Source organism: Cervus canadensis, chromosome 5, assembly GCF_019320065.1.
Source record: "Cervus canadensis isolate Bull #8, Minnesota chromosome 5, ASM1932006v1, whole genome shotgun sequence".
NCBI classification, from domain to species: Eukaryota; Metazoa; Chordata; class Mammalia; order Artiodactyla; family Cervidae; genus Cervus; species Cervus canadensis.
The window spans coordinates 74,445,395-74,733,752 of NC_057390.1; the positions used below are offsets into that span (position 1 = coordinate 74,445,395).

The 288,358-nt window shown below is 44.5% G+C and overlaps 2 protein-coding genes, 1 long non-coding RNA gene and 1 other non-coding gene across 15 annotated transcripts; 2 read left to right on the forward strand and 2 right to left on the reverse strand.

The window, feature by feature from the left end:
* Positions 1-12,215: 12,215 nt before the first annotated feature.
* Positions 12,216-109,971, forward strand: PUM2 (pumilio RNA binding family member 2). 11 transcript variants are annotated; one of them, XM_043469294.1, is made up of 23 exons: positions 12,395-12,627; positions 38,679-38,747; positions 39,666-39,790; positions 40,698-40,768; positions 45,966-46,074; positions 48,938-49,125; positions 49,691-49,860; positions 52,825-53,095; positions 53,339-53,432; positions 62,208-62,333; positions 65,258-65,400; positions 66,885-67,014; positions 78,532-78,675; positions 78,792-79,082; positions 83,136-83,372; positions 97,743-98,010; positions 98,845-98,974; positions 100,132-100,266; positions 103,680-103,817; positions 104,449-104,574; positions 104,816-104,937; positions 105,645-105,837; positions 107,025-109,971. In XM_043469294.1, the coding sequence occupies exons 6-23, from the start codon at positions 48,946-48,948 to the stop codon at positions 107,154-107,156; spliced, it is 3,030 nt and encodes a 1,009-aa protein (XP_043325229.1). In that variant the 5' UTR covers positions 12,395-12,627; positions 38,679-38,747; positions 39,666-39,790; positions 40,698-40,768; positions 45,966-46,074; positions 48,938-48,945; the 3' UTR covers positions 107,157-109,971. The 11 variants fall into 11 exon arrangements, with proteins under 11 accessions (XP_043325227.1, XP_043325231.1, XP_043325226.1 ...); XM_043469292.1 differs by lacking the exons at positions 12,395-12,627; positions 39,666-39,790; positions 40,698-40,768 and adding an exon at positions 12,216-12,294 and having other exon boundaries at positions 100,132-100,260; XM_043469291.1 differs by lacking the exons at positions 12,395-12,627; positions 39,666-39,790; positions 40,698-40,768 and adding an exon at positions 12,276-12,294.
* Positions 109,972-129,881: 19,910 nt separating this feature from the next.
* Positions 129,882-154,415, forward strand: SDC1 (syndecan 1). Its single transcript, XM_043469303.1, has 5 exons — positions 129,882-130,249; positions 149,872-149,953; positions 150,904-151,379; positions 151,963-152,107; positions 152,244-154,415. The coding sequence occupies exons 1-5, from the start codon at positions 130,184-130,186 to the stop codon at positions 152,411-152,413; spliced, it is 939 nt and encodes a 312-aa protein (XP_043325238.1). The 5' UTR covers positions 129,882-130,183; the 3' UTR covers positions 152,414-154,415.
* Positions 154,416-217,753: 63,338 nt separating this feature from the next.
* On the reverse strand, positions 217,754-245,320 carry LOC122442652. Of its 2 annotated transcripts, none has more exons than XR_006269688.1 (3): positions 245,187-245,320; positions 228,743-228,875; positions 217,754-218,078 (listed from the first exon to the last, which is right to left on the reverse strand). It is a non-coding gene; the product is annotated as an uncharacterized LOC122442652 (long non-coding RNA). The 2 variants fall into 2 exon arrangements; XR_006269689.1 differs by lacking the exon at positions 245,187-245,320 and adding an exon at positions 231,032-231,197.
* A 40,739-nt stretch (positions 245,321-286,059) lies between these two features.
* On the reverse strand, positions 286,060-286,132 carry TRNAC-GCA. The gene has a single exon. It is a non-coding gene; the product is annotated as a tRNA-Cys (tRNA).
* Between the last annotated feature and the right edge of the window lie 2,226 nt (positions 286,133-288,358).

Consider the following 288,358-nt stretch of genomic DNA (forward strand, 5'->3'; position numbering starts at 1 on the left):
GGGTACAACGCACAGGGCAGCAGGTGATGGAGCCGACCCTCCGGCATTCTGGGGGTGAGGAGCAGTTAGGGGGAGGGGCCGAAGGGTCCTCCTGGTGAGGAGCACTGGTAAGAACCTCCAGAGGCTGCCTGGTGCCTCCTTGGGTCAGCAGCACCTTGGTGACCCAGTCAGCGCCGATCCCTGCTGGAGGAGGGGAGGCAGCCATGATACCTCAGCTGCTTCCCTCACAGAGAAAAGGGAGACTGAGGGGGTCTGAAACATGAAGTGGGTCTGGGCACTCTCCTGAGCCAACTTGGGTCCCTCCCTACGGTCCACATCCCAGAATCTTCAGCTCCTAGAACAATCCTCCAAGGGAACGGTTCTCCACCTTGTTGGCACCAGGGACCGGTTTTGTGGAAGACAATTTTTCCATGGATGGGGTGGGGTAGGGTTGGCTTGGGGATGATTCAAGTGCATGCACTACAGCCCTCCAGGCTCCTCTGTCCATGGAATTCTCCAAGTAAAATACTGGAGTGGGTAGCCATCCCGTCTCAGAGGATCTTCCCGACCTAGGGATCGAACCCTGATCTCCTGCATTGCAAGCAGGTTTTTTGTTTTTGTTTTTTTACTGTCTGAGCCACCGGGGAAGCCCCTATTATTACATCAGCTCCACCTCAGATCATCAGGCATTAGATCCTGGAGGCTGGGGGCGCCTGCTCTAAGGCCTAAAATCATGCTTGGCACATAGCATGTACTCAGGAAATATTTGCCCAATGAATGGGTGACTCTGAAAGTTAGACTCTACTCACCTGCTGCTGCTGATTTCCTGGCAAAACTAGGTTGCAGCTTCTATCTTTGTGTGTTGGGACAAGGTCTTGTACCCTCATTGCCTCAGTCCCTGGTCCCTGGGCCTTTGTAAGAACTCTGGGACCATCACAGTGCCCTTTCCGCAAGTCTCACTCGGCATGGGCAGAATCAGGATTTGGGAAGCCTCCAAGATTCTCTAGTATGGGCAGAATTTTGACAAGTCTGGGCAGAATCCTGGCGTCACTCCTGTCAGACAGGTTTAGATGGCTCCATTTCACAGAGCCTGCACTCCTAAACAGTGGCATAAACATCTCACAGCCCTCCCTCATCTCAAATGCCCTTTCATGGGACAGCTGCCAGCTGCAGTGAGGACAAAAGTGGAGCCAGACAGCACCCTCCTTGACGGCTTCCCTTCAGAGGGTTGGGAGGAAATCCCCATAAAAGCTTTCTCCCCTGAGATGCTTAGGTGAGCATGAGCAGACACTGCCTATGATGAATTCATCCATTCACTCCACATGCTGTGCTCATGAGCCTTCATGTCAGGCACTATCCCAGGAGCTGGGGTCCAGCACTGAAGACCACAAAGTCCCCACCCTCATGGAGCTTACATTGTTGTGCAGGAAGACTGATGATAAATAATTCTTGGGACGGTGCTGTGCTACATGCCAAGAAGAAAAATCAATCACAGTAAGGAGATACAGAATGACTGCGTGGGAAGTGTGTGTGTGTGTGTGTGTGTGTGTGTGTGTGATCTAAGGAAGTGTCTTCAGAGATCTTTCAGAGAAAAGTGAATTTGAACAGAGACCTGGAGAAAGTGAGGAAGTGAGCTATGAGTGTATCTGGGGAGAAATGGTCCAGGCAGAGGAGTTAAAAACACAAAGATCCTGAAGCAATAGTGTCTGGTGTGTTTTAGGACCGGCCCAGCATCCAGAGTGGCTCAAGTGAGGGTGAAAGGAGTAGATCTGAGACGTAGTTGGGAACCAGATTACGAATGCCATGGTAAAAATTTTGGATTTATTTCAAGTGACACAGGCAGCTATCGAAGGGTTCTGAGCAGAGGAGAGACATGATCCAACTTGAGTTATGAAAGGGACGCACTTGCTGCTGGGTGCCGAATAGACTAGGGCAGGGCAAGGGTGAAGGTAGGGAGACGGGGTTTTGCAATAATCCAGCTGAGGGATGATGGTAGCCCAGACCATGGTGGTTAGTGGTCATCAAGGAAAGAGTAAGAAATGGGTTGAATCTGCGTATATTTCAAAGGCGAACAGACAGGATTTTTCCGACAGATTGCATGTGTGGTATTAGAGAAAGATAAAAGTCAAAGATGACTCCAGGGATGACTCAGACTGTTGATCCGAACAAAGAGGAAGAAAGAAGCTGCCGCGAGGAATTGCCTTGCACCCTGGGATCTTGTATTTCTCTGAGAAGGAAATGAAAATCAGGACATGCCGAGGATCTTGACTTAGCGATTTTAGCCCACTGAAGATGGTGACCCTGCAAAGGTGTTGATGGGCATATAAGTGCAATAGCGGCACAGTGAAGACAGGACACTGCTGGTGGGCATATGGGTGCAGACGCAGGTTAGCACACGTACACGGGTGTGTATCATGAGATGCATGTACCACCGTAAGGTACACTGAGAATTTCATTAAAGCAGGAGCCTGAAAGAGCATTTATTCATCTTAATTTTAACTAATGTATGCACTAGCCTTTGACTTGAACAGTTCAATAAGATTCACTCAGCTCTGTATTATCTATAGCAAAATCTTGAGATTATGTGGAACTGTGTATAGACACTAAAAGGATTAGTTGAAAACGAGGAGCACAAACTGAGGAATGAGGACCACAATCTATTCACTCTAGATTCCCATGGACATTGAATTATAAACACTGGCCAGAAGGTTCTGATCTTTGCCCTCAGTTTCTCTTCACTTAGAAGCTGGTAAAAATGTGCAGCTAATGTGGCCAAGAGATTAATGTCTTCCCCTCAGGATTCCTCCATGTCCAACTTTGGGGCCCACACTGAGATTGTCCCACCTGATGTAGTTTGCTCCAGGGTGTTTTATCTGTTTTTTTTTTTTTTGGCCACACTGCAGGGCATGCGGGATCTTAGTTCCCAGACGAGGCAGTGTCTGGTGTCTGGCCCCTGGTGTCTGGACCAGGGATCCAACCCATTCCACGCCCCCACCCCTCCCCCGTGCAATGGAAGGGCGGAGTCTTTAACCACTGGATTGTCCGGAAAGTCCCTGGGACATTAACTTCTTGCTTCAAGCCATTTGTTACTATTCATGGCCAAGGATTCTTAGTTTTTGCTTATGTCTGTATTTCAAAGGAGAATTTGTTTCTGTCTAATATGTTCTACGAAATGCTGAATGTTGGCTCTATTTATTGACCAGGCGAGACAATACAACAGGGTAGTTCAGTGTTGGATAAGTTCTCTAGGATCAGCCCTCTCTGTGAGCATCAGAGATGTGGGTAGATGCAGGGGGAACTTAAAGCCCCTTTGACACAGGCAGCACACCGGGGACCATGAACACTGAGGGTGAGTGAATAGGAAAAACTCTTTGTTTTCTCTGCATGTGTGCTAAGTCGCTTCAGTTACATCCGACTCTTTATGATGCTGTGGACCGTAGCCTGCCAGGCTCCTGTCCATGGGATTCTCCAGGCAAGAATACTGAAGTGCGTTGCCATGCGCTCTGCCAGGGGATCTTCCCAAACCAGGGATTGAACCTGCATCTCTTATGTCTCCTGCATTGACAGGCGGGTTCTTTACCACGAGAGCCATCTGGGAAGCCTTTGTTTCCTCTATGTACCAACTAAAGAAAAAAAACTCTTTTCTCCCTCTGTTACTCTTAATATTTCACTTCTTGTCACCAAATATGTGTGTGTGGGGCGAGGGGTGTAGTTCTCACACCAAGCAATTCTCCAGTTCTCTCTGGATGTTAACTGGTGTCCTATTAACATAATTCATTCAATTCTGACACTCTCTACCCAGTGTTAGGGCAGACTCTGCAGGTTAAGGGCCAGTCCCAGAAGACTTGCTCCACCTCCCCCACTTCAGGTGTCAATCACAGGTCCAGGTTGTCACCTGTGCTTCTGGCCTACTGGCTACAAATCAGAGGTTCCCAGGTTTCCACAATGAGCTCCTTGGCTTCGATAATTTGCTGGAGAGGCTCACAAGAGTCAGAAAAAGTTTACTAGTTTTACTAGTTATTACTGGTAAATAGATTATCAGTTTATTTATAAAGGAATACTTCTCAGAACAGCCAGGTGGTAGGGATGCCTAGGATGGGGCACAGAGAAAGGGGTGCAGAGTTTCCACACCCTCTCCACATGTGCCATCCTCTGGCACCCTAACATCTTTACCAACCCGGAATTTCCCCAAACCCCAGTTGTTTAGGGCTTTTGGAGGCTTCATTTGTAGACAAGATTGCTTAAATTATTGAAGTTGGTGATTGAATTCAATCCTCAGTCCCTCCTAGTTCTGCTGGAGATCAAGGGGTGGGGTTGAAAGTTTCAATCTTTTATCTTGATTACCCAGTCAGTTGCCCTGGCAACCAGCCAACCTCCATCCTTAGAAGTTTTTCAAAAGTCACTTTCATAAATGTAAACTCAACGTGTGGTTGAAAGAGACTTGTTATGAATAGCTAAAGAAACCTTTATTTCTCTTTTCATGTAGAAAATTCCAAGGGTTTTAGGAGCTCTATGCCAGGAATGCGGCCTACAAGCAAATATATATTTCTTATTATAAATCACAATTTCACAGTGAGCCTGGTGTAGTACTAGAACATTCTCAATAATATTCTGTATATGTTTTTTTCTCATGGAAAAAACATGCATTGCTCATTTAATGACAAAATGAGAAAATACAATCTACTTTCAAAATCTCCATCCCTGGCAATCTATAAAGCAGAAGACTCTAGTAGATTTTCATAGACACTATGGACAGATGGTTATTTATTTTTGAATTTATGAGCATAGTTTGACTCCCTGACTCACCTCACTGCCTCAGAAATCACCCCAATGGAATGCAAGTCAGACTCTGGGAATTATGGAAGTCTGAGAGAGTACAAGGTCTCTTGTTCCAGTTCTGCCCTTGCCTTGGTCAGAGACATTGGATAAAGTCAGATCTCACAGTCTCTAGGATCTACCCTTCTTATTTCAAGCGAAGAAGACTGTTACTCTCCATGATGCCCAAATGGCCAGGATTTCCCTCTGAAAAACCATGAAAAGCTGGGAGAACCCCACCCTATCCAGGCATGTTTATATTCAGGGATATGCCTCTGGCTCTCCTTCTAATATTCAGTTGGCCTCTCCTTCAAGGGCAACAGAATGCATGAGATCACAACTGCCTTGGCTTTAGGCACAAACATTTAGAGAACACAAGCGAATAAACCCATAGCCACCACAGCTTATACAAGCTAGAACAAGTGTTCCCAGAACCCAAAACATACCACAATCCAGATCTCCATTGTTTAATTGCCTGTCATGGAAGAGCAATTGGCAGTCAAGGTTTAGCTGACAGCAGCGGTGGGAGGGTGGGGTGCGGATGAGAGGTTGAGGGAGGGGGCAGCATGGAGTGTCTTTATTTATTTTGTATCAGCTTTAGGGCAAGGAGTGGAATTCAAGCCATGTGTTCTTTAGAATACCATTGTGGAAAGGACTTTGAGATTGGAAATAAAAGCTTTGGAGAAATGCTATGCTTGAGGCTGGAGGCTTCACTTTGAGAGCAAGGGATTAATCCATGCTATGGAAATTCAGCAGATAAAGAACATCTAAGAAAAATTTCTCCTCGTAATTTTGAAAATAAGAAATGTTATAAACCACGCCTCTTGCTGCGTGCTCATGCTTAGTCACTCGGTTGTGTCCAACTCTTTGTGACTCCACTGCCTGCCGGCCTCTTCTGTCCATGGGATTTTTCAGGCACGGATACTGGAGTGGGTTGCCATTTCCTTCTCTCGGGGATTTTCCTGACCCAGGGATTCAACTGATGTCTCCTACATTGGCAGGCAGATTCTTTACCACTGAGCCACTAGGGAAGCCCAAACCCACACCTCTACAACTATACAATTCCTTAAGAAATTTGGCTCTGTCCTGGGAGGTGAAGGTGGCTTATTTCAGCTGTATATGGGCTGGTCAGGGTCTTGCTCCACTTTAATGGTGAGACAGGACTCTAATAGATGAGGCTGCAATGATGGGGCAAGCCAGGAAGCAAAGTGCTTGTCACCATAGGCCACCATCTTCAGGACACTCTTAATTAACAGAACAAGCTGAAGCCCAGGTGAGTGGAATAGACCTTTCACCCAGTGTAGACTCTCTACTGAGTAACCAGAATCTAGATCATGCAGCAAAAAAAAAAAAAAAAAGGAGACGCTGGTTGCGGGGCGTGGCGGGGGCATAAAAAAAAAAAAAAAAAAAATCAACTTAGTGCTGACTGAGCTCTTTCCCTCTCCCACCATGGTTTCCTGGGGCTACAGAAAAGTGGCTTCAAACTATACCCAGTACTCAAACTACAGTTTTGAAGGGAAGAGATCTTAGTCCCAGATGAGTGAGAACAGTATCAGAGATTTTACTGGCAGTCACTCAAAGCAAAAGAGAGCCTGCCAGGTCTACCCAGGGTGAGCGAGAATAGCAAGAAAATAAAAGTGGTCTTTCCATTAGGCAAATGTACCACAGGGGGCAAGGCAGGGAGGAATACATCACACAAAAGACAGCAAATCTCTCTGAGTAACCATAATCAAAGAACAGAAGCACTACTTAATAAAAACTTGTACATGAATGTTCACAGCAGTGTACCGATACCGGATCAACCCAGATGTCTATCAATTGAATGGATAAATAAAATGTGGTATATCTTTGCAATGAAATTATTTGGCCATAAAAAGGAATGAAGTATTGACACAGGCTATAGCATAGATGAACCTTGAAACATTATGCTAAGTGAAAGAATCCAGTCACACACAAAAAAACCCCACATCCATTTATAGAAAATGTCCAGAATAGGCAAACTATATACACAGATAAAAAGTGAGTTAGTGGTTGCTTAGGGCTAGGAGATATGAGGGTGCGTAGAGTGGTAGCCTAAGGGTATGTTTTATTTTTAAAGTGAAGTAAATATCCTAAAATTGACTGGGCTAATGACTGCAAATATCTGTGGGTAAACTAAGACCTATTCAATTGTACATGTTAAACAGGCAAACTGTATGACCTGTGAGTTGTAGCTTAATAAAACTGCTTTAAAAATAAGAGCCAGCAAAGTTTCTAAGAAGAGACCCATTAAACCAAAAAACAAGATTCAGAAAAAACTGACAATGAAGGCATGAGAAAAGAGTGTTAGAAAGAAAAGAAACAGCCACACTTTCTGTAAATGTTTATGTTATACTTTAATACCATGACTTCAAGAATATAAGTTCCAGATGATGTATCAACTCAGGCCCAGTCAGGAAAATAGAGACCACATTAATTACTTTAACAGAGAGTTTAACACAGGGAATTGGTTAAACTGGCATTCAAGAGCTGAAAGGGTGAGTGAGGTAGCACAGAGTTATAAATACCAGGGGACTTGGACCTCCTTGGAGTGTGCACCCCAGTTACTCCTACTCAGGAGTTTAGAAAAGAGGCCCCAGGAACTGGGCCTTAGACCTCTGTCTGAGGTGGGGCCCTGACCAGCGGCTGTGTACAACTTTGAAGGGTGAACTGTCCAGTTCTGGGAGTGTGCAAAGGAGTTAGAAATGAGAACCAACTTCTACAGTTGAGCTGAAGTGCTCTTTTGAGATCATTCTGACAGGAATAACATGAGAACTAGAAGGGGCAAGAAGCCTCTCCTTTCTCTGACCTTTTAATCTCTCTCCAAGTGCCCACAATTGGTAATGTCTACCTTGGGGAGCCAGCTGGTAAAGAAGTGCTGTTTGCAGGATCCCAGCCTAAGCATCACAAAGTTTGGAGCTGAAAGACAATAGATTAACACTCAATACAGATGAGGATAACAATCTAAAATGAGATGAAAAGGAAGACTGGAGGATTGAGGAAACCCTGAAACCACAACAACACTGCAACACTGCGCCATTGTACCATGTGACTGAAAGCTGAATTAATAACTTGATGAAAAGGCTTGATTTAAATATAATGAATTCTCAAGAAAAAGACAAAGATATTAAAGAAATTAGTAAGGAGATGACGCATGTGGAGGACAAGTTTTTGTTTGTTTTTCAAAAATTCTTTTTAGGGAATTCCCTGGCAGTTCAGTGGTTAAGATTCAGAGCTTTCACTGCTGGGGGCCCATGTTCAATTCTGGTTGGGGAACTAAGATCCTGTAACCACATAAATTCTTTTCAATAGTATCTTTACATTAGTTTTACAATAGTAGTGGTACAAAATGTTTCAAATAAGAATAATCATTGTCCCTGAAGTAGAGAATCCATCAAAGATCACAGAAATAATATTCAGAGCTATTACACACAATAATTTCCCTGAAATGATTAAAAAAACCTCAACTTCCAAATATCAAGGTTATGTGTTTTTTTTTTTTTCAAGGTTATGTTTTAATATCAGGAAAATATGTTAGAGACTGATTGACTGTGAGATACATTGTTGTTAAGACACTGAAGTTCAAAAGTACAGAAAAAATTCTTAAGTAGGTTAAAATCAAATCTGCCTCAGGTTTTCCACAAGACTTTTCACTAAAAGCAATGTTTGCAAAGTCCTGAGGGGAAAAACAGCAAGACCCAAGAATAGTTGTTGCTTGAGTTTAAATAAAACAGGAAGACATTTTCAAGCATGAAATAACTTAGGGAATAGGAAACTATCATGAAAGACTGCAAATGGACACAAATTCTCTGAAGCTTCTCTCATCAAAAGGTAAAGTCTATTTCTTTATCTTTTAAATCCATGCTGGCTTATAACTTGCTTTGACCAATGACTTGGAGGGACACTATATAAGGTCCAAGCCTAAGCCTCAGGGGACAGTGCCACTTCCAAACTCCCTCTCAGAGGGATGAACAAGCCTGAGCAAGCTTGCGGGAGGGGCTACAAAGGGCCTCGGCTGACCACCAGATCAGAGCCCAGGCTCCCTGGTCAGCCACTAGCCAAATGCAATCACATAGGTGAGTCCAGGAGACATCAGCTGAAACTCCCAGTTGAATGCAGCCCATCTGACTAACACACAGAAGTGGGATATAGGAAAAGATCATTGAGGGTGGTTTATAACCCAAGTAGAGGCTGATACGGGCTTCCAAGTTGGCTCAGTAGTAAAGAACCCGCCTGCAATGCAGGAGATATGGGTTTGATCCCTGGGTTTGAAAGATCCCCTGGAGAAGGAAACGGCAACCCACTCCAGTATTCTTGCCTGGGAAATTCCTTGGACAGAGGAGCCTGGCAGGCTACAGTCCATGGGGTCGCGAGAGTCAGACATGATTTAGAGTCTAAACAACAAGAGGCTGATCCATGACAAAATCCATACTACTAAATCAAAATGAAATCAGAAATGAAGAAGCAATAAACAATAATAAATACTTTTAACTGAAAAGGGTGTAGAAACAAGGGAGCCCTCTTAGACTGTTGGCAGGAATGTAAATTGGTGTAGCCACTAAGGAGAACAGTATGGAGACTCATCAAAAAACTAAAAATAGAGCTAGCATATGATCCAGCAATCCTGCTCCTGGGCATATATATCCAGAGAAAACACTAATTTAAAAACATACATGCACCCCAATGTTCATAGTAGCACTATTTACAATAGCCAAGATATTGAAGCAACCTAAGTGTCCATTGACAAATGAATGGGTAAAGAAGATGTGGTATATACGTATAATGGAATATAACTCAGCCATGAAAAAGAGCAAAATAATGCCATTTGCAGCAACATGGATGAACCTAGAGATCATCATACTAAGTGAAGTAAGTCTGACAGAGAAAGACAAATATCATGTAATATCACTCATGTAGAATCTAAAAAAAAAAAAGATACAAATGAACTTATTTACAAAGTAGAAATAGACTCACAGACATAGAAACAAACTTAAAGTTACCAAAAGGGGAAATGGGGGGCAGGGGGCAAATTATGAGTTTGGGATTAGCGGATACATATTACTATATAAACTAGATAACAACAGGATCCTACTATATAGCACAGGGAACTATATCCAGGATCTTGTAATATACTATGAGGGAAAGGAATCTGAAAAAAACAACAACATATATATATATAACTGAGTCACTTTCTATACACCAGAAACTAACACAATATTGTAAATCAACTAAACTTTAATTAAAAAATTAAAGAAAAATACATTTAAATGCTGAAATTAAGACAAATCAGTATTGAAATGATGGATTAAAATAGCATGTCAATGTTATAAACCCTGAGAAAGTGAAAAATCATATAAGCAAAAAATTAGGAAGTGCAGGACAGAGGTAGAAGGAACTGAAAGTGTGCAGATCTATCTTTCATAGCAGGGAACTCAGTAGTGACCAATATTGAAGCATGTAGTTTGAAAAAGTTACTCTGCCCTATTAATGATTTTTATAATTGTGTTTAACCTTTGAGAAACTTCTCACAAGTCAGTTTCTTTTGCAGTGAAGAAACACACATCTGAGTAGATCCTTCAGTTAAATTTAAGACTAAATTCAACACTGTACTTTAAAAACAACACGTGCAGATTGAGCTTACCCCTGTTACAGTCACTCTACATATGTAGCTCTCTATCCACCTTTCTATCTGTATTTATCTATGTAATAATGGTGTTCACCAACCGTGGTTATTTGTAGTATTTCTGAGATATTAAAATTGGGGTGATTTGAGCTTTTCTTTAGGATTCCCTGATAGCTCAGTTGGTAAAGAATCTGCCTGCAATGCAGGAGACTCTGGTTCAATTTCTGGGTTGTGAAGATCCACTAGAGAAGGGATAGACTACTCACTCCAGTTTTCCTGGAGCTTTTCTTTATTTCTTGAAGCTTCTATAAAAGGCTTAAATGATTTTTATTAAAACCACAAAGTTATAAAAGGAGTTTACAAGAAGTTTCTTGAGCGAGCAGTCCCAGTGGAAAGCAGGTATTTACATAGGGAATATTGAAATACCATTATGCTGTAAAATGTGATCTAAGCTGGTGGTTCTCAATCGCTACACAGCATAACCACTGAAGAGCTTTTTTAAAACATCAGTGTCTCCGCTCAGACCCATTAAATAAAAATCTCTGGGATGGGGCCTGGAAATCCAGATCTTTAAAATGTTGACCAGGTGATTCTGACATGCAACTATAGTTGAGAAGCACTTGTCTCAACAGGCCACATAGACATAACCCTTAGATGCAATGCATGTGGCTGGAATGCAAAGAACAATTGTTCATCCTATGCCTCCTCTGTCCCACCAGATCTGTTAGTTATTCTAGAAGAGGAGAATGAACACTCTGAGTAGGCTACTTGACCCCAGTCTAGGTTCCCTTGTGGTCATAAGATGCCTGACAGCAGGAACTGAGGCAACATGCTTTCTTGCTGTCTCATACATTCAGAAGGAGAGACTGGCTCCTTACAGAGGCCCCCCACCCCTCCACCCCAAAGTTCTGAGTTGGCACCTTTGTGTCTCATTGGCTTTAAATGGATGACACACCCATTGCAGAAATAGTTCCTATTGAGATGGAATTACTATGATTGGATCACCAATGCTTCTTCAAATTCATTGTGTAGAGGAATTGCCTGGGAATCTTGTTAAAACGAAGATTTTGATTCACCAAGTTCTGGAGTGGGGCCAAGATTCTGCATTTCTAATGAGCTTCCAGATGATTAAAATGACCACCTTAAATATCAAGCACACCTGATATTTACAGCAGCTGAGGTTGAACACAGGAAGGCTAATAAAAGAGCCTGCTACAGATATCCAGACGTGGGAAGCAGCCGCGAGAGAGAATCCCTGGCCTAGCAGAACACCCGAGTTTCCTTTGTGTTTACCGGGCCAAGCACAGAGGTTGGGGGGGGGGGCAGCCCCCGCATAAGTCCACTTAAGGGGTTCACTTTTCCACACTCGTGTCCCCGCCCGCCCCTCCCACCGTCTTCCTTCGGGGTGAGGATAAGGGTGAAACCTAAGGGCCTGGATTACTGGTCCGGGTCTTGTGGGCGCCGGCACTCCGAAAGTGAGAGGACTGCACCGCGGTGGGGAGGGCGCTGACACCCTCACAAGGCAGTCGGGGTGTGTGGGGGAGAACAATGAACTACTGGACAGGAAGCGCAAGGCCAGCGAGTTCGGAAGACTAGGCCCCACGCGGGAAGACGGACACGACAGCCGCGTTCGAAAACACCACGCCTGCGCTGCCCGAGCCCGGCGCGCGCTCCCGCTCGCCGCCTCAGCCAAGCTCAGGTCCAGCCGCGAGCTCGCAAGGTGAGGGCGGGGACGCAGACGCCGGAGGGACGGCCGAAACGCGCGAGCGCAGAGAGCGTGCGCACGCGCAGAGCTGCCGTCGGCGGGCGCCTGGAGCGCGGGAGAAGCGTCGGAAGCCACTGAGAGGAGCGGCACCTTGGTGAGCACTCCCGCCCCCCACGCCCCGCCACCGCCTCCCTCCCTTCCCTTTTCTCCCGGAGTGCTTTGCGCGCGCCCGGTGGGCGGGGGGGAGGGGAGGCGGCGGTGGCAGCCATGTTGTTGTGAGTCTCTGTGTCTCACCCTCGGTACTTCGGTGGTTCGGAGGAGGAGGGGGAGGAGAAGGAGGAGGTGGGGTGGGGGGGAGGGAGGTAGGTGGAGAAAGAAGATCTTGCCGCCACCGAAGGCGGAGGAGGGGGAGGACGGCCAAGAGCGACGCCGCCGTGTGCCCAACGGTCGGTGTCCCCGGCTGAGGCAGCGCGGCCGCAGCAGCCCCGTAAGTCAGTCGCGCTTGCACCCCTCTCCCCTTGCTCTGGCGCCGCGGGGCGGCTCCCCGGGCTTTGTGTGGCGGTCTCGGCTGGGGGCAACCCGCCGGCGGGAGGGCGGACGGGGCCAGCAGGCAACTCAGGACGGCCGCGGCCTGGAGCCCGCTCGCACAATGCAGGGGGAGGAGGGGTGCCGGAAGGGGGTGTGCGCCCGGCGTGTGTGTGTGTGGGGGGGGGGGAGTGCTCACGCCTTTCCCGCTTCCTTTCCTCCCAGCGTTTGAGCCTCGCGGAGTTTGCGGGGGGGCCCTCGCGGCTCTTTCTTGGTCCCTTTCTTGGTCCCAGGGTTAGAGATCGAGCTGTCCGCCTGCCCAGCCCTTAAAGGCTCGGAACGTGCGGGGGGAGAGCGGCCGGGTGGATCCCGAGAAGCATGCGAGTTGGAAGTGGGCGAAGAGGAAGGAGCGGGTTTATGAAAACAAGTGTGGGGATGAATGCTTGAGGTCCCGAGCGTGTCCTGGAAGAGCTTCCGGCAGACAGGTGTAGGGACGAAAGACACGGTGTAGGGCTTATGGGTTCGTTGTGTTAGGTGCCATTGGTGAGGAGTGTTGTGTTTTTGTTAACTGGAACCGATATCGAGACTCAGGGAAATGTGCAAAAATTAAAACAAAAGAAGAGATTAAAACTTCACTCATTTTAGCCATTGTTTTGTATCTGAACTGGGCCAAGTTTGGGGAACATGTTAAATTTTTTTTTGCCCAAATACACGTGTTAAAGTTAGTGTTAACTTCCGAGACCACAGGTAGGGAAAACCAACTTTTCTTAGCTTTTCATTCTGACACATTTAAACGTTTGAATGGGATGGGAATTGCGGGGTTAATCATGTATAATAAGACAACCGTGTTAAAATCTGGACTTAGTACTTTGTGAGATTTTAGCTTAAAAATTGGTGACAGACTTAGGGGCAAAGGGTTTTTTTGGGGGGGGGAAGCTGTACTAGAAAAAAGCTTTTAAATGTTTGAGAGAAATGTAGTACTTGGAAAGGTATTGTATATCAAGAACATTTTAATAAAGGGTGTTACCTAAGAATTTCAGTAGACTTGTTTACTGCTTAGATTCGTGTTTGATAGGTGACTCTTCACCATGTGACCTGGAGCACTGGAGGATGATTTAAGGATTTCTGGCTAGCAATCCGGTTAAAAACACAAACATAAAAGAGTTTTAATTGGCTAAGTTTCTGTTCTTAGTTTTTTAATACTCTGCTTTAAAAAAAAAATGATTTGCTTTATCTGTACAGTCGTCCTAAATAGTTGCTGGCGTTTCCCTTATTTCAAGCATGTCTTTTAAAAGCCCAATTTCTGGTGACATTGAGTTGTTTAGAATTGTCTTTTGGTGTTCCAGAGGGCGGGTTTTGTATGAGATAAGCCATATTTAAAAAAAAAAAATTATATTTCAGAATCCTGGTTCTTCAGTTTTTAAAGTTCGTTTTTGTTATTTGCACAATAACTCTTCAGGTTACATTTGCAATTAACAAATATCTTCAAACAATTTAAACTTTAATTTTAATACAGAATTTTCTTATTTTGAGTCTAAAGTTCTCCTAGATGTTTGATACTAATAAAATTTCAGCTTTTTAAAGCCTAAATACTACCACATTTAAATTGATCATACAAGGTTGTCACTTTAATAGGTCAGTTTTTTTAGGCATTACAAGTATGTAATAAGCCAAATAAGCAGTCTTAACACAGATACTAATATTAGGATTTTGTTTCTCTTAAACCTTCCATACTTGTTTATAAATCTTTGCGGTGTTGAAAGATAATTTATCTTCCTATGTAGTTTACTTCCTGTGTAGGTACTATCCAAGTTAACAGAAGTGATTACTTTCAGATATTAAGGCCAGGTGTGACATCCAAAGCCAATCTTCTCTGTGACCAGACTGCCTCCTTTTTATTGATACTGATAGGATCTTCATAGTTTTAAGTGGAGGTTGGTTCTGTCTCCTAGACTCAAGTTCTTTGTACTTTGTAATTCAGCGACCTTTGAATTTGTTGGGTTTCTAAGACAGGAAAACACTGTATTTTTTCATGTTTTTATAACTTGTGGATACCTACTTGAAATATCTGAACGGCTTTGTTCAGCTTGCATTCACAGTTTGAGGCCATTTTACTGACAGGTATGACTAAGATAATAATTGTACCTGTAACATTGTAAATTGACTTGTTACATACTAGATTTTTTGCTGTTTTTTAGAAAGCATAAAAATAGTCTGACTTGCTCCTATTGTCCCACCTACTCACTTTTCCTTTTGATGAGTTTATAAGAAGGAACTGATCAAGTATATGGCTCAGCCCCTTTCCCCATACTCTTTGGGAGCCTGCCCCCTTGCAGAAAGCACTCTGCTTCTTCCTGAGGTCACTAGTGATAGACTCTGTCCCTTTCTGGAGGAGGACTGTGGTTGACCAGTGCTGCCTGTGACTGGGTTAGGATAATTATGAAGTGTGGTTGTTAGGATGCTGTCTTGGTCTAGGTTTAGATTTTGCTTTTCAGAAATAAAGGAGCTATATGGATTACCATCAGTCTTAATTCCTGTGTCTCTCACTCCTGAATTCTGATGTGTCGGGAAAAAGGTTTCTTCAAACCCTATGATGTGGTGGGAAAAACGTTTCTTCAAACCCTATTATTTAGAAACTAATACTTAAATAGTGATTTTTATATTTAGCAATGTAGATAGAAGACATTTTTATTTAGTTGTTGCTTTTGTAGTAGAAAAAGTGAATTTACAGAGAAATAATATTCTCACACTTTTCCAGTGAAATGCTGTATAGAATTATTACATAGGTAGGTGCATGATACATGCTGCTGCTTCTCAGATTTTCACATAGCAATATGCTTAGAGACATATCACAGATTTTCACTTCTTATTCTCTTACCACTATCTTGTGAGGAGATAAAAGACTTTACAGTACTGGAAAACATCCAGATTGTGTCCACCTTACATACATATTCCAGAATTTTACCATACCTGTCAGATACAAAAGCGCCTAAGAAGTGTGAAGGGAAAAGGGATAGTCAGGGTGTCAGAACACTTTAACTGGAAGTGGGACAGAAAAGGCAGTCATTTTCACCTACTTAGGATGATATGTGTATTTGGATCGCAAAATTCTGCTTCCTGGAAGAGTTCTGGTGAAATTGACTATAAACTGACAGTACAAAACCATCTACTCAGTGCCTGCCTAGGAGAATAAAATCTGTAGCTGACTTCCAGAGTACGTAAAAAATAGTGTGAGAAGGGGTTGGTTTTTTTAAGTCCCCCCAAAAAAGTATGTGAGACTTAATTTTAGAGATGTCTTTGTGGTTTCTGTTTGTGGAACATTTTATGTCAAGTTCTAGATCTCTTAAGTGGTGATCTCTGATTTTAGACACTGTTTCTGAAAGGCTTACTAGGGAATCAGTGGGAGATAGTCTTTAACTGCATAAAGTGGTTTTCTTCATTCTGACATTAAAAGAAAGTAAATGAATAGCTTCCCGGGTGGCTCAGTGGTTAAAAAAAAAAAAAATCTGCCTGCCAAAGCAGAAGACATGGGTTCAATCCCTGAGTGGGGAAGATCCCTTGGAGAAGGAAATGGCAACCCACTCCAGTATTCTTGCCTAGAGAATTGTAGGGACAGAGACGAGCCTGGTGGGCTACAGTCCATGAGGTTGCAAAGAGTTGGACATGACTGAGTGACTAAGACACACACACATAGTATTTTATTAGCACTTTTAGCGTGATTAAATGCAAAAACATTACACTTGCCGTGGCAAAACCTGAGTCATTTAAAACTGATTCAGCATAACCAGAATTAAGATTTGAAATGTAGAGAATTTAGAAATTCAGGGTTTCCTATGATGTTTTCTTGGACCACCTTGCAGTAAGAATATAATTGATTGCTTTTCATCCAATTTGTGTTTGTACATCCTCAGTCTTCATTTAAACTCTAAATTATGTGGCACCTATACAAGCAAAAATAGGAGTACTCAAAGATAAATCGTTTGCTAATTTTTATCCCAAGTCTGGTTAAGAAGAGACTCATGGAGTATTAATTCCCATTCAGTCCATTTGTTACTCTGGATAGTCTAAGTTGTATCATTTCATCAAGCTAGAGTATCAGAAACTTGCCTTCATTTTTTGAAGTTTGCAGGCAGGCCTGTCATGTGCTACAGTGTTTAGATGTTGGTGGGGCAGTGGTCTCTGGTCTTACTGTTTTACTGCAACTATAAGGTTATGTTTACAGTGGAGAGGAAGTTGATAAAACTCATGTTTACACAGTGCAGTACACTAAGTGCCACCCTAGGTGGTGTTGCAGAAGTGCTGTGGACTCAGGTAGGTAGACACTGCGGGGGGTCAGGAGAAGCTTTCCAGGAGAGGTCGACTGGACTGTAAGAAGACCTAGAAATGTTAATTTAGTCAAGAGATGGGTGAAATGGCATTTAGCCAGAGGGATTAGTGTGTGTAGTGACCCAGATAGGGAGAATGGCAGAGCTAGAAGGGGAGGCAGGGAAAAGATTTGACTGCAGATATAGGTAGAGACCCACTGGATTTAAGGGCCATTTTAAATTTGAACAATTCTGTGAAGACTTTGGAGATGATATCTTGGAAAGATTTAGAGCATTATTATCCAGGAACCCATAACATAATTACTGTGAGTCGCTTTCCCTGGATTGTGTTAGAGGAGTTAGACACATGACTTTCCCTGAAGGATTGGCTAAAAAATGAGATTATGAAACCTTGCATCTGCTAAGCAAGTCGTTGAGTATATTTTCTGTTACAACTCTTGAGTTCTCTATAATACTGTATATAAGAATTTTCTTTTAAAGCTTAGTGTTAGAAATAAGATTATCTCATTAAAAAAAAAAAAGGTTGCCTCCAAGGAACTGGATACTGAGAGTTTCATTGTATAATGTACTGTGTCCCCCCATCTTTATGACTTTAGAAGTTAAACTTGAGTTTACTATTTTTATTTAATATTTGCTTAGGTATTTTCCTAAGATTAGTTTTTGTTGTGTACATTTCCTATGAATCACTTGGTATGTCTTCCAAAATTTTTTATTTTGTGTAGAGTGAATTTCATTTAGATTATACTCAACTATTTCTACCACAGGCACTTTTTTCTGGTATGTACCTTGAAACTGGTAGTCCTTGAAACTAACATACATTTGGTTTCTCTTTTCAGAAACTGCAGTGTAGGTGCTTTTGAGTTTTTGTTGTTTTCTAAGTGAGAGCTTAGGGTTTTGTTTTACTTCTGTATCTTTAGGAAATTGGTATGATCATCTCAATTTAAAGTGATTGGGAAGCAGATCATGAGTTCAAGGCTTGCTCTTGAATATTTGAGGAACCTGTTTAAAAAATCACAATTCATACTCATCACCTAAAAGATTTCCTTATATTTAATTCAAAAATTTGCACTGTTCATATTTTTCTTACACTGTTCATGATAGTCACAGTAAACTAAACAGTTAAAACACTTTAACTGTCACAGGTTATGACTTTTCCTAGAGAAAAGTTAAGAAAATTGAAATAGATAACTCATTCATTTTTCTTTTTTTTGGACTAGACTAGAATGACTGCTTCTCAAAATATCATCTTTTGTGTTAACATGTTTATAGAAAGTTATAGTCATACTAGGTTAAAGTGAAGTAGATTTATTTATTTATGCATGTGTACATGCCACACTTCAGGGCTTGTGGAATCTTAGTTCCCCAACCAGCATGAAACGTAGGCCCTCAGCAGATGAAGTGCGGAGTTCTAACCATTGGACTGCTAGGGGTTTCCCAGTTAAGGAGTTTTAATTGTGGGACATCTCAGAGCCTTTACTATGCTAATATCACAAAGAATGGATTCCAGAATGACCTTGTGCTAAGCTTGCAAAAGAACAAATGGGTGCTGGGGAGCAGTGTGTTCTAAGTGTTTTGGACAAGGAACCTCTTATTTTAAAGAATGCTGTGCGTTGGTGATGAAGAAACACACTTTGGAAAATTTTTGTCTGAAGAAGAAAATCTTCTAAAAGTTGCACTTAAATCTGCTGCTTAAAATGGTTTTTTGCTTTTTCCAGTTGTCTCATACCACGAATTCAAATGATTTCCTTTAATTCTCTGTTACAACCTAATTAAGCTTTTTTAGTTATTTCCCCTTGGTGCTATGTTGCCTCTAATTGATAATGTGTAACAATTGAAAATTTCTAGATCACCATTGGAGACAGATCTTCATTTGTTGGGCATTCAACCTAGTACTAAAATAAATTGAAAGTAGCACAAGATTGCTTGTACTCTGTTTTGTGATAAAGTTTCTAAACTGTAATAGATTTAAACTGTATTAATATAGAACCTTTTTTTAAAAAACAATTTATTTTGCTTACAAGCCTTAGAACACAGAAATACAAAAGCATGAAGCCAGCAGTATCCAGTCTCTTACCAAACTTGGGTGTTTATTTTTTCATACTCCACACATATACATTGCCCCTCTTTTATTAAACAAAACATGGATCAGATTACACACCTCAGGCAACCTGGTGTTTTTATTTAATATCATGGATATTTTACTGTATTAGTACATGTAAGTTTAATTTTAATAACTTGTAATACTGCATGACTTTATTTTTGCTAACCCATTTTTGTTTGTTTAGGTTCTTTTTTTTAAGTACTGCAAGCAAATGTTGCAGTAAATACCATTATTCAGTTCATCCTTTTATGTTGTTTGTGTAAGTTGTCAGAAGAGAAATAACTGTGTCAAAGGATTATATATTGATTCTCAAACAAAAAAAAATATGTTCACTCATTATGATTTGTTAATACACTAGAGAGGACTTATATTGCAATTTTACATGTTATCTAGTTTCCACAATAACCTTATGAGGGAAACATTGTTACTGTCATTTGCAAAGGGGAAAACAGAAGCAGAGAGTTCAAGTGCTTTGAGTTCATTTAGGTACTTAGAGGCAAACATGGTACTTAGAGGCAAACATGGTACCATATTATAGATCTTCTAGTTCTGGTTTCTGTTTCTGTTATGCCATGATGAATGATGCAAAACTTTTAGTTGGAAAATCACTAGGGTCCTTGTGAATTAAACCCTTGTACAAAAAAGATCTTCATGACCCAGATAATCAGGATGGTGTGATCACTCATCTAAAACCAGACATCCTGGAATGTGAAGTCAAGTGGGTCTTAGGAAGCATCACTACGAACAAAGCTAGTGGAGGTGATGGAATTCCAGTTGAGCTATTTTAAATCCTGGAAGATGATGCTGTGAAAGTGCTGCACTCAGTATGCCAGCAAATTTGGAAAACTCAACAATGGCCACAGGACTGGAAAAGGTCAGTTTTCATTCCAATCCCAAAGAAAGGCAATCCCAAAGAATGCTCAAACTACCGCACAACTGCACTCATCTCACGTGCTAGTAAAGTAATGATCAAAATTCTCCAAGCCAGGCTTCAGCAATATGTGAACCGTGAACTTCCAGATGTTCAAGCTGGTTTTAGAAAAGGCAGAGGAACAAGAGATCAAATTGCCAACATCCACTGGATCATTGATAAAGCAAGAGAGTTCCAGAAAACATCTATTTCTGCTTTATTGACTATGCCCAAGCCTTTGACTGTGTGGATTACAATAAACTGTGGAAAATTCTGAAAGAGATGGGAGTACCACACCACCTGACCTGCCTGTATGTAGGTCAGGAAGCAACAGTTAGAACTGGACATGGAACAACAGACTGGTTCCAAATAGGAAAAGGAATGCATCAAGGCTGTATATTGTCACCCTGCTTATTTAACTTATATGCAGACTGCATCATGAGAAACGCTGAGCTGGAGGAAGCGCAAACTGGAATCAAGATTGCTGGGAGAAATATCAATAACCTCAGATATGCAGATGACACCATCCTTATGGCAGAAAGTGAAGAAGAACTAAAGAGCCTCTTGATGAAAGTGAAAGAAGAGAGTGAAGAAGTTGGCTTAAAGCTCAACTTTCAGAAAACTAAGATCATGGAATCCGGTCTCATCACTTCACGGCAAATAGGTGGGGAAACAGTGGCTGACTTTATTTTTCTGGGCTCCAAAATCACTGCAGATGATGATTGCAGCCATGAAATTAAAAGACGCTTACTCCTTAGAAGGAAAGCTATGACCAACCTAGACAGCATATTAAAAAGCAGAGACATGACTTTGGCAGCAAAGGTCTGTCTAGTCAAGGCTATGGTTTCTCCAGTGGTCATGTATGGATGTGAGAGTTGGACTATAAAGAAAGCTGAGTGCCACAGAATTGATGCTTTTGAACTGTGGTGTTGGAGAAGACTCTTGAGAGGCCCTTGGACTGCAAGGAGATCCAACCAGTCCATCCTAAAGGAGATCAGTTTTGGGTGTTCATTGGAAGGACTGATGTTGAAGCTGAAACTAATACTTTGGCCACCTGATGCGAAGAGCTGACTCATTTGAAAAGACCCTGATGCTGGGAGGGATTGAGGGCAGGAGGAGAAGGGGACAACAGAGGATGAGATGGTTGGATGGCATCACTGACTCAATGGACATGGGTTTGGGTGGACTCTGGGAGTTGGTGGTGGACAGGGAGGTCTGGTGTGCTGTGGTTCGTGGGGTCACAGAGTTCGGACACGACTGAGCAACTGAACTGAACTGATACAGGTGGTATGGTATGTATAAAGGTCTCAACCCTATCTGCAAAGGGAAGCATTACTTGGAGAGCGGAAGGAAAGAAAGAAAAAAAATGAAGTTGTTCAGTCGTGTCCGACTGTTTGCAACCCCGTGGACTGTAGTCTACCAGGCTCTTCCACCTATAGGATTCTCCAGGCAAGAATGCTGGAGTGGTTTGCCATTTCCTTCTCCAGGGGATCTTCCCAACCCAGGGATCAAACCCAGGTCTCCCATATTGCAGGCAGACGCTTTACCCTCCGAGCCACCAGGCAAGCCTCCCCAAATTTGTGCCTGTCTCCCTTCTAGGACTAATTCAGATAAGTCTTAAGATAGGTGGGATGTGTTTGTAGTTTTCAAACCTATCTAGATTCTCATGCACTATGAGGATATGATAACCAGTGACCTTAACACTGAGATGCTCATATCCCTGAGGGGTACATGAAGAATTTTCAGAATGTTAGCACGTTTAGTTTTCTGAGGGTCAATTAATAGGTCCTCGCTATATGTACGGAAAAAAGCACATCTTCGATCCATCACCGATCTTATTTTAGTGTATTCTACCCCAGGTGGTCTTCCCTAGTGGCTCAGATGGTAAAGAATCTCCCTGCAGTGCAGGAGACCTGGGTTCGATCCATGGGTTGGGAAGATCCCCTGAAGAAGGGAATGGCAGCCCACTGCAGTATTCTTGCCTGAAGAATCCCATGGACAGAGGAGCCTGGTGGGCTGCAGTCCATGGGATTGCAAAGAGTAGGACACAAGTGAATGATTAACACCCCAGGTATTAAGCCTTTGAGAGTCCAAACTTAGAGGTAGCTTCCTGTAGTGATTAAACTTACTGATTCACATTGATGATAGAATGAGATAATAGTCTAGAACTGGAGTGTTCTGGCTTTCTTTGGGAATTTCTGAATTAGATCAATGATGGTCTTGAGTGGTAGGAGTAATTGTGAATTTTTTTAAGCCAGTTCCCCTCTTCTTCCCTAACCTTTTGTCAAAGAATACTTACAAAGCAAAGAACAATACTGTAAAATGTTTTGAAAACTAGAAATATGTAAATCAGACTGTAAAATATGTTGAATTTTAATGTATGGATTCTTTTGCTCCATTTTTTTGAACACTTTGGAAGAGTATATTGAAGAATTAGGGTAAAAAAATAAGTGCTAACCAGAAGTGCAATTCCTTTAAATCAGGTGATAGAATATTTAGATCTACAAATTGGGTTTCCTTTTTTTTAAACCTAAAATATCAGGAAGGTGTGTCTAGAGGTAATTGCTATAGTAGGTGTGCTTATACATGTTAATTGTTTCATAACATCTTTAAAACCCTTAGAAGTTTACAGATAAGGGGCAGGATTGAACTTGGGCCCCAGAGGAGTGAAAGCAGCAAGTCGTAACCATTGGTTCTTCAGGGAATTCTGGAGAATATTTTCTTTTAAGTGATACTTAATTTACTGAAAAGATGTTTTTCTGTTACGTTTCTTTATAACTCATGATACCTTTTTCATGTATAGATGTATGTATATTTGAGTTCTACCATATAAAACATTGTTTTCCAAGCCAACTTACCTAGTGATTTTTAACATGTATATATTTTAAACGTTTTTAAAATATAAGTATTCAAAGAGTATAGAACTATAAAAAAAATCATGAATATCTCTTTCCTGACATGACCACTATTAGTGGTTGTATCACTCTATTTTCCATGTATACATACGTATGCATGTGTCCTGATTTTACAGAAGTGGAAAGATAGAATCACTGGTTTTTACCTTGACTTTTCACGTAATAGTCTAAAATTTTTTCCATGTATGCATAAATATACCCATCTCATGCTTTTAATGGGTGTATAATTTTATCATTTTCTTTCCCTCCTTATTACAGTATTTAGTATCCTTTTGGTCTCCTCCCTCATGACTGTTAACATTTCACAGAACACTGGCACAACCAGAACAGTATGCAAAATTGTGGTACATAATTCTGATGAGGTTTTAAATTCTCATGGGTAAGATGATATTAATACATTGAAAAATACACATTAAATGTCAGGAGAATTGAGAAAAAGATTATTTGGAGAAGGTTTTAATGGAGAAAGTGGCATTTGAGCCAAACAAATCAAAAGAATTGTGGGATTTGCACATGAAGAGATAAAATGACAGAGCTGTCCAGGGGACTGGCATAGTTCAACAAAAGGAAAGTCGGGGAAGAGAGTGATGGTTTATGCTTGGTTGGTGTGGAAAATAGCATGGAGCTTTTGGAGTGTTCATATTCTTGAATCCTCTGCCATTTTAATAGCTTTGTCTACTAGGGTAGAGAAGTTGAGCACAGTTTTCTTGTTTGTAATTAGGAATACAATACCTACTTTGCTGAATTGTTGTGGGAATTAAATATAACATGCCTACTGTGATCACTGGGATAAAATCAAGTGCTCAGTAAATTCTGTTTTCTCTTTAAGGGATGGTGTCTGATAGAAATTAGTCTAGAGAGGTTTATGGTCATTTGGAAATAGTTCTTTGTTGTTGTTGTTTTTAATTTCATATACTCCTTGTCAAAACTGCGGTTGAGGAAATAGCTGATGTTAGGTTTAAACAACAGCTTGGATCATAAGTCAGTTAATCTTGTAGAGAGTAACCCCCTTTACAAGCTGCAGTTGATAAATGTTTTGTCTCAAGGTGTGTGGGAGGGTGTCCAAAACTTACCTATCCCTCAGAGCCCAGCTTAAATACTTAACAAGGCTTTAAATGCTTCCCAAGGCTGCTGGTCATATTGTTATCTTGTTAAAATTACTATGGAAGTTTTCAAACTCAAGTAGAATAGTATAGTATACCTTGGAGTACTAGATCATCCATGTGCAACGTTGTGTGAAATCTTTATACCTATATTTTACTTTTTTAAAGTATTTCAAAGCAAATCCCAGACAATAGCTAGTTTAAGCATAAATTCTCATGCTTATGAGAACTTAGTAAAAAATACAATCTTACTATTATTACTGCTAATAAAATTCCTTAATATCATCTAATACCCATTCTATATTTAGATTTCTCTGATTTTCTCAGAAGTCTTTTTTATAGTTGGTTTGTTAGAATCAGGATTCAAGCAAAGTTTATACAATATATTTGACTTTTAAGCCTGTAGTTTATATAATAGTCTTTCCTCTCCCCTCCTCATAACAAAATTTCATAGATAGTGAAATGAGGTGAATTTTTTTCTTTTTTCCATATTCTGGATTGGGCAGTTGCATCCTTGTGTTATCTATTGATTTTGCATGTTCTCTTTCTCGTATTTCTAATAAATCAGTATTTAGATCTAGCAGCTTTCTTAGATTGATGTTTACTGATTTACTTTTTTTTAAAACAGTTTTCTTCATTGGTGCTGTTTCTTATTACATATATCATGAGGCGTATAAATGCTAGTTCCACTTTCAGAATGATGGCATTTTATATATAAAAACGTTAACTTAGAAATACTGCTTTTTGAGGTGACTCATTTAATAATTTACATTGGACATTTCACATGTATCTTGGTCTGATTAGAACCATTTTGAATTATCTAATAGTTATCTTCATTTTCCATCTAAGTTATTTGACCTACTGCTCTCAGGTGATACGTAAAAGCATCAAAAACTAGCATTGAGGTTGTTTTAGTGTGTAGATTTTCTTTGAGCAGTATTCTGTTTTTCAAAAAGAAATTTCAGTAATCAGTGTTTTATTTCTTAACCAATTGAGAGAATGCCTTGTAGTATAAGAGACTTTGTAAGGACTAAATATAGTGATTCTCCTTTGGGAGAATTCTAAGGAAAAAATACCTCACCTTACAGCTGCAAGTATGTAAGTATGTATTTATCCCCATTATGTCTCCTTGAGAATATATCTGAGATTGTGCCTCAAAGAGCTACAAGTTTTCTTGCACATAAATATTTGGTCAATTTTTTTTTTTTTCATTGATATGAATCAGCCATAGATTGTAAATTTTTATTTAATGTCTTAATGCTTGTGTTGGAACAATCTTAATTTCTAATCTTAGAAGATTTAAGCTAGGGTCTTTGAAGAGTTCCAATTTCTGGGAGTCAGTATATTGATAACACATTTTTTTGGCCAGGTTTTATTCAGAACGTAAAATTTGACTTTTCCTTAATATACAGTACTGTTCTTAATGGTGGTAAAACAAGTATGTCATTCTCCCATGAAGTACATGGACAAATGAGTAGCATATATCAAAAAAAATTTGTGGCTTCTGGCTCAACCACCACCTCAGTGACTTGTTCAACACCTCTGAAAAAGTGTGTGGTTCAGTTTGTTCCCCCAGATAAATAACAAATGACTAGATGTTGATGGTGATTCCTAGAGACTTCAAATGTTAAGTTGGTGAAAGCTAATAGTCTACCAGAAATAAACACAAACCTGGATTTAGTTTACCTTTGTCATATGGATAAGAAGAGGCATTGCTAAACAAATTAATTTTGTTGGAAAATCTGTAAAAGTGATTTCCTGTGCTGAAGAGATTAAGGTATTCTTTTTTTTTTTTTTGGTGCTGACAACTTTATTAATACTAATGTGACAGAATAATGAACCTAGTGATTGTTTAAAAACAGTAAATAACATAATGTAACATATAATAAGCCATATTGATGATATAAATTACATATTATATACAAATATATCTTCCATATATTTTACCTTTTCAACAATTTTCCATATTACTATTAACCATATATTCAATATTTTAAAACATATTATGTGCACCTTGCACATAGATATGTATATTTAAAATGACTTTGCAAAATCAGCATGAATACAATTAACATATCATTCTATACGTTAAGTTATATATTGTATGTTTTTAATACTTTATATCTAAATGTAACAAATATGATTAACTGATATTTGATACAATATTACACATAAACATATTATATGTATTATATTGGATTTCCCAGGTAGCTCAATGGTAAAGAATTCCCCTGCCAATGCAGGAAACACAGGAAATTCATGTTCAGTCCCTGGGTTGGCAAGATCTTCTAGATGAGGAAATGGCATCCCACTCCAGTATTCTTTCCTAGAGAATCCCAAGAACAGAGAAACCTGGCAGCTTACTGTCCATGGTGTCATAGAGTCAGACATGTCTAGTGACTGAGCATACATGCATGTTACATTAGTACAAATGTATTTTTTTACTGTATTACATATAGTATTATACTCCATTTAAAATATTTAATTAATTAAAATCCTATCTATGCCTTTTTACCTTTACCTTAAAAAATATGTAGTTATCAATATAAATGCGACTAATATAGACAACTGTACTAATATCAGTTCAGTTCAGTCGCTCATTTCGTGTCCGACTCTTTCCAACCCATGGGCTGCAGCACGCCAGGTTTCCCTGTCCATCCCCAGCTCCCGGAGCCACTCAAATTCACATGCATGGTAATGCCATCCAACCATCTCATCTTCTGTCATCCCGTTCTCCTCCTGCCCTCAATCTTTCCCAGAATCAGGGTCCTTTCCAGTGAGTCAATTCTTTGCATCAAGTGGCCAAAATATTGGAGTTTCAGCTTCAGCATTAGTCCTTTCAATGAACATTCAGAACTGGTTTCCTTTATGATGGACTGGTTGGATCTCCTTGCAGTCCAAGAGACTCCCTAGAGTCTTCTCCAACACCACAATTCAGAAGCATCATTTCTTCAGCACTCAGCCTTCTTTCCAGTCCACTCTCACATCCATACAAGACACTGGAAAAACCATAGCTTTGACTAGATGGACTATTGTAGGTAAAGTAATGTTTCTGCTTTTTAATATGCTGTCTGGGTTGGTCATAGCTTTTCTTCCAAGGAGCAAGTTTCCTTCAATTTCCTGGCTGCAGTCACCATAGTAAGTAAAGTAAAGTCACTCAGTCGTGTCCGACTCTTTGAGACCCCATGGATTGTAACCTACCAGGTTCCTCTGTCCATGGGATTTTCCAGGCAAGAGTACAGGAGTGGGCTGCCATTTCCTTCTCCAGGAGATTAAGGTATTCTTAAGGACTTTAGTGCCTGTTTTCAATGCTCAGAAGCTCGGTTGTGTCCGACTCTCTGCGACCCCATGAACTGTATGGCCCACCAGGCTCCTCTGTCCATGGGATTCTCCAGGCAAGAATACTGGAGTGGGCTACCATTTCTTTCTCCCCTGTTTTCAGTGGATACTACTAATTTATGCTCAATGATTATGTTTGTTAAAATCAGTCCAAGGAGTTTGATTACTGTAGGAATATTTTATAAGCAGCTTAAAGTTACTCTTTGTGTATATTGACTTACGTCAGTCAATTAAGTTTCCATGTACTTTGTTCTTGTAGTTGATTCTTGGGGTAGCAACAGCCTCTATATATTAGAGGACGAATTAGGAGAAGTAGTGCCAATGGGAAGTTGCACTCATTTTATGTTGGTAAATGTTTTCAGTTGTACATAAAGTCTGAGGAAGAACCTTGTTTATGTCTGTTAAAATGAACATTGTGTATAAATGAAGGCACGTATAAACAGTCACTATCCAGATACTAGATGATTTCATGATCTGAATTTTGGGCTTCCCAGGTGGCACTTTATTTTTTGGGCTCCAAAATCCTTGCAGATGGTGACTGCAGCCATGAAATTAAAAGACGCTTACTCCTTGGAAGAAAAGTTATGACCAACCTAGACAGCATATTAAAAAGCAGAGACATTACTTTGCCAACAAAGGTCTGTCTAGTCGAGGCTATGGTTTTTCCAGTGCTCCCGTATGGATGTGAGAATTGGACTGTAAAGAAAGCTGAGCAGAGAGGAATTGATGCTTTTGAACTGGGGTGTTGGAGAAGACTCTTGAGAGTCCCTTGGACAGCAAGGAGATCCAGCCAGTCTATCTTAAAGGAAATCAGTCCTGAATATTTATTGGAAGGACTGATGTTGAAGCTGAAACTTCAACACTTTGGCCACCTGATGTGAAGAAGTGACTCACTGGAAAATACCCTGATGCTGGGAAAGATTGAAGGCAGGGGGAGAAGGGGACAACAGAGGATGAGATGGTTGGATGGCATCACCGACTCAATGGACATGAGTTTGAGTAAACTCGGGAGTTGGTGATGGACAGAGAGGCCTGGTGTGCTGCAGTCCATGGGGTGGCAAAGAGTCAGACATGACTGAGCAACCGAACTGAACTGAGGTGGTGCTAGTGGTAGAGAACCCGCTTGCCAGTGCAGGAGACAGAAGAGATGTGGGTTAGATACCTGAGTCAGGAAAATCCCCTGGAGAAGGGCATGGCAACCCACTCCAGTATTGTTGCCTGGAGAATCACATGGATAGAGGAGTCTGGCGAGCTGTAGTCGTTAACGGTTACACAGAGTCAAACACGGACTGAAGCGATTTAGCATGCATGCGTGATCTGAATTTACATTTCCTAAAATGATTTTTTAATTAAATATATATTGAGCATTTTGGTGGCTAAGACAGTTCGTCACCCCTTTAACTCCGGAGTTTAATAGCTACTATGGCTTTAAAATAGAACTAATTATAATGCTGTGAAAATGTGATTAGTATTATATGCTGGTGCTTTTAATACCTTTTATTGTAGCTCTAAATGGTTTTTGCCCCCCAACCTATTTTTTCAGTCGCTCAGTTGTATCTGACTCTTTGTGACCCTTTGTACTGTAGCGCACCAGGTTCTCTTATTCATGGGATCTTCCAGGCCAGGGATACTGAAGTGGGTTGCCATTTCCTGTTCCAGTTTTTTTATGGTAGGCATATGGTAAGGAATTGGATCAGATGTTCCCTGAGAAAATAATGTATATTCTTGGTTCATTATACAGACTATTTGTAAACTTCGGATTATGCATTAGTACATATGAAAACTCAAAAAATTTAACCAAGTTGTTGTTTGTGGTACTTTATCTGTTTTTCTTACATAATTAGTAATAATGCTGTCCACAAGAAAATTAGCCAAAACTGTTCACTTTTAGAACCTAATAAAGACACTCTTTTGTGACAATTGTGTTAAAGACTCATAACCTCAAACACTATAATTTTTTAGTTCAAATTTACCTCAAGATTATACCGGGTCTTGGCCATAGATAAGTTTCTATTATGTATTTTCTGTATTAGCAAATTGTAGTTGTTTAAGGAAATAAGCTTCATGGCTTAATAATGCAAGCCAAAAAAAATTGAAAACAGACTTTACACCCCCAAGCAGTATAGTGTGTGCCATAATTTTTGGATACATTTTCCTGAAGGGAACAAAGTTCAGTGTTATTTAACCGAGAGCCTGCTACTCCATTGCTTGTTGGAAGAAAGGGGTTGTTTGCTTTCTCCTTTACATCTAACCATGCAGGGGAGAGTTGTTACATTATATCCAGATTGTTTTCCCTTGCCCTCAGTTGATTCCAGCAGACATAGTGTTCAACATAACAGTTTGGTGTTTTGTGAAAATTTTAGTCCTTCTTAGTGGCATATGTGTGACCCGCTGCTCCTGCAGCTTCATTTTAATATGAACTTCATTGCAGAAGAATTGAAACAGTGTTTATTTTCTTTCTATCCCATTATTTTGCCCACTTTCTCATCCATTCTCTTTCTCATGATTGAAATAAATAACACCTTAAACTGAAAAGCTGAGCTTGAGTCTTGTTTTGTGGGTTTTGTTTTAAACTCTTTTCCCTGTAACCTACCCACGTTATTTGAAAGGAAATGATAACACCACCTACGTTTAAATGTAATCTGAAATCCTTGTTCATTATTAAAATAAAAAATGTGCATGCGGATAGTATAAATGGAAAGGTTAAAAACGAAGCTCTGATGCTTAACTTTGGGTTTGCTCGAATTTGAGAGGGGATTATCTGCATTTGATGTTTTGTGGAGCAGTCGAGTAAATGCAGTAGAGCCCAGGTCAGCAAAGTTTGGCCTACAGGTCAGATCTGGCCCACCACCTGTTTTTGTTTGAACTGCTCTCTAGGATTGACTTTTAGAATTTTTAATTGTTGGGGGGAAAAAAGCAAAAGAAGTAAGATTTTGTGACACATCAAAAAACACAGTATTCAGACTTCACTGTTCATAAATAAAGTTTTATTAGGACACATCTGTGTTCATTCATTTTCTTATTGTCCATGGCTGCTTTTGTGCTACAAATGCATACTTGAGAAGCTTAGGGACTGTATGACCTGTAAAGCCTAAAATGTATATATACTGTCCATCAGTTTCTTTACAGAAAAAATTAGTTGACCTCTGCACTAGGGCATGATGCGCCACAAAAGTATGTGGATCCATAAAACTAAGAGACATCTCTCAGTCTGGAGTCTCTTTAACTTATGAGCGCATCTATTTGCACCACAGATGAAAACTTAGAAGTAAGTGAAAAGGGGACTTCGGTAAAGCTCTGATGCTTTTACTTTTGAGAAGATGTAAGTCTCTTCCTATTTTTCCTTCTTAATAAAAGTCTTCTCTCATTTGTATATTGTACAGGCTTATTGTAATAAAATAAAAATGGATGGAACAAATTGGTGTGCTCTGATCACTTAAGGACTGTACAGATACTGGTATATTTCCTTTTTCTCTTAACATTGCTATTATTAATACAAGCATTTCCTTACAAACTCAAATATTGTTAATAGCTACACAATATTTATACTTGTGTTGTATCACTTACTGTGAGACAGTTATGCAGTTTATACTCTCAGGGATCTGTAAGCAACACTACTACAAACATTTTTCTACATAAAACATTTTTATATTCAGGTTTTATTCTTTGGATTGATTTTCAAAGTAAGGGAGACTGGTTCAGAAGATAAGAGCCTATATATATGATACCAAATTGCTTTCCTAAGAAGGTATTGAAACTTCAGAATGTGTGTTTGTATTTGTTAGAGGTACTTTTCCTTCTTAGAGCTAAAATTCTGCCATAGTTATCTGAGGCTACAGTTTACTGCAGATTAAAGGCAACCTAATTAGAAAGGTCTGAAGTAATATGTTCCAAGTCAAGTAGTATTGAACCTGAAAACAAGGCAGGAGGCTGAAATACTAACAGAAGCCTTCCTACCAGAGACACAAACATTGAGCAACCTGAGTTTCAGAAAGTGTCAGTTCTTTCTAGAATAGTATGTAATGCTTTTAATAATAACAACTAGTTACTTGTTGAGCACTTTTTATTGATGACTCACAAAACACTTGATACATGTGATCTTCACAACAGATAAGATTTAGAGGTTAGGCAGAATTTAAGACTCAAAACTCTGTATTCTGAATCTAAATCACGTATTGTTTGTACTTTCACATCATCTTAGGAGCTTCCCTGGTGGCTCGGCGGTAAAGAATCTGCCTGCAGTGCAGGAGCCTCAGGAGACACGGGTTTGACCCCTGGGTCAGGAAGATCCCCTAGAGAAGGAAATGGCAACCCACTCCAGTATTCTTGCCTGGAGAATCCCACGGACAGAGGAGCCTGGCGGGCTACAGTCCATGGGGTTGCAAAGAGTCGGACACGACTGAAGCCACTTAGCATGCACACACATTATCTTACATGTAAAATTTATTCATAATGCTTTCTTCAGGATTGCAGAATAATGAATCCATTTTTATAACTATTTCCATCCTAAGTAACAAGAATCTTACATTTTTTGGCCCTAGTGGAATAATTAATCTTAATAAGGACAATCTGTTCTCAGAGAATACAGATAAGTAAGATGTCACACACAAGTTTTTTTTTTTTTAGTACCTGTAATTGGTATGATATTTGTGTATTGAGCCTTGACTTCAGGGCTTAATATCATTTAATGTATATTCATAAATTGAATTATGAAGTCAGAGTTATATGGCTGCATTGTCAAATTGGTAGGATTTAAATGGAAGCATTTCTAAGAAACTAGAACACCTCTTTAGGTGGTTGAAAATACTTGATTCCTGATACTATGTTAGCAGTATCCCGAAGCTTTCAGATGATTGGCCATTAGGTTTGGGAAATAGTTAATGTTTGGAAGAAGTTGAGGCTGTCATGGGATGGGAGATCTGAAAATACAAGGTCTGTAAGATACATGGTATAGGAGAAAGTAAAATCACAAATGTAAAAAAAGATCATAAAGGACACTGAGTTTAGGGCTGTATGGAGATCTTAAGAAGCACTTGCAAAAAAATAAAATGGACCCTTCCCCAATTTAGGAAATTTTAAAGAAAAAATGGAAGTCAAAGATGGTTTGAGCAGACCATACTAGACATTAGAGTGAATTGTTCACGCTAAGATGTAGAACTTTGATTGCATGACTGAGAAGTGTAGGACACATTTGGTCCAAGATTCCCTTTACTTATCAGATAATTGGGGTCCCTCCAGAATAGATTTATGAATGTACAGTTGTTCATCAGTATCTGCAGGGCATTGTACCAGGGGCCTCCCCAGCCCAATACCAACACCTGAAGATGCTCAAGTTCCCTATGTAAAGTGGTGTGCATATAATCTGTATGCACACTGGGGTGTACTTTAAATCATCTCTAGATTACTTATAGTATCTATTACAATGTCAGTGTTATGTAAATAGGTGCCAGCCCTCAGGGGATTTGATTTTGGGAACTCTTTGGAATTTTTTTCATACTTTTGATCCCTGGTTGGTGAAACATGCAGATGTGGATGGGTATTGAGGGCCATCTGTAGATGTTGGGTGGTAAAAGAGTGCTTTGATCTTGAACTTCTGTTTTAAATCCATGTCATGATGGTATGGCTAGAGATGTTTATTATAGTTAGGTATTGGATGTGTGTGTAAATAGTTCATCTAACTATTACGTTACCAAACCCATAATGAAATTTTTGCTCTAAGTGGGGATATATACTTTGAAGAAATAAAAGAGGGGAAAAAAATAGTCCTTTGTACTTATGTACATACTTAGCATTTCTGGTGCTCTTCCTTCCTGATGATCTGAATTTCCATCTGATATCCTTTCCCTTTAGCTTAAGAATTTTTAAAGGACTTTCTGAGGTAGAAATCTGTTTATCAGTTTTTTTTCGTCTATAAATGTCTTTTAGCCTTTATTCTTAAAAGATATTTTAGCCTTTATTCTTAAAAGATATTTTCACCAGATAAAAATTGTAGGTTAGCATTTTTTCCTTCTTTCATTCCTCTAAAGTCTGATCCTTTTTATTCTGGTTCCCATTGCTTCTAGTGTGAAGTCAGTGGTCATTCATCATTTTTCCCCTTTTTGTAATTTTTTTCTGTCTGCTTTCAGGATTTTCTCTTTGTTCATCACTTTTCAGTGCATAGGGGTGAGGTTTTGTTTTTGTTTTTCCTATTTATTTTACGTGGAGTTCATTGAGCATCATGAATCTGTAAGTTTTGCTTTCATCAAATATAAAGGGATTTCTGGCCATTATTTTCTTTAAATAATTTTTCCACTTCATTAATTGTTTCTCTTTCCTTTTTTCCTCCCCTTCTTGTTAGATTGGAAATCACTGTTGATCTATGTTCAAATTCACTTTTTATTTTCAACTTACTGTTAGGTGATCAGCTATCAGTCCTAAAGGAAATCAACCCTGAATGTTTATTGGAAGGACTGATGCTGAAGCTCCAGTTCTTTAGCCACCTGATACGAAGAGCTGACTCACTAGAAAAAACCCTGATGCTGGGAACTGTTGAGGGCAGCAGGAGAAGAGGGTGACAGAAGATGAGATGGATAGCATGGTTGAATAGCATCACCAACTTAATGGACCTGAGTTTAAGCAAACTGGGAGATACTGAAGGACAGGGAAGCCTGGCGTGCTGCAGTCCATGGGGTCGCAAAGAATCAGACACATCTTATCGACTGAACAATAGCAACTGTTAAGTGCATCCAGTGAAATTTTTAAAAGATATTTTTCAGTTTTAGAAGGTCCATTTGATTGTTCATAGTTTTGCTTTTTTCTTTGCTGAAATTTGTTTTTTCATTTATTAGTGTGTTTTTCCTTTCATCTTTGAGCACAGTTATAATAGTTATTTTAAGATCTTTGCTAATTCTAACTTCTAGGTCATCTTGGGGTTGGTCTTTCATTAGTTGACTTTTTCCTTAGTCAAGGTCACACGTTCCTGTTTTTCTGTGTGTCTAGTAATTTTGGATTGTGATTTAGTCTTTATGATTGTTTTTGTTCTCGTGGAACTCAAACCCCAAATTTCCATAACTTCTGTGGACATCAGCAGCAGACATTTCTGCTTAGTCCTTTTATCCATAATTGGGCTGCTTTCAGTCAGCCTCACACAAATGCAGTTGAGGGATTGTTTAGACATCTGAGTTGAATTTATGCACAAAGTTCAGTTCTAGACTATCCTCCAGTTTGTTATTTCCATTGCCTTCAATTTGTTTTTATATTTTTTCAGTTGTTGTTTAGTTACTAAGTCGTGTCCAACTCTTGTGATCCCATGGACTATAGCCTGCCAGGCTCCTCTGTCTCTGGGATTTCCCAGGCAAGAATACTAGAGTGGATTACCCTTTCCTTTTCCAGGAGATTTCTGACCCAGAGATTGAACCCACGTATCCTGCATTGGCAGGTGGCTTCTTTACTACTGCCACCAGGAAGGCCCATTTTGTCCAGAGTTAAATGCAGGAGGGTTTGGCCTGATAGGATCTACTCTTCCAATTACCAGAAAATGTGACTGATTTAAATTGTTTGAGGACAGTGACCATATTTTAATTCATTCTTTTCTCTGTAAAATCTTGCACACTGAAGATGCCCAATAGAAGCTTATTAATGGAAGGATGAATAAAGTTATCACTTTCTAAGAACTGTTAATGAATCCAGCTCTTCTAGCAAGTTAAGAGAAAAGGATGGCTTATTTGCTATCCATACATCTTCCATGTGTCTTCTTTGATATAATACCTGTTTAAATCTTTTGCCCTTTTTTTAATTGGGTTGGTTGGTCTCTTATTTTTCTTAAAGAATTTTAAGTGTATCTTGGACACAAATCCTGTATCTGACATGATTTGCAGATATTTTCCTCCTATCTGTAGTTTGTTTTTTCTAAGTATCTTTTGTAGAACATTTTTATTGCTGACGTCAAATTTTTAGACATAAGTTTTTCTTTTGTGGACTCTGCTTTTGATGTTGATCTAAAAACTCACTACCAAATTCAGGGTCACACAGCTTTGCTGTTTTCCTAGAAGTTTGATAATGTTAAGTGTTGCATTAGGTGTATGATTCATTTTGAGTTAATTTTTATATCATGGTGTGTGTTGAAGTTCATATTTTTGCATATGGACTTCCAGTTGTTCAAGTACCATTTGATGAAACAATTGAAGAACTTTTCTAATAGCTAACTTTTGAATGCTTATGTACCCAGACTTTTGTTACCTAATTCACTTTTCACAGCATGCCATGTAGAAGCTGCTGCTGCTGCTGTTTTTCCACGTGGAAATTGAGAAAAAATAATTTAGATTAGTTGTTTAGAGTTACAGAACTACTAGCTGTCAGAACTGTAATTTGAATCCAGTTCTCTCCCTTTCTAAGCCACATTAAGGAGAAGTCAAGGATTAAAATATGAGTTCATATGGTCAGAGTACAATTTAGAAAAATGGCAGCTTACTACATTTTAGAGGTTAGATTGTAGGGTGGGAAGATAGAAGATTGCAAGAGATGGTGGTGGTCTGACCAACCAGACAACTGAAAATTAAATTTAAATAAGGTAGGAGGTTGACTTTAATGATTGGATATTGGTATAAGAAAGGAAAGAATTAATTTGTAAGTGTAGAATACAGAAGAGTAAGATTGGAATTTCCTATGCTGCCTCCAGGGAATGGGAGAAAGGAAATACTTGGAAATACTGAAGAGGAGAGAGATTTGGTTTATAAATACAAACTGGGAGTGAGGTCCTGTGGATATAGCATTTAAGTATCAAAGCACTTAGAGTGGATTAGATTGCTTGGGCTAAAGGATAGAATTCTGAGGAACACTGACATTTATGAGTTGAGTAGACAAATAGGAGTTTGTGAAGAAGCCTGAGAAGAAGTAACTAGACACATAAGAAAGTAAAAAGAATTGTAAGAGAATGCCTAACAACAGAACAGCATTATAAGAAGAGAGGAAGTGCTTTGTAATATCAAATACTATGGAATTGTAAAGCGAGAGAACTGACTGGGAAAAATACTAAATAGGATTACATTGTAAGGCTCCAAAGTTTGAAGGCTGTGAGTTTGTAGTAGCTTCAGTTTTGAATGGTTTTCTCCAGCAGTACTTAACATTAGGAGGCAAAGAGACTATGACTTAAGAACACATTGTCACATGAAAGGTAAAAAGCAGTTTAAACTGTTAGAAATGGAAAAAGAAAAATATGCTGTAGTTTAGTTTGAGGAGAAGGGAAAAGAATTATTCTTTTAAGTTGTGGTTGATTTACATTATTAGTTTCAGGTGTACAGCATAGTGATTGATTATTTTTATAAATTATGCTCTGTTGAGAGTTCTTACAGGTAATGACTACCTGCTTGTGCTGTACAGTGCGTCCTTGTTGCTTCCCATTTCATGCACAGTAGTTTGCACCTCTTACTCTCACACCCCTGATCTGCACCCCCCTTCCTTTGGTGACCAGTAGCTTGTTTTTTGTATCTGTGAGATTGTTTCTGCCTTGCATGTATATTCATTTGTATTATTTTTTAGATTTCACATATAAGTGATATCATACAATACTTTCTGTGACTTATTTCACTAAGCATAATACTCTCTGAGTTCATCCACATTGTTGCAAATGGCAGAATTTTGTTCTTTTTATGATTGAGTAATGTTCCATTGTCTGTAAACACCACATGTTTTTAATTCATTTATCTGTTAAGAGGCATTTGGGTTGCTTCCATGTTTTGGCTCTTGTAAGTAGTGCTTCTGTGAACATTGGGATACATGTATCTTTTCGAATTGATGTTTTCTAGTTAGATACCCAGGAGTGAAATTGCTGGATCATATGGTGGTTCTATTTTTAGTGTTTTGAGGAACCAACATACTGTTTCCATAGTGGCGGCTGTACCAGTCTGCGTTTCCACCAACAGTGTACAAGGCTTCCCTTTTCTCCACATCCTCTCCAACATTTGTTATTTGTAGATCTTTTGATGACAGCCATTCTGATAATTGTGAGGTGATATCTCATTTTGATTTGCATTTTTCTAGTAATTGGTGGTATTGAGAATCTTTTTCATGTGCCTGTTGACCATCTGTATTTCTTCTTTGGAAAAATGTCTATTCAGATCCTCTGCCCATTATCTGATTTGAGGTGTGGGTTTGTTTGTTTGTTTGTTTGTTTGTTTTTGCAGGTGGTGGGTTTTGGTGTATTTTTATGTGTGGTGTATGAGCTGTTTGTTTTGGATATTAACCCCTTGTCAGTCATATTATTTGCAAATATTTTTCTCCCATTCTATTGGTTGTCTTTTCAGTTTGTCGGTTTTCCTGTACAAAAAGCTTTTAATTAGATCCCATTTGTTTATTTCTGCATTTATTTTGTCTTAGGAGACAGATCCAAAAAATACTGCTGTGATTTATGTCAGAGTGTTCTGCCAATGTTCTCTTCCAAGAGTTTTGTGGTTTCTTACATTTAGGTCTTTAATCCATTTTTAGCTCATTTCTTATGTGATGTGAGATAATAGTCTAACCTCATTGTTTTATGTGTAACTGTCCAGTTTTCCCAGCTTGTTAAAGAGACTGTCTTTCCATTGTATATTCTTGCCTCCTTTGTTGTAGATTAATTGGCTATAAGTGCATGGGTTTATTTCTGGGCTCTTTATTCTGGTCCATTGATCTCTGTGTTTATTTTTGTGCCGTTTCCATGCTTTCTTGATAGTTGTAGGGAAAGGAATTGTTTTTAAGGGAACCTTTGAATATTAAAAAATATCAAAGTTGATTAATTTTTTTTATCATTGGTATAAGATCTACAAATAATTCTGAGAAATTTTGAGAACTGAAAAAAGGAGTACAAAGTAATAATTTTATAGTAGGAACTACAACATTTTTTTAAAAAGAAGATAACTGTTGGGACTTCCTGATGGTGCAGGGAAGATTCTGGGCTGGTTAAGATTCTCTGCTTCCACTGCAGGGGGTCTGGGTTCAATCCCTGATCTGGAAGCTAAGATCCCACATGCCTCATGGCACGGCCACACACAAAAAAGATAACTGTATTGTAGTACTTGAGCTCACTTTTTCTGTTCGTTACTTCCCATGTATTCCTTTGCTCAAGAAACTAGTAGCAATTTCTTTTGGCACACAGAATAATCCAAGAACCCTTGAACCTCCTGGTTTTCCCACAAATTTTAGTGTTGATTGCTATGGTACTTTATTTTGGAAAACCTGTCTTTATAGAGAAACGGATTCTTGTCCATCTCAGCTCATACTGTAACATCAGTAATAGCAGAATGTAATATAAAAATAGTTGATGCAGTCTAAGATTTTTTTGTCTAATTTTGTTTTTGTTATTCAACAGGTTTGATCTGTGGATGAAATGAATCATGATTTTCAAGCTCTTGCATTAGAATCTCGGGGAATGGGAGAGGTAAATATTTATGAATACTAAGGATGTGTATCTCACTTTGTCTTTGAGCCACTGAAACTTGTTTATTAACTGTAAATCTTTTGAAAATAGTGGTGATATCTTCCAAATGATGTGGGCTTTTAAAATCTGTAGTTGTGGAAATCTCAGCCTTTTTTTTTTTTTTAAACTTTTAGCAGTAATGTTAGTGGGATTATTGTGTCTAGTTGATTTGATTGACCTGGTTAGATAATGTCATATTTTGGTAATGGACCATAATAACTTTGATCGAAAAGACCTCTCCTTGATCTTTGTCCTGCTGTTCTATATATGTATGCTATGTTTGCTTTAGCCACACTTAATTGTTCACTATTCTCTCACAAAAATTTCTCCTTGTTCATTGTTTGCTTAATAAACTTCTAATCCTCTGCAGGACTCTGCTGAAAAAAGGCTCTTTATCTGTTTGCTATTTGCAGTAAAGTTAATTACTTCATCTGACTTCTCGTGGATCTTCATACATACTTTTATTATAATACTGGTTACAGTTTTATTCATTTTATATTAGTCTCCTCTGTAGATTGTTAGCTTTGAATGATTAGCACACAGTGAGCACTCCTAATACTTTGAATTTTATCAGTCCTGTTTTATGATTTTCATTGGGGCATCCCATTTAACCTCATCACTACATAATTTAAGGCATCAAAAGTACTTAGTTTTCTATATACCTAAATGAATATTTAGAAAACTTTAATTGATTATGAAAGCCCTTGTGGTCACATTTTTGATTTATCATGTTCTGTAATACTAACATAGTGTGGAATTTGATAATAGAAAATAACCATGAACAGACCTAAGATGTGTAATTAACTGCTTGCTCCTGGAGATTATTTTACTTTGGTAGACCTTCATGAGACTCACTCCATCCAATGCTGTGCTCTTCAGATGCAGAAAAAGAGTCCAGTCACTCCTCTGGGCCACAAGAGGGCACCCTGCAGCTAGCTAACCCTCCCCTTCTTCAGAACAGCGTTTTCCAAAGAGTTTGTCATTTTCAGAGGACTGATTTAAGGGTGAGTTAAGGTGCTTAAGCATAAGTGTTGCCAAAGTAAACTTGTTAGTCCAGTGCTTAAGGTAAAACTCTGGGCCCTAAGAAAATTTGAGAGAGGGAATAATTTTTTAGTTAAAAGAAGACCTTGCAGCCTCCCTGCAGTGCAGTGGCTGCTTAGGCATTGTTTACACTCTGGGTGAACAAAAAGAGACAGTTCAAAGGGCTTTTGTTTTTTTCCTTGTTTCTTGTTTTCTTTGGTCTTTAGAAAGTAGGATAACATATCTTAAAAGCAAGTTTGAACAGTGTTTCAGCTTAGTCTGTAACAGACTTGAACTTACTTTTTTTTAATACCAAATATAGTCACACCCTTACCTTAGTTCTGTTTAGACCCCACAACACTTTACTTTCCAGATCTACATTGAGTGTGTATTTACAAATTGACTTTTTTCCTCCCTTTCTAAGTAGTAGTTGATAAACCCAAAGACATCTTTGTAGTTTTAAAAAGGGTGTCATGATCAGAAGTAGTACAGAGAGTTCAGTTATTTGGGGGGTAAGAGGAGGGGTATTTGAGGTTCTGGGAAAAAGAGACTGGGGTTTTTTTTTGTTTTTTTTTTTTTTTTGAGACTGGGTTTTTAAATGATCTAAAGCTTAAATCTAGGCTTTTCTTAGTGGAAATGTCAGATATACAGAGTAAAAGTGGTTAGGGTTCGGCTGTCTGGTTTTTTGGCAGGTAGTTAGAAGGTCATGCTTCTGTGACCATCTGGTAAAAATTTATTTTTTTTAATAAGCTGTTATTCACTAATTAAGTTTTTTTTCTTAACAGTTTACCAGCTAATTCTGTTACTCTAAGAGATAGTGAGAAACCTTCTGAGGTTTTTGTCTCTGGGTTCCCTCTCCCACAAGCCTTTCTATCTTTCCTCATCTCACAGGCAGCAGGGAACCTTCTGGGATTTCCTTCTTTGCCTGTCTCTGTCTCACCAGTCTTCTCCTTTCCTGACAGGTGAGGCTTGTTGTTTTATCCCAGAATTCATTCATTTTAATAAACTAAAAGCAGGCTTGAGTTTTCTAGAATTGCTTATTTATTTTTTCAATGCAAAATCCTTTTCTAATATATTGCCCTATCTTGACCTTTTTTTTTTTAAATAAAGCTTTACTTATTTATTATGTCTTAAGTTGTAAATCTAATGTACAAAGCACTGCGTTGTATATAGGGTTATTTTCAGATGTACTGGGTTATGTAGATCATGATAGCTTTTACTGACTCATCATCAGAAGGACAGTTTCTTCTGGTTGTTCATCCAAAATAGGAATAGATTTGTAATCATCCATTCATAAACTCATTCTTTCCAATTTATTCCATAGCACATTTTTGCCAGAAGGCCTACCCGTTTGTATTATGTCACGTGGCTTAAAAAGAGCAAAGCTAACCCACAGGAGGTTGAACTCATTTTCGTTAGCATGTTGTTTTAAAACTATACTACAGAGACACATACCTACCTATTTTTATATATAAAAATTAACAGGAATTCTGTGTGTGGGTGCATATATATACATACACTTTTAAATAAGAAAAAGACGCTCCTGCCTGAAGTTCTTTAGGGAACCCAAAATTTAAATTTAACTTTAAATCATTGAGTTAATGTTTTGGGGGAGTATTTCATACCTTAGTGTGGTAAAGCGCTCTCCTTTCTTTTCTGACACAGTAATATTTAAAGAAAACATTAAGGAAAATTTGTGTAGTAAGATCCCAGGTAGTATGGAGAAGTGGAAAACATATTGGAGAGAAGATTAAGGAGACTTCTGTTTTCTCTCAGGTCTATCACTAGTGCTATATGACCTTGAGAAAGATTGACTCTTTGAAGGTAGCAATAAGAATAGCATTTGTATGAGTCACACACATCTCTCAGATGCTCTGATCTGAGATGCTGGGGATAACTGGAGTGGAAACCAGCTGATTAGAGTTATGTCTGTTAATTCCTGTCTTAGCCATTCTGTCTGAAACTTTATCCACTCTAATGAATACCCACATTACATGGTCTGAATATCAAGATAGTATCTTAAGCTTCTATTTTTTTCATTATGGTTATTTGTGGCCTAATAACTGGATATTTTTAGAAATACTGATAAATTAGACTACTGTTGGAAAGAAACATCTGTGGTAGTTAAGTGTAAAGAATATGGGCTTTGTAATTAAGCAGTTATGTGTTCAACTCCTAATGCTGCCTAACTAGCTATACATGTATGTAATATTATATGTAATCTTGGACAGTTTACTTAACCTCTAATTCTGTGTCCTTATGCAAAATATAACTATTAGGCAACTGTTTTTTATAAGTGTAGTTTCATGGTCCCCCTAGGATACTCTAAGATTCATATTTTTGGTTGTGAAGATATTTATTGCTTATTTTGGCATATGCTCGATGCTATTCTAAATAGTTTATTTATGTTCTTGTATTCTAACCTCATATAAACTCTAAAACAGTAGCTTTATTATTATCCTTACTTTTCAGATGAAGAAACTGAGGCTGAGTTAATTATCTGGCCCAGTACAATAGTGCTTGAACAACAGATTGAACTCTTGAGTGCCTTGACTGTTTACAGTACTGCTTCCCATTGGAAGTGATGACATCTAATAATATTTGCTGTGATATTAAGGGGTATTGAGAATGTAAAAGATTTGAGAGTAGTGTGATTCGAAAACATTAAGTATTGATATCTTTTATTAACAGGACTAAAGTCTGGAAAAGCACCATTCTGCAGTTATAGAGAACTCCCTTGTGGCTTTTGTTTTCGACTTGCCTAATTGTTAGCATCTGTACCTTTTATTAACTTCATTGTAAATAGAGTCACCTTATATCCCGATTTGTTCAGACAGTCCAGATACATGTTATCATGGCATAATTGTTATTAGTACTCTCTTTCTCAAAACTGTCCCAGTTTGGATGTTATATGAACACTATAATGTAGACGTAGAGTCTTCAAGTTCTCTTAATTCTTAGAATTATGTTAATTTTTTGGTTTGGTGATTTTACTTGATAATTTGTATTAGAAAAATCTAAAGTGTAAGTGTAATTCATAGTATAAATTGTAGCAAGAATTTTATTTATTATTTATTTTGAAGTAGTATAGTAGTATACTGGAGTGTTGACTGATTTCTTTGGAGATGAAAAGGGCAAGGCATAAGTGCTTCTTTAAAGAAAGAACTAATGAAATGGTGGATAGTGGGGATTTGAATCTGTATGTCCACCTAATCATTTCTGAGTTGGAAGGACAGGGGAGTATGTTCTTGACAAGAAGTGCCAAGTTGTTTGACCTTGGTTTAGAGCTTTTGAGAATTAGGGAAGTAATATGAAGCAGTATTGGACAATGTATTTTACAGATCTTCAAGATCTCTTAGCGTTTCTTTTCTGTAATGTGCTTTTCCATTTCTGCTACAGTAAAAGAGTCTCCAGGGGCAAAACACTATTTTTATTGCTATTCTAACCACTGTACCTGTTAATCTTTTTTTTTAAGCTGTTCTATTTATTGCTTTCCCCTATATTTAGTCCATTTTAACTTAATTCTTGGCTAGTAGTTTCTCTAAAAATATTTGAAATCAGTGTCTGCATTGTCACAGCTGTCTCTGGAATGGTGATAAAGGCCTTTGTTAAGAGAACTGTTAATTTTGTTAACTACTGAATTGTTTGTCCAGGTAATTTACAAGTGCTTGCAAAATGGAGAGAGAGCCATAGCACAGTGCGTGGCAGAAAGTAGGCACGCTAAGTAAGTCCTTGGCATAGACTCCCCTCCAGGTTTTAAGTTTGGGTGTCAAAGCAGTGACCTGTGAACTATTGGAGCACTACGTGGAATCTTACCCCAAAAGACTGGAATAGTGTCCTCAGAAAGATTCTTATTTCTACTACCTCACAAGATGAGATTAGTTTGTTTTAGCCACTTCTGTGTCTAATAAATGCTTCTGTTAATTTATGATGACTTCATTTTTGATTACTTATTTGTTATCCTTATTTTGATATTAAAACACTTATCTTTATGAAGTATAGGATAAAAGTCTTACTCTTTCAAGAACCATTTTCTTCTGCCTGAAATGGCTTATTTATACAGTACTTTAAAGGGATTAACTTGGGTTTCACTGTGAATAGTTGTTCAATAATTTAAGTATATCAAGAGCAGTGTTTTAGTATTATCATCTTTATATTTTGTTTGAATATTTGCATGAAACTTTATAGTGAGATTTTTTTTAAAAAATCGGAACAACCAAGGTTGTATTGTACTGGAATCTTTGTTAGTATAGATTATTGTTTAAAATGCCTGTACTTTAGGGAATTCCCTGGTGGTCCAGTGTGTAGGGCTCTTACCTGACCTCGGTAGGGTTCAATCCCTGGTCAGGGAACTAGTATTCCACAAGCCATGTAGTTGTGGCCAAAATAAATCAACAAAATCTCTTTTAAAATAATAATAAAAATAAATAAAATGTCTGTACTTTAAATACAAATCATTTGCAGCTCAGGAAGATCCTAACATGCAAAAAAAAATTTTTTTTTAATAGAGAACTTAGTTTCCTTTAAAATTAACAGTATTTAGTTTAGCAAAAGATCCATAGATTAGGCATATGCCCAAATTGAATCCACCCCACTCCCCTCAAAAGCTGCTTATCCTGTTTTTGTGTTTGTTTTGGTTGGTAGTACTATCATTTACCTTGTTACCCAGATTGTAAAGTTTTATTCTTTTTAATCAGCCTCTTATTTTTGTTTGTATCCTATTGACTCTCCTGAATGTCTCTGAAATCCATTTTATTTTCTCAGTTCTTTCTGTCAGTGCCCTGTTTCAGTTCTTGTCATCTTGACTCTGTTGTAATTCTCCTGAATGATTTCCTTGCCTCTGGTCTAGAATATCCATTATTCTTAGAACTTTGAGGTTCCTCATAATCTGCCTAGATAGCTTTCACAGCATCAGCTCCCACATCTGTTCCTCCATCTCACACCCTGTTGTATAAACTATGCGTTTTCTCAAGTTGTGCCTTTGTCCATCACTTCTTGTGTCCTCCCCACCTTCCATTCACACTTTTAAACCCCTGACACACACATAGTCTTATCTCTCAAGACCCCATATAAGTTTCACTAAGTTCATTTTATTATAGGTGTTATATATTTGTGAGCTCTCTGAAGATAAGGTCACCATGCCCTTAAGGAGGCAAATACAGGTAATTTAGTATTACAAGTGTAGCAATAGAAGTATATACAAGCTTAATTATGAGGACCTAGTTATGGGCATGGGTTTGAGTAAACTCTGGGAGTTGGTGATGGACAGGGAGGCCTGGCGTGCTGTGATTCACGGGGTCACAAAGAGTCAGACACGACTGAGCGACTGAACTGACTGAACTGAATTATGGGCCGAGAGGGATGAGTGTCTTACACATGCTTACGTAAATGTCACATACATTGTTTAGAAAACCAGTCTGTTCTTTTCAAACAAACATACCCTCAGTCTGGTTCTCCTGAGTGTCAGGAAAGATAGACAGGAGAGACCTGGATGAACACTGAAGTCTCATTAGGAACTGACCAAAGGTACATTTTTATTAATCATCAAATGGCTATACCAACACAATTTTTATATTCCTGTGTGTGTTACAACATAGGATTGGACACAGGGCTTTGAGATTATCTCAAAAAGTATTTAAGGGTTTTCTTAATGTATCTCTTCCACCATCCTGCTTCCTGCTTTAGAATTAGATCGCTACTGTTGAGAACATAGGAAGAATTGCGAAGTTCACTTCCATTGAATTGTTAAATAAGAAGAATTGTCTGTCATTGAAGCTGTAGGATAGGAGATATTCCAAGATCAGTACTTGGAAGTAAAGAGAAAACTTTAATCATTTGTATAAATATTTTTATTATCTGTTTTAAATTTAGTAGGTCTTTTGAAAGACTTCATTAAAAATACCACATGACAGTAAAACCATTTGAAAAATGCAGAAGTATGAAGTTGACTTTTCAGGTCTAGAGTTATTAGAACCAGTATCCAAGCATAAATGGGGAGTTATTATTAACTAGACAAATTAGGAAACAGGGCACTCTTGAATTTTTGTTAGAGTTGAAAGCTAACGTATACCTATTGATGGTAAGTTTGCTTTCTGCTGTGTTTTTGCTCTTCGTAATTAGGATGAAATTTAAATGTAATAATTTTTTTCCTTCCAATAGCTTTTGCCTACCAAAAAATTTTGGGAACCTGATGATTCAACAAAAGATGGACAAAAAGGCATATTTCTTGGGGATGATGAATGGAGAGAGACTGCATGGGGAACTTCTCGTAAGTTGTTGGTGTATGTGTGAGAGTTCTGAATTTGTTTAATACTTGAATTTTTTTAAAACCCTACTGCCCCCAAACGATACCTTCAGAAACTTTGTGGTATCTTTGAGGATTTCATGTGTCCTCATAATACACATTTTCTTATGTAAAGTCAGCCATACCTAATGGTTCACTTATTGATTAGAAATGCTTGTCACAGTAAGATTTTATTAAGTTTTATTTGAGGTTAAACTCTGATTATAAAATTCTGAATTTCCATTAAAATACAGGACACAATTTAACCATAAGAATTTTTAAGCTTGAATTGTATCAGTGGATAGTGATCTATTAACTGCAGTTCAGACTAGCTTTATTAAACATTAGCCACACCCATAAAGGAAATAAACCCCCATAGTAAGATAGAATTCCCAGAAAGGGAGCAGACTTTGAATGTTTTTGATATCCATAGGTAACAAAGACTGAGGTCCAAGAAACTCTTAAGGGAAAAGGAATTGGAATGTAAGGAGTATAACTCATGGGGTGACAGTATTTATTGGTAAATTACAGAGCATACTTAAGCTATTCTTAAAATACTACTGATTATATTTTTAAATGTTTCTCATTAGTAAAATTTGAGATGTACATGTGAAACTTTCAACATGTATTTAACAAATAAGTTTCCGCTTTATAACTGAAAGCAGCTAATTAAAACTATTCAAGATGATCAAAGTAATATAAAATCAAGTTTCTGGAATTAATTTTATATTTTGAGTGTAAATTGCCAGGTACTTTATTTCTTTCCAAATCAGTAAGAAGGTTTTAAGTCCTTTACGGTTTTAAATTTTGTTCTTAAAAGTAATTGTTAAAAAGTTAGGAAAAGCTGAAAATTTTTAGTACTATTTATAATCAAAATGGAAAGAGATTGAAAACTTTGCTAGATACTAAATTAGATTAAAATACTGGGAATTTTATTTGCGTTCAACCAATACGTAATATAATGTGCCAGATTTGGAGAATACAAAGATAAATGAGATATGTGATCCCTGCCCTCAAGGAATTTTTTTTCTGGATTTGTATTAACCTATATAGATTGAACTTATATAATTTAAGTTATTCAGTTATTTGGGCCAGGATACATTTTCTCCATAAAAGGCACTTTCTTTGCTAAAACAACATGCTTGAAAATTGGATTGATACGCATGTTTTGATTTTTGTTTTGAAAGTTAAATGGTTAATTGCTTTATTTATCAGAACCAAATATTTTTAAAAGCATTCCAAAGCAAAACATTTTGAGCACAACATGGTAATGAGAGATATTTTCAAGATGAATGTTAGGGAGATATTTTTGGTATGTTGTATTTGGAAGACAACTGGTACCAACAGTAAAACATTTAAGCAACTGTGTATATATTCCTGATATATCTTTTTAGTGTCAAGTTTATAATTTTAGTTAATTCCTTGTATCACTCCCTCTCCCAACTTTTTTTGTTGTACGGATAAAATTTTGAAGATGAATATAAGTTTTTATCAGGAGACATGAGAAAATTAGAAATGGATTATTTTGTTTACTGAGTAAACATTTATTGAATGCCAAACATGTACAAATATGAAAATGACATTCCTTGTCCTAAAAGAGTTGTCATTCCATAGTTCTTTCCATGACCACAGGAGATTTTTACCATACACATATTTCCTTCTCAGCTGAGCTGAATTATTTGTGATTATTAATTTCATTGTGTTCTCCTGGCACTTTTAGGCCTTTGAGCGTACTGGTTTCTCTAACCAGAGTGCTTTCCACCCCCATTTTCACCTATTTTTTGCTCTCTATCCTTCATATCACTTCCTTTGGGATTCACTCTAAGACTGGGAAAAAGTGATGAATATGCTTTCTCTTCCCCATAGTATCCTGGATTATTTTTATTGAAGTGCTTTTACTCTTACTATGATCGCTTCCTGTTAAACCTATAATCTCTTAGAGTTCAGGGACTGTTGTGTTCTTAGATCCCACATACATACCACAATGCTTAGCATATTGGTTCAAAATTTTTTTCTGCAAATCTAGGTGAGTCTTGCCTCAAATGTTTTTATGTTCATATTTGCTTTCAGATCTTAAGTATTGCCTTTTTTATCACAAAATATGTAGAAAAGGTATTTGTACCAGATGGATAATTTTTTTTAAAATAAATGAAAAACTTTTAGACTAGAAGGATTTTTTTTAATTAAAGAAATTTTTCTTTAATCTTTAAAAAAGGGATCTTTTTTAAAAAAACTAAGTGATACTTAGTCTTAAAGACTGTGATATTACTGGCTTTTTTGAATGAACTTAGTCATCTATGTTTATAGCACTACAGCCATGTATTCTGAATCTGTCCAGTACATGACTGTGATCCTGAGAAGTGCCTCCGTCAATTTAGGAAGAGTTATTTTTATTTCAGGTTTTATCTCTAAAGTTTTTTGGTCTGAATCTGTCCAATACATGACTGTGATCCTGAGAAGTGCCTCCGTCAATTTAGGAGGAGTTATTTTTATTTCAGGTTTTATCTCTAAAGTTTTTTGGTTTGAGTTGTTCTGAATTGACAGTAGAACTTTTTAATAAGAGGCTTAAAAGCAGTGGAGAATTCAAATTGTTTCTATTGCCAGTGACTTTTGAATTTGATTATTCTTCAGATAGCCTTTTACCTGCTTTTACCAAATGACTTTCTTAATCTGTATTCTCAAGAAATGTCTAAAGGGCAGTGAGTCTAAACAGATTGAAGATGTTTTTTTAAGTTTACAGTAACATTCAAAATAAAACTATGCTGATTTTTCTTTAGTATATTGATGTGAATACATTTTGGTTAGCTTAAAAGTACAAATTTGTAATTGTTTTCTTTTTTCCAAACAGACCATTCAATGTCCCAGCCCATTATGGTACAGAGAAGATCTGGACAGGGTTTTCATGGAAACAGTGAAGTAAATGCAATATTGTCTCCGCGATCAGAAAGTGGAGGCCTTGGTGTGAGCATGGTAGAATATGTATTAAGTTCTTCTCCTGCTGATAAATTGGATTCTCGATTTAGGAAGGGAACTTTTGTGAGTATTTTGAATTAAGAAATGTTTTTAAGTTGCTGGATGGTTATTTGATTGTCTTTAAGTCAGTTTCTTATTCTGGCCCTTCCTAGAATTAAAGATAATTTTATAGCTATTGGTGCTCTTGTTTTCTTCTCCTAGCCACTTCTTGAAATACACGAAATTGTAGAACCACTGGGAACATTTATAATCTTAATCATGTTACCAAAACAATCATATTAATTAAAAAACAAAGTTTGTAAGATTAAAATTGCTTATTTGTGGTAGTACTTGATACGACGGTTAAAAAAACAAAATCATCTTTCATTAAGTAGAATTTTAATTTCACTTGTGGTGTTACTGCTCTTCTAGCACCGCTATAGTTAAGGTTGCCTTAGCCCTTCTGTTATAAATCACTGGTTTGTACTAAATTTTTTTGGCCTTTGATAAATTCGTTGACTACAAAATTAAAATAAGATTCAATGTTTTTATTGTTTACATGCACTATAGTGTAGTTTTAGGTCACCTTGTGGTGCCTTTTTTTGTGTTCTATTAAATATTCAGAATCAAACAGATTCTTTTTCCTCAGGGCACTAGAGATGCTGAAACAGATGGACCTGAGAAAGGAGATCAAAAAGGCAAGGCTTCTCCATTTGAGGAGGACCAAAACAGAGATCTTAAGCAAGGAGATGATGATGATTCTAAAATAAATGGCAGAGGTTTGCCAAATGGAATGGATGCCGATTGCAAAGATTTTAAGTAAGATTTTCACTTTCTCAAGAAGAAAATCATATCTCTTTAGGGATTATTGCTACTAGCTGATATGACTGATTTAGGTATTTTTCCAACTTTGGGTTTTTTTATTTCCCTTTGTACCTTGTATTAATCTGGAGGAAGACTTAAAATTTTTTATAAGGAGTATTAGTTAATGATTATGTGCCATTTTTTAAAAAGATAAGTCTTCAAGTTTCTCTAAAACAATGCATTCCATTAAGTAATGTTAGAAGTTGCTATTACCTTTCTACTAATGTGGTAGTCTAAATTTTAACTGTTTTCTCCCTGCTAAAGTTTAGTGAATTTAAGGTTTAATCTGTGATTTTTCTTGGCAAACTCTTCTTGAGTTTGCTCTTAGCACCTTTCTGTAGAGTTTTCTCTTCCTTCTATCTCTGTATTGTATCCTATCCCCCTTTTCTGAGTTTATGCTGATACTTAATCATATTCCTGAAATTAGGACAGGAGGAACATATCAGACTTCTAAAAATTAGTGTTAAGTTCAGAATTTAAGTTCAGTTGTAGATTTTTTGTTGTCTCTTTATGGCAAGTATTTCTTTTGTTCTAGCCTTTGGACTTAGATTAGGCAGTGCACATTCATCTAAATATTAGGGAGTTGTTTCTTCATATCCTGAACTTTATACTTCAGTAATCAGATGCTTTGGGGCCTATACCTGAAAATAGTTGTTTCTTTGCGATCTTCTGAACCATGAAATATCAGTTAGTTGTTAGGTACATGTTTATGTTTATTACCTTTAATTATCAAAAAATAGAGTAACAATACTTCTTAAAAACAGTGCCATTTAAATCTGTTCTAAATGCAAAAAAGCATCCAAAACCAGTAAACCTCTTTTGACAAGAAATAAATTTAATGCTACTCAGTTTGTTTTAGAACCTTATTCTGATTTGCTCTTCTGCTATTACCTAATCTGTGTTCAAGGGCATGCATTTAAAACTGAGTTGATTATAAACCCTGCAGAGTATACATTTATAATTGAAGTGTTAATACACCATTAACTATAGCAAGAAAATAGCACCACTCATAGCATAATGACTTCTTCTTTTGAATCCTCTACTTTTTTTTTTTTTTTGCTGTATTAGAGTTGTTTTGTGTGAAAGACTATATTTCTCCATATTAATATGAACTTTACATTCAATAGCATTCTAATTCCATTAAGTTTGTAGTATGTTTTTTAAAGTGCTTATAAAGTATTTCTGATGCAATATTGTCTTCAACAGTATAAAAACATTTCAGAGTAATAGCTGTGGTCATATGGTCACTATGGTAGCACATCATTATTACATACATTAACTGATATATCATCTGTTGGAATAGAACTGAAAGGAGTGAAAGAAATATATCAGGCTTTCGTTGTTCTTTGTTGTTGTTGGAATATGATTGCTTTACAATGTTGTGTTAGTTTCTGCTATTCAATGAAGTGGATCAGCTATATATACACACACAGACGTACTGTCTCTCTTGGACCTTCCTCCCACCTCTTTCTTTTTTCCAATGGACTGATTTTAAAGAAGATCCTTTCAGTTTTATTTTTCTTCCCATATATTCTGAATGAAAAGCCTTTGGATTATTCACATGAACATTTTAATTGTGGATAAAGGGGAAAGGAGTTTGAAATTTCTTCTCATGTTGCAAGGACAGTGGTTAATTTTGAAATAAAATGTAAGTCCACAAACCTAAAGTATCTGGAAAACAGTTCTTGTAATTAATTGCTTTGTGAAATGTTCTGTACGTGTTAGCAGATTTATTCCATTGTAAAGTACCTAGAAGTGGGGCAGTTACATATGGATAACCGTTGACATTGAAAGACAGGTTAAAATAGTTACTACCATTTATTTAATGTACTTATATTTGAATATACTATGAAATGATAGTTCCTCAGAATGAATTTACTTCTTGTGAAGGATAAGATCTTATATAAATTATTTCCACAGAAGGAAGGGGACTGTTAATAAGGATCACTTATGTCCAGAAATTAAGTGAAAATAGTTTAGACTGTAAAGGATGTTGATAAAAAGAGAAGAGTCGGTGCTTAAAATTTAGTGTTTAATAAATTTCTTCAGAAAATTAAGACTAATCAGTAGAGAAAGTTGCTCTTTGTATATAAAATTATACTTTTCATTGATGTGCATGCTTAATTTTTGATAAATATTCATTTTTATTTATTTCTGATGATTTAAACTGAAACAATTTGGTATGATAAAGATAGTTTTGGGAGAGCTCATAGAGGGTTTTTACAAATAGTCTTTTTGTTTTTGTTATTATAGAAGTACAGTGTCACCTCTGTCTCAAGGAAACTGGGACCTGGGTGTTGAAATGATTTACTCAGAATATTGTTTTTTAGAGTCAAGAGTCAGCTTTCTGTCTTGGTTCACTGCCCTTTTCTTTTGTATTCTGTATTATACAGTCTTCAGTTGTGAAGGCCATATGATTCTTTCTGGCCGTTTTTTTTTCCCCCCCGCCCTGAAGTATTAGGCAAGATGTTAGGACAGCTATGCTGGTAGACAGGATGGGAGTATGGTGGGTAGGTTTTGGTTTCAAGTCTTCTCTTATTTGTTGCATGGCAGTCTGCTCTTCATACCTACTGCTCATTTTGTCTGTGATTTGAGACAAAAATTTTGAGTACCCTAAGCCTAAATCGTGATATTGGACAATTTCCTTATCTGTAAAATTGAGTTATATCTTTATGCTATTAAAATTGGGGGCAGTTGTCACTAATAATATTTAAAAAATGAAACCATGTCAGCTTTTAAGTGTAAGCTGGATTAAACAGAAAAAAGAAGAAAAGTGATAAAGAGGAATGCTTAGTGACCTAGGGTCCCTAATTTGCCTTTTGTGTTTTACCACCATCTGTTTTCCATGATTTTCCTACTTTATGATTTCACCTTTTGACATACTTGTTACTTTTACTCATTTCTGTTTTCTTTACACAGTCGTACTCCTGGAAGTCGTCAAGCCTCTCCAACTGAAGTAGTTGAGCGCCTAGGCCCCAATACTAATCCTCCAGAAGGATTGGGGCCTCTTCCTAATCCTACAACTAACAAACCACTTGTTGAAGAATTTTCAAATCCTGAAACTCAGAATCTGGATGCCATGGAACAAGTTGGTCTGGATTCCTTACAGTTTGACTATCCTGGTAATCAGGTACCAATGGACTCCTCAGGAGCTACTGTAGGCCTTTTTGACTACAATTCCCAGCAGCAGGTAAAGAATACTCCTCCTTTAGCGATGTTCCTCTTAGCTAGTAGTAGTATAGCCTGAAGTGCTGTGAGATGTTCACATAAATAATAGGGGTATTTTTAAACCCTTTAATGTTTTATTGAATAAAATGTCCTTATAGTTGAGAAAGTGATTAAAATATGTATTTGTAATATTCCATTCTTAGCTTTCTGAACAAAAATGAAATGCTGTGAGACTAATCTCTGTACTCAATACTTTCCTTAATAGCTCTTTCAGAGGACTAATGCACTAACAGTTCAGCAGTTAACTGCAGCTCAGCAGCAGCAGTATGCATTAGCCACAGCTCAGCAGCCACACATAGGTGAGTCTTTGTAAGTTACTGTTCTCATTACAGTGTTAGAAAGTCTTGTGTTAAAGTGTTTAGATCTTATTTAATGGTGTTATTTCATTACTTTCTGAAACATCTCATTGAGATAAAACAGTAGTAGATTACATGGCAAGAGTATAGATTAGGAAAGAACAGTTTGGCGTTTATTTTACTTGTATTCTTGGTGAAATAAAAATCTATAACTTGATGAAAGCTGTCAGCACATAAGTTTTGTTCTTAGTGTGAAGTGGAGAGCATTAAACACTTGGAAATTCAAGCATTGTTTTGGGTGTTCATATCAAGTCAGAGTGTTTGTTTTTGAAATGGGTTGGAAGTAAGAATCACAAGACAATTTCTTTAAATTTTTTCTTCCTTCCTTCATTAAGCTATTTAGCCTTTGAGCTTTATAGTAAAGACTATAATTATGTGAAATACTATGATTACATATGTCTTATTGGTAGAGTTCAGGCATTAGTACCTGTTTTTCTGTTGAGGTGTTTGTTTGTTTTTTTTTTTAACTTATTTTGAAATAATTACTGATTCACATGAGGTTGCAAGGAGAGTACACAGATTCCCCACCTAGTTTTCCCTAAATGACTACATGTTAACATAATTATAGTATAGTACCACAGCCGTTGGTAAATGTGTGTGTATAGATGTGTGTCATTTTATCATGTGTATAGATTCATGGGAACCATTCTTACACCTGATTTTGGCCGACCTTGATTTCTTTCCACTCTCAACATCAGGATGTTTGGGGACCGGGGATGAGATAAACTAAGTTAGTTCTATTCCCTTAACTTTGTTTTGTTTTGGGTCAATCCAAGAAGTCTTTCCAGGTCCAAAATTTTATTTTTGGTTTTAATCAAAGGTGACCACATGTTTCTAGATGACTTCTAATAGCAGCATGCACTCTGGACCTGTTTTTTTACACTTTCCCCTAGCCTTCTTTATCCCTGTATATAATGCGGCTTCACTCATTGTTGGAAACATTGATTCCTGTCTACTTGTGGGCCATTACAACACTTGTTATTTCTTGACACTTCATTGTATGATTTGTATGTGGTAGGCTGGGATACCTATTATTGCTCTTCCTTTTGGTAGTTTCAAATTTTCAGCTCTTGCCTTTTCTTTCGTATGAGCTTTAAAATCCTCTTATTTACTTCCATATGCATGTGTGCTCAGTGTCCGACTCTCTGTGATCCCATGGACTGTAGCCCACCAGGCTCCTCTGTCCATGGAATTCTCCAGGCAAGAATACTGGAGTGGGTTGCCATTTCCTCCTCCAGGGTATCATCCCGACCCAAGGATCAAATCCATGTCTCCTACATTGGCAGGTGGATTTTTTACCACCGAGCCATCTGGGAAGCCCCTGTTTACTTTCAGATCAGGTTAAAATCTTAAATTAACTTATGAAAAGTAACATTTTTATGACTAAGTATTCTTCCAGAACCTAGTGTGTCTTTAATTTTGTTAAAGTTTGCTTTTGTGGTGTTTGAGTGCTTTAAAGTTTTTCTCATATAAGTTTGCATATTTTTCAATAGGTTTGTTCTTTGGTATTTTATCTTTTGCTATCATTGTAAATGACTTCCTGGCTTTCATTATATCTTTAAACTGGTATCTGTGAAGAAAGCTCTTGATTAGTGTTTATTAAATTTTATTAATGCTATTTTCTAATAATTGACTCAGTCCTGTGCTCTTAGAATTTAAAAGAATTGCATATAATATTGAGCTCTTTTAATTTGCTAATTTTTTAAGGATTTTTTATCAATATATAAATGAATTTAGCCTGTGTGTGTATGCATTTTTTTGTTAGATTTTGATATCAATATACTTGCTTCCTAAAAATAGTTTAAAAGTGTTTCTTTTTTTTAATGCCTTGGAGTATTTTCAATTACATTTGACCTTGTAAAAGATTTGGCATAAGTTAGAACTTCTTTGTGAAACTAGGGAAACTATGCAAATAAATCTGAAAACTTGAATAGAATGGAAATTTCTAAGAAAGTATAACTTAACAAAATGGATCCCATCTTTGTTCCATTGTTAAATAGAGAAGAGTTGATCATTAGTCCTTTTATCCAGGTTTGCTGAGTCATCTCTTAGCTGGCTGATAGTTCATTTAGATTCAGTTCAGTTCAGTCGCTCAGTCGTGTCCGACTCTTTGTGACCCCATGGACTGTAGCATGTCAGTGCTCCCTGTCCATCACCAACTCCTGGAATTTACTCAGACTCATATGCATTGAGTCGGTGATGCCATCCAACCATCTCATCCGCTCTCATCCCTTTCTCCTCCTGCTTTCAGTCTTTCCCAGCATCAGTGTCTTTTCCAGTGAGTCAGTTCTTTGCATCAAGTGGCCAAAATATTGGAGCTTCAGCTTCAGCATCAGTCCTTCCAATGAGTATTCAGGACTGATTTCCTTTAAGATTGACTGGTTTGATCTCCCTGCAGTCCAAGGGACTCTCTTGAGTCCAAGAGTCCTCCAGCTCCACAGTTCAAAAGCATCGATTCTTCTGCACTCAGCTTTCTTTATAGTCCATTCTGTCGTTTTTGAGATTGCCTCCAAGTACTGCATTTCGGACTCTTTTTTTGCTGACTATGATGACTACTCCATTTCTTCCAAGAGATTGTTGCCCACAGTAGTAGATATAATGGTCATCTGAGTTAAATTTACCCATTCCAGTCCATTTTAGTTCACTGATTCCTAAATTGTCTATGTTTACTCTTGCCATCTCCTGTTTGACCACTTCCAATTTACCTTGATTCATGGACCTAACATTGCAGGTTCCTATGCAGTATTGCTCTTTACAGCATTGGACTTTACTTTCATCACCAGTCACATCCACAACTAGGTATTGTTTTTGCTTTGGCTCCGTCTCTTCATTCTTTCTGGAGTTATTTCTCCACTGGATCTCCAATAGCATATTGGGCACCTACTGACCTGGGGAGTTCATCTTTCAGTGTCCTCTTTTTGCCTTTTCATAATGTTCATGGGGTTCTCAAGGCAAGAATACTGAAGTGGTTTGCTATTCCCTTCTCCAGTGTACCACATTTTGTGAGAACTCTCTACCATGACATTGTACCAATAGAAATATGTGCTCCATAGAATTTAAAATTCTCTAGTAGCCACATTTTAAAAAGTAAAAAGAAATACGTGAAATTAGTTTGAATAATATTTTATTTATCCCATTATACTTAAAATATCTCAAATGTAATCAATATAAAACTTAGTAATAAATTCTCTTTTTTATATAGTCTTTGAAATTAAGTGTGCTATATATGGCAGTAACTACCATAGCAGACAGTGCATGTTCTAGAATGGAGTTTGACAAACTTTTTCTATAAAGTCCCAGATAACAAATATTTTAAATTTTGCCTGCCATATTTTTTCCATCACAACTACTCAACCTTCCTCTTATAGAGCAAAGCAGCCGTAGACAGTACCTAAACGAGTACAACTGTGTTCTCTTCAACTTTACTGTGGGCACTGTTACTTGAATTTTGTATAATTTTCATTTGTTACAAATTACTATTTTCAACCATTTAAAAATGTTTAAATCATTCTTAGCTAATTTATACAAAAATAGGTAGTAGGCTAAAACTTGGCCCATGGACTGGACCAGAAAGAGGTGATAGATATAGTATATTTTATGTTTTAAAATGTACATCTACACTCAAAAGAGGGAGAGAAAGAGAAGAGAAAAAGATGGGGTTGTTTTGATGGCTGAAGAGTTTCTGCAGGGTAGGAAATTGAGATGTGATCCATAGGAATAAACTGGAAATAAACTATGAGGCCTGCAGAGGGCTGCAAGAGGGATAAATAAAATGGCCTGCTCATCCCAGGACTGGGGTTGAGAGGGTTAGATCCCCAAACCACTAATAAAGACTTGATTTGGAGACTTCACCCTACAGTGTGTATTTGTCAATTGGGATGGATAAATGTAAGAGAATCTCTCATATAAGATAGTATCTAAAACAGAAATTACAATGCAAACAACAATAGTTTATACCCATGATACAGAAATAAGAGAACTTTAAAGTTCTGAAAAGAATTTTTAAGTGTTTATTTAGAATATTAAGAGATAAAGGACATAAGTCATCAAAGATCAGAGGTCTTAAAACATCAAAATGATGTGAAAACAAACCATTTCCGAACCTTGTAAATAAAAACACATGGGGTGGACTGCATAATTAACTAGCTATCACCTAGGAGGAAATAGACCATAAGATAAAACTTAGGAAATCTCTCAGAACACTGAAAAGTTACACATAGTAATCAGGATGTGGGATGGAGTAGGGAGTAACTAAACTAGTGCAAGGCTTTTTCTGAAGGCTTGAATAAATGGGGACACATGCCCTTTGGGGGAAACTCAGTACCTTAAAGATGTCAATTCTCCTTAAATTGTGAATTTAATATATTGATTAGAATCCCAACAGGACCTTTTTTTTTTTTTTTAAACTTAAAACTTTGCTTTTGATGTTTATCTCAGAAAAGTGAAACCAGGAAGTTAATAGAACACTAAAGTAAGAGATGGACTTAGCCATATTTCAAAGTAATTATTATCTTCAGTGGTTAAAACATTGTGGCACTGGCTTAGAAATATATAACTAGACCAGTAAACAAGAATACTCTGAAGTGAGGGTGTGTGTGTGTTTGGGGGGTGGTGGTAGTGTGATTTTTAACCTTAACATTGCAAATTAATTAGAGTATCTTTGGAGAATGACTTGGAGATAATTGGGTCATATTCCGATGGATAAGAATTTTAATGAAAAAATAGAAGTATAAAAGATTTGATAAAGTTTGTCTCTTTGATAGCCAAAGAACCATAGATTAAAACCAACTAATTTTAATACTTTATTTTACTTCTAACATTGTCAACTTTAAAAAAATTCAATAATACCCTATTTCACCTGAGTGTAGGTGGCATTCTCGTATACTCATGGCAGTAGTGTAAATTGGTAAAACTTTACTGGAGGGTAATCTGGACAGGCGGATGGAGATTAAATATATATGTTTCTCCATTTAAGTGAATTTTCATAAGGATATGATGATAATGTATACTTAAAGAATAATAGCATTATTAATAGCAAAAAGTGAATCATCTGTGTATCTGTAGTAGACTAGTTAAATCACATGCCTTTTATGTAGTGGGATCCAGAACTCTGCAGCTATAAATATTACTAGGAGATTCCCCGGCAGTCTAGTGGTTAGGATGCACACTTTCACTGCCGAGGCCCAGAGTTTAATCCCTGGTTGTGGGAAATAAAGATCCTGCAAGCCAGGTGGCATGCAGCAGCCCCCTACACACACCACCAAAAAAATTAAAATGAATAGGTGTCCCTTGACATGGAAAGGGATCTGTGTTTAACTGGCAAGTGAGAAAAGCATATTAAAGTACCATTTTACCCTATAATATAAAACTTATCAGTGTGTTTATATATATATATTTATTTAAAAATTTAGAAGGACATGTATTTATACATATGCACATATAAACATAGATTCAAACACATGTATGTGTATACATGCAAACATGCAGTTATGTGTACACACACATAATAGGCTTCCCTTGTGGCTCAGCAATAAAGAATCTGCCTGCAGTGCAGGAGATGCAGGTTCAATCCCTAGGTAGGTGAAGATCCCCCGGAGAAGGAAATGGCAACCCACTGCAGTATTCTTGCCGGGGCAATCCATGGACAGAGGAGCTTAGCGGACTACAGTCGTGGGATCACAGAAGAGTCAAACATGACTTAGTGACTAAACAACAACAGGAACACACACAAGCATATGGCTTGAGATCTCATATGTTGTAAATATTTCTAAGTGAATCATGTGAGCTTAAAATAAGTTTTCCCTTTTTTGGCAGAAGTTTCAGTATATATACATTGTGCTAAGTTGCTTTCAGTCACTCTTTGTGACCTGATGAACCATAGGTCACCAGGCTCCTCTGTCTGTGGGATTTTCAGGCAAGAATGCTGGAGTGGGTCGCCATTCCCTCTTCCAGGGGATCTTCCCAACCCAGGGATCAAACCCACATCTCCTACAGTTCCTGCATTGGCAGGCGGGTTCTATACCACTGGCACCACCTGGGAAGCCCTAATATATCCATTAGGTCAAACTAATTCCTTCTTTTTCAAATATTTGAAACCTTCCTGCTTTTTGTCGGCTTTGTAGTATAAATATGGAGAGAGCTATATTAAAATCATTTCTGAAGTCAAAAAAGAAAATTGAGAAGACTATAAACTAATGGTCAGTAAAGGTTACATGAGGACTTTGGCTTTCCACTTTTTATACTTAAATATTTTGAGTTCTTAAAAGCAGTCTTTTTTAGTAATAAAAATATAGAATATAAAGTTAGGTCCTGACTTTTCAATTTGTAGTTAATAGGAGTAGAACATGTATATCAAAACATCTTTATTCTTGTCGTGATCATCAAAAAAGCAAGAGAGTTCCAGAAAACATCTATTTCTGCTTTATTGACTATGCCAAAGCCTTTGAATGTGTTGATCACAATAAACTGTGATAAATAAAATTCTGAAAGAGATGGGAATACCAGACCACCTGACCTGCCTCTTGAGAAACCTATATGCAGGTCAGGAAGCAACAGTTAGAACTGGACATGGAACAACAGACTGGTTCCAAATAAGAAAAGGAGTACGTCAAGACTGTATATTGTCATCCTGCTTATTTAACTTAAATGCAGAGTACATCATGAGAAACGCTGGGCTGGAGGAAGCACAAACTGGAATCAAGATTGCCGGGAAAAATATTAGTAATCTCAGATATGCAAATGACATCACCTTATGGCAGAAAGTGAAGAAGAACTAAAGGGCCTCTTGATGAAAGTGAAAGAGGAGAGTGAAAAAGCTGGCTTAAAACTCAACATTCAGAAAACTATGATCATGGCATCTGATCCCATCACTGCATGGCAAATAGATGGTGAAACAGTGTCGGATGGGGAAGCAGTGGAAACAGTGGCTGACTTTATTTTTCTGGGCTCCAAAATCACTGCAGATGGTGATTGCAGCCATGAAATTAAAAGACGCTTACTCCTTAGAAGGAAAGTTATGACCAACCTAGACAGCATATTAAAAAGCAGAGACATCACTTTGTCAACAAAGGTCCATCTAGTCAAGGCTATATGGTTTTTCCAGTGGTCATGTATGGATGTGAGAGTTGGACTATAAAGAAAGCTGAGCTCAGAAGAATTGATGCTTTTGAACTGTGGTGTTGGAGAAGACTCTTGAGAGTCCCTTGGACTGCAAGGAGATCCAACCAGTCCATCCTGAAGGAGATCAGCCTTGGGTGTTCATTGGAAGGACTGATGTTGAAGCTGAAACTCCAATACTTTGGCCACCTGATGCGAAGAGCTGACTCATTTGAAAAGACCCTGATGCTGGGAGGGATTGAGGGCAGGAGGAGAAGGGGACGACAGAGGATGAGATGGTTGGATGGCATTGCCCACTCAGTGCACATGGGTTTGGGTGGACTCTGGGAGTTGGTGATGGACAGGGAGGCCTGGCATGCTGCAGTTCACGGGGTCACAAAGAGTCGTACATGACTGAGTGACTAAACTGAACTGAGCTGAATCACAGTAGAGACACTAGAGGGAAATCTCGAAAGCCTTTGATGTAGGGCATAACTAAGAATGCAACTTTGAGCAAATGATTTTTTAAATAGTGCAGGGATTTAATTGAACCCTCTGTTTTATTCAAATGGCCATGTGTTGCCTGGCCATGAAATCAGTATTGTAGGTTGTGGCCATTATTTCTTAAAATTGGCAATTTACTTTAGAGTGCATTGAAATTTCATAAGGGTAAACTTTTTTTGAGATTTTTGTTTGTGGCATTTGCGTGTGTGGATGGTAGGTCCATGTGAAATAATATTTTACGTTGTGCGTCACAGTCCAGAAACATGAAAACCACTGTAATATAGTAATCATAAAAGTTATTTTATGTCCACTTGCTTTTTATGCCTATATCCATCCCCCACCATCTTTTCAACTTGAGCCTTTTTGAGCTCCTTTAACTTTAAACATGTTCTCTTTAGCTATTTCCTACCTTGTACTTTTCACATTTACTTTCCAGAAGAGGAAATTCTAGCATAAATCTTCCTTAGCCTCCTTTACCAAATCTATATTGGCATACATTAGACTCAGAAGTGGATTTAATTCTCCTGCTTAAAACTCACTGTTTTTCTTTTACTTTCAGAGTAAAGTCCCAACTGCTTAACATGACCCAGGAAACTCTTCATGAGTCTTCATTCTGATTATGGCTCCAGTTTTATCTTACTACAACTCCATACCATCCTACCAAAAGCTCCTTTGATATCCTGTCTCTCTGTGCTCATAGCACTTACACTGTATTCTACTTGTTTTTCTGACTAGATTGTGATTTGTGAGGGCAGATCATATCTGTCCTCCTCAGTGTTGAATGCCTAGCTCATAGTTGACCTAATAAAGATTGCATGAAAAACCACTATTGAACAATAGTAATTCTAGCTCTAAACATTTATTGTGTGCCTGTTATGTGCTAGTACTATACAATCATTTATATTTAATTTGAACAGAATTTACCGGTTATATACCTGTTGCATACATGAAGAACCCCAGAACCAGTTTGTGTTACATGCTCAAGGTCACTTAGGTAATAAGAGTTAGAATCATTATATACTCTCTCCTCCCCAACCCCAATTTCAGAGTGGAATTTTTTTTTCCTAATGAAGAAAATCACGCATATGTTTTTATTATTTCTCTCTCTTTCAAATATAGCTGGTGTATTTTCGGCAGGCCTTGCTCCAGCTGCGTTTGTGCCAAATCCATATATTATCAGTGCTGCTCCTCCAGGGACTGATCCATACACTGCGGCAGGGTTGGCTGCAGCAGCTACATTAGCAGGTAACTCACTGTTCATACTTGTTGCTTGTTCTGGATTTAGTTTTAATTTGGGGGTAAGCTTTACTTTTGTCTATTGGGGCAATTTAAAGTTCTAGGGAAAACTGAAACATATCCAGAGTGAAATGAAGTTTCCAAAGTTAGTTTATTTTTCAACTGTAACGCTACAGGAGAAAACCTAAGTCTGATAACTCTTTTCCTCCTGGGCATAGTTGGTTTACGTTTTAGTTTCATAGTTTTCAAAACGCTTACATTAGCAAATCTTTATTCTTGTAACTGATCCCATTTACCCACAGAGACAATGCAGATAAAGTTACTTCTCAGAAAATAAGCTGGACACTCACAGGCGTCTCTATCGCAGCTACCCCCAGGTCAGGAATAGTAAATACCCAGGTCAGGAATAGGACAAGGTAAAGAGGTTCAGTCTTGAGTGAATGAGTATCTAAAAAGTAAAGTTTAATTAGCAATATTAGAATAAACAGGCAAGCTGAGGGATGAAAAGGTGGGATTGAGTTGGAAAGAATATATTAGTAAATGTCAAAGCCTGATAACTGCCACTCAAAATCTGGACTAAAAAGCAAAAGTACACAGTGTCATGTGTCAATTGTATTCCACTAAAGCTGAAAAAAAAATTTTTTTAAACCAAATTGTATTTCCTATTTAAGTAAGGAAGACTTGTGTACTGGTTTGGCACAATATTATTGAGCAAAGTGATTTGTTGTCTAGGGTTTAGAGGGAGAATTTGTTTTACATTGAGTCAGTTATAGAGACAGGAATGAATTAGCCTTAAGCATGATTTATGTTGGTTACCAAGACAGGAGCAGGGAGATATAAACCATGGAAGTGTGTTTCCTTGGTTGAGGCTGCTGATTGACAAGCTTTTCATAACTTGAAGCTATCAGTGATAAATTCACTGAATTAACACTGATCAATTAATGTTATATCTGCTTTTGGTAGTTATTTATTATGCCTGCAGAACAGGTATTTTTTTCTTAGGCATTTATGGGTTTCTTAGGTATCTGTGGACCTTTTTTTAATACACAAGAATTTTAAGACGTGGGGAAAAAATGTTAATTTCAAATTCCTGCTGGATCCCTTAGTTAGCCAACTGAAACTAACCTGTCACAATGAGTACTTTTGGTGTAGATCTGCCTGTGATTCCATAAGGATGTGAGCTTTCCTGGTACCATTTAACTGAATGTTAATATGTAAAGTGCTGGTGTATCTTAAGTACAGAGAATCATTAATCTGTGAATCTGTGGAACCTGAAAGAAGCAATTTAAGTGATCATTAGTTTCAAGATAAGGATTCTTGGCATTCTGGACTTACTTAGACTTTCTGAGATCAGCACTGTCCAGTAGAAATAGAACGTGAGCCAGATAATGTAACTTAGTTTTTTTTTTCCCTAGTAACCATATTATAAAAATAAAAAACATGAACTTAATTTCAGTGATCTGTTTGGTTTAACTATTGATTATTGATAGTTTTTATAGATAAGTACTTTTTTATTGATAGTTTTTATTGGTAGGTACTTTTTTTTTTAATGCTAAGTCTTCAAAATCCCCGTAGTAAGTATGTATTACATACTTAGAACACATCTCAGCTCAGGCTATTCAACTTTCAACTGTGTAGCCACAGGTGACTTCTGACTACTTTTGGACAGAGAAGTTCTAGCTGGATGTCTGATTCTTTTGTTTTGTTGTGACAGTGTATCCTTTCTTCATAAATCCTTTTCTTACGTTTTAAGAGTCTTTATTGTACATTTTGCTTAAACTGTCTTTGAATTTTTTTTTTTAAGCTTTTCATGTTAGCAGTTCAGTTACACCAGGCTTTATTTTCTTCTAAAACAAAGTGAAACCAAGAGTTTGACTTTGTAAAATACACGTTAGATACACTAATAGGTAATGCTTCCCTCGTAGCTGAGTTGGTAAAGAATCTGCCTCCAATGCAGGAGACCCAGATTCAGTTCCAGTCCATGGGGTCGCAAGAGTTGGACACGACTTAGCGACTAAACCACCACCACCACCACCAGATACACTAAAACCATATCAGTGGAATTTAGGACATGTTTGTTTTATCAGCCAGGAAACATGACATGTTAATTATTAATTTAATGGCAAGTCTTATTTTGTGTGATACTACGTACTGACCAGAAATTAAGTTTTATCTTGAATAAACTAGATAGAGCAAGAATTTACTGTTTTTCCTGGGTTGCTTTCTCATGTCTTTGTCCCTTTATGATTATATAATATAGTTCATTCTTGTCTTAACTTACTGGTTCCAGTTTCCTAATCACATAAGCACTGACGTTTCATTTGTTTTTATGTGATTTTCAATTGCTTTCTGAGAGTTGAAACTGATTTTGTTTCAGATATGAAAAATATTTTAAAATTCTGTTTGCAAATAAAATATACTGTTAGCAAGCTTAGTACCAAAATGTTCCCTAATTTTATGTTATATTTTACAAATTAAAAGCCAAAAATGTTTTCAGTTAAAAAAATTCCTTTTTCAAAAGAGTGATGAATTGAATATAGGAAATCTTTATGTTGTCTAATGTTCCTATTTGCCAGTGTCAAGTGCATAAACTAGCATTCAATAGCTGTTGAAAAGGTGATTAAGTGTTCTGTCAGTTCATTTGTCCCTCTTGAGTTTAGTTTCATATCTTTTCATTAATACCACCTCTTTTCATTAATGTCACCTCTGAATACTTTCTTTTTTTAATAATCCATGCCTCAGTAGGCTTTGTCTCTAGTAGAATTGGGAAAGGGGAAAGCAATTCCATGTGGATATAGGATTGTAAGGACATCTACTCTAAGTCTAATGCGCTGTTCCTTTCTTTATGATCTAATGGTAACTGACCAACCTTATTCTATAAAATGTAGTGACTTTTTTTAAATTTTTTTGGGGGGGTGGGATGTGGGGTTTAGGTCCGGCAGTGGTTCCACCTCAGTATTATGGTGTTCCGTGGGGGGTGTATCCAGCCAATTTATTTCAGCAGCAAGCTGCAGCTGCCGCAAACAACACAGCAAATCAACAAGCAGCATCACAAGCTCAGCCTGGACAGCAACAGGTATAGGCTTGCCTTCATTAAATAATATCTAAAGAATCTTTGAAGTTGTATGAGCCCCTTGCATTCAAGATCTGTGTTTTTTCTGTTTATTTTTCCCAGTGTGTTTAGCATAGTACCTATCATAAAGTTGATACACAAGTATTATGGGGTTTTTTTCCCCCTCTAGTTATAATTATATGAGTTTTAATATTTAGTTTATTCCACTTCTGCATTTCCATTTTTGAAACTGTCTTGAAATCTCTTAACAGTTTTTAATTTTTTCTTCACTTTTTTTTTCCACTTCTTGAAGTGTACTCACAGTGTTTCTATTAAAGTGATTGTCAGTTCATTTTCTTCTGGGTATTTAAATTACTATTTTAAATATTAACTTAATATATTTCTGACCAGAAAAAGGAGGTTACTAGGTTCTTTGTTTTTAAGCAAGGAAAGATGAAATATTTTCAGTAAAGGTTAGATTTAATTTCTTAAAAACAGAAAATGTTTATCTTGAAGATTTTGTTCCCAGTTTCCGCTTTCCTGAAGCTATTTTTGTAAATAAATGTCAAAGTAAAATTCTGATAAAAGTGCCAGAATGCTGGTTGTCAAATTTATCATACTTATACCAAAGAAGCAGCTTAATGACAAGTACAGTGTTTGTTACTTGGCAGTTGAATTTTCTTTTTAAACTATGTTGATGTTCTGTTAAAGCTGTCCTTTGACTCAGTCCTTATAGATTATACCACAGCACCATTTAATACTTTTAAAATCTGTCTTCTTCGGCTAAACAAATAAATCACATTTCCTAAACATTACCCATACTTGTGGCATGATGCTTGCTTCCGTGGTTGGACTTGAGATTAATCCCCCTTGTCCTGAACTGTTGAAGTATTTACCTTTGTGAAATTAATGTGTATCATGGTTGTGTTTTATCACTGTAAGAAGAGCTGTGTATTATGAAGTAGTAAAGTTTGACCGTTCTTAAGAGTTTTCACATTTTTTGATGAAATCTTTGTTCCTTTTTTCACCCTAAGATTTTACAGTAATGAGCAGCTTTTTGCTCACTTTATTAAAGCTTCTAAATTCTAAAAACTGGTTAAATTTGAAGTTTTCACTCTGCATCACAATCTTGTAAGAGACTAATTGAATCGTCATTTAACTTATAGTTTTCAGTCTTAGAAAATTACAAAATTTAAACTTTTTTCTTCATCTAAACTTTTGCCCTTTCTCCCCAAATATCTCTCTCATTTTAATGCTACTTTGGTAAGTTAAAGAGCACAAATACTAGAAATAATTTTTTGTGAAGACCTTATAAAATCTCCATGTTGCTTAATAGATTATGTTCTTGAATTACATAATTTGTACTTTTTAATGGTAAACTGACATTTCTTTGAATGTAAATATGTTCAAAGAATACCCAAAGGCTTTCTGCAATATAAAGTTGTCCAAGATAAATTAATTTGTTATTTTCTAATATCGTTTCTAAGGAAATCATTTGTCCTTTGTAGGTTCTCCGTGCTGGGGCAGGTCAGCGCCCTCTTACTCCCAATCAGGGCCAGCAAGGGCAGCAAGCTGAATCACTTGCAGCAGCAAATCCAACTTTGGCTTTTGGTCAGGGTCTTGCTACCGGCATGCCAGGTATATAGTTGGTTGATTGTGGAAATTTGGATAGATTTAAAAGGTTTAAAGTAGATTGTCACACCGAGGAGTGAGAAAAATTAACACACCTTAAAATCCTACACTGCAATAAATTATTTAGAATTCAGGTGCCAATAGGTGAAATCAGTATCTTTTGTGAGACTTAATGACAGGGATGACAAATGTACATTAGAATTCTCAAAAACATTTTTTATTAGTCTGTTTATAGTGTGAATCATAGCATCTTTCTAATGGAGCATAGCTCAGAATTCTTAATGCAGTGCTTTAAGAAATGAAACCATTTGTTAGCATGTAAGACAAAACCTATTTGCCATTCCTGCCTTACAAGGTTAGTCATTTAATTAGTTAATGTTGAGAAATGTACAAACATTTTCCACTTAGGACTTAGTTCAGCTTTATTTAGTACATTTATAGTATTTTAATCTATTGATATTTAAAACCTAATGGCATCAGTATTTAGTAAATTTTCTGCCCATTGCTGCAGTACAACTTTTAGAAAAGACCAGCAAAATACATTTTTTGTGAAGTTAATTTGTGTGGAAATTACTACTTTAATAGTGAAAGATGGAAGGTATTTTTCTTAAGCTAATAAAGTGGCACTTGTTATGTTTTTAAAGTGAAATTTAAAGGTTACATTTGAATGTCTGTAGATAATGCATCACCTCCTGTTCTATTCCTTCATATCTCTGCACTCCTAAAGACCCACTTTTAAGCATGCTGTTTTTTTACATTTAGTTTAAGAGTACTCCTTTAACTGTGTAGAGTACAGCTGACCCTTGAACAGCCACCGGTTTGAACTGTGTGGGTCCACTTGTACTTGAATCTTTCTCAGTAAAGATGTACTATAGCACTACAATCTGTGGTTGATTCAGTCCTGCAGGTGCAGAAGAGTGGGTGTGGAGGGCTGACTGTAAAGTTAAATGCAGATTTTTAGTTGCACAGAGGGTCAGTGCCCCTAATACCTGTGCTGTTCAAGAGTCAACTGTACTTATTAATGAAATACATGTTCCAGTTTCATTTAATTGTGCTATAGATGAATTTTCTCTTCAGATCATGTAGGAGATGTATTTAATGCATTGGAGAAGGTCCTGACTTACATGATTCGACGGTTTTTTAATATGCTGCTAAGTATTTCTTTATATTGTTTTGAGGAATTCTGTATCAATTACATTCATTCTGTTCTCTCTGAAATTCTAAGGTCAGAATTTACCGTCTTGTTTAGCCTACTGAATGAAAAAGGATGTTAATACTGTCTCTGAAGTACAAATGATAGTAGAACAGGGCTATTCTCATTATTTTCCTTTTTTACCCCAGCTACATCTTGCTTCATGGAAGCTACTGTCCCAGAGCTGCTGTAGATTAGAGACCTGGCAAAAGCAGCTCTTTGTGAAATGGACTGTGAAGCTGAAATTACAGGCACGTGTAGGGATGGAACAAAGCTAAAAAGAACTGAACTGGGAGTTTATGAAAGCCCCTGCTAAGACTGTTCTGGGTCCCTCTTGTTTCTTAGCTGTAAATAGGAAAGGGAGAAGAGTCACAGAGTACCATAGTCCTGCCTTACCAGATTCTAAGTAGGACTGTGATTTAACAGAATGCTTCTGGCCTGTGTATATTTGCTACTCCCTTTTGCTGTTGCTAATTTTTTTTAGACTTTTGATGCTGGTCCTATTATTTACTTCCTATAAATGCCTTTGCTCCTGTTCCTCATGTTCAGCTCATGTTCTTGTTGACTTAAAAAAAATCAAGGTATTTTGCTATTAATTTTATCAACTTTACCAATTTTATTAACTTTATCAACAAATAATATCAACTTTGCTATTAATTTTATCAAGTTAATTTTATCAACTTTTATATTAATTTTATCAAAGTTGATAAATTTATCTTCTCAAAATTTATCTTTATGTTCACTTCCGTTCTATAAGAAAGCACTTTTTTGTTTTGTTTTGTTCACCAGTGAACTCTTATGTTGGTAATCCTAACAGAAAACCACATTTTTACAGTATATTTGTCTATAAAAAATTGACTATCTTTGGAGTGATGAGAAATTTAAAAGCAGGTAAAACTTTTAGGAAGAAATCAGGTTATTTTACCTAATCTTCTGAGCCACAACATTTAGTTCCTTTATGACTATAAATGTAAACATCACTCTCATAAAAAGGGCTTTTCTAGAATTAATATTGTTGTTCCTAAGTGATGTGTTGATTGTTTATATCATTCTCTCACTATGAAACTTTTCTGTCTTCTGTACTTCATTCTGCCCAGAACCATGATGAAATAATTCTCCTTTATTCAAATAGTTACATAGTTATAAAATTTTATGTGCTAATAGAGGAGCTTGCTTAAGAAAATTGGTGTTTGTTTCTTCAAATCTCATAGAATTCTTAGCTTTTCCACATTCTGTGTTTCACTTCTCATCCATTAAATCCCTATTCCTTGTACTATGTTGGTTATAGACTTTCAGTCCTTCTGCATGACTGTATATGCTATCCATTGTTTCTTAGTCTTACATTTTCAGTCTTTCTCCCTCTGCCACCTCCTTTTCTGTAACCACTGTGATACTAGTCTGCCTCTTCATCGTAAAAAACTTTATCTCTTGTGCTCCCCTCTTACTCTGTTGATCCCTTTCAGAACTTACATATCTGACACTGCTTTTTTAAGCCCCGCCTCCACGATTCTTTTTCAGTAGTTCTAACGTAACTCAGTGCCAGAGTATGACTTCCTCTCTCCATCCTAGTTTTTCTTCATTCTTCAATTCTTGATTGTATGTCTAACTTTGTGAAACTCCTCTCCCCTACGTTTGTGTGATATTTTACTCTCCTGGCTTTCCCATCTTTCTCATTGCTTTTTGTCAGTCTCCCTTTCCTCTGTATATCAATTAAACGTAAATGACAGTCTAGTCTAGTGACTATAGATGCTTTTGGAGTCAGATCTGCCATGTTACTCTGCCACTTGATTGTGTGACCTTGACCAGTTCGCTTTCCTCTTTGAACCTCAGTTTCTGTATTGGAAAAATAGAGATGCTTTATATACTTCCTGTGGGAGAATCTTAACTGGTTTCACTTTTCACCTGTCATTCCTGTGCCAGTACACCAAGTGAGTTTACATCTGCATCTTGTATTCTTTTCTGAACACGTAACACATTACTACCTTTGTACAAAATATTACCATGTGTATGTTCCTGCTGTTCCTTAAACTGAAAATTTCCCAAAATGAACTCACTTCTCCCAAATTTGCTTATCTTACTATTTACCCTATTTCACTATTAACTTCCTTCTCTTCTTGAGCTAGAAATTTTTTACTTCATCCTCAGAGTCATCTTTAAGTCTTAATTTCTTCTATGCCCACATTCAATGACTTGCCAATTCTTGGTTATTCTATCTCATGTTCACTTCTTTTCATCTCAGCTATTCTTGTTCGGCCTCTCCTATGTCCTCCCACTAACTCTGTAAGCCTCTAGTCTCTTCAGTTTATTTCATCTTTTTATTCTTTTGGTTACCTTTCAAAATTACTAACCAAAATTCCAGGTTAGTTTATACCATTCTGGTTGCTAACATTTCCATTAATTGAGCTCCAAACTACCTTTTAAACTCATCAACAGTATCCTGGTTCTATACTTCAACATATTAGACCACAGACTGTTCCACAAACATTCTTTTATGCTTTTAGCTCTAGCCAACAATTTTCCTTTAGCATACCTTTTTATAAATTTTAAGCAAAATTAGGATATATAGTTTTACATTTTCCTTTTTAAAGCCTTGCTTTATACTTGTGATTAACTTTCTTTTTCATCTTTTAATATGATCCTTTTCATGAAGCCTTTCTGAATCTTTCCCAGTGCTTGTTCATGAATAATTATTCCTTCTGGGACTTCCCTAGTGGTCCAGTGATTTCAGGCTCAAGTGTTTCCAATGCAGGGGGCATGGATTTGACCCCTGGTTGGGGAACTAAAATCCTGCCTGCCATGCGGCATGGCCAAAAAAAGAAACAAAATAATAGTCATTTCTGCTTTTGTCATTCTTGTGGCACATAACTTGCTCCTTTCTTTAGTACTTCTGTCTGCCTTGTGTTTCATTTAGCTGTTTGTGATTTGTTAATTATTTTAGCATGTTTGGAGGTGGGAAGTGTCTTAAAATTAAAGTGAAAGAGTTACATATTTCTTCCTAAGGGAAGTTATTTGATCAATGTCAGGTCTGCAAAGTGGCACTTTAGGATTAAGAATACAGTATGTTACCTTCTCTATGAATTGTGTAATTCTTCAGTGTGAGGAGTGTCTTTTTTAGTGTCTTGTGTTTTATCAAGCTCTTTAAGTAACAAAGATAATATAATAGAAATTAGAAACTTTTGAACTGATTGATTATGAAAATGCTGCATATTTAAACTTGCTTACTACACCTAAAAACAAAACATAAAAGAGGAGTATATTATGCCTTTTCTTTTTAATTGAAATATAGTGGATTTACAGTGTTGTTAGTTTCAGATGTACAGCAGAGTGATTCAGTTATATGTGTATATTCCTTTTCAGATTCTTAAAGGCTATCACAAAATAATATAGTTTTCTGTGCAACACAGTTGGTCCTTGTTAGTTATCTTTTTTGTATGCGGTGTATATGTTAATCTGAAACTCCTCTGTTCCCTCCTTTCCCTTTTGTAACTGTAAGTTTGTTCTCTGTGTCTGTGGATCTGTTTTTGTTTTGTACATAAATTCACTTGTATCTTTTTTTTTTTTTTAAGATTCCTTGTCTTTCTCTATCTGGCTTACTTCACTTAGTATGATAATCTCTAGGTCCATCCATGTTTTTGCAAATGGCTGGAGTATAGAGGCTTGAATACATACATTAGAAAATAAGTTTCTATCTGGGAACCGTAAAATGAAGAAAATAAATTCTAAGAATTAAAGAAGGAAATGAAATAATAAAGATTGAAACTGATGTAGATGAAATAGATGACAAATATACAATTTAAAAGGTCAAGTTATCCCAAAAGTTGCTTTTTTAAAAAGACTAATGAAATTGATAAACCTCTTAGAGATTCATCAAAAAAAAAAAAATGATAGAGAAGACATAAATAACCAATATCAGAAAAAGTGACTAATCATAACAGGATATTAGGTATCAATCTCATGTTAGGAAATTGGAAATTGTAGACAAAATAGACAAATAATGAGAAAAATATTATCAAACAGATTCAGTGATACATAGAAAATGTAAAGTTCGTTACTGTTAAGTCAATTGAGTAATCAAGAAGTCTTACAAGAAAATTCCAGGCTAACACAACTTTTTTGGTGAGTGATACCAGGCATTCAAGAAAGAAGTAGTTTCTAAATTTTAAAGCTCCAGAGACCAGAAGAACACTGGCCTCCCCTTGCCATTTTATGGCACTGGCTTAGTCTTGGTAGTGAAACCTACAGATGTGCAGAAAAGGAACTATCAGCTAATCAGACTTACGAACATGGGTTTAGAAGTCCTGAAATACTCGCAAACCAGATCTAGCAATATAAAGCAGGCTGATACATCATGAACAAGTTGGATTTTATCCCAAGAATGCAAGATGAGCATTAATAACTCACACAGTATAATTTTCCACATTAAATGATTAAGAGATACAAATCATAAGAATTTCTCAAAAGATGCAGAACATTATAATAAATTTACATATTGACTTACAGATATGAATCAGAAGATTTAATATGCTGGGAAGTCAAAGAGAATTAAACAACCCACCCCACCTCCAAAGGATGACAGACTTCCTGTTTATACTCAGTATTTGAAAGTTTTCCATCTAGGATTGGGAAAAAGACAAGGAGTTCTGCTAACGATACTTCTCTTAAATGTTGTATTAGAGATCCTAGCCAGTGCTATATAACATGAGAGAAATTTGAATAAAATGAAAAAGCTCTGTAAAGAGAGAAATAATTGTCATTTGCAGAAAATATGATTATAGTAACTGAATCTGCAGATAAAATATTAGAATTAATGTTTTTGCTACGGTTTTCAGATGTAAAAATCAAGCATAAAATCTTTATTGTCAGCCAACAGCTTTTTTTTTTTTTTTTTGGTCAAGTTAGTTCCCCACCAGGGATTGAACCAGGCCCACAGCATTGAAAACACAAGTCCTAAACAGTGGACAGCCAGGGAACTCCCAACACTATAATGTTTTAAAATGTAAAATTTGAAGATTATTTACAGTAGTAAGTACCTAGGAATAAGTCTTAAAAAGTGTACAGTTTCTTTGGGAAAACAGCTTTGTTTAGACATTAAGTTCAGTTGAGTTCAGTCGCCCAGTCGTGTCTGACTCTTTGCGACCCCATGGACTGCAGCACGCCGGGCTTCCCTGTCCATCACCAACTCCTGGAGCTTCCGTTGAGTTGGTGATGCCATCCAGCCATCTATCTCATCCTCTGTCGTCAGTTCTTTGCATCAGGTAGCCAAAGTATTGGAGTTGCAGCTTCAGCATCAGTCCTTCCAATGAATATTCAGTACTGATTTCCTTTAGGATGGACTGGCTGGATCTCCTTGCTGTCCAAGGGATTCTTAAGAGTCTTCTCCAATACCACAGTTCAACAGCATCAATTCTTTGGCACTTAGCTTTCTTTATAGTCCAACTCTCCTATCTGTACATGACTCTTGGATAAACCATGGCTTTGACTAAGATGGACCTTTGTTGGCAAAGTAATGTCTCTGCCTTTTAATATGCTGTCTAGGTTGGTCATAACTTGCCTTACAAGAAGCAAGTGTCTTTTAGTTGCATGGCTGCAGTCACCATCTGCAGTGATTTTGGAGTCCAAAAAAATAAAGTCTGTCACTATTTCCATTGTTTCCCCATCTATTTGCCGTGAAGTAATGGGACCAGATGCCATGATCTTAGTTTTCTGAATGATGAGTTTTAAGCCAGCTTTTTCACTCTCCTCTTTCACTTTCATCAAGAGGCTCTTTAGTAGTTCTTCACTTTCTGCCGTAAGGGTGGTGTCATCTGTGTATCTGAGGTTATTGATATTTCTCCCGGCAGTCTTGGTTCCAACTTGAGCCTCATCCAGCCTGGCATTTTGCATGATGTACTCTGTTTCTAAGTTAAATAAGCAGGGTGACAGTATACAGCCTTGACGTACTCTTTGCCAGTTTGGAACCAGTCCATTATTCCATATCCAGTTCTAACTGTTGTTTCTTGACCTCCATACAGATTTCTCAGGAGAAGTTTCTCTTGAAGAATTTTCCACAGTTTATTGTGATCCACACAGGTTTTGGCGTAGTCAGTAAAGCAGAAGTAGATGTTTTTCTGGAACTCTCTTGCTTTTTAGATGATCCAGCAGATGTTGGCAATTTGATCTCTGACCCTTTTGCGTTTTCTAAATCCAGCTTGAATATCTGGAAGTTCATGGTTCACATACTGTTGAAGGATGGCTTGGAGAATTTTGAGCATTACTTTGCTAGTGTGTACAATGAGCACAATTGTGCAGTAGTTTGAACATTGTTCAGCATTGCCCTTCTTTGGGACTGGAATGAAAACACATTTTCCAGTCCTCTGGCCACTTCTGAGATTTCCAAATTTGCTGGCATATCAAGTGCAGCACTTTCACAGCATCATCTTTTTAGGATTTGAAATAGCTCAATTGGAATTCCGTCACCTCCACTAGCTTTGTTCAAGGAGACCTAAATGCCATTGGGCAACTCAATGTTTTAAACATACCAACTCGTCCCATATTAACCTGTAGTTTCAATGCATTTCCAATCAGAACCCAGTGGGTTCTTACTGTGGGCTTCTTTGACAGCTGATACTAAAATTTAATGAAAATGCAGAGTCAAGGTTAGCCACAATACTCTTATTAAAGGACAAAAATGAGTAGAAGGACTTGGTCTATTCTGACTTATACTCTAGGGTAAAATTTTACTCTTAAAGCTGCAGTTGAATTACTGCATGGAGAGACATAGAGACCCCAAAAATGAGATCCCAAAAGGAAGGGACACCTACCTACCTAATTAATTCCCCCCAAAAAACAGCAAAAAGCAATAGGGAGGAAGAACTTGTTTTATAAATAAGGTGAAATAAAGAAAATTGATTCTTTGAACAACAAATTGTTCAAATTGGGATCCGTGACTTACCCTGTGTTCATTAATCATATACATTTTGGGTTTTAGACCTGTGTGGGAAAGTGGAATTTTAAAGATTATTAGAAGGTAATATAGGGAAATTTTGTTATGAAAATAAAGGAAATAATAAATTTGAACCCATTACTTCAAAAGTCACCATAAAGAGAATGACAGGTCAGGCTAGGAATGGAAGAAGAAACTGTGGAACACTTGAATACAGCATACATAAAGAATTATAAATCAATAAGAGAGCTTCCCTGGTGTCTCAGTAGTGAAGAATCTGCCTGCCAGTGTGAGAGACACAGGTTCAGTCCCTGATCCCGGAAGATCCCGTATGCCATGGAGCGCCTCAACTCTGTGCACCACAGCTGTTGAGCCTGTGTTGTAGAAACAGGGAGGCACAGCTATTGAGCCCTTGAACCGTAACTACTGAAGACCTCATGCCATAGAGCCCATGCTCCTCAACAGAAGCCACTGCAAAGAAAAACCCTCACACCACTAGAGAAAAGCCCTTGAAACAACAAAGACCCAACACAGCCAAAAATAAAATTATTTTATAGAATAAATAAATAAAAAATAAATCAATAACAAAAGACAGCCAGTAGGAAAATGGGTGAGAGAAACTTTGAACAGTTGTTTTCCCAAGAGGAAATGCTGAGGCACAATTAGCATATAAAAGACACCCAACTTCCTTCTGAGGAAAGAAAGTCAAAACCACAACCTAATGTTTCTTCCTGTCTTTCAGATTGGCCAGTTTTTAAAAGTCTGATAGTTTATCAAGTATTTTTAAAGTCATTGTATGGCAAAAACCACTACAATATTATATTGTAAAGTAATTAGCCTCCAACTAATAAAAATAAATGGGGGGAAAAAAAAGTCATGGAGCAGTGGGAACTCTTAATACCAAGGTGGTTAAGTGTGTAAATTTGCACAACCACTTTGAAGGCAGTTTGGCATTATTACCAAAGTTTGAAAATACGCATACCCTTTAACTCAGGGTGTCAGCTGCTGTACATCTTAGGTTAGAGAAATATGTACTCATAACACACCAGCATACACATATGAAAATGTTTATGGCACTACTGTTGGCAATGACCCCAAACTGGGAACAGTGTAAATGTAAATGTAGAATGTAAAAAAACAGTGTAAATTTATCCTGGCGTTTGTTTAGTGAGGTGCTCTACAGTAGTGAAAAGGGAAACAAAGTATAACAACATGGATGACTTGCATGTAAAATTTTTTAAATAAGTCAAATGATTGTTTAGAGAGAGAAGTAAGGTGGGAAGTAAGATGTTGTGTAACTCTGAAGATCCCCTGGAGAAGTGGAGAAGGAACTAGCAATCCATTCCAGTATTCTTGCCTGGGAAATCCCTTGGACAGAGGAGCCTGGCAGGCTACAAGTCCATGGGGTCACAAAGAGTCAGACATGACTTAGGGATTAAACAACAGGGAAAGAGAAGATTGTGGTAGAGCAGGGACTTACGAGAGGTGGGTACCAGGCAGTTTTCTATTTCTATTATTGACTTGCATGGAGGTTATACTTTTTTGTGTTGTAATCATTATAATGTACTTTCGGTTTTTGCACTTTTTCTGTTTTATTTCACAATAATAAATGTTTTAAACACTTAAGAAGTATCATGCTCTGCTAAACAAGAACATTTTCTGGTTAAGAAAAATTTTATTCTCAGCCACTTTTCTGTAGCTCTGCTCTGGTCCTTTTTACAGCAAAATTCAAAAGCATTTCTATACTTGTTATGGTTCTTCCATTCTTTACTAAACTCACCACACTGACTATCATCCTTACCAGAATGACTTCCATATTGTTAAATTCATTAGTCTGGTTCCCAACTCTTAATGCCTTTTAGCAGCATTTTGCATTGTTAATCGCTCAGTCTTCATTCAAATTCTTTTTTCTTTGGCCTCCAGGAGACCACTGTGTTCTGATTTGGTTTTTTTTCCTTCCTGGCTGTTTCCTCTCAGTCTCTTCTTTGGTTCCTCCTCTCTCCAGCCTCTTAATGTGAAGTACCCTCCAGGCCATAGGCCCTACCCTTTTATTTTCTTGGTGGTTGGATCATTTTTAGCTAATACCATGCTTATGTTGACCACTCCCTTATTTGTAAATCCAACCTGAACCTCTCTATTAAACTCCAGACTTGCATATTCTATATGACAGTTACAGTTGGATATCTGATAATTTTTCAAATTATCATCTTCATTCTATGAGGAAAGGTCTTTGAAAATTATTACCAATTAGTTCTGAGAGGAGAGGTCATTCCCTCCTAGATTTTGCCCTGTGCAGCCCTTCATTTGGCTGGTCCTCCTCTAATTCATATCCATTGTAATAAAGCTGCAATTGTGAATCAGAGTTACTGCATTTTATTAAAACAGCCTTTACATGTGAAAGTTTTGGTCCTAGTTTGGAAGGTGGTGTTTAAATTTAAACATATCCAATATTGCTAGTACCTTTTTGCAAGTGGTCCTTACACTTTTGAGCCTGAGTCTTTGTTACTGTATAAGACAGCGTTTCTTAACCTGACTCCTGGGAGAAAATAAACCTGTTGCCTTAAAATAGCCACTGTATGAATGTATGTATATGTATATATATATAGAGAGAGATAGTTACCTCTTCTCCCATGCATCTTGAGTGGTATTTGTTATTTTGGATCATCTTTGAGAAAACTGGCAAAAAAGTCACTTTTCTGTTCGAAATAATCATTTTCTGTTCTGTGGTTCAGATGAGGAACTGAGAAAGTCTGTGAAGAGAGAAACTACTCTTCCTATAGTTCTGAACAGTGCAAATTGTCACCTGCCGTGTGGTCAAGGCTGTAATACAACTAATGCCTATGTGGTTTTTAATCAGACTCTAGCTTGAGACCCTTTACAAATGGACTGTTAAACTTTATGATTTTAAGTTACCTGTTTATATCATGATTTTATCTTTAAAGGATTGCTTGCAAATGAAAATCTAAGGAAATGCTGTCAGTGAGGCACTTGGTTTAGAAATTTACTAAAATTGCCTAATGAATCTTACACTGCTTTCTCTCAATTCCCTTAGTCTTTATCCATTCTCCTCTCAGGAGAACTAATTGGTGGTAATAATTTTCAAGCATCAGCCCTTGATTACTTACAGTTTCAAAAGCAAAGACTGTATCTCATCATTCTGTGGTCCATAAGCAAGAGGCATCGCTGTCAAAATTTAGGGAAAAATTTTATTTAGGCTTTGTTAGATTTTCTTTTATTTAGTAATACCTTCTCAGATGTGTTTACTTTTTATATAGTAACTAATGGTTTTATATTCACAGTAAAAATAGCTGTGTTTGCTGGTTGATAAAAACAACTGTGGGAGAAAGTAAATAACATGCTTTCTATATTAATGTTTTCATTGGTAAACATTTATTTTGCTATTATCTAGGCTATCAAGTACTAGCTCCAACTGCCTATTATGATCAGACTGGTGCCTTAGTGGTTGGCCCTGGAGCAAGAACTGGCCTTGGAGCTCCAGTTCGGTTAATGGCTCCAACACCTGTTTTAATTAGTTCAGCAGCAGCACAAGCTGGTAAGTGTAACTGACATTTTCAGGGATAATAATTTTCTGGTGGTGTTTGAGATATTTTAAAAATAGAAAATGGTTTTCTGGGTAGTTACAAGAAGTGTCTGAAATTTATTTTATAGCAGCGGCAGCAGCAGCTGGAGGAACTGCAAATAGTCTCACAGGCAGCACAAATGGTCTGTTCCGGCCAATTGGCACTCAGCCACCACCGCAGCAGCAGCAGCAGCCGCCGCCAAGCACTAATCTGCAGTCTAATTCATTTTATGGGAGCACTTCTCTGACTAATAGCTCCCAGAGCAGTTCTTTATTTTCTCACGGACCTGGCCAACCTGGAAGTACATCTCTTGGCTTTGGAAGCAGTAGCTCTTTGGGTGCTGCTATAGGCTCAGCCCTCAGTGGATTTGGTTCATCAGGTAAGTTTCTTTTTAAGATGAGTGTACTCTGCTAAGTGGACATGAGGTACATGTATTTGTTTTTAATATTAATATGAACAACGGCTAGTAGTATAGAAAGGACAAGAATAGGATACTGGTTTATTGGCTTAGTTTTGTAGACCGAAACCTCTTGCAGTGTTTATGAATGTTTAACCCGTTTCAAGCAGCCCATTCTTTACTCAAATATGATATATTTTCCCCTGGCCTTAAGAATTACACTACTGTAATTTTTGTTTTAGTAAGATTTGTTTGGGCTAATATACATTATGCTCATTACTAGCTCTTCCCTTTTCCCTATAATATTAATGTTTGAGGCAGTAAAAACTTTGCTATCTTAAGTTTCTGATATTTTAAAATAATAATTATCTGTGTGCTCATCAGATGATTTATTCTTATTAAATGTTAATTAATATTTATGGTCCCTATTTGGTATAATATATAAAAATAAAATATAATGAAATGTTCTAAACAGAAGCCCCTACAATAAGGGTGCCTGTCTTTATTTTAGGTTAAACAACTTAGCCTTTATCACTAAAAATACGTTTAAAAAGACTCCTCCCCGCCTCGTATCCTAGTTTTATACATAATACTTAAGAAGTCCAAATTTTAAATAGCTTCACAAAATAAATAATGTACCCACAGAAACTGATTTTATAACTGAGAAAGAGCTGAAATCAGAAGAAGCCCACATTGACACCCTGTTGACACATGTATTATCAGTCTCTGGTATTTCCAGAGTGTTCAGGAAACATTAGGGAAAAAACAGCTTACTCTCATTCTCTTGGTATAATTGACAGCCTTTTCTTTATGAGGGACATTTATTCACACCTCAAGAAATGTTTTATTTCTCTAGTGTCCTTGAGTCTTTAGAATCTGCTTCTAGTCTGTTTTCCCACCACATGAAATTATATTCTTTTCTGGTGTGAAAAAATGGCCAAACTAACACATGCCAGTCATTACTATTTTTGCCAGATTTCTAAGAAAGTATCTTCTTAACTCTTTGAACGTTTTCAATAGAGATGGTCCAGAACACCTATTAACTTTTAGGTGCATAATTCTTTTCTGATATAATGAGATACAAAAAGGAAATATCGTATTTGCCTAATAAAAAAATTGCCTAAAGAATGGGCATGGGAACTTCTCAGGAAAAATCTAGTGAACATAGAGACTATTCAGTCTTTTAATTTTCCTATTTGATTTGTTTCATTACGTTTGGAGCTTAGTGTTTTAATATGTAGCCCAGGCACTCTCATAGACTCACTTTTTTGTTTCTAACAGTTGGCAAGCAGTTGCCCCAGATAATCCTAGATTGCTGAAGAAAATCAAAAGAACAGATAACTTAAAAAAAAACTTTTGTGGAAATAACTGGTTTCTGTAGATTTGTAGGCCCTGAATAATACAGGAAAAATAGAGAAAAGATAAATATCCTGTTCCCTTTGTAATAATAAAATGTCACTGATAGTCTGGTATACTCCCAAGTTTCCTTGTCTCTTTATTTGTTAATACCCTTCCCCCTGTATTCAGGAACTGATAAGTCATCAACATTTTGTTCTCTATAGTTGTCCCCTGCAGATGCCTCTGCCAAAAAATTCTCTTCATTCTCCCTTATTTATGAGCATTGCTTTATTCCATTCTGATTTCCAGCTTGGGGTACCTCTGTTTTACCTTGCTTCAGAGGACATGAACGATTGCTATCCCTAAATACCAGTAAAAAACCTATCATCTCCCTCCTCTTGGACATCTTGTGAGCGTTCATTCAAGTGCTGCACTTATGTACCCTTTGAAATCTACCCATTACCATTTCACATTGTGGCAATTCCATATCTATATGAGATCTGAAATATGCTTATATGCAATTGTACATACACAGTACCATGTACACAGCCATCCTCTTACCCGTATGATGAAATCATTAATGCTTAAGAGTGTTAAATACCCCGGTTTATAACTCAGATAGCCAGGAAGCTTAGCCATTGTAATATAGAGATTAAATCACCATTTCTATAACCTGCTATTTAGAATGTTCTTTTACAGTTGAAAGCTCGTGATTTAACATTTTATCCACAATTGATATATGATTAGTGACTCCACTGTCATTATCTAGCCTCTTAAATATTTTAGGTATATTTTGTTTTATATTTTATAGTCATACTGTTGCAGATAATTTAGGCAGATAGTAAAATTTAAGAAGCCAACGTGTTTATGTTTAAAGTAAAGCTATTTCTTTTAAATGTTTTGCTTGGCTTTTCCTTTTTAGAGGAAAATGATATTGCATGTGTCAAAACTGTGGTTTCTTTGATTATTTGCCAGGGGAATGATAGTACTGCTGCTCTCATTTAGAGGGCTTTTGTCTTTTTCCTTGTCAGTTAAATGTTTTCTGAAATAAATAGAAATTACAAATGTAGCCATGTTTTAGAAAAATCACTTTGACAGTGTCCTTTTAAATTAGCATAGTTATTATAGCATACATTGACAATTTTGCCACAGCCATTCTTACAGTAGTATTTATTTGTTGTATTAACAATGCATATAGTTACTTAGTATTTCCCTATAATATATCTTAAAAAGTGAGAATTTCGTTAAAACCTGATCAGTCCTTAAGAAACCGCATTCACTGGTTTAAAAGGTTGAATACTGTTAATATAATATTTTGCTTAATACAGTAGAATGAGCCTGGTATTTTTCCTTTATAGGATTTTTGTTTTGGTAAAACCAGTGTAATTAAGTTTTCCTTCTGTATTAATAAGCTTACCTTGGTCTACCATCATGTGCTCTGCTTATTTTTTTCTCTTTAATCTATACCCTTATGACCTATTTATAATTGACCTATTAAAATTTTCTTTAAAAGAATTAACCATATTGGTCCGAATATAGAGCTTGTCTTTTAAAAACTTTACAGGTTAAAAAATGTAATATGATATTATCAAAAAAAAAAATGTAATATGATATTATCTTGAATACAAAAAGATTTGGTTTAAAAGGCTTAGAGACAGTTTAAAAAAAAAAAGTGTGCTTGAAAATACAGGCTCTAAGTGAGACTTGTGAATTGGGAGTTTTGGACAACCCTTTTAAAAACACTTTGTAAAGAATTTGATTATCCAAGTATATGTTGATTAATAGCCAGATCTCAGGTTGCATAGCTACATGGTAATGTGAATCTACCATTCTTTTATGATTTTATAAAATGAAAAAAGGACTAGAAAGTTAATAGTTGAATTGGGGATTAAGTGAAAAACAAAAAATTGGTGTGTAGTACAGTAAGGGATGTAATACCTTTACCTAAGTAAGCAGTTCATGAGGCCAGACTATCATCTTAAGAATGGAAGATCTCGAGGGGTAAGTGAATGCATGTCTTTGGTTGAAAACAGAAAGCTAGCAGTTAAAGTTTGGTTTTTCCAATATGTATTTTGTAATTTAGCTGTTGAAGAGTCAGGAGAATGTGTAGTGCAAAAAGTACTGAGGAGTAAGCTGCCACTGTATTTCACAGCTGACTAATATTCGGGCCAATATGGACTTAAAGGAGTGGTTTGAACACAAGCTGGAACCCAAATCAAATGTGAATAGCAAGGGAAATGTGTTAATATTCTGTTTATCAGTATAATCTTTTCTTGGCATTGGGTTGAAGTCTAAGAACTTGGTTCCAAAGGTTAGGATACTACCAAAATATAACCTTATTGAAATTTAATCTCTAGCATAGCAGACAACTTAAAGTTTCAGGGTTTATAAATCATACCAGGGTATTAAAGCACAGTAATCATATGTGTCAGTGGTAAATATGTGTGAAATAATGATCATATGACTGCTGGTAAATATTTGGTCATTTTCCTGGGGTGCATTTATACCCTTTTATGATTAATAAGTTAGTATATATACTTATCACAGTATATATAGTTATCACAGTAATTATCTTCTCTGTTATGTTTCTAAAAATAATTATTGTGATCACTTCTGTTATTTCCCAGCAAGAGTTGGGGATAGGTTTTATTCAGTTAACACTGTATGTAATTAGGGTTTTTTTTATTTCTTCTTCAGTTGGCAGTTCTGCAAGTAGTAGTGCCACAAGGAGAGAGTCTCTATCTACTAGCTCTGACTTGTACAAAAGATCTAGTAGCAGCCTAGCACCCATAGGGCAACCATTTTACAATAGTCTGGGATTTTCCTCCTCTCCAAGTCCAATAGGCATGCCTCTGCCAAGCCAAACTCCAGGACATTCACTTACGCCACCGCCATCACTTTCATCACATGGATCCTCATCCAGTTTGCATTTAGGTAAAAAAAAAAACCAAAACCCTTTTTATTCGTATGTATACATGTAAGTGTGTTTGTGTGTATGTTTTATAATATGTGTAAAATATTTAATGTTGGATAAAACATGCCAAATTGCTTTTGCTTTTAGATATTATCCTTTTGAAAAAGTTCTACTTTTGTGAAAATTCAAAGTGAGGGTCTGATGTACAGTAAGGTAAAGACCCCTATTGTATTTTTTATTCCTTTTATGAAATACAGTGGTGTGTTTTTTCTCGTCTGTGCTTTTGATTTGTGTGTGTTTTAGTTCATCTGAAAAGTCAGTTATTTATATGTGATAGTGAAATAAATTTCACCATCAAAAGTGTGTGCACACCAAAAGCAAAATGTTAGTCACATAGTTATTGAACTTTAAATAGTTTAGTATGATGGTCTTTGCTTTGGTCTTTTACCAAAGGGTTATATCAGGGCATATGAATTGAGTATGTTTGTGAGTTAGAGAATCTTACTATGTATGGGTTTGGTCCATGTACTTCTGTTACTTTTGAATATGTTGTTTAAGAAAAAATGTTCTAGGTTTTTTGTACCCTTGTAGTTGGGACATTTAGAACTTTGGTTTATATCTGTATATTAAAATTGCCCCCAGCCCAGGATTATTTGAATTGATGGTTCCCTTTTTCCTGCTCCAAGATGTATTTAACCATGTAGTTAACAGGATATTTTGAGGGGTTTTTGGATATCAGAGGCTATGTATGAATCCCTGTCTCTTCCAAGTATTTTATTAAAATTAGGTTTTGGATTTTTCTGATTCTAGTCAATTCTACTTAAAAATGAGGTGTTCTGTTGCTGATTTTTATATATGCTTGGAAAGATATTAATTAGCTTGTGATTTAAAGAATAATGCTTGCTTTTGTAAACAAAAGTTAGTGATTGTGTTTGAGCCCCTCCCCCAGTCATAAGGCTATAGCTGTTTTTTCCAAAAGCTCAGTAATGTAGTTAAGTGTCCATGTAACAAAGGAATCTTTAACAGTGATCATCATTTAGGTTTATGTTATTACAAAGTGGGCTAGATTCTTTTTTAAAAAGACTGGTCCTCCACCCCAGTTCCGAGCCTTTGCTCTTTTGGGGATGTTAACTATATGCAACCAATTAATTTATGTGAGTGGGGTCCTCAGACCTGGTTTGTAGCACTGTTTGTGTAAACTTAACCAGTTTTTAGTCTACCACCGTCCTTCATTTATCTTTTCTCAGTCACAGGAGCTATTCAGTTCTTGATTTTTATTATTTCTATTCAGACCCACTCCTACTACTCCCATTTAAAACATTAAAACATGGCTTTGAGACTTTGACACCAAAATTTGGAACAAAACATACCTAAGATAGACATTTCATAATAGTTTTGTGTTTCATTCGTTAAGATTATATTTGTTATGTCCTGTCATTTTTTTCATAGGTAAGTTTCAGATCAGGTTTCTGTCAACTGTTAACTGCTTATGTAGTGCTTTAGTGCCTGTGTAAATGGCATTATTATTCTATATAACTTGCTTAGAAATTGGATTATAATGACCTTTTAGATGTCTCTAATTAAACCACAATCTAGATTTTTTTGACTATAAAGAATCCAGGCATATAAATGCTTATGGAATGAATTCTAGTCAGTTATGAGGAGTAATCATGTGGGCCAGGAGTTCTACATTGTACTCTGATACTTTTGTGCCCACAGGTTAAGCTTAACTCCTTAGGTTAGCTTCACCTTGAAATCTGGTATTTTAATACACCTCTGATTGAAATTGTCTGTAGATTATTTTCTTTTGAGATTCCCTAGTTTCTTTTAGCTTTAGTCATACTATAACTAGCAGCCTTTTTTGGTAACAAGGAATAGACCCTGCCAAATTGAAATAATTCAGTAGATTTCATAAATTTGCTCTTCACATAGTATTTATGAAAATAATCTGTCCTTCACTTTCATATCATTGACTCATGATGCAAGACTTAACATGCTCTCTGGTCTAAAAAATATATTTTAAATTGTGTATTCCTGAAGTGGATTATGCCATAAGTTAGGCTATCAAGGCTGCTGATTTATAAAATACCTAAGGAATTTGCATAGCCATTTAAAAAATAATCTTACTGTGGTCATACACTAAGAATATAATACTATAAAATAGAGATAAATTTTCCATTTCATTAAAATTGACTGGAATTAATTAGTTCCAGTTGATTTTCTTATGAGAAGACATGTAACCGTTATAGTTATTGGTAGGTCTAGCTATCTACAGTCTTAGAATACTGGATGAAGCATCTTTGTTTTTTTTTTTAAGCCACCTATCCTATGCCTTTGCTACTGCTAGCTACTTGATTCACAGAAAAAGCTAATAACAACATTGTGTGCTTCTGGTTTTCCAGGAGATGTTTCATTTTTAAAAAATAGTTGTAATTTCATGAGCATAAATATTTTTAGTAGGATGACTAGTAGTCACTTTGTGATTGAAGAATCAGTATTTCAACTGATAGATTTTGGTTGTTCCATTTTTTTATAACCTAAACATTTTTGTTAAGATTTGCAGCCTTTTTAAATATACTGAAATCAGAAGCATGAAAAAGTAATCTTATATTCCATATTATAATGTGAAATTTCTAGGAGATTCCTTTTTAAAAAACATTTTAGCCACAATATCAAAATCATACCTTTTAACATTTATAATTCTCATTACTCTAATTTCCCTAATTTACCTAAATGTCTTTTTACAGTTGTGTTTACATCAGGGTCCAGATAAGATCCATTATTTGTTTGATATGTCTTTTGATATGGAAGCATTTTTCCATCCTCTTTTTTTCTTCTTCTTCTTCTCTACATGTATTTGTGAAAGAAACTTTGTCCTATTGAATATCCCACATTCTTGACTGATGAATTCTTCCTCATGATGGTATTTAATGTGTTCCTCTGTTCTCTGAATTTTCTGTAAAATGTAATTAAATTTAGTGGTTTCATCTTGTTGTTTGTTTGCTTTGTTATTTGGTTATATAGTTCTGCTGCACCATATCAGTAGACACATATCTGGTTGTTTCCAGGTGAGGTTGTTTCCATCAGCCAGATCCACTTAACAGCTTAGCAACCTTTCATCATCACCTGAATATTTCTTCAGAGATTGCAAAATGGTGATTCTCTAACTCTGTCATTCCTTTTGCATTGGTTAGCTGGAATTTTTCTGTGGAAAAGAACTTTGATTGGTTGTGAGGTTACCCTGAAATACATAGTTCATATAAGAATCATGATAATGCTTAATTTTTTTCCCTATATTTTGTAACTTTATTAAGTTGATGGCTTAGAAACTTCTGAAGGTGACTTGTAGGGGTTTTTTGTTTTTGTGTTTAAATCATCATACACTACAGGTAATTGTAGTGTAAATTGATAGCTTTTAGGATTGTTGATATATTTCAGTCCATTGTAGTCTGGAAGATAACATTTTTTATACCTTTTTTTGATCCTATATTACTATCTTTAACCATTTGGAGTCACTTCAGATTGGTACCTGCTTGACCATAACTTGTTAAAAGCACTTAAAACACTGGTTAGAGAAGCCAGTGGAAAAGAACAAGCAAAAAGAGAACAACTTTAAGATTAGTGGTTTTTATTTTGAAATGCAAAGAGCTCTGTCACATTCTGGGCTTTACATTCAGCATTGAATATTAAATGAATTATTTTCTCATGTTACATTGATTTATAAAGTTGAGGGAAAAATCTTCTACCAGTAGTTGTGTTTTAAATTATTCTCTATGATAGAAGTCAGCCTCTTATTTTGAGATAGTTCACTCCCAGTAAAAGAAGATGAAATATTTCCAGTCTTATTTTGTTCGTCTACCTGGAGCTGGCTAACTAGCTGTTTCCTTTCTTGTTTCCTTTCTTTTTCTTCTTTGAGTAAATGTTTACAATATGTTAATGATTTCTTATTTAATCTTTATTCTCATGATATTTAGATTGATATGGAACTTCTTGGGTATAAAGTAGTATTCTGTATTTTTATTAGGGTTTGACGAACAAGTGGCTTTCTTCTCTGTACCTCTTTTTGAACTGGCTTATTTTTTTCCTTAAGGATGCCAAAAAGTCTAATGACAGCTATGAGCTCAGGGAAATTAGTTAATTCAAAGGTAACTATTAAAGTTTTGTTAATGTCATGTATTCAGTAATCAAATAGTGCAATAGATTTAAAAACTTTGTAACCTGTCTTCTATCCTAATCACAGAAAATTTTATATGAAATGTAGACAGGGTAATATTAACTTCTAAGGTCATTTTTCCTATTTAGTGGTAGTTTATCTGTTGAAATTGCTGACCTTTAGCAAATTTGGTCATCTACTTTTCTCAGAATGAGATGTTTAAGAGTTAAAACAAGAATGGCCAAATCAGTTGTTAAGGCTATGTACAATTTTGCTGAGTTTCATATTTGGTCCTTGAAGCAGAAAACAATATGAATTATTTTGTTGTTTTCATTGAAAGTACTCTTTAAGTAGCAAGTTCCCTGTAACTGAATAGCTGCTGCTACTGCTGCTAAGTCGCTTCAGTCATGTCTGACTCTGTGCCACCCCATAGACGGCAGCCCACAAGACTCCACCATCCCTGGGATTCTCCGGGAAAGAACACTGGAGTGGGTTGCCACTGCCTTCTCTGAACTGAATAGCATTTGGTAGTTTTCTAAAGTACCTTCATATTCATGATTTCATTTCATTCTAATTGTTAAAATAGAATGGCTGAATCATATGCCCATTAAAGAGATAGTTATAGGTCATATGAGCCCAAAAAGCTTGACCAAACCCATAAATGACAGAACTGAAGCTAGAACATTGTTCTAACTCCTGTTACCTTTTTTTCTGTTCTGCTGTTGTGTAATCAACTGAACAGTTTTGCAAAGTATGCCAATAAGGGGATTCTAATCAGCCTCTCAAATTATATTTAACATGGGCATGTGTTTTTTAAATGTTTATAAAGGATTACTAGGCTTCTAGACCCCTTTCATTTTTTCAGTCATTCTTGAGATTTATAGAAAAGCTCTTACCTAGCATTTTTAAAGTCCAAGTATTATCTACTCTTTGAAATAAGAATTTGTGTTACTTACCAGGCAGGTGACTCAGGAACTGAATATGTTGTACAATATAGGACTGAGTAGATAAGACAGCATATTCAGCTTGAAGCGGAATGTTATTTACAGGTTCTCATGGTGGTTTTAATGAACGCACTGCTTCAACCCATTGGTGTGTCTAAAAGTCACTTATTTGTTGATGAGTACGAAATATGTTGTGAAGAAATTCTATTAATTATTACTTGTGTAGAAGAATTTATTATTTTATGTTTCATTTCTGTATACAAATTCATTAGTCTGAGTTCTGGTTTGGGGTCTCAGTGATTAAGTTTTGCCCTTATGTTTTGTTCATTATCCTTTAATTATGTTATCTGTGACTTTGTACTTCTAATGATTGAAAAATGTTTTCACCAGTTAATTCAGTTAAGATAATCTCAGATTTGAGACTAGAAAATACTTGATGATCCTATTCAGTGGTTTACCATATCAGAATCACTTGGGCCTGTTTAAAATACTTCGAATGAGGAGGTGATTGATTTGGAATTGTATGACAGCAGTTTTTGCTTGTCATGATGATTATGGGGATTCTGTTGACATTAAATACCTAACAGCAAGATGCTAAACTCTTCATTTTAAAATGATTATCCCACTGAAATTTCCAGTAGTACTCACCTGGAGAGAGAGACCACTTTGGAACAATTCATAGTTTACATTAGGGGTTACTCCAATTCATACATCTTTTTGACTTATAATTCCTGGATATGAGCCTTTGATGTTGTCTCCCGTCATCTCACTGATGGATTTTTTTTTCTTCCTGCCTTCTTTCCCTTCCATTTACCTGAAATTTGCTTACCATTGCATGTTTTAAATTTTTTAAGTTTTAACTTTGACTTCTCTTTCATACTACACACACAAATAAAACTTCATTCTCAAAGTGCTCAAATAACTTGCTTCTAGTTGTCAAGTTAGTAAGGAACAGAAATTTTGAGCCCAGGTCTATCTGATTTATTCCAAGATATGACACTGCTCCTTGAAGAATGCTTTTATTTCTGTCTGCAACTTCTCTGACTAAATAAAAGATCTTTTCCCATTCCCTGAGTTTAGAATTTTTGTGAACTTCTTATAAAATTGTGGTAAAATATAACTTAGCCTATTATGAGTTGGTGGTGAAAGTGACTTTGAATGTCAGTATCTTGGCAGTTTTTACTTGCTTGCAATTGACTTTTAATCCTCAATTAAAATACTTTTTCCTTCAAGGATCTCTTAATATATTTTATTACTAATTTTTAAATTTAAACTGATCAGATGCTATTCTAATTAATAGAATAGTAATAAGTTTAATTATTATACTGAAACTAATACTATTTTATGTTTCTGTTTTATGTGTAGTTTTGTTGTGTTTTGCTTCTGGCCTCCATTTAAGAATTTTGAGGTCTGATCAAAATTTTTACCTAATTTATTTTACTTAATTCACTTAATAAATTTATTCAACCAGTGTCAAATACCTACATGGCATACTGTACTTGACTTTAGAGACACTGGTGAAGAAAACATTCTGCCCACCATCATCAAATTTGACTTTTTTTGTGTTGAATACAGACAAGTAAACCAGTGATTGCAATATAATGATTGTAGTGCTGTTGACTTAGTTACTTTATTTAACATAGTGATTCTCTCCCTTAGAATCATTATCTTTCCTTTATGGGTTTTTTTTGTATCAAGTTAACCACAGCCTAGATTATATTAAGGTGGTTTTGGATTTTTTTTTCTCTCCACTAAATTAAAAATAAGAAAGCTGAGACCATGCTCCACAGCTTTTAAGAGTACAGTTGACCCTTGAACAACACAGATTTCAGCTGCCCGGGTCCACTTATACATGGATTGTTTCTGTTCAAATCCTAAAAGATGATGTTGTAAAAGTGCTGCACTCAATATGCCAGCAAATTTGGAAAACTCAGCAGTGGCCACAGGAGTGGAAAAGGTCAGTTTCCATTCCAGCCCCCAAAAAAGGCAATGTCAAAGAATACTGAAACTACTGCACAATTGCACTCATCTCACACATTAGCAAAGTAATGCTCAGAATTCTCCAAGCCAGGCTTCAACGGTACATGAACGGTGAACTTCCAGATGTTCAAGCTGGATTTAGAAAAGGCAGAGGAACCAGAGATCAAATTGTCAACATCCATTGTATCATCGAAAAAGTGAGAGGGTTCCAGAAAAAGTATACTTCTCCTTTATTGACTACACCAAAGCCTTTGACTATGTGGATCACAATAAACTGGAAAATTCTTCAAGAGATGGAAAAAGCAGACCACCTTACCTGCCTCCAGAGAAATCTGTATGCAGTTCAAGAAGCAACAGTTAGAACCAGACATGGAACAACGGACTGGTTCCAAATTGGGAAAGGAATATGTCAAGGCTGTCTATTGTCACCCTGTTTATTTAACTTATATGCAGGGTACATCATGCGAGATGCTGGGCTGGGTGAAGCACAAGCTGGAATCAAGACTGCTGGGAGAAATACCAATATCCTCAGATATGCAGATGACACCACCCTTATGGCAGAAAATGAAGAGGAACTAAAGAGCTTCTTGATGAAAGTGAAAGAGGAGAGTGAAAAAGCTGGCTTAAAACTCAACATTCAGAAAACTAAGATCATGGCATCTGGCTCCATCACTTCATGCATATAGATGGGGAAAAAGTTGAAGCAGTAACAGATTTTATTTTTTTGGGCTCCAAAATCACTGCAGATGGTGACTGCAGCCATGAAATTAAAGGAGTCTTGCTCCTTGGAAGAAAAACTATGACAAACCTAGACAGTGTATTAAAAAGCAGAGGTATCACTTGGCTGACAAAGGTTTGTTGTCAAAGCTATAGTTTTTCCAGTAATCATGTACAGATGCAAGACTTGGACTATAAATAAGGTTGAGCACTAAAGAATTGATGCCTTTGAGGTGTGGTGCTGTGCAAAAGACTCTGAGAGTCCCTTGGACAGCAAGGAAGTCAAACCGGTCAATCCTAAAGGAAATCAGCCTGGAATATTCATTGGAAGGACTGAAGCTGAAGCTGCAATACTTTGGCCACCTGATGCAGAGAGCCAGCTCGTTGGAAAAGATGCTGATACTGGGAAAGATTGAGGGCAAGAGGAGAAACGGGCGACAGAGGATGAGATTGTTGGATGGCATCACTGACTCAGTGGACATGACTCAGGGAGATAGTGAAGGACAGTAGTCTAGTATGCTACAGTCCATGGAGTCCCAAAGAGTCAGACACAACTTAGCAACCAAACAACAAAAAATATACTTGTGTACATGTGTCTGTCAGCTCTTTATGTTACTGATAAAGCTTCTGGTCAACAGCAGTCTGACTGTTAGTAATTAGGTTGGAGGAAAATCAGAATTTATACATATATTTTTGGTGGGGTCAATGCTTCCAGCCTCTGTGTTGGTCAAGGGTCAGCTGTATCCCGATCTCAACAAAATGAGTAATTTGAGTGGCTTTGTTTCTTTCTGTTTTATAGATAAATTTATTTTTGAATACTAGCTACTTTTTTGTTTAAAAAAAAATTATTTTAACATCCTACATTTCTACATTAAAGCATTATTTGACTGTACTGTATTGTCTGAGGAGTGTTTTAAGATCATACTCTGTAGAATACTGCACTTTGAAAAGTTTTATGACGGTTGTGAGTTCTTATTTTTGCATGTGTATTTTGTTGGGGTAGGGGTAGGTTTTAAGAGTGTCCTCATGTTCACTAATCACAGAGATAATTTAGTTTTCACTAAAGATGTAAGATTCAGGCAGTCTTGAAATCATACAGGGCTTTTTGATGGAATAATGGATATTGGCAAGTTGAGTAGAGATAGGAATGAGATATAATACTAGTATGAACTGCATAGTTAAAAACAAGCTGTTTAAATGCTCTTTGATGAATGAAGATGGTTTCCTTCTTACCTTTATATTTTTAAAAAGTTTCAAGCATTAGATACTAAAAGGTAGATTAATTACTTAGTTGCTTTCAGAAAAAAATTACAAGTAGAAACGGAAGCAGCAGATATTTATTTTGATTTATAGTTTGTTCCTTATATTGTTTGCATACTTATTGTCATAAAATGTATAAATTTAAGGTAGCACACTTGACAGTTACACTTTTTGCCTTTTATGTTAGTCTGTTATGATGATGTGGAAGATTATACTTTCAACTAGAATTATGTTGGCTTTAAATTCATTGAAGCCTGATTTTTTTCCCCAGTAAAAATTGTCTTTATATGGCAAATATATAGTTAAAATTTTATAGTTAAAAAATTTACATGGTTTATTTCCTCATGTAACCTCAAACATATCCTAGATTTATGAACGGTATATGGCATTAAACATTCTTCATGAGGCAGAATATTACTGAAAGCTTTAAGTGAATTATTCAGATATAATAGTTTATTTATAGTTTATAGCAGAATATAATATTTATAAGTATAAATATTATAATAGTTTCTAGCAGAATATAACTGAAAGCTTTAAGTGAATTATTCAAATGTAGTTTTAAAAAACTCAGTGTAACTATTAACTGTGCATCCTTGAATGAGGATTTAGCTTCTCTAAGCCTATTATTTCACAAGTAAAATGGAGGTAATATGTTTGTCTTGGAGGGTTGTTAGGATAGCGTATATTTTTGTTCTGAGGCTGCAAATTACTGCAACTAAGTGGCTTAAAACAAAAGAGTACACACTGGCAAATACAGTTCAATACGATATAACATTTTATGTAGAGTCTGTACTTTGTCAGTGTCCAGTTAAGAATGCTCAACAAGAGTTCATTATCTCTAAAAGAGTCACTGTGTACAGGACAATAATAAGTCTATATTAATGTGCAGATCCAGGTTGAATGGGGCTCACAGATAGCTGCCTTTTTGTTTCTCAACAGAATAATACTACATGCCGTGGACCCTTAGGATCTAGTGTGTAATGTCAACTCTGAATATGAAATCATTAAACGGGCTTTCTAAAATAGTTGAAAAAGCTGATTGTATTCAACATAGAAAACCTGTTTAAGACAGTATACCAGAACACAGGATAAAGGTCTAACTGATGTGTATTATTAGAAATGTGTAGCCAATATCCTGAAGTGATTTATGTTTGTATTGAGAAGCTCTGCTCTAAAGTCTTTTTCCTGCTGAAGTCTAGGAAAGTACTAAGTGGATCAGCTATGGGTTAGAAGTAATTAAAAGTAATACCTTAAAGTGAAATAGACATCCTCATTTTAGACTTTTTCAAGCTATGCATTCTTTATTATTTACCTATTCCAACTAACTAGTCATCTTTCATTATCATCTTATCCTTCTTGAGCTTTCCAGAGCCTTAATTTCTGAAAAAGACCCTGCCTAGTAAGCCTGTATGTAGTTGTACCCTTTTCAGGGCCCCAGATCTTCTAGTTGGATTAGCTTTTTATTTATTTATTTATTTTCAAAATTAATAGTTGACAGCCTGAATCCAAAATGAAACCTTAATTTATCTTGATTCTAATCCATTAGTCTCCAAACTTCTATCAGAATAATCTTCAAGTAGACATTTTTTCTTTTTTGAAATAAAAGCTATCTACTGGGAAAGATTCGAGAATCTATGTTTTTTAAAAAACAGAAAAAAATAATAGGTTCAGGAGCTGCCTTTTCAGAGGTGGAAAATGAGGTTTATTTTGTGGTGGTTTCAGTTGTATATTTTTCTCCCCTGTCTTTTTGTCAGTATCTTAAGATCTTTTTGATATCTGATATTTAATAGGGAAGGATTTTAAAAACAGTGGCCTTCTCAAGGAAATTAATGAAAACTTATAAAATCATACTGCTTTTGCTAGTATAGTTATTAGGTGTTTACCTTCATTCAGTTGTCATGAATGAGCTTGATAGATACCTGTGTAAATAGCATATAAGGGGCAGCATACAACTGTGTGATAACCTCTGGCCTAAGAGTCCTGGCTGACTAGCTACATGTCACATCACTTTTGGACCATAGTGACTTTATCTGTGAAATTAATAGCACAGCTCTCCCTGTGCCGTATGTCTTTATTAAGCTAGTGATTAAGGAGTCATAAATGTTAGGGGTGAGGTCAGTGATAAATTGAAGGGAGTGTTATCCCTTTAACACATTTGGTGGAGAACACATCTGCTTTTAGATGACCAGTAGCAATAGTATGGTGGGCTTTCCCAAATGGCTCAGTGGTAAAGAATCCACCTACCCAGCAGGAGACTTGAGTTCAGTTCCTGCGTCGGGGAGATCCCCTGGAGAAGGAAATGGCAACCCATTCCAGTTTGCTTGCCTGGGAAATCCCATGGACAGAGGAGCCTGGCAGGCTACAGTCTGTCAGGTTGCAAAAGATTTGGACATGACTTAGCAACCAAACAGGAGCAGCAGCAATGGTATGAATATAAATGACCAATTTGTTTGCTTTTAATAATTTTGAAATGATTTCAGACTTAAAGTCATTAACAGTTTTTTAAAAATCTAGTTTATCCCAGATTTTCCAAATAATAAGTGAATTTGCTTTATTGTTCTTTCCCTCTGCTCTATCCTCCTCTGCATTATGTGTCCCTTCACACCCATTTTTTTCCTGATATTTTGGAAAGGAAGTTGCAGACACAATGTCCCTTACTCATAGACATATCCGCGTATGTGTGTGTGTCCTAAAAATTTAATCTTGCACTATTTCTCAATCTTTTATGACCTCCACATTTTTTAAAGGTATAGGCCAGTTTTGTAAAATGTCCCTAAATTTCATACTATGTTTTCGATGATATGCTTTCAGTGTTTAATTCGCCCCCGCCCCATCTTTTTTTTCACTTTTTTTTTTTTTGGTTGCATGGCTTGTGGGATCTTAGTTTCCCGATCAGGGATTGAACCCTGGCCCTTGGCAGTGAAAGCGTGGAATCCTAACCACTGGATCAGCAGGGAATTCCCTAAAAGCAACCACATTTTAAATGTTTAACATATATTTTAAATATTTAACATATATTTTAAATTGAGTTTAAATGCTTATATTTAATTACTTTGTAAAGAAACAAAGGCATCTTGACCCTTTGTGAAATTAATTTTTCAACTTTATATATGAAAATGCTAATTATAATTAGTTTAGAACTGAAATTCCAAGATTTTTAAAGCTCAAAGCAGTTTGGCATTATTAGACATTTTATGTTGTCAAAGAGTACATCAGGAGTTTGATGTATTAGGAGCTGATAGAATATAATCAAGAAATATCTAGACACGGGAGGAATTCGTGTTGGATATTGATAGGACTATTTGGAAGGTACTAAATAAAATTATCATTTTCTGGGATAAGTATGTATTTTGAATTTGCTATTGAAAGCTTTAGTTCATTAAAAATAAAGAGGTAGGATTAGGCCTTATGTTTCAGGTACTGATAAGCAGTGGTACGGACATAGTAATGAGTAAGAAGGAGAGAATTGAACATTAGGGTAATGTTAGGAAATTTATGTGAAAAATAGGTTTGGAATACAGGTTTGAAAAGTAAGCTGAAGAATGTAGAGCAGGTACTCTAGCAGGATGCTGTAGGATTTTAGTATAAAATGACATCATCACGGTAGCCTTTGAATGGGAAGACATAATCATTGTTTACGAAAACAAATTGGAATGATAAGCAGACTACCCCTTCCCTATGAAAAGGTTAAAGAATTGTTAGAGACTCAAATGGGCTAATGATCAGTTATTGCTGTGAACAACTAATAGTACTATAAACAGATTAAAATAGGAAGCTGGAAGGATTAATAGTAGTGAAAAGGTTGTGACAGTGTTAACACTGAATTCTTTTCCTTTTTAGAGTTTTTATATATGAGCACAAATTTATGGTAGAACTGGAATGAACTTGAGAATTTGATGTTAATGACTTTGGTGTATAAAATTACACACTTTTAAGGTATTACAGAACTAGACCATAGGCAGTTGATGCTACATTAAATATTTACAAATATGTGTGTACTCACCATGCATCAGATGCTGTTTTAGGCATGAGGTATCTAGCATATAGGTGAATATAGCCCTGTGGCACTTGACATTGGAAATGGGGCCGAGGATTCAAATAAATAATGAATGTGTATAATATCCTGGATGATGGGAAATTTAATGAAGAAAATTAAAGCTAGAATAGTGGAAACTGAAAGTTAAAGAGGAGTTTTCTAACCACTTCACTCTCCAGGATTGTAACTCTTAACTGCTCCTTGTCCCTGTAAGTCTTTTTGGCCTTCATTGCCTTTCTGTAACTTTGCACTGACAGTGTGTCCTTGGCACCATTGTACTCTGGCCTGGATTGTACATACAACACTAAACAGAAGTAATGTGCAGTAGTACAAAGCTGACAGTGGATTTTGTTTATCTGAACTGCTAACTATGCGTTTTCCAATTTTCTGTACATTTTTCTTTTTTAAAAGGACACTGTCAAGTACTTTTAAGTGGTTATTTGTCGTAGGAACAGTTACCTGCTTCTATGTATTTTTGTTTTTATCAACTGCCCTTTAGTATTCTTTGGAATAGGATATAAGTTAACTTAAGAGGTTTTTTATTCATTTGTTTTAAATGACTGACATAAAAACTCTAGAAATAATAAATGTTTACTGCTCCTATTTTTCATCTGTAAAACAGTAGTGTTTTATGGAGAGTGTTTAAATAAAAATTTTAATAATTAGTTGTATTAGCTTTATTATGTTGTGGGTTCTTTAAGTTTGAAGTTTAATTAGGTTAACTGAGAAATCATTTTTCTTTACATACAAGTGTATATGACTTTATAAATTTTTATGTATTCCAGAAAAGTAGATTTAGTTGTTGGTATTCCATTAACATTGTGGATAAATTTCAATCAGCCTTTATTTTAGTGACTTGAAATCTGAGTTGGCTATAGCTATCTGTAACTTGTTTGTTAATGTAACTGAAAATTTTGTTAGTGGTTTCAATATTCTGGTATTGACACTACTATGTATGACATTAGTTGTTGTAATTATGTTTTAAATTAAGCTTCCAAAAAAAATAACAGGTTTTGTGTATGATGTTAGATGTTTTTAAACTAAACTGCCAAGAACAACTACAGGATTGGTTTTTTTTTTTTTCCCCCCCATGTTTTCTAGTCTCTTTTTTCCCCATATATTATAGCCACACATATTAAGTAAATGTGTGAGAGTTCCCCTTCAACTTTAATTTTCTGTTATACCATATAGGAATTAGTAGGATGAATATTTCTTTATTGACTGCCTTTTTAGTTTAAGTGACTTACTTAAGGAATGACTTTGTTGAAAATATTTGCTGACCACAGTTGCTTTGTTGTAGGAGGACTGACAAATGGTAGTGGTCGATATATCTCTGCAGCACCTGGAGCAGAAGCAAAATACCGAAGTGCTTCAGGCACTTCCAGTCTATTTAGCTCCAGCAGCCAGCTCTTTCCTCCTTCTCGGCTTCGGTATAATAGGTCTGATATTATGCCTTCTGGCCGAAGTAGATTATTAGAAGATTTCAGAAACAACCGCTTCCCAAACCTTCAACTTAGAGACTTGATTGGACACATAGTTGAGTTTTCTCAAGACCAGCATGGTTCTAGGTAGGTGATTATGATTTATGATACTTTCCACTGCATTTTTGCTTTGAAAGAGCCAAGATTTTTCTTGACCAGGATTATTTAACCTATATAAAAATTGGAATTGTTTAAAAAATAAATATCCAGTATAGATTTTTCTTTCATATGAGGATAAACTATAAAAATACAAATACGTATTTTTTTATGGTTCTTCAGTTTTCTATAATCAAAGATAGTAATGTTCTTTTGTTGGATTTTTATTATATTGACTGAATAAATTTAATTTCTTTAAACTACCTTTTGAAAATAGTGCTCTGAATTACATTTATGGACTTATGTCCCTGATGTGTATACTTGTCTAAAAAAATGTTTTAAACAAAGTTAAATGCTTTGTGTTCCTTTACATTAAACAGGATATGTGTGTACTGTAATACTTGAAGTACATGCAAATTAGTGTTCTCAAGATAATACACAGAAAATAGTATTCAAATTCTAACACATTTGCTAAATTTGAGATACCTCAGCAATAATATAATTATTAAAATAAATGAATGACCAGTAATATCTTTGTAGTATTTTTTATTGATTACAATACAACCAGAACTAACTTACGCATTAAACATCCATATGTCCAGATTTTTGCCAGTCTGACTAGAAGTTTTAAATTAAGGTGTCAACAAAGATATGCTTCATAACTTTTGTTCTTTTTATTTTAAATGTATAGGATGTATTAATACTGTTTCTGGAAATGACTTTATATGGATATATGTTGGGGTGTGTTATATTCAAATCAGACATGGATTTTGCAGGAGCTTATTATTAATACACTGTCATGGCATTAAAATGTTTCCCACATAGATTCATACAGCAAAAGCTAGAGAGAGCTACTCCAGCTGAGCGACAGATGGTTTTTAATGAAATTCTACAAGCCGCCTATCAATTAATGACAGATGTTTTTGGCAACTATGTCATACAGAAATTTTTTGAGGTAAGCATGCATTCATGTTTGTTCATGCTGAATGCTTAGAAAAGCTCTGAAAGTTTATTCTTCATATAAAGTTTATTTTCATATAAGAATATATACTTGGGAGAAAATATGTACAGATTCTATATCTAGAATGTATGAAATTCAACAACAAAAAGACAGCTTGGTTTAAAAAGGGGGCAAAGGACTTGAACAGACATTTCTCCAAGGAAGATACTCAAATGTGCACATGAAAAAAAGCTCAACACCCTTAGTCATTAGGGAGACGCAAATCGAAACCATAGCTAGTTCCTTTTTATGTCTTCTAGGATGGTGGTATTTTAAAATATAGAGAACAATAAATGTTGGTGAAGGTGTGGAGAAATTAGAACTCTTATACAGTTGTTGATGGGAATGTAAAATGGTGCAGCCGCTGTGGAAGACAGTTTGGCAGTTCCTTAAAAAACTAAACATAAAATTAAGATACAGCCCAGCAATTCCATTCTAGGTATATACTGAAAAGTATTGAAAACAAGCACTTAAATGAGCTAGTGTTCATTTCAGCATTATTCACAGTAGTCTAAACGTGGAAACAGTCAAAAATGCCTGACAGATGAATGTATAAACAAAATGTGGTGTATACATACAGTAGAATATTGTTCAGCCAGAAGAAGGAATGAAGCTTTTCATACATGCTTACTCATGGATGAAACTGAGTGAAATAAGCCAGGTACAGAGGACAAATATTATAAGGTTCCATTTATGTGAAATACCTAAAATAGACAAATTCACAGAGACATAAAGTCGACTAGGGCCTACTATTCTACTAGTAGACCGGTAGGGAAAAGAGTGGGGTTATTGTTTAATCAGTATAGTGTTTGTGTTTGAGGCAATGGAAAAGATTTGGAATCAAATTGTGATGACTGTTGCACATGGTAAGAATATAGTCAATGCCACTGAAGTCAAAATGTTGTATTTTATGGTTAAAATGTTATATTTTATGGTATATATTTATTTTTTAAGTGTATGGTCTTTACACTAAATGAGAAGTTTAATACCTAAATGCTTTCTCAATACCTCCTTGCCAAATGTAATATTTAAAAATAGATTCAATAGACTGAAAAGAGTGAGTTATTCAAGTTAACAAAGTAATAATAAAATCTTTTTTCTTTTCCTATCAGTTTGGGAGTTTGGATCAAAAATTAGCCCTAGCTACTCGTATTCGTGGTCATGTTCTACCCTTAGCATTGCAGATGTATGGCTGCCGTGTTATTCAGAAAGCATTAGAGTCTATTTCGTCTGACCAGCAGGTAATTGTAAGTTAAGACAAAATTTTTGTATTATTTTATCCAGTTTTTAAGTTTTATCTTACAGTAATCTTGGAGTGAAATGTTAAATATTTCCACAGACTAAAGTATTTTTAAAAATCTATCTTAAATAATACATTATTAATTAAAAATTATACAACAGATCTTTGACCTGTCTTCTATTTAGTTCTTCAGCATCTTTTCTAAGTGAAAATATTTGAGTACCTACTATCTGTCAACTACTAGGTGGTAGATGTTTCTGCTACCATTTATTCATTTGATTTTCTATAGTATAAGGGGTACATTTTACTATTTCCAGTGTTTATTTGGATTATATTTATATTTCTGTTAATAAGAATGAATATTTTAACAACCAGTTGCATATCTGTATGCCAGTTAAAAATGTATTTACAGGAAATTGCCTGGCGGTACAGTGGTTAGAACTCCATGCTTTCCCTGCCAAGTGTGCAGATTCAGTCCCTGGTTGAGGAACCAAGGTCCCATAAGCCATGCAGCATGGCCAAAGTGGGGAGAAAAAAGTATATACAGAGTTTTAAATGTTTCACTCAACAGGAAAAGTAGCCTAAGCATCCTTTTAAGAAGATTTACAGTTCTTTAAAAGAAGGAGAGCACGTATAAATTAATTAAATAGGAAATATACCGTATTCTAGGATGGAAAGATCTAAGTGTTTTAAGTTTAAAGAGTTAAGTAGTTTAAGTTAAAAAAGGATTAGTGCAATTCCAATTATGTACTCATACGAATTTTTTTGTAAATGATCAAAATAAATTTTTTTGATGTGGAGTATTTTTAAAGTCTTTCTTGAATTTGTTGCAGTGTTGTTTCTATTATATTTTGGGTTTTTTTGGCCACGAGTCATGTGTGATCTTAGCTCCCCAACTAGGAATCGAACTCACTCCCTGCATTGGAAGGCAGTCTTAAGCCACTGGACCACCAGGGAAGTCCCCAAAATAAATGTTTTAATTATTTTAAATAGACAAGGATATTAAGGAGAGTAGGGGATGAGGAGAATTGCTAATCCACTAGATTTTTTACATTGTGAAGCATCACTAATTAATTAATATGGTTTATGCATTAAAAGACTTTTAAAGTAAAATTCATAACCTCCCATAGATACTGTTTTGTATATAACTGGTTTATATATTACAGTGAAATACAGTGAGTGAAGAAAACAATTAGTTCTTAAAAGGTATTGGTAATTAGTAAGTTTAGAAAGTTTGACTCTCAAGCTACACACATACAATAAATTCCAGAATTAAAAACAATAATATGTATGTATATATGTATGTAATCACAGCAATGAACATCTGTGAGAAAATAACATTATTCCTCTTGAGGAAATCCCTAGCTTTAGTGTCACTGAAGTTGTGTCATAATGGAGAAAGATGAGTAGTTTGTATAGATACTTAAGAGCTTCTCTGCTCTTAACTCTCAGACTGGTAAAGATATTTTGGAAACAGTTTCAGAGCTTTCTGAGATGCTCTTCCCAGGTTATAATCCTCAAGTTTGCCTTGAATAAAATTTTCGAATTCTTTCTTTAAAAAATGATATTTTATGTCTCTTTAATATTTGAAAATATAAAGCATTGGGAGTAAGCTTTAGATGAACCAGTTCATGAATAATGGTGTTACATTCTCTGTTTGGATGTTTTTTTTTTTGTTTGGTCCGCTCTGCCTGGTTTTGCAGGATCGTAGGTCCCCAGCAAGGGATCAAACCCAAGCCCCCGGCAGTGAGAGTGCAGAGTCCTAACCTCTGGACCGCCAGAGAATTCCCTCCTGTTTGGATTATTTAGTATATTTGCTTTTGTAATTTAGTCCTCTTTTAACTAAACATTTGTGTAATATCTTGAATTCAAGGATTCCTCTGTCAGAATACAACTGAGATTTTTTGGGTGAGAGAAATTTTAAATATGAACACTGGAAATTCCCTGGTGGTTCAGTGTTTAGGACTCTGCTTCCACTGCAGGGGACAGGAGTTCAGTGCCTGGTCAGGTAGCTAAAAACTCACTTGCCATGCAGCATGTCAAATGAAAAGAAAAAATGAATACCTTTAACTAGGTGTACTCCATTTCTTCACAATCCTATTTCCTATTACACTGATTAGGTACACAGATTATTGTGTGGTTACTTACATTTTTTCCCTAAGGATTAAGATGTGTGTTAATGAAGTCTTAAAATTTTGTGGGGAAAATAGTTAAAAGAAAATGCATTGTAAGTAAGTTTAATCTTATTATTGAAAAGTGCAAGTAAAGTCGCTCAGTCGTGTCCAACTTTTTGCAGCCCCATGGACTGTAGCCCACCAGGCTTCTCCATCCATAGAATTTTCCAGGCAAGAATACTGGAGTGGGTTGCTATTTCCTTCTCCAGGGGATCTTCCTGACCCAGGGATCAAACCCTGGTCTCCCGCATTGCAGGCAAATGCTTTATTGTCTGAGCTTATAAATCAAATATAAATAGAAAAATGTCATCTTTGCCCATTAAATGAGTAAAGATCTAAAATCTCCTGAGAACTGTCCCTGAAGAAGGTATAAAATGTTAAAGGAAAATATTGAATCAAGTTGTGGCTGGTCCTGTGCCCACCCATCTGCGTACATGAGCTGCCACCACTCCCTGCCCCCGTCCCCAACCCCAGCCCCGGCCCCCGGAATTGTGTAGCTTGAAGGGTCTTAGTTCCCCACTAGGGAGAGCCTAGGTCCCCAGCAACAGAAGTGAAGAGTCCTAAAAACTGGACCACCAGGGAATTCCCTGAATCAAGTTCTTTATTATAAGATTATTAAAAAGAAGAATAAAAATGCTCAATAATAATGTTTTGCAGTTGATATATTACATGAAAATTACACTGCTCTTCAGGGCTCACTCAGCTCCTTACCCTTTTCCGTGTGCTTGATAATCTCAAATACCCATCAATAATAACTACTTGTGGAAATTCCCTGGCAGTTCAGTGGTTAGGATGCCACGCCGCCACTGCAGGGGGCACAGGTTTGCCCCTGGTTGAGGAACTAAGATACTGCATGCTGCATAGCACGGGCAAAAAAATGATGATGATGATAATTTGGGGGAAGGGGTGTGCTTAGTAGAGAAAAGCATAGAATTCTGACATTATTATATTAGTTGTCAGCTGAGAAAGATGAGTGGAAGATATATACAGTGAAGACAGTTTAAATATAGCAGATTGAGTATCACTAGGTTATATTTTAGCAAATACCATTTACATTATAATTCAGAATATTTTAGTAATTCTCACCTTCAGTGGCTTCTGCTTATTAAAACACTTTTGAGAATTTTAAACTTTGTTATATAAAAAATTGCAAACAAATTTTTGAATATACTTTTGTTCCCATCTCAGTGCTTTTACTCCTTTTATGTTGTTTGGTAAGGTAATTTAAATGTCTTCTCTTTTGCAGAGTGAAATGGTAAAGGAGCTCGATGGTCATGTACTCAAATGTGTGAAAGATCAAAATGGAAACCACGTTGTACAAAAGTGTATTGAATGTGTTCAGCCACAGTCACTGCAGTTCATCATTGATGCTTTCAAAGGACAAGTGAGTTTGACTTTTGTCTTCTAGTTAGAATTTAACACATTTTTTTTTATAAATCACAGGATAATACCTAGTATTTTCATACAAGGAGATAAATACTGAATGTGTGTTAATTTCTGCCTCTTTCATGGAGTGTGAGTGAGTCAATAGATAGCTTCATTTTTGCAGCTGAAAAACGTAGGTGAGTTTAATTATATTACTCTAAGAAATAAAGATAACTGCTGTTAGCGTTGTTAGCCCGACGGTGTTTTCCAAATTTCCTGGGAGAGGGGGAAGGAGAGAAGAAGACTTAAGATTGCATAATAAAAGACAGAAAAATAAATATAAATTAGTAACTAATACATAATAATAGTGTCTGATTACAGTGTGCACTACCGATACCCCACCATCCATTCTTTGTCATTATTACATGCCTCCCTTCTTCTGATTAGGTTCCTTTTGATCAAAATATCTGTTAGCTCCTAAACTGAGTACCCTGTTTCCCAGTCTTTGCCAACGTGGCAGTTGACATATTAAATGTAAATTCCCTGTTCTTGTATGTTAAATTAACTCAACATGTTATCAAAAACCTGTATATACCAGTCTTTCCAAAAATGTCACCGATTGGAAGTTTATTTCTTCTAATTGTTTTAAGGTATTTGTACTTTCAACTCATCCTTATGGCTGCAGAGTAATCCAGCGCATCCTGGAGCATTGCACTGCAGAGCAGACCTTACCTATCTTAGAAGAACTCCACCAACATACGGAGCAGTTGGTACAGGTATAAAACCCCTAAAATTTGAAATATTTATATACTTTTGCAAATGGTTCTGATTTTTTAAAGGAAATATAATTTATTGTTAACACACTATAGAGTTAACACACAGTGAAACAAAAGCCTTTTGTATTCTCTTGATTGTACTGTTGGGTTTTTAGAAAAATGATAAATATCTTTTTAAAAAATTACTGTTATTCCTAACGAATGACTTTAAGGAAATCAATTTTTAAATGTCTGCACTCAGGATCAGTATGGCAATTATGTTATTCAGCATGTACTGGAACATGGTCGACCTGAAGACAAGAGCAAAATTGTTTCTGAAATCCGAGGAAAGGTCTTAGCCTTGAGTCAACACAAATTTGCCAGGTATTGCATTATTTTCTCATTCCAAGGGAAAGGTCTTTTAACACTCTGACTTTTTAAGCACAGAAATGCATATAGACTATAACATTGGAATACAATCTCTCTCTCATTTTTTTTAGTAGAGACAAAAGGTACATCTAGAGTGTTGCTTTTGTTCTTAAAGAATCTACATGACAAATTGGTTTGCCCACATATATTCCATTTTTGAAATCTGTGTTTGGAAAATTATTGCTTCCCAAGATGTGTGGATAATTGCACATTTAATTTATCATGCTCATGAAAGCCTCAGACCTTATTAATGACCTAGTTTCCCCCCCTCCACCCCCCTTGAATTATGGGTCTTTGATTTGTTTTTGTTTGGCCATACCACTTGGCCTGTGGGTTCTTAGTTCCCCAACTAGGGATCAAGCTCATGCCCCCCTGCATTGGAAACTCGGGGTCTTAACCACTGGACTGCCAGGGAAGTCCCGATAGTTTAATTATTATTTAGTTATAATTTTAAGAGGCCTGTCATTAAACTTGGGGATGTCCCATATGGATTCTTCCATGATTCTAATTTCTATTTTAGAAGTAACTGGAGAATTACAAGAGAATCCTATTTTGACTCTTCTGCCTTCCAATGCACTGAACAAGTTCTTTCAGAAGCCGGGGAAAGTTTTCTGTAAAAAAATGGCAAAATAATTTTCTGTTTATGTACTTTAATTTTTTAGCAATGTAGTAGAAAAGTGTGTTACTCATGCCTCCCGTGCTGAGAGAGCTTTACTGATTGACGAAGTTTGCTGCCAGAATGATGGTCCTCACAGTGCCTTATACACCATGATGAAGGACCAGTATGCCAATTATGTCGTTCAGAAGATGATTGATATGGCTGAACCTGCTCAGAGAAAGATAATCGTGCACAAGGTAATACTGTTTGTAGCACTTAAAATAGATGATTCAGTTTGTTCAGGCTACTCCTTTAACTTCCTCAAAATGTCTGAACTACAGAAAAAGTTTAAAATCAGTGGAAAACCTTTGGCAGATGTAGGTATGCTGTACCCTTTTGTTAAGTTCTTAAGGTAATCAGCTCAATAAAATCACATTCATTTCTCACATTTACCTGCCAATAGCATTGTCTTTCCCTTTACCTAATCAATCAAGCTGTTTTCTCTCTACCCTTTTTCTACAGTCTAATGATTCTCAAAGAAATCATTACTTTCCACAGGAAAACTTACTGTTAAAATGAACACTGGTGGTATTTTTGCCCTCTTGATTTTGTTTTTAAAATTTAATATTTCTGTTTAAGAATATATACCTGTAACACTTTTTTCAGTCTTATTTTTTAACTGCATTATTTATTTACCAATTTCATATTTAGGGCATTTCAATTACTTATTTTTTAGTAACTGTTCTTAGCAGTGTTTTATGTCAACATCTTTGCATAATTAAATGTTTTTGTAAGGTAAATTCCTAGATGGGGAAATTGGTGGCACAAAGTATGTGAACATGTTACATTTTAATAGATTCTGCCAAGTTGCTTTCCAAAAATTTTGTGCAAGTTTGCGTATCTGTCTGATATTTGCCTGTTTATCGTTATCTCATCAATACCAGTTATTGCTTATAAAATCTTTTCCAGTCTAGATGGAAAGATAATGATATGATTCTTCTCATAGGCGTTTTTAAAACCATTAGGGAGATATTGAATATCTTAAATGTATTAGCTCTCACACATCTTGCTTGTTCATGTCTTTTGCTCCATTTTGTATTGAATTTTTGTAATTGCTTAGAGTTATAGAATTCTGCCCTCATAAACTTTGTAAGAATATACCAGCTCATTAGTGATACTTCTCTGCTATGTTTGGAGTTTCTCTGTTTTTTGCATCTGTAATAGTTTATGGGACTAGTGGCTTGTTTTATTAACTAGACAGTTTCCAAAGTAGAAGTTTGGAGAGACTGAGTGGAACAGAACTGCTTTTGCAAACGACTTTCTTTGGATTTTAATTTTGAAATTTCAGTTGTTTCTTCCAAATCACCCAGATTTGGGGGCAGTTTTTTTAGGAATCAGAAACTAAAATAACTTAGATTTCCTAAGCAGATTATTTATTTTTCAGATTCGACCTCATATTACTACTTTGCGCAAGTATACATATGGAAAGCATATACTGGCCAAGTTGGAAAAATATTATTTGAAAAATAGCCCAGATCTAGGGCCTATTGGAGGACCACCAAATGGAATGCTGTAAAGGAAAAAAAGAAGATAATGTAACCATGTGAGAAGAACGTTACTTTTGTGAATTATCAAAACACAACTCAACTATGAATCTTCAAATTTTTTTTAAAACAAAACTATTTATTGACTTTATTCATCCATTTGTAAATTTTTTAAGGTTCTTGTGTATATTTGGGGGTGGGGGTGGTGAATTATAAATTATATTCAGCCCTGAGTGGAGACCTATCAGATTGGATTGCTGGCAAAGCACAGAATGCCTGTATATGATGTAACTGTATCAAAAAATGCTGTCACATATTTTGTAAATTTTTACCTTGTAAAGTCACAAAAATAGTTTTTAAAGGAAAAAGTACAGTATTCTTTTAATAAACTGGCTTACAGTCTGGTAGGTCTACGGACCCCATAGCACAACAGGTTTATAGAGATGTATATAGAAATATAGTCCTTATTTTTTTTTTGTCCTTTGTGTGAAGCCTTTTATAACAGATTAACAATCAACTGCATAAATATTATTAATATTTTAAAAAGGAAGTTAAGTTGTATTTTGGTAATTCACAAACTATCATGCAAATAAAAACTCAGTAAGAAAAGAATTTAGTGATTTGAAAGGAAAAGAACTTATAGTATTTACAATGGATGTGGTTTTAATACAAATACTGCCCTAAAATGTCTCTGGCAATGTACAGAAGTATTGTATATACTTACATATGTAATTGTTATAAGAGGTAGAAAAAACAGAATCATGGTGACACTTCCATCCAGTTAAGTATGCTAAACGAAAAGTTAAGTTCCATTTTAACTTTTCAGTTTGGTTTGCAATGAGAAAGAGTGGAGATTTGTATATTGTTTTGCTTATAGAATTACAAGGACATGTTGAGAAAGCGTTGAGCTTTATTTTGCTTTTTCATAGTAGAATCAAAAAGTAGGAACCTGATAGAGGTGAAAAGGGGCCACTGAAAAGTGAATTTGATAGCTCAACATTTAAGCATGATTACATATTCAGATAGCTTTTTTTGCTTCCTATAAATATATGCATTGTGTGTGTAGTAATAGATGTAAGTTTACACTTGGAAAGCAAATCTTGTTTCAATGTTTATTATAAAAGCCTTGCTAATTTGGTAGTGATGCTTTCTTTGGTTGTACAGGTGTATATTTGTAAACCTCAATGCTGTAAATGGAATTTGTTTTATCTCTTTGGAAAACATTTGCATTTTGGTGTACATTTATGTCCCTGCCCTCTGACCTGGCATATAGTGTTGTATAATGTAAATTGATTTCTCCAAATTGAGAGTGATTTTTTAAAATTTTTTATCTTTATATGGTTTCAGAAGTATGAACCAGCTTTCTTTTTTTTATTGTGAAAAACATTTTGTTTTATAACATAATTGTTGACTCTGTTAATATGGACATGCTAGGATTTGGATCACTTTCAAGAAGTCAGGGTATTGTGCATAATAGAAAGTATTGGACTGAGATATTTGATTACCATGGAGGCCAATGCTTTTTCCATCTTATTAAATGTGATGTGACTTTTTTTCTTTGTACAGAAGAGTACTGTATTTTTGAATAGCCTACTCCCAAGTAATAGCAAATCTGTATGATAACATTTTTTCTCTGGACATAAGACATAACAGTAACATGATGTACATTTACAAGCGGCCTTATGTACATTTCCCAACAATCTTTTTAAGGCAAAATTGTGACCATATGTGTATAATTAAAATCGTTTTTAATCCTTTGCCTATGAAAATATTTTGGAAAAAACTTGCTTTGTATATTCAGTTTCTGAAAGATAAAGAAAGTGCTTTGTATTTTGTTGAAGTCAGTATTTTGTATAAAACTTTTATGTTGACCCACTTATGTTTAGTGCTAAAAACTAATGAACCATGCTATCTCTTTCAATTGAATATGTAAGGGATTTTTTTATTGGAAGTCTGCAGAAGAATACCAGTCTTCTGAGCACAATAGTGAACATAAAGGTTTTTCACATAGCTGTTCATATCATGAACCTAAGAATAACAGCATGAAGTTTGGGGTGCCAGGCATAGTTTTTCATGTTTTATGTTGAGTTATTCTAGTTTTCTAACCCAACATTCCTTGTTGAGGCCATTAAATTTGTTGCTGTCCCTTCTCACAGTCACACTTGTTCATCAGCATGTCCCAGCCATAGTACAGAGCTTTTTTCCCTCCATACAGGGCTGCTCCCTGCCGCCCTTCCTGCTTTGTTTTGCCAGCCTCAGAATGTCTTGGCCCTGTGTTGGACTTTTGTTTCCAGTATCAGCTCATGGTTTCAGGATCAAAGTTGTCCTTGTTGGAGATTGGTGATGACTTTCCTGGATTTGCACAGTTAGATTCCTGGTTTTCCTTTAGCTTCTGTTCACACAGACAAATTATTTCTGCAGATTTAGAAAGTCCTAGAGAACAGCACATTGGGAAACTGGACCATTGTCTTGGATTCCTGATGTTCTGTGTGTCCCATTATTAACAACCCAGTCTTCCCAGTATTTTAGGGCTTATCGTAGAAAAATATCTGTTACTCTAGAAATTTTGATCTGCCATTTTTGATGCCCACTTCTCTGATTCCACCTTTTAATAAATTGGCATGAGGTTTTGGTATAATCCGAAAATGACATTTTAGAATAAACTTAATTGGGCAGAACCACTTAGGCTTTACTCTTGGTTGTCTTTTGATATGAATTGTCTCTGGACCAGTTTGTCTAAGTCCTGGCTCTTATTGGTTCATATGAAATAATGTTATCTTCACTTCTTTGTATATTATGTATAAATTAGAAAATGAAAAATGTGTGAATAACATTGTATGAAATAAATCTGGTCTTGTGTTTTTCTCTACATAAAATACCCCACTGTACCTCAATTACGATTCCCATTGACCATTCAAGTTTACCCTGATTTAAAGAAAACGAAAATATCTTTATCACATGGATGCTAGTCTGGGGCCAGTGATTGCACTGATGGTATGACTCCTATCTTATAATATTTATAATCTCTGTCTAACTACATAGAGTCATTACGCGCTTCATATGATGAAACTTTAACCCTGTTTCTTTATTGATAAAATGACACTTCAAAGTTGTTTTTGAGGATTAAATTAAATCACATATCTTTACCCACAGGTGTTTGTTTCCTTTGCACATACGTGTACTTTAGGAGACTATGTTGTCTAAAAGTACAGTCTGGGTTCAGGCCTGTATTTAAAGTTAACCTCACTTTTCACAAACCTTGTGAATTTGATTGTGTTATCTCAGCCTTAGTACCTTCATTTTTAGTATGAAGTGAAAGTCGTTCAGTCATATCCGACTCTGCGACCCCATCGATAGTCCATGGAGTTCTCCAGGCCAGAATACTGGAGTGGGTAGCCTTTCCCTTTTCCAGGGGATCTTCCCAACCCAGTGATCGAACCCAGGTCTCCAACATTGCAGGTGGATTCTTTACCAGCTGAGCCACAAGGGAAGCCCTCATCTTTAGTATGGGATGGAGCTACTTTTAAATCCTCAGTCATTTTAAGAATTGGAGATATATATAGAGAGAGACCTAGAACCTAATTCTCAACCAGTGTTACTACTGTTTCCATTTTCCTGTGCCTTCTATAGCTGATTTTTTAAATCTGTATAGATAATTTGGTAGAATTCAAAATGGATATCTTCATAAAACTAAGTGGGAAAAGGAATTTTTCTCATACACATTGTTTATCCTCCATTTTTGTTTTATCCTGGTTTAGTTCTATTCCAAACTGCTAGCCCTTCTGGAGTGTTTCACCTACCCCATTATAGTGATGAAATTAAAGTTCCTAAAAGGGAAATAAATGTCACATCCTCCCACCCTAGTCTATCAACATCACAAAAGTGTTTTCCTAAAGTGACCTGGGTAGTAGTCTATTTGCCCTCGTAACAATGGTTTCTCCAAAGCGGGTGGGTGAGTAGAGGAAGGCGGAGAAAGCCCAGTGAGAAGGAATAGAGCTCTCGGTAGAGGCTCCAGTGTGCCTCTGGAAGGCACTGCTGAGGGAAAGGAAGGGGTCAGGCCTAGGTTGGGCCCTGAGGTGTGTGATTTGTGTGGTTACCCTTTAGGCCTGTTACCTGAAGTTATCTGCCTGTAAGTAGAAATAACATCCTGACTTCCTGTAGAACCTCAGATCTGAGAGTACTTGATGCTAAGAACCTTATAAGTATAAAGTAGATCCTGTGGGAAGCTCAAAATTCAGTGGAATATTTGTTGAACTTTTATTATCTGTCTACACATGCTGTTGATAATTTGTTTCTTTTTGTGCCAGTCATACAACTTTTTTTCCCCTGAAGTTTGGTCTTTTAAGAGAGAAATTGGGTACATTTAGATTCAAATTTTCCTGGGCATAAGAGTGTAAATAGTTCAGTGTTTGAACTCTAGAACTGGACTGCTCAGGTTCCCTTAGTTTTACATTTTTAGACAGGCATTTTCATCTTTTAAGCCTTAGTTTCCTCGTGAGTAGGCAAGGGATAAAACACCCACCTCCTAAAATTGTGAGGATTAAAGGCGAATATATGTGATGTGCAGAGGCAGTGAGTATTTAGTGCCCTCTGTTGCAGTTGGGTTTTGTTTTTAATTTGCCTATGTACCACCTCAAAATATTTGACTTAGAGCTCTTGTTCAGCAAATGAGCTCTTGATTCAAGTTGGCAGATAAATCACTAGGAAGTGGGAAGAATACTAGAAGAAGACATGAGTAGGAAACTATAGCATTTTCATTTTTTTCTTGGTACATTTAGTCTTTCTTTTTTTCTTCCCTTGGTACTAATGGAGGTATTAGTAGCTTTGGCCTTTTGGTGAATGGATACCAGGATGGAAGCAACACAAAGAAATGAAAGGGAATGTGGTAGAGAACTCTGTTTCACACACACGCCTAGAAAAGCATAGTAAGACTCAGAAGGCACCGAGGTTTTTGGTCTCTACCATTCCTCATGCCCATCCCTTGCACCATTTTCACTGAGTGAGTGATTCAGGAACCCTTTATGCTGGGGTTATACTTCAGTCAGAGGAGTGCTCTGCCAATATATTAATGTTTTGCTGAGTGGTTAAGGAGTTGCTCTGGATCATTTCTGGGTATCTACTTGCTTTGAGAGCTGAGCTGTAGTGATAGCCCAGTGTGGAAAAGCTTTGTGTGACTGATGTGACCTAAAGGAAGCCACAGTATCACTCCTCAGTAATTTCTGCCAAATTGGCTTATTCTAGCAAGGAGAGCATTTAATGGAGAAAAATGCCCCTGTCGGCCTTCTAAAACAATCCCTCCAGCATCTGCCTGCGCAACAAAGTTAAGCAGAAATCTCTCAAAGCAGTAGGTATGTAGAAATCAGACCAGAGGGTCTCACCCAGGTCTTGATACCAGTCACAGAATTTAGCCTTCAGGGTCTACGTGATAACTCCTAGTGGACAGAGCCATCTAACTTCCTAGGCTAGTTAATGGCTGCCTGAGAAGATTGTGATTCTCACACCTCGACAGACTAATTTTAGGAGCAGTGCTGGGGCCCATGCAGTTGAGTAGGAGGTTCTTATTAAAAGTTCAGGACCAGGCCGTTACTGTGAACCCAGAACCTAAGTCATGGTCAGGGTTTATGGAAAGATTGGTAAACAGTGGAGAAAAAATATACCACAAACCATTCCATGATCAAATGATGCTGAGAAAGCATTGTGTCCTATTTATTGTTTGGAAAGAGTAAGGCTGAGAAAAAATTAGTTTGTACCTCAACAGCTTTAAATTTAGACAGAAATCAAGAATTCAAATATAAACACAGGTGAGAAGCACAGCACAGGATGCAGGGCCTTGGGCTAGGAAAGAAAAGGAGAAGTGGATAGACTTACACTAGGATGAGGAGGTGGGCCTGGGAAGTTGGGGTTGAGGCCAAGGCATCAGCTACCATGTTTTCTTACAGTTGTGTTTAATGAACACCTCAAAGAATGAGGTCCTTGAAGCAATGCTGTGGTTAACAACAGGAAATCATCATAAATTCTTGAACAAGGAGTGGCAAGTGCGGTGCTGGAAAGGACTCACCTACATGATGGGCAGAGCTTTGGAAGTAGGGAGAAACTGAAGGCGGAGGGTGAAGTTACCACTATGAGTTACAGAGTTAAAGAATTCCCATTACAACTGCCAACTCCTCAGTCTCACTCAGGCCTTTCATGAGAAGCCTTGAAAAGCCAGAAGGTCTCAACATCTGGTGGACCCTTTTTACAGCAAAGGTTGGGAGGAAAGCATGTGGATCACCCAGAGGAGGGGAGTGATATTTGGGAGCCCTCCCTGCCCCAACTTCTTTGAAACTCAGTTCTGAAATCATACAGGGCACATTCATTGAATGGACTGCAGTAGGATTCACTGAATAGAATTAGAAAAGGAGACCAAAAATATTCCTTAGAAGTTTATCTATTACTAGAAATATATCTTAGGAGTCTTTAAAATACCGTTCATTCTTAATAGCTCCTAGGTAAAAAAAATCTACTCTGGAATAAGCTATTTGTGCTAACTTAAATCATGGTGAGAGTATTGTACAAAGCCTGGGGGATTCGAGCCAAAGGCTATTCAGAGAAAAATGTTTAGCCAAGAAAATCTAATTTACTAAACAATTTGTTTAGTAAAACAAAATAATTACCAAAAAAAAAGCAGAAGGAATTAGTAAACTCCACAAAAAAGAATAGATTCAATCAATAACAATAATGAATTTGACATGTTTTTGTCAAATTTGAATTTTGAAAAAGGACAATACAAACAGTATCAGATATAAAATTATTTTTCTAATTATAGGAGACCATTTATATTAAAAGTCTACCTGTAAATTAAAAATTGAAATGGGTAATTCTCTAGAGCAATATAAAGTTCAAGAACTGATTCAAGAGAAAGACAAATACAGTATCCCTTATATGTAGAATATAAAAAATAATGAAAATGAACTGCAATACAAAGCAAAAACAGACTCACAGACACAGGAAACAAACTTACAGTTACCAAATGGGAAAGGGAGCAGGTGAATAAATTAGGAGTATGGCAGTAACCTCAGATATGCAGATGACACCACCCTTACGGCAGAAAGTGAAGAACTAAAGAGGCTCGTGATGAAACAGGAGAGTGAAAAATTTGGCTTAAAACTCATCATTCAGAAAACTAAGATCATAGCATCTGGTCCCATCACTTCATGTTAAATAGATGGGGAAACAGTGGAAACAGTGACAGACTTTATTTTGGGGGCCTCCAAAATCACTGCAGATGGTGGCTGCAGTCATGAAATTAAAAGACGCTTGGTCCTTGGAAGAAAAGTTATGACCAACCTAGACAGTATACTAAAAAGCAGACATTACTTTGCCAGCAAAGGTCTGTCTAGTCAAAGCTATGGTTTTTCCAGTAGTCATGTATGGATGTGAGAGTTGGACTGTAAAGAAAGCTGAGCACTGAAGAATTGACGCTTTTGAACAATGGTGTTGGAGAAGACTCTTGAGAGTCCCTTGGGCTGCAAGGAGATCCAACCAGTCCATCCTAAAGGAGATCAGTCCTCGGTGTTCATTGGAAGGACTGATGCTGAAGCTGAAACTCCAATACTTTGGCCATCTGATGCGAAGAACTGACTCATTTGAAAAGACCCTGATGCTGGACAAGATCGAAGGCAGGAGGAGAAGGGGACGACAGAGGATGAGATGGTTGGATGGCACCACCGACCTGATGGACATGAGTTTAAGCAAGCTTCGGGAGTTGGTGATGGACAGGGAAGCCTGGCATGCTGCGATCCATTGGGTTGCAGAGTCGGACACGACTGAGCAACTTAACTAAGCAAGGATACATGCAAATTCATGAAGCGGTCTATATTTTTAATTTTTATAAATATTTTGTGTGGAGGGGAGACAAGTGGATTCTGCAGTTATTGAGTAAACTATTAGGTCAATTTTTATAATTTGTTCTTCAAATAAATTTATATCTTTTATCTAGTGAGAGTAGTGTGTGTGTGTGCTAAAGTCACTTCATGCTCGTCCGACTCTTTGCGACCCCATGGACCGTAGTCCACCAGGCTCATCTGTCCACGGGATTTCCCAGCCACGAATACTGGAACAGGTTGCCCTTTCCTACTCCCGGGGATCTTCCTGACCCACAGATCAAATCATGTCTCTTCTTAAGTTTCCTACATTGGCAGGTGAGTTTTTACCACTAGCACCATCTGGGAAGTCCATTGAGAGGAGAGTGTTGAAAATATCCCATCATAATTAATTTTTTACTGTTTTTGCCCTATATATTTTAAGGACATGCTATTAAGTACATGTAAATATATGGTTGTACTTTCCCGATAATCTATCTGATAAAAGAATGATATTTTATTTAAGAAGGAAGGAAAGTAAAAAGAAGTTATCAAAGATATACTCTTAAAATAAAGGCACAAGCCCAGACTGTTTTGGGGGCAAGTTGACTGTAAACCTTCAAAGAGCATATAATTCCTAGTTTATATAAAATTTTACAGAGCATGGAAAACAATGAAAAGTTCCCAAGTTATTCTACAAAACTGTAATAAACTTGAAAATAAAACAAAATGATAGTACACACACAAACAATAACCATGGGCTATTTTCATTTACATGTATAGATAAAAAACTCCGAAGTAATATGTGAATCTACTAAACCCAGTGGAATCATACTTGACCCAGCATAATTTTATTGCAGGAATCCAGGATAGTTGAACATCAAAAATTTTATTAATGTAATTTTAGTGCATTAATACATAAGCAGGGAAAATAATAATAAAGGCAATTGATAAATTTCAATACTCATTTCTTTTTTTAAAAATTTTTATTGAAATATAGTTGATTTATAATGTAGTATTAGTTTCGGACATACAACTGGGTATTCATTTCTGATAAAAACTCATTACAAGCTAACAATGTTGAGAAGTTTCCTTCAGCTAAAAAGTAATATCTATCAAACATTTAAAGCAAACAGCAAATTTAATATTGAAACATTTGAAGTAATCCCATTAAAGACAGAAATAAATAAGAATATCCACAGTCGTCACCACTATTTAACATAAAGCCCGGGTCCTTAGACGGTGCATTAAGAAAAGCATAAGAGATTTAAGTATTAAAAAGGAAAAAATGGTAGAATGATTTACCTAAAAAATCCAAGAGGATCCACTGAAAAAAGTTTTAAAACTGTTAAGAGTTCAAGAAATTTGCTAGACAGAAGATTCATATACAAAAACTAATCAACTGATTGTAGTTACAGTTGTCTAGACACCAAAAAACTAATTTTAAAAAAAATCATCATAGTAAAAAAAAAGCTTGAAAATAACCATGGAAAAAACCAAATAAGAAATTCACGATGTGAAAAGAATAATTTTCATTGAAAGATGGTAAAGAAAAATGGATTAAGTAGTGGCAGCATATTCCAAGACAGGAAAAGTCAATGCTACAAACTATTTCTCCCCAATTTAATCTGTAAATTCAATTCACCCAAAGAGTTCAGACTGAGGTCTTCAAGTTCCATTTCTCATTGGCTAATTGCAGATCTAGGGTAGGAGGTATCCAGGAGGAGCCTGGAACATTGTGTCATCTTCTAATGTGTCTTACCCATCTTTTGCTGTGAAATAAACCACTCCCAATTCCAGTTGCAGAAGCTTCGTCTTCCTCTTCCCCTTCCTTTTTTTCAAACTCACACGTTAGTAGTGTGGGCCAGGATCAGAAGGCAGCATGTCTACACTCGGGGTCAGCTGGGGCGGCCTGAAGGCTGGGAGCTGGAATCACAAGACAGAGTTCCCTCACGTGTCTGGCACTTGACACCCGCTGTCAGACAGCTGACACCCCCAGAACACCCACATGCAGAGGCCTCTCCCCCTAGCCTGGGTTTTCTCACTTTGTGATTACTGGGTTCTAAAGGGAGCATTGAGGGGAAGGAGGCTGGGAGGGGAAGGGGATAAACCTCACCACCACCATCACTGGTCACCCTCACACCTACAGTCAGGCCAGTATTCTTGACTCTCTTCCAAGGGCCCATAGGGCTTGTGTGTGTTCCATGGCTTCCTGCTGTGAACTCCAGAACAAGTCACTTACATCCTAGCGACACACTTTCCTCATTTGTAAAACAAGGTATGCCCAGGATTAGGGTGCACCATTCGTGTTCTATGTAGTGTGTGCATGTTACTCGCTCGGTCGTGTCTGACTCTTGGCGACTCCATGGGGTGTAACCCACCAGGCTCCTCTGTCCATGTGATTTTCCAGGCAAGAATACTGGAGTGGGTTGTCATTTCCTTCTCCATTCTATGTAGTATTGTTCGATTTCTTATGATGTGACTTTATTCATGTATTATGAAATTGAGGCTTACTATATGGTCCAGTAATTGTGCCCCTAGATATTTACCCAAATGAGTTGAAAATTTATGTCCATGCAAAAAACAGCACACAGATATTGACAGCAGCTTTATTCATAATTGCCAGAATTTGGAAGCCACCGTTCAGGCGGTGAGTGGATACACAAATTAATGCATCCAGACAATGGAATATTATTCAGAGATAAAGAGAAATGAGCCATCCAGTCATGAAAAGACAGGGAAGAACCTGAAATGAATGTTACTCTGTGAAGTCAGTATGAAAAGGCCATGTGCTATGTGATTCCAACTGTATGACATTCTGAAAAAGGCCAACCTATGGAGACAGTAATAGGATCAGCGGTTACCAGAGGTTAGGTGGTGGGAAGGGATGAACAGGCAGAGCAGAAGGGATTTTTATGGCAGTGGAACTACCTTCTGGGATATTATAATGGCGTGTACATGACCATATACATTCATCAGAACTCACAGAATATACAAGGCCAAGAGTGAATCCTAATGCAAACTGCAGACTTCGGTAATAATCATGTATCAATATTGGTTCATTGGTTGTAACAGACACACACCCCCCTAATGCAAGGTGTTAATAATGGGGAAACTGGGGGTGGATGACTAGGATATGGGAACTCTGTACTTTCTCCTCAATTTCCCTGTAAACCTAAACCTGCTCTTAAAAAAATCTATTAATTAGAAAAAAGGAAAGGAAGGAGGGCAGGAAAGAAGGAAGAAAGGCAAAGGAAGAAGGCCCTTCACACAGGGACTGCTTCATGGTGGGCTCTTAGCTGATGGGAGTTGATGCCTCTTCCCCTCCCCACCCTCCTGGATCAGCCTTGACCATGTGCTTGTGGGTGAGAGAGAGGTCAAGCATGTCTGCTTAACCCTCGGTGTGACCATCCTCGGGCGACAGTCAGTCTCCTAGCTTGGCATCACCTCCTGCCACTCACATCCCCCACAGCCCTGATCACCAAGGGGACGGCAGTACTCACCAGGGCATGGCTGGCTTTGGCCCTCCTCCACTTGCTGCTCTGCCCAGCAAAACTGTGCTCCTGGAAGCCCTCCTTGCTCCCCTCTGTCCCCAGTCCTGGGCCCCCATGGCTCACTCCGTCATAGGACCCTAAGACTGTATCCCTGGCTCCCTCTCCTACCAGCCAAGAGCTGTGCCAGGACCTGGCTCAGAATAGGCGCTTGGGGCCATTGAGAGCCCTGGGCAGGAATGTGGAAGCCCAGCCTCGAGGGGCACAGTTCAGCAGGGTTCTCAGAATCTCTTGGGCTACCCCTCCACTTCCATCCCAGGTAAGTTTTATTCCCTCCATGAAGAAGCCCAGGTGAGGATACTCGGTGGCATTTTTTTGATAGCAAAGTTTTAACAAAAACACCCATCAGAAGGGAGATGGTTAAAAATCAATGTAGAGCCAAACCAGGGAATCTCCACACAAGACTGAGTCTGGTTATAGATACTGACATTTCTAAGACGTATTAAGTCAAAACGGTGAATTGCAGATGTCAGTATAAGTACTACTTATGTGCGTAAATGCAAAGGAAAAGGTCTGAATAAACCCCTCCCTTCTTGTATTGCTAGAATTCATTTGAATTTTTAAGTCTATTGAATTTGTTACAATATTATTCTACTTTTTTTTTTTTTTTAATTTTGGGGGGTTTTTTTTTTGGCTGACAGACATGCGGGATCCTAGCTCCCTAGACCAGGGATGGAACCTGCATCTGCTGCATTGGAAAGCAAAGTCTTAACCACTGGACCTCCAGGGTTAAATTATGCAGTTAAGGTCACGCAGCTAAAGTAGTGCTAAAAATCTGTCGGAGGAAATTGCAAAGAGTTTTTAGCTGGGAAGAAGTGGCAGTGGGGGTGGGTTGTGGTGGTGGGCGGGGAGAATGGGCTTGGCCTGCCTCTCCCTGGCTCCCCAGCCCTCCACTACTCCACTGATGGGCAGCATCATTGCCCCTTCCCCACCTGAGGCTGAGTCAGAGACAGCCAGACACGCAGGCAGGGAGGCGAGGGACTGGTGAGGGCCGGGGGCAGGTGGCCCCACCCTAGGAGGTGGCTCGGGATGAATCCGCACCGGATGGCACCTGGGCGGGCATGGCTGGCATCGGCACAGCTGTCTGCTGGAGAACTTCCTATCCAAGCCTCCCAGGCTGCTCCCTCCCCGGTGGCCCAGAGCTGAGTCAAGAGCCACAGCCAGGTTCAGCGCCTGACCTCAGCGGCGGCGCCCACTTCACACACTGACTTGGGCTATTTGCAGAAGCCAAGTGGAAAGATGCCCACCACTGCTTTTCAGGATCGCCCACTTCCCTCCCCCATCCGTCACACCACAGTCTATCTACTTCCTCCTAGTTTTCCATCCTGCCCCTTCCCTCTCTTCAATGCCACCCTCTCCAGGCAGGCTGGTCCTCTCTCTCTGCTATCTTTTCGTGTCCCAAGCATCAGTCTCCTTCCCTTCAGCCCGTCCTTCCACGCAGGGGTCAGAGGATCTTTCTAACACGCGACCCCACTGAGTCCCTCCTCTGCTTGGTGGCTCCTCTGGCCTAAGCATGACTGGGGAAGCTTTACCAGCTCTGACCTCTGACCACCCCCTCCAGGCGGCCTGTGATCTGGCCAGTCCAGACTCCTTCCAGGTCCAGAACACTCTGAACCTCTTTCTTGCTTCCCTGCCTGTTCTTTGCTGGGTTCCCCTACTTGGAACCAGGTTGGGAATGTTCTCTATCAAAATTGCTGGAACTTGTGAATGTTACTTTACTTGGCCAAGAAAAAAAAAAAAAAAAATCAGAGAGAGACATCTTTTGCAGATTTGGAGATGTGATTCAGTTAAGCTTTTTGAGATGGGGAGCTTATCCTGGATCAGCCACGTAGGCCCTAAAGGTGATCAGACACTTGTATTCTTGTTGTTAAGTCACTAAGTCGTGTCCAACTCTTTGCTACCCCATGAAGAGCAGCACACCAGGCTTCCCTGTCATTCACTAGCTCCCAAAGTTTGTGCGCACACATGTCCATTGAGTCGGGGATGCCATTCAACCACTTCATCGTCTGCTACCTCTTCTTTTGCCTTCAGTCTTTCCCAGCATCGGGATCTTTTCCAGTGAGTCAGCCAGAGTATTGGGAGTTTCAGCTTCAGCATCAGCCCTTCCGATGAATGTTCAGGGTTGATTTCCTTTAGGATGTAAGAAGGAAGCGGAAGGCAATTTTAATTTACTGAGATGAGAAGGCGATGTTAAGACAGAGTGGAGAGAGCCTTGAAGGCTGGAGTGAGGCAGACACAAGCCAAGCGATGTTGGCAACCACCCCTTTCTTGGAAGAGGAAAGGAACATGTTCCCTTAGAGCCTCTGGAGGGAGCTCGGACCTGCTCCGAGCTGGGAGCAGCAGTTGGGAGATTCAGCCCAATGAAACTGAATCGGGGTTTTTGGCTTCCAGCATTGTAAGAGAATAAATACGTGCTATTTTAAGCAGCCAAATTTGTAGTAATTATTACACCAGCCACAGGAAGCTAATAAACTGCAAAACCCTCTTTTCATCTAAAGACAGGTTCTAATGGCTTCCCCAACCCCCAGCCCTCATCTATGAAACTTTTGAGAACCTCTTCTCTGCGTTCCAAATTGATGTTTCCCTCAAGCTATCAATAAACAGGCTGACAGGATAGTTCTTCTTTGCTTTATAATGATTGTTTATATCTGTTTCTTCCCCCCAAACTAGGACCCCCCTGGAACTTGAGAACCTCATTTGGGGGCTGGTTCCAGCGGGCACCCCTGCAGATGTTGCAGCGCCGTGCCGCCCAATTCCAGGGGGCACCATTCGGGCCAGGTGCTAGGGACATGAATCCCCAGGGACCTTGTTTACCTGGGAGGCACTGGGGACGGTATTTCCTGGGAGCTGGGCAACATTGCTACTTTGAACACATGTATCAAGTGCATGAACTATTACACTCCACCCTCCTCCAAAAAAGAGCTATTCTCTTAGACAAAGAGTCTTCAGGCCTCCCTGGGGTGATGGGACGGGTAGCAAGGTAGCAACAGCATCAGGTGATAAGCAGGGTCTCCGGAGGGGACCGCTTTGGGGAAGTAATACTCTGATTTGGATGGGTAAATTCCAATGATATTTACATAGGATGTATTTAGTCTCTCCCTTCCCTGCTGACATTCTATCAAATATTACAGGCAACTCAGAAGGCAAGGGATTCCCCATCAAGGGATATATATAACAATATCTTTGAGCTGTTTTGCAGATATGAAAACCCCCTACAAGTGGGAGAAGTTACTTGTATGCTGCCCATAAGCAGGTAGACCCCACACTGGTTGGAACCTGAAAGTTGATGATGCTGACTCCCACTTACCTCACCACAGAAGGTAAGCAGAAGAATGTTCAACCAATCAGAAGAACGTCCACCAGCCGATCACGTCTTCTTTGAATTATTACTATAGAATCCCTCACTATTCCCTCCAGGTCAGGACACATAGTTTTGAGGGCATTAGTTTTGTGGGCCCCTTTGCCTGGCAAAACAATAAAGCTATTCTTTCCTACTTCACCCTCCCCACCCCCCAAAAAAGAATGCAAGGGAGACTATAAATTAGAGATAGACGGGTAGTGAGGTAGGCGTGAGGATGGTACCAGAGAAGCAGGGTGTCAAGTCCAATATACTTGTAATAACCCAGTCACCTGTTGTTTCTGTTTCAGTAAAAACAGAACACGCGCAGTCACACGGTCCTCACCATCTATGGGAACAAGCACCCCAGTTACTCAGAAGAAACAAAAATGTCCCACGGTTTTTATTCTCCATGTCTCCCAAAGGACGCAAGCCCAGCCCCACAGCAGGTGTGGGCGAGGAGCTACATGCTGAGCCTCCGTGGAGGTCGGGGTCGTGCCTGCCACCTCCTGAGCCCACCCTCCAGGAGCAGTTCTTTTGAGAGGCAGAGGGCGCCACACAGACTTCAGACTCTGAAAGCACCGTCTCACTCCAAAATGGTATCTCTCATCTAGACTTCTTCTGGGGAAGGATGTTAGGTGACTCAAGTCCAGAGTTTAACTCACAGTCCAGGCCTGGGAAACTGGCCGGGTTGCCTTCTATAGGGATGTATTGGTGCTTCCTCAGAACCACTCCTTCTTCCGTCCTCCCCAGACACACACGTGTCCTCCCTTGGGTGGTGTGCATAAGACTGATCAGTGTATTGTTAGGATTGGATTTCTGGTAAGAGATAGAAAATATAGGGTAGCAGTGTCTGAAGCAAAGCAGAAGTCTCCTTCTCCATCATGAGTATGTCTGGGTGGGCAGTCCAGGGCTGGTGCAGTGATTCATGGGTCATGGGTCCACCCAGGCTCGTTCCTTCTAATCTGTTCCTCTGCCACTCATGCTTTGGTTTCCAAGTTCACTTCATTGTCCAAGATAACTGCTCCAGCTGCAGCCATCATATCTGCATTCCAGCTGAAAGGAAAGAAGAAGGGAAGGAGGAGGGCACGCCTCCTCCCTTTGACACTTCCCTGAAGGTGCACAGCCTCCGTTTAGTCTAATCAGCGAAACACTAATCATGTGGCTACACATAGTTGTAAGAGATGATGGGAAGGGTGGTCTTTATTACAGGAGGCCATAAGCCCAACTGAAATTTAGGTGTTTTTTTTTAATGGAAAAGTGGAGTAAGACAGCTGTGGGGAGCAAACAGTCAGCAGCAAAAGGGCTCAGCAAAATGTTTCATAACAAGAGAGCCATTCAAAATCAAAATGACAATGAGATATCATTTTACCTGCATCAGATTGGCACAATACCAAGGGTCCAACGAATGTCAAGTCGCAGAATGTAGAAAAAAATGGGAACTCTCATAATTGCAGCTGGAAGTGTAAACTGCTGTAAGGCCTGAGGAGAGCTTTGGAGATTTGTTTAGAAAAATTGCTTAGAGCAATTCCTAAGAAAGTCAAAGATATTTATATCTACTGCCCAGGAGCTCTATCTATATTGATCCTTCTAGAGAAAACCTCACATGCACTTACAGAGAAAAATACAAGAATTGACTGCTATACTGTTAGTAATATTGAAAAACTGAAAACAACCACATATCCATGGATAAATAAATTGTGGCATATGCATGAGTTATAATACAGCAATTAAGATAAATGACACAGAGCCACATGGATCAACACAGATAAATCTGAAAATATAAATTGAGAAGATCCAGTTAAATCTACAATGTTTTGTTTCATTAAAAAGAGGGAAAAAGATATCATGTGAAGATTTGATAAACTAAGTGTTCATTATATTATTCTTTTTTCAAAATTAAATTGAAGGATTTTTTTGCATTTTTTTTTTTTTACTGTAAAATATACATAACAAAATTTACCATTTTAACCCTTTTTCTTTGCCGAGAAGGGTGCAGGATTTTTAGTTCCCTGAAAAGGGATGGGACCTGTGCCCCCCTGCAGTGGAAGCAGGGAGTCTTAACCACTGGACTGCCAGAGAAGTCCCCCATTTTAAACTTCTCAAGGGTACAGTTCAGTGGCATTAAGTACATTCACATTGTTGTGCAACCATCAACAACTATAGAACTTCTTTCATCTTCCCAGAGTGAAACTCTGTATCCATTAAACAATAATGCCTTGAATTTCCCTGGTGGTCCAGTAGTTAAGACTCAGGACTTCCACTGCAGGGATGTGCCACATGGTGCCACCAAAAACAACAATAATGTCTCATTCTCCCCTCTCTCCAACCCCTACGAACCACCACTCTACTTTCTGTCTCTAAGAAGTTGACTACTCTTGGAACTCCATACATGTGGAATCATACAGTATTTGTCCTTTGGTGACTGTCTTATTTAACTGAGCAGAAAATCTTCCAGGTTCATCAACGTTGCTGTCTGTACCACAAATTCCTTCCTTTTAGGGCTGAATAGTACTCCAGTGTATATATATATACACAAACTTCCTTTTATTTATCCATTCATCTGTCAGTGGACACTTGTGTTGCTTCCACCTTTTGGTTATTGGGAATAATGCCGCCATGAACGTGGGTGTACAAATATCTGTTCTAGTCCCTGCTTTTACTCCTTACGGGCATATATCTAGAAGCTGAAATGCTAGATCATATGGTAATTCTATTTTTAATTTTTGAGGAACATTATTTTTTATTATTTGTTTCAAATGCTTCACAATAAAATGATTAATGGTCTTTTTAAATGCTTCATGATAGGAAGAAGTTACTATGAAAAATGTTGCATCATCTTGAAAAATGCCCTTACACACATCTGAGATGCTTTAAGGAGTCAAAATATTTCGTGGATATGGCATCAATTTCCCCAAATCCAAGCCCTTGGAAGGTTAATCTATACCCGCGCTGGTATGGAAGCTCGCCTTGCAGTGCTGGCTTCAACGAAGGCATGGGGCTCACTTCAGGCCAGTGAGATGGGAAAAGAAGCTATGTGTCCCAGGGGTGGGGGGATGGGGTTAATTCAGAAAACTTATTTCCTTATTCCTAAGAAAAACATCAGGAGAAGGTGGTCTTGTTTCTGGGCAAGGCTGTGTTAGCTCTGATGGCAAGAAACAATGCTGCCATCTTGCCTCCATACAGAGGGGGGAGCCACAAAGGAGATGGCAGAGCCAAAGGGTAGGAGAGGCTTAAACTTCCATATTGTGGAGCTTTTAGTTGTTGAGTGGATAATACAGGTATAGGTATATGCAATAAATGCACTAATATTCAGGTTACTTGAGGAGAGCTATTAGTTGAGGTTGAAAGCATCTCTACTGATTCAGTAAATAAATTCTAATTTAAGAAATTCAGTTCAGTGCAGTCGCTCAGTCATGTCCGACTCTTTACAACCCCATGGACTGGAGTACACCAAGCCTCCCTGTCTATCGCCAACTCCTGGAGTTTACTCAAACTCATGTCCTTGATGAGTCAGTGAAGAGAACTTGAGTTGGTGATGCCATCCAACCATCTCATCCTCTGTTGTCCCCTTCTCCTCCTGCCTTCAATCTTTCCCACCATCAGGGTCTTTTCAAATCAGTCAGTTCTTTGCATCAGGTGGCCAAAGTATTGGAGTTTCAGCTTCAGCATCAGTCCTTCTAAAGGATATTCAGGACTGATCTCCTTTAGGATGAACTGGTTGGATCTCCTCGCTGTCCAAGGGACTCTCAAGCGTCTTCTCCAACACCACTGTTCAAAATTCTTCAGCACTCAGCTTTCTTACAGTCCAGCTCTCACATCCATACATGACTACTGGAAAAACCATGGCTTTGACTAGACGGACCTTTGTTGGCAAAGTAATGTCTCTGCTTTTTAATATGCTGTCTAGGTTGGTCATAACTTTCCTTCCAAGGAGCAAGTGTCTTAATTTCATGGCTGCAGTCCCCATCTGCAGTGAGTTTGGAGCCCCCCAAAATAAAGTCTGTCACTGTTTCCACTGTTTCCCCATCTATTTGCTGTGAAGTGATGGGACCAGACGCCATGATCATAGTTTTCCAAATGTTGAATTTTAAGCCAGCTTTTTCACTCTCCTCTTTTACTTTCATCAAGAGGCTCTTTAGTTCTTCTTCGCTTTCTGCCATAAGTGTCATCTGCATATCTGAGGTTATTGATGTTTCTCCCTACAATCTTGATTCCAGTTTGTGCTTCATCCAGCCCAGTGTTTCTCATGATGTACTTTGCATATAAGTTAAATAAGCAGGTTGACAATATACAGCCTTGATGTACTCCTTTCCCTGTTGTTCCATGTCCACTTCTAACTGTTGCTTCCTGATCTGCATACAGATTTCTCAAGAGTCAATTCAAGAAATTAGACAAGTAATATATATATATAATATAATTATAAACACTTTAAGAATACAGAGCAAATGTAAAAGTTCCCCTTCACTTTCCCCATCAAAATTTCCTCCCCTAGACCTTTTTTATTTTATATATATATATATATATACACATACACACACATATATGTCATCTATTCTTAAACACGTTTTTTTTTATTTTCTAAGAAAATTTTGGCCACACTACATGTAGATCACTCTTCATATCACTCTTTTTATCTACAAGTAGGTTTGAAAAATATTCCAGGCCAGGAGTTTTCCATCTTTTTAATTTTAAAAAATGTTGTGTAGTATTTCATGGTGTAGGAATACCCACATTTATTCTACTTTTCCTTTATCAATGAACATTTATACACACCTCTTTGGGCACTGAAATACTTATGAAGAGTGAATTCACTGAAGGAGAATTCCTGAGTTAATGGATAGGTGTATTTTAAGTTTCTAGTTGTGGTGAGTGGGGACTACTCTTTGTTGCGGTGCTCGGACCTCACTGAGGTGGCTTCTCTTGTTGTGGAGCACAGACTCTAGGCGCATGGGCTTCAGTAGTTGCAACATGCAGGTTCAGTAGTTGTGGCACGTGGGTTTAGTTGCCACGTGACATGTGCAATCTTCCTGGACCAGCAATCAAACCCATGTTCCCTGTGTTGGCAGGCAGATTCTGATCCACTGTATCATCAGGGAAATCTGCATTTTAAGTTTTGATAGATATCGACTTGCCCAGAGAATACTTGTGCCAGTGGAGGTGCCTAATGGGCAACCCTGTGCCCAGGGTCTCCGCCCCCTCCCCTCTGCCCACCCCAGTCAGCTGCTGGCCTGTTCCTACCATTTCCCCTCCAGCTGCCACCTCCCCCTCAGTGGCAACAGCATGAATTTCTCCAGAACGAAGCCCAGAGTGTTCCTGAGAAGAATGAGAGAAACAAGGGGAGAAATGAGAAATGAAAGAAATGAGAGAGAAACGAGGGGAGGAGACACTGGCCCTGCCTTCCAGGAACCTTCTTTCTCTTATGGGAAAAGGAAGCAACATTCAAGGTGGTTAAGATTCAACAGGGATGCTATTAAAAATATTTAACAACCTGTATTAGGAACAGAGGGACAGAGGCCTTGCCTTAGTGCCTCCAGCGGCACAGGCTAGAGGCCCTCTGCTCAGCCAGATGTCTAACCCTTTAGTTGTCAGATCCATGAAGGTCTGGGAGGATCCTAAGGAAGGGGCTGATGAGAGTTCAGACAGCATGGCCACAGCAGTGCAAATGGGCTGACACCCGTGTTGCATTCCTAGAGGCCGTAGGGTATCTTGGGAGGCACAGGTCCTGGGTAATACGGGACTCCAAGAGAACTTGTGGGAGGAAGAGATTTTCTTGCAGAATTTGGGTTGGGAGGAGAAGCAAGCAGTCCAGGAGTCAGCAAGGTCAAGGCAAGCCCTGATGCTCTAGTCCCCTTCTCTGTTTAAGTGTTCTCCTTGAGGCCTCTCCTCTTCCTAATCTGCCCAAAGATATACACATTGATCTGGGGGCAAATTTACTCAGTTTGAAAGTAACAGTGGACTGGTCATTTTTATAATATAAAGACCCCATCAAATGTTCCCAGACCCCAATTTTTTTTATGTTGTGCAGCAGACAAAGGCAAGATTCCAAACTGACCTACTTTTCCTCCATATTGGGTTGAAAAGGCTAGAGAGCTGACCTCAGACCGTGAGCCAGCTCCTGGTGAACACACTCACAGGTCTTTCACTAAAAGGGCCTTCTACCCCACCAGGACCCCCATGAGGTTCTTAGAAGAGCCATGTCTTGTGCCCCGCTGTTGGATGATCCCTGAAACAGGGCTCTAGAGACCCTGCATCTGGCACCAAGGACCTGGATGAGGATCTGCCATCCCCCACAGACAGACCTGGGGACACTGAGACCCCCCAAAAGGGAGAGCTGCCTGAGGTCAAACAGGTATACAGAAGCAGAGGCAAAACCATGGCTGAGTGCTGTTTTGGGGGGCATTACTTAAATGGCAACCCATTCCAGTGCTCTAGCCTGGAAAATTCCATGGATGGAGGAGTCTGGTGGGCTACATGTAGTTCATGGGGTCGCAAAGAGTCCGACACGACTGAGCGACTTCACTTCACTACTTTTCAGTGTCTGATGGAGGAGAGGCTAAGACGGAGATACAGGAGGCTGCTTAGTTCAGGGCACACCCGCAGGATGGAGAAGAATCCACGGGCCAGCAGCCAGTTGTCCCTGCCTGCAAAACTCAGGACTCAGGAATGTTTAATCCGTTTTAAGAGAAACACAGGAGACTGCCCAAGAGGCCAAGAAGCAGTCAGGGAGAGTTTTTTGGTTCCCAGTTTCTGCCAGGGCGGGTCGTGTCCTCTGCCTGGGGACGACGCCATCTTTGGTGTCCAGGTCCAAGGTCCTTTGGCACCGTCTCTCCTGCCTACCAGATTGCCCTCAGGGCTGGGCCAGTGCTTCACCTTTTCTTTCAAGGTTGTTTGCACCACACCCGCAGGCCTTCCCTAGTCTTTTTGCACCGAGGTTCCAGATTGGTGATGCAAACACAGGTCCAGGGTTTCTCGGGGAATCATGAAGATCAAGAACCTCAGTGATGCTTCTCAGATCTGCAGGTGGGAGGTCACCTCGGCACAGAGCCGTTTATTTCTATTTTTACCCCAGAGGATGAAGAGAGGGCATTTTTTGTTTTTAAATCAGGTCTTTTTTAATTTTTAATTTTATGTGTTTATTTTAATTGGGGGCTAATTACTTTACAATATTGTAGTGGTTTTTGCCATACATTCACATGAATGTATGGGTGTACATGCGTTCCCCATCCTGAACCCCCCTCCCACCTCCCTCCCCATCCCATCCCTCAGGGTCATCTCAGTGCACCAGCCCTGAGCACCCTGTCCCATGCATCGAACCTGGACTGGCGATCTATTTCACATATTTTTTTTCTATAGAAAGACAATGAAAAGTCCTTTTAAAAAATTTTCCCCCCATCGGCAGGCGGAGGTGGCTGGTTGTTCTTCAATTAAAAAAAATTTTTTTTTAACTGCCCCTCCCCTTGTGTAAAATAAGGTTCCGAGTTTCCAGCACTGGCAGACTGGGTGAAGGGCGTACAGCGCTTCCATCCACAGCCAGGGAAGGGTCCCTCGGTTTCAGGCCCCATCACCCCGGGGACCCCCCCCCCCCCCGCCCAACAGTTTCCGAAAGTGTTCCTGCCTGGGAGTCCTACGCACCTGGAGGGCGCTCGGCGTCCGCTCCCAGAGGGCGCTGCAGACTGGAGCCCAGAGTCGACGACCAACTACCGCCCCTCCCGCCACTCTCCCGGGCAGAGCCTCCAAACCCTGGGCCAGGGAGGCAAGGACTGCGCCCAGCCCCCACCACAGGGGAACCTGGGGGCCGCGGAGCTGAAAGGCGGGGGAGCCACGGCCCGCGGGGGACCAGGGCTCCGCAGGTAGGCGAGGTCCAGCCCCGCGTCACGGGCCGGGGGCGGGGCTGGGGGGGGTGCAGTGGTTGGGGCGTTCCTTGGGGTGGGGGGGGCCGGGCCTCGTGGCTCAGGGGGCGGGGCCCTGGGGGCGGGGTCCTAGGGGGTGGGGACGAGGGCTGGCCCCGAGACCTGGAGAGCTGGGGGTGGGGGGCTAGTTTTTGCAACGGCTAAGGGCCTGCGGGTTTATTATAAGGCGGAGCTCGGCGGGAGAGGTGCAGGCGGGAGCAGAGCTGATCCGAGAGGAATCCAGCCGTAAGGGCAGCGGAGAGCAGCGGGCGGATCCGTAGACCTCACCTAGGACGGCCGCGCGCTGGGCATCGCTCGAGGGAGCTGCGCGCAGCGCAACCAACGGCACCTACCCGGAGCCCCGCGCAGTCCGCGCAGCGCGGCGCAGCCCTGACCCGCGCAGCTCGCCGCTCTCCTCCAGCCGCCGGTCCGGGCAGCATGAGGCGCGCGGCGCTCTGGCTGTGGCTCTGCGCGCTGGCGCTGCGCCTACAGCCGGCCCTCCCGGTGAGTGCGGCCCGGGGCCGGGCTGCGAGGCGGCGGGAAGCCGGGGCTGGCAGACCCGCCGATGCCGGCTGTTGCACACGTGGAGGGGGAGGGGAAGCAGGGACTTCCCTTCTTCCCGCGCTAGCCCGGCGGGCTCCGGGCCCCGGAGTCCCGAAATCAGGACTCCCTCTCCAATGTCTCTTGCCATGGGGGTGTGGGGGGCGGGGGCGCCGTGAGGGTTTCGCCTCTCTGGGCGAGAGCCTGGGGAGCCCTGCGGAGCGGAACCTGCGTGGGAGCTCCGCACTTATATAGGAACGGCTCCACGGGCGAAGGCGCCTGGGGTCGCCGGCTCCCAACCGGTCGTCCAGGGCACCGCTGCGGCCGGGCCCCCCGCCGGTGACCCGGGAGGATGTTGTGATCGCGGCAGCTGCGCCCCGCCCGCGGACCCTAATTCAAACCAGACCCGCCGAGCCCCGGCTCCTGGCCCCTCGGCGGAGGCAAGTTTGGGCGCCGCGTTGTCGGTGCGGGAGCAGGCGGGCGTGTTCGCTCGGGAGCCCCAGCCAGGGTTGCGCGGCGAACGAGGGCGGGCGGGCGGAGGTGGGGTCCTCGGCTATCCGTTGGCCGCCGCAGAGAAGCCAGGCCGAGTTGGTAGCGGGAGATTCCGGGAAGTTGGCCCCGGCACGCTAGAGATCTGCAAGAACCCAACTTCTGGGCTGCTGAAGTTGTGCTGCCCGCGGAGGGGCGCGAGCCGGCGCTGGGCACCTCCGGGGCGCGCGAGCGGCTTCCACTCTAGTGGACCCTGGAATGGCTCTTCCCCTCCCCCGGCCTGGCTTTGTGCTGGAGCCGCGCGGAGGGAAGGCGGGTCCCTTGGCCCGCCCAGCGGAGCTGGAGGAAAAGGGGGACAAATGTGGAGCCGGGAGCTGGAGGGGAGGCCTTTGGGAAGGACTACAGCATCCACCTTTGGCGAGGGGTGGGTCCCCTCTCTGAGAAGGACCTAGCCGACAAAGAGCATCCTGAGGGTCCCCAGAAAGTGGTCTCCCGCCCCAGCCGCCGTCCACTGGCCCGCCTTCCCCAAAGGGGGCGCTTTGTTCTCGGCCCCTGTAACCCTTTCCTGGGAACCGCCCCGCAGCGCCGGCCCGAAAGTGGCCTGGGACCTGGGCTGCCGCCAGGTGTCAGCGCTGGCCGCGGGGTGCTCGCGTCCATCGCCCAGCCCCCACACCCGTTGCTGGAGTCCTGGGGTCCTCCCCGCGGGCCGTGTGGCCATCCCCGGGGGGGATGGAGAGGGGAGGTGCGGAACGAGGGGCTCTTGCCGTTCCGGAAGTGGCGGTCTCTGGCCACCACATCTGGACGGCTCGACTTCCCTAGCTCTGGCAAAAGGAGGCACGTGGGAGGGGAAGGAGCGGCTCCCGGGGCGCGGGTACCCCGGCCCTCTCCTTATAATTTATTATCTGGACAAGTCTCTGGGCAACGCCAAAATTCTCCGTAAGCGTGTCCCTCCATAATAATGGTAGCTCCCAGCTCTTGAGAGCCTTGGGGTATTTTTCTCAGGGTCTGGTTCAGGTGAGGTGTTTTTTCAGGTGGATCTGTGAAGTGCCTTCTTGCTTTGCTTGGAAACACTTTGGAGTCGAGGAACTGGTCCGTAATGCCTCTTGGATCAATGATGAGTTGGAGTGTGTGCCCGTGGGTTGCCCTCTCTCGGGGAGCCATGGGGACAGAGAAGATTTCTGAGCGGAGTGTCCAGAGCACTCCTGGCTCCTAGACCCAAGAAGTTGGCATCTGGCTTCTTCTCCTTCACTCCTGAAGTGCGGTGGCTTCTTAGGGATTCAGACTGCATCTTGAACCCACAGCTAATACTCTGGAGAAGAGGGTGGAGGTATTTGGCTCACCTCCCTGGCCCACCTGGCCTTGCCTGGCTGCTCCACACTCTCTCCAGGCTCAAGACGGGGCCTCAGCAGTACTTCACCCCTTTCCAGCCAGAGTCAGGAGTGGTAGCGGCGGTTTCTTTGCTGGCCTAGGGGAAGCTGCCATTCATACTTCTGAGCGGGGATCCCAGAGCGGGCTTTAACACTGGGAGGCAGATGGGATTAGAGATCCTCTGAGGACCACTTTCCCAGAGTTTTCCTGTGTGCTGGGAAGGAGCAGACAGCTGGTTTTTTTTTCTCTTTTTCTCAGCTAGAAACTGAAACATTGTGGAAAGGCAGAGCAGAGCCAGAGGCAGTTAAGTTTGGAGGGGGGGGGGAAAGCTGGGTGGGAGGAGGGAGACTCATTAGAGCTGTGGTGGTGGGAGGGCTTCCTGGAGGGAGTGGTTGAGCTGAGCCTGAAAGCACTAATCTTTGGGGTCAGACTCTGGCTCAGAGTTTAGGGTTTGGTTTTTTCCCCCCTATTTACAAAGTTTAGTCTGGTTTCTCTTTCCCAGCCGTGTTCTCTCCCTTTAATAGTGGCTGTCTGTATTTGGTTCAGAGTGGGGGCAAAAGTAGAGCCCTCTTCTGCCCTCTTCCTGAAATAAATATGGCAGTGGGATTTGCCAGGATAGGAGAAGGTGTCTACCAGTTGCAGAGGTCTGGCCTCTCTCAGGGTTCACTTTGGTTCCAATGGGAAGCAGGTCAGAATCCCCTGGGGACCAGGGAGGTGGGGTGTGACCCTGGGCGCCTGACTTTGGACAAGGGAAGGCTGCTGGAGCAGGAGGTTGCTCAAAACCACTCCCAAGAGACGAGAACAGGTTTGTCTAAAAGGTTTCTGTGTGTGGTTTTGCCTGTGTGAGATCCCCGTGGTCTTTTGTTTCTGCCATGCAAGAAAAATTGCTTGTTCTGGAAAGTTATTTGCTGTTTCCCTCTCTTTCTCTCTTCCCTTTCTTGAAAGGCATAAAATCCCTTTTTGCCTTAATTATGGGGGCTAGTAGAGACATTTCCCTTCGGCCTGGTGGAGTGGGCGGGGGCGGGGGCAGGCGGGGGGGTGGGGGTGGCGCTGACTGCCTCTGCCTGGGCTCCAAGCCTCCTCGAGGTGATGTCACTCCTGGCTTCAGCTCCACAGGGAGGGTGGGGCTGGTCTGAGTCTCTACCTGTGGCTCATGGTGGGTTCCAGTAAGATCTCATTAACCCAGATTGGTGGGGAGAGGGATGAGAAGGGAGAGGAGCCTGGAAAAAATTAATGAAAAGCTTGAATTTTGGAGGCGTATTTATGGAGGAATCTTTTTTTTTTATTGCAGCAGAATCTTGAATTCCAAAATCCCTTGAGAATGAGGTATCCTTGGTATCCAGGTTTTCTCAGTAAGCTGAGAAGCCGTATTACCCTAAAAAATATTCTTACTTTGGGCAGGACTTTCTGAAACACTTACTTCTCTTCCTTTATTAACAAAACAGTCCTAAGCATAGTTTGATCTCTGGATGCCAGGGGCCCCATAGCTGTCACCATGTTAGGTTACGGCATTCATTTCCTGGGTTTATTGAGCTCTGAAGAGCACTTTGCCCCTGGGCCTGGTGCCCTCATGTTGGTACACTTGGAATTCTGGTTTGCTCTTTATCCTCTCCCATCCCTGTCTGATAGCAGCCAAAAGTGACATTTGTGGACCTAAAGTGTAGCCGGCAGCTTTTCAGTTCAGTTCTAATTGGCACTTTTCTCCAGCGGTACTAAGGAACTTGCTGGATTTGTTAGAATTATTTCTAAGACAAGAGTTCTCAGTGCTGAGTGAGGGTCTCACCTGTAACAGTCATGATATGTAATACATGGATTTTGTGCCTTCAGAGGCCCAGCTGGGGCCTCTGTGTTGTCCCGATACTACCTAGAATAACCAAGAGGCTGTCAAGGGAGGTCCTTGCGGGACTCAGATGTCAGTGACCTCTGAAACAAGCACCTGACGATGACCCCATGTTCTCGGTTCTTCCATTTGGCTGAAGTTGTAAGTGACTTGCCAGTCACAGGTAGCCTGGACCCGGTGAGACTAGCTCACTCTAAATCCTGGTTGGCAAGGGCCCTCATTCTTAGCTTGGGTCCTGTCTCCCTTTTCTCACCGTGTTTTATTTGGGTGACAGTTCATGCATACTGTTTGACAGGCCAGAAACAGCTTTGGGTAAGGTAGAGCTTTGGGACTGGGTTTCTGCTTTGCCACTAATTTACCATGTAATCTCAGATGAGTCACTTCACTGCTGAGTCTTGATGTCCCGTGCAAAGCTTATTCTGTCATTTGCGTATTCATTTCATAATGAAGGTGTGAAAGTGTTTGGTAATGAAAATGCGAGAGGAAAGTTGGCTGTTGAAAGAATTAGGGTCATCTTTTTTTTCTTTTTTTTTTGCCTGAGGCCATGTAGGATCTTAGTTCCCCAACCAGGGTAACCTGTGCTCTTCGCAGAAGCAGAGTCCCAACCACTGACCACCAGAGAAGTCCCTAGGGTCATCTTCGAGTGTCTACTATTGAGTGCTATATGCTTTGCCTGCATCCTAATTTCATATTTACCCCAAACCTTTATCATGTATGTCACTGTCCCCATTTTGTGGATGAGGCCTGCAGAGGTGAGCCCCTACAAGGGGCCAATGTGGAAGAACCAGGATCTGTACATACGCCTGTGCACATGTGTATGGCGTGAAGAAATGGAAGGACTGGCAAGTCTCCCCCGTGAACCCAGCATAGGAGGCTGGCTGAAACCTACCAGGCTTGCCCTTGTGCTTGTCCCCAGGGTAGCAGCCAGCCTGCGCTGACTTTCATCGTGGGCACTGGGGAGACGTCTGTGGGATTAGTAGATCCTTTATAAGTCTGGAAAGTGGGCACTGTGGCTCCTGTGGGGCGACCAGAACCCAGGACTCCTGGTTCCTGTGCTGGGCTCACCTCCCGGCCTTTTCAATGCTGCTGTGAAAACAGCCGCATGAAGAGTTGGTCATTAAATGATTTCTAGTCCCAGAACCCTGGGAATTTTATAGAACAAATGATTTCCTGATTTCCTCCTCCTTTTCAACAACGAATTTTGGAGGCTTGGGTTGAAAGCCACTCCTTGAGGGCCTGCGTAAATGTGTCTGGAGAGAAGGAATGGGATTAACGGAGTCTGTGGAAAGAGGGCTTTTGGCGCCAGGATCCTGTACCCTGGAACAGTTTCAGCGTGGTGTCATTTCCCTCTCAGCTGTTCCAGCAGAGGTTGGGCTTTCGATGGGAGGGTACGTTCTGGAACCTCTCTCTGAGCTGCCATGACTGCCCTGGCAGCGCCAAGGGGCGGCAAGCATGTGGGCGTCCCCCTGCACAAGGACATGACCCTGTGCTAGGGGTCACTTTAGCAACTCTGCAACTTCCGGCTCCAGGTAGACACGGGAGCCCCCTCCACTGCCCCCCAGAGGGGCTTTGTGAGAGCTTACCACCTCTTCCTGTCCTCAGGATGCTGACCTTGGGTGGGATGTCAGCACTGGAAAGTCCCCTCCATGCCCAGGTCCAAGACAGGGACACCTGGTCAGCTCCCCAGGACTTGGTACCCAGAGGGGGCACCCGGGGCAGGGTGGTCTAAGCTTTCTCTGAAAGAGTCCTTTTGTCTGTCATACCGTGCTGTTTTGGGGAGCCAAGATGGGTCTAGCGGGGTCATCGGGTCAGGAGAGAGAAGCCTTGAGGGTCTCTCTCCTGTGTCTATGGCTCTGTGGTTCTGCCTAATTATATGGAGAGGCTGCTCCTTCCTTGGCCTTCAGCCCTGGGAAAAACTCCTCTTCCCAGTGACTCACCTGAGGCTTGCAGCCCCACGAGAGACAGTTTGTGTGTGTGTGCGTGTATGTGTGTGTGCATGTGCATGCTCACGCAGGTGTGGAGTGGTGGGCCCACTGCATGGGTTGCAGCTATGGCTGGGCCCTGCCTGACCCGTCCTAACTTGATTTCCCCATTGAGCTTGCCTGTAGGTTAGGCTGCAGTCTGAGATTTGGGGAAACCTGCTCACCACCCGTCTGCAACTTCCTCCACAAAACGCAGGAAACCATTTTCTCCCTCCCTTTCAACAGTCTTTTCCCTTTTAACTGCAGCTTTAGAAGTCCGTGGAAGTTATTCCTACAGACAAGGGCGGCCAGGACACCAGGTCCCTCCTGGTCTCAGTTTAACCCTCTCCTGTGTGGTCGGGCAGGTCACTGCCCCTCTGTACCTCAGTTCCCCCAGGCACTCAAGGGCCCTTCGCTTCCCTGCTTTCAGCAGACATACCTTGTCCTGGGAAGGGTGAAGGTGGCACTGGGGGCTACCTAGCAGGGGCTCAAGCCCACTTTATTCCTCCAGGGACTTGAGGGAGCATGAGCTGACTGAGGGGTCATCTGTGGGGCAGAAATCAGGGCAGGCTGCTTGGAGGAGGTGGACTTAGGGCTCAGTGTGGGAACTGGAGGTGGACGGAGGCCCCTGGGCAAGGACGGGCTGGGTGGTGTTCCCTGCACACACCCAGGCCCCTGGCCACCTCCACCTCCCCCACCCCCCCCAACCCCGTCCGCTCATCGGCAGGAGCGGAAGCAGTGCTGGGCAGGTTGGGGCAGTGGGGAGGGCGGGCGTGCTTATCACTCCGCTCATCAGCTGAGTCACCCAGCCCATGAGTCCTCCCTGGAGACTCATCCAACCAGCCTTGTCTTCGAGCCCACTGTGCGCGAGGCTGGCTAGGGCTCGGGGGCCTGGCTTCCTGCCCTGACCCTTTGTCCTGCTGAGTGATCCTGCTCGGGGCTTTCTTGGCCTCGGTGAGCCCACGTGTGAAATGGGAGGGTGCTGGGAGCGCGGGTGGGCAGAGGCTCAGCCACGCATCGGGGTGTTGGTGACATCGACATCTGGTGACTGTGTCGCGGGACTGGTGGGCGTCTGGGCCTGCTGCCTCAGGAGAATTCTGCCTCGAGCAGGGGGGTTGTGAAGTCTCCCTGGCTTGACCAGACCTGAAGCCCCGAGCCTGGGTGCCTGCTGTGTGCACAGCCTTGAGCAGTTGGAGAAAGGTCCACGCCTGGTCCAGGGGCGCGTGTTGAGAGAGGGGCGCCATTACTGAGACCAGGCAGGAGGGTCGATCAGTCTGTGCAGACAGACCAGAGGGACAGTGACAGCCAGAGGCCATTTACCCTGAGAAAGGGGTTCATCCCAGAGCCCCTCCAATCAGGAGCACAGGCTGTGAGGCGGGACGCTTTCCGAATTAGGGCAGGGGCTCCCCAGTGAAGGCAGCAGGACTCGGGGAGGCTGCCGGTCCTGCTCTGGGATGACTCTTGGGCGCCACTCATCTCCAGAGGTGTTCAGAGACTTGTCGCACCGCGGGACGTTGGAGTCACAGTCTTGCCCATGTGGCTACCTGGTGCGTCCCGGGGCCATGCTGGCCCTCGTGGGGTGCCGTCTGCCCCACCTTCTCACAGCAGGCTTAGGAGATGGGGTTCTGGGGCCTGGTGCAGGGTGGGTGGGACATGGGGAGGTGGGAGGGAACTTCTGAAGGGCTCAGGTGACTTGGCCACCCCAGCTGCTAGTGTGTGCTGGGCCCCAGGAGGCCTCAGGAGGACCCGAGGCCTTCCCCTGCAGTTTCCACACCACATGTGATGCCCTGGCCGCGTCTGACCTGGTTGGGGACTTGACTGTGGCAGTCCCTCCCGTGGCAGGGGCACAGAGTTTGCATTGGCTCTAATTTCCAGCAGCTTCTCAGCACCCCTGCTGCCTATGGCACGAGCCGGGGCCTCGGAGTCCCGTCTCTGGGGAGTGTCTGGAGGGACAGTGGCCAGGTTTGGGCTCGCAGGGTGTGTCGGGAGCCTCTGAGACTGTGGTGGAGGCTGACGTTGCTCCAGCTTCTCCCAGAGAAAAGCGCTGGGGGACGCTGCTGTCTGTGGTGGGCGCCCTCCTCCAGGAGAGGGTGGGTAGGGCCTGGGGGACCTGACCTCCTGGCTGACTAGAGCCCGAGAATGGGGCCAGAGAGGCTGAGCAGAGACCCCCAGATTTTGCCCCTGCCTTCTCTCCCGCCCACCCACTCCCCAGGCCCTGGGAAGCAGGGTACAGGGGTCTGAGGGGTAAGGGTAGGTGCAGAGTGTCCCTGGAGCGGCAGGCCTGGTTGTTGTGAATTTCTGAGAAGGCTCAGGCCAGGAAGCCGACTCCGAGGTCTTCATGGTGAGCCTGAAGCAGTAGCTGAGGCCCCCCTGGGTTCTGGGAATTCTGTGAGAAGTGGGGAACCCCCAACTTCACCCCTCTCCCTTGGACCCCCCCACCCCGGGAACAGGATCATCCTTCCAGAGCCTTGTCTAGGGGCTGGGTATCCGGTGGATGTTCAGTTCAGTGGCAGCAGCTGAGCCTGAATATCTGAGTCTGCCTGCCTTTGAGGTAGGTCTGGGGCCCCATTTGGGGTCCTGAAGCCTTCGAGCTGGGCAGGCAAGGTGGGACCCAGAACTGGCTGGCAGGTCTGCCTCAGTTAGTCTCTCCCAGGTGTCGGAGCAGAGAGAGGTGTTGTACGGAGGCCAGAAGAGCACAGGCCGCGGAGTGTGGCCAGCCCTGACCGTCACCAGGCTCACCGCCTCCTCCCTGTAGCATCTTGTTCATGATTCTTCACCTGCCGCGAAGCCTCAGTTTCCTGCTGCGTAAAACTGCGATTTTTCAAGTCCTGCTTCGGAGGGCTTTAGGAAAGATCCTGTGAAATACCGTGTATGGTGGGATGGGAGCGGCTTCCTCATCTGGCCTCTGAGGAGCAAGTCTGGGAGAGCTTTGGGACTGACACTGCTTAGGGAGTCCCCTGGAGAGAGCCCCCATGGCCCTGACCTGGGGGAGGGGTTCAGTCTGACCTGGCCCGGGTGTGGGATCGGCACTCAGCGTGAATGGCCGGCTGGTCTTACCCCAGTGCTGACGAAGCAAGGCCTGCAAACATGGCTTTTGCCCCTTCTCAGAAATATGAGCCTTGATTGGCAGGCCAGACTTTGCTCATTTCTGCCTGAGCCTCTGCCAGGGGCTGGCTCCTGCCCCGGGAAGGTGTGGGCTGGGTTGGCAGGCAGTGGCAGGAGGTCTGGTAAACCTGGACCCCAGGGTACCAGGGTGGGTTCTCCGGCCAGCTGAGCGGGGCTCTGTGGCTGTGGGGGACCGTAGCCTGTGGGCAGAACTGTGGACTCAGGGGTGCCTTGGACTGGGAGCAGGGCTGGGCTGCAGGGTGGACGGGGAAGGCCCCACGCCAGGGTCTTCTTTCCTTCTGCACTTTCTCCTGTGCTGCCTCCAGTGGAAATGATGGCTGTTTTCTTCCTGAGGGCCAGAGAGCCCTCGAGCTTGCCTGGGACAGGGTGGTTAACTGCATGTCTGCTGGAGCAAGACTGTGTGTGTCTGTCGCTCAGTTGTGTCCTAACTCTTTGCCCACCCGGCTCCTCTGTCCATGGGGATTTCCCAGGCGAGAATACTGGAGTGGGTTGCCATTTCCTTCTCCAGGGGAATCTTCCTGACCCAGGGATTGAACCTGGGTCTCCTGCCTTGCAGGCAGATTCTTTTACCCTCTGAGCTACCAGAGAAGCCCTAAGCAAAACTGCCTGGCCCCAGACCCTCTTTCTAACCACTTCAGTGGCTGTATGCCTTGGGACAGATGATTTGACCCCTTTGCCTTAGTTTCCTCATCTGTGAGATGGGTATGGACTAGAATCTAAGGTCATCCTGAGGTGTAAGTATATTCATTCAGGTAAGGTGCTTAGACTAGTACCTGGCACATAGTACTCAAGACATATTAGCTGTGGTCACTGTCCCCACCACTGCCCAACTCCCTGCCTCTGCCCCAAGGCCTAAGTCAGATCTATTTTTCAAGTGACCCCCAAAGCCCAGGTCAGATCCTTGGTTCTTCCTTCTGCCTCATAGCTGTTTTGAGCCCTGAGCAGGTGTTATGACTTTGTCCCATTTCTGGGGTTTCTCCGAGCTCCTCAGACTGGGGCTACAGTCCACTGTCCTCCTTTAAAACTTTTAATTTATTAAAAAAAATTTTTTTTTAAATTTTTTGGCTGTGCTTTTCAGCATGTGGGATCTTAATTCCCCCAACCAGGGATCAAACCTGTGCCCTCTGCATCAGAACCATGGAGTCTTAACTACTGGACCACGAGGGAAGTCCCACAGTCCTCCTTTTAACCAACTTAGCACTTACCTTGTGCAGAGGCTGCCAGGGCCTGGGAATTCAGCGCTGGGCATTTGAAGTTGTGCGCACCTTCCAGCCATCAAGAGCCTCTGGAGGAGGGCAGGCTGACGGTGAAGGGGCTCAGGCTGCTTTGCTGTCGGTTAGGGGAGGGTCCTACCAGTAGTCTGAGGAAAGGGCCCAACCTATTGGCACCTGGCTTTCACTGAAAATTCTTATTTCCATCATTCAGGCCAGAAAGTACTGGCTCCATTCTGCCGTAGAACACCCTTCAAGGACACGCTGACCTTCCTGTGTCTCTGGGCTTCGAGCAGCCTTAGTGCCTACTTGGTTTGTCTCCTACTTGATCCCGGAGGCAGGTTCCCAGACTGGCCCATTCTCCTTCTGGACGTGGGAAGAGGAGCCATCTACACCTGTGACTTAAGCAGGAGCAAAGGGAATTTCATTGTCCTTTCTTGGGTGTGGGGTTGGCTGGCAACAGTGTTCTGACACAGGTTAAAAAATGTGCTCTTGGCATCTTTCAGCCTCCTTTTTGCAATCCCTTCACATCTTCCAAAGCACCTATCCATCCCCAGTGCCCTGGTGCCAGACTGCCCTTCCCCTTAGAGCTGATTTCTGCTCTCCTGTGAGTGACTAGCACCCTTCAGCCCTCCTAGAGGCATTTGCATCTTAAATGGGATGGTCTGCAACTGCACAGTGGGGAGATCTGGGGATGAAGTGCTCCCCGCCTCGTCCCCCCACCCCACCCCATCCCCACAGCTGGAGCCCTGTCTGGCTGCAGGTGTGTCAAAAGCTGCAAGTTTCTGCCTCCTTGAAACCTGAGGACACTTTATTTAGCCGGAGCAGGGGGAGGATGGCTCTCGAAGTCCATATGCCAGAGGTATCAGGTCCCCAGGCCAGGCTGAATTTGGAGATTAATCAGCCAGAGAGCAGTTCGAGGGGCCTTCATGGAGGGGAGGGGGGCGGCGGGCACGACTTGGGGATCCTGCCATGAGCTTTCTGCCCTTAGCTGTCTCATTGAGATGGCCTGGGCCGAGGAGGGAAGAGGCTGTGGGAGTCTGGACTGCTGTCTCTGTCCCTGTGGGTTGACAGTTGCCATCCCCAGAGTCACTTCGGTTTGGGACATCTCCAGCCTCCTGTCTAGGCCGTCACCCTCTGGGGCAGTGGAGAGGGGTGACCCTGAATCACTGTGATCAAGTGCCCCTTACTGCTGAGTCCCTCTTGAGGGTTGGCTGCCCCTCCAGGGTGGGCCTTGACTCCCTAGTCACAGACCTGGGTCTCGGAGCCCTCTTGCTGCCTTCGGCCAAGCCCCTACTCTGCAGAGAGGCTGCCTGAGGCAAGGTGTCTCTTCAAGGTCACCCAGTGAGTTGGGAGAAGAGCCCAGCTTCTCCAGCTCCGGGTCTGGTCCCTTTCCCCTGCCCACCCCCTTGTCTGGATCCTGGAGCAGCAGCAGACATGGATGCAGGCTGGGCCAAGCTAGCCTTGCTCAACGCCCGAGTGGAATCCTACCCTGCCTGGCCCAGGTTCTGGCAGGCGGAGGAAAGCCGAGGAACTGGTCTCCCAGCTCCACGGCCCCACACCCAGCCGTCACTGGGCCTGTTCTAAGACGAGTCTCGGCACGCAGCAGCAAGGCAGGCGCCAGCCCTCTGGAAGGGTGGCTACGGGGGTTGCTGGTGGCAGCTCTGACCTGACTTGGGCATCGAGGCTGGCTCTGGCTGCCAGGAACCCCCCCTCCCTCAACACAGCGCTGACCCCAGGTACTCCAAGGGAGGAGGGCTCTCTGACCTGACCTTGGGTCCCCCTTCTGAAAGCCCTGACACGCAGTGCCCTGCAGGACGTGCTACTGCAGAGGGGGTCTTTAAGCCAAGTATGAGTGGCACCCTGCAACCCGGCCCTGCCCTGAAATCCCCCAAAGGATTGAGGTCTGTCTCCTAGTGGCAGGGTGGAAATGGCTAAGGTGGGGTTGTCGGGGGCGGGGGGTGGTGGTGGGGGGTACGTGCCCAGGAGGTCCCCCTGTAAAGCACTCCTCCTCGGGGCCCTGTTGGTGCCCTGACAGAAGCACGATCTAAGGGCGAGAGCAGCAGAAGCCCCCCCTTCCCCGCCTGTCTGTTCCGGGGGCCCCTCCTGTCTTGGGCCATACCCATCACCCCTCGGCAGGTCCCAGCTTGACTTGGTTCCTGGTAAGTTGATAAATCGCCGTGCCTGTCAGGCTGGAAATGCTGATGCTGTCCCGAGGCACCAATGGGGCCCCTCCCTCCTGGAAGTGAAGAGGGTTGGGGGAAGGTTTCAGGGTCTTGAGGCCAAAGCCGGGAGATCTGAATCCCTTCAATGCCTAAGCACACATCCCCTGCAGCACAGCTCCCAAGTTAGGGAAGAAGCCTTCAGAGAGGAAGTGATTTATCTACCACCGTGACGTCCCAGGCAGGGGGAGCCCTAGGCTGCAGGCCTACCCCTCTAACCCACTCCCGCATGGCTGGCTGTGGCCAAGTTATCACCCCCCGCCCCCACTCTGGCCTCACTCTTGATGAATTGGGATTGCAGATCCCAGCCTAGCCTGTCAGAACCCTAAGAAGGTTTAGAGTTCTTCAAGCTCTGAACCCCTTCTATTAGGCAGATGGGAATGAGGTCCAGAGAGACGGCAGAGGCCCAGGTCACCCAGCAAAGGAATCTTAGCCTGGGGTGGCTCCCTAGTCAGGGCTGTTTCTCTTCTGACATCCTTCCCTGTGGTCGTTTCTCTGAGAGCCTTGATTCAAGATGCTCTGGGTTTGGCCTGCGTGGTCTGTGCATAGGCTGTGTGAGCCAGGGCTAACAGAAGGGGTGCAAATGATCCCTCTAATGAGGGAAAGCAGAGTCACAAGCCACACTGCCCAGGGCTCCATCCAGGGCATTTGGTGGGCGGCAGGAGGGCACTGGCGGTGTGTAACATTCACCTTCCCTGCCACCGCGGGGTGTGCAGATACCCTGGGAAGACAGCACCATGGCTCTGCAGCGCCTGGTCCCCTCTCTGCTCCTTGACCTCATTGGTGGGGTCCCCAAAGAGGGCAGGAACGGCTTTGCACTCGCTCCCTGCTGGTTTCAGCCTGCATCTGGCCAGCTGACCAGATGAGAGCTGCCTGGAGAGCCAAGGGGGCCTTGCTCAGCCCAGGCAGGCAGGATGGAGCCCCAGCCCAGCTTCAGGACAGAAGAGTCTGGCTTGTCTTTGTTTCCTGCTTCTTGCACTCCTGGGATTGGAGGGGTCCCCTCAACTCTGCGGTGAAGCTCTTCTGCAGCCCAAGCAGGCGCCATGGTGTACTGACTACAGAGAATGGGTGTATCAGAGGTGTAGGGAGAATGTTCTAGAGCTTTCTCAGATCACTTTGCCTCTAGGGCATGTTTTGGGGGCTACTTGGTACCTCTTCTTTAAACCCGGGCCCTGAGTTGGGGGTCTTATCTCCTCCAGCCCACTCCCAGTGAGACCTGTTCCTGTCCAGACTATTGCTCTCCACGTGCAGTCTGCAGACTGCTTACAGCAGCTGGAGCTTGCAACATGCAGAGTCCTAGGCCTTTGCCCCCAACCCACTGAATCTGCCTTAGGGATGGAGCTCAGAAGACTTCCTCTCCAGCAGTCTCCTGGTAGTTCTTAGGGACCTTAAAGAAGAGAGCCCTCAGCCTGAATGCAGATGATGGTGTGAATGTCCCCTCTGGCCACTTTGGCATCCTGCTACACAGGTCAGGGGTGACAGCTGGGATTCTGTAGCTTAGACACTTCGGCCCCCGAGAATTGTGTGGGTTTGGAAAAATCAGCTTTTTTTCCCCCTCCTTAGATCCATAGATCTGACCAAGAAACTGGTAAAAAAGATTAAAAAAAAAACCATGAATCTCATTTAAGCCTCTCGAGAATGCCTGCTATTGTGTGGGATTTTGATGGGATGGGACGAGGATGTTTATCCCGGCGTGATTGTAGGGCCGCCTCATGAGAAAAGTACATTTTCTCATGAAATGTTCGTTCATTCTCATGAAATGTAAGAAAACTATGTTTCTTACCCTCTCTTCTCCCCTCAACCTGGGCTTTTGGAACCAGTTGGGCCCCCCACCTCCTGTCCTCAGCCCCGGCGCTGACACCGAGGCTGGCTGCTTGGGGAAGTCGGTGACCTGGGCCCTGTGACAAGGGGCAGTACTTGGTCCTTGTGGACTTAGGAGCTGGGCTTCCACCACAGTGGCCAAAGCTCTGTCACCACACAGAGCATTCCAACCAACAGACACCTAGACCCCGCTTTTCCGCTTGGCTGCACAGTCTGCCATACCAGTGAGGCTGCAGTGTTGCTGAGGTTGTGACTCAGAGCTGAGTGCTGACCTCTCTGGGTTCTGGCTGGGGGCTTCACCATCCTCCCCTAGCGCCTCCAGGACGATGACCCTCTGTGCCCCAGTCTAAGTGATTCCCCCTTCCAGAAGCCTCCTGGAGTGGGGGCTGTACCCTGAGAGCTCACCAGGGTCAAGATCATACCGTTTCTTATCCTCTCTTCTCCCGCAAACCCCTGGATTGTGGTCCCCTGAATTTTGAAGTTGAAGACCCTCTTTACTGTCAGAATCTGTGACCTTGCATGATATTGTACTTTTCCTATGTGACCTCAGCTTTTACAGGATTTGTGTTTATCCATCACTCACATCAAGTAGTGAGTGATATGTTAGTGATTGAGGGTGTGGGTTGGAAACCATAATCTTTGGACCTGGTGGCTATGGGTTGATGGTGTGGCAAGGGTCAGGGGCCAGAATGGGCAACCTCTCTGGTCAGCCTGGAAGTAGAAGCCCCTCACCTGAACATCTGAGATGCCCACTTGGTATCACGATGTATGATTGTCCCAAGGAACTTTCATGCACATGCCCAAGGTGTCTTGGAGGAATGCTATCACACAGCCCCAGGCCCTCCTATGGCCAGTTGCGGGTGAGAGATGGCAGGAGTGGACTTGAGGGAACCAGTGCCTGCTATAGTGGAAGCATGGAGTCCCAACCACTGGACCAGAAGAGAATTCCCCTTGAGGCTGCCTTCTCAAAGCTTCTCTGCCAGCCCTCTGCCCACAGAGTCCTGACATGCTCTTGGGAATGGCAGGCAGCCTGGTTATGAAGACCCTCAACCCCTGATGAGCCTGACCCTTGCTTGGCCATGCTGTCCATCCCCTCTCCACCTCTGAAGCTGGACCAGCACCAGGGTCTCCCCTGCTGGGCAGGGGTTGGGAACCCTTACTCGGTGAGGAATACGTGCACATCCCAGGACTCCTGGGGCCTGCAGAACATTGTAGAGACTTGGGCAAGTGAAGTGAAAGTCACTTAGTCATGTCCAACTCTTGGTGACCCCATGGACTGTAGCTGGCCAGGCCCCTCTGTCCATGGAATGCTCCAGGCAAGAATACTAGAGTGGGTTGCCATTCCCTTCTCCAAGGGATCTTCCCAATCCAGGGATCGAACCCAGAGGTCTCCCGCATTGCATGCAGATTCTTTACCATCTGAGCCACCAGGGATGAGGCTTAAGCAAATTTCCCTTAGAACAGCTGAGCTATCAGGGAATGTGGTCCTTTGGGGCAGGGCAGAGGGAAAGATGGCAGACGGGGGTGTGAGCACTGCCCGTGAGTGTGCAGACACTTCACTGCCCGGTGGCCGTGGGCAAGACCCCACCCTATCTTCCCTGGTGGCTCAGAGGTTAAAGCGTCTGCCTGCAATGCAGGAGACCCGGGTTCGATCCCTGAGTCAGGAAGATCCCCTGGAGAAGGAAATGGCAACCCACTCCAGTATTCTTGCCTGGAGAATCCCATGGAGGGAGGAGCCTGGTAGGCTACAGTCCATGGGGTCACAAAGAGTCAACAAGACTCAGCAACTTCACCTTATCTCAGGAGAGGCTAAATCTCAGCTCTGCCTGCCTCAAATCAAAGGCTAACAGGAGGAAAGGGATGGAAAATACTTCCAGTATCAAGAGACCAGGTTCTCCTTTCACACTCTCTGTCTTGCTTTCCCAGACCCCTAACCCCAAGTCCTCTCTCGGGTTGGGGGGGAGTCCTCTCACAGCTTCGGTGTGGCCCGGAGATCAGTGTGGCCTAGACGAGGTGGGCTGTCTGTTCCTCTCGGGCTTCCTGTGCCCTAGCCTCTGTGTATCTATCTGCCCCAGATGCCCAGCCACACCTGGCTTTGTCCTTTCAGGCCCTGGGCTTCCAGTGTCTGTGCTGGGGGTGGGAAGGACCAGATTCAGCAGACTAAGTTTGCCTTTGAGCAGACTAAGTATGTGACTGTCTAGACCTACTCATAGGGCTTTTGATTTCTTGTATGTAAAACTGGTTTTCTGGGCCTTACAGAGGCTAAAGGCTTTCTTAGAGGTCCAGCTGGCTCCCTTTTGTCTTCCCAAACTGCTTGAGGTGGGTTCCAAACTGGGCCGACCCGCCCCTGGTATCCCTGCGTTTTGGCCAAGTGGTCTCAGGGCAGCGTCAAAGAGGCCGTGCCCAGGAGAGCCCTATTTTGGGCCCTGGAGGCAGCTGACCACAGGCCCTTAGCATGGCCGGGCCGCTGAGTGAAACCGGAAGTCTCCCAGCCTCCAGCGTCAGCGGGGCACCTGGTGAGGCAAGTTCAACCTCAGCAGTTTCTGCTAATTTCCTCCCCTGGGAGCTGCAGCTGTCTCAGGGGAGGCTCAGGCTGGAGATTTGGGAGGTCACTGCGGCCCATCCCCTCAGTGGATACCCAGCCCAAAAAGGGGAGAGGCTGCCCTGAGGCCTGGGAGCTGGTTTCAGGGGAGAAAGTGTTTGCTTAAGAGCTTGTTGTGTAAACAAGATCGCAGCGGGATAAGCCCAGCCAAGATGAGGGAACAAATTGTTTTTAGGGACTGGGCCAATCCAAAGTCTTATCTCGTCCTGAGAGGAAACCCTTCTCTTGGGAAACTGCTAACCTGTCGGGGCCTCTGTGTAGGTGAGAGGCTGGGCCTCTTTGGCGTTGCCTGTGTCTCAGGCGGCGCCTCCAGGATAGAAGGGGTCTCAGCGCACTGTGTTCTCCGCAGGCTTCAGAGGCCCTGTCCGTGAATCAGGGCCTGGCCCCGGGGACGCTACCTTCTGCTTCACGGCGTGTGGTCCAGGCTGGTGTGGCTGCAGCCCTGGCCCCCAGCTCCAGCTCCAGCTTTCTCTCCAAGGGCGGGAAATGGAGCATCACCACCTAGGGTCTCCTCCAGACCTTTGAGGGTGTTGGGTGAAGTGAAGGCAGGGGGTCTCAGTGAGTGAGTGTGGGTGGGTGGGGGCCCCTGAATGCTTGTCCCCCTCAAGCTGTCCTGTCAGGCGCATCTGCTGGGGGCCTGGGGCAGCAGTATGTCAGGGTGGGGGTACCCACTCTGCGCCTGCCTGAGGGGCAGGGTTCTTTGTTACTGAAGCGGGGTCGCCTTCCAGGAGCCTAGGGCAGCCTTAAAGCTCCGTGGCGGCAGGGCAGGTGTTTGAAGCACCCCAGGGGACAGCACAGACAGGATGTGGCCCAGGGTGCAGGTGAATCTATGCATTCGAATGGGCCATGGCAGCTCAGACAAAGCGACCAAAATCTTTTTCTTGGGGGGCTGTGGAGATGGGAGGAAGTACAGTGTGGGTTTTGTACTTTCAAAGGAAGCTCAGTGGTATTTCTAGCCTCATAGTTTCTACACGTGTCTGAAGCTTCCCTCAGACCTGGGTCCCTGGATGGAGCCTCCACCTGGTCTAGCTCTGCCTCAGGAGGCCAAAAATCTTGTCTGTCCCTTCCTGCTCTGCCCCACTCAAGAGGGTGGCCCATGGCCAGGACCTGGCGAGGCCTCTTGGGCTGAGGAGGCCAGTTCCCTGGAGCCCAGCCTTGGGCGGGGCCTGCCCTCTGACAAGTCTGCACAGAGCTGCCTATGTACTGGCTCCCTTCTGCCCCCTCCTCTCCTAAAACCCTACCCACCTCAAGCCCTCCTCTTCCTGGACAGGCCCCAGAATCCTCTTTCCCATGCCGAGTGGCTCTTGCTCCCCAAGTTAGAGCGGGGAGCAAGTTAGAGACACTGTTGGTGGGATGCTTGGGTGGTGGGTTCACCACTGTGAACCAGGCTCTGATAGGTTCTTTTTTTGTGCATAACCTTATTGAACTTTTGCAACAATCCTGGCATGTAGATAGGCTTCTCCAGGGGCTCAGTGGTAAAGAATCCACATGCAATGCAGGAACTGCAGGAGATGTGTGTTTGATTCCTGGGTTGAGAAGATCCCCTGGAGAAGGGAATGGCAACCCACTCCAGTATTCTTGCCTGGAGAATCCTATTCACAGAAGAACCTGGTGGGCTACAGTCCATAAGGTCACAAAGAGTTGGACACAAGTGAAGCGACTTAGCATGCACGTGTGGGTTTTGATATTACTACTGTTCTCATTTTACAAATGGGAAGACTGAGGCTGTAAGAGGTTTACTATGTCCTCAGGGCCATTCAGCTAGTAAGGGGCAGAGGTCAGGGGGTTTGCAAAAGCCTGTGTGCTCTGAACTACGCTGTCCTGCTTCTTCATTTTTTCTTTGTTCTGGCCGCTCATATATTGGGACTGCCGCGCACGGGGTCATTTGGGTCAAAGTCTTGTTGCTACAGAGGATACTTAAGGCTACTCTTCCTGTCACCCGGCTTCTGGGTCCTCCCTTCCTCACCTGTTCTCCTGGAGCCAGTGTTAGGGGTGGGTGTGGTCCCCCCAGGACTGGGTTTCTGCCCTGGCCGGTTCAATGTCCTCACCTGCCCCTACTCCCTTGGTCTTGCTGGAGCGGCCCCTTGCCTCAGGGCCTGGGTCTGAGTGTTCACTTTGGCGCCTGCAGCCTGTTGGGCTCCGCCCCAGGCAGGCAGCTTCCCTGGGGCGGCTGTTTGCACACAGGGCCCACCCCAAGCCCACGGCCCATTTGCCTCCTTAGCCTAGGGCCCCTTCTAGACCAGCCTCATCTGTCCCCAGCTTGATGGATGCTCTGTCCTTCCTTCCCCAAGAGGGAGGGACCCAGTTTCTCCTGTGCATGAGAAAATGGGCTGAGTGTGTGACCAAGCATCATGGCCAGGCCTGGGGGCTGTCCTGCATGGGCAGGCCTGTCTTAGCACAGACAACTCATTCCATGCCCATCCTTGCTGCCCCCACCCCCTGCCCCCATGGGGCCCTCGGGGTCTGCACCTTGATGCTCAGCATGCCTGGGGACCGCCTCCCTGGAGCCAGGTGGTTGTGATGTTTCCAGGGGGCCCTTGAAAGCCCCACTCTTGAACCCTGAAGCCCCCTCCCAGTGGCCCCCAGGACCTGATTCTCAGGGTAGGGTGGGCTGTGGTCCCATGGAGGCCTGGGTTTCCAGGAATGGTGTGGTCTGCTTGCTCCTCTGAGTTCTGGGGCTCCCTCGGTAGAGCAGGCTTCTTGGGGCAAGGGCCTTACCCCCAGTTTGTGGGTTTCTGCACCCCCAGTACCTAGCCCAGGGCTGTGTCATCATAGCATTAGGGGGTGTGTGGGGGAACCAGAGGACTGCCCAGAGCCGAGGGCTTCCTTCTGTGCTGTGTGTGAGGTGTGTGTTTGTGTGTGGCACTCAGCTGCCTAGGATGGGGACCCCGAAATAGCAGGTCCCAGTGAAGACTCCACTCTTATCCTTCCCTGATCTTTTTCCAGCACAGTGTGGCCGTAAACATGCCCCCTGAAGATCAGGATGGCTCTGGGGATGACAATGACAACTTCTCTGGCTCGGGCGCAGGTGAGTAGATGTGGGGGCCCCCTCCAGGATGTCAGCAGGCTGTGGGCTGAGGGTGGTGGTCAGGCTGGGCCTGGAGGGTTATGCCAGGAATGAGAACTGGGTCCATGCTGCAAGGAGAAAACTCGTGTGGGTAGGGGAGGGCAGGGTGTAGATTCCCAGGGGGGCTGCCTGCCACAGACAGACTTGGGCTCGTGTTCTCCTTTTTAACTCCCTGGGAAACCTTTGAAAGGTTTTTTTTTTTTTTTTTTTTTTTTTACTTCTCCCAAGCCTCTATTTTCTCATTTGTACAATGGGAATAACATCTTGACTTTACAAGGTTGTTGGGAGCCGTGAGACTATGCAGATCTTGGTGGGGGACCGATCATCCACAAATGTTCCTTTATCTTCCCTCTTTTCCCGTTTCCCTGAGGGAGTGAAATCCTTGAACTGGAGGTGGTCAGGGAGGCCTCCCAGAGGAGGTGCTCTTGAACTAGACCTCAGAAGCGGGGGCTACAGTCATCCTTGGGGAAAGTGGCCTAGGCAAGGGGGCCCGGGATCTGGGAGGTAAGACACAGGCCTCTGTTCTTGGGAACCTGGGCCTTTCTGGAGGGAGAGTAAGTGGAGCAGGGAGGGGCCAAGAGGTGTGTGTGCTGGGGATAAGGTGTTCAGGGCCCTGAGGATGTCCCTCCACCCCTCTGCCCAGGGAGCAGGCTTCAGCAGTGGCAGGAAAACTCCCCTTCCAGATGCAGCAGAAAAGGGCAGCTTTCCTAGCCCTAGCTAGTCCATAGGGTCACACAGAGTCCGACACGACTGAAGTGACTTAGCATGCACACACAGCTCTGCCCCATGGCTTCTCACGGGGAGAAAATGTTGCTGCGCTGGCCTGGGAGTCAGAGCCGGGGTCTGAGCTTGGCTGGTCTTGATGTTCAGGGGCCTCCCTGATCCCACAAGCTCTGCTTCTGGCCCTACAGGTGCTCTGCCAGATATCACCTCGTCACAGATACCCTCCACCTGGAAGGACCTGGGGCCTCTGACGACCACAGCCACGGCTCCAGAGCCCACCAGCCCAGACGCCATCGCCGCCTCCACCACCGTCCTGCCAACCAGAGAGCAGCCTGAGGGGGGCGGGCCGGTGCTCCTGGCAGAGGCGGAGCCTGGCCTCACCGCCCAGGAGAAGGAGGCCTTCCACCCACCCAGCAAGACCACGCTGCACCCGACCGCTCACCGGGTGTCCACAGCCAGAGCCACCACAGCCCCGGGACCCGCCACCTCCCATCCCCACAGGGACGTGCAGCCCGACCACCATGAGACCTCAGCTCCCACAGGCCGGGGCCATCTGGAGCCGCACACGCCCCACATGGAGGATGGAGGTCCTCCTGCCACTGAGAACGCGGCTGGGGAGGACCCCTCCACCCAGGTCCCAGTGGTAGAGGGCTCTGGGGAGCAGGTGGGTGTCGGGCCCACTGTCATCCTCTGCGTTTCCTGGGGCCTTGGGTGGCCCTCGTGGGGTGCAGTGCCCTGGGTGCAGGGTGCTGGCCCGGTCCCCTGGCACACCCGACCCCTTGTACTCTATGAGCATGTTGTAATCCCCACCGTGAAGACAAGGTCCCATCCTCCGCCTGCCCACAGGGCTGAGCCTGCTTTGGGACAGACTAAGTAGACCAGAGCCTGAGGGCCCTTCAAGGCCCTTCAAGAGGGCTTCCCCAGTATACGCCCCTGGGGCAAGAGGGAAAGCTCTCCCAGCTCTCTTTTCATCTTAGAGCATCATGGCAGTCTTACACATTATGCTGAAATGAGCCTATTTTATTTTCATATAAAATGTGCTTTGCATCACTGGACGTGGTGCCTTGGCCACTGTCCAGCAGCGTCCAGTGTGATGTGGCCAGAGGGACCTGACCTCGGGGTCCAGGGAGGTCTGGGTTTGGGCGTGTCTAGAGCTGGTGGCAGGGGTGACCAAGGAAGCTGGAAATGGACCTGGGTGCAGCTTCGGCTGTGGCCACCCACCTGATCCTTTCCCCGCCCTCACCTAGGACTTCACCTTTGACGTGTCCGGGGAGAACGCAGCCGGGGCCGCGGTGGAACCTGGCTCACGGAACGGGGCCCCAGGGGATCCTGAGGCCACAGGGGCTACGGGGGCCTCGCAGGGCCTCCTGGACCGGAAGGAAGTGCTGGGAGGTGAGTTTTCTCTCCAGTGGGTGGGGCGGTGGAGGTGGGCTGGGGCGGGGCTGTCTTTATCACTGGCAGGGCCACCACTCAGCCCCCAGGAGCAGCTGAGCTGAGCTGGCCTCTGTCCTCCTCCCCGCCTGTCCAGGGGTCATTGCTGGAGGCCTCGTGGGGCTCATCTTTGCCGTGTGCCTGGTGGGTTTCATGCTGTACCGGATGAAGAAGAAGGACGAGGGCAGCTACTCCTTGGAGGAGCCAAAGCAAGCCAATGGCGGGGCCTACCAGAAGCCCACTAAGCAGGAGGAGTTCTACGCCTGATGGGGGGGGGACACCTCTCCCCTCCCCCTGCCACTCGCTAGACCCCCCCTACTCGCCTCTTCTGTGAAGAACTGCAGACCTGCAGACCTGCATCCCTGCCACCATGCCACCTCCCCGGAGCGCCCAGCCCCACTGGCGTCTCCCCTTGCCCGTGGCGTCCTGGGCCCGCCGGGGAGGGGACCTCGCCTCTGCTTCTCTGACTTCTGCCTGAAGACTTGGGCACAAGGGCTTTCTTGCGAACGACTGACCTTTCCACCGCAGACGGCACCTGGCATCCTGCCACGCTGACTCAGTTTCTCCAAGCTGGAGCAGGCCCAGCTCTGGAGAGAAGGGGACCCCGCTGCTTTGGACAAAGATGCTGTGGCTGAGGGTGGACACGTCAGTAGCACTTACTGGTAGACACCAGCAGGCCTGGGGGCGTGTCCCGCCGAGTAGCAGGGCCAGGAGGTCAGGGCTCCGTCAGAATTCACTTTGTTTCGTGGGGAGGTCTAACTTAGATGTCAACTTGTTTTTGCACATGTTTTTCCTTTAGTTTCTTTGTTCATAGCCCGGTAGGCTTTGTTACTTCTGAGGTAAGTTAAGTAAGTCGATTTGGTTATTCCCCATCTTTCTTCCCTAATCTACGGTCAGGAGACAGCATCAGGGTTATTAAGAAGACTTTTTCTTTTCTTTTTTTTTTTTTTTTTGACTAGGAGAACCAAATCCAGAAGCCAATGTCTAGGTTTAGTTTGTATGTTGTTTGAGTTTGTCGCTCACGTGTGCAACAGGGTATGGAATGTCTATTGGGTGGCCTCACTGGTGGGCTGGCCCCTCCCGGCTTCCATGGGTGGTCACCTCTTGGAGCAGTCCTGCCTGTGTCCATGAACTTGGGGCCAGGGCCATGGCCTGGGCGACTACGATACTGGGGAGGCCCCTGTAAAGTTGAATCCTGGTGTCTCAGGCTGGGAAGGATCAAGGAGAGACGACTCTAGGGTGGGAGAGATGGCGCTGGGCCCAGAGAATCTCCCGTAGACCAAGCCCTCCCTTTGATGCCATCTCTCGGGGACACTTTCTCCTGTAAAGTGACAAGAGACATCTTGGGTATACCTGGCACTGAGCTGCCCCACGGACGGACCAGGCTCACTTTTGATTAGCTCCTGTGGCCCGACTGTGGGCCGGAATCAGGAATATTCCAAAGAGTGATAGTCTTTTGCTTTTGGCAAAACTCTACTTAATCCAATGGGTTTTTCCCTGTACAGTAGATTTTCCAAATGTAATAAACTTTAATATAAAGTAGTCATGTGAACTCCACTGCCTTCGCTTCTTTCTGTGCTGGTCGTGTGTCTGACCAGCCTGTTCTCTAAATGCCAACGATATTGGGAAACTTGGCTAAAAGCTCTGCTTCGTCTTTCCCATGGGGATGGATTCGGGGGCCAGAGCACCTCTGGTTTGTTTGGGTTTTTGTGTTGTTGTTGTTTCTGAACTTCTTCTGGACCTAGGCAGGTTCTTCTGCCAAGGTCATACCAGGCCTGATGTAAATTTCTGTGTTGCCAAGTTCGAAAGAACATCTCCTAAATGGTGATGAAGCTGTGTCGGCCCCAGTCCAGCTTGATCGGAGGCCATGAGCCCCACGGAGGCCTGGAGCCAAGGCCTGCCTCTCAGACACCTTCGATGTTCCGTTTCTCACACCTTTGCTGGGACCAGAGACAACCCCGCACCCTGCCCCAGCCCTGGCTCCTGGGAACTCCTGTGCTTGCTTATTTAATTTGACAATGTTCCAGCCGCTCTGTTGGCCGCTCCGAGAGGGGCCCGTCCGTGACTTGGAGAGACGCCCCCGCCCGACGAAGGGGACCCGTGCCCTGTGTTCCGTATGGGGACTTTCTGCCCGGAGTGTATGACTGGACACGACTCGGGGGTGGGGAAGGGGTTGTGACTGTGCTCATCTCTGTGGGCCCGTGGGATGGCACTTGGCCGGTGACCGGGCCCATTCATGTAACTGTAATAAACGGTACTTGTCATTCTGGCTACGGTGGTGGTTGAATCTCCTCTTGGCCTGGCGACGTCCTTGCCTGTCCCCTTCTTGTGGGGAAGCCTGGCTCTGTGCTGTGGAGGGGTGAGCATCAGCCACCTTCGCTGTGGGGGAAGCCATGTCCACCTCTGCCCTCTCCCCCGGCCAGCCCTGCAGCAGGCCGGGCCTTCCCTTCGCCTCCTCCCAGGCCTTCCTCTCTGCCTTCCTCTCCCCTGCCCAGCCTCTCCTGGACCATCCGGTCCTCCAAGGACACAAAGCTCCCTCCTGACTCAAAGTTCGCTGCCTGCTGTTTGCTCACTGTCGCACAACTCTTGGAAACTCACCAGCGAATGGTCTCAGTGCCAAAGGTCTAGAAGAGTTGGGGAAAAACTACAGGGGAGATCTGGGGAGTTGGACAAACATGCAGCACGCTGCAGGAGTCCTAGTATCGTAAAGGCATCGAGCCCCCCGCCCACCCGTTAGAGTGTCCCCCAGGCTGCTGACGCCCACCCAGCCCCTCAGGTGCCCTTCCGCAGCAGGTCTCCCCACCTGCACCTGACCTGCTCTCCGGCTCCAGGTGCCGACCCTGAGCCCCGGAGCCCGGGTGTGTCCTGGGGACACAGGGAGTCGGGGAGGCCATTGCTCCCGGGGTTCTTGCACCTGCCAGCAGGGCAGGGACTGCAGACTCAGGGCGGCTTTGCAGAGTGAATTCCTGCTCTCCCGGACAGAGTGTGCTTGAAGGGTTCAAGACAAAGTCCTCGTTCATTCAACAAACACCAAGGACACCAAGTGCCTATTTTCTGCCTGTCCCTCGGCTGGACGGTGGGGACACAGGTACAGAACTGGCCACCTGGGTGTTAGTACTTTTAACTGCGGGCTGGACACTGCTGGCCCTAGCAGCTGGGTGATTTCATCCACTAGGGCCAGCTCTTCAACCATCTTGGAGACGCACTTCTATGGATGACCCTCACTTTGCAGACAGAACCTGCTGTGTGGAGGGGAAGTTTCCTGCCCACAACTGCGTGCTGGTGAGCAGTGAACTCAGGTTTAGATGCTGGCGACCCGGGCCCTGAGCCCACAGCGGTGACCTGGGTGACAGTCTGCTGGGGGAGGACGAATTCCACTCCCCCCCCCCCCAACAATGTGGGACCAGCAGGGTTCTGGCTCCAGCCTCTTGAGCCACCTGCTTCTATCATGTTCAAGTGGGCTAAACTGCACCCCGCCTGGCACTCTCCTCTTGCTCTGCGGATTCGCTTCGGGCACTGTGCTCGCCCTGGGTCACCCCCACCCCAGGGCACTTCCAGGAGGGGGTGGTGCCGTCAAACAGGCTTTACTGGGTGCTTGAGAGGAACACTGAAGAAAGGTAATTGTGAAGGGGTTCCTCTAGCGTCCTCAAGCAATGTCTCTGCCCATCTATCCTCAGCCGTCCACTTGCTGCCCCAGTTCCCACGACCTTGACCCCTTTCCCCTCCCCTCTTTTCTGCTTTCCCGAGATTCCTCACCCCACCCCTCATGCCTGAGAACGGAGCGGTTGAGTCCTATTTCATTTTCCCCTCACCTTTCGATCACATCCACGTGGCTCAGGTGTGTGTGCAATATTGTGTGGGGACGGGGGACCCACTGCATTTCCACTGAGTTCTTTCAAGCTATTTTCTAAACTAATGAGCCATCTTCTCTTAGGTGGCTTGCATCGCCTTCTTAATTTGCAGCCAGTTTCTGCTTGAAATTGCATTTTCTGCCTTGCTTGCCTCTTGGGTTTTGTCCTGGGAGCACTGTGTTTTCACTTATGGAACAAAGATGCACAGCCCTGCTCTCAGGGAGGTTGGGGCTTGGGGGGAGATGGAGGACACCAAGGGAGTTTGCTGTGGGCTGGTGGGGGAGTCAGGGCATCGTTACCGGCTTGGCGTTGGATGGGGAGGTGCCTGGAGGTGGCGCTTGACCTGGGTCTTGAAGGACAGACTCAAGTCTGCCTCTCAAACAGGAGGGAGGAGGCATTCCAGGCAGAAGGCCCAGCTTCAGCAGAAATCAGGACTCAAGAGGCTCTGTGCTGGATGTGGAGCAAAAGCAGGTGTGAGAAGAGAGGAGGCTGGAATGTGGTAGGAAAGTGGCGGTCACCTGCCTTGTGACCTTGCCAAGGGCTGCCAGATAGCCTCTGAGCAAACAAGGGAAAGGTTAGGGATTGCAGAGGGATGTGGGGGTGGAGGCTCGAGGACAGGGGAGGGCTGGGGAGGGGAGGCTGGATTGGAGAGTTTGTTAAGAAGTTAAGCTGGCAGGACCTGTACGGTGTGTCTCCACCTCACTGGGAGTCACCTCCGTCTCCCACAAGCACACTTTCACATGGAACCCAAGGGAAAAGGTGCCTGTGATGGGGTGGTCCTTGGAGCTGGTGGTCAAGGGTGGGGCCTAACAGGGGCAGAAAGGACAGTAGTCCCAGAGCTGGGAGGGCTGACCCTCCCAGGTTAGACACGGATGGTAGGTGGATCCCAAAGCAGCATCTGGGGGAGAAAGCGGCTTTTACACAGGTGCAGGGAACTCCTATAAAGAAAGCTGAGTGCCAAAGAATTGATGCTTTTGAACTCTGGTGTTGGAGAAGACTCTTGAGAATCTCTTGGACTGTGAGGAGATCCAACCAGTCCATCCTAAAGGAAATCAGTCCTGAATGTTCATTGGGAGGACTAATGCTGAAGCTGAAACTCCAATATTTTGGCCACCTGATGCAAAGTATTGACTCATTTGAAAAGACCCTGATGCTGGGAAAGATTGAAGGCAGGAAGAGGAGGGGATGACAGAGGATGAGATGGTTGGGTGGCATCACCAACTCAATGGACATGAGTTTAAGTAAGCTCCGGGAGTTGGTGATGGACAGGGAGGCTTGATGTGCTGCAGTCCATGGGGTCGCAAAGAGTCAGACACAACTGAGGGACTGAACTGAACTGAGGGAACTCCTGTCCAGAGAGGTGTCCTGGGGCCAGGCTTCCACCTCTCTCCCCATCACCCCCAGTCACATGCCCTGTCCCTGGAGCCTGGCCGAAGAGCTAGTCACGCTCGGGAGGTGGGGAGCTCCTGGTTCCTGGAGCTGCAGGAGCTGGGGGAGGCGCCAGCCCAACAAGCCCAGCGGGGTGTGGGGTCCTGCCAGCTCTGCTGGGCCATGGGCACAGCCCTCGTCTGGCTTCCTCCCTTCCTGCCCCCTGCCCCCAGTACTGATCCCTGAGCCAGCTTTGCACCCACTCATGGTGTGTGGGTGTGAGAGTGAGTGTGCCCCCAAGTCAGGTTCTCATCAGTGCTGCTGCAACATCCGCTCAACTTCCAGTCTTGGTGCAAAGTTCCTCCAAGGTGAGGCCCTGCGTCCTCTGTGTCCCCATAACTTCTGGTTCACTGCTCCCGGCACCTCTCGCCCCATCAGGTGTCTGTTTCCACACTGGCTTCCTGCTACCTTGGGTGCTTCTTGAGGGTAGATGCTTCATTGTGAGGCCAGAATGAGGCGTGGCACATGGGGGATGGCTGCAGATACGGGAGCCTCTGTCTTTGGGAGCTCCTTGTGGCTGTCTGGTGCTCCTGTCGTGCTCTGCAAAGTCAAGAGGTCATTAGAAGTTTATTAACGGTGTGAGACACCACCACACGCTCACCAGAAAGGCTGACGTTAAACTTGGACAATTGTTCAAGGGCATGTGGGGCCACTGGAAAAGCTCCCACGCTGTTGGAACATGTGCCAATCGTACAAGCCCTTGGGAGGCTAAAATCAAACCTGTGTCTATGTCTATGCTAGAATCCAGGCAGAAGGGGAGCCCGTGTCTGCAGAAGGGTAAGTGTGAGAATGTCTACATCACAGCCCAAACATGGACACAACCGAAGTGAATAAATAAGTTGTGCTGTATTGCCACAGTGGAATACTACTCAGCACTAAAAAATAACCAGTGATGGCTACACGTTCAGCATAGATGACATCACGGGCAATATGTTAAGCATAAGAAGCCAGCACAGAGTACATGATTCCATTTCTCTCAAGTTCAGCAACAGGTAAAATTGATTGGTGATAAAAGCCTGTGATACTTCTGCTGGGGGTGTGGTATGGACAAGGTGGGGGCATGAGGATGTTTCTCTGAAAGGTTTTCTGGAATGTTCTCTGGCTTGACGTAGGTGGTGATTACAAGAGTATTGTTCTTCAGTCACTAAGTCGTGTCTGACTCTTTGTGACCCCATGGACCGCAGCATGCTAGGCTTCCCTGTCCTTCACCATCTCCTGGAGTGTGCTCAAACTCGGGTCCACTGAGTCAGTGATGCCATCCAAGGTATCAAGAGTGTATGTATCTATAAATAAATCAAGTTATACACTGAAGATGAGTATCATCTGTGTATTTTATTCTGCAATAAGAAAGTTAGAGGGAGGGGGGAAAAAAGGTTATAAAAGGCTTCTGAGACTCTAAGTAGTTCTTTTAAACCCCACTGTTGCTTTTGCAGTAAAAATGAGGGAGGGAGGCCCACCTGGCCCACGTTTCCTTCAGGATCCCAGAGGATTCTCATTTACAGGCGGAGAGGCCCAGGGCTGCTGGTGAACAGAGGACCCAGCCACCAGCCAGGAGGGTGGGCATGGCCCAGAGGGCAGCCCTGGTGACCCCCTCTTCCCGACCCCCTCCTCCCCCGCTGTAGCCAGACCCCTCTTTTCCTCTGGTTCCTGGAAACTGCCCGACCCGAAGGTGTTTCCAGCACTTAAGGCTGGGAGCTAAGCCGCTCCTCCACTCCAGGAAAATATTTGTTCAGGGACTTGGCACCCGCAGAAGAGGAAATAAAAGCCACCTTGGAGTCGAACGGGCGGCGCTGCTGCGGGTTGCTTTGTCTGCCCCTCCAGATTGCCTCTGCAGGCCCTGGGGCCCGCCGTCTGGGGCCAGGCCCAGGGATCCCACTCCACAGACGGGCCTGTATCAGGGATGAGCCTGGGGAGCCAGCTGCCCGTGCGTTCCTCATTTGGTTCAGGCAGTCAGCTGTCAGTCCAGATGGCAGACGGTTATGAAACCTACTATGTGTCCTGCGCGGTGCTGGGTCCTGGACGCCAGCGGTGTCCTTGCCTTCGAGGGTGTTGAGAGCTAGCGAGGCAGGCTAGTGGGATGGCCATTCCGGCTAGTGGGAGCTGTGGTATGATGTGAGGTGGGGCCAGGGCGCTGGCAGGGTAGCAGGGCAGGGCTAGGCTTGCCAGTCAGGGGAGGATGGGCCGGGACCTAGTGTCAGGGCTGAGGGCTGAGGAAGCAAAGGTTAGGGGTGATCAGAATGGGCAGTGTGGCCAGAGGCCCAGAGGCGAGGGAGAGCCAGGGTCTTTGGGATGCAAAAGGTGGGTGGGGTCAGCTGTGGTTGAGACCCAGAAGTCAGGAGACCAAAGCGGGGAAGCGCCCGCCAGTGGAGACTCGGGACCTCCCAGCGCGAGTTCAGGAACGTGGACTTTATCCCCTGGGCACTGAAAGTTTTTGTTTGCTTTGCAACATTTAAACACATTGATTGTGATTCTTTTTGATATAGGAAAGTAGAGAGAAGAACACGAAATTGGCCTCAAATCAGCACCCACCCCTTGCCGCTTCCCACTCCAGATCTTGCCTGATGATATTTCAAAAATTAAAACACTCTGTGCATACGAACTCGAAATCCAAGCAGAACAGAAAAGTAAACAAAGAAAAGTGAAAGCCTCCTATTCCCCACCTGTCTCGCCAAAGGCAATTTCACTTAGCAGGTTTTCAGTGTGTGCTTCCAGAAATTTTTTCCATCATACACTGCTGAGGGTAAGCCTGCATTTTCAAGAGTTACACCAAAGGGATGGCGCTACATGCCGAGATCTGCAGCTTCCTTTTCCTGACCTGGTTTCATTTCAGCACGTGTATTCGGTCCTACACCATTGTTTTTGTTTTTGTTTTTTTTTATTCTTTTGTCCCAGCCACATGATGCAGCATGTAGGACCTTACTTTCTTGATGGGGGATTGAACCCTTGCCCTCTGCATTGGAAGCACAGAGTGTTAACCACTGGACAGCCAGGGAAGTCCTTACCCCATTGCATTTATTTATTTTAATCGATTAATTTATGGCTGTGCTGGATCTTCGTTGCTGTAAGGATTTTTCTCTAGTTGCGATGAGCAGGGTCTCCTCTCTAGTTGAGGGGCACTACTGACCTCTCTTGTTGCGGAGCACAAGCTCTAGGGTGCGAGGCCTTCATTAGTTGTGGCACATGAGCTCAGTAATTGCAGCTCACAGGCTCTAGGGTACCGGCTTCGTTGCTCTGTGGCATGTGGAATCTGCCTGGATCAGGGATCGAACCCGTGTCTCCTGCATTGGCATGCAGATTCTTTATCACTGAGTCACCAGGGAAGCCCCGGCCCCGCTGTGTTTAATGTTTGTGGAGTGCTTGGTTGTACAGAGGAGCAGATGCACGTTACTGACATGATTCTTCCCGCTGGATGGGCATCTCGTTTCCAGGCATTTGCAGTTATAAACCCTGCTGGGGGACACCTTCCCCGACAGCCATCCTAGGGTATCACATGGTACACACCCAGGGGAGAGTTGGGAGGTTGCACCCTGGGTACCTCTCTAGCAGAGTGGGTTCTAGATGGAGGGGGAAGTTCTTTATGATCATCTTCCAAAAGTTCCACCAGTTTGTCCTACCTGTCACCACACCCAGACTGCGTGGGACAGGCCCCAAGACAACCCTCTTCCCTATCACCATACTTGTCATCAAACAGCTGCATTTTCTTTTCTCCACTGGGGTGGAGGATATGAAGATGGTATTCAATGGTTGTTTTGATTTTCATACATTTAACTATAGATGAAGTTAGGAATCTCTTCATATGTTTTTGCCATTTGCGTTTTTTTTTTTTTTTTCCATAGGGGAACTGCTTCTTCATATTATTTGGCCCCTTTTTCTCATGGATTGGCATGGGTTCCTTGTGCACTGATGATATCCAAAATACCTCTCTGGCTGAGGAGTGAGGGGAGTGGGGGGGGAGCTGATCCTCTGGGAGGCCCATGCAGGGGTCCCTGTGAGAGGTGCCTTACCTGTTTCAAGGGAAGGCCTTGGGGAGGGGAACTGGGAAGACATTCAGGAAGGAACACCAACGGGACTGGCCAGTGGATTGATTTTTTTTTTTTGCACAATAACCCGGTCACTCTTGGGTCAGTGAAAAAAAAAAGAACACTGTCGGCTGCCCCTCAAATGTTGTGACACAGGATTTGTGTTGACAGGACGCGGTTGGGCCAGAGTCCCTGCCTGGCAGTCTGGGCCACCCCGCCCCCACCTTCTGTGTGGGGCACCGGGAGGGCGGGGGTGACAAGGAGGAGGGAGGTGTGGAGGACGGTTCCCAGGTTCCCACTTCAAATATTATGGTCCCATAAACCATGGAAACGTCTCAGAAATTCCAGTGTTTCAGCACATAGTTACCGATTGACCCACATCAGGCAGAAGTGATCCAGAGCCCCCCCCTGCCCCGAGAGGGAAATAGGGGTGCCCTGGGCCTGAGCATGTACATTGGGAGACGACGGGGGTAGCACGGGCTGACGGCACAGTACAGCTGAGAAGGGTCGGGGTCCCACTGCCGTCCCATACATAGCAGAGGACCTGGCACGTAGGAGGCGCTTCGGAAATATCCACGAAGTGAAATTACGTTAATGTTCAAATTTATCTTAAGGTCAAAATGAATGGGAAAGGGACTGAAAAGGAAATGTAATTTTTTCCTTTTTTTAAAAAATGAAGGACGTGGATGGACCTAGAGACTGTCACACAGACTAAGTCAGAAAGAGAAAAACAAATGTCAGACATTAACGCATATACGTGGAATCTAAAAACATGGTACAGATGAACTTATCTGCAAAAAGCAGAAACAGAGACGCAGATGTAGAGAGCAAATGTACGGGCACCGAGGGGGAAAGGGGAGAATGGGAAAAACTGGGAGATTGGGATCGACTTATACACACTGCGTATAAAATAGGTAACTAACAAGAACCGGCTGTACTCGGTTCACAGCCCAGGGAACTCTGCTTATTGCTCTGTGGTGATCTAAATGGGAAGGAAATCCAAAAAAGTACAGCTGATTCCCTTGGCTGTATAGTAGAAGCTAACACAACTTTGCAAAGCTATTATACTCCAATAAAAAAATTAAAGTCTCTTTTTTTGTACAATAATTAATTCCTTTTTCGTTAAAAAAATCAAAATCCAGTGGTTTTATTAGGCTTCTTTAAATTGAACCATAGTTGACTTACAATCAGTAATTCATTCTTATTGTTGTATATTTCTTTCACAAATGCATACAGTCATGTAACCACTACCACAATTACAATATAGACAGTCTCAGTACCCCCAAAACTCCCTCTGTCCCTTTGCGATCGACCCCCGACTCCACTCCCCAACCCCAGCAGCCACTAATCTGTTTCTGTCTTGGTAGTTTTTCCTTTTCCAGACATCCTATAAATGGAATCGTAGAGCATGGAGCCTTCTGAGTCTGGCTTCTTTCGTTTAGGAGACTGCATTTGAGCTACATCAGAGCTGCTTTTAATTGCTGAGTATCATTCCATGTACCCATATGGGAACTTTGTTCATAATCACCCCAAAACTAGCAGAACCCAAGTGCTGTTCAACTATATGGATCTCCTTATTTCTAGATTCACAGATCAGAATGCTTCCTTTGTCCAAGTATAAACCCTGATTTAGGATCCTTATTACTTGAGGGTGAGAAGTTAATTTCGAGACCCTGCAGAGATTAACACGCTCCTAGTGAAGAGAGGGACCAAGGCCAAGGTCAGGAAAGGACACTGGCTCCAGGACTCTGGGATTGACCTCTGCATCTCCTTTAGATCAGGCCCACCCCCAGCCTGTACAATGCGTCTGGTGAATTGGACAGTGCTCCCCGTTTGGGGCCAGCTCAACTGGCTGATGGTGCTCAGCCGGGCTCTACCTGGACTATCAGTCAGTTCAGTTCAGCCGCTCAGTCATGTCCAACTCTTTGCGACCCCATGGACTTCAGCACGCCAGGCTTCCCTCTCCATCCCCAACTTCTGGAGCTTACTCAAACTCATGTCCATTGAATCGGTGATGCCGTTCAACCATCTCATCCTCTGTTGTCCCCTTCTCCTCCTGCCTTCAATCTTTCCCAGCATCAGGGTCTTTTCAAATGAGTCACTTCTTCACATCAGGTGGCCAAAGTACTGGAGTTTCAGCTTCAACATCAGTCCTTCCAATGAATATATAGGACTGATTTTCTTTAAGGATGAACTGGTTGGATCTCCTTGCTGTTCAAGGGACTCTCAAGAGTCTTCTCCAACACCACAGTTCAAAAGCATCAATTCTTCAGTGCTCAGCTTTCTTTACAGTCCAACTCTCACATCCATACATGACTACTGGAAAACCATAGCTTTGACTAGATGGACCTTTGTTGGCAAAGTAATGTCTCTGTTTTTTAATATGCTGTCTAGGTTGGTCATAAATTTTCATCCAAGGAGCAAGTGTCTTTTGATTTCATGGCTGCGGTCACCATCCATCTGCAGTGATTTTGGAGCCCCAAAAAATAAAGTCTGCAACTGTTTCCACTGTTTCCCCATCTATTTTCCATGAAGTGAGGGGACCAGATACCATGATCTTCATTTTCTGAATGTTGAGTTTTAAGCCAACTTTTCCACTCTCCTATTTCACTTTCATCAAGAGGCTCTTTAGTTCTTCATTGCTTTCTGCCATAAATGTGTCATCTTCATATCTGAGGTTATTGATATTTCTCCTGGAAATCTTGATTCCAGCTTGTGCTTCATCCAGTCCAGCATCTCTTCTGACGTACTCTGCATATAAGTTAAATAAGCAGGGTGACAATATACAGCCTATACTCTTTTCCCTATTTGGAACCAGTCTGTTGTTCCATGTCCAGTTCTAACTGTTGCCTTTCGACCTGCATACAGATTTCTCAGGAGGCAGGTCAGGTGGTCTGGTATTCCCATCTCTTGAAGAATTTTCCACAGTTTGTTGTGATCCACACAGTTAAAGGCTTTGGCATAGTCAATAAAGCAGAAGTTCTTAGAACTTGGTTTCCTCTCTTGAAAACCAGGAAAGGTGATGCTTACCGTAAGGTTCTGGTTCAGAGACATTGGAAGAGATTTTTTAAAACTTCCATTTCCTAATACATGCCAGAAAGCAGGATTTGCAATAATTACTAATAATATATATTACCTACTTTGTGATAGGGCTTTCCTCGTAGCTCAGTTGGTAAAGAATCGGCCTGCAATGCAGGAAACCCCGGTTCTATTCCTGGGTCAGGAAGATCCCATGAAGAAGGAAATGGCAACCTACTCCAGTATTCTTGCCTGGAGAATCCCCATGCACAGAGGTGTCTGGTGGGCTACAGTCCATGGGGTCGCAAAGAGTCAGACACAACTGAGCACATCACATCACCATATGATTAGAATCTGTCAGGCCCGATACACACCTGCCCTCTAAATTCAGGGGCTTTGCATTTTGACTCCCTTTTTCTTGTTATGTGACTATAAACTCCTTAGAACCTCAATTTTCTGGTCTTTGAAATGGGGCTAACAAGTCTTTCTTCATAGGGCTGTGTGGGGATTAAAGAAGATAATGTGAGTAAACCATGTCACAGAAACTGCATTTTGCATGGGACTTTGCAAGCACTCCATACATAGTGGCCATTAGTCTTATGTGGACAAAACCTCTGAGAAGCAGGCATTACTATCCAATTTTATGGAAGAGGAATATGAGGCCACAAGCCACGACTTCGTACAGCTGCTAAGTGGCCACACTGACAAGCAAACTCAGGTCTTTTTCGCTCAGAAGCACATAGCACTCCCCTGAACATGGCTGCTCCCTGTTTCATCCGTTTTGGTCACACAGGACCACCTGGACAGGGTGTGCAGGAGCCTCTTCGGGGCCAGGGCTGCTCCAGGCACAGGATACGATGGCCTCCCCGAAACGTCTGGATGCTGCTGTCAGAGTCAACAATGATAACCTGCGGTGCAGGAAGCCATGGTCACAAGGATACAAACAGCAGCGTGAGGGTGGCAGCTCCCTTCTGCCCCAGCCCTGGCCAGCTCCGTGCTCCTGGGCCTGGACTGGAGGTAACACCTGGCATGTCTCAGATCTAGGAGCTAAGAGATGGCCCCGTCCCCCCACAGGGGGTGAGTATGGGCAGTGCCCTGTCCCTGTCGTGCGTCTCCTGGGAAGCCAGACAAGCAGGTGGCGCTGGGATCTGCTGAGAAAGGCCCAAGATGGTGATGTGGGCCCCTATGGCAGCTCTCCCCCTAGAGCCCTGAACAGGCTGCTTCATGAATCTCATGCCCTCAACACAATCACAGAGGCTTTTCTGGGTCAGAGCCTCTGCAGAGGCCACAGTTTCATAGGAAGGACAGACCCGCATGACTGTACAATGCAGACAGCCAAGGCAGTATCCTAGGGACACAGATGAAGGGCATCTCGTCCAGCCTGGGGAGTCTGAGAGCCTAAAGGGGGGAAACAACTGAACAGAATATTTTTTTTAAAAAATATTCATTTATTTATTTGGCTGCACCAGGTCTTGGTTGCTGCATGTAGAATCTAGTTCCCCAACCAGGGATTGAACCCAGCACTTCCAGCATTGGGAGCATGGAGTTTTAGCCAATGACCACCAGAGAAATCCTTGAACAGGGTTATTATTAAAGGAGCCAGCCAGGCCAAGCAGGAGAGGGATGTTTGGGGCATGTGCTAAGTGCACTCAGGGACCCGCGGGTCAGATCTAGTGGGCGGTGTCTGTGGGGGGCTGGGCAGGGTGGGAAGGCAGTGGCAGAGGGAGCAAGAGGGGCAAGAGGAGCCTTAAAGGAGGGCTTGCATCCTGGGTTGGAGCAAAGGGAAGCCATGGCCATGGTGTGTGGAGCCAGCTGCTGCCGGCCTGTGGAAGCTGACTGTGCATACGAATTAAGTGACCTCACGTTGGCTGTTTGAAACTGGCCATGGTGGGAATTGGCAAGTGCTACAAATCAGAGCCAGTCGTTGAAAAAATAAAAAAGGGCAGGCTCTGGTGGATTTAAAAGTCAGGGCACGGGATGATTAACTTTGTTCCTCAGGAGGATACTCTGTCCGGCGTGAAGGATGGGCGGAAGGCAGTGCACTTGGAGGCTGGAGCTCTGCGGCTTTGGGTGACTTCCCAGCAAGGGTAAGGGATCGGGAATGAAGAGGCCCCCTGGTCACCCGACCCTGCTGGTGGGCGCAGCCTGGGGGTGGGGCAGAGGCTGGGGGAGCCCCTCAACCTTCCACAGCCAGAGCCTGAGAATCCGCAATAAAACCCTTAACGAGAAACACCTGGGCTCTGCCCGGGCCCAGGCTGGGAGCTGGGACGGGAGGGGATTAGGGCATTGCAAGTGAGGTGGAGAAGGAGCTGGTATTCCAGGCGGTCATTTGCTGGTTTATCATCAGCTCCCCTGAGCCCAGGCCTGGGTGGGGAGAATAGGGCACTGAAGGAAGAGGGGAAAGGAAGTCACAGTGATGGCGTCACTGCACATGGGCCCTGGGGGCCCCCCGAGCCAAGGCACTGGTTGTGTGGGTGCTGGTTCTATGGAAGCTTCTGATCAAGGTCATAGCATGTCAGTGCCACATCAGGCAGGGCCCTGGGTCACCCACGACTTCCCCAGAGAGTCCTGTGTGGGGGAGGGGGGCTGTGTGGTAAGAGTGTAGAAAGAATGAAGACTGAGTGCCTCTTCCCACCCCATCCCATCCCCCCTGCCCCAGGATGCATGAAGGAAGGAGTGTCTGAGACCCCAAAGGAGAGGCTTGGCTCATCCCAGAGCCCACTGGGGCTCTTGGCCTGGTCCAGCCTGGCCTCTAGATCCAAACTGCTTCCTGGACTTTGGTACCTGGGGAACCGAGGTGGCCACTGGGGAGGCTGGGCCCCAGGCTTCCGCCTACCCTTCTCTTGAAGGATGAGCTGGCAGGGCAGGACACGTCTTGAGTGGGAGGGCAGTCCCAACTGGGCAGCGCTTCTCTTGACTTCTCAAGACCGTCCAGGGCTGGTGCAGAAGCAGACGTGGGGCTCCCAAGCCCTGTGCCCACCAGCAGAGCTTCGAAGCGCCAGTGATCATCAACTGGGTGGGTCAGAAATTGGGAAGAGGCTGTTGGGCACTGGGGAGGGGGGCCTGCCAGTGTGTGCACTGAGTCCCACCTGTTGTGCCCCTTCGGAGTCCCCCTCCCCACCCAAAGTCTGCTCGGGGTCGGGTGACCCCCAGGCACAGTCTCAGGGCCTCAGGGGGCCACACAGCACACCTCTATGTATGTAGAAACAGCACCTTCTCTGGGCAGACCCAGCCCTGTGTGCACGTAGCTTGGTGAGGAGACACGGCCTTGATTGCAGCTAAGAAGGAGGACACTTCTTTTAAAGCAGATGCAGCCTTTGAGAAGTGACCAGCAGGCATGCGGGGGCCCGGAGAACACCCTCCAGCAGCCGGAGGAGAGGTTCTGTCTGCCAACTCACAACTGGGGCTGCCCTGCCCCCCCTGCCCTGTCCTCACCCAGGGGCCACCCCAGCCCTTGTCATAAACAGCTGTGCCAAGGACAGGAGGGACCTGGAGGGTGGGGAGGGGTGCCATGAACGCAGAGCCTCACACAATTCAAGGGCTGCGGGAGGCACCGCCCACTTTGCACCCCACTCTGACCACCCACCTGCTGCTGACAGTTCTGCTACAGAACCCAGAAGAGGAAGGCCTGTGCTGCATCTGGGCACCACGTGGGGAGGGAGGCCGGGGTATCTGGAGATGAAAGAACCAGGACCGGCTGCGGCCCCAGCCACCACCTGGGAGGCCGCCCCGCCACCCCTCCAGGGCTTCCCTCTGGTGCATGTGGTCCCATCTGGCCCCCACCCCACCTCCGGACATGAGGCATCAGGGGTGGAGCCCCAGACCCTCCTGGGGAGAGGAACTGGTCTTGCCAGCTGGGCTCTGAGAAGTGGCCGCCTCCAACTCAGCCTTTGAAAGTTGAACACCCCTCCCAGCACCCTGACCTCTCTTCAACAGTCCACCCTTTAGGGTCAGTCCACTGGGAAAAGAGAGGTAGAACACAAAGCTGCAAGCCGGCAGGCCCAGGGACTGGCCCTAGATCGTGGGCACATTTCTTCCATCAGGAGAGGCTCAGGTCTCCCATCTGTAAAACAGGGTCAGAAAGTTATATAACGCGCAAGTGAGAGGCAGAGTTGGGATCAGAACCCAAAGCTGCCAGCTTCAAAGCTTCCTGGCATCACCGCAGGGTCCCTTTTTCAGTCAGGGTACATGGTGCCAGCTGGGACATGCCACTCACAGGTTTCTTTAGGACATGGCCTGCCCAGCAGCACTTCTCCTAGGACATGGGCTGCTGGAAGTCACACAATTTTATGAAGATTCTTAGGGTTCTTGCAGCCATATCCTGGACATTGAGGTTCAGAGAAAGAATGTGACTTGCCAGGTAGCCGGGGAACCAATGTGAAGAGCCAACTCATTGGAAAAGACCCTGATGCTGGGAAAGATTGAGGGCAGGAGGAGAAGAGGACGCAGAGGATGAGATGGTTGGATGGCATCACCGACTCAATGGACATGAGTTTAAGCAGTCTCTGGGAGATAGTGGAGGACAGAGAAGCCTGGCATGCTGCGGTCCATGGGGTCGCAGAGAGATGGACACGACTAAGCGATTAAACAACAACAGGGAACCAAGACTCCCTGGGTCTCCTTGCTCCCCGCCCGGTGCTCTTTCACTCTCAGGGTGGAGTCTAGAAGCCCAGGCTGGTTAGACTGCACATACATGGAGTCCATACTGCTCCTAGGGACCTCCTTCCTGTGGGAGGAGCCGTCTCCTGGGAGAAGCAGAAGCAGTGTGCCTCCCTCTATGACTGTAACTGTCACATGAGACCACCTTGGCCTTTGCCTCCAGTTTCTGACTCACAGAAGGGCAGTTAGTTCCTCGAAGGGAAAGGAGCAGAGGCCAGTGACTGGCAGGAAGAAGTCGCTGAGAGTTCACTGGGTGGGTCAGGGCCCAGGCCCCAGGTTTGTGCAGGCTTCGAGAAGCTGGGTTGCCACCCCGCACTCCTGGAGCAGGGCTGAGCCTGCAGGCAGGAATTCAGGTGGCTCTCACAGGCGGGCCAGCTCCCTGAGGCCAACAGAGCGTGGGGAGTGGCGAGAGGGTGGAGACCAGAGGGGCTGAAGCTGGGGCATCAGCCCATCAGAGCCCCTACTGAGCACCCACAGGTGCCCAGAAGGGCTCCCCTCTGGGGCAGGTACTCTGTCCTTAGGGACCCCAAGATCCTGCAGGGAAAACACAGGGCATGAGACTTGGCCACCTGTGACCTGGACCCTAGGTCCTGCAGGGGGCAGGAAGGAGGGAGAAACCTGCTGAGGGCGGGGGAGAAAAGGGATGGTTGGGAGGGTCAGGGAGGGCTCCTCAGGCTGGACTGGAAGGATGGGTATGACTTCCCACGGGAAAAGTCTAAGAGCTACGAAAAAAATAGGAAACCAAAGTGCGGGTGGGAGCAGTGAGTTGGCTTGGACCCCAGCCTCTCTGAGTGTTGGTGAGGGTGCTGGACAGGGCACTACCCTTCTGAGAGCTGCTCTCTACAGCAGGTCTGCCGCATTGCAAGGCGGATTCTTCACCAGCTGAGCCACCAGGGAAGCCCAAGTATACCAGAGTGGGTAGCCTATCCCTTCTTCAGCAGATCTTCCCGACCCAGGAATCGAACCGGGATCTCCTGCATTATAGGCAGATTCTTTATCAGCTGAGCTACCAGGGAAACCCTATAGCAGCCACAGCAGTGGCCAGAGCATCCACTCGCACCCCCAAGGCGCACGATGTCTCTCCTGGGACCCTGATGACACGGGCTCTGGTCAGTCAGGGGGCCACCCCTGACCCACTTCCCGGCACTCCCTCCCCGCTGGAGAACCACTTCCTGTGCGGGTTAGTCGGCTCCATGGGTGCCCCCAGTAGGGAGCTCAGATACAGCTCAGTGTCCCCCCCCCCACCACCCCGCACCTCCTCTTGCGGGTGGGGTCCTTCTGGGCCTCTGGTGCTCTCTTTGTCCTGTCCAGAAGAACATCCCTCTCCTCGATGCCTGCCCTCTGCAGCCCCCCTGCACCGTGGGCAGCCACCCGGAGGAGGGGTCTCCTCGGGAGCTGGGTCCCTGATCTCAAGAGCCAGCCCCCCTACCCCCGAGGGAGCAAGAGTCCAGAGTGGATTGTGTGGCTCCTCCTCCCCTTGCCCATCACCTCCCCCACCCCGTGGGCTCCCCTGGCCTCTGCCTTTTTTCTGTTCCTTTCTCAGCAGCTGCTCTGATTCTAAGGCCATCCCCATTCACAAGGGAGACTTCCAGGAGGAGGTGGTCACTCAGCCAGGCCCTTGAGTGCAAGGACCATCTGTCTGGGACTTCAGAAACTTTCCGGAGTTTCTAGGAGCTTCCAGGAGGAGGGCTGGGGCTGTGAGTGGGAGCAGCTGGGCTCCTCACTCCCCACCCTCACCGTGACCCACAGATTCTCTTTAAGCACGAGTGGAAGTAGGGTGGGGGTTTGAGCAGCCAGGAGAAGGCAGGACTAGACTGAAGTGTCCTCAGCCAATTTTGTCTTCCTGGTGGGGTCTCCTGGTCCAGGGCTGCCTGGGTACACAGCAGGATTTAGAACGGAGAGAGACAGAGAGAGAGAGAGAGGAATGAATGGGTGGAGAGGAGCGGGTGAGGTTGTCTCTTCTCAGTGGCCCTTCGTTCAGAATACAGGAGCTCTCCTGGCACTCACATCAGAGTCTTGGCATCTCTGTTGCCAGGCACCCCTTTCTCAGCTCTTCCCTGGTGCCCCGGGTGATCTTAGGATGGTCCTGTCGTGACTGTCCCCAAAGGGGCCCTTCTCCCCATGCTCTGCCGTTGTGGGGGCTGCTGCGGAGTCCAGCCTGGGTGCCCAGGGCAGAGGGCCCATGTTTTAGCCAGGTGTGCTGACCCGAGGGTGGCTGGACGCTGGACTCGTGACGGTTACAAGACCACGTCCCTCCCCCACCCTGCCAGGGAGACTGATGACTTCCTGAAAAGGGGTTAAATGAGGAGGGGTGGGTTGTGACATGGAACATCTGATGTGACCCAAGAACTTCCTGTTCAAGTGACCCCTGAGGGCTCCTGAGCTCCGAAAGCATCCCGTGCACAGTCAGAACGAGCCCTGAGAGTCTCGCTTCTCTAAGCTGAGAGTTGCTTACAAACTGGGCTCGCCCCGGGGTGCAATGGAATCCAAGTCCCCGATCCCTGCAGGCTCGTCTGAGCTGCTGCCACAGGGGCCTTGAGACTCAGAAAGTCAACCAGGGAATCCCCAAGAGGAAGAGGACATCACATTCCATCCTCCACCCCCGCTGCTGGAACCCTGGAATTCCAGTTTAATTCCTTCATGCCCAGTAAGACATAGGTTCACTAGCTAATCACCTAAATGGGTCTTCTGGAAAGCCCAAGTCCTCATGAGGCTCTGGTATGTCAGAGAAGGAAGATCCAGAAGGAAGGAAGATTACTCAGTGCTCAGCTGTGTGCAGACAAGGGCAGGAGAGACTGCAAGCCTGCACTAAGGAGAGGTCCCAGCCAGGCCTGATGGCAGAGCTGGGAAGACTCTCTGGGAAAAAAAAAAAAAAAAAACCTTCCTGAGGTTTTCAAAGTTTCAGCATCACTTGGTGAGTCAGGGCCAGGCGCTGTTCTGCAGGCCCTGTCTCAGCCTCCCAAAGCTGAAGTCCGCCCAGCTGTTGCTGTGAGCTGCACGGACCAGCAGCTAGTCAGACCCGGGTTGCCCACAACATCAGCTGTCTGCCCACTGGGCAGCCTGTGAAGCAATGTGGCTGAATCAGGCCTTGACTAGACTTAATAGATACCAGACCTGGGGGCTGGTACTTGAAGTCGTGGTGGTGGGGGCTTGAAGGCAGGCCAGCCTCTCAGAAGAAGGAGATGTGGTAATTTATTGTGGGCCAGGGAGAGAAACTTTGTGCAAACTCCCGCCCCCTCAGAGGCAGCAAGTGTAAGATACAGACTTAACTGCTTGATCTTCTGTGGGTGAGAGCCAGCAGAGAAGCCTGGAAGCTGGTCCCAGGAGAGGCTGAAGCATGAGGGTGGTCAGCGTGATCGGGAGGCAGAACCAAAATGTTTGATTTCCTGGGAGAGGGCAAGCTGAGCAGTGACTCAGTTGAGAAATATTCAATCAAGTCTTTGTTTTTGGAAGGACGATGTAACCAGAAGTCAGTCGGGCTGTGAAGGGCTTGAAGCCCTGGGGAGATCTGATGGAGTTATTCCCACCCAACCTCATCCCATGTGGTTTTGCCCCAACCCCAGGATCCACCCTGGAGGAAAGCCTGACATCCTGCCTCCTGCAAGCTGCAAAAGATGAGAGGTTAAATGGAAGATTTAAACGAGACATCCCCCAAATGGAGGTGCCTCTTTGCGTTTGGTATCCCTGGCTGGTGGGCAGAATAGCAGCCCTTGTCAGTGTCTTTGGCTGGCTTATTGTTGTCGTTCAGTTGCTAAGTCATGTCCGACTCTTTGTGACCCCATGGACTGTAGCCTCCCAGGATCCTCTGTTCGTGGGATTTTTCAGGCAAGAATACTGGAACGGGTTGCCGTTTCCTTCTCCAGGGGATCTTCGCAACCCAGGGATCGAACCCACATCTTCTGCTTGGCAGACGGATCCTTTATCGCTGTGCCACCAGGGAAGCCCCATTGGTGGACTGCTCTGGCTTTATTTAACCCTCGGCCCCTCTGGCCAACAGAGTTCCCTTAGACCTCTCCTGGACACCCCAGCATTCTGCACCCCTCTCGCCCCATCACTCCTTCCAGCTAAGTTCATGCATCTGAGACCATTTCCCCTGCATCAGAAAGGAAAGAAGTACAGCAACCATTTCTGCACAGACTGTTCTCCAAGGCTCCCAAGCTGTTCTGTATGGTGGGTTGTCTGCGGGAACTAAGCAGGTCATGGCTAAAGGTCAGTTAGAGAATCAGGGCTGCAGGCAGGGGTACACCAGTGCATTCAGCCATCTGGATGTCCTTCAGGCACCACCACAAACTCATTGTCTCCATTCCATACCCCTGCCTCTCTCCCTGGAGAGAGACACTCAGCACTGTCCTCCCGGCTACCCCAACAAGGAACACCATTCATCCTGGAACTCCTTCCTGCTCGCTCAGGCTCCTCCTTTAGCCTGTTTATCTTAAAAATATGTCTCCAATCCAGCTCTACCTTCCTCTCACCACCACTGTCCCATTTTACTGCTCCATCTTCCTTCATGGGCTTCCCTCAGCTCAGTTGGTAAAGAATCCACCTGCCATATAGGAGACTCCGGTTTGATTTCTGGGTCGGGAAGATCCGCTGGAGAAGGGACAGGCTACCCACTCCAGTATTCTTGGGCTTCCCTTGTGGCTCAACTGATGAAGAATCTGCCCGCAATGCGGGAGGCCTGGGTTCGATCCCTGGGCTGGGAAGGTCCCCTGGAAAAGGCAAGACAACCCACTCCAGTATTCTGGCCTGGAGAATTTCATGGACTGTAGAGTCTATGGGATTACAAAGAATTGGACATGACTGATCATCAACTTATACATTCTTCCTTCATTAAAATCACAGCGACGGTCTCTCAACAGGTGTCTCTCTGCAGTCTCACTCTTTGAATCAGTCAGCCAGGTTGCACACAGGGTAGTCTGAGAAGAATTCACAAAGATGTGGGCAAGGGGTAGGGAGACCCTAGGACAGCTGGCCTTGTGCTGCGGTGTCCCCCAGCGGAGGCGGCCAGCTTGCAGAAGCGCCGCCAGGAAGGGGTGGGGAGTTCACCTCACTCTCTCCTCTTCCTCAGTTCCTGCTGGGCTCCCCATTGTCAAGGAGCGGGAGAGCCACGGGGGAGTCTGTGATGCTGATCTCCCCAGCACAGGGCCGCGGGGAGGACGGTGGAGGAGGGATCTGGAGAGCAAACAGGCTCACCCAGATGTTCACTTCTTTACGTGGCCACCAGGGAGACATTGCCAAAACCTGTATCTGAGTGGGTTCCTGCCTAAGACTTTGAGAATAACCCAAACAAGCATATGGAGTAAAATGACAGTCATCCCCTCAACCCAGGTGGGCCCTTGGAGCCAGTGGACCCCAGGTCTACATGAAGCTTTGGCCGGCATCTCCCATTCACCACACTTTCAAGCCCGTTTTACAGCTGAAGCTTGGAGGTGCAGACACTGGGGTCTCACGGTCAGGGCCTGGTGACAACTGGAGCCGGAGCCTGGGCCCACCCTGCTGCGACAACACCTCCTCGCAGGCTCCTCAAGGCCCCCCCTCCAATCTTGGCCAGCCCTGCTCTTCACTCCGGGGGCTCCCGGACCCCAGGAAATCTGCGTAACTTGTTTTCTGAAGCCTCCCTGTGCTCTCCCTTCTCTGAGTCTGTAGGGTCGGGGGGTCAGCAAACTGGTCCTGCCCCCATCATTCCTCCAGGCCTGCTTTTGAACGGCCCGGGAGCTAAAAACACTCTCTACATTTTAAATATTAGAGAATGTAAACGAATAATGTTTTGTGGCATGTGAGAATCAGATGACATCCCCATGCCTGTTAAATAAAGCTTTTAAAAAAATATTTATTTATTTACTCATGGCTGGGCCCAGGTCTTCATTGCTTTGTGGGCTTTTCTCTAGTTGCAGCAAGCAGGGACTACTCCCTAGCTGCGGTGTGGTGGAGTGGCTTCTCTTGTTGAAGAGCGTGAGCTCTAGGGCAACAGGCTGAATTGTGAGGCACCGGCTTAGTTGCTCCACGGCACGTGGACTCTACCAGATCAAGGATCGAACCCTTGTCTCCTGCATTAGCAGGTGGATTTTCTACCGCTGAGCCACCGGGGAAGGCCCTGTTAATAAAGTTTTATTGGCACACAGCCATGCCACATACCCTCTGGGGCTGCTCTGGGGCTTCATGGGCTGAGTTGAAGAGTTGTGACAGGAAAGGCTTGGCCTACAAAACCTCAGATCATTACCATCTGGCCCTTTATGGGGAAGCTTTGCCAACCCCTGGGTTCAGAGCATTGCTACTGAATCTTCGCCGTATTTTCATGCGTTCTCACATTGCATCTGTAATCCAGGCCTGGCTCTGTCACCATCCCGTCTGGGAAGACAGCCTGGCCCTCCCTTTTCTCATCTACCTTGCTTTGAGGGCAGTGTAGCGTCGAGGCTTAGAGCACAGGCACCTGGGTTTGAATCTGGGTCCTGCTCCTTAGATCCTTGGGCAACTTACCTTCTCTATGCCCCAGTCTTTCTCTCACCCTGCAACGAGGGTCATGAGTTTATCTGCTTCATATCTTGCCATGAAGCTCATGTGATAAAAACAAGTAAAAACCTGTGACCTGCTTCGAACAGGGCCTGGTATACAGAAGGTGCTGCTTAGGAGTCAAGGCTCATGGATCATCGCAGCAGGGGGACTGGTCCCTGACACGGACTTCTCACCTGTTCTCTGCTATTTGTTCACATGCCCTGAGGGCAGTGAGCATAGACTGTTCTCTTCACGCCCAGAATGGGTGCTCAGGGAGCACATGGATTTGCTGTAAGGAGGCAGGTGGGAGGGGTCTGGGCAGAGGGTCCCCAGTGGCCCCCAGAGGTTGAGACCCAGTTTGGGTGGGTGGGTGGGAGTGGTCCTCCAATGAGAGAAAAAACAGCATATGGTGCTCCAAGTACAAAGCTCAGAAATCGGGGACCCCAAGGCTGGGTAGGTGAATCTGGGGGCAAAACAGGGCCCAACTTGCCAGTCAGGAGGTGCCCAGACTTTGTGGCTGCAAAGTTTTTGGAAGACCTGGAGGTCACAATGTCCTTGGGCTGTGAGGAGAGGCTGGGCAGCCCAGTCAGGCCCGGACTCCTGGGCACCATGGGGTGTGGGGTGGTTTGCTGAGGGGCACCCAGTAAAGCAGACTGAACCCCTCAGATCACTAAGACCCCTCATCAGACCAGCAGGAACTGGCCTTTGTGGAATACTGAGGCACCCAAGTTGGGGTGGGGAGAGGGTCGTCCCTGTCTGCAGCACCCTCCCCCACCCATCTTCAGAGAAGATTACCTTTCACTCCCCACCTCCCAGCTGTCACCCACACATCCCAGCCATCTCCAGACTCTGGAGCAGGGAGGCTGGACCCGAAACGGGCACAGAGTTCACTGAGGACAAAGGACTTCAGAGCTTCTTCGTTCAACAAACAAACGAGGCCCAGCTTCGGGCCAGTGTGTGGGCACGGCGCTGAGTCTGGAGACAGATTTGGCCTAGCTGGAGTGTGAGTTCACTCCCACCAGTCCTCTGGGAAGGGGGTGCTCCCGGAGGAGGGGTCCCGGGGGCTGGAGCGAGTGTGGGTGCCCCAGGCCTGGGACTGCATGCGCTTATGTCCTCGGAATAGCAAGGAGCAAGGAGGGAGGCGCAGAGGAGCTGCCTGCGGGCTCCCTGTCTGCCCTGGGCCTGGAGCCGGGTAGGTGGCCAGGGTGAGAGGCCGGGGCACACTCCTGCCTCCTCCAGTCCAACCTGGCATTTGCTGCTCTGCAGCTGGAGCCAAGGGGACAGTTTCAGGTGACACTATTTGAAGATCTTCAGCAAGGTTGACCCCACTGGGCGCTGGGTCTGGAGTCTGCTGCCGTGGTGAACAGGAGCCCCCAGAAGAGGCTCCAAGAGCTGGGGGCAGGGGGGGTGTCTTGGGAGGGGCGGAATGTGGCGGTGGTCACATCTTCACGTCCATCCAGACTGTCCCTTGTCCTTCCCAAGGCCATTTCCCCAGCTTCTGGGAGGATGCCCGGCCCTGCCCCCTGGGTCGCCCCCGAGCTGGGCAGGTGGGTGCGGTATCCGTTGTGCAAGGGGTGAGCTCACTCACCGCGCCCGCCCCGGCCTGCACCAGCCTGCCCGCTGCAGTTAATCATTGTTCAAATGCCCTGGCAGGCAAGTGGGCTGAGGAAGAAGACCTGAAGGGCAGGGCCACCTCTGCCAGCTCTCAGCAAGGCACCCACAGCAGGCTGCGGCCACAGCCACCCCCCGGGACCCCCACACTGAGCATCCTACAGTGGAGCTGAGAACACCTCTCCTGATTCTCTGCAAGCAACTTTGAAAATATTTTTGATTCCCACCAGAGAGCACCCTCTTGTCGATTACCTGTCTTGGGGTGAACTCAGGGCATTCAGTGGTAAAGCTAGTAGGGTGGCGTCAACACCCAATGCCGTGTTTCAAACCACAGTTCTGCCATTTGCCAGCTGTGTGATGTTGGCCAAGAATCATAGCCTCCCTGTGCCTCAGTTTCCTGGGCTATAAAAAGCTGTTGTTGATGACGATGCTTTCCTCAAAGGACCATTGTGAGGACTATGACATACATAAGGTGCTTCCCATCCCAGTGCCTGGAAACAGGACTAATACACCCGTCGCTGGGCTCTCATAATTCCCAAGAGGAAGCCAAAGTGCTGGGCTGGGCTGTTTGGTGCACATTGTGTAATCACTTTTCATGTGGATCCTTGTGAGTCAGGTACAACTGTCCCCATCTCCCTGGCACGGACACCCGAGCTCTGGGAATGATGTGACTGCCCGTGGTCACATGGTGTAAGTGACCAAGCCGGGATTCAAGCCCGGGTCCGTCTGCCCGAGTTCTCTCCACTACTCAGCAATGCCAGGTCTGCAGATCAAAGATGCGAATCTGAACTTGTCAGGCAATTAAATTCTGCCCACACTCATTGACGTCCTCGGAGCGTGGGGGCGGGAGTGGGGAATGGGGCGAGGGGTTCTGGGCTGAGTTCTATTGTGAGAAAGACAGATGAACAACGCCCAGCCTCGTCCGTATGCTCAGAGAACCCCAGACGGGTGAGAAGACCGGAAGAGCAGTGCACAGGCCCTGCCGAACCCCAGCGCCACTGTGGGCTGGAATCTTGGGGCCCCGGGACCCCGAGACAGGCAGGGCCTGGGTGGGCAGTGGAGGGACAGGGACCTGGAGGCAGCACGCTGGGGGGTTTTGGCAACATGTGTTGATGTGGCATGGCTTGGGGAAGGGGAACCATGGGAGGAGACTGAGAAAGGCCTAGAACCCCCTCCTCTCTCCCACCTCAACCTCCCCATGGCACAGCTACTGGCTGTGCTGAAGGCAAAGATAGTCGCAGTGGAATTGTGCCAGAGATTCCGCTAACTGACCCCAGCGCCTCCGGGGAGGGTCCTCTGTCTATTTCAGAAGTGTACCTTGAGGTGCTCCTCTGAGTCCCTCTTGAGTCCCGGGACTCAGGTAGCCTGCCCCTGGGCCAGAGGGAGCAGAGCACTGAAGCACTGAAGCATGGAACTGACCTTGACCCCACAGAGGTCAGCACATCATGGGGTCAGCAGCTAGGAAAACCCCTGTCAGCCGTGTGATCTGAGACCCTGGGAAAGAAAGGGCCATGAGGGCAACTAAAGCAGCCCAAGGACCTCGGATATGTGTGTGTAAGTGTGTGTTTGGCGGTGTCCCCTCTCCTTGACAGCACTTGCATGAAAGTTCAGTGCCCCCAGAATAAGCCTATGTTCTGTCATCAGGACCAGCCCACCTTCTAGTTGTACTAAGAAACTGAGACTTTTATCAGAGTTGGGGTGGTTGGGGTCAAGTTCAGTTCAGTTCAGTCGCTCAGTCATGTCCGACTCTTTGCGACCCCATGAACTGCAGCACACCAGGCCTCCCTGTCCATCACCAACTCCCGGAGTCCACCCAAACCCATGTCCATCAAGTCGGTGATGCCATCCAACCATCTCATCCTCTGTCATCCCCTTCTCCTCCTGCCCTCAATCTTTCCCAGAATCAGGGTCTTTTCAAATGAGTCAGCTCTTCGCATCAGGTGGCCCAAGTATTGGAGTTTCAGCTTCAACATCAGTCCTAGAATTAAATGGAATTAGACCCAGAGCACTAGGGGGTCAGGCATCTAGGTTTACTGGATTCTTCTCTGTTTTTTGGCAGTGCTGCGGGACATGCAGGATCTTAGTACCCGGATCAAGGATCGAACCTGTGCGCCCTGCAGTGGAAGTGTGGAGTCTTAACCTCTGGACCACCAGGGATTCTTCTCTCTTGTATAAGCAAAGACATAGTTGCTTGTACCATCTTTCCAGCCAATATATTTCTTGAATGTCACTCACTTCGTCAATAACAGTTTGTCTAGAACACCTTTTGTGCTAACTAATGAATTCTGGGGATCAGATTTAGATAACTACATTTGAAGACCTTGCTAGCCACTCCAAGAGTGTGACTTTGTTTCCATGTTAAGTAATTACCCCTAAAGCATTCGTTGCCATGAACTCACACATGCATACACATTCTTCCTGTTCATAAGGGGTGCTTTAAGGTGAATTGCCGGCAGTGCCACAGGCCGGCAATTCCTCAGTCTCAGCACCACAGACCCTGGACCGGGTCATCCTTTCCTGTGGGGGCTGCCCATGAACTCCGCAGCATCCCTGGCCTGTATCCCCGACATGATAGCAACACACACCCCCACCCTGGCTGTGACAACCCCAGAATGTCTCCAGACACTGCCAATTGCTCCCTGGGGACAAAAGACCTCCTGACGTTTGAACTGGAGTGAGACCATATTTGTGTTCAATTTAGGACACTTTTTAAAGACATTTTATATCAGAAAATTTGAAGCAAATTTAAAAAATTGACTAATTAATGAAACCCCATGTAGTCCCACCACCAAGTGCATGAATGAATGAAACACCAAGCCCCAACAATGATTCACTCAGCCAATTTTATCTCTGCCCCTACCGGCCCCCTGCTGCCATCCCTCCCCTTGAATTTTTTGGAAGCAAATCTCAGACATCATTCATCTATAAATGCATGCATGCATGCTCAGTCGTGTCCAGCTGTTGGCAATCCCATGGATTATAGCCCACCAGCTTCCTCTGTCCGTGGGATTTTCCAGGCAGGAGTGGGTTGCCATTTCCTTCTCCAGGGCATCTTCCTGACTCAGGGATCGAACCCGCGTCTCCTGCTCTCCTGCATTGGCAAGTGGATTCTTTACCACAGCTCTAGCTGGGAAGCCCATCTATAAATGGTTTGAGGGATATATCTTTAGCAGATAAGAACTCTTCTTTTTAACATAACTGCAATGCTCTTATCCAATCTTTAAAAAACTAAAACAAATTCCTTAATGTCATAAAATATCCAATAAGTGAAACCAGGATACTTCTGAGAGTGTCACGGGGAGTGCATAGGGCTGCAGGTCTTTTTTTGTCTCTTTCCTCCCTGCTTTCTTTTTTTTCAAATGTATATCCAGGACCTACTTTGCTTCTGATGGACTGAAAAACTTACTCCTAAAGGTGGGCTCTCGTCCATCCTCAGTGACGCCCATGGAAGGGTGCAGAGCTAGGGCTCAGCCAAGGTGGGTAGAGAAAGCTGCTGATGATAGAGGCACCCCCTACTCACGGATGGGCAGACAGACGGACACATATACACCGGCTTCAGCTTGTCTGAACAGAGTCAGTCCCGCTGCTTCCCAGGGGTGGCTCCTCAGAGTCCAGGGCTCCCCATGAAGGAGTCTTGCCCTTCTGTCTCTTTCCTCTGCGGCCACCCCAACTCTGCAGCCAGGCTCACGGGGAGAGCCCCTGTCTCCACACATCTCTATGAACCTCCTGATTTGGGGAGTTCTTCGCTGAGCACAGTTCTGAAGAATGAAAGCAAGCCATACTGCTTGAGATGAAATTTAAAAATAACCAGAACATTCTTGCAGACCCCACCAGGCCAGGCTCTTCAGTTCTGTCTCACCCCGCCGGCCCAGGACAGGCTGGAGACTGGCCTGTCCAGGTCCTGGCAACCTACCACCAGGATGCCATGAAGTCAGACCTTGCCCCAGTGCTTCCAGAACCCCATTCCTTGGCTTTTTCCACTCTAGATGGGTCTCCCTCTCCTTACCCAGTAGGGGGACCTCATTCTCCCAGATCCCCAGCCAGTCCACTGTAACGCCCAGTGTCTGGCCCAGGCCTTGCGTTGGCCTCATGTTTGCCCTGTCCTCCTCGTGGGTATCCTTCTGAGCCCTGGGAATCCTTTCTGCTAGCACAGCTTCATTCATTTAGTCACAAAACAAGCATGGAGGAATTACTCCACGCCAGACCCAGGAGCAACACAAACTAATCCTGCCTCGTGGGGCTCCCATTCTAGGGGCCACTGCACCCAGGTCACCATGACACATTCGCATGCAGCAGTTGGAGTCCCTTCTCTGGAAGCCCTGGGATTCTTATGCAAATGATTCTCCTCTTCCCAAGGGACCAGGTCTGCAGGCCCAAGGCCTAGAAGGTTGTCTGCCCTGGTCAGGCCACGAAATGTCATAGTACCCTCTAACCCCAGACAGTGGGGGACTCCAGCCCTACCTGTAAAAAGAGATCTGTCAAGTGGACTCTGTCTGAGGGAAGACAGTGCAATTCAGGGTGACTTACTCTTTCCCTTGGAGGGGACAGGAGTGTGTGTGCATGTGTGTGTGTGTATATGTGAGGAAGGATTCAGAATATGAGAAGCAGTCTGGTGAATTCTATGTGGATTTTTTATGTGGCTTCTAAAAGGATTCTGCGAATCTTCTACATGGATTCCATTAAGATTGCATGAGGATTTTAGGTTCATCCACAAGCAGTCTCTAAGACTCTGGAAAGATTCTCAGAGATTTCACCAAGTGGAGCGCCTAAGGCCTGTAGTGTGAGCTGGATGGGCAGTTTCTGTTCTCCGCTGTGCCACACCCACCACAAATGGGCTCCCACCTCCCCCCCCCGCCCTTCCCCAATAAACTATATAGCATTTCTTTTCCGCTGGGCTCCTTCTTTTGCCCTTTACAGAACTAATTTAACGAGATGAGTTTAAAAACAAATAAAAGGAAAACCCCAGAGCAAACAGCACATGTCCGTCTTGGCTAGGGCCATCCTCCGACATCAAAGGCTCCCAGGAGCATCAAAGATGCCGCGAAGCAAACACGCAGCACCCACTCCCTCCTGGGGCCTCTCGTTAGGACCAAGGCTGGTGGCTTCCAAATGGAAGGGGCTCCCTTCCCAGCTCTGGGTTTCTGTCCATCAAAGCTGGGGTGCAGGCAGGTGGGCAGTGGCCCCGGCAGGCTCCACCCCTCAGGCCACAGTCGCCTGTGGCCTGCAGGAGGTTCAGCAGCTCCCATGATTGCTGGCTCCTGGTCAGCTCCCTGCAGGTCCCCACAGGCCCTGTTCCCCGCCCATGGGTGGTGGGGACAGCAGCAGACAGGCCTCCGGTTGGGTCAGGCAGCCTGAGAGAGGTGCTCAGGCCTGGGGTGGAGGCTGGGGCCAGGGCAGGAGGGAGGGCCTGGCCCAGGGTGGGGCCCTGCCCCAGCTAGTTGGTCCTTCAAGGTCTCCCTCCAAGAACCACACCTCCACCTCTGGCTCAATTCCAGCAGTTCTTTTCATTTCAAGTGACTTCCTTCTAGGGCCAGTGCGGTCAGTAGAATTTTCTGTAACAGTGGAAATATCTGACTATTCAATATGATAACCTCTAAACAAATGTGCTCTTGGACCTAAGGAACTGAATTTTAAGTTTTATTTAATTTAATTAAAAAAATTTTTTTGGCTGAGTCACATGGCATGTGGGATCTTAGTTCCCCAACCTGGGCTCGAACCTGTGCCCCACTGTGTTGAGAGTGTGGAGTCTTAACACCGGACCACCAGTGGTTTTTAACCACCCCTTAAAAACCTCTCTGTCTTCCTCTCACGTGCTCTCTCGACCTCAAGGATGGGCGGGTGTCATTTATGCCAGTCACATAAAGAACTTTTCAGTTCCCCTCCCTCCTGCAGAGTCTGATGCACCTGTTCCTCCCTCTGGTGCAAACAGAAAGGAGAATGGGGACCCACCGTGCTATATGATGTCAAATGCAGAACTCCAAACCTCCCCTACGAAGCCTCTTGTTCTTGCTGAGTAGCTGTCCGGAGGCTGCCGAGAGGAGAGTCTGGCTTCCGGTGCCTTCCTTCTAGGCCCCTGGAGTCTGCCCGTTGCAGGGAGAGGGACCCCTTCCAGGGCCTGAGAGTCTCTTCTCTAGCACTCAGAAATGAATTGTCCAAGGAGACACACGGGCTGACAGGGAAGAGACTTTATAGGGAAGGGTGCCAGGGTGGACAGCAGCAGGGTCAGAGACCCCAGGATGCTCAGGCACGTGGCTTGCAGTCTCGGGTTTTATGGTAACTGGGTTAGTTTCCAGGTTGTCTCTGGCCAATTGTTCTGACTCGGGATCCTTCCTGGTGGCGCATCCCTCAGCTAAGATGGAGTCCGATGAGAAACAGTCTGGGAGGTTGGTAGGACATATGGACTGGCATCTCCTCTTTTTGACCTTTCCCAAATTATTCCAGTATTGGTGGTAGCTTGTCAGTTCCATGTTCCTTGTAAGACAACTCACGCAAGTGGTTACTCTCGTGCCTGGCCAGGGCAGGCACTTTCAGTGGTTCCCCTGACGTACCCACATCGGAAGCGGGAAGGGACACCTGGTTTTCCTCCACGTGGTGTGTACAGAGCGGGGGTCTTGGCTGACACAGCACTCTAGCGGCACTTGCACTGCAAAGCCCCAGGGCATGATCACAAACAAGGCTTCCCCAGACCCCAGGGCTGGGCTCTGGGAGAGGCCCCCAGTCTGCCAGACAGCGGTAGGGACAAGGGCTTGCCCTGTACTGCCTGCCCTGGTGTAGTGGCTGTACTGGAAGCAGGCTGAGGTCAGAACTGTTTCACCCAGCCTTGTATTTTTGGATGCTGTTTTGCATCCCCACAGATTTCCTGAGATAACCTCAAGCTCAGGGATTCCTCGCTCGCCCATGTCCAGTCTAAGCCCATCAAAGGCATTCCTCACTTCTGTTAGTGTTTTTGATCTCTAGCATATTTCTTTTGGTTCTTTCTTAAAATTTCCATTTCCCTGCTTCCATGGCCCATCTGTTCTTGCATGTTTTCTACTTTATCCATTAGAGTCTTTAGCATCTCAATCATAGCTGTTTTAAATTTCTGCTCTGAAAATTCCAACATCCCAGACATGTCTGGTTCTGATGCTTGCACTGTCTCTTCAAACTGTTTTTTTTTTTTTTAATTTTTTACCCTTTAAAAAGTCTTATAATTTTTCTTGATAGCCAGGCATGATGGACTGGGTAAAAGGAGTCACTGTAAATAGGTGTTTAGTGATGTGGTGAGGTGTGGATGAGGAAGTGTTCTATAGACCTGTGTCATGCGTGCATCTTTAGAGAGCCTAGGCCTCTGGACTCTGTTTCATTGTCTTTTTCTCCTCCCTTAAGTGGGGCAGGACAGTTAGAGTGGACTAGAGATCGGTGTTTCCCTTCCCACTGGTCAGTTTTTGTTGTTTCGTTGCTGGGTCATGTTAAAAGTTCAGCAAGTTAGGCTCTGGTTAACTAGTTTCCCCTGAGTGCCAACCTTGTTAAAAAGAACCTTCAGAATGGTTCCCTTCCCCTCCTTCTGCTGGAAACTTGAGGGGATTTTTCTCTGCTCATTGGAAGGACTGATGCTGAAGTTGAAGCTCCAGTTCTTTGGCTACCTGATGCAAAGAGCCGACTCACTAGAAAAGACCCTGATGCTGGGAAAGACGGAAGGTGGGAGGAGAAGAGGATGAGATAGTTGGATAGCATCATCGGCTTTTACATAAGTCTGAGCAAAGTGTGAAGATGGTGAAAGACAGGGAAGCCTGGCATCCTGCAGTCCTTGGGGTCGCAACTGAATAACAACAACAATTTACCTGGGAGCTCTCAGAGATAAATCTGACAAAACTGTGGCCCCACCCCCATGACTGGCCACCCTGCAAGTTTTTCCTCTCTCAGCCTTGTCCTCACTGAGCCTCTAGCAATCTGTCAATTATAATTCAGTTTTCCTATTCAGCACCGCTCCCAGCCCAGGGGAGGGTTCTTCTCCTGTTCCTACATTTGCAGTGATTCTTGGATGCGCTGATCAGTCTCTCCAACTTTGGGGAAGGTGGCTTATGAAGTGACCCTGTTGCCCTGAAAAATCTAAGAGTTAATTTTTCAGTTTGTCCAATTTTTTACTTGTTGTTAGGATGAAGTGGCAATTTCTTTATTGTGTTCTTGACGGGAAACAGGGAGGTGACCCCACAAATTTATAGACACACCTTTTTATGTATGTGCACTTTTTTTTCTGGGAAAAGTGTCTATAGATTTTGTCAGATGCTCCAAAAGACTCTGAGTCCTTTGTCACTGAGCCAGGTGGTGGATAAAAGGAGTAGGGGTTAGGCTTGGAGCATGGAGATGCAGCTTTAGAGGTCCTCACCTGGTTTCAGATTATTTCATGAACTTGATCACTTTATCCCAGGCCCTCTGTAAAGTGGGACAATAACCCTTGTCTTGCATGGTGAATTTAATACACACCCCACGATCATGTTCATACACCTTTGACAGGCTTTCTATCAGAAGGTGGAATCTAATCTTCTTCCCCTTCAGGATGGGCCAGCTTTGATGAGGGGTTTCTAATTAATAGGGGCAGGAATGAGGCTGTGTGACTCCAGAGTCTAGGTTAGAAAAGGGGATACAGTGTCTGCCTGGCTTTCTCTCACCCAGGATACATGTTCCAGGAGCCATGAGCCCGCCTATAAGAAGTCTGGCTGTCCAGAAGTGGCCATGCTGGGGAGATGGGAGGCATGGCTCTGGGGTGAGGGTGAGGAGCCCCAGCTGTCCTGCCCCCAGCTATCAGGTCCTCCTGGGCGGGGAGCCAGGCAGGTGAGTGAGCAGCTGCAGAGGATTGTTCCCCGTGGCCTTGGAGCTGCCCAGCTGATGCCGAGTGGAGGAGAGACAAGCTAGCCCTACTGAGCCCTGTTCACTTTGCACATTCACGAGCCAAGTACATGTCGCTGTCACTTTAAGTCACCAAGTTTTGGCTAGTTATGTAATGTTAGATGATCACCTAATACCCTGACTACCTTCAAAGGAAGTCCTAAGCCTCCCCTAGTAGGACACTTTCCACGTGAAAGACCGAACACATGTGACCTAAAATCAAGCCGGTATGAGCAACTGTCACTCATCTTGCAGGATAACCTGGTCACTACCACGGCTGTTTAGCTAAGCTAAGTCACTCAGGGTGTCTGGAGGTGCCCAAGCTGAGTCACCCCAGGTCAGCCAATCAGCTGGTTCCTTGGGTGGGAGGTGTGTCCCCGGGCCAGACACAGGGCCTGTTGGGGGAAGCACCTAGAGGGTGTTCTTTTTCCTGTTGGCTCTTGGCCCCCACAGCGTTCCCAAGAAGGGGTGGGGACAGGGAGGAGGGCCTGGGAGCAGTGTGCTGAGGCTGGGCTGGGTGACGGTGGTCCCGGCAGGATCCACAGTCCGTCCTTCCGTCATGTGCGGTGTGTCGGCACCCCGAGCCCAGGGGCCTCCCCTCTGTGCCTCCAGCACCGACTGTGTATCCCACTATCCCTGTCCATCACATGCCTCCTTCTGCTCCTGCGCTCTCAAAACCAGGAAGTCCTTCAGGGACGGCCCTTATGTTATTTGTTCCCCCAGAACACAACAGCTGGGCTGGCACCAGTTAAGTGGCCAATAAATGTGGGTTGAGGGTCTCTGAGCATCTCACTGAGTGGTGAGCAGCAGGGCAGGGGGTGGCAGGGAGGTGAATGGCCCCACCAACACTTGCTGTGCTGGAGGCTGAAGGACCGGAGTGGGAGCATGCCCTCTCCCACCCTCCCTGTTGGGAGAGGAGACAAGGAGAAGTGGCGTACCCCCTCGCCCACCCCCACCCCACCCCCTGCCACCCAGACCGAGTTTGGCGGCCCCATCCCGCTTTGTGCCCCCATCCAGGACCAAAATCCCTGGCAATGACCTAGGATGGGGTCCCAGGGCTGGGGCTCCAGCCAGCTCCCCACCCATTGCTTCTTCAGCCTCCCCCAGCCCCTACCCGGTCACAGCTGGTGGGTGAGGTTCTCCGTCTTCCTGCCCAGCTGGTCATACAAGCCACAGTCTGATACCAGCTCTGACTGCCCTTTTCCCAGAAGAGGGTTTGCCCAGACCCAGAACTTAAGACTCCATGTGAAGACGCTACCCAAGAAAGGGCTGGGTCCTCCGAGACTCTCAGACCGTAAACGAAGCAACCCAGGCTGCCCCAAGCCCCACCCCCCAGCCTTCGTTTCCTATTAGACGCAGAACTTTACAGCAGGAAGGCCTGCCCGCCAGAGCCTCAGGGCCCGGCCACCCCATCCGCCTGCCTGCCCTGGGCCTGGACGTCTGCCCGAGCAGATGCGATTTCACTTGCTGCAGGAGAAATACCTATAAAACGTTAACTCTCAACATAAAAGCAGCCCGTCAGACCCAGGGCTGGGCTGCTGGAGGGGCGCCCAGAAGCCAGGGCTGTCCCCACCGTGGAGGCCATGACTCTTTCTCTCTCACACACACACTTACAACCCCTGTCTTTCTTGATCCCCCTAATTCCTGACACAAGAAGATGTCTTAACCTCTGGTACCATGGAGCTACCCCGATAGAAAGGCAGGTCGGCCTGGTGCTGGGTGTCATAGCCACGTCTAGTGTCCACGGCCACACTGGAAGGGACCTGGAGTCCTGCTCTCCAGACGGGGACCACATCTCCACGGGAACAGGGTGTGGTCCTGGTGCAAGCCCAAGTGCAAGTCAATGGCCTGAAAATCAGTCTTCACTTGGGTCTTTTTGCTGCAAAGAAAGGAAGTGAGACAGAAAGAAAGATGACGTACCCTGGCAGGGTAGCTGACGGCCCTCCCAGGACCCTCCCTCATGCAGGTGTGCCCAGAGACTGTGGGCACCAGCCCCTAGTGCCCTGCCCCCTAGGAGGTGGACTCAATGATGCAAATGGGGGGGGGGTGCATCTCAGGGGAACAGCTCTCTAGGGGCCTTCTGGTGTCCTCTGGTCTCTTCCTTCCTGGCCCATGGACTGCCTGGAATTGCCACTGTGCTTTCAGCGGGGAGAGGGGGCTTTACAAGCTGGGAAGGCGTTAGGTCACACAGCACAGTGCTCCTGCCTCCCTCCTCCCTCCGCAGAGCTGGGACGCAAGTGCCCGTAGAGCAGGCCCCCACCCCTCAGCTGGAACAGTAACTCAAGCTCAGACCCAGGAGACCGGGCAAGAGAAACTGAGGGGGCCCACGTGTCCCTGCGTCATGAGATGGGAGTCCTTCTTCCTTCCCACACTGCCCACATCCCCCTTTCTGGGCCTGGCAGACACCTATATCCTTGGCACATAGCAACGTCAGGGGAAGAAGTGGGGCATTGAATTCAAGGCGAAGAGAGAGAGAGACTCTGAGTATAATTCCACATTGGCTGTACGCTGATAGGTGGCCCATGGTGACAAGGTGAGTGGACATTTATCTTGGAGACCCACGTCTGTGGGATCTGAAGGCAACTCCCTCCCTCTGGGCATGTCTGAGTAAGAACAGAGCACCATGGGCTTCCCAGGCGGCGCTAGTGGTAAAGAACCTGCCTGCCAACGCAGGAGACTTAAGAGACAAGATGCAGGCTCAATCCCTAAGTCAGGAAGAACCCCCCTGGAGGTGGGCATGGCAATTCACTCCAGTATTCTTGCCTGGAGAATCCCATGGACCGAGGAACCTGGTGGGCTACAGTCCATGGGGTCGCAGAGTCGGACACGACTGAAGCCACTTAGCACGCATGGATCAGAATAGCTGACAATACAAGCCAGTGGTCTGGGGACAAAGGGTCAGAGTCTGGCCCAGAGGGGAGAGGACCTTAGTGGCATCTGGAGGGGACAGAAGAGAGGGGCCCGGCAGGAGGGGCTTGCTCCCTATGACCTGCAAGAGTAGGGTCCTGGGACGTGCCCCCAGAACAAGGGAGTGAATGCAGTGGAATAGAGGCGCCCCAGCAGAACGTCTTCCCCCTGGGGCCTCTGCCTGGACTGGTAGACGTGACCTTAAAATAAAGGCTGTTGGGTTTGTTCCCCCTGTGAGCCTGAGTGTAAGGGGTGCAATAAGAGTAAGACCACTGACAGCAGATGGGGGGGTGGCTGGACATGGGGGTGTGCATATGTATGCATGCACAAGTGCGCACACACACACACACACACACACGCACGCACGCACGTAGGATTGAGGTGTGCGGAGACAGAAGCTCCAAGCAGAGCACGTAGGCAGCTACCACTGGGCACACTGACTGTGTCTCCACCAAGGAGAAGAGGAGCTCTCTGTGAGAGAGGGGTTCCAATCTGCCTGGGATTGGGCCTGCCCCACCCCCGCCCCAGACACCGAGGGGGTAAGCTGGGTGTGAGTAAGCACTAGACAGTGTCTGTGTCACCCAGGTCTGCGGTGTGAGTAATGGGGCCAAGCCCTGCCATGGGACACAGAAGACACGACGGGCTCATGAATCTCTGCCTTCTGGCCTTGGTGTGAATCAGAGCCGCCATGTGCCAGACGTGAGCAGCCCCAGATTGTGGAGGCTTTTCTTGGAGACTGTGATATTTTCCAGCCGTCCCGAGTGAATCCCGCCTCAAGCCAACCCTCTCTCACAGTAACCAGCAGGCAGCGTCAGGAGATCTGGCGAGTTCGAGGTCTGCTGTGAAGTACGGAGGCCCTGGACTCACGTACCCAGGCTCCTGTGTAGATGACAGCGTCCCTGCCTGGCTGCTGGGAAATGATCCATGTTTCTGAGAACAATCAATGAGCTGACCTGTTAACTCAAGAGATGCAGATGATTGCTTGAAACTTTGGGGTTGAGGCCCACCCTGTCAATAAAGAACTGAGCAGCAAGTGGAGGTGATGAGACAGGTTTTGTGTAGTTGCCTGTGTGTGTGTGTGTGTGTGTGTATGCGTGTGTGCGATCCTGCTCTGCATGGCCAGAAACGATGGAAAAAGGATGGGACATATCCAGAGTGCCCCGTGCTTCCAGAGCACAAGCACCAGGCTCCCGCCTTTCCAAGGACAGAAGAGAGGGGAGGAGGTGGTAGGGAGGGGGGCAGCCCCAACACTCATAAAACCTCTTCATCTTGAGTGTTTATGGGCTCAGGTCCCTGTGGCAAGCCTTTAAAGTCACAAAGCAGACTCCTGTGTGTTCAGGAGATCCTTTCTGTCTGTGATATATGCCGCCCGGCCGGGCTGCACTTGCTGGTCTCCTCGCATATCTCAGCTACTGGGAGATGGAAAAGCGGGTGGGGGGTTGGGGGTATGGGAGGATGAATGCAGGGTGGGGTGGGGGTGTGGCTATAGAGTCCAGGCGGACTTTGCAGGGTTGGGGGGGAGAGTGGAGGCTGCCTCCGGGCATGGCTTCTCCAGCCTCCCACGGAATTATCACCTTCCCTGGTTAGCTTCTGCCCAACTCCCTGGTATAGGGGGTCCCAGGGTCCCCAAGCTGTGTCCCGGCCCTTCCTCAATCCAGGGGAAGTATGTGTAAAGTACGGTTGCCAGATAAAACACAGGTGGCTCCGTTAAATTTGGATTTCCATTAAGCAGCGAGTGATTTTTTTTTTAGTATAATTATGTCCCAGATATTGCATAGGGCAGACTTGTACTAAAAAAAAAAAAATCCATTGTTTATCTGAAATTCAAATTTAACTTGGCATCCTGTGATTTTATTTGTTGAATCTGGCAGCCTTCACTTGAAGGGAACCACAATTATTGTTGAAAGTCATTGAGAGTCTTTTCTGTGTTCCAGGCACTGGGCTGAGCCTTTGAATGTGTTCTTTCATTTAAACCTCACCATTACCCAGTATCCCAAACTTGGATGATTTTCCTAATACTTTTAAGATGTTTGCCATACCTTTTGCCCACCACCTGTGCTATTTTTACAAGTTTCTATTGGAGTATAGTTGATTTGTAGTACCTGTACTATTTTTTAATGCAATTCTTTTCTTTAGTTGATTTACTTTAAAAAAAAAGGAATGCTTAAATCCATTTATTTTTAAAGGAAATTTTGCATTCACTATCACCTGTCATAAATAGATGCAAAATTAAATACAATGTTGTCCTTGTATTCTCTGTTGGAGGCTGAGATCAGGAGGTATTTTTAACTACTTGTGGGGGGGGGGGGTGTTCCAGATGCTCACTGTGGCTACACTGTTACCTTCAGTGCTCTTAGATCTTCTTGCCGGCTGAAGGTAGAGCCCACCCCCTCCTAGAGAGGCTAGAAATGCTGTGCCCCCTTTGCCAGCCTCCTCCAGCCAGGACATGGGATTATGGTCCATCTGTGGCCCTTGTGATCTGAGTGAAGTTCACTGGAAACTTCTAAGGAAGAGTTGCTTCCCTGTTAATGAAACAAGCCCTGGAAGCAACTGAAATGCTCACTGAAGGATGAATGGATAAAGATGTGGTATATACGTATGAAGGGCTTTACCAGTGGCAAAATGGTAAAGAATCCGTCTACAGGAGAGTGGGCAAGAGACATGGATTCAATCCCAGGATTGGGAATATCCCCTGGAGAAGGAAATGGCAACGCATTCCAGTATTCTTGCTCGGAAAGTCCCATGGACAGAGGAGCTTGGCAGACTATGGTTGACCGGGTCACAAAAGAGTAGGACACAACAGGGCAACTGAAAAATAGCAACAATATGCATGTGATGGAATATTATTCAACCTTAAAAAAGAGGGAAATCCTGTCATATGCTACAATATGGAAAAACCTCAAGGATGTTATGCTAAGTGAAATAAGCCAGCCACAAAAAGACAAATACTGCATGGTTTCACTTATCTTTATATGAAGTATCTAAGGCAACCTCTTAGAAACAGACAGAGTGGTGGTTGCCAGGGGCTAGGGAGAGGGGAAAATGGGAAGTTGTTCATTGGTTATAGTGTTTCAGTTTTGCAAAAAAAAAAAGAAAGTGTTCTAGAGATTGGTTGTATAACATGTACATAGTTACTATTGTATCGAACATCCAAAAATGGTTAAGAGGATAAATTTTGTGTTGCATATTTTTTATCACAGTAAAGAAACGCTTTGGAACTAGATAGTGCTGGTGGTTGCACAATATTGTGAACTGCTGAATGGTTCACTTTGGTTATTTTCTGTGAATTTCACTTAAAGTTTATTTTGTGTTTATCTTAAAATGAGCAAACAAACAAATCCTGATTTGAGCTACTCTTAATGTGTTTAATAAGGTCATAGATGCATATGAATCCTGGTGCAGAGGCAGCCCTTTTGTAACTGTGAGGGAGCATGCCTAAGGATCATGCCAAAAAGATAAAAAGGACAAGGAAATATGGAAAGGACCTGGGTCTTTGATGACTTCTTTGAGCTGTTGAACTTCCCCGAAAGTGCCCTGCCCTGAAAAGTTATGTGAAATAACACATTTCCCTTGCTGTTTAATTCACTTTTAATTTGAGTGTACTCTTATTGCACACAGAGCATCCCAACTTGTACAAATATCAGAGACTTTCTTCTTCAGTTCAGTTCAGTTCAGTCACTCAGTTGTGTCTGACTCTTTGCAACCCCATGGACTGCAGCACGCCAGGCTTCCCTGTCCGTAACTAACCCCTGGAGCTTGCTCAAACTCATGTTCATCGAGTTGGTGATGCCATCCAACCACCTCATCCTCTCTCGTCCCCTTCTCCTTTCTAATGAGTCAGTTCTTTTTCAGCTTTAGCATTAGTCCTTCCAATGAATATTCAGGACTGATTTCCTTTAGAATAGACTGGTTTGATCTCCTTGCAGTCCAGGGGATTCTCAAGAGTCTTCTCCAACACTACAGTTCAAAAGCATCAATTCTTTGGCGCTCAGCTTTCTTTTTTTTATTTTTATTTTTTATTTTTCCATTTTCATTAATAGAAAGCCCAGTCCATGAAAATGAAAGGAAAGGAGAGAGAGAAAGGAAAATTTAAGGTCATTGATTCTTCCTCATCAAATTTCATGTTCTCAATTATGAGGAATTGATACCTTTTTCATAATGCAGAGATTTTGTTTAATAGAAACACAATTTCTTCACAAGAAAGAGACTATATATGTTCTGGGATAGACCTCACAGTCTGAGACCTGTTTCCATAGTTCAGGACTCTTCCCGTCACAGTCATCATCATTGGTCTCAGCTTTCTTTATAGTCAAACTCTCACATCCATACATTAACTACTAGAAAAATCATAGCTTTGACTATTGAGGGGAAAAGAAGAAAAAGGAATTTCTCACCATGTAATTCATCATCATTTAAAGGTATGCTAACATACTAAGTAAAACAATCTATCATAGCCCTCAACATATCTTGTGATAAGCATTCCACAATTTAGAAAACTTTGTAGAATTATTTCTCCTATTGTTCAGATGAGAAAAATAGCTATGGTGACAAAGCTGAGAAGCAAAATAATCTTCTTCACTTCCTAATGAAACCCTGAATTTGCATGGTGAAACTGAAACCATGTATTTTAGGGGAGGAAGAGCAGGTGGATTCTAGCCCGAGCCTTCCTCCCCTCTGAGGGATTCTCTTTGCTTCCCACTGACACCTCTACACTGGCCCCCTGGTTGCTGACCCTGCATTCCCTTGAATGCTCCTTCGCTTGGCCCCCTGACTCAGCTGAGATAGGCTGGTACTCTTACCAACATCACAATGAGTCCCAAGGGAGACATACTCTGACACAGAGAAGCCGAGGGTCACACACACCATTAAGCTCCCCCAGCCCACTTCTGAGCCACAGCATTCTTGCTTCCCAGGCTCCAGATCATTTCACTCTGCTCCCCACCTCACATGGTGGCTACTTCACAGAGCCACTGGTTAGAGCTCCCCTGAATTCCTGCTGCAGGTCTGCCTCCCCATAGAAGGTGCCGCCCTGCACCCCGATATGTGCAGGCTGGTCTCCTTACTCCTTGACCCTTCGCTGCCCAAGCCAGGGATTTGTTTCTAAACGTGCCTATCAGGTTCCTCCATGCTCACTTTGAACCTCTCATCTTGTCCTCAGGGACCGCTCAGCTGCAGCACCCCCGGTTATGGAGCCCATGCAGAAATGACCCGTTAACCTTTTAACGCCCACGGCCTTGGTCACAGAGCCAGGTTGGCCTCCGAGAGACAAACTCTCGGAGGGAATGAGGAGAGAGGGATGGCGGAGAGGAGACCGTGTGCTCTGTTTTCGGATAAGCTCTCTGCTGGGTTCCCTACTCAGGATTGAAAGGGAGACCCTGCCACTACTCCACCCCATTCCAGAACCTCCTGGGAAGTGCCTGGCACTTAGGGGACAGGGGACTAGCATTTGGCTCCAGGCTTCCCTCTCTGCACTCCAAGTCTCTTCTTCCATAAAAAGGTTGTTATATGTATCCTATAGGAGCATCCACATAAAAAGGCTTTGCTTCTATACAATAGCCACAAATTTGAAAACAAATGTGAAAAAAGATCCTCTTCACAACACAGTTAAAACTCACAAAAATTTTGGGACCAGTCCTAAAAAGAAATGTAAGGCCACTGGTGGCTCAGTTGGTAAAGAATCCACCTGAAATGCAGGAGACCAGGGTTCGATCCCTGGGTCAGGAAGATCTCTTGGAGAAGGGAATGGCCACCCACTCCGGTATTCTTGCCTGGGAAATCCCATAGACAGAAGAGCCTGGACAGTTCATGGCATCGCAAAGAGTTGGACACGACTGAGTGACTTTCACTTTCACTTAAAAAGAAATGAGAAGCTTGCTAGAAGAAAACCACAAAATTCAACAACATATGTAAAAGCAGACCCAATAGAGAGGAAAATACACTGTATCAGGAAATGTCAATATTATGAAGATACCTGTGGTAGAAATTATCTATAAATTCAGCACACTGTCCCAATAACCATATCACTAAGATTTCTAATTAAAATTGACAGTATTATTATATTATTATTCACAGAGAAGAAAAACACATAAGGAAAGACTATTATGTGTAATAATGAAAACCAGTGAAGGGGATTTTATCCTTTCAGATTATCAAAACAGATTATGAAGTTATAGAATTAAAAACAACATAGAAATAAATAGACAAATAGACTAATAGAATAGAACAGTGAGTACGGAAATAGACCCTTGAATACATAAAAATTTAGTGTATGATAAATTTGACATTTCAAATGAGTAAAAAGCATTTAATTAAAAATGTTGGGAGAAATGACTGCAAAAAATGAAAATCGTTTGTATCATTCACAGTGAAAAATCTCAGTCCGTTCAGTCGCTCAGTCGTGTCTGACTCTTTGCAACCCCATGGACTGCAGCACGCCAGGCCTCCCTGTCCATCACTAACCCCCGAAGCTTGCTCAAACTCATGTCCATTGAGTCGGTGATACCATCCAACCATCTCACCCTCTGTCATTCCCTTCTCCTCCTGCCTTCAATCTTGCCCAGCATCAAAGTCTTTTCCAATGAATCAGTTCTTTGCATCAGGTAGCCCAAGTATTGGAGCTCCAGCATCAGCATCAGTCCTTCCAATGAATAGTCATTGGACTGAATATTCGGGACTGATTTCCTTTAGGATTGACTCGTTGGATCTCCTTGAAGTCCAAGGGACTCTCAAGAGTCTTCTCCAACACCACAGTTCAAAAGCATCAATTCTTCGGCGCTCAGCTTTCTTTATAGTCCAACTCTCATATCCATACATGACTACTGGAAAAATCATAGCTTTGACTCGACAGACCTTTATTGGCAAAGTAATGTCTCTGTTTTTTAATATGCTGTCTAGGTTGGTCATAGCTTTTCCTACAAGGAGCAAGCATCTTTTAATCTCATGGCTGCAGTCACCATCTGCAGTGATTTTGGAGCCCAGGAAAATAAAATCTCTCACTGTTTCCCTTGTTTCCCCATCTATTTGCCATGAAGTGATGGGACCAGATACATGAGCTTAGTTTTCTAAATGTTGAGTTTTAAGCCAACTTTTTCACTCTCCTCTTTCACTTTCATCAAGAGGCTCTTTAGTTCTTCTTCGCTTTCTGCCATAAGGGTGGTGTCATCTGCATATCTGAGGTTGTTGATATTTCTCCTGGCAATCTTGATTTCAGCTTGTTCTTCATCATGCCCGACATTTCTCATGATGTATTCTACATAGAAGTTAAATAAGCATGGTGACAATATACAGCCTTGACGTGCTTCTTTGATTTGGAACCAATCTGTTGTTCCATGTCCAGTTGTAACTGTTGCTTCTTGACCTGCATACAGATTTCTCAAGAGGCAGGTCAGGTGGTCTGGTATTCCCATCTCTTTAAGAATTTTCCACAGTTTGTGGTGATCCACACAGTCAAAGGCTTTGGCATAGTCAATAAAGCAGAAATAGATGCTTTTCTGGAACTCTCTTGCTTTTTTGATGATTCAATGGATGTGGGCCATTTGATCTCTGGTTCCTCTGCCTTTTCTAGATCCAACTTGAACATCTGGAAGTTCACGGTTCACATACTGTTGAAGCCTGGCTTGGAGAATTTTGAGCATTACTTTGCTAGCGTGTGAGATGAATGCAGTTGTATAGTAGTTTGCACATTCTTTCAAATGGGAAAAAGAAAGTACATCATGAGAAACGCTGGGCTGGAGGAAGCACAAACTGAAATCAAGATTGCCGGGAGAAATATCAATAACCTCAGATATGCAGATGACACCACCCTTATGGCAGAAAGTGAAGAAGAACTAAAGAGCCTCTTGAAGAAAGTAAAAGAGGAGAGTGAAAAAGTTGGCTTAAAGCTCAACATTCAGAAAACTAAGGTCATGGCATCCGGCCCCATCACTTCATGGCAAATAGATGGGGAAACAGTGGCTGGCTTTATTTTTCTGGGCTCCAAAGTCACTGCAGATGGTGATTGCAGCCATGAAATTAAAAGACGCTTACTCCTTGGAAGCAAAGTTATGACCAACCCAGACAGCATATTAAAAAGCAGAGACATTACTTTGCCAACAAAGGTCTGTCTAGTCAAGGGTATGGTTTTTCCAGTGGGCATGTATGGATATGAGAGTTGGACTATAAAGAAAGGTGAGCACTGAAGAATTGATGCTTTTGAACTGTGGTGTTGGAGAAGACTCTTGAGAGTCCCTTGCACAACAAGGAGATCCAACCAGTCCATCCTAAAGGAGATCAGTCCTGGGTGTTCATTGGAAGGACTGGTGTTAAAGCTGAAACTACAATACTTTGGCCACCTGATGCGAAGAGCTGACTCATTTGAAAAGCCCTGATGCTGGGAAAGATTGAGGGCAGGAGGAGAAGGGGACGACAGAGGATGAGATGGTTGGATGGCATCACTGACTCGATGGAGATGGGTTTGGGTGGACTCTGGGAGTTGGTGATGGACAGGGAGGCCTGGCGTGCTGCGGTTCATGGGGTTGCAAAGAGTCAGACACGACTAAGTGACTGAACTGAGCTGAACTTGCACATTCTTTGGCATTGCCTTTCTTTGGGATTACAATGAAAATGGACCTTTTCCAGTCCTGTGGCCACTGCTGAGTTTTCCAGATTTGCTGGCATATTGAGTGCAGCACTTTTACAGCGTCATCTTTTAGAATTTGAAACAGCTCAACTGGAGTTCTATCACCTCCACTAGCTTTGTTCGTAGTGATGCTTCCTAAGGCCCACTTGACTTCACATTCCAGGATGTCTGGCTCTAGGTGAGTGATCACACCATCGTGGTTATCTGGGTCATGATCTTTTTTGTATAGTTCTTCTGTGTATTCTTGCTACCTCTTCTTAATATCTTCTGCTTCTGTTAGGTCCATACCATTTCTGTCCTTTATTGCGCCCATCTGAAACTCTAGATTACTTAAAGGGCAAAAGATTTTTTTAAAGTACAGGAACTTCTCTGGTGGCCCAGTGGTTCAGAATCCGCCTGCCAGTGCAGGGGACATGGGTTCAATCCCTGATCCGGAAAGATCCCACATGCAAGGGGCACCTAAACCAGTGAGCAGCAGTTACTGAAGCCCAGGCGCCTATAGCCTGTGCTCTGCAACAAGACAAGCCGTTGCAATGAGAAGCCCTCGCACCGCAACTAGAGAGTAGCCGGTGCTTGCCGTAACTAGAGAAAGCTTGTGCCCAGCAATGAGGATCCTGTGCAGCCAGCCATAAACAAGCAAACAAAACAAATTTTTAAGTACAAAAGAATTAGAAAAAAATATGAGATTATTTCTTCGGTTTCGCGACAGAGAAAGCTTATGAAATAAAAAATTTTGATGTATATATAAATTATTAACAAAAAACAAAAAATAAATTATTCTAAAATTTATGTGGAAATGTAAAGGAATTAAATAGCTACAATAATTTTATTTTAAAAAATTAAGTGAGAATTAGTCTACCTAATTTTCAAGACATTATAGAGCAATAGTCATTGAGGCTGTGTGGCAGCAGCAAAGGGACAGACACATGGATCAATGAAACAGAACAGAGAATGTAGACACAGACCCACACAAACACACGCAACTGATTTTAACAAAGGTGCAACCCAGTAATAGAAGGATAGCCTTTGCAACAAATTGTGCCATAGGAACTGGACATCCAGAGACACAGAAATGAACTGTAACCTAGTCCCTACTCTTTATTCAAAAATTAACTCCAAATGGCTCACAAATTTATATGTGAGACAGCAAACTATAAAACGTTTAGGGGAAAAAATGGGAGAAGAGTCTTTGGAATCTTGGGCTACACAAAGTTCTTTGTCTTGACACCAAAAGTACTATCCAAAAAAGGAAGAATTGATAAATTAGACTTCATCAAAATTAAGAATTCTTGCCTTTTGTGAAAGACCCAGTAAAGGGGGATGAAAGGATAAGTTAAAGACTGGGAGGAAATATCTTTAAAACACTTATGTCACAAAGGACTAGTATATAGAGTACATAAAGACCTCTGAAAACTGAGCAGTAAAAAAACAATGAAATTCAAAAATGGACAAAAGACATAAACAGATATTCCACTGAAGATAATGTAAGCACATGAAAAGATGTTCAACATACTTAGCCATTAGGGAAATGCCTCTTATATCACACAAGATATCACTACACACTATGAAATAGCCACCATGAAAAATAGTGATACCAGTCGCTGAACAGGATGTAAAGAAAGTGGATCACTTAAACTTTGCAGGTGGGAATGTAAAATGGGAGAGCCATTAGAATACAGTTTGACAGTTTCTTACAGTATTAAACATGCAACTATCATTCAAAATAACAGTTGCACTTTAGAACAGTCTGCACGCAAATGTTCACAACCACCTTCTTTGTAACAACTCCAAACTAGAAACAACCCAGTTGTCCTTCAAAGCTGGGTAACATCCACAGCAGGGAATACTCCTCAGCAATAAAAAGGAACAAATTCTTGATCCACACACAGCTTGAATGAATCTCCAGGGAAGTATGCTGAGTGAAGAAAGTGGATCTCAAAAGGTTACATAATGTATAATTCCGTTCACTGAGCATTCTTGAAATGAGAAAATTATAGAAATGAAGATCAGATTAGCTGTTGCCAAAGTTAAGGATAGGGTGGCAGTGGACTGCGGAGAGGGGGTAGGAAGTGGATGTAGCTATAAAGGGGCAATGTGGGGGCTTTTTGTGGTTAGCGAATTATTCTAATACTTGACTCCTGGTTTTTATATTGTATTATAATTTTAGAGATGTTACCCTTGGAGGAAACCAGGTTTTTTTAAAAAGAGAGTTCACGAGCTCTCTCTGTGTTATTTCTTTGAACTGCATGTGAATCTATAATTGTCTCATGATAAAAAGTTCCATGAAAACAACTACAAAAGAATTAGAAGAAAATATAGTATATTATTTTCATGGATTTATGACAGGGAAAGCTTATGAAATAAGACATTCGACATAGAAGCTGTTAAAGAAGATATCAATAAATTCAACCACTTGAAAAGACACCATAAACAAAATGGAAAACGACCAACCAATTAAGAAAAATGTTTGCAGCAAGTTACAGTGTACACATAATTAATATTCAAAAGAGTGTTTTAAATTGATATGAAAAAGTACACAAGGCAGAAGGAAATAGGCTAAATGATGTGAAAGGACAGTTCACCAAAGGAGAAATTCAAATGGTCAAGAGACCTATGCTATGCAATATTTCCAATAATTAAGTCAAAGTAAATTAAAATAAAAACATAAGTTAAAACAAAATCTTTTATTCTATCAGACAAACAAAAGAGAAAGTTTGATGAATCTAGGACTGGTGAAGATGAGGAGTCTTCTCATATTTTGTTGGTGGGAGTATAATTTTGTAGAATCCCTTTGGAGGGCACCTGAAAAATCTGTTAAAGTTAAATGCACTTACCTTTTAACCCAGTAAATCTGCTTCTTGATTCATCCCTGGAGACAGTCCTGAGTGCCTGAGGCAGCAGGTAAAGGGCCCTTCTTGCAACTTTCCTTATCACAGTCAAGAATTGGAAATGACCTAGCTGTTTGCCCCAGAGGGGATGGTTATGTAAACTCTGGTGCCTGGATTCTTTGGAATACTGTGTGTAGAGCAGACTGGAACTAGTAAAAGCAAGTTGCTAAATAATACAGAGAGAATGATAGATACGGTTCGTGTAAACATACACACAGATTCTGGAGGTAATTTTCATTTTACATTCATGACCACAAACCTCAAATGATAATGCAACACAACCTGGTAATCCTAAAATGTTTCTCTTGTAAGTTTATTTTCTTTTTCTAAAATTACTATTTTGTATCTTCTCTCTCCTTGCATTTCTCACAGTCCCTCCCCACTTCACAGCTAGCTGATGACCTTGTTTAATACTTCAACAAAGAAAAACAATTGAAAATAGAATTATCATGACTGCGTGCTCAGTCACTTCAGTCATGTCCGACTCTTTGGGACCCCATGGACTGTAGCCCCACAAGGCTCCTCTGTCCATGGGATCCTCCAGGCAAGAATACTGGAGTGGTTTGCCATGCTCTCCTCCAGGGGATCAGCCTGACCTAGGGATTGAACCCATGCTTCCTGAGTCTCCTGCATTGCAGGCAGATTCTTTACCCACTAAGGCACCTGAGAATCCCAGAATTACCAGAGGATCTAGCAATTCCACTTCAATTTGTATACTCAAAAGAATTAAAAGTGGGGTCTCAAAGGCATATTTCCACACCCATGTTCACAGAAGCATTATTTACAACAGCCAAAGAGTAGAAACAAATATCCATTAACACAAGAATGGATAAACAAAATGTGGTTTATCTATATAATGAAATATTATTTAGCCTTAAAAAGAAAGGAAATTCTGATACATGCTACCACATGAATGAACTTTGAAAATATCGCCAAGTCAAATAAGCCAGAAGAACAGATGCTGCATGATTCCATTTATATGAAGTATCTAGAATGGGTGAAATTTATACAGACAGATGGTAGAAATAGAGGTTACCAAGGAGGGAGGATTAGGGAGTTTAACATTTTTTCTTTTATTTATTTATTATTTTTGGCCATATCATGAGGCTTGTGGGATCTGAGTTTCTCCCCCCACCCCCCACTTTGCAGAGAAAGTTCAGAGTCCTAACCACTGGACCGCCAGGGAATTCCTGAGAAGTTAGTATTTAATGGGCACAGAGTTTGGGTTTGGGATGATGAAAGGTTCTGGAAATGGATAGCAGTGATGGTTGCACAACAGTGTGAATGGGTTTAATGTCACTCAGATGTCAAAGTAAAAAGGGTTAAAGTGATAAATGTAATGTACGTCCTACCCCCGCGTGCACACAGAAAGAGGGAGGAGCTTGACTATTGGTCTTTCTTCCAGCAAGACCCACACACCCCACTGTGCTGTGCCTAGTCGCCCAGTCATGTCCAGCTCTTTGCTACCCCATGGACTGTAACCCATCAGGCTCCTCTGACCATGGGGATTCTCCAGGGAACAATACTGGAGTGGGTTGCCATGTCCTCCTCCAGGGGACTTTCCCAACCCAGGGATCAAACCCAGGTAACTCCCACATTGCAAGCAGATTCTTTACTGTCAGCCAACAGGGAAGCCCAAGAATACTAGAGTGGGTAGCCTAACCCTTCTCCGGGGGATCTTCCCAACCCAGGAATCGAACCTGAGTCTCCTGCATTGCAGGCAGATTCTTTACCAGCTGAGCAACTAGGGAAGCCCACACAGCCTACCAGTACAGGTTTAAAAAAACAAAAATCTACCTTCTTTTCAAAGACATTTCTTCCCCTAGTCAGCTCTAAAACAGAGGTCAGAAATAAGACATCTGGTCCTAAGAGCAGGTCGCTGTGTTGAAGAATCGGGTCCTCAGAGGGCTTCAGCAGCCAGCCCCTACAGTGTGGACTCGGCACACTAGCTACCGAGTGATTTCTGCCCATTTCCAGGAGTTCCGCAGGATTTGGAGGGAGCCACAGAGGACCCAGGCCTTCCGAGTCCATTGGCACAGCAACAGCCAAGACGGTCCCTGCGTGGGCACAGATGACCAAACTTCTGCCAGCAAATAAGTCATGGCAGGGCAGTCTATGGGAGATCTGACAATTGACGGCTTGTCCCAGACCAGTCTCTGGCCTCCACATGTTCAGGTTTTTAGCCTGCCCCATGCAGCTGAGGTTTGCATGATGATCTGCCAGGCAGCATCTGCAAACTAAGTCATGAAAATTAAATGGCCTTTGGCTCCTGAGAAGATTTTACACATCCCCCCCAGACTTTCACAGCCCACATCTTGTGCCCGCCAACATATGCTTTAGGAAATGCAAGAGCAGTAAATCAAATTAATCTCATGAAGTTCCCCTCACTTAATGGAGCACATGTACTTCATCAAAAATGGCTACAAGGCGAGAGACTCTTAAGTGAACCTCATTTCCCCACCGATTTTCATTCTAAAATCAGCAATGTGTTCTTCTGGAGAAAAAAAATAATTGGCCATTTAGACATGATTTCAACCCCTACCCCCAGCTTTATTAAGGTATAATTAACAAATAAAATTGTATATTTTTAAAGTGTACAGCATGGTGACTTGATATAAATACACATTGTGAGGTGATTACCACAGTCAAGTTAATTAACACATCCATCATCTCACAGTTAAATTTTTTTAGTAGTGAGAATGCTTAAGATCTATTATCTTAGCAAATTTCATGCATACAGTAGTGTATTATTAACCAGTCACTATGCTGTACATTAGATCCTTAGAATTTCTCATTTTATAACTGGAAGTTTATAACCTTTGACTTATATCTCCCTCCCTACTCCCCACCCTCCCTCACACCCCCAGCCCCTGGTCACCACCAGTCTATTCTCTTGTTCTATGAGTTCCATCTTCTTTTTTTCTTTTGATTCTACATGTAAGTGACAGCATAAATTTTGTTTCTGTATGGCTTCTTGTCACTTAGCATAATACCTTCCAGGTTCATTCATGCTTTCACAAATGGCAGGATCTCCTCTTTTTTACGGTTGAATAATACTCCTTTGTGTGTGTATAACATTATCTTTATCCATTCATCTGTCACCACTAAGGTTGTTCCATTTCTTGGCTGTTGTAAATAAGGTTGCAATGAAATAGGAGTGCAGATATCTTTCTGATACTGATTTTATTTCCTTGGATATATACTCAGAAGTCCTGCCATTAATTTTTTGAACTGCCATACTGGAAACCATAGTAGGCTGCACCAATGTATATTCCCGCCAATTGTTTACAGAGGTTCCCTTTCTTCCATACCCTCCCTAACAGCTATCACTTGTCCTTTTGGTCACAGCCATCTTGACATGTTTGAAGTGATATCTCATTGTATTTGCATTTCCTTGATGATTAGCCATTTGTGTGTTTTCTTTGAAAATGTGTCTACTCAGGTCCTTGGCCTATTTTAGAATCAGATGACTGCTTTTATTTATTTTTTTTTTCAGATGACTGCTTTTAAAATAAGATTTCTTTTGTTGATTCCTGACTCTTTTTCTGTCAGTTCGCCTGAGTGTTTTATGATGAAAATAGCAGCTCAGAAAGGCTTGATCTCTCTAAGACTTGCCTGACCATTTGCTCATCCATCACACACTTATTGAACACCTATAATATAACTGTCACTAAGCGTGTTATGGTGAGCAGACCCAGTATAGTCGTTGCCTTCATGGACATTATAGTCTGTGGTAAAGGTGGATGTTAGACAAATAATATATATATATATACAATAAAAAGTAGGTTAGGAATTGGACCATTTAGCAAGGGCAGTGTAACCCAGAGAAGGCTGAACTGAGGAAGTAAAGTGTGAGCTGAGGTCTGAAATAATGATTCATTAATTTATTCATTCATTCTCTTGACAGATTTTGTTCTCCTTTTTATTTTTTAAGTTATAAAAGTATGACAACATTTATAGGAGACTTGAAAAATACAGAACAAAGCTACATATAGTTCCAGTATATATTACAATTATTTTTTAAGTAGATAAATTAAGATTTTTAGTTGGGGTTTTAATATCAAACTCTCAAAAATTAGCAGAATGAATATACAGAAAAGTACAAGGTTACAGTAGACCTGAAAAGCAAAGGACCTGAAAAAACTATGAACCAATTCAACATAATTAAGATTCATACAGTTTTCATACAATAGTAGGATACAAATTCTATTCAAGTTTCCATAGACTGTAACCTAGGAGACATTGGAACATATCCAGAGATACAAAACAAGGTGCAAAAATTTCATGGTCTTGACAGATATTTATTGACTGTTGATTATGTTCCAGGCACTGTTCTAGGTTTTGGGGATACAGTGGTGAACCAGCCATCCAAAGTCCCTGCCCTCGTGAGCTTCCCTCTAGTCACAGTTACTGAGTGATGTTGGGGTCATGAGAAAGGCTATCAGAGGGAAAGCAGGAGCCAAGGGCCTGAGACAGAAAGGAACATGGAACCCTCAGGGACAACCATGGCCTGTCTGGCTGGAGCCCCGGGAGGAAGAGAAGGGCAGTTACAGATGAGGCTGGACTGGTAGACAGGGTCCTAGACTAGAGCCTATGACTTAGGATGCCAGTAATGCAATCATCAGAACACTTTCACGTTAACAATTTCCTTCCCAAACACAGCCTGATGCTTTTTTTTTTTTTTAAATCTTTTAATTTTGTATTCAGGTATAGCCAATTAGGAGAAGGCAAAGGCACCCCACTCCAGTACTCTTGCCTGGAAAATCCCACGGATGGAGGAGCCTTGTAGGCTGCAGTCCATGGGGTCGCTAAGAGTCAGACGACTGAGCGACTTCACTTTCTTTTCACTTTCATGCATTGGAGAAGGAAATGGCAACCCACTCCAGTGTTCTTGCCTGGAGAATCCCAGGGATGGGGGAGCTTGGGGTCTCACAGAGTCGGACATGACTGAAGCGACTTAGCAGCAGCAGCAGCAGCAGAGCCAATTAACAAACAATGCTGCGATAGTTTTAGATGAACAGTGAAGGGACTCAGCCACACATATACATGCATCCATTTCCCCCCATACCCCACTCCCATCCAGGCTGCCACATAACACTGAGCAGAGTTCCGTGTGCTATACAGTAGGTCCTTGTTGGTTATCCACTTTAAATAGAGCAGTGTGTACATGCCTGTCACAGACTGTCTATCTGTCCCTTCTCCTCATCCTTCCCTCTAGCAGCCATCAGCTCCTTCTCAAGTTTTGTGAGTCTGTTTCTCTTTTGTGAGCTCATTTCTATCATTTCTTCTTAGATTCCACATATAAGGGATGTTATACAATATTTCTCCTTCTCTATCTGACTTATTTTACTCAGTACGACACTCTCTAGGTCCATCCATGATGCTGCAAACAGCATTGTTTTATTCTTTTTTAATGGCTGAGTAGTATTCTGTCATATGTAGTATTCCATCGTACCCCATCTTCTTTATCCATTCATCTGTCAATGGACATTTAAGTTGCTTCCAGGTCTTGGCTGCTATAAACAGTGCTGCAATGAACATTGGGGAGCATGTATTCTTTCTATCTGTTTTTCTCCAGATATATACCCAGGAGTAGGATTACAAGGTCATGTGGTACAGCTTGTTGCTTTAAAAAATTTTTTAAATTTTTATTTAATTAGTTAATTAATTTATTTGGCTGCATCGGGTCTTAGTTCGGCACATGGGATCTTCATTGCATAATTTGGGGTCTTCTGCTTTGTGCTTGGGCTCAGTAGTTGCAGCATGTGGGCTTAGTGGCTGGGCTGCATGTGGGATCTTAGTTCCCATGGATTGAACCCACGTCCCCTGCATTGCAAGGCAGATTCTTAACCACTGGACCACCAGAGAAGTCCCCAACCCATTGCTTTTATGCCCATTGGTAATGGTGGCTTGCTGGGCTTGGCAAGGTGCTGCTGACTTCAGGTGTTTTTTCTGTGTCGTTCCTTTGAGATCTTTTTCTTGATTTAACAATCCTATTCACTAACCTGTGACCATGAGAAAGTTACACAACCTCTCTGAGCCTCACATTCTTCACTGTCTTCCAGGGGATAATACCTCCACTGTGAGGTTGTTGGGATGACTCACTGAATGAATTTCGAAAATCCATGTAACATTGCCCAGCACAGTACCCAGCTCAGCAGATGGGCATCACAAATGTTATTTCCTCTCATTTATCCCTTATTTAATTGGGAGTTTTGTTAAGTGAATTTTCGTTAAGCAAGGGATGTCTGTTCTCAAATTACAGTAACTGCTACTTTCCGGGGCAAGAGGTTATTAACAAGACTTCCTCTTGCAATAGTTCGGGACCAGCCAGGGAAGATGAAAAGGGTCCTTTTTGAGTTATTAGGGTGAAACTCCGTCCTGTAACAAAGAAGCAGCAATGATAAAACCCAGGCCTTTGTCTTCCCTCTTTCATGGGGACCAAAGTCATGTGCATGTATGTATGTGGGAGCATGTCACGTGGCCGAGCCAGCACTTTAAAGCCCCTGCCTCTGAACACTGGTCTCAAAACAAAATAATTGCATGCAGACATTCCTTTTGATCACATTCTAATACCGATTTACAATTCTGCTTCCTTGTAACTCCAAAGAAAGCCCTAATCATGGAACACATACCAAAAATTAGAATTTTGGCTGTGTAGGCGTGGATGTCCCTAAGCGTGTATTTGTAGAGGGGCAGTGAGCAGTGGTTTTCTAGTGTTTAATTCTCCCCCAAATTAAGCTCTCCATGTGGCTAGTGGGATATTTTCAACTGAATGGCTCAGTTGAGCACTGGAGGCAGAAGACAACTTTTTTGTGGTTTGCTCGAGGCCAGGCAGTTTTTCCATTCTGTTCTTTTATTATGATCGTGATTACTTCATTACCTACCCCTGATGGGGTTTCTTTGGGTCCCAGTCTGTTTTTAATAAGAAGCAGACTAAAAACAAAGTTTCGGTTGTGTTTGAAATCTTCAGCTTCACCCCCCCTCCCACCCCGTCTGAAATAATAGGTTAAAATTTTTATTTGTCTTCTGAGGTTGGCCCAGAAATGCTCTGACCCAAGTCCTCTGGGGCACTTAAGACGCCACCATCCAATGCAGATTCTGGGGCTCTGCCCTCATCTACTGAACCTGAAGCTTTAAGGGGAGGCTCATGGACCTGCACTTCTAGCAGATATTCTGGGTGATTCTTGTGTCAGTGAACATTTGAGCTCAGGGTAAAGGAGGAGAAGCCCGTCAGCAGCATTTCTTTTTAATTGTGATATAATTCAAATGCCATAAACTTCGCCGTTTGGAAGAGAACAATTCAGCGGTTTTTAGTATAGTCTCAAGGTTGTGCAACCATTGCCGCTATCCAATTTCAGAGCATTTCTAACCTCCCTCAGAGAAACCCCATTCCTATTAGCAGTTAGTCCCAGTTTCCTCCTCCCTCAGCCTCTGGCAACCACGAATCTATTTTCTGTTTCTACGAATTTGCCTATTCTGGACATTTCATATAAATGATATCATATGATTTATGACCTTTTGTGTCTGGCCTCTTTAACGTAGCATAATGTTTTCAAGGTTTATTCATGTTGTAGCATGTGTTAGCACTTTGTTCCTTTTTGTTGCTGAGTAATATTCCACTACATGGAATATTTTGTTTATCCATGAATCAACTGATTGTTAATCAATATTTGCCAAGTCCTGTTTATGGGCAAAATAGTCTGCTGGGCTGCCCAGGGGTTGGGGATGAGTTCTCTAGTAGTCCAGGGAATCAAAAAGAGGGGATGGGGACCATAGCACCTAGCACAAAGTAGGATGAATGAATGAATGAATGAATGGAGAGGCCACACTCAGGAAAAGAAATTAACTTGGAGAGGCAGCACGGGGCCCAGCTGGGTTGTGAAGGTGCTGCCCAGGTTCAGGACCAGCAGTGACAGTCACCTGGCCAGGTGTGGGGGCCTTTGCTGCAAGTTGGGTCTGGGCCCTGGAGTCCCAGAGAAGCATCAGACATGCTCCAGCTCACAGAGCTCATAGGCTATGAAAGAGGCAAGACATAGACCCAGATTACAGGATAATAATAGAGGGCAGCTGTGGAGGGAGTGGACAGGGCAGGGTAGAGAGAGAAGCCCTTTGGGCTCAGGGGTTTGAAAAGATGAAAGAGGAGGCAGCAATGCAGCTGGGCTTGGCAGCTTGGGTGGAGCTTGCATGGATGATAGACAATGGGAACGAGTTACCAGGAAAGTCAGGGACAGAGATAGACTTGGGGACAGAGTTCCGGGACACCTGTTTTACTCCAGTCAATTGTTCTCAACTCTGACTGCACCTCAGAGTTACTCGAGGGCTTAAAAAAAAAAAACCAAAGCCTGGGCCCCACCCCTGGAGAGTCTGTTTTAATTAAATTGCTTTCAGGCGAGCACAGGCAGCAGTATTTATTAAAAGCTTCCCAAGTGATTCTAATGAGCTGCCAGAGAGAGTTAAAAACCACTGACTCAAAGACTCAAGGAGAAAGAGTTGGATGTGAGCCTGGAGCATTAGTTGGGGAATGAACCGTAGGCAAACTGACCACATCATTCATTGTCCAAACTGGGACATCTTCTGCAAGAAAAGGAGGTGCTATGAATCATTATGCCAGGACAGCAGGTATAACCTAGCCTGCTTCAGACAAGCTGGACTGTGTGGTCACCCTAACCCCAGAGGACCCTGAATGCAGATTACGGTATTTGAATGTCACCTCATTACAAGTGGGAGCCATTGAAGGTTTTGGAGCAGAACCCTGACACCCAATAGAACTGATGTTTTAAGAAGATTAAGGAAGCAGCCAGCTGGGAAAGATTGGGAGGGGGAGGAATCTGGGGAGGACTGAACAGGAAAATGAGAAGGCAGGTAAGGTGTAGTATGAGACACACCCCGTGACCCCTCCAAATAAAAATGGCTCACTTGGGACTTCCCTAGAGGTCCAGTGGTTAAGACTCTGCGCTACTCTTACAGAGGGCACAGGTTCGATCCCTGATCCAGGAACTAAGATTCCGCATGCCCTGCTACAACTGCCCACCTCCTCAGAAATGGTGCGCTTGCTGGACAGGGGCTGGTTCAAGGCAAATTCTTTGCCTCCTCCTCCTCCTACTTGAAAATTCTGAAACAGCCATGGGTTAGAAGTGGGGGCAGCAGGGGCCTCCCCTCCACCCTAAGCAGCCTGGCATAAGCAGGTCCCCTGAGAGCTGTTTGCAAGCTTTCTGCTGCTCATTTGTGAACCATGAGACTCCACTGCCTTGCTGCCTGGCCCAACCTGCAATATCCAAGCCACTCCCTGGTGAGTTTCTACCTCTCAGGAAGACCCTGGGCCACCAGATTCCAGATCAGCGGGAGGTGCTGTTGTCCAGACCCCTTCTCTCCCTTTGTCTCACCAGGCGGAGCTTGTCAGGTGAGAGGTGCACTTGTCCCACCCAGTTTGAGGCCCCAAAACTGGGTGTGTTTGACGATGATTGTGAGAGTTCAGGTCGCCACTGTGCGTGGGTGTGTCTTTTCCCCAGGCTGGCGCCTGGACAGGCAGCACCAGGGCAGGCCCCTGCCCTCTGTGCCCCCTGACCCCCGAAGCAGAAAGTGTTGGCCCAGCTGGAGTGGCTTCCCTCGTGGCTCAGCAGTAAGGAATCTGCCGGCAATGCAGGAGACACCGGTTCGATCCCTGGGTCAGGAAGATCCCCTGGAGAAGGAAATGGCAACCCACTCCAGTGTTCTTGCCTGGGAAATCCCATGGACAGAGGAGCCTGGCAGGCTGTAGTCCATGGGGTCATGAAGAGTTGGACATGACAGAACAACTGAGCACACATGCAGACAGACCAGGAGAGGGGCAGACCTGGGGAGGCACGATCCTAGCAAACTTGGCAAGATCATTTTCCATAGAGACCCCTCAGTGCTGCACCAGCAGCCACGGAAGTCAGGACCTTTTGATTTCCCACTTTCTCTCTGATTGCCATTTGTAATTAGAATTACTCGCAGGACTAAATATGCCTCTGATTTCCTTGGGGGTTGGGTGTGGAATAGTGGGTGTGGAATGAGGCTTCCTGTTCATATGGGCATATGGAGCCCAAGCAATTATTGAATAAATAAGAGTGACTGAATTTATGCCCCAGACTGGTAAAGTGTGTTTACTTAGGATAAAGTCCAGAAAGTTATACAACGAAAAGTCATTATTCATTGCCTCTGGTCGGTAAGATATCAGGTGATACCGTTCTTTTTCCTTTTCATTCATCTGTATTTTCTGTTTTCTTTTCTTTTTTTTCCTGTAGTGATTGTGTAATTATTTGAGTTATTGTAAATGCTTTACAGTGGCTCAAAAAGTAATTATTATCTAGAGGTTCCAAAAAAGGCTGCATGATGTCTGTTTTCATCTGTTCCAGGAGGTGGAGAAGGATATTTCATGTTTTAAGAGTTCTCTTAATCCCACATGATTAAAATAGAAAAGTTAGGGGCCTACTGGTGTATGTTCAATTGTCTGGAAAGAATCAATTAGCAGAATCCACATAGCAGAGTTTGATTTGCAGTGATAGGAGAAACCAAGCCAAAAGTGGAAAGGAGAAGAGAAGGTCCAGATGGGGCCAGGTGTGGAGCACGTTTTCCAAGTCTCTGAGGGCTGCTCTGGGGCAGAGGGAGCCTAGGGCTTCTAAAGAGCAGGAGGCACAAGGGCTGAAACCTCAGGCAGGCCTTATAAGGAAGGCCTTCCCAGCACATCTATGAATGGAATGTCTCAGGAGATGTTGTAATGAAATGACCTCAAACTTCAATGGACAAAGAAGTTTTGTCTGCTGGTTATTATGTCATCTTAAACATGACACGAGAGGAGTGAGGATGAGCAGTAAAGAGAGAAAATATGAGAACAATTGATCCAGCCAAAAGGCTCCAGAGAAAGAAGACAATTAGGCCACAGGTGCTGCCCATAACATGCACGTATGCAAATTAGAAAAGGGTGTCCCGAGTGGATGGACGGCCCCATCCACTCGGGACAAGGGTGAGGGGATGGGAGCTGGATTTTATCCTTCCACTGGCTTCTTTATCCAGCTGTTCAGTTAATAGCCTATGCATTTGTATATGGAGGCCCATGGAAGGGTGGCTGCAGGACAGACACGGATGACAGTCCACAAGTGACCTTGGCCAGCCCTGGGGGGTACGGGCTCAAGATGTGGTGCTCCACTGAGGAGGCCAGCCCTGTGCATGGCGTGGTACAGGGTCCACTGGAGCCCGCTGAGGTCCAGGGCAGAGTTCTAAGGTTAATGGCAAGCTGGGTGTAGGCTCCTGCCTGCCATTACAGGAGATGTAAGAGATGCGGGTTCGATCCCTAGGTGGGTTAGATCCCCTGGAGAAGGGCATGGCAACCCACTCCAGTATTCTTGCCTGGAGAATCCCATGGATAGAAGAGCCTGGAGAGCTATAGTCCATGGGGTCACAAAGAGTCAGACATGACTGAAGTGACTTCACGCACACACACACTCACACACACATAATGTGAGGCAGGGAAACTGAGGTCGAATTCTATCTGTAGGCACAGAGGCAACATGGCAAATGGACAGAGGCAAAGGATGAGGGATGTGCCTTTGGGGCTATCCATCCTGACAGGATACATCTCTGGTCACGAGGCTCGTTTAAGACCCATCTGGATTGTCCTGTTTACAGAAGTCCTGCTGGATTTGGCGGGAGGGGATCACAGTCAGGACAGGCAGAATGGTCTCTTGGGGCCATTGGTGAGTCCCACTGGGTCTAGGACTGGCAGGTGCTGACCAGGTACCAGACCTGCTTATCACTTAGCTATTCTTTATGACGTTTCCAAACTTGAGTGTGTATTCTCACCAACCTGCCCTTCAAAGTGTCTGATTCCGTGGGTCTGGGGTAGAGACAGAGGATTTGTAATTTGTATTTCTAGTAAGTTTCCAGGCATTGCCGATGCTGCTGGACCAGCAATCACTCTTTGAATACCACTGCTCCACAGATGTTCTTACCTCCTGAAGCAGAAGGCGCTCCCTGAGGACTGGCAGACACTTGCCTCCTGTCTACCTCTCTTTGTCACCTCCAGGTGGTTGGAGAGTCCCCTCACCTGTGACCCCTGTGTCTGGCAGGATTTTACCTGCTTCTACCCTTCTATTCTTTTTTTTTTTTAATTGTATTTTATTTTTAACTGGAGGATAATTACTTTACAATATTGTGATGGTTTCTGCCATACATCAACATGAATCAGCCAAAGGTATACATATGTCCCCTCCCTCTTGAACCTTCCTCCCACCTTCCTCCCCATCCCACCCCTCTAGGTTGTCACAGAGCACCAGCTTTGGGTTCCCGCATCATATAGAAAATTCCTGCTGGCTAACTATTTTACATATGGTATGTGTATGTTTCAATGCTACTCTTGCAAATTATCCCACCCACTCCCTCCTCCACTGTGTCCAAAAGTCTGTCCTTTATGACTGTGTCTCCTTTGCTGCCCTGCAAATAGGTTCATTAGTACCATCTTTCTAAATTCCATATTCATGCGTTAATATACGATATTTGTCTTTCTCTTTCTAACTTACTTCACTCTATGATAGGCTCTAGGTTCGCCCACCTCATTAGGACTGACTCAAATGCATTCCTTTTTACAAGCTAAGTAAAATGCCATTGATTCCATTGTGTATATGTACCTTAACTTCTTTATCCATTCATCTGTTGATGGACATCTAGGTTGCTACCATGTCCTAGCTATTGTAAACAGTGCTGCCATGAACACTCAGGTACGTGTGTTACCCTTCTATTCTTGACTTTCTCTGAAAGGACTGATCTTTGTGAGGAAGAACTGGCCACTCCCCATGTGGGTGGTGGGAAGGGGTTGGCCGACCCTCAGTTTCCAGATGGCAGCCAAGGTCCTTGGGGATCCTAGGCCCTGGTTTTCAGCCCCCTACCCAGGCAGATGTGAGGGGGGACTGGCAGAGCAGTGGTTTTTCCCCTGACATCCCCGATGGAGCCCTAAGTCAACCCCTTTCAGTCAAAGAGCCAAGTTCTAAAGCCCTCAGGCTTCGAACTGGAACCAACTTCTTGGGCCCTCTGAGGGTCTCTGTGTCCCCAGCTTGTAGTGAGGCTGCCCTATCTCCCTCAGATCCTTTCCAGCTCCAGCCATCCTGACTCAGAGGGAGAAGATGGATCAGAGGAAAGAGAAGGTTCAGTAGGGTTTGCTGGGCAGGGTAGGAGATGGTGACATCAGCTGTGGTAAGCCAGGCCTGGGACGGCAGCATGAGTCACTGGGCACACTGGGGATGCGCTGGGAGCAGGGGAAGGCTTTCATGGGGAGTTGTGTGGGTGAACCATTGCTGAGAAGGCTGGGGCTGGCAGTGGGGCTGGGGTTTGGGACCAATGAGGCTGCCCGATGGTGTCATTTAGCCTCTGGCCTGGGGGAGGGGGGCGGTGGGCCACCCCAGGGCTCTGATTGGATCCTGGGCTCTGGAGAACCTCAGACTGATGGGAGTGGCCGCACTTCAGTGATGGCTCTGGGCCCTGACCCAGACCGTGTGGGTGACTTAGGGAGGCCCTGCTGCAAAGTTCCCACATGCAGGGAGCCCTCCCGGTCTTGCCCCACCCTGACCCTCAGAGTTCCAGCTCCAGTCCTGGGGCCGCTTCACACACTCCTCCGCTGCTCTCAGTGCCTTGAAGGCAGGGCTGAGGATGTCCCCTCTTTTGCAACTCCCCCCGCCCAGGATCGTTTAGCACAGTGCTGGGCACACAGTGGGGACCCACAGACAGGCAACTCCTCTGTTTAGTCCAAAGGCTACTTGGAAAGAGTGGGAGGTGAAGGCTGAGGGTCTGACCCACCCCCCCCCAACTTGTCCCCTCTCTGCCCCCCTGCAGTTTTGCTGAGACCCCTGGTGCTTCGCCAGTATGGGCGGGCCACACCCACGTGGAAGGACCTCAGCCTCCCAAACTCACACACCAGGTGGACTTACCCCTGCTCCAGCCTCTCCAAGACCAAGCAGCCTTGCCCGAGGCTTTCTGTCTTTTGCCGGGAGAGGGCACCTCATTTCTCATCGGCTCTGGCATGGCCAGCTGTGCACTCTGGGTGCCCCTTTCCTTCTCCAATGCTGGCCTCCTCATCGGAGAGTTAGCAGCAGTTATCCTTGTGCCGCAGATAGACGCTCCACCAATGCTTCTTTGCTGTTGTTATTGGAGATCCCAAGAGCAGGGACCAAGGGTGCCTGTGGCCCTGCCTTCCTGGGGTGGGCGGGGGAAGGGGGGAGCCAGGCCCAAAGTTCTGGGGAGCAGTTGGGGGAGGGAGCGTGCAGGCCGTCTTTGACCCTTGAGAGAGGAGAGGGGGGGTAATGGGAAGGAACCCGAGGCCAGTGGGGAGGGGGGCGCAGAGGGGCTCCCAGACTTGCTCAGGCCACATTTGGGAGATGCAGTGATCCCTCCGCAGGGGGCTTCTGGTCAGGCAGGGGCCGGCTTGGGAGGTTATCTGAGGGCACAGGAAATATCTGGAATCTATGGGAATGGAAACTCAGGTCAGAGGTCACCTCAAATTAAAATGTAAAAAGCCCCCGCTGTGTGAGGGGAATCAAAGGAGGTGAAGACATCTGCTCTTCCGGAGGCTCCTGAACCCAGATGTTAGCGGTTAACATTCTTCTGGGGCCAGACGGTGGGCATGGAGAGCAGAGAGCAGTTCTTGGAGCCCGAGGGGTGGGAGCGGCCAGGGGCCCGTGTGGCTCCTCGCATTCCAACCACCCCCCAACCCCGCCCCCCGGACCGACCGCCGACACTGGCCCCAGGATTCACTTGAGCAAAGCTGGGTGCTGAGGGGACACGGGTGCTCTGGGGTCCAGGGGCTCCCTGGGCCCTCACTCTGGGCCGGGTGCTCCCTGGAGTGAAACAGGATCCGAGCCCGCTCTGGTCTGAGCCAGGGCGGCTCGTTAGCCGGAAGCCCGGCCCCTTCTGATTTACGGTCTGGAGCCCCTCATCCCAGGGCCAGGGTCTTTTGATCTGAGCCCAGCGTCAGGGGCAGGGAATTCCTGGGTCTTAATTGGCATCAGCCAGGCTGATGCTGACCAGGTCTCCGTCCCAGCCCCCAGCCCCTGCCTCCATGAAAGATGCCGATGGGGGTGTGGAGGGGGCTTGGAGGGGGACAGAGGGTGTTGCGAGTTTGTTTCCGCTTCAGGGCCTCATGAGCACAGAGTCGAGGGCAAGAATTAATAGCTCCAAAGGACCATCCTCCCTGCAGCGCCTTCCCAGCCTTGACCCACCCCTGACTTTGACCCTGACCCCTTCCCTCCCCTGACGGAGGGTCCAGGTCCCTCACCTGGACCAAGTGTAGAGCAAAGGGACTTTTGTTTGCAGACTCAGGGTAGGGGTGGGGGCACGGGTGGTAACCCAGGAGCTGGGAAGGCTGTCTGCCTCCAGGGCCTGCAGAGGAGAGTGGGAGCAGGGTGGGAGGCTCTCCTGTCTCCCCAGGGTGAGGGGGTGCTCTCCCAACAACCCTGGGGTGTCTGAGTTGAGCTCTGAATTGGAGGAACAGACAAGGGAAGCCCAGGACTGTTGTCCCAAGCCCAAGGGTTGTCCCAGGACTAGGGAGATGGGAGCTGGCCCTTTGACTCCCTTGCACTCCACGGCCAGGTTACTGCCTTTCCCAGGGGATGCCCTGCCCCCTGACGTCTTGGGAGTTAGGCAGTTTCCAGTGGGTCCAAGACCCTCAGCATCACCCAAGAGAATTTCTTCTGTTCACTTCCACAGCCTGGGCACGTTTCCTGGGGGAGTGGGGGAGCTTCCCAGGTTCTCTGCCGGGCCTGTGATTCCTTTCCCTGCTCTTCCATTGAGGCAGAAGGACAAGGATACTCTAGAAACTCAGAAATTTGAGCAGAGTCTCGGCCCTGCCACTGCCTGCCTTTGTGACTGCTCTCTTCCCCGTTCTGGGTCTATTTCCCCATCTGTGAAGGGACAGGTTTTGGAGACCAGAGGACCCTAAGAACCCAGCCAGTTCTAGATCTTTGTGAAGAGTGACTCGTAGGGCCCGAGAGCAGGAGGGCCCCCGAGAAGGGTGCAGAGGGCTGTCCCCACTCTGGACACCTGGGCTTGTCCTGATGGAGCCTCTCTAGGGAAGGACTTTTACCCCTTCAGAGACACCCATCCCCTTTGCACTCTGGCCCAGGCTCCCTGGTGCCTTGGTGCAGGCCTGGCTTCTCCAGAAAGTGGGTGAGGAAGGCAGGGGAGGAGGCACCAGAGCCGCACCGCGCCATCGAAACCAGGTCAGCCTCCTGCCGTTCCCGGCTATTATCCCAGCGAAACTGGGAGAGCACACACCTGGGGCCATTGCTCAGCGTCTCAGGTTTATGATCCTGAGCCCAGGAAAGTATGAGTTCATCCCCGCTGCTCCTGCCTCTCCTCTGGGCCTCCACGTGGCCCCTGCCAGGCTGGCCCTGGGTACCACATCCCAGAAGGTGCATGCCTCCTCCATCCTCAGCCCCTCCGGTGCGGTTACAGGGGAGCAGCTGCCAGCACCCTGAGCTTGTCTGGGGTGGGCTGGGAAGGCCTGCTGAGGCAGAGGCTCTCGGGAGGGCAGGGCTGGCCTTCCATCTCCCCCAGGACTGTCTCAGAGCTGGGGACATGCAAGCCTTTCTCCTTCACAGACTGGGCTTAACTGTAAACTGGTCACGGAAGACTCCTAGCTCTCCTGGCTTCCTGGATGTTCCTGGAAGCCCTTCCACACTTCTGCATCCTAGAAGACGGCCTTCCCTTCCCCTCTTCTCTCCCTACCTAGTCTCCCTTTTCTCTCTGGGTCTTGACTCCACATTGTTGCACCAAAGCCCCCATCCCAGTAGAAGGTGATGTCACAGGACAGATAGACCTGGTGGAGGTGAGGGGAGCAGGGCCCACCTCCCTGGAAGCTCTGTGTGCATCCCATCAAAGCGGTGCCCTTTCACCGTCATTTCTGTTAGGTCAATATTGAATCTCCTGGACTAATGCTCTAACAATTAAAATCTTTTCTCTCCTACTTCCACTTCTGGAAACTATGTCATCTCCCCAAGTTTTAATTGCTGTTATCTCTTCTTCTGTTTTCCTTATTCTTCCTATTATCTTAATAATTTTTATTTATTTATTTGGGTTTCCCAGGTGGCACTAATGGTAAAGAACCCGCCTGCCAATGTAGGAGACATAAAGAGATACGGGTTCTATCCCTGCGTCAGGAAGATCCCCTGGAGAAGGGCATGGCAATCCACTCCAATATTCTCGCCTGGAGAATCCGGTGAACAGAGGAGCCTGGAGGGCTATAGTCCATAGCGTTGCAGAGAGTCGAACATGACTGAAGCGACTTAGCGAGCAACTTTGGCTGTGCTGGGTCTTCATTGCTGTGTAGGCTTTTCTCTAGTTTGGCTTCTCTTGCGGAGTGTGGACGCTCGGGCGCATGGGCTTCAGGAGTGGCACACGGACTCAGGGGTTGCAGCTCCTGGGCTCTCAAGCATAAGCTCAACAGTTGTGACTCACAGGCTTCCCAGCATACGGATCTTCTGGATCAGGGACTGAACTCACATCTCCTGCATAGGCAGGTGGATGCCCTACCGCTGAGCCAGCAGGCCAACTCTCCTCTCTACTGTAAGACTGTGGGGGAAAAGTGAAACTGGATGTGTGTTAAAGCTGTCATTTAACCCGAAACCCTTAGCTGTTCTTTTCTTCAAGTCCCCCCTCTCCCAGGCACATCTGCTTGGGGGTGGGAATTCTTGGCAGCCCTCTCTTCTCACACCCAGCCTCCTACCTTGCCGCTTGGGTGCCTTCTGCTTGATGCTTCATCACCCCCTCCCCTCTCCAAGCCCTCCGGTCGCCTTGGGGTCCAGGCAACATCCCAGAGTCTTCTCAGGTCCTGGTCTGAGCCATCCGGCCTTCCCACTGTCCTCCCTCTCCATCCACACTGTGTCCTGGGCCCCTCTTGCCTACTCAGAGAGGCCGTCAAGGTGCTGGACCAGAGACCAGTGACAGGTTTCTCCCTGACAGCAGCTGGGCCTGCAGTGTAAGGAGGCAAGGAGCCCCTGGCCATGCTGCCCCTTCAGAGGAGCAGCAGGTGTGCATGGGGGGTGGGATACAGGGGATGGAGGTGGGTGGATGGAGCAGATGCTCTGTGGGGCCAGGCCACCCACCTCACCCACCTGGCTTCAGCACAGCTATGCTCTTTTTCCAGTAGTGATGTATGGATGTGAGAGTTGGACTATAAAGAAAGCTGAGCACCGAAGAATTGATGCTTTTGAACTGTGGTGTTGGAGAAGACTCTTGAGAGTCCCTTGGACTGCAAGCAGATCTAACTGCTGCTGCTGCTGCTGCTAAGTCATCTCAGTCGTGTCCGACTCTGTGCGACCCCATAGACGACAGCCCACCAGGCTCTGCCATCCCTGGGATTCTCCAGGCAAGAACACTGGAGTGGGTTGCCATTTCCTTCTCCAATTCATGAAAGTGAAAGTGAAGTTGCTCAGTCATGTCTGACTCTAAGCGACATCATGGACTGCAGCCCACCAGGCTCCTCTGTCCGTGGGATTTTCCAGGCAAGAGTACTGGAGTGGGGTGCCATTGCCTTCTCCGCCTAAATATTCATTGGAAGGACTGATGCTGAAGCTGAAACTCCAATACTTTGGCCACCTGATGCAAAGAACTGACTCCTTGGAAAAGACCCTGATGTTGGGAAAGATTGAAGGCAGGAGATGAAGGGGACAACAGAGGATGAGGTGGTTGGATGGCATGACCGACTCAATGGATGTGAATTTGGGTAAACTCCAGGAGTTGGTGATGGACAGGGAGGCCTGACCTGGTGCAATCCATGGGGCTGCACAGAGTCGGACACGACTGAGCAACTAAACTGATGCTGCATACTTCCAGGCATGTTACTCATGTTCCTTCTATTCTGCCACAGCTGGTCTCTGCTTTTTTGCTCCAAGGTTTTCTCGGAAGCTACAGAAAACTCAGTGTCACCCTGAAGTGAAAGGTGGTTAATGGTCTCACGCACCACTGTCAACATTGGGGGTCAGGGTGTCCATGGAGAGATGCCTGACTCTCATCCTCCAGTAGGACAATCCTAAGACACGCTCCACACATTTCCTGGTGGGTTCCCAGGCCAGTAACCAGTCCTTTCCTGAATGATGGTCCAAATAAACTAGTTGAACCCAAGTCCTTGTCTTAGGCTTTGGGTTTTCCCAACCTCAACACCTGGCCAGGAGATGTGGTGGGTAGCCTTTTCTATTAGTGTTCTCACAAGGACCCTTTCCCTACCTCCCAAACCCGTATCGGGGGTCACAGACATCTTCACCCTCATCCCATATTCATCCCATATTCCTCCTATCCCCAAGTTCCGTCAATTCCCTTTCCACTAGCCTCACCTCCTTGTCTGGGGGCACCTTGTCTCTCTTGTGAGTGGCAGCCCCAGCCCCCTGTCTGGTCTCCTGCCTCTGACTGGCTGTCCCCTGCAGGTTTTCCCTCCCCCAGTTGGATCAAGAGACTGCATGAAGCTCTTCAGACTTGGGGATGTTTGTGACAGTAGACAACAATCCTGGGTTTTTATAAAGCAAAGGACTTTCTTCTCTGAATACTTTCTGCTTTCCCAACCTCTGGCCACAGGTCCTCAGCCTGCTTACTGTCTGCTCTGGGGTTCCCCAGGGCCAGGAACCCTTCTCAGGTGAGGACCAACTCGGCTTCCGTCCTGCCTCCCTCACGGGGCCTACCTGAGGCTGCACACAGAAAGCAGCCAAGGAAGAAGGAGCTGGAAGAGCCCAGAGAGGCTTCTGCCCTGGAATAGAGATGATAGGGCCTGGGGAGGAGGACGGCTCTGGCCCTGGCTCAGATCTCACGCAGGCAGACTCACAGACAGACACTCCCAGTGTCCTGAGGTTGGTGCTGGGAGTTGGAAAGCTCAGGATGAATTGGGAACCCAGAGAGGGTGTGGCTAACTTAGCTGGGAGTGTGGGTGGAGAACAGGGGAGAGTCAGGGAAATATCCCAACTGAGCTGAGTCCTCAGGCCCGAGTAGCTCGTGGCCACATGGAGGGATGGGTGGCAGGGGCGGGTGTTGCAGGCAGGGCCTTTGCTGGCCCACATGGTACCTTTGTGAGAATTAAACCAAGGTCCCCCTCTAGGAATATGCAAACCCCGGCCCATGCACACAGCTTGACGAGCAGAGCCTGGCCTGGATCAGAGCCCTAGCACGGCCTCTCCATCAGCCATTATCCTGCCTATCCCAGTGCAGAGGGGCAGGCACATGCCTAAGCTCAGAATCATGGTTTCCTAAGATGTTCATGTCCTAATTCCCCAAACGTGTGAATGAGCTACTTGACATGGTAAATAAAAGAGACTTTGCAGATGTAATTAAATTAAGACTCTTGAGATGGGAGATTATCCTGGATTATCTGGGTTGGCCCTAAATGGAATCACCAGGACCTTTATAAGACAGAGGCAGGAGTGTCGGAGAGGTGCAACACAGAAATAGACCAGACAGAGTTGAAGGTGCTACCCTGCTGGTGTTGAAGATGGAGGAAGGAGCCACGAATCAAGGAATCGGGTAGCATTTTGAAGCCAGAAAAGGTAAAGAAATGGGTTCCTTCCTAGAGCCTCTGGAGGGACATCGGTCTGCTGGCACCTTGATTTCAGCCCCTTAAGACCCATCTTTGGACTTCGGACTTCCAGAGCCGGAAGATGATCAACCTGAGTTGTCTAGAGCCACTAGTCTGTGGTCATTGGTTACAGCAGCCACAGGGACTAAGGCACGAGCCTCCGTGCTTCCAAGGAATGGCTGTGGGACATGGTGCCTAGAGCCCAGAGGGTGGTGGGAAGGGGGACAGATGAGGGCAGACAGGTCGGCTGTGATGATGAAGAGCCTTTTCAGTCATTGAAAAGAATGTGCCTTTGTGTGAAAGCAGCCTAGCAGAGCGACACAGAAGGGAGCCACATTTCACTTGTGGATGTGTTCGGAGGCAGTGACCAGGAGGCCAGCTGTGGGTACCAGGGTGATGATGGGGTCTGGGCCCAGCTGGTGGCAATTCAGGGAGGCAGAGCCTCTCCCCTGGAGGCCTGGAGGCTCAAGACACAGTGGAGGGCAAATTCCTCTTCCCCAGCCCCCGTCCTTTCTGTTCCTGCCTCACCCAGCTGTAAGGTCAAAGGCACCGAAAGGCCACCTGAGATAAGGAGGAATGGTAAATCCTGGAGAAAGTTTCTGAGGGCTCGGTGGAGAAAGGGTAATTCACACCCACACACCCACACACGGTGGGGTGGGGTCTGGCACACCCAGAGCTTTTCTGTTGGTCAGCCTTCTCCCGTCACGGGCTCGGCACGGATGCCCCAGCAATGCCCCATGGGGACTGTCTGATGCCAGGTCTCCAAGGGTGACTGCCCTTTGGGGTCACCAGGCTGAGGAGCAGGGGGCTGGGTCTCGGACGTCTGAACCCTGGGTGGGGCTGCACGGAGAGTGCAGGAAACCGATGTTTCGGTCTCACCTGTGATTGCCTGGCCACAGGTGAGACTCTGGTCACTTCGTGCGAAAGATGAAGATGAATGAAATGTATCAGAAAGGGCCGAGCCTCAGGTGTGCCCTCCCTTCGCCCCTGTCCACCCAACCTCACAAACTGCAGCCGCTCTGAACCATACCAGCTCTCAGAATGCCTCCCGATTCCCACCTCTGCCCGTCTCTTCCTCTGTCTGGGCGCCTCCTCATTCCCGGTCTGCCTGGTTAGCCGCTTCTAATCCTCCGGGTGTCACAGTCCCCTGGGAAGCCCCTCCCCCAAGGGCTGAATCCGGTCTCCCATCGTCAGGCTCTTCTGGAGGCAGTGACAAAAAGGCTGCTGATGGGTTTATGAACCTGAACTTGCAGCAGGCGAGGCACCACCCAGGACTCTGACTGGGGAACCTGGCCAGCTTTCCTGCCCTTCCTTCTGGAGCAGACTCTGCCCTGCCATCCCAAGGCAGCTGCACGTGGTTCTTGAACTGTGTGTCCTCCTGTCGAATTTTATATTTAAATTTGTTATTTATTTATCTGTAAATTTCCTATCTGTATTACTAAATGCTATTGTATTATTGTTTTACTTATACTTTATATATAGTACGTATTTGTACATGAAATTTATACTTAAAGGTAAAAGAGGAGCATTTTAAAAAGGAGGGCTGTCTTTTCACTCTTCTCCTCTGCCCACCTGGCTCTTTGGGTTGTGGCGGAAGGGAGTTCTATTAGGAGATTAGAAGAAAAGCTTTATAGAGCTTAGTGATGGGTTTTTAAGGACTAAATGTTAGATGGAGGTCATTAACATTTTAAATGTAGCTACCCTTATCCCAGTAGTTGCACTTCTATGAATTTATTCTGTAAATATGTGACACTTATTCAAAATAATATGTGCACAAGGTTATTCATTGTAGCATTATTTGTAATTGTGAACAATTAGAATAAGCATGAATAGCCATTAGTAGGTATTGGTTAAATTATAGTAAAGCTGAAACTCCAATACTTTGGCCACCTGATGCAAAGAACTGACTCATTTGAAAAGACCCTGATGCTGGGAAAGATTGAAGCTAGGAGGAGAAGGAGACGAAAGAGGATGAGACGGTTGGATGGCATCACTGATTCGATGGACGTGAGCTTGAGTAAGCTCTGGGGGTTGGTGATGGACAGGGAAGCCTGGTATGCTGCAGTCCGTGGGGTCGCAAAGAGACGGACATGACAAAGTGACTGAACTGACCTGAAATTACAGTATCTTCAGATAATGGAATACTGACACTGTGCAGTTATTAGCCAAGAATGAGGTGTATCTACAGTGATATGAAATGAGTTTCAAGATTTTCACTTGGAAAAAAAGCAGAGATGCAGAATATTGTATGATCATTTATGTAAAAACTGTGTGTGTGTAGTCCTGGGGGTGTGCACATGGACTTATGTGTAAAACAGTATATCTGGAAGGCACAAAATCTGGACAAAGATGTGCTCTCTGGAAAGGCTCAAAGGGGCATGAACACCTTCTGAATTCTGTACTTTGTCTGTATTTACCCATTCTAGAATAATAATAATTCACACTTATAAGCACTTCAAAATAATGAAAAAGGAAACAAAAATAAATGAAGTGCTTAGAATAGAGCCTGGTATACAACAGTCCCTGGTGAATTCATCTCTTGCAAGGCTGCCTTGGGGACTTGCCAGTGTTCCTGCTGCATTGTGTACACACCTCCATTCCACCATCTTATTAATATGATACAAAAAGTGTTAGTTGCTCAATCATGTCTGACTCTTTGTGACCCCTTGGACTGCATCCTGCCTGTTCCTCTGCCCATGATTCTTTACCGTCTTGAGCCACTAGGAAAGCCTCTACATATAACATACATTATGGCAATAACTCTCTCTTTCCACATATGACTGTCTAACTGGACAATGTACCAAATATGACTCCAAGGCAGGGAAAAATACATTTTCACTTTATGTCCTGGCACCAAACAGAGATTCTGGCACGTGGTGGATTGTTGAGTGAATGAATGAGCGAATGAATTCACTAATGAATGTATTAGAAGGAAAGTGAGGCCATAGTCCCTGCTCTCTATCATAGAAGCTTCTATCATAGAAGCTCATGCTCTGACAGTGGGGCAAGAGTCACACATGACACATGTCAGTGACTACAGGCTGCTTATGACTATGACCCCATGATCCTGGAGATCTGGGGGAAAGAGAATGAAAGATTCCTCAGAGTTGAGAAGTGCTTACAGTTGCAGGGTGATGTTTGGGCCTGGAAAAGATGGGAGTCAGGAAGGAGACAGTCCAGGACGAAGCATGGAGGTTGCAGCAGAGGGATCAGGTCTGGTGTGGTGGGGAATATAGTGCAGACCTAGGCGGGACCAAGGTGGCAGAGCTACAATCAGCTGGCCCGCTTCCCTGTGAGCAAGGGTAGGAGGTGGCTCCCCCATCCTATCCCGCTATACCACAGCCTTCAATCTCAGAGCTGTGCAAGGGCATCTGAATGGCACCTGAACTCGCCATCTGCTTCTCTGGGCCAGCAATGGAGGTGGAGCTGAGGATCCAAGTGGTCCCCCTGCTTTGGTCTCCAACCCCATGGGAACTTGGTTTTGTGAGTTGTTTGGAAGCTCGGTGCTGGAATCTGACAGCATGTGCAACCCCTTCCTATACTTGTTCCAAAAACTGGCCAACCTGCTCAGAATGGTCAGTAACATGATGATTCACGTGGTCCTGACTTATCCATGTTAGGTCTGACTTATCCATGTTAGGTCTCGGGGGCTGGGAGGAAGGCAGCATGAAGACAGGAATACCAGCCAATCTCTCCAGCAGGGAGATTGTTTTTTGTTGTCTATCACTGCATAACAAACCGCCCCCAAAACAGGGGCTTGAAAACAACCACTGCTTTGTTATTTCTTGTGGTTCTGTAGTTGACTGGGTTCAGCTGCTGGTCTTGCTTGGCGATCTCTCATGCAGGGCATTTAGGTAGAGGTAGGGGCTGGAATCGTCTAGAGGCTGACGAAGATGCTGAGTCAGCCAGTCCTCTCTTCTTCTCCATGTGGTCTCTCCACATGGGCCCTTTGGCAGGGTAGCCAGACATCTTACACAGTGACTCAGGGATCTCAAAAGTGAAACTTCCAAGAAAGAGGAAGTAGAACCTGCCGTTCCTTGTGGAACCTGCCGTTCCTCCTAAAGGCTAAGGCTGAGATTGGCATGGAATCGCTTCTGCCACATTCTGTTGAGTAGTGTATGTCACTGAAACCATTTACTTCATAATGGGACTTGAACCCAGCCAAAACCCTGCCTGGGACTTGAACCCAGCCAAAACCCATGGTACCTGGTGTCAGAGCCTGATTTCTTACGTGTTCAGATTCAGAGAAAAGCATACTCCACAGACAGAGTGTGAGCCGTCGCAGAGGGTGAGTACGGCCGTGAAATGTGGCGTGGTTAGTTTTTATAGGCTGGGTAATTTCATAAGCTAATGAGTGGGAGGATTATTCCAACTATTTTGGGGAAGGGGTGGAGGTTTCCAGGATTTGGACCACCACCCACTCCTTGGTCTTTTAACAGTGCCTTGGAACTGTCATGGCACCTCTGGGTGTGCCATTTCACTTGCTGATTGAGGATCGAGGTCTAGTCTTGTCTGCCATCTTGGTCCCATTTGGTTCTAGTCGGTTTATGCTGCGTCATTCTTTCCACAGTGGTGCCCTGCCCCTTTCCCTCCTGTTACATCACCAGCCTGCCTACAGTCAGTGGGGAGGGGACTGCATCAGGGCACAGACGCTGGGAAGTGTGCATCACTGGGACTGTCTTTGGAGGCCAGCTTACGTAGGCCTGCAGTGTCAGCAGTGACAGCCGAGGCACCAAGGAGAGAAGTGGGCAGTGATGGGGGATGGATTCAGGCCTAGAGGTCCTCTTGGCTGGACTCTCCCTGGCACAGAGGGGACCAACCCAGGTGGATCTCTTTACAGGATTTTCCCCCACCCCATCCTCATGTCTTACCTGTGTTCAGGGCCTCAGCCCCACTATGAATGGAATGGGTCCCCCTGGACTGATCACTTTATCATGCGGGGAAAGAAGCTCAGACCCGAGCAGTGGGTGTCTGGCCACGATAAGGGGAGGCTCCACTTTCATATACCCCACTGGATCTTGGGCTGTTCCACTTGGGTGTCCCAAAGACACCTCAGCCTTAGTGTGTCAAGAATTGATCCCTCACTTCCACTCCTACTTCCTTCTTCTGAGAAAGGTTTACTCCAGAGCTCCAAGGTCATTTGTCCTTCTAGAGAAGAGGGCTCAAAGGACTCCAAGGTGATTCTCTAGCCTCTATGGTAGTAGAACAGAAAAATCAACTTCCATATCTGAAAGTGCTCTTGGTCTAGAGTAAAACAAGGCTGATACCCATACTTGGCTCAAGATTATCTCCTGATAAGCAAACTGGATAAATCATGTGGAAATGGTTAAAAATATGGAGTGCTATAGCCAAGGGAGGGGCTGGTATTTAAGGAAGGGGTATTTGACCTCTGGTAATTAACCTGTCTAGTAACCACCCTCCACTTCTGATTACAGAGCCCTTTTCTACCTTAGGAAACTCATTTCATGTGGTCTGGGTGGGATTTGGCCTGCTTGAGAAGTAGGAACATGCCTCAGGCTTAGCCAATCAGAGAACTCCATATCTTGACTACAAGGGTTGGTTCAGAAATAGCCCTGTGACCTTGGAAGAAGTCAGCTCTAGCTGACTCCTCCAAGTCTTTTTCTGCTGGAGCTCTTGGGAGAGACAATTTTTGTCCATTTGAATTGCTAAAGTCAGTATGGCCTCTCAGGTGGTGAGAACCCAGTTAGGAAACACAGAGACAGAGGAAATTCCCTGGCGGTCCAATAGTTGGGACTCTGCATTCTCACCACCTAGAGCCCAGGTTTAGTCCCTGGTTGGGGAACCAAGATCCCCCAAGCCATGTGGCTTGGCCAAAAAAAAGAGAAAACAAGAGATGGACAGGGTTCTGTTGGAATCATTCTAGCCTCTGGATCTAAGACGGTATGACGTCACACCCACCCTGATGTATCAGTTCCATAGGTCAATACATCATCTTTTTTTGTAGCTTGAAGAGCCTGACTGTGTCTTTAAAACAACAAAGCCTCACTCACAGACTTAAAGAATGAACTTACAGTTGCCGAGGGAAGGATGAAGGGAAGGGAAAGTTATGAGAGTTTGGGATGGACATGTACTCACTGCTATATTTAGAATGGATAACCAACAAGGTCCTACGGGATAGCACAGGGAACTCTGCTCAAAGTTAGGGGGTAGCCTGAGTGGGAGGGGATTTTGGGGGCGAATGGATACACGTATATATATATGGCTGAGTTCCTTATTATTCACCTGAAACTTTCAGAACATTGTTAATAGGCTATACAAAATAAAAGTTTAAATAAAAAATAAAAAGTTTAAATCTGGAAACAAACTCCTTGCCTCCTCATTTTTACCAGTGCATGACCTTGTTCAAGACTTGGCTCAAATTCTCCTCTTCCAAGAAGCCTGCCTGAATCATCCCATTACGTGATATGTTATCATTCAGATTATATTACCTCATGCTGGCTTGTCTGTATTAAAAATGTGTTGAGTCCTCCCAAGCGAGGGAGCTTCTTCCCTCTGCAGGGCGGGAGTGTGGTGTGTGAGCCGTATGTGCACGCTGGGATGGAGTGGGTGAGTGAGGACCTAGGGGCACATGGACTCCATTCTCAAGACTAGAAGGCATCCAGGATTCCCACTTTCTCTTCCTCGCCACGTGAGAGTCATCACCAGGTTCTGTGAACTCCGTTCAGTATATCCTGATCCTCTTCTTCTCCATCCCTGCCACAGTCCCACCCACAGGGCTATTAGAGCCTCCCAATCCTCTTGTCCCCTACAATTCAGATTACCATCACAGCCACAGTCATCTTTAGATCGTGTCACTTCCCTCTTGTTATTGTAATAAAACCTGGCTTCCTCACCTGCAGTTCTGTACACAACAGGGCCCCAACCTGCCTCTCCCACCACTCTACCTCTACATCAGCTTTCATCCTACCATTCAAGCTTGGGGAGCAGCACATAGGGCCACCTTAGGGGGAGCTCCTTAGCTGTTTCCCTGCCTGGAATTTTCTCCCTGAGATCACTGCCTGCCTCAGCACAAGCATCACCTCCTCAAGGCAGCATTCTCTGACCCTTCCAGGCCCTCTCGCTGCGTCACTCTGATATGTTCTATTTACAGCACTCATCATCACTGAAATGATCTGTTTTGAGTATCTGTTTACTCGTTTTGTTTTCTTTCCCCTGACTAAGATGGAAGCTCCAGGAGGGGAGGGAACTTCTCTCTTACGTTCACTGCCATAGTTCCTGCATCTGAAACAGTGCCTGACACATTAGAGGATGCTCAATATATTACTGTTGAATAAATGCACAAATAGAGGTCAGGCAGTGGGGATAAAACCAAAACCGAATCTGATATGGTCCCAACCCCGGAGGCCCAAACATGGAGGCATGATGGAGAGAAATAGGCATTTAAATTGCAATGTGATAAGCACGTCCATAAATGCCAAGACGGCTCCCGGGGCTCACCTCGAAGAGGCACCCGCCCAGAGTGCACGGGAGAAAGTGCTGGGCAGGCTTCCTGGGGAAGCCAGGTCCAAGCTGAGACCTAACAGTTGTGAGCAGGTTCAGGAGACGTAGAAAGCTTGTCTCAGGTGGGGACACCTGAACCTACAAAGAGCCAGAGGGCTTGAGAGCACAGTGAAGGGGGTTCTGAAAACAGCACCTGCAGAGCCTCTGACCTGCCCACCTGGAGAAGGGCTGTCTTCACTTCCTCCCTGGGCGACTTGGAGGCCATCACCTGGATCCAGATCATCCATTTCTTCACTTATTCCTTTAATGACCACCGGGTTCTGACAATGTGCCAGGCCCTGGATTAGGCACTGGGGAGGCAAAAATGAAAGGGCTTAGGCCTCTGTGGCTGAAGAAATAGCACTGAGCCATGCAGACATCCTGCTCAAGATGACACCATGAGACCCCAGCCACCATGTGCAGAGGGTACAGCTGGGTCCTCCTTCCACCCATGTGCCTGGGCGTCAAGGAGAAAGTAGGGACACTCCTTCCAGCCCTGCAGGGACTTGCCCTCGGACTGGTCCTTCTGCCTGGAGAGCCTGCCTTTCTGCTCCCTCATGCACGCACTTGCTTAGCACACACACAGGCACACACATCACCTCCGCTCTGGTCACGGGCGCACACCCACGCCTGCCCCACGTCCTCACACACACAAGTCCACACTGGTGCCAGTTACAAAGATGGGGGAAACCAGATTGGGGTGGGGACAGAAAGCAAAAGTTTTGGCTTGCCTATGTTAATTTTGAAATGCCTGGTAGATATCCAAACGGAGATGACAAGCAGATGTGAGCCTGTAGCGCAGTGGAGAGGTAGGAGTAGGAGATGCAGGTGTAGGAGGCATCAGCAGATGGATGGTTTTAAAGCCTCGAGGAGATCATCTAGAGAGTGTCTGGAGGAAAGGAGAAAGTCTAGAACCAATCCTGACACATGACAACATGTAGAGGTTGATTGAAACCAACAGAGGAGCCTGTGATGGGCAGAGAGAGAGAGAGAAAGGAGAAAAGCGGGGAGGTGATTTTCGCTGAAGCCAAGAGAAGAGAACATTTCAATGAGGAGATGCAGCCAGTCATCCCACTGCTGCTGGTAGATCCAGGAACCAGGCAGAGGAGTGACCACTGGCTTCAACAACGTGGAGGTCGCTGGAGAGACCTTGACAAGAGTGGTTTTAATGGAGCAGTAGTAATGGGACGCCAATGGGGTTGGGTTTGGAGAAAATGGGAGTGAAGAGGTGAGAGCATCAGATAGAGAGAGCTTCTTAAGGAAATTCTACCATGAAGGCCTATGGGAGCAACAGCTGCTGGAGGGAGAGGGGCATCAAGGTGGAAATTTTTTGTTTGATTTGCTTTTCTTTTCTTTTCTATGGAAGCATAGTTGATTTACAATGTTGTGTTAGTTTCAGGTGTATAGCAAATGATTCAGTTATACATATATATATTATTTTTCAGATTCTTTTCCCTTATAGGTAGTTACAGAGTATTGAGTATGATACTCTGTGCTACACAGTAGGTCCTTGTCCTTTTTCTATTTTAGATGTGTGTGAGCTCAGTCACTCAGTTGTGTCTGACTCTTTGCGACCCCATGGACTGTAGCCAGCCAGGCTCCTCTGTCCATGGGATTTTTTCAGGCAAGAATACTGGAGTGGGTTCCCATTTCCTCCTTCAGGGGATCTTCCTGCCACAGGGATTGAACCCATGTCTCCTGTGTCTCCTGCATTGCAGGTAGATTCTTTATCCACTGAGCCATGGGAGAAGCCTTCTATTTTATAGTAGTGTGTATACATTAATCCCTAATCCTTTATTTATCCCTCCCTGCCTGCCCCACTTTCTCCTTTGGTGAAAATTAAGTTTGCTTTCTATGTCTGTGGGTCTATTTCTGTTTTGTATGTAAGTTCATTCATAGCACTTTTTTTAAAGAGATGTGAGCTCCTAGAGAATTTATGTATGCTGTGGGAAAGATCCCATGGAGAGGGGGGATATTATGATAAAGAAGGGAAGATAATAAGACATTTCATGAAGAGAGACCCTGAGAAGGCAAGAGGAATGGGATCCAGAGCTCAAGACAGAGTTGGGTTTAGATAGATGTTGGGATGGTGGGCCAGTCCCTGGGTACAGATGCCAGGGGCCTAAATGTTTTGGTGGAGGGAAAATGGGTTCCTTCCAATATTTTCTATTTTCTCTGTGTAATAGGAAATGACATGATGAGCTGAAGAACATGTGGCCTTAGAAGACAGAGAAGAAGGTGGAGTGGAAAGGTCAGGGGCTAGAGAGAGAACCCTTGTTGGGAGCCCAGTGGAGAATTCTGCCATTGAGTGAGATCAGTCAGCAGTGTGTGAGCCTCACAGCCATTTTCAGCCACGCGGGTGCAGGCACAGAGGCTGAGAATTAGGATACACGGCCCTTGGGCACCAGGGCTTGGGTCAGGGCAAGAGGATGAGATGGCCCGATGCCCCTGATGATCTTGGCCTCACCTGCAGAGAGGCCTGTCCCTCCACCGCCAGACCTTGGCGTGTTCCGCACTCAAGAGACACCAGCAATTTCGATGGCGAGGGGGACCACCTGGCGGTGGGCAAGAGGCGTGAGGTCATTGTGTTGAATGCTCACCCCTCTTCACACCCTGCTCCAGCTCAGCCTAGAATAAGCACTCCCAAGTGGTGGACCTGGGAACACAAAGATAACAAGGTGTGCTGCTGGGTCCTGGCCCCAGACCTGCTCAGAAGACAAACAGCCTGGTCACAAAGAGCTTCTCAGAGGAGTTTTATTGGGGTGCATGTGTGTCTCCTTCACTGTCAGGTACCCACTTGCCTCCAGAGAAAGGGCTCCTTCATCACTCATGTTAGTCATGAGTCCCTACACAAACAAGGGGCCTTTCCAGGGCTTTCCCACCCACCTTGGGGCAGAGCCTAGCACAGAGGCTGGCTCAGACAGAGATGCTCTGTAGTTTCTTATGAATAAATGAATGGACATATAAACGAACGGACATATAAACAATGAACGAGTGGACATATCAGGGCAATTGTCCGTCCAAGGAATGGGAAGCCTTCACTCAAACCTGGCCAGAATGACCAGCCCCTTGCCCATCGCTTCCCTGAGGGCAGCTGGGATGACCAAGACCAGCTCAGGCAGAGTCAGAAGGTCTCCAGTTTCAAGGGAAGTTCCTCCTGAGAGGGGAGGGCCGACAGCATCCTCGGGAGCTGAGGAGAGAAAGCAGACCCTTTCTATCCTAGAGTTGGATACAAAAGAGCCTGAGGTTAATTTAGTTCTGGACACCGTGGTTCTGGACAAGAGAAGCTTGTCCGCCTTCTCTCATGACCTCTGGGCATGACCCTTGGTGGCCAGAGTATCCCCTGGAGCTCTGACCTCTGCTCCTCACCAGCAGTGGTGAGCCTCCTGACCTCAGGCTAGGGCCCTCTGAGCAGAGCGGCCACCTCAGTGGCTGCAGGGTCAGAGGTTAGCAAGTCAGGGGTCACGCTGAGAAGGCACTGTTGTTTCCAGCCTGTTGGGGCTGAAGGGCCAGCTGATGGAGACCCGACCCCAGGGCCCAGGCCGGTGGGCAGATGGGCTCGCACACCTGTCCTCTTGATCCTCTAACTGTTCCCAATGCTCCTTTGTTTGTCGGGTCCTTCTGAATGCCCGGGTCAGCTAGACGAGGGATGGAAACGCTAGCTGGAAGAATGGAGGAATGTTGAGAGGCCAACCTCTGGGAATACCCGCTGAGCCTTCCTGAAAGGGTTCTCAGTCTGGCCGGGAACCGGGAGAAAGAAGAGGACTAGGTGGGCTGAGGGCTAGAAGTGGTACAGATCAGGGGTGCCCACACTTGGCTCCAGGTCCCTGCTGAGGGGCTAACCAAGCCTGCTGGGCAGGAGCAGGCCCCGCGGTCAGCCTGCTGCCAGAGAAGCCCGAGCCCCAGGGACGCTTGAGAGGGCTGTTGGTCTGGCCGGGAACGAGCCGCCCTACAGGAGATGGTGAGGGTGACCCCCCAGCAGCCCCCAGATGTGAGGGTGGGCAGGACAAGTCCAAGGAAATAACACCGGCGAGGAGGCCTTGAGAGGGGCTAACCAGGACAAGCCAGGAAGGCCTGTGGGTGAGCCTGGTGAGTAAGAGTATCCGTGTCCTGGGGCCACCATAATGAAGCATCACAGACTGGGAACTTAAATAACAAAAATGTAATGGACTTCCCTGGCGGTCCACTTAAGAATCCGCCTGCCAGTGCAGAAGACATGGGTTCAATCCCTGGTCTGGGAACTAAGATCCCACATGCCTCAGGGCAGCCAAACCCATGCTCCACAACTACTGAGCCCACACACCACAACTCCCGGAGCCTGCGCCCCGGAGTCCATGCTCTGCGGCAAGTGAAGCCACCGCAGCAAGAAGCCCAGGCACCACAGTGAAGAGTAGTCCCTGCTCACTGCAACTAGAGAAAGCTGATGCACAGCAGTGAAGACCCAGCATAGCCAAAAATAAATTAAAACAAATTATTTTCTCACAGTTCTGGAGGCTGAAAGTTCAAGATCAAGGTGTCGGGAGGGTTGGTTGCTCCTGAGGCCGCTCTCCTTGGCCTACAGATGGCCACCTTCTCACTGCAGCCTTGAATGGCCTTTCCTGGTGTCTCTTCTTACAAGGGCGCCAGTCAGATTGTACTAGGGCTCACACGACCACATGTCACCTTAACAACCTCTTTATTTTTCTTTCTTGATTTTGTTGTTGTTGTTTTTCATTTTGGCTGTGTGGCCCAGCATGCAGGAGCCGAGTTCCTTGACCAGGGATTGAACCCTCGTCCCCGGCCCTGAAAGTGCAGAATCTTAACCACTGGGCCACCAGGGAAGTCTCCTTAGTCACTTCTTTAAAGACTCTATCTCCCAAAACAGTCACACCTGGAGGAGCTGGGGGTTAGGCCTTCAACACGCCGATTTTAGGAGACACAGTTTGGTGCCTAACAGTGACTACGGCCCTGATTGTGACTGTGCATGTTTATAGAGAAATGGACTGCTGGACCAGGCAATAAAACACCAACCACAGGAGGGACAGTTCCTCCTGTGTGTGTGTGTGTGTGTGTGTGTGTGTGTACTCACACGTGCAAGTGTACACAGCAGCCTGCTAGTCACTCAGCAGATGTGCTTCCCTTGATTCACCTGATATTTCCTCAGAGAAGGACAGGCCCATTTTCTGGATGAGCTGAAATTGTCCAGGTCACAGGGCAGGCACAGGACAGCACTAGAACCTCTACCCAGGCTGCCTCGGTGTCCTGGGTGCTCCTTGTTCCCTGCCCCATCCTTGCCAGTAAGGTCATATCCCCGGATCTCACACCACACCTCTGGAAGAGTCCCAGCAGTCGGCTGTGGGGCCTCTACCTGTGTGTGATGTAGGCGGAAACAGAGGTGACAATCTACTGCCTGGAAGTGGAGTGACTCATGAGCCCATGAGTTTACTGGCTAGTGTGTGTCTTATCTCCCTGACTCACTTGATTTTTAGGCTCTGACAAGTTCAGCGATTTGCCAGGGTCTGACAGGTGTTGTACCCAGAGGGCAGGGCTTGGTCCCTGCTGGGCCCAGCTCCCTCAGAGACCCTGCGCAGGTTTTTGGAGACCTCCTGAGCTGGCCCACAGCGGGTCCCTCTGGGAAGGGCACACACAGCCTTGGCTACACCCTGACAGCCTCTGGTCCTGCTCTCTGGTTCTCAAGGGGCCTTTGTCCCTCCTGCGCCAGACGACCTGGTGCCCCTGGGACCCCATCCTGGTTCCCCCACTTGGCTGTGGAGGAGCTTGGCTTCCCAGGAACCTCCTGTGAAGGGCTGGGGGCTGTGGCAGGTGAGGGGTCACATATACAAATGCCAGGAGACCAGAGTGCCCAATCTCTAGGACACCAGCCAGTTTCTCATGGAGGCTTTTCTTTGAACTGGCTCTGATTGGAGAGCCTTGACCAGCTGCCCTTAACCCCACTGGCTGAGGCCTTGCTGGGTTTTTCTGTTGGAAAATTTCATCCAGACACTTCCAAGGAGCTCCAGTGCTCCTGTGTCTGCCTCCAGGGCCATGGCTGATGGGAGGCCAGAGAACAAGTCCTTCCTTGACCTGGTCATGGTAGGTAAGGGGTCCCTGGGGGAAGGGCTGGGGCCTGGAGAGCTGCTCATCTTTGACTGTCAGGTTCTTCCAGCCAAGCAACTACGTGAGGGCCTGGAGCAGCAGCCCTAGAGCGTGTCCTCAGGGGCAACTTTGGGTCTAATCTTGTCAGTCATGACCTCTCCTGCCTGTGAATGGACCAATGGCATATGGGCACTGCCCCCGTGACAGCCAGAATGGCCAAGGCTACCTAAAATCTCTCTTCCTAATCAGCCCCGGTGGTAAGGCTCTTCCTAGCAGAGACACATCGATAACCTCAGATACGCATATAACACCACCCTTATGGCAGAAAGCAAAGAGGGACTAAAGAGACTCTTGATGAAGGTGAAACAGGAGAGTGAAAAAGTTGGCTTAAAACTCAACATTCAAAAAACTAAGATCATGGCATCCGGTCCCACAACTTCATGGCAACAGATGGGGAAACAATGGACAGATTTTATTTTCTTGGACTCCACAATCACTGCAGATGGTGACTATAGCCATGAAATTAAAAGATGCTTGCTCCTTGGAAGAAAAACTATGACAAACCTAGACAGTGTATTAAAAAGCAGAGATATTACTTTGCTGACAAATTCCATCTAGTCAAAGCTATGGTTTTTCCAGTAATCATGTATGGATGTGAGAGTTGGACCATGAAGAAGGCTGAGCCCAGAAGAACTGATGTTTTCAAACTGTGGTGCTGGAGAAGACTCTTGAGAGTCCCAGGACTGCAAGGAGATCAAACCAGTCAATCATAAAGGGAGTTATTCCTGAATATTCATTGGAAGGACTGATGCTGAAGCTGAAGCTCCAATACTTTAGCCACCTGATGTGAAGAACTGACTCATTAGGAAAGACCCTGATGCTGGGAAAGATTGAAGGCAGAAGGAGAAGGGGGCGACAGAGGACTAGATGGCTGGATGGCATCACTGATTCAATGGACATGAGTTTGAGCAAGCTCCAGGAGACTGTGAAGAGCAAGGAAGCCTGGTGTGCTGCAGTTCCTGGAGTCTCCAAGAGTTGGACATGACTGAGCGACTGAACAACAAGAAGAGACCAGGACTCAATGACCAAGGACTACACACGGCCAGCCTGGAGGGTCCCTCAGGACCACTTCATCCAGTCCTCTCGTTGGCAGAGAACTCACTGGCGCCCGTCAGCTCCCGGGGCTCTCAGGGTTTGTGTGGATGGTTGCCGTGCCCTGAGGCAACTACAGTGCCCTGACTTTCAAGCACACTCCTAACTGTTGAACAAATAAACGAATTCAGGTCCTCAGGTCATTCCAGCGCTCCCCCACTCCCTGACCCCTGCTAACCAGCAACCGTGGTCAAGGGCCTGAGATTCAGTTCATTGCTGCCAGTGTTGTGTGTGTAGGGGGTGGAATAACTCTCCATTTCTACCAGGAGCCCAGGGGTTTGCCTGGATGGGAAGAGACTGCAAGTCTGTCCTGGGCCCGTGGCTGCGAGCGTGGAACTTTTCAGGAAATAAAGAGGCATTGATTGTGGGTCCTGCTGGCAGGTAACTGAAGCTGACTGATTCCCCTCAGACCAAACCCTGAGGTGCTCGGGGCCCTGAGCTGGCGCAGCTCTGAAAGGCACTGACTGGGCCCTGGCCTGGCTCCAGGAGGCGCGGCGTGGGAACGCGGCCTTTACCCTCTGCCGGGCCTTGAGGGTGGGGAGCTGGGTCTGGGGCGGGATCTGGGACCGAACCCCAGGGTGGCCTTTGAGGGACACTTCTGGGCAAGGCAGGCCTCAAAGGGCCCAGAGCAGCCACTTCCCCTGTCATCTGTCCCTCCCTAGCGGGTGTTTCAAGACTGTCTTTTGGTGGTGGAGAAAGCTCACGAGAATTCCCTTGTTCCCATGAGTGGACATGGGCTGTTCCATTGCCCCTCCCCACCCCTGGGTCCACTTGGAGAAGCACTGGGCATCAAAGTGGAGTAAGACCTGCAAAGGGTGTGTGCTTAGAGAGCCCTGGATCCAGCAGGCCCCATCCTCTCCCCGCTCCAGATTTTTGGAAGAAGGTTGTTTCCCACGTTTTGACGCATCAGCAACTATGACTGTGGGGCCAGGGTCCCAGGGTCCCAGGGTCCCGGGCACGCATGTCTAAGGGTGGCAGCCCTGGCCGGCGGCAGCGGCAGCAAGAAGTGGGTCTGTTCTGCCGGAAATTCTTGGTCTGGCCTGGCCTCTCTAGAGCCCCAGGCCAGCAGGAAACCTGCCTTTCCTGTCCGGGGCTCCCAGCCCCTGTCAGGCTCCCTGGGTGAGGGCAGGGCGCTCTCTTCAGTTCTCACACAGAACTCTGCTGGGTTGGGTTCCCAACAAACAGAGGTCCGGCACCATCGGGCCCACTTACTTTTTCCTTCTCTGGCTGGGGCAAGAGAAAGGGGTAAACAGTTTTGGGTTTGAATCCCTGTCCTGGCCCATTCTGATGGAGGCCCAGGACAAAGCCACTTCTTATTTCCTCTCTGCTGAACCAAACCTCCCTAGGGATCGCCTCTCACCCCCTGGTGGCTTCTCCCTGCTGGCTGAGGAAGGCCCGTCCTGTGCACCAGCCTGGGGGCCCTATCACTGTGTGTGCGTGTCTCTGTGTGTGTGTGTGTGTGTGCGTGTGTGTGTATGCGTGTGCGTGTGTGTGCATGTGTGTGTCTGTATTAGTCGTTCAATCAGCCTGGGGGCCCTATCACTGTGTGTGTGTGTGTGTGTCTGTGTCTGTGTGTGCGTGTGTGCGTGTGCATGTGTGCGTGTGTGTGCGCGCGCGTGTGTGTGTGTGTGTGTCTGTCTGTGTGTGTGTGTGTTAGTCGTTCAATACTGTCCAACTCTTTGTGACCCCACGGACTGTAGTCCACCAGGCTCCTCTGTCCATGGAATTCTCCAGGCAAAAATAATGGAGTGGGTGGCCATTCCTTTCTCGAGAGGAGCTTCCCGATGCAGAGATAGAACTCGGGTCTCCTGCATTGGCAGGTGGATTCTCTACCGTCTGAGCCACCAGCCCCATCCAAGGTCCCATTGGAAATTTTGCTGACTGTGCAGGATCGTCTACACTCTGACTGGGACTTGACCAACCTGTCCACAGTGTCCTGCCCTCTGAGGAATCCAGGACCATAATGCCAGCATCGTCATGCCTCCCACGTGCTGGGTGCTGAGTGCTTCACAACGGAGACCTCAAATACTCCCAACAACAGACAGATGAGGTGTGATTATCCATAGTCACAGAGGAAGAAGCAGAGGCTCAGAGATGCTGAGTGACTTTCCTGAAGTCACACAGCTCATAAGTGGGCCGATCAGATACTGGAACCTAAAGTCCATGCACCTTCCATTGAAAGTACTTTATGGGGGAAGGGCAGGGTAGGGAGCTACATCAGGGGCAGTCATGAGGAGGGGCCTTCTTCTGGGTAATGGTTAAGATGCAAAATAGCCAGCAGCACTCCAAGCCTTGTGGAGTCATCTTCAGGAATCCCCGCTATCTTTGGACCTTTAGCATCTAAGATCTGACTTCCCTCCATAACAGCCTCAGCTGGGCCCCATGATGGGGCAGCCAATCCCCAGACCAGCCTCAGCCTGCCTGCCACTCTTACTGTCCTCCTCGTGCCCAGACTCATTGGTTCTGGTTCTGTCTTGAACAAAGCAGACCAAGGATGAAATGGGAAGCTCCTGATTGGGTTATTCCATGGACTCAGGGGCCACTTGCCAAGGCCTACAGAATGTCAGAACCACATCACAACTTCTCCTGAAGAGTGTGCAAACACACAGCTCTGGATTCATACAGTGAGGTCCAACATTTGCTGGCATGACACAACGAGAAATCTGTTTAACTTGCCGAGTCTCAGTTGTCTCATCTGTAAAGTGGGTTATTATAAGGATAAAATCTGAGAATAGGGCATTGGTGTTGTACTTGGAACATAGCAGAGGCTCAGAAAATGGTGATTGTTATTACCCTTTCTCTAGATCCCTATAATCTAGGTGGTGTCGTTTACCAGGATTTTAGGAAACTTAAGGATTTTATTGCTGCTCTGTACTGAGCATTCCCAGGTGAGGAGCTGAGATCGAGGGCAATTCATTCAATAAGGGAACTCCCCTGTGGGGTCAGGCTTCCCTGGTGGCTCAGTGGTAAAGAACACGCCTGCCAATGCAGGAGATGTGGGTTCGATCCCCGGGTCGGGAAGATCCCCTGGAGGAGGGCATGGCCACCCACTCCAGTATTCTTCCTGGGAAATTCCATGGACAGAGGAGTCTGGTGGGCTACAGTCCACAGGGTCACAAAGAGTTGGACACGACTTAGCAACTGAGCACATATGCACCCAAGCTGTGGGATCATGGGGGCCCACAGCGGTATGAACTTCTGCAAGGGGCCAGAGAGGCAACCCAGGGGCAGTGACATCATATCCCAGGCTGGCAGCAAGAGCCCACCTCCCCCCTCCCTGGAGACCAGAGCCCCGCCCCCTTCCTCGGCCTCCCTGTTCACTTGCAGCATCATTCACGGCCCCTGTGAACAGAAACGACTAACAAGAGTGTGAGCCTCAAGGATGTGATGAAGGCACGCCCTGCTCTGCTACCCTTTGGGAAGGCCAGCCCTGCCACTCACTGTTCAGGCTGGAAGGGGAAGGGCCTAGACCAACATCAGGTTGGTCTGCACAAAAGGCCTTGGATGCCGGGTGAAGAGGAGGCTGTGCTTCCTGCAGCAGGACCAGGGAGCTCGAGGGGAGAGACCAGAAGGAAGCCGGCTGCCAGCTGGGTCAGGGAGGCTGGGGAATGGATGGGACTGGTGTGGGTAGCGGTCTTTCCATTTTGTGCTCCACATCTCAGGAGCCACCCCTCGGCAGGGCCAGCGGACTAGATGGAGGATGGATGCTGAGGTTGCCTGGAGGCTGGACATATGTCCCCTGGGAGCCAAACCCCAGAACACATGCTCTCTGATGGGAAAACTCTCAGCTGGTTTGACTGGATTTCCAAAGCTGCCAGTCTTGGGACTGAGACCTCAGAAAGAGCAGCTGGGGGAACACGGAGGACATCTTCTGGGGCTCTGGCTGACTCAGGAACTTCAAAGGCTAAATCACCTCCAGCATTTGTGCACACAAGAAAAGCTAGTCAGGGGAGGGTTGAAGATCTGTCTCCTGGGACACGGTCAAGGATCTGCCAGATTTCCAGCAAATGGACTCGTCCCAGGGGTGACCAGGCATCCCCACTCACATGCCCCAGCAGCTTTGCTGGTCACAGAATGGCTGCAAATTACATGTTATTAGAACAGTCTGGCTGATGAAGTCACTGCAGCCCTAATCCTATTTATTTCAATGACAGCCTTGGCAGAGCCGTAAATCTTGCTGCCAACCATGTCTCTTGTGGCCGGGTCCCTGGAGGAGCTATCGTCAGATGTGACTACAGGGAGAGGTTCTTGTTAGAGCTTCAGTTTGCCATTCGTCACCTTTTTCCTTCAAATGGAAAGTTCTTCCAGGAAACCCTGCTATGCAGCAGACTGTAATTTTCAAAGATGGCGTCCATGTTATATCCTATTGGGACATACTTCTCTTGACACTCTGGGACTCACTCTGTGACTGCCTTAATGTAGAGGTCACTGCAGAAGTGGCATTTAGATGATTTCCACAGTCATGTTGCAAAGATGCCATGTGCTTCCATTTTATCTTCCAGGGACTCTTGCTATTGGAATCCAGCCACCATGCTGTGAGGAAGTCCAGGCCACACGGAGAGGCCACATATAAGGTGTTCTGGTCCATAGCTCCTACTAAGTGCTAGCTGACCACCAGCATCAGCCACCAACCATGTGAGTGAGGAGACTTGCCACATGACTCTAGACCTAGCCAGCATCTGACTGCACCTTCATGAAGGACCCTGAATGAAAACCACCCAGCTGAGCCTGAGAACTGTGAGAGATAATAATAAAATGGTCATCATTGTTTCAAGCCACTAAGGTTTGAGGGGATGGTTACATAGTGCTGGATCACCAGAACACCACAAACAGTGATGATGGATAACCTCTGCCTCTTGAGCTCTGTTGTTGAAAACTGGAAGTACTCCATCCTCCCAAACATTCCTTCTCAGGTTCTAAACATGTAATATCTGGGTGATTCAGTCTCGAAGTAGGATTTGAAAGCAGAAACTCCAGTTTTCAGCAGTGCGAAGACAGGACTTCCCTGGTGGTCCAGTGGTTAAGAAACTGCCTGGCAATGCAGGAGACATGGGTTTGATCCCTGGTTGGGGAAGATTCCACAAGCTGCAGGGCAACTGGGCCCATGCACCACAACAATGAAGCCTAGGCTCTAGAGTGCACGGTCACTCTCGTCGCTTCAAGAGACGCCATGGCAATGAGGAGCCTGAATACTGCAACCAGAGAAAGCCCACGTGGAGCAATGAAGACTCAGGGCAGCCAAAAAACAAACAAACAGAAGTGGGAAAACTGCTCCCTCACATTCCCAAGGGAGTTCTTCTCTTGAACATTTCTACTGAGAGAGGCAGTTATGAGGTCATGGAAAGATCACGACTCAGACGTCAGGTAGACCCAGTGTGTTGGTCTGTTCAGGAGAACATAACAAAACACCAGAGTCTGAAAGGCTTATAACAACAAACATTTATTTCTCACAGTTCTGGAGGCTGGGAAGTCCAAGATCAAGGCACAGACCTGCCTCTGGTTCAGAGCAGTGCCTTTAAGTTGTAATCTCACATGGCAGAAGGACATATTTCATAAGGCCACTATCTCCTTCACGAGGCTCTGCCCTCATGACTGTTTTTTTTTTTTCTCATGACTTTTAATAACGTCCCTGAGACTCCATTTCCTAACACCCTACCTTAGTTAGTTAGTATTAGTCGCTCAGTCGTGCCCGACTCTTTGTGACCCCATGGACTGCAACACCCTACCTTGCGGGGACATAAACCATCAGAGCATCCAGGTACAAATCTCAATTCTGCCACCTCCTGGTGCTCTGTCCTAGCGTCAATCACTTTACTTCTTTGTGTTTGGAGAGTCACAGCGACAAAATGGGAACGTTCACACCTACCTTAGTGGACTGGCATAAAGAATTCCAGATTCTTTATAACCAGTCTTGGCTCAGACAGTAAAGCGTCTGCCTACAATGCGGGAGACCTGGGTTCAATCCCTGGGTTGGGAAGATCTGGAGAAGGAAATGGCAACTCACTCCAGTATTCTTGCTAAGAAAATCCCATGGACTGAGGAGCCTGGTAGCTACAGTCCATGGGGTCAAAAAGAGTTGGACACGACTGAGTGACTTCACTTTCACTTTGTCACTTTTCATCCTAAAAAAGGATTTGAGGCAGATTATGGGAATGATCTATGCAAACTGCCTTGTGATAGCTATTAAAAGTATTTGTCAAATGCTTACTAAGTGCCAGGCACAATTTTAAGTACTTTGCATGTACTAACTCCCAGGTGGTGCTAGTGGTAAAGAACCGCCCACCCTTGCCAATGCAGGAGGTGTAAGAGACACAGGTTTGATGCCTGGGTCAGGAAGACCCCCTGGAGGAGGGCATGGCAACCCACTCCAGTATTCTTGCCTGGAGAATCCCATGGACAGAAAAGCCTGGCCTGCTATAGTCCATAGGGTTGCAAAGAATCAGACATGACTGAAGAGACTTAGCTTGATAGTCACAACAGTCCTGTGAGTTAAGTGCATTTTAAAGATGGAGGAAACCAAGACACAGAGAGATTAAGTAATTTTCCCAAGGCCACATAGTCAGTAGGTAGCAGAGCTGGAATCTGAACCCAGGAAATTTGACCCTAGAATGGACTAGACCATACTGCCTCTCAGTAAATGGTTAACTCTGGATTAGAGGTGCTGGTGGCATAAGTGTCCAGCCCATCCTCTTCATGAAGAACCAATGTGAAGAGATTCAGGGCTTGACCCAAAGTAAAAGCAATGGTGAGATGTCCAGCACTCAGGTTGCTATAGGAGAGACACAGTATGGATGAAGGTCAAGCCCAGCGGCCTTGGTGGGGGGGCAGTGAGGTCACAGACCAGGAGGGAAGGGAACAACTGAGGAAGAGGATGTTTTCAATATCAGGACAAGGACACCCATCTGGAGCCCTCGGGGGTGGGGGTGAAATCATCCTGGAGAGACGTGAGGAAGTGGAGCTGGTAGATGCGCCAAGGACACTTGACACTGAGACTGGCCCTCTTCCTTAGGCCATGGAACCCTCAGTGAGTCACCTGCACTTGGATTTGAACTGCTACTAAACATTGCAGCTCCCAAATGAGAGCGTGTGTACAAAATGCTCAGGAAACCAAAGAGGGAAGCTACCACTCTGTTTTCTAGTTAGTAAATGATATATTTTTTCAAGCTTCCTATAGTAAGTTTTAACTGTTTTGGAGGGCCACTAACTTAAAATGAATCAGGTGCTTCCTTCGCTTCTTGAACAGAGTCATTGGAATATCATTTAGCCTGTCTTCATGACTCAAGGTTAATCATTACGAACACCTGTTTGCACACTGGGCTGCACAGTGACGCTGGGCTGAGAGGGCGAGTCTCGTCTGGGTGCGACTGCGGGCCCCTGCGGGATGGCCCCGGGCTGCTGGGCTTTTGGAGTCCTCTGACAGCCCTGGATAGGTCATTAGTCTCGTCTCTTACTAAGCCCGTCAGCTGTCCCTGCTCTGTGCTATCAGAATGTCAGCCCAAAGCCGGTTGACGACACTTTGATTCGCACTCCTGATCTGATGTAACTTACAAGCCAGATGCTCACATTGGTTACAAATGTTCGTAAGAGCAGGGATACCTAAGTACAGGGTACCAAGGGGTTCAACTCAGCATGAGCGTTAGCACCTGGGAGTTTATGCCATCAGTCTTGACTGCTCAGAGACCCTTGACCCACTGCTTTTGTGAATTTCAACAGCTCCAGGTTGGGGAGGTATTGCTGTGGCTGGTGACCTGTCAAGGACCCTTTTTGATCTAGTTCTTAATTATTATTTTAAAACATCCGACTCTTTCTTTTCTTTCCTGGAATTGGTGCTTGTTGTCATTTACAGAAACTTCAGGGCCACCGCCTACAGTGGCCACAGCCTCAGTCCATGCCTCCCCAACCTTGACCCAGCCTCCCTAGGTTACACCTGCTAAAGGTCTTCTAAGTGCCCCTCTGTGCCCGGCACCCAGCCAGCCACTCGGTGGAGAGGCTGGAGCAGGCTGAGCCATGGCCCGGCCTTCCAGGAGCACTCCTTTCTGGCTGGGGAGGCAAGGTTGACTCAGGACCAGTTAGGGAACACACAGGAAGACCAGCAGTAGAGATCGGCTGGCTGTGGCCCCTGGTGGCCAGTGTGTTAGTGCAAGGGGCGGTCAGGAGGGAAGGCTGCTGGGAGCTTCAAGGAAGGCGCTGGGGAGGCCTGCAGGGCCACGTGCTGGAGGGACAGCCCTTCCCGAGCGGTGCTCAGGTTTCAAAGAACGCTGGCAGGTCTGCGGTGTGGGCAGGGTTCCCTGCAAGAATGAGAGAATGTGGGCCTCCCTCCAGGAGATCTGGGGTTGGGATGGGGTGGGGAGAGAACCAGGAAACAAATGCGAGCAGAAGGCATCGGAACAGAGGCAGGGCGGGACTCAAGAAGTCAAAGTCCAGGCTGGGGAGACCTAGTGCCAAGCGGGCACCGGAGGCAAGGAGGGGAGCTGAAATGTCACCTGCCCCTCGAGGAGCCCAGTATCCTAGGCTGAGCTCAGACAGAACTTAGTTCAGAGTCAGGGGAGCCTGAAGACACCCAGGTTCCGGCAGGGGTGCCGGGTCACTCCAGCCTGTTGTAACAGGCAATTATCAAAGCGAAATGTAAACAGGAAGCCTCTCATTCAGTCACCTGGAAATTGGTTTTGAACAATATTAACACTCCGTCCCAATATTAACACTCCGTCCCTCACTGTGCAACAAGAGGAAGTTCCTTTTCAAATTTATGGGCTGGGGACTTCCCTGGCCGTCCAGTGGTTAAGACTTTGCCTTCCAGTTCAGGAGGTGGCGGTTCGAAACTCCGTCAGGAAGCTAAGATCCCACATGCCTCATGGCCAAAAAACCAAAACATGAAACAGATTTAGAGGCCGTAGGAAGCATACCTGCACTTGCTCAGAGGAGTCGGCAGGCGGCTCCTCTTCCTCCCTCCATGAACCCCCGTCCCCTCAAGAGAGCACACTGGTTATGGGGCAGAGATGACTTAGGTACCCTGAGGTCCCAAGGAAGGCTCTGGGAAGGTTGTGCTTCCCCTGACATTGTTGGAACTCAGATGATCAGTGGACCATCCATGCCCAGGAGGCCTGGCCTCACCCCAGGGTGCTGAGGGCCTAAGAGGAAACACAGTGCACTTGCAAGGGGTGTGGTCCCAGTGGGGGTTCTGGCGAGGGCAGGGCCCACATGGCGTTCTGGCTGTTGCTCCAGAGACCCCAGGAGTCCAGCAAGAGGGACTGTGTGCCCACCTTGCTCCCAGAACACCCTCTGCCCTCAAGAGGACTTAATGTCCTCTTGGTAGATTAGTTCAGGTGAGGCCGCCCAGGCCCTGACCGTGCACGACTCCGGGGTCACACCGATGCTAAGTGGCCAAGCATACTCACCGAAGCTTCCAGGCCCAAGATGACATGTAGAGGCCTCCAGGGGATGCTGATGGCAATTGTCACTGTTTGGAAAGGTACAGAGACCTCTGGGTTCCAGAGGCATCGACCAGATGTGAGGGCCCGCGTCAAACCGCACGTCCCGCCCAGAAAGGACCCCACCCCCAAGGCCCTGCCTCCTGCCGGCCCTTCTAGAACGAAGTGCCTACAGGGAGGCGGGGAAAGAGCGTAGCATCCGGGCCGCTGGGGCGCAGAGGTGGCGCGGATCGCGCGTTCCTGCCCAGCGCGCCCCACCGTGCGACCGGAGCGGGTACTGCAGGAGAGGGGCGACCGGCCACTTGTCCCTTACCCGCCCCGCCGGCCTGGCCGTGCCCCCAGCCGCAGACCTCCGAGCTTCACAGGCCTGATCTTCACGGAGCATCACCAGGGGCAATGAATTGGCTTATTATACGCGATGCACCCTTCCTGAAGGGCGCGAAAACCCCGAGCTAAGGGACAAAACGGACGGTGGAGTGACCGATGCCAAATAGAGGCAGGGGCAAGAGAGGTGTGTTGGGAGGGCAAGGAGTGGGGCGTGGGGGATGACACCGGAGACCCAGGAGGACCCATCCCAAGGGACAGGGAACTTCCATGGGGGACAGACAAGCCAGAATTGGGCAGATTGGAGGAAGGAGGACCTGGGCTCCAGGGCAGGGTCACCAGCAGGGCCCGGGCAGGGCAGCCCTCAGGAGCCTCCCTGAGCATTTTCCAGGTTATTCCCTGGTGGCTCAGAGGTTAAAGCATCTGCCTGCAATGCAGGAGACCTGAGTTCAATCCCTGGGTCGGGAAGACCCCCTGGAGAAGGAAATGGCAACCCACTCCAGTATTCTTGCCTGGAGAATCCCATGGACGGAGGAGCCTCGTGGGCTACAGTCTACGGGGTCGCAAAGAGTGGGACACGACTGAGTGACTTTACTTCAGTGTTTCTCAAACAAAAGAGGGGTGGCACCCCTGCTTCCAGAGGCATTTGATGATACACAAGGAAATCCAGAAGTCACAAGATAAACATGGGACTTCCTTGGCTGTCCAGAGGTTAAGACAGGGGGTGTGGGTTCGATCCCTGGTCAGGGAGCTAAGATCCTACAAGCCTGGGGGCCAAAAAACCAAAACATAAAACAGAAGCTATGTTGTAACAAATTCAATAGAGATTTCAAAAATGGTCCACATCAAAAAATCTTTAAAAAACAAAAGATAATGGGGCTTACTTGCCTTTCTTGAGTTTGCTTAAGAGTTCCAAGCTGGCTCAGTGGTAAAGAATCTGTCTGCCAATGCAGGAGAAGCAGGAGACATGGGTTCAATCCTTGTGTTGGGAAGATGTCCTAGAGGAGGAAATGACAACCTATTCCAGTATTCTTGCCTGGAAAATTCCATGGATAGAGGAGCCTGGCAGGCTACAGTCTATGCAGTCACAAAGAGCCGGACACAACTGAGCATGCATGCACACATGCAAATAATTAAATAGATAAATTTATCTCTTTAAAAATGGTTATCTTAAAAAAAATGGTAATCTTATGGAACATATAATGGAAAATCCCCATGCATTTAAAGCAGAAAACAGGAGACTTCCATTGCATTTGAGCTATGGTGGGCTGCTTCAGGGTGTGTCCCCATGTATGAGGACACCTTTCTGTCCACCTGCTTTGACACGATGTCTGTGGAAATGCTGGAAAAGCCCTGGGAAGTACCTGGAAGGGAGGAGGTCAGGTGACTTTGGATACAGGTCACTCTGGCTGCTCCAATGGAAGAGGGGAGCCAGGGTTCCAGAAAAGGAACTGGGCCGCTTCTTGGTCCTCGGTTTTGACCTTGGGGCTCCCTGAAAAGGTCTTGGGAACCCCCAAGAGGGCCCAGACCCCTTTGAGAACTACTGAATTAAGAATAGGATCATATGAGCTACAGGCCTGGATACAGACCTGGAACCAAAAAACAAAATTTTGATGGTTATCCCGGAGTTCAGGTTCCCTTTTCTCATTTCACCCAAAGGAACTTGCCTGGCACCGAGAAGGGTAGGGGTCCTGTTCCTGTGATGGCTGCTGAATCAGGAGACTGTAACAAGGCTGTTAAATAATTCATTAAATGTCACCAGAAAAACATATTTACAGATACATTCACAAGTCACTTTCCAACATAGATATATAAAGAAAGTTATGGGATGTTAGAGCTAGTGGGACCCTGAGAAGTTGAGTCCAATTTTCTCATGTTGTAGATGGAGAAGTGGGGAATTCCCCGGAGGTCCAGTGGTTAGGATTCCATGCATCCACTGTAGGGGGCACAGGTTCAATCCCTGGTCGGGGAACTAGGCATGCATGCTATGTTGCATGGCCAAAAATAAATAAATAAATAAATATAAAGATGGAGAAGTTACAGTTCAGATGGTCCAATTCAACCGAATTCAGCAAACATTGAGCACCTACCACCACGTGGTGAGTAAAATCAAGCAGAGTGAAATGTCAGGGACTGATGCATGGTGACGGCTGGGCAAGGGTGATAACAGAACAAATGCAAGAAGCGGTCAGAGACGAGAAATATTTGGAAGGTCGAGGCCTCCTAAAGGAAAGTTGCCCAGGTCACACACAGGCAGTGACATGGCTGGGGCTTCACGGCTACTGAGTCTGCAGTCAACGCCTCGCTGCTTTGCATGTATTATCTGTAAGTCACTGCACCTAGGGAGGTGGGTACAATTAGTCCGGTTTTATAGATGAGGAAACTGAAGTTGAGAAGGTCAAAGAGAACATCCCAAGGTCACCCAGCTAGTAAGTGTCCGTCTCAGAACCCCACCAGCCAGATTCTAGAACCTGCTTCACCAAGGTCCAGGGCATTACCAGGGACCACCTCCTTCCTTCTCAGAAGTCTCAGTTGACAGTGTCATGGGGTCAGCCCCAAGGGGGCAAATACTGCTGTGAACACACCCCAAATCTCTTGACCTAAAAGTCCCCTTTGGTGGCTCTTCCATGTATATTAAATCATCATCACTAGGGATTTCTCTGAGGGGAAAGGCATCGCAGGACACTGTTGTGTGCAAACAGTGATTAAATCGTGGTGAAGATATGGGTTCGAGGACTTGAATAGGCAGCTCAGGGAAGCAGAAAGCAGAGAGCCCAGAACATCACAGGAGCATGAACCTTGCCCTTCTCACTGCAATCTCGGTTATTTGGCTAGAATAGCAAAAGGAACCTTAACCTCAAAAATTACCATTAGAATTTGTTTAGATTCTAGATCCATGGCCAGGCCTGTGATTCATGTGACTATATTCTTCTTCTTCTTCTTTTCTAATTTTTGGCTGTGCTACACAGCATGTGGGACCTTTGTTCCCCAACCAGGGATCAAACTTGTATTCCCTGCAATGGAAGCTTGGAGTCCTAACCACTGGACCACCAGGCAAGTCCTATGTGATTATATATGTATATTTTTAGGCAGTTCTCAAGGTTGAAATTTATTAGTATTCAAATGGTCAAGCTTTACAGATTATTTTTTCAGATGTACACACAACATATGTATATCATAGCAAAGTTACTTGTTAATAATATGATTTCCTTAAGGACTAAAAAAGTGAAAGTGAAAGTCACTCAGTCATGTTTGACTCTTTGTGACCCCTTGGACTGTAGCCCACCAGGTTCCTCTGTTCAAGGGATTTTTCAGGCAAGAATATTGCAGTGTATTGACATTCCCTTCTCCAGGGGATCTTCCTGACCCAGGGATCGAACCCAGGCCTCCTGCATTTCAAGCAGTTTCTTTACCATCTGAGCCACTAGGAAGCAAAGAAACCACTAATTATTAAATAGTTGATGCATATTTATAAGGGCTTTCCTGGTAGCTCTGATGGTAAAAAATCTGCCTGCAGTGCAGGAGACCCAGGTTTGATCCCTGGATCAGGAGGATCCCCTGGAGAAGGGAATGGCTACCCTCTCCAGTATTCTTGCCTGGAGAACTCCATAGACAGAGGAGCCTGATGGGCTATAGTCATGGGGTCGCAAAGAATCGGATACAACTGAGCAACTAACCATGCACACACATTTATGAGTAATATTAAAGATATGACATAAATATGTAACCCTGTGACTATATTCTTATTTGGCAGTTCTCAAAATGGTCTAAGATCTTTTAGCGGTTCCCAAGTCTCTGTCAGGGGGATATTGAGGTCAAAAGTGTTTTCATAGTAATATTAAGATGTTAATTGCCCTTTTCACTCATTCTCTCATGAGAGTACAGTGGAGTTTTCCAGAGGTTACCTGACATGGGACATGGATAGAGAGCAAATGCAGAAGCAAATATAGCTGTTTTCTAGCTGTTTTCTACTAAGCCAGACATTAAAGAGATTTGCAAAAGTTTAAAACCATACCATGCTTTTCACTATTTTTTTGTTTGTTTTTAAAAGCCTGGTTAGTTTTCATTCAAGTGTTGTGTTAATACGGGTTTGTTGTGGCTATTCTAAGTGAATTAATAAATTGTTGTTGTTCAGTTGCTAAGTTGTATCTGACTCTCTGCAACCCCAGGGACTGTAGCATGCCGGGCTCCTCTGTCTTCCACTATTTCCCGGGGTTTGCTCAAACTCATGTCCATTGAGTTGGTCCTCTGCTTCCCCCTTCTCCTTTTTCCTCCAATCTTTCCCAGCACCCAGATCTTTCTCAACGAATCAGCTCTTTGCATCGGGTGGCCAAATTAATTAATAAATAAACATTTTAAAATTCTCAGTTTCAGCTTGTCATGTAGTATAAATCGATAAGTACAACCCACATACACATACTGGGATCCTCAATCATTTTTAAGTGTGTAAATAGGTGTAGAATGTGAAGGGAAGAAATGGTCAGTCTGGCTAGAGAAGTCATACTCAGAAGCCCTGCCTGTGTTTCTTCTCTGAGCACATACGTGGTCTAACAGGTAAGTGAGAAGCAGACAGATGCAGGGAGAAGAGAAATGCAGGAAGGAGAGAAAGGCCCAGAGGAATTGTCTCTGCTGTGAAGACCAAGTTGACATTACCCCATAGTAACACATGAGGGCGCCCTTACCAGTCAGTAGATTTCATGTTGTGCTGGGTACTGGGATTACTAGTCGGGAAGGCACAACATCAGGCATCTGACTCTGTGCCTCCTGAACTAGCTGCTGGAACTCCAGTCTCGCCGTGAGTCCTGGTGAGGATGGAAGGACACTTCTACTGCATGGAGTCCCCTAGAAGCCCCAGTGCCGGAGCGGGCCACCCCAGTCAGGGTGACATCCAACACTTTTGCTCTGTGATGTCAGTTCAGTTCAGTTCAGTCGCTCAGCCGTGTCTGATTCTTTGCGATCCCACGGACTGCAGCACGCCAGGCCTCCCTGTCCATCACCAACTCCTGGAGCTTACTTAAACTCATGTCCATCGAGTCGGTGATGCCATCCAACCATCTCATCCTCTGTTGGCCCCTTTTCCTCCTGCCTTCAATCTTTCCCAGCATCAGGGTCTTTTCAAATGAGTCAGCTCTTCGCATCAGGTGGCCACAGTATTGGAGTTTCAGCTTCAGCATCAGTCCTTCAAATGAATATTCAGGACTGATTTCCTTTAGGATGGAATGGGTGGGTGTTCTGGCAGTCCAAGGGACTCTCAAGAGTCTTCTCCAACACCACAGTTCAAAAGCATCAGTTCTTCTGTGCTCAGCTTTCTTTATAGTCCAACTCTCAATCCATACATGACTACTGGAAAAGCCATAGCTTTGACTAGACGGATCCTTGTTGGCAAAGTAATGTCTCTGCTTTTTAATATGCTGTCTAGGTTGGTCATAACTTTTCTTCCAAGAAGCAAGCATCTTTTAAGTTCATGGCTGCAGTCACCATCTGCAGTGATTTTGGAGTGATGTGTGATGTCACAGACTATTTTTCTTGGGTTTTGTCTCTGTCCCATCCTTGTGGTTGTCCATACCTAAGACCGATTGAATCTAACTAGATCCAGTCTTTCAAGGGAGGCAGCACCAGGAAGAGGACTGGCTGGGGTCAAGGATCTGGCTTCCAGATATGCCTTCTTGAGGGCCCTGGGTCACAGGTTTTCACCTTTCAAAGGGCTCCTCCTGCCAGGGTCAGAGATGTTATCTTAGATGAATTGCCCAGAGACAGTCTGACAGGGTGAGATTCCTAAGCTTCCAGGCACTGGGCTGACATGAAGGACCTCGGAAGGGACTGAAAAGGGCAGCACGGAGCTCCCTTTTCAAAGTCAGAGATGCCTTCGTTCCTACTCCAGACAGACTTAATGGGATGTCTTTGTTCATTTTTTTCCCAGCACTGCTTCCCTGATTTTATTCTAGGACCAGAAGATCTGGTTTTATATTCTGAGAGAAATGTTGTTTCCACCTATATTCAGAGGGTGTTAGAAAAGAAAAAAAACCAGAAACTGTTGTCAAGAGGAAATCATCAATGAAATATTTCAAGAAACTTTCCCAGATCTGACGGGAAACTTTCTACATTGAACAGGACCATTTCAACAAAGCGGATGAAAAATTACCCACATCAAGGCAGATCATTGTGAAATTTCAGAACACTGGGGACAGAAAGAAAAGATTTAAAGGGAAAATGCTGTTTTCAGACAAGGAAAATAGAGATCAGAATGGTTTCCTGTTTCTCAATAGTAACTTTTTTTTTTTTTTTTAAGGCAATGGAGCAATATTTTCAAAATTCTGAAGGAAAACAGTTTTCAACCTAGAGTTTCTTATCCAGGGTTTCCTTGGTGATACAGTGGTTAAGAATCTGCCTTGCAATACAAGGGACACTGGTTCGATCCCTGGTCCGGGAAGATCCTACGTGTCTCAGAGCAACTAAGCCCATGTGCTGCAACTACTGAGCCCACACGCCTAGAGCCCATGCTTTGCAATGAGAAGCCCATGCATCGCAACTAGAGAGTAGCTACAGCTCACCACAATTGGAGAAAGCCTGAGAGCAGTAATGAATCTTAAGAATTCCTCACCCAGCCAAACAACAAAGTGCAAGGATAGAATGAAGAGTTTTCCAAGTATTCAAGTGTTAGAACATTTACCTGTAAAGCATCTTTTATCGGGAAGCTACTGGGGCATAGGGGCTGTGCTCCACCAAACCATAGGATGAAACAAGAAAAAGGAAGACAACAGGACACTAACCAAGGAGACGCGTGTCAGGAATCTTGCAGTGATGGCTGTGCAAAGGCCTCCAGGGGATCGTCCAGCTGGGAGCAGGGACTTCCCGGAAAGACGAAATTAGTAGGTCACCACAGGCTTCTGAACATCTTGAATGGAGATTTATACACTTGACACAAAGTCTAGAGCTTCATTAGGGCTGAGTTCTTAGAAACCTACACAAAACAAGGACAATGATGAATTTCAGGAAAAGCACAAAAATAAGCAAGAAAGAAAAAATTACTGCGTAAAAATCACACTGTATAATTCAGTGTGAATATCACTGATACAGTAATAATGTAAGCACAAAATATTGATCTAACTAAAATGATCATGTAACTGGGAACTTCCCTGGTGGTCTTGGGGCTAAGACTCTGAGCTCCCCATGCTTGGGGCCCAAAGGGATCTAGATCCCACATGCTGCAACTAAAGATCCTGCAACTAAGACCCAGTACAGTCCCACCTCTCAAAGACAATAGACAGTCAAGTCAAATTAAAATAAAACAGTGTAACTAAATTTGAAGAGATAGGAAATATGTTTCTGTATAACGGGAAAGAGTGAAATCACCTTTTCTAGTGAAGATACAATGAATGACATTTAAAACTGGAAAATCGAATGAGTAAATACATGTTTATTATTTACAGCTATGGTGGTAAATACTGAAAGAACCAGGTGAACACTTGGAGAGGAAGAAAAGGTGAGAACTGGGCCCAGGGACAAGGGCATTTGGACCATGAGCATGTATAACTAATAAAAATTTGAACTGAGTTAAACACACTCCCCCATACCCCAGGGCCCCCTCCTCCCCATTCAGTTCTCTTTGTGATCTGCCATAAGCTTACTTCCACCAGCCTCCCTCTCCCCACATACCTATGATTCTTCGGTCTGGATTGTATATTCCATCCGGAAGCTGTCACCTCTGTTTAAAAGGCATTCTTCCTCCATATCCTGCCTGACTCCCATCCACTTAACAGAAGTCGCTTTAAACCCAACCTCATCCATCATTCTAAGACCCTGCCCGCATCACCCAGACAGGAATCAACTTGTCACATGCACTGAGATCTGCCTCTCTCTACAATGTGTGTGGATGCTTAAGTTTGCCTGCCCACGAGGCTGTGGGATCCTGAGAGATCCAGATCCTATAGTCTCTCCTGCAGGGCCCACACACGGTGTCTGGTCCCCACTGGACTTGTTGAATATCCGCTCTTTGCATCAGTGTGTGCTCAGTCACTCAGTCATGCCCAACTCTGCAACTCTATGGACTGCAGCCCACCAGGCTCCTCTGTCCGTGGGATTCTCCAGGCAAGAATACTGGAGTGGGTTGTCATTTCCTCCTCCAGGATATCTTCCCTATCCAGGGATCGAACCTGTGTCTTCAGACGCACATATACATGGGGTGATCCCAGTGAGGTAGAAATTACTAGGCAGTCAGTGTAGAACTCTGAGACCTAGGTCTTGTTTTCAGTAACATCCTGCCCCATTGTCCTGAATTCCTGAAATGTGTCTTTTCAGTTCAGTTCAGTCGTTCAGTCGTGTCCGTCTCTGTGCAACCTCATGGACTGTAGCACACCAGGCTTCCATGTCCATCACCAACTCCCAGAGTTTACTCAAACTCATGTACATTGAGTCGGTGATGCCATCCAACCATCTCATCCTCTGTCGTCCCCTCCTCCTGCCTTACATCTTTCCCAGCATCAGGGTCTTTTCCAATGAGTCAGCTCTTCTCATCAGGTGGCCAAAGTATTGGAGTTTCAGCTTCAGCATCAGTCCTTCCAATGAACACCCAGGACTTAACTCCTTCAGGATGGACTGGTTGAATCTCCTTGCAGTCCAAGGGACTCTCAAGAGTCTTCTCCAACACCACAGTTTAAAAGCATCAATTTTTCAGCGCTCAGCTTTCTTCACAGTCCAACTCTCACATCCATACATGACCACTGGAAAAACTATAGCCTTGACCAGACGGACCTTTGTTGGCAAAGTAATGTCTCTGCTTTTTAATGTGCTATCTAGGTTGGTCATAACTTTCCTTCCAAGGAGTAAGTGTCTTTTAATTTCATGGCTGCAATCACCATCTGCAGTGATTTTGGAGCCCCCCAAAAATAAAGTCTGACACTGTTTCCACTGTTTCCCCATCTATTTCCCATGAAGTGATGGGACCAGATGCCATGATCTTAGTTTCTGAATGTTGAGCTTTAAGCCAACTTTTTCACTCTCCTCTTTCACTTTCATCAAGAGGCTCTTTAGTTCTTCTTCACTTTCTGCCATAAGGTGGTGTCATCTGCATATCTGAGGTTATTGATATTTCTCCCAGCAATCTTGATTCCAGCCTGTGCTTCTTCCAGCCCAGCATTTCTCATGATGTACTCTGCATATAAGTTAAATAAGCAGGGTGACAATATACAGCCTTGACGTACTCCTTTTTCTATTTGGAACCAGTCTGTCGTTCCATGTCCAGTTCTAACTGTTGCTTTCTGACCTGTATACAGATTTCTCAAGAGGCAGGTCAGGTGGTCTGGTATTCCCATCTCTTTCAGAATTTTCCACATTTTATTGTGATTCACACAGTCAAAGGCTTTGGTATAGTCAATAAAGCAGAAACAGATTTTTTCTGGAACTCTCTTGCTTTTCTGATGATCCAGCAGATGTTGGCAATTTGATCTCTGGTTCCTCTGCCTTTTCTAAAACCAGCTTGAACATCTAGAATATCTTGAACATCAGGTCGCCATTAAGCCCACCACAGAGCTGCCAGAAGTTACATAGGACTGGGAAATAGACTCTTGGAGGGCACAACAGGACCTTGTGCACCAGGACCCAGGAGGAAGGAACAGGAGGCTTGCCTATGGGTGTCCGGGAGTCTCTGGCAAAGGCATGGGTCGGTGGTGGCCTGTTGCAGGATTGGGGGCATGGACTGTAGCAGTACATGCATGGGATCTTTTGAGGAAGGTCACCATTGTCTTCATTACCTCTACCATAGTTTGGCCCCAGGTAAATAGCAGGGTAAAAAGATCTTCACGACCCAGATAATCACAATGGTGTGATCACTCACCTAGAGCCAGACATCCTGGAATGTGAAGTCAAGTGGGCCTTAGAAAGAATCACTATGAACAAAGCTAGTGGATGTGATGGAATTCCAGTTGAGCTATTTCAAATCCTGAAAGATGATGCTGTGAAAATGCTGCACGCAATATGCCAGCAAATTTGGAAAACTCAGCAGTGGCCACAGGACTGGAAAAGGTCCGTTTTCATTCTAATCCCTAAGAAAGGCAATCCCAAAGAATGCTCAAACTACCACACAATTGCACTCATCTCACATGCTAGTAAAGTAACGTTCAAAATTCTCCAAGCCAGGCTTCAGAAATATGTGAACCAAGGACTTCCAGATATTCAAGCTAGTTTTAGAAAAGGCAGAGGAACCAGAGATCAAATTTCCAATATCCGCTGGATCATCGAAAAAGCAAGAGAGTTCCAGAAAAACATCTATTTCTGCTTTATTGACTACACCAAAGCCTTCGACTGTGTGGATCACAATAAAATATGGAAAATTCTGAAAGAGATGGGAATACCAGACCACCTGACCTGCCTCTTGAGAAACCTGTATGCAGGTCAGAAAGCAACAGTTAGAACTGGACATGGAATGACAGACTGGTTCCAAATAGGAAAAGGAGTACGTCAAGGCTGTATATTGTCACCCTGCTTATTTAACTTATATGCAGAGTACATCATGAGAAACGCTGGGCTGGAAGAAACACAAGCTGGAATCAAGATTGCCAGGAGAAATATCAATAACCTTAGATATGCAGATGACACCACCCTTATGGCAGAAAGTGAAGAGGAACTAAAAAGCCTCTTGATGAAAGTGAAAGAGGAGAGTGAAAAAGGTGGCTTAAAGCTCAACATTCAGAAAACTAAGATCATGGCATCTGGTCCCATCACTTCATGGGAAATAGATGGGGAGACAGTGGAAACAATGTCAGACTTTATTTTTGGGGGCTCCAAAATCACTGCAGATGGTGATTGCAGCCATGAAATTAAAAGACGCTTAATCCTCAGAAGGAAAGTGATGACCAACCTAGATAGCATATTAAAAAGCAGAGACATTACTTTGCCAACAAAGGTCCATCTGGTCAAGGCTATAGTTTTTCCAGTGGTCATGTATGGATGTGAGAGTTGGACTGTGAAGAATGCTGAGCACTGAAAAATTGATGCTTTTCAACTGTGGTGTTGCAGAAGACTCTTGAGAGTCCCTTGGACTGCAAGGAGATCCAACCAGTCCATCCTAAAGGAGATCAGTCCTGGGTGTTCATTGGAAGGACTGATGCTGAAACTGAAACTCCAATACTTTGGCCACCTGATGCAAAGAGTTGATTCATTGGAAAAGACCCTGATGCTGGGAGGGATTGGGGGCAGGAGGAGAAGGGGATGACAGAGGATGAGATGGTTGGATGGCATCACCAACTCTATGGACATGAGTTTCAGTAAACTCCCTAGGCCTGGCGTGCTGCGATTCATGGGGCCGCAAAGAGTCGGACACGACTGAGTGATTGAGCTGAACTGAACTGAATAAATCCTATTCACTTGAGTGTTTGTGTGTTCATGGATTCCATTCTTTGGCTGTGAACAAGAACTCAGATTCCCCTTCACCAGTAGCTCCAGAAACTTGGCCTTCAAGGCTAGCTGGCTGTGATTTCCTCCTGGCCCTCCTTCCCCTGCTGGACTGGCCAATGAGCTCCCAGCAAGATGCCCCCTACTCATTGGCCAATCGCTGCATTCGAGCTTGTGAGCTTGAATCATCCCTCCACTTCTGTAAACTTCTAAGGCAAGTTGGTACAGGAGGAGGCAGATTTCCCAGGAAAACGTGGGGGACGATTCATTGAGCTATTACTACATGTTCTCTCAGTGTTTTCTCCTCCCATCATAAGCCTGAGGGAATTTTACAAAGCAGGCCTGAAATGCCTTTAATGAAAGTCCAAAGTCAAGGATGGTAAAAAATCCGCCTGCAATGCAGGAAACCCGGGTTTGATCCCTGGATTGGGAAGATCCCCTGCAGAAGGGAATGGCAACCCACTCCAAAATTCTTGCCTGGAGAATCCCACGGACAGAGGAACCTGGTGGTTTACAAATACTTGAACACTGCTGTGTGACTAACACTTTCACTTTCAAGGTCAAGGAAGAGCTTTGCTGGGGTCCCGCAGGGGGCGCCTTGGAGAGTAGGACTGAAGAGAGGTTCTTCCCCCAGGCTGAAGGAGATCCCAGCCAGGCCTGTGAAAACAAGGCCGGCCGCATGGCACCTGAGCCTCCTGGACTCTGGAGCCTGGGCCTTTCTGCCCTGCCAGATACTCCTGCGCTGGGAACAGCTCCCCGCTGACCTGAAGGCTCAATGCCTGAGCGAGCAGGGCTCCCAGCAGTCAACAGTGCCAGAAGCTCCCAGAAGTTTCCACACATCCTCATCTCCAACAGCGGAGTTAATCACATAGTAAAGTTAACGCGTGGCTTCAATACAGCTTCCCCTGGTGGCTTGGATGGTAAAGAATCAGCCTGCAACATGGGAGACCCAGGTTTGATCCCTTGGTTTGGGAAGATCTCCTGGAGAAGGGCATGGCAACCCACTCCGGTATTCTTGCCTATAGAATTCCATGGACAGAGGAGCCTGGTGGGCTACAGTCCATGGGGTCCCCAAAAGTCAGATACGACCAAGTGACTAACTGTTTCACTTTTTCTTTCTTTCAATACATCTCTGTGTGACGGGCTTTGAAGCCACGTGACAATGTTGTAGCAGTTTTCCCTGCATGATGTGGTTGTGAGGGTCTCAGAGTACCATGGTGTATCTCCTAAAGGAATTATCTTCTGATGGTGTATCGCTTACCATCATGGCGGTGTCCTGGTTGACGGCTATACCTCCAGGTATGGCAGGAGGGCACCTGGAAAGGCGGCCGAGTCCCCTGGGGTCTGACAGCACACAGTGGTGGGTATCGTTGTCCAGACTCGCTCCCTGGGGAATGTCAGCCTGGCCTTGACCAGCACACACAGTATCTTTGAGAGAATCAGAAATAGGTGCCCTGTCTGGGCAGATGAATCGTGAAAAGGCATCCCTCCCCTGCTCTGGGGCAGGGCTTGACAGATGGGACCCAGGCTGAACTTCAGCCTTGCTCCATGGCCAGGTACTTTTGAACAATGACCCTGGACGTGAGCGAAACACTGTAGGAGAGCCAGAAGTGCAGAGAAGAGAATGGAATTGTCATGGCAAAGCAACCTGATCAGAGCAAGGTGTTTTTAAAATCTAAGGAAGTATGAAGAAGAAAATTGAGATCACTCATATTCTCAGGATTTGACGTTGAAGCCTTAGAAAATTTGATGCAGAGAGAAGTCAGGTCCAAAGGGTCCTTTGGGCTTCCTGGTGGCTCAGATGGTAAATAATCTGCCTGCAGTGCAGGAGACCTGGGCTTGATCCCTAGGTTGGGAAGATCCCCTGGAGAAGGAAATGGCTACCCACTCCAGTATTCTTGCCTGAGGAATTCCATAGACAGTGGAGCCTGACAGGCTAGAGTCTGTGGGGTCACAAGAGTTGGACACAACTGAGTGACTAACACTTTCGCTTTCTTCAGAGGGTCCTTTAACATCCTTCCTTTGGATGATGACGTTGATCTCACTTTCAAACATGGCCTTTGCTGGACATGGGATGCAGCTGCTCCCTTAACCAGCAAGGCCCCTACCATGAGTAACAAGATTACTGCTTCCTCTGCAGCCTGGACACAGGAATTCCATTTTTTCTTGTGACTCAGAGCCCCTGAACTCCCCGAGCCTCTGGAAAACCATTCATCGACTCATTCTCATTTAAGATAATGTATATACTTGTATATACTTGTGTATGTATGGCTGAGTCACTCCACTGTTCACCTGAAACTTTGTTAATCAGCTATATCGCATTACAAAATAAAAAGTTCAAAAGAAAAAAGAAGAAATATTTCTTGGACATCTTCTCTGCTTCATTCTTACCCCTGAGGAAGAAAAGTCACAGTGTGTAGATGTGGACATTTGTCTCTGCCCCTCTGTCCATGTGGCTGCTGCCCTAATCCCTCCATCAGCCCTCTGCTCAGAGACCTGCCTGCCTTTGGCAGCATCCTCATGAGCTGCTTCTACAGCTCCGCTGAGAGCGGCTACATGTTATTTCTCCCTGACAGTTGTTCCCAATATAGGTCCCATGATACCCCTTCCCAGTAGCCTATCTTTTTCAACATCCTTTTTACTGGCTCAAGACTTTGAGCTCAAGACTGACTCAGATCAGATCAGATCAATCACTCAGTCATGTCCGACACTTTACGCCCCCGTGGACCGCAGCATGCCTGGCCTCCCTGTCTATCACAAACTCCCGGAGTTTACCCAAACTCATGTCCATTGAGTCGATGATGCCATCCAACCATCTCATCCTCTGTCGACCCCTTCTCCTCCAGTCTTCAGTCTTTCCCAGCATCAAGGTCTTTTCAAATGAGTTAGTTCTTTGCATCAGGTGGCCAAAGTATTGGAGTTTCAGCTTCAACGTCAGTCTTTCCAATGAACACCCAGGACTGATTTCCTTTAGGATGGACTGATTGAATCTCCTTGCAGGCCAAGGGACTCTCAAGAGTCTTCTCCAACACCACAGTTCAAAAGCATCAATTCTTCGGTGCTCAGCTTTCTTTATAGTCCAACTCTCACATCCATACGTGACTAATGGAAAAACCATAGCTTTGACTAGATGGACGTTTATTGGCAAAGAAATGTCTCTGCTTATTAATATGCTGTCTAGGTTGGTCATAACTTTTCTTCTAAAGAGTAAGCGTCTTTTAATTTCATGGCTGCAATCACCATCTGCAGTGATTTTGAAGCCCCCCAAAAAGAAAGTCAGCCATTGTTTTCACTGTTTGTCTATTTGCCATGAAGTGATAGGACCAGATGCCATGATCTTAGTTTTCTGAATGTTGAGCTTTAAGCCAACTTTTTCACTCTCCTCTTTCACTTTCATCAAGAGACTCTTTGGTTCTTCTTCACTTTCTGCCATAAGGAAGACGGGCTCAAGACATTTTTAATGGCCCTGCCATTATCTTAAAGGTCCTAGCTGATGTCAGAAAGTGATCACAATAGAGGAAGGAAAAATAACACACAAGGAGGAGGGTTTGAAGGACTGTGAGGTTCTCAAGAGGTGGAAATGGCAGAAGGAGGATGTTTCAGCCTGAGCAGTGGAGAGGGACTCTGGGGACAGGCTGAGGGAGCCCTGAGCAGAGGTTCAAGACTGCCAGCCTCACCTGCACGCAAAGATCACACAGCTGCTCGTCCCACCTGTGGACGGGATTGTACCTGAGACTGGTCCCCAAGAAGGTTAACCGTTCCATGGTGGGGGAGTGGCTGCAAGCAGCTCCTGACACCAGAGGTGACAGCTTCTACTCACCTTTAGAAGGGTCCTTCCTTCCTCCCTCATCCCTTTCTTCCTTGCTTCCTTTCCTCCCTCCCTCCTTTTTCTCTCCTTTCTTTCTTTCCTTCATCGCCAGAAGGGGCCCTCGAATCCCACAAATATAATATGACTATTGTTCTTAGGGAAAACGGTAAAGTTATTAACTAGTAAAGGACTATGTATGGATGCGCTGAACTGTATCACCAAAGTTCTGGTGATGTGTGTGTAGAGGGGGAATGGGCCCAGAAAGAAGGGGAGACAAAAGCCTGGAAGCTTGTAGCATAGATGACAACACTGTACCTTAATTGTCGCTTGTTCTTGAGGAAAAGCGTGATTGCTGAAACAGGAAATATTGCACCAGAACTTCTGTGATTATTTTTTTAGAAAAGCTTTTTTTTTTCAGGAAGATGAAAATTCAATATACATACAAAACCATACCCTTGCTAACAGATAATTGCACAACTTTGCTTTGAGCTACAAGACTGATTCTGGAAAAACACAAATATTATTCAAGCTGCTCTATCAGAGAGCATAAATTAATTATAAATGAATAGCTGATATGTGTAAGTTGATATGGTCAATACACTGTGTCCATTTGACTCCTGCCCAGGCTGGTGCTCTGCATGTATGTGGTGACAGCTGGCAATACCATGTGGAGAGGGCTCTTGGGGGCGGGGAAGGCAGGATAAGTGGACAGAAGAGGCTGAGGGGGCTGCTCTGAGCACCAGAGCACAACGTTTGCTACACTATTTAAAAATGTAAAAGAATTCATAGGCTTCTTGAAACTCATCCAGGGACCCCATGTTAAGAAAAACAAAAGCTAGAGAGAAGTCTTTCTTCCATGGAAAACAGCATCATAAATCATTCACATCAACAAGTCCTTAATAGAAAAAAAAATGAAAATGATGTTTGGTAATTTTGGTTTTAATTAAAAAATTAAACTTGGTTATGTTGAAAAGTTAATCTTGTTCAAATGCTATCATGTCCTAGGAGAAGTGGTGAAGAAAACAGGAGTTTAAACATCCATCAGAAAGGTTCTCAGGACTGCCCTGGTGGTCCAGGGTTAAGACTCCTCCTTCCAATGCAGGGGACTCAAGTTTGATCCCTGATCAGGAAGCTAAGATCCCATATGCCGTGGCCTACTCGACTTTGTAGCGCCTGCTATCTCTAGAGCCCATGTGCCACAACTAAGACCCAATGCAGCCAAATGAATGAATATTAAAAAAGAAAGAAATGACATTTAAAAAAAAAGAAAGGTTCTCATTCTACCAGGACAAGAGACTGGATCCCCAATCCTGTGTTGTGTGACACTGCCAGCTACAATCAGAATTTTTTTTTACCAAAGTAAATCAGCAAAGAGTTATGGGGGAAAAAAAGTAAACAAACCCAGGTTATCTGATTCCCAAAGCCTGCTTTTATTTTTTTTTTTTCAGTTTACCACAAGTACCAAATTAGGCAGATCTTTTAGTTGTTTAATAACTATAATTAAATTGTTGAACTATAATCAAGGGGTATAATTTAAAAACAAAATCATTGCATTCACATTCTCAGAACTGTGCTGAAGGGAAGGCTTAGGAGGAAAAAAAAAACCATATTCTGGTCGTGGAAAAGGGGCACAGAGACAGGCAGCGAGTAGGACAGAGCCGTCTGTGATGAAAGGGACAGAGCTGTAGCTACATGTCCAAGTGTGCAGACCTGGCAACCCTTGGTGGCTTCCTGGCAGAGCCCATGATAGGAGCTTAAAGGCCAAGGAGGGTTTGTCGGCTGGAAAAGAAGTGGCCTTAAGTGTGTCCTTTCTCTTTGCCAAGCCTGAGGCTTCCTGTCTGACACATAAAGGGGTGCGAACGGATTCCTCTGAGGGCCATTCCAGCTCTAAACTCTAAGACTGATCAACAGAAGAATGGATAAAGAAGATGTGGTACATATGTACAATGGAATATTACTCAGCTATGAAAATGGACCAAATAATGCTACTTGCAGCAACATGGTTGGACCTAGAGATTATCATATTGAGTGAAGTAAGTCAGAGAAAGATAAATATCATATGGTATCACTTATATGCAGAATAAAAAAATGGTACAAAAGAATTTTTATTTACAAAACAGAAATAATCACAAGTATAGAAAACAAACTTATGATTGGGGTAAACTTAAGTCAGGGGAAGGATAAACCGGGAGATTGGGATTGACATATACACACTACTATACATAAAATAGATAACTAATAAGGGCCTACGTGTAACACAGGGAACTTTACTCAGTACTCTGTTATGGCCTATATGGGAAAAGAAGCAAAAATAAGTGGTTATGTGTATAACTGATTCACTTTGGTGTGTACCTGAAACTAACAGAGCATTGTAAATCAACTATGTGTGTGTTAGTTGCTCAGTTGTGTCTCTTTGCGACCCCATGGACTGTAGCTCACCAGGCTGCTCTGTCCATGGAATTCAACAGGCAAGAATACTGGAGCGAGTAGCCATTCCCATCTTCAGGGGGTCTTCCCATCCCAAGGATCGAACTTGGGTCTCCTACATGGCAAGCAGATTTTTTACTGTCTGAGCCACCAGAGAAGCCTATACTTCCATAAAAATTAAAAAATTCCAAGACTGCCCAGAGGAGCAGTGGAAGCAGAGGCCCTGAGACTGGATTGATCCACAATGAACTGATGGCTTACCCAGGAGTCCTGCCAGCTCAGAGCAGTGGGTATGTCTCAGGAGATTAGAGGAAAGACTCCTGAAATGCTAAAGCAACTGAACTTGGTGCTCTGGGCAGTGGGAGCCAGTGTAGGTCCTAGAAGAGGGGGATAGTCATACGTTTAATTACTCCTCCTCTCACCGCTCCTTCTGCCCATTCCTTTCTGCCTTGCTGAGCTCTGGTGCTGAGCTGGTCATGTTCATCTGACCCTGGGGACCTCCAGCTCCACCAGGTTCCCGAGGTTTCCCCTCCTACTGTCTCTCCTATTGCCCTCCAGGTCCAGTTGCCTGCTGCAGCTAGTCTTTGGATGTCCTTAACTTTTATTGCCAGGAAAACAAGGCAAAACATGATTCCCCATTAGATTTGAACTTTAGAGAACTAACTATTACCTGGAAACTGTCATTTGCCTCTTGGTGGGCATCGAGTCAAAAGACAACCAAGTCAAAGATCAGGAGAAGGAAAGATTTATTATTACTTGCAGCAAGCAAGGAAAAACGTGGATATCTTTCCCAAAGCAATGGTTCCCTGAACAGTAAGATTGGGGAAGTTTTAAGCTAAGGGTACATGTTTATTCATGAAGGAGTTTGGGCAATAGGCAGAGTCCAAGCTTATTTGATTGAGGTCCTGAGGGCCTGAGGGTCAGAAACGCCAACATCATCGTCCTTTAGGTTGCTGTTGATCTGGTGGTTGAGTGACCAAGTGGGGATTGAAATTCTTCAAAACAGCTCAAGACAGTCCTTTAGGCTAGTTTTCACCATTCAAACAGAACTGAGTCCTTACAAATGATTTGTTATTTTTGCTGCTGTTACTTCTCTCACCTAATAAATTTATCATTTTGTTCTCTTCCCCTGGAGGCTCAGATGGTAAAGAATCTGCCTGCAATGTGGGAGACCCAGGTTCAGTTCCTAGGTGGAGAAGATCTCTTGGAGAAGGGCCTGGCAACCCACTCCACTAGGTGGGAAATACCACTAGGTATTCTTGCCTAGAGAATTCCATGGACAGAAGAGCCTGGTGGGCTACAGTCCATGGAGTCACAAGGAGGTGGACATGAATGAGTGGCTAACACTTTGTTTTCTTACTGAGATGTGTTCAAGGACAGGCTTTGTGTGTGTGTGCTTAGTTGCCCAGTCATGTCCGACTCTTTTCAGTCTCGTGGACTGTAGCCTGCCAGGCTCTGCTGTTCATGGGATTCTCCAAGCTAGAATACTGGAGTGGGTTGCCATTTCCTCCTCCAGGGGATCTTCCCCACCCAGGGATCGAACCCACATCTCCTGCATTGCCAGACCTGGAAAGCTCCAATATTATAGCTATAAGTATTTATCCTTAAAAAATCATTTACTGTTTAGATGAAATTCAAATTTAACTAGACATCCTTTATTTTTATGTGCTAAATCTGGCAACCCTATGGAATCCTCTTAAATCCTGCCCACAGGCTGTATTGGACCCTCCATTAAACCTTTGCAGGGAAACCCTTTGATGGGTATCTTCCATTTCCTGCCATTGGCACAGGGGTAAAGAATCTGCCTTCAATGCAGGAGACACAGGAGAAGTGGATTCAATCTGTCGGTCAGGAAGATCCCCTGGAGGAGGAAACGGCAACCCACTTCAGTATTCTTGCCTAGAGAACCCCATGGACAGAGGAGCCTGGTGGGCTGCTGTCCATGGGGTCACAAAGAGTCGGACACGATGGAGAGACAGAGCATGCAGGCGTACACGCACGCAGACTGACCCGTACACATATCCACTGGCTTTCCTGAGGTTCTGGGCGTTGCAGCAGCAGCAGGCCCTGCCGGTTACAGACAGCTCGGCTTTGCCCCCAGCCTAGGTCAGTCAGCATACACTACCTCCTCCTGCTGCTGCTGCTGCTTCTGGCAACACATGATGCCTGGAGGCCCTGAGGGAGCCTCATGTCAGTCAAGGTGCTAGGTTACCTGCATGGGGCCAGGCTCATTCAGCCTGTGCCTGAGAAGGACAGCTGAACAGACTCAGCCTCCCCCACAGGCCTGGATGTCTGGGAGAAGACCCTTTTGATGCCCAAAGCATCGTGGCTAGAGGCAGCTCCGGACAGTGGAGCATCCCTGAATCCCTAGACTTGAATCTCAGCTCTGCCCACCTCCTGGCTAGGTAGCCTTAACTGCTCTGAGTTTATCTCCCCATCAGTAACTTGGAGATATTCTCAGCCCCAGAGTCACTGGGAAGAATATGTATGTAAAAATTTTGACACATTGAAGGTATTTAAAAAATAGGATTTATTTGTAAGTGTTTCATAGTGTATGCCTGTCTCCCCCTGTGAGACCATGAATCCTCGAGGCCTGAAATTGTATCTGCCCAGGGCCCCACAGAGGGCAGGGCTCAGAAACATCAAAGGAGTGGCGGGTGTTGGGCTGTGTTCAACCCTGACAAAGATCGCAGAATCAGCAAGAGTGTTCTTTCCCTGAGTTAAGCTTCTGGGACGGAGAGGGGCCAAATCCAGACCTTTATCAGCCCTGAACCCTAAGGGTGAAGAATGAGAGAGTTAGCACCACCCTTTGGATGATCTTTTCCAGCTGTCAGGATCCCCTGCTCCTATCTTTTGTATGGGTGTGATCAAGCTTGGCTGATGCATTAAGTGTAAGCTTTATCTATGTATTACACAACCCAGTGCTGGGAGACGCGGCTGGGACAGGGCATTAGGGGCAGAACACCTCCTGCCAGACAGCAGTCAGGCCCGCCCACCGCCCTCTGGCGCTTTCTGCCCCTCGGAGAGCCAGGACTGCACCTCAAGGGCCGCAACTTGGCAGAACCCTCCCGATCGTGGCTTGTCACAGACCACTCACCAGTTCTAGGATGCCCCGGGCCAGAAGCCCAGGAGTTTTAAGCTGGGTTATAAAAAGGGTAGAGGTGAAGGAGCACCCATTCAGGGAGCCCAGAGGTACAGCTCAGACACCCCTCCTCCCAGGTGACCGTGGGGCTCCTGAAGCCCCTGGTTCTACTGCTGGGCCAGCTGACTCCTGGTTTGATGTCAGGCTGGGTGTGGGCTCCATCCCTGGCCACCCAGCACAGGCCCCTTCTGGGCTTGGCAAAATAAACACAGTCAGCAACACCTGGCCACACAAGGCCAGAACCCCCTGGCCTCAGACCTCCAGGGCTCCCCATGCCCACATCTCACTGAATTAAATGTCTGAAGCCAGGTCAGGCCAGGACACTGGCAAACTGGTGTAAACCAGGGAGGATCAGAAACACCTTGAAGATGAGAGGGTCCATCCCTCTGCCACTTGGTCACCAGCCAGAGACACATCCCCATCCGGATCCCAGATAAGCTGCCCAGGTGACATGATCTAGAGGAACAACGTAAACTAATGCATCAGAGCAAGTTTCTGGGATGGATGAAAGGTGTTTTGCTTTTCTTTCTATTGATATTCTGCAGATGGTAGCTTATTGGGAAGATTGGATCTATCCTCTATGAAATTTAAAAAGCTGAATTGTGCTGTGGATCAACTCAGATCTTGCGGCAAATGGAGAAAGTGCTTCGATAAAGTCAACAATTACCGGGCATTGGAGAAAGTGATGTTTGAGTGTGTCTTCAAGCTGGAGGGGCCACCCACCACTCAATCTTGATAGTGCCTCTAGAGTTGAGCAGCCTGACCATTCCCTTGATAAGAACAAAAGAGACTCCCCTTATTATTAAGACTGTAATAATCATATCCAATTTACAATGGCATCAATTTATTGTTAAAACAATTTATAAGTTATGGTAATATTAATATAACAAAGGTAGATGCTGGGGGAAAAAAAAGCCAGAAAAAAAAAAAGAATTCTGGATTCATACAGGCCTCCGAGGGAACCAAGGGTGTTTTGAGGACACTTCTGAGGCTGGCGTCCAGGGCAGCATACTTTCACATCTGTTGTTAAGTGGACTTGAGCCATGACATAGAGATATTCTGAGTTCTCTTTGTTTGGTCGTTTTAGCAACAAGTTGTCTTTCCGTGGCCACATGTCAGGGCCCGGAGGACCTGTGCTCAGTATGGTCCTTCAGGTGGCCATAGCTCTGAGGGCAGTTGTGTGTGGTTGTAGCCCTGCTGGAGGGCTGGAGGGGGTCCCCCTGACCACAGCTGAAACAGCCCCCACATCCAACCCTCTCCCTGGAGTGTGTCATCCTGGACTCATTCAGGTGTCTGATGGGACTTTCGAGTGACATGTTTCGTGTCTCATAGGATGGTGAGGTCACTCCCACAGCCTCCTAGGTTTGTTTTGGGAAGGCCGCTGGGGATCATGCAGTCTTTCTTTCCCCTGAAATCTGGGGGCTCTCACTCAGCAGTAGCTGCTCCTCCCTCTCGTATTCTCTTGCCTTAGAGGGTGCTGGTTTTATTTGTTGACATGAAATAAAGACTGCCATCAGAGAATTACAGTTCGAGGTCTGCAACCAGAACAGCCATGTGCAAGCCCTCACATATCAGGGGAGGGAGAGTGTTTTTCTAGAAGGAAAAGGAAGGTGGGAGGGCTCTAGTAAGCAAGGAGTCCATGGCTTTTCATTGGCTGAGTCCTCACCAGGAAAGAAGAGCAGTCTTTCTTCTTCCTATTCTGCTCTGCTATGGTTGCACGGCCAGAGAGCTCTCCCTTCTGGTCTCCAAACTCTATTAATTGAAATGTCTATTTATTAATTTTTTTTACATATTCAGTTGCCACCCCTTCTTTACCGTGATCTGCCCCAGGGGCTGACAGATACTGACTGCGCCACTCATGTGTCCCTGCTTCCTGGCTTCTACTTGCTTTGGGATGGCACTCATAGAAGATAGCAAGGCAGGAGGAGAGAAAGGACTAGGTTTTCACCCCCATCTTTACACACACATCCACACACACCCTCTTTTGCAAGTGACACAGTTCCCTCCCCTGGTCCCTTCAGCCTAGAACTACTCATACTTCCTCTGATGTTAGTTCTATGGGCTTAAAAAATTTTTCTTTTCATTAGAGTATGGTTGATTTGCAATGTTGTGTTAGTTTCAGGTGTACAATGAAGTGAATCAGTTATACATATACAAGTATCTATTCTTTTTCAGATTCTTTTCCCATTTAGGTTATTATAGAATATCGAGTAGAGTTCCCTGTGCTATCCAGGAGGTCCTGTTGCTTATCTGTTTTATATATAGTAGTTTGTATGGTTCTAGGTGCCTTGACATCCCTTTGGCTCCCTTGATTCCATTCACACCGCTGACCAGTCCTTTAATTCTTTTCTGTTAAACCTTTGTGAATTCCAGCCAGGAAGGCTGCCTCAGAGAGGCCTCACTGCTCTCCTAACACACTGGACACCTCAGGGCCTCCACAATGGTTCAGGAAAAGCCCTGAGCTAAAGACTGGGTCTCAGCTGTTGGGCAGTGTTGATGCTATCTATTGCATTTCTCAGATTTCCCTTTCCCCCGGAACTCTGGTGTCTGATAATCTGAGAAGTTTTGGAAGCTGCTCTTTCTGCTTGGGCCTGTCTGCACACAGTGGTCACTGTCCCTCTAATTCTAAGACCTTTCTAGTCATTAGATGTTTTGGCAAAATCATCATAATCTTTCCAGGAGACAAGACCATCAGATGTATCCCAAGACCCTGGGTAGTTATGACACCACCTTGACCATCATCATCATCGCCATCACTTCAAAAACATGACCAGCATAGCACGGATGGTTTAATTTGCATCACATGCAGCAGAGGCTGGGGTAAACTACCAAGGGGATTTTAAACCTTGGGCTCCTGCAAACTGGAAGCTGAGGGTTTGCTCACTTTCCATCCGACTGAACTGTTCTAAACCCGGCTCCATTCTCAAATGCCATTTTCTCTGTGAGGTCTCCCTTCCTTGGCAGAATCAATTATAGATTGTGACCCCATGGTGTCTAGGGACAGATCACACTGTGTTAGTCACTGACTTACCTGCTGATCCCCATCCTCTCAATCAGCACTTGGATCAGGGAAGTCCACATTTTCTAGATGTTCACTGAGTGTGTGTTACAAAACATGCCTCAGATTTAATTTGCTCAGGATCAAGGCTGAGAAATTCATCCAGACCATTTCATTTGCCTTTCCTGAAGACCAGTGGGAACCAGAAACACTGTAGAACTTTACTTTCTTTCTTTTTTCTTTCTTTCCTTTCTTTCTTTCTATTTTTGGCCATGCCAGGAGGCTTGAGAGATCTCAGTTCCCTGACCAGGGGTGGAACCCATGCCTCCTACAGTGAAAGTATGGAGTTCTAACCACTGGACTACCAGGGAATTTCTCCCAGGATTTTCAATGGTTGGAACACGAGCCCACATCACAGGAATGTCCTTTGCTGAGATTCGTAAGCAAAAGAAACACCTGGCCTCAGGTCAGGGGGCGCTGGCTGAAATCCAGGCTCCACTGCTTATTGCTGGGCAACCCTCAGCAACTGCCTTCAGCTCTCAGCTCAGTCCCTTCATGTGCAATAAGAACTGAACGCAAGAACGGATGCGGAGAGTGTGGCCCCACAAGGAAGTCCGGTAAGAACAGGAGTCCCCTAGGTGAGTCCTAGTGTTGCAAATCCTGCAGAAGCTACACAGCCAGAAGGGCTGGTGCCCCACCCCCGACCCAGGAATATGTTTGGCAAAATGAGAGATGGACTGTTTGGCTGGGCTTTGGATTGGCCAAGTAAAGTACACAGACAGCCCCCAGTTTAGAAGAGGGAGGAATTGGGGAGAGAGCTCGCTGGAGCTGATTGGTCGGAGAGGCAAAAGAAGGAGATTTGGGAGGCAGAGAGAAGGAAGAGGAACTGCTCTGGGGAGAAGAGTTTAGGAAAGAATAGATTTATAGCAGACATTTCTGAGTGCGGGATAACATCTCTTCACTTTGAAATCCTTAGTAAGACTTACTCTGGGCGCTAGTGTCTTGGTGGTGGATATGCCATTTAAGGGGCTCCAGTGATGAGCTGAGACTGGCCACAGGGAAATGAGATGAAGAACATGAGACTGTCCCCAAAGCTCTGGTCATACTGGGCTACACAGGGGCTGGGCTGGGCTGATTTAGAAAGGACAGTAGCAGGCGTGTAACAGAGGAGCATAACAGCCCTCCTCCCCATTGATTCAAAGCCCATTTGACCCCCTCTCTCCCTGGAGCACAGGTATCGAGTAGGGGGTCAGAGCTTGAGTCTTCTTGCAGACACTTAGATTCATGTCCATGGAAGATTCTGGCCAGTCAATGAAGAGTGAGCTTCTAAGTACTGAGTCCTAACACTTGCAATTCCTTTGTATCTGAGTGTATGGGTGGCAAAATTTCCTACAGAAAGAAAAGCCAGTTTTAGAAAGAAAAAATAGAGTTCTTGCAAGATGAAGTAAGTTTTTGTAGCTCTGAGAGGAGGGAGGATGATGAAATTCACATTCCCAGAAGGCCTTTAAAAACATGAGTTCATCATGGTTTAATAAGCCAGGTTATTGCTGATCTGAGTGATAAGAAAATGGTTAATATAGATTTCATTTCCATAGGCCCTTAGGATAGTGTCTTGATGTGTGAATGTAAATATACAGTGTTTGCTGTCCTGGGAATGGTCTTACCACCAATCAATAATGAAGTCACAGTGTAGGGCCAAGGCAGAAGGGGTTGTTCTACATCATAGCTCCCTGTGCCCCCACTTGCCTCCATCTCTGATGGTGTGAACACTCTTTTATGATGTCTGTTCATCTGATTCATTCCTTCCCTTTGCCTGCTGACTGCTCACCGAAGTAAGAGGAACAGAAGTGCTGGAGGCCAGTGAGAACCAACATTCACTGACATTCAGTCTTTCATAACATTCATAACATTCATAGTCTTTCATGCGGCAGGCACTGTGCTAAGTGATCTGTGCACATTCCATGTGTATTGCTTGAGGAAGGTGGTGTGTTGTCCACAGTTAGGTGCAAGGATCCACATATCAAGAATTGTGAAGGTGCTCATATTTTATCCACTTGCAGTCTCATAACTTAGCCTGCTACAGTTTCATGGATGCTGACAGGAGATATGAGACTTTTGGATTAGAGACAAAGACATCATTCCTCAGAGCTCAGCAAGCAACCTAAGTTTTGGGCTTATACCAATTCTTACCCCTCAAATCCCACGAGGCGATATGGATGGGATCCTATGGATGCTGCACATGCATAGCTGAGGAACCATGAGTTTAGGAAGCTCTAGTTTTTTATTATGGGCTGCAAGCAAACCCACTCAAATCTTGTCTTGGAGGGAGACATTTATCTTTATTGTACTAGACAGTGGACTACTCTTGGGGGGAGACACTGCCTGTATTCCAAGACTCTTCATTACAGAAGCATCCTTGAATAGATGTGCAGGACAAAATCTGCACCCACAAGGCCTGTAGAAGCATGAAAGAGCAATGAAGAATCCTCGCCTGATGCTAGTGCGTGTGTGTTAGTTGCTCAGTTGTGTCCAACTCTCTGGGACCCCATGGACTGCAGTACTCCAGGCTCCTCTGTCCATGGAATTCTCCAGGCAAGAATACTGGAGTGGGTTGCCATTCCCTTCTCCAAGGGATCTGCCTGACCTAGGGATCAAACCCAGATCTCTTGCACTGCAGGCAGATTCTTTAGCATCTGAACCACGACTTGTATGTATATTAAATCACATTTGTTCATTGCTTTTTTAAATTTCTAACTTTTTTTGTGCCTGACCTATCAATACTTGACAGAGGTATGTCAAAACCCCTCACCATCAATGATAAGTTTGTTCATTTCTCCCTGTAATTCTCTCAATTTTTTTTCTTTATATATTTTGAGGCTAACTAAATAGATGGTACACAAATAGTGTTGAGGTATACAGGTTTAGAACTGTTATATCCTCCAGGTGAATTGGACATTTTGTCACTATGTTGTGATCTTCTTTATCCCTAATAATATTTTTGGTTTAAAAATTTTATTTTGTCTAGTGTCAGCTTTCTTTCAGTAACAATTTGCTGGAACTTTCTTTTCCCATTCTTTGATTTTGAACTTTTTCATACGTTTTCCCCAGACATGTTCCATGTAAGGAGCATATAGCTAAATTTTTTTATCCAAGTAGATAAACACAATCTTTTAAATGGAAAATTAAGAATAGTTAAATTTATTGTGCTTTTGATACATTTGCTTTTTTTAACCATCTTACTTTGAGTTATCTGACCCATTGTTCTTAATTTTTCCCCCTTCCTGTGTTACTTATGCAGGTCAAGAAGCAACAGTTAGAACTGGACATGGAACAACAGACTGGTTTCAAATTGGGAAAGGAGTACGTCAAGGCTCTATATTGTCACCCTGCTTATTTAACTTCTATGCAGAGTATATCATGAGAAATGCTGAGCTAGATGAAGCACAAATTGGAATCAAGATTGCCGGGAGAAATATCAGTAATCTCAGACATGCAGATGACACCACCCTTATGGGAGAAAGTGAAGGAGAACTAAAGAGGCTCTTCATGAAAGTGAAAGAAGAGAGTGAGAAAGTTGGCTTAAAGCTCAACATTCAGAAAACTAAGATCATGGCATCCAGTCCCATCATTTCATGGCAAATAGATGGGGAAACAATAGAAACAGTGGCTGACTTTAATTTTTGGGACTCCAGGATCACTGCAGATGGTGACTTCAGCCATGAAATCAAAAGACGCTTGCTCCTTGGAAGAAAAGTTATGACCAACCTAGATAGCACATTGAAAAACAGAGACATTACTTTGCCAACAAAGGTCCGTCTAGTCAAGGCTATGGTTTTTCCAGTGGTCATGTGTGGGTGTGAGAGTTGGACTATAAAGAAAGCTGAGCACCAAAGAATTGATGCTTTTGAACTGTGTTGTTGGAGAAGACTCTTGAGAGTCCCTTGGATACCAAGGAGATCCAACCAGTCCATCCTAAAGCAGATCAGTCCTGATTATTCACTGGAAGGATTGATGCTGAAGCTGAAACTCCAATACTTTGGCCACCTGATGCAAAGAACTAACTCATTGGAAAAGACCCTGATGCTGGGAAAGATTGAAGGCAGGAGGAGAAGGGGACAACAGAGGATGAGATGGCTGGATGGTATTACCGACTCAATGGACATGAGTTTGGGTAAACTCCGGGAGTTGGTGATGGACAGGGAAGCCTGGCGTGCTGCAGTCCATGGAGTCACAAAGAGCTGGACACGACTGAGCAATTGAACTGAACTCAAGCATGTTACTTTTGACGGCTTCTTTATATATGTTATAGAGAATAGAAAAAAAATCCCAAAGGAGTATTGAAGTAACAAAATAGCTTACAATGTTTGCCAGAGAAAACAATGGTTATTCTAATAAACTTCAACACTAAGCAGGATGAATGACTGGTTTTCATCTGATCCACCAAAATAAACGTTAGTTGCAACAAACTGAATCTGCTTATTTACTGCTCTTGTTTAATAAAATAATAAAAAGGGAAAAAAATAAAAATTGCAAAAAATTGCAGTCAGCCAGGCCACACCTATTCATTGAGGCCTGGCTATGTGTAACGCTCTGAGCCAGTTTGGGAGCTGTGGTGCAGAGGGGGAGATAGATAATAGATAAGGGCGCAGACCTGCTTGTTTCCATATGTGATCAGCACCATGAGTAGATTCAAGAAAGTGTGTATGCTCAACTGTGTTTGATTCTTTCAGGCTCCCATGGACAGTAGCCTGCCAGGCTCCTCTGTCCATGCAATTTTCCAGGCAAGAATATTAGGGTGGGTTGCCATTTCCTCCTCCTGAGGATCTTCCCACCCAGGGACCAAATCCACATCTCTAGCGTTTCTTGCATCGACCGGTGGATTCTTTACCTGGGAAGCCCATATGAGTAAATTCAAGAGAGTTATTTAGTGAGAGGGACTGGGGCCAGGGTGGGGAATCTTCTTGAAAGGGGATGATGGGAAACAGTTTCTCTGGGCTGAGATATGCAGGAGGGGAGGAGGGAGCCTTGGTAAGGTCAGGAGGAAAAGGTGAAGGTGGTCCAGGCAGTAGGAACAATAGGTCACAGGTTGAGATACAAAAATAAGCTTGGGCTGTTGAAGACAGAACAGAGGCAGGCTGGCTGATGAGAAGGAGTGAGGCCAGGAGTAGTCTAGGAGCACGAGAAGATGACGAGATGACTTGGGAGGGAGGTGGTTTCAGCTCACAGAGGGCTCAGAGGCCACGGTGAGGAACCTGGATTTGAACAAGAGATGTAACATGACCTGATCTTTAAAAAGTTTACCATTCTGTAGAAGGAGTTTTGAACAGGGTGAACAACTCATCCTAGGCTGACTTTTAGGACTAGGAACTCTGTCAGGACAGAGAGAACTGCGAAGACTGGTCACGTTAAGTATACAGTAGATGTCAATCTGGGTTCACATTCAGATCTTCAAGAATTATTGGTTTTAGTTGCCCAGTCTGATTCTGCCTTAAGGCCCTTCCTTCCTAACAGGTCATTATTGAGGTGTCTTCCTTTTTCAGGACCATGAAGGAATCCTTATTAGGCACTCAGAAAACCGGGCGTGGGCCTCCAGTTGGCCTGGTTACAGCACGTTCAAGACAAGGATAGTTCCTCCCATGACTCTGCCCCCAAAAAAGTCCCCCTTGGCATCTCAGGCCCCCAAGTTATCTCATCTGGTGACCCCCCTTCCCTGGAGTCTTGTCTGGACTGCTCACTGCTCTCAGCTGCCACCAAGCTGTCTTTCACTTCCCAGTCTGGAAAAATCTCATCTCTGGCTCTGCTATGGGATCCAGACATACTCTCTAGCCTCCAGAGCCTCCAGCAAAGAAGCATCTGTGATTCAGGCTCCCACAAATACAGACATTGTCAGGCTGCTTTACAGCTTTCCTTTAATTCCAGGACCATGGGATTATAAATTCTATCTACCAGCTTGAAAAATGATATGCGAGGCAGGGGAGTGAAGCAAAGAAGGGAAACATAGAGAACTTATCGGTAAAATTTTCTGCCACGTGTGAAAACAGAGAAAGTTAGGAAGTTATTGCATGTTCCAGGCGACAGAACATGGTAGCTTGGGTTAGACTGATGGCACTGCAGCTGGGGACCCTTGTAAGGGACCCTTACAAAACATATTTTGATGATAGGACCAACGATACAAACTACTGGAGATGGAAGCTGAGGGGACAGAAGGACTTAAGGATCATAGCTTTAGTAATCCTTTTGGTTTGAGCATTTGGTATCAATCACTTCCGATTTGGAGACTCGGGGCACGTGACCACACGCCAGACAAGAGTGGAGAGGAGGTCCCGTATTTCTGCCACAAGTGGGAAAGCTCTGACAGGGTGGGAAACTGGGAAGTCTATCCAAGGGACGGCTCTGTCACACGAGGGGGGCTGTTACAGCCAAGCGAGTGAGCCGCCATGGGCAATTTTCTAGCTTGGAAGCTCTAAGAGGCCTTGGTTATATTTGTCTTCTGGGATGTGTGCCGGACACATGATGCAAGATAGTGAAGATACAAGCTGTACTTTTCTCAGAAACACACCAAATGCACTCAGATCTCTTCAAAGAGTTCAGGATATAAACAAGATTTTAATTACACATTACAACAACAACAAAAAGAAACTTTCATTTTAAAAGAACAGTGGGAAAATTTCTTTTTTAATTTTTTTCCTTCTGATTTTAATAGGACTTAGCCATTGGTACTTTACTGAGTCCTGAGTCAAGAAATGCTGGTTTTCTGGAAAGAAGGGAAAGGAAAAGAAGGAAACAAAAAATTTATTAAAGAATTCCTTTCCCCCCTCCTCCCTGAAGAAACTTCAACAAAATTAAACAACAGAAAAACCAAAGCCCTGTTTTAAAATGTGTCCATGGCCGTGGGGCTGCGATTCTGGTCATTGCTTGGAGAACATCCCACAGAGTTGGGCTTGGGGTCATCAGAGCGAGATGGGGAAGTAGGGAATTAAGTCAGCCAAGGGTTTGGGGGAAAATAGAGGACTTGGGGGAAGGGAATAGGGAGGGAGGAGCATGGGAAAGTGGGAAGAGGGCTGGAGGAGTCTAGAATCTCACAGCACATGATAGCATGCATTAATCACTACCATATGCAGACCATCAGCTTGCAGCACAGGCTGGAGGCTGGCTTTTTTTTTTTTCCCCCCAGAGAAGCCCTATTATTGTGGAGTCCAAACTTCAAAGTGCTGGCAAAACAGAGGGGTGTTATCAGTCTTCCCTGCACAAGGATTTCCTCTGCAGGGCCCCTGTCAGGAGGGAGAGTCTCTTTATACAGATGTGTAAACCCAAAATATCAGGGCGAGGAATTCCCTGGTGGTCCAGTGGTTAAGACATTGTGCTTCCACTGCAGGAGGCCCAGGGTTCAATCCCTGGTTGGAGAACCTCATCTTGGCTCTCGCAGGGCCATGTCCCTTTCTGCTCCAAGCTCCAGCCCCATCTCCCCCAGTCCCTGGCCTGGGTTGTCCACCCCACAGCAGCCAATGGGTGAGCAGCCCTGTTGGATCCTGGCCACGCTACTCTGGAGCATACTCTGGTCTCCATCCCCACGCATCCCCACCTTGTCATCACTTTTGCTTTAAAGTGTCTGCCCCTGTGCTTGCAGGAGGGAAGGCTGGGACACATGTCTAATCCATGGAGCTGGACTTTAAAGCAAAGACTCTGTACACACCATAAAATTTCAAAATATGAAAGATGCAGAGTTAAATTTAAAAGTTGGTCTAGTTCTTTCCTACTCCATAACCACTCAGTTCTTCTCTTTGGAGGCAACTGCTTTCTCCCCCATAATAATGTCTTGTGTGTCCTTTAAGATATATATTACATATCTATGCTCATAACCACATACATTATTTTTAAATTGTTTTATAATAGTAGCATATTTTACTGTCTGTAGCTGTTTTTATTTTTCCCACTTATTAATGTATCTTGGAGATATATTCATTTTAGTACATATAGACCTGTGTTTTCATTTAATGGCTTCATAATATTCCATTCATACCTCTGATGGTTAACTTTATGTGTCAACTTGTGTGGCCTATGGGGTGACCTCATATTTGGTCAAACATTATTCAGGATGTTTCTTTGAGGGTGGTTTTGGATGGGATTTATATTTAAATTGGTATACTTTGAGAAAGCAGATTGCCTTCTATAATGTGGGTGGGCCTCGTGCAATCAGTTGAAGGTCTGAAAAGAACAAAAAACTGAGCTCTCTTGAGCAAGAGAGAATCTACCAGCAGACTGCTTTGGAACTTGAACTGCAACATCAGCTCCTTCCTGGGTCTCCAGCCTGACCGCCTTTGGACTTGAGTTGCAACTTTCCAGTTGCAGCCAACTTTTCAGGCTTGCCAGCCTTCTTCATCAAATTCTGGACTCATCAAACCTCCACAACCATATAAGCCGATTCCTTAAAATTTAAATATCTTTTTATATATATCCATATCCCATGGTTCTGCTTCTCTGGAAGATCTGACTAATATGACACTATAATCTATTTAACCAGGCCTCTATTAATGTATAACTATTACTGTACATTTAGCTTTTTCATTGTTCTGCTATTACAAAGAATGCTGCAATGAATATCCTTGTATGTATGACATTATGCACATGCCACACCTATGTTTTAATCACTGTGGTATTTTGTTTCAGTATAAAGGAATTTAGAAAATCTTCCCCAAGCAATAGCCGGGCCAGCTGGAATAATATCTCACTAAAAATCTTATTTTGAATATCATTAGTCACTAGGGAAGTGCAAATTCAAGCATAATTAAATACTCCCTTATACCGACTAGAATGGTTAAAATTATAAAGACTGACCAGAGTAGGTGTTGGTGAGAATGTGAAGCACTGGACCTCTCATACCCTGTTGGTAAGAACAGAAAAAATTTACAACTGCTTGGTAAAATAGTTTAGTAGTTTCTTAAAAGGATAAAAATACACTGATTATATGACCCAGCTATTCCATTCCTAGGAATTTTCCCAAGAGATAAGCAAGAATATACCTACACAAAGACTTATACACAAATGTTTGCAGGAACTCTAATTGTAATAGCTACACATTGGAAACAATCAAATGTTCATCAGTGGGTAAATAAACATATTGTGGGATAGCCACACAATGGATATTACTGAGCAATAAAAAAGAATGACCTACTGATTTATACAACAACAGGGATGAAGAGTGAAAATTATGAAGAGTGAAGGAAAACAGACAAAACACGTGTAAGTACAATTACCCCATGTATATAAATTTCTAGAAAATGCCAATTAATCTATACTGACAGAAAGAAATCACTGGTTGTCTGGGACCTGGAGGGGAAGTAAGGAAACTTCTGGAAGTTATGAATAAGTTTGCCGTCTTTTCCTTTTCCTCCAGCAACATTGGGTCTTCATTGTGGCATGTAGGACCTAGTTCCCTGACCAGGGATCAAATCCAGGGACCCCTGCATTGGGAGGTCAGAGTCTTAGCCACTGGACCACGAGGGAAATTCCAAGTTCATTATCTTGATTGTGATGACTGTTTCACAGATGTATACAAAGGTCAAAACTCATCAAACTGTATACTTTGAATATGTACAATATGTATAGTTTTTGTATTTCAATTATATTTTAACAAAGCTATAAAAATCTGGAGTGTCAAAAGGTAAATAGTAATGTTTCCTTCCTTTCCGTATTCCTTCTAGAACTTCTTCTCTCTCATGTAAATGAATGCCTCAGGGAAACTAGAAAATGTTACATACTCAGAAAGGCAAAAGGGAAAACACATGAAGGTGTTTCCAAATGATCATGCCCAGTGAGTTCCATGTTTATATTGTGCATAAGCCCCCCACCCACACCCTGCTTATTTCCCAAGAGACCTAAAAGTCTGGGTGAGCCACACCACCCTGAACCTGCAGCTCCCCAGATGCACTAGCTGTGGTCACTGTGAGCTGTCGAGCCAGCAAAGCTGAGACCAGCTGCAGAATCTCCAGAGCAGGAGCTCATTGCCAGCTGAGAGGGCAGAAAAGATGCCCAAGGGGCTGTGGCCCCTCCTTACTCCGAGCTGAGTTCTCCTTGCCTGGCTGCAAGATGTGGGAGGAGACCCATGAGTCAGTGTCCCAGTGCAAGCTGCAAGAAGCGGCCAGCTGAGTGGCCGGGGCATGCCTCATGCTTGGCAGCTGGTGCTGGTGCCCTCCTGCCTGGCCCAGACAGGCCCCCAGCAGCTGCCCCGGCACAGGGCTGGGTGCCGGCTGAGCAACCAGAAGCTGCTCTTGCGAAGCAGCTGATCCCTCCTGCAAGTCAGCACAGCCAGAAGCAAGAAGCAAAGAGATGCTCCGAATGAAGGAGGAGCAGCAGGTTCACCTTCGAGGCGGCACACCGGAGAGGAAAGTGTTAGTCGTTCAGTCGTGTCTGACTCTTTGCAACCCCGTGGACTGTAGCCCGCCAGGCTCCTCTGTCCATGGAATTCTTCAGGCAAAAATATTGGAGTGGGTTGCCATTTCCATCTCCAGGGGCTCTCCCCAACCCAGGGATCGAGCCCAGGTCTCTTGAGTTGCAGGCAGATTCTTTACCGTCTGAGCCACCAGGGGAGACCCACACCAGAGAGGGCCAGGAGCTTTTTCAAAGTCTTCTGCTCACTGTAGCTCAGTAAGGCCATGCCCCCATGGCCTGGGATTGTCCGAGAGCAGAAGAAGATGCTGGGAAACTTAGCTTGCCTTCTATGTAATTTTCACTGACATTTGCTGTTGGTACAGGGACCCCTCACTCCATATCCTGGCTCACTCCTAGCCCCTCATTCTCTAACAGAAGAATCTGCTGGGTTCACCATGTTTCTCCTGGATTTCCGAGGACAATATTATCCATTTCATAAACTGTACAAAAAAAGCTGACCTGTCCTGCTCACCCAAGAGGGACAAACATTAATGGAATCTGCATTGTTGGCTACTCTTTAAAATTACAGTACAGGTATTTGGCAAGTTTATATTTATTTGGATAAAGAGAGAGATGCTTATAATCTCAGATCTTGAAAATAAAAAGGCAAAGGACTCTGCGTTCTTTAGTTTCATTTGCCTAAGACCCCTTTCCAATCCCTGATTCCATGGAGGTGGTAGTTTAGTCGCTAAGTTGTGTCCGACTCTTGCGGCCCCATGGACTGTAATCCTGCCAGGCACCTCTGTCCATGGGATTTTCCAGGCAAGAATACTGGAGTGGATTGCCTTTTCCTTCTCCAGGTGACCTTCCCGACCCAGGAATCTAACCTGGGTCTCCCACATTGCAGGCAGATTCTTTACCAACTGATCTATGAGGAAACTCCATATATTTCATAGATTCTCTTGATTTGCAGGATTGTTTTAGCTCACAGACCCAGGATCCTTGTGTTCCCTGGAGCCTCACCTGCTTGGCTGGTTGTTGCTGTTTAGTCATTAAGTCGTGTCGGACTCTTTGAGACTCCATTGACTGTAGCCCGCCAGGCTGCTCTGTCCGTGGGATTTCCCAGGCAAGAATACTGGTGAATGCGTGCATGCTAAAGTCGCTTCAGTTCTGTCTGACTCTTTGTGACCCCATGGACGAGAGCCCACCAGTTTCCTCTGTCCATGGGATTCTCCAGGCAAGAATACTGGAGAGGAATGCCATTTCTGTCTCCAGAGGATCTTCCCAACCCAGGAATAGAACTCAAGTCTCCTGCGCTGGCAGGTAGATTCTTTACCCCTGAGCCACCAGGAAAGCCCACATGCTTGACTATGTTTGGTTATTTGTCTTCATTGTAGGTGTTCAAGAATAGCTGTTAAATTGAGTGGTAAAGGTGGCCAAACATTCCATTTTCAGTAAGATATGTTTAGAATCTGAATTTAATCTACCATTAAACGCAACATCAGGTGAATAAAACGTGCAGACAATCCCAAGATCAAGTACTGGATCAAGCACAAATATGAGTGAGGGACTGAAGAAGCAGCTACAAGTTACTGAACAAAACACCACTCCTCTCACTCTCATTTCGGCATCTTTGCATTTTTTTTCCACATTGCTTTTCATCCACTTGCAATTGATTCCAGCAGGGCAGTCCAGCACACAGACAATGCTGTGAAAGCGTTTTTTACTGCATGTTAGTTGCCAGATGGAAGGTATGCAGGCTTGAGAGGGCCCAATAAGGAATCATTTAGCTGCTCAAACTCTTACATTACAGGAGAAGTATTCTAGTACGGTTTTGAGGTCTCATGCTTAAAAAAAAAAAAAAATCACAGAGAAAAATACCGTGGGCCTCTGGGAGAAATGTGAGCCTGGGCCTGCTCTGAGGCTGCATAAAAGGTGGTTATGACCATGACTAATCTGAACCCCACACAGGGCTTTGTAGACTGCGTCAGCTCTCCTTGCGGCTTGTGAAATCCCTGCTTAGAACTGAACCCTTTTAGGGAAGTGGAAACTGACCTTAGCGGGAGCAGAAAGCCGCTATGGGTCAAGCCACACTCCTGCTCAGAGACACCCTGTGTCATGAAAGTTCACAGTTCTGGACGACTCATACTCATACCAGATGCCAAAGTTGGGCAGAATCAGGTTTGCAGAGCTTCAAAACAGATGCTCTTACAAGACTAAACAGTCCACTTATATGTAATTCAGGGTCGATGACCCCGTTGCTGGATTGCCCATCCATCAGCAAACGTTTACCAGGCTAGGCTTAACGCTAGGTGGTTTGGCATATAAAAAGATTTACAAATCTGTCCTGGCCTGCCAGGAGCTGTCTAGCTGAGGTGGTAAGACAAACTCGTACACGGATACTGGACAAAACCAGACTGGGTATGACGTCAGTGGAGCCCTTTGGAATTGTGCAGTCGTGGCCACTGTGGTCAAGACGGGGGAGCCCAGAGGAGAAGATCCCAGTGGTCTGGGCCAGTCCGGGAGGGTGGCTGATCATTGCCCACATCCCTCCTCTTCCTCTCTCTTGCTGGCAGTCACTGACAATTACAGAGGGTAGGAAGCCTGGTGATAGGCCTGGTGAAGCACCTTAAGAAGAAGGGCACCCGCGTGACAGGCAAGCCACCTCCACATTCATGCAGATTTCCTTGGGCTCTTCACTGCATCGTCCTATCATGACCGGCTGGCCCCTTGGCAAATGCCTACCAGCGGGCTTACCAGGGCCAACTCTCCATCATGCTCAGTGAGGCCTCTCACCACTTTCCATTTCTCCAAACTACTATGTGGTGTGAGGAACCAAAGTAATTCTAGCTTTTCAAGCACCTCCTTTGATGATTGATGCTTTTGAACTGCGGTGTTGAAGAAGACTCTTGAGAGTCCCTGGGACTGCAAGGAAATCAAACCAGTCAATCCTAAAGGAAATCAATCCTGAATATTCATTGGAAGGACTGATGCTGAGGCTGAAGCTCTGATACTTTGGCCACCTGATGCAAAGAGCTGACTCATTGGAAAAGACCCTGTTTCTGGGAAAGATTGAAGGCAGGAGGAGAAGGTGATGACAGAGGACAAGATGGTTGGATGGCATCACTGACTTGATGGACATGAGTTTTAGCAAGCTCTGGGAGATGGTGATGGACAGGGAAGCCTGGCATGCTGCAGTCCATGGGGGTCGCAAAGAGTCAGACACGACTGAGCGACTGAACGGAACTGAGTAGCCCTGATTCATATTTTGGAGGCTGTGGATCTGCTCCCAATTTTGCTGAATGTCAAGTTCATTGATTTGGTCATCCCTGATGCTCTTGTATGACTCAAAGGAGGAAAAACAGCCAGTTGCTAAACCTATGTCACCATGTTCATCCCAGAAGTCCTGAAGCTTCAGGTTTAACTCCACAAGCCCAAGTAGTGAGTTCAGCCAAGCACATGGAAAGTCATTTTCCCACGGTGATAATTACATAGCACTTCTCATCTTCCCGGCACTTGGGCACCACTTAACAATGACTCCTTCTAATACGTTGAAGCAATTCAGAATAAAAATAACACATTTTTATTTGCCTAAATGAGATAATTACCAATATTAGGAGACAAGAAATACTTGAGGGATGGAAGCGAATAATTAAATTGTGGTATAAATATTTCGAGACCTGATTTGCCTTTTGTTTTTATGAGAGTGAAGAAGTTAAAGCTTCATTAGGAAGCAAATTTTATTTTTCTTTTACAGGTGAAAAACAGATTCTGACAAGAAGGTTCTTGTCCAGGCAAACACTGATTAGCCAATAATCTATACTGAAATTAATGTGAGAACTGTATAAACTCAGAGTATTAACAGTTTTGAAAATTCTTAAATCTACTTTCCTTCTCCATTAAAAAAAAAAATTGCTGATAGCAGCACTTGGTACCTCAAAGGCATCATTCCAAATACCAGTAACCATTGTCCACTGTGCTGGTTAAAAGGTTTAGGTCAGTGGTTCTCAAACTTATTGGTTCCAGATCCCTTTATGCTCCTAAAAATTATAGGGGGCCCCAAAGAGCTTTTGTTTATCTGGTTATAGCTATTGATAGTTACCATATTGGAAATAAAATTGAGAAAAATTTAAAATATTTATAAATTGATTTTAAAATAACAATAATAAATCCATAAGATATTAACAACATAGACAAAATAATTTCATGAAAAATAACTATATTTTCCAAAATTAAAAAGAAATAGCAAGAAGAGTGGCACGCTTTATATTTACTTATGTATTTCTCTCATATATTTAGATAGCAAAGATATTGTTCAATTTTCTATATATTATTTTCTAATGATATCTATAAATATCATTATTTATCACTCAATTTGCCCTTAGTTTATTCAACTTCTTTGCAACTATTACTTATTCCAAAGCTCAGTTTTGTTTGGGTGGAGGGGAAATGAAACTGATTCATCACATAGCTTAAATGTTCTACTGACTTTTACTTATAAACTAGTCTATGAAGCAGAATTCAAATTTCCAGATTTGTTCTTGCAGGTATATAATAAATTCCTTAAGTAGTACACAGATTAACATACAAGGGAATAACAATTCTATTGAACTGCAGTCTTTGGGCAGTTCTATTTCTTTAAAGTAGTCGTGTTTTTTTTAAAGACTCCGTCCTGTGTGATTAAAAGCCAAACATTTCAACAAAACCACAAAATGTGCCATGTGGGACTTTTTAAAGACTCGAATGCCATCCAGAATTTATAAGAAAAAACCATTTGAAGGGATGGTTATGGGAGTCTTTTGAACAAATGAAGTTCTTTTTGCAATATTTCAAGAGAATATTAAAGGAAAGCAGCTGGGTTCTATTTTATTAAGGAGTGCTTCCAGCCAAAAATTTTTACCCATGAAGGGGGTGCAGGGACAGACAAATCTGAATATTCTATCCATATTTTTCAGATGTCTCACAACTGATAAGACAGTCTAATGAGGAGACTAGTAGGGATTTGAATTGACATTTCACTAATCCTTTTATTTCTGGGATGTAATGAATATATCGTACTACAGATTCATTCATCTGCTATGAATGCTTTTATTTACAGTCAGATTTTTCTTGGTAGAAGTCTTTAAAAATTATTCCCTTCAATAGTGCTAAGATTAAAGTTGATTTTAAAAAAGCATAACATAGAAGAGCACATTTTAACCAGAAATTGTGGTGTGAAAGGTCAAATTAAAATATCACGTAATGAAATAGTATCAGTTGGGGTGGGAGTAGGGATGAAGTAGAAATAGGCTTATAAAATCTCCAGGGAAGCTTAGAGCAGATGTAGAAAATCCTTTCCAGGGAATTAATATAATTTAAACAGCATCTATTAAAAATATAATTAGTGTGACTTCCCTGGTGGTCCAGTGGTTTAGATTCTGCACTTCCAGTGCAGGGGAGCAAGGGTTCCATCCCTGGTCTGGGAAACTCAGATCCCGAATGTTGCATGATGGAGCCAAAAAACAAAAACAATAATAATGAAATAAATTGGGGTTTGTTTTTAAAAATGAAAATATATAATTAGCTCTTTATCTCACACTACTTTACAAATAAATTTCTAACCAATTATAGCTAGTGCTTGGGCTTCCCTGGTGGCTCAGCAGTAAAGAATCCACCGGCAATGCAGGAGACACCGGATCAATTCCTGGTTGAGGAAGATCCCCTGGAGAAGGAAATGGCAACCCACTCCAGTATTCTTGCCTGGAGAATCCCATGGACAGAAGAGCCTGGTGGGCTACATTACAGTTCATGGGGTTGCAAGAATCGGACTTGACTTGGCAACTACACCACCACCACTATAGCTAATATTCACTGATGGCTGACCCTAGGCCCCGTTGAAAGGCTTAACGTGAATAAAGTCGTGAAATCCTCATGATATTCCACTAGAAAAGTATTATTATCTTCTCCATTTCATAGTCGAGGGCAGGGTTGTGTCCCCAAACCCCTGGGCTACGGACCAGTACCAGTCTGTGGACTGTTAGAACAGGGACTCACAAGAGGAGGTGAGGGGCACACAAGTCAGCGAGCGAAGCTTCATCTCACAACACTGCCTGAGCTCCGCCTCCTGTCAGATCAGCAGTGGCATTAGAGTCTCATGGGAGCGCAAATCCTACCGTGAACTGCACGTGTGAGGGATCTAGGTTGCACGTTCCTTATGAGAATCTAAAGCCTGATGATCTGAGGTGGAGCTGAGACGGTGATGCTAGCACTGTGAAGTGAAGTGAAGTCGCTCGGTCGTGTCTGACTCTTTGCGACCCCTTGGACTGTAGCCTACCAGGCTCCTCCCTCCATGGGATTCTCCAGGCAAGAGTACTGGAGTGGGTTGCCATTTCCTTCTCCAGGGGATCTTCCTGACTCAGGGATTGAACCTGGGTCTCCTGCTCTGCAGGCAGACGCTTTAACCTCTGAGCCACCAGGGAAGCACTAAGTGACTGCAAATACAGATTACCGTTAGCAAAGAGGTTTGACTGCACAGAGACTATAATAAATCAGATGCTTGCAGACTCATATCACAACCCTATTAGGGAGTGGCAAGTGACATTTAAGCTGCATCTGGTGGCAGGCTTTAAGTAAGAATCCAACACTTATTTTAGTTGACGTGTGGCCCACCCATTAGTTTATTTACCACTTCCATCCATGCCTCTTTCCAGTACTGTGTACTTGTCTCAGTCAGTTTTGGTAAGCCCATAAGCTAACCCTAGCCAAAATGAGTAAAAGACAAACATTGGTGGAGAGGTTCTTTGAAAAGGGGGAAAGACCCAATGATGAGACAGCAGAAGAGCCTAAGACTGCCAACAAAGAGAAAACTGCAGTTTAAAAGAAAATACCAAGAGTCTTACTTAAGTTACGACTTCATTGCAACAGGTGATTCACATTCTCCAAGCCTACTTTATACAATATGTGGTAACTGGCTATCCAACAAAGCTATGAAATCTTCACAACTACTTTGAAGACCAAGCACGCTGTATTAGAAGACAAGCCTTTGGAGATTTTCAAAAGAAAATGGCAAAAAAAAAAAAGTGAACATGAAGAACAGAAGCAATTATTGAAGGCCACCATGGTAAAGAATCTACCTGCAATGCAGGAGACCAGGGTTCAAAATCTGGGTTGGGAAGATCCTCTGGAGAAGGGAATGGCAATCCACTCCAGTATTCTTGCCTGGAGAATCCCATGGACAGAGGAGCCTGGCGGGCTACAGTCAGTGGGGTTGCAAAGAGTTGAACAGGACTGAGCGACTCACACAGACACACAGACACACACACACACACACACACACACACACACACACACACCACTTCATCAGATGTGTTTGTATGGAGAGCATCATTCCTAGTGGTGAACCATATGGCTAAAACTAAGAAGCCCTTTACTATTGGGTGAAAAGCTAATCCTGCCTGCTGCTAAGGACATTTGTTGTGAACTTCTGGGAGAGACTGCAGTTCAAAAGGTGACATGTGCACGTGCTCCTCTTTCGGCTAGGACCAGAGCTTTCCTGGTGGCTCAGATGGTAAAGAATCTGCCTGCAATGCAGGAGAGCTGGGTTTGATCCCTGGGTAGGGAAGATCCCCTGGAGAAGGGAATGGCAATCCACTCTAGTATTCTTGCCTGGAGAATCCCATGAACAAAGGAGCCTGGCAAGCTACAGTCCATGGGGTTGCAGAGAGTCGGGCATGACTGAGCGTGCACACATAGCTAGATGAATTGATGAAATAGCAGAGGACATTGAGGCACAATTGTTGGGATTAACGAGTCACCGTGGTATGGAATCCAGGTTAATGAGTCTACAGGTGTTGGTAAGAAGGCAACAATACTTGTCTTTGTGTGACATATTTTTCAAGAGAATGTGCATGAAGATATGTTATGTGGGCTTTTGTTGCCACCCAACCCTACAGCTGCAGAACTATTCAAGTCTTTGCATGATTACCTATCAGGAAAACTGCACTGGTCATTTTGTGTTGGAGCAGATGGAGTGCTGCCCATGACTGGACGGCTTTCTGGTTTCACTACGTGCTTCCAAGAGGGCACTTCTGAATGTGAGTGTACACACTGTGTCATTCACAGAGAAATGCTGGCTAGAAAATGTCACCTGAACTTAACTTTTTGCAGGATGTGGTTAACATTATCAACCACATTAAAGTATATGCCCTTGGGCTTCCCTGGTGCCTCAGTGGTAAAGAATCTGCCTGCCAATGTAGGAGACACAGTTTCGATCCCTGGTCCAGAAGGATACCACATGCCACGGAGTGACTAAGCCTGTGCACCACAACTATTGAGCCTAGAGGCTGGGAATCACAACTACGGAAGCCAGCATGCCCTAGAGTCTGTGCTCCACAACAAGAGAAGCCACTACAATGAAAAGCTGGAGCACCAAAACCAGAGTAGCCCAGGCTTCCTGCAACTAGAGAAAATCCTGCACAGCAACAAAGACCCAGCATGGCCAAAAGTAAATAAATAAAATAATAAAAAGTACACACCCTTAACTCATGTCTGTTTATGCAACTCTATGAGGAGATGGACGCAGAGTACACACGTCTTCTCTGATACAGAGAACTGACAGAGCTTTCTAAAGGTAGATCACTGGCCAGAGTTTTTGAGTGACAAAGGCTAATCCAGAGACTTCTTTTAGAAAAACAGTCACCACGGGC

What these genes read in the sequence shown, in the direction of transcription:
- SDC1 (XM_043469303.1), top strand. Translation starts at nt 130,184, where the DNA reads ATGAGGCGCGCGGCGCTCTGGCTGTGGCTCTGCGCGCTGGCGCTGCGC. An exon ending in GCCTACAGCCGGCCCTCCCG is followed by an intron (nt 130,250 to 149,871) that starts GTGAGTGCGGCC and finishes ATCTTTTTCCAG; the next exon opens with CACAGTGTGGCCGTAAACAT. An exon ending in TAGAGGGCTCTGGGGAGCAG is followed by an intron (nt 151,380 to 151,962) that starts GTGGGTGTCGGG and finishes GCCCTCACCTAG; the next exon opens with GACTTCACCTTTGACGTGTC.
- PUM2 (XM_043469291.1), top strand. Translation starts at nt 38,697, where the DNA reads ATGAATCATGATTTTCAAGCTCTTGCATTAGAATCTCGGGGAATGGGA. An exon ending in GCCGATTGCAAAGATTTTAA is followed by an intron (nt 49,861 to 52,824) that starts GTAAGATTTTCA and finishes TTCTTTACACAG; the next exon opens with TCGTACTCCTGGAAGTCGTC. An exon ending in ATACGGAGCAGTTGGTACAG is followed by an intron (nt 104,575 to 104,815) that starts GTATAAAACCCC and finishes GTCTGCACTCAG; the next exon opens with GATCAGTATGGCAATTATGT.